At 35.7% G+C, this 288,358-nt stretch overlaps 3 protein-coding genes across 8 annotated transcripts; 1 reads left to right on the top strand and 2 right to left on the bottom strand.

Annotated features, from left to right (window-relative positions):
• Positions 1–87,252: 87,252 nt before the first annotated feature.
• Lpar4 (lysophosphatidic acid receptor 4) lies at positions 87,253–175,225 on the bottom strand. 4 transcript variants are annotated; one of them, XM_077107011.1, is made up of 5 exons: positions 175,108–175,225; positions 172,188–172,282; positions 97,612–97,660; positions 96,619–96,715; positions 87,253–91,157 (listed from the first exon to the last, which is right to left on the bottom strand). In XM_077107011.1, exon 5 carries the CDS (start codon positions 91,078–91,080, stop codon positions 89,968–89,970), a length of 1,113 nt encoding a protein of 370 aa, XP_076963126.1. In that variant the 5' UTR covers positions 91,081–91,157; positions 96,619–96,715; positions 97,612–97,660; positions 172,188–172,282; positions 175,108–175,225; the 3' UTR covers positions 87,253–89,967. The 4 variants fall into 4 exon arrangements, with proteins under 4 accessions (XP_076963126.1, XP_076963128.1, XP_076963127.1 ...); XM_077107013.1 differs by lacking the exons at positions 172,188–172,282; positions 175,108–175,225 and adding an exon at positions 100,602–100,854; XM_077107012.1 differs by lacking the exons at positions 172,188–172,282; positions 175,108–175,225 and adding an exon at positions 99,744–100,004.
• On the top strand, positions 155,136–192,298 carry Rtl3 (retrotransposon Gag like 3). 3 transcript variants are annotated; one of them, XM_077107008.1, is made up of 5 exons: positions 155,188–155,225; positions 155,772–155,846; positions 170,320–170,517; positions 171,011–171,083; positions 190,315–192,298. In XM_077107008.1, the coding sequence occupies exon 5, from the start codon at positions 190,520–190,522 to the stop codon at positions 192,275–192,277; it is 1,758 nt and encodes a 585-aa protein (XP_076963123.1). In that variant the 5' UTR covers positions 155,188–155,225; positions 155,772–155,846; positions 170,320–170,517; positions 171,011–171,083; positions 190,315–190,519; the 3' UTR covers positions 192,278–192,298. The 3 variants fall into 3 exon arrangements, with proteins under 3 accessions (XP_076963125.1, XP_076963123.1, XP_076963124.1); XM_077107010.1 differs by lacking the exons at positions 155,772–155,846; positions 170,320–170,517; positions 171,011–171,083 and having other exon boundaries at positions 155,136–155,225; XM_077107009.1 differs by lacking the exons at positions 155,188–155,225; positions 155,772–155,846; positions 170,320–170,517; positions 171,011–171,083 and adding an exon at positions 189,635–189,693.
• Positions 192,299–281,690: 89,392 nt separating this feature from the next.
• LOC143638563 (uncharacterized) lies at positions 281,691–282,326 on the bottom strand. Its single transcript, XM_077106452.1, has one exon. The coding sequence runs from the start codon at positions 282,324–282,326 to the stop codon at positions 281,691–281,693; it is 636 nt and encodes a 211-aa protein (XP_076962567.1).
• Positions 282,327–288,358: the final 6,032 nt, after the last annotated feature.

Below are 288,358 nucleotides of genomic sequence, written 5' to 3'. Positions count from 1 at the left end.
GCCTGGCCATATTTGCATTTTTATGTAAAAATGTAATAAGACTATAAACTAGAATATAATTATTTGTCCATAGTTACAGGCTGTAGTTCCTAAAGGAATCTAGAGTACTGTAATAGCCAGGAAATCCTCCCCAGATGAGATGTGGATGACCTATGTTCTGAAAAGTAGACATGATTTAGAGCATAAAGAAGGTGTGAGACCATTCTAGGCTTGAGGACAAAGCTAATGATCTATGGTTGAGAAATATTCAAGGAAAATTTCAGTAAAAGCATAGCAGAAGTGGAAAAATACATCTTTTGAATTGTCTGAAGATCAAATTAAATTTAAAATGGAGTGATGTCAGATCATGAGGGGCTTTGAGTATTATGCTAAATAGTATAGACTTGATACTGTAGCTAAGATATCTAAAATCATTTCAGGTTTCACCACTTCACTTAAAAATGTACTTAAAACTTATCAATTTATAAATCCTAGTCACATACTATTATATTAAAGTATATATTAGAAACATGCAAAGCTGAAAATGTGAATGATGTAAAATAAATAAAATGGAAGTTCTAATATTTATTCTGCCCTCTCCAGTATATTATCTCACATATTCCCTGGAATACATATGTTCCACATTGATAACCCCTCTGTAAGAGATAGGGAGAGTATTCCTGAGAGAATTGACATAATTGACTATCAAGATTACTAGTCAGAGAAGCAGGGAGGAGGAGTATGCATTTATCCATGCATGAGTAATAATAAGGTCATGAACTGGTGTGATGGCAGTTGGAATGAAAAGGAGAAGACAAATGTGAAAGACAAGATGGAAGAAGAATTGACAAGATTGTTGGACAATGTGAAAATTTTAAAAATGAGAACTATAGAAAGAATTTCTAGCCTTGAGCAGAAGTCCTGGAGGAATTCCATGACTTTAGAAGAGAGGACTCCTTTTGAAGGGAAAACAAGTCCCACTTGGAAAGGAATGAAGATGAACCTTTACCTTACACCATGTTTTAGTCAGCTTTTTCTGGGCTGTGACCATAAGACCTGACAAGAACAATTTTAGAGGAGGAAAAGTTTATTGTGGAGCTCACAGTTACAGAGGTCTCAGTTCATAGAGAGCTGGCTACATTCCTTTGGGCTTGAGGTGGGGCAGAACATCATGGCAGGAGAGTAGCTCAAGACATGATGATCAGAAAGCAAAGAGAGAGCTCCACTCAACCAGGAAAATTATATACCCCCAAAGGCACATCCCCAATGACCCACCTCCTCCAGCCACACCCTATCTGCCTTCAGTTACCAGTCAATCCCTATCAGGGGATTAATGCACTGATTAAGATTCCCATAACCCAATCATTTCACCTCTAAACCTAGCATTGTCTCATATGTGAACTTTTGGGGGACAACTCATATCTAAACCATAACACACCACATGCCAAAAAAAAAATCTCAAAATAGATCAAAGACCTACATATAAGAGCTAAAAACTGTGAAACTAAGAAAACAGAAGACATCATGATGTTGGACAAATATTGTGTGCTTCTACTTATATGAGGTACCTAGAATAGTCAAATTGGTAGAAACAAAGTAGAATGGTGGTTCACAGGGTCTGGGGCAAGGAGGAATGGGGAATTAGTGCTTAATGAGTTCAGAGGTTCAGTGTAGGATGATGAAAAGTTCTGGAGATGGAGAGTGGTGATGATTACACAACAATGTGCATATACTTAATGACACTGAACTGTACCCCTAAAATGGCTATGGAGGTAGATTTTACATATGTTTTACAAAATCCAAATTTAAAATCAATATTTCCAACCATCCATCATCACTTATCTTTTGGTTTAATTGTTATGCTTGACTGAACCTGTCTTTGAAAAACCCTAACTAAATTGCACTCCTAATAAGTCATCTCCAATGGTTTTCTACTTTCTCTTCTATGATAGTTTCAATTATTCAGTGTGAATTTCATTACATCTTTCATTATCTGCAATTCAACAATCCCCATGGGCACATTCTGAGCTCTCCCTATTTCCCTGAGGTGAGATAAAATTTTTAATGGGCCAATTTCTACAAAGATCAAGGTGGTTGGGTGGGAAACTTCAGCACTTTTTTTCTGCAGTCGCCTACAAAGACACAGGAATCAGTTGGTGAGGGCGCCCATATTATGAATGGTAATCTGATTTACTCAAAATCTACTGATTTAAATATTCATGTCATTCAAACACCTTCACAGAAATGTCCAAAAGAATCTTGACCAAATATCTGGGTACTATGGACTTGGTAAATTGACACATAAAACTAACCATCAGAAGCCAGGCATGGTGGTGCATTCCTGTAATCCCAGGAATTTCTGAGGCTGACATAGGAGGATCACAAGCTCAAAGCCAGTCTCAGCATTTTAGTGAGGTGCTAAGCAATTGAGGAAGATGCTGTCTCAAAACAAAAAGGGCTGAGGATGTAGCTGTTCAGCAATTAAGTGTCCTTGAGTTCAGTCCCTGGTGCCAAAAAAAAAAAAAAAAAAAAAAACTAACCAACCATCACAGACAAATGATGTAGCCAAAAAATTAGATCAAGATTTTAGAATACCTAAGAATTCAACTGTACTCCAAGTCATAATCGTAGTGATTACCTGTGCTGATTAGAAACTTAATTTTAGATGAGTTACAGTATTTGTTTGCTCTTAGTTCATCTCAATGTGAAATGGAAAACTCTAATATCCCTGCCATCTTGGGCATATAATCAGTATATATAAAGCTTCATTTTAGACCTGAATATCATCCATATTCCTTTTTTTTTTTTTTGGAACCAGGGACTGAACTCAGGGACACTAAACCACTGAGCCACATCCCTAGCCCTCTTTTGTATTTTATTTAGAAACAGGGTCTCACTGAGTTGCTTAGAGCCTCGCTAAACTGCTGAGGCTGGCTTTGAACTTGCAATCGTCCTTCCTCAGCCTCCCAATCTGCTAGGATTACAGGCATGTGCCATTGCACCTGACTAATGTTTTTTTATTCTGAAAAGATAGTTAGATTTCAATATATTGTTCAGCAGACTAGGATGTAGAATAAGAAAGACTCCACAGAACATGTTACTGGCCCTCAGTGACTCATTTCTCTAGTCCTATAGTAGGGGATTTCCTGGTTTGAAGTCAGGCTAATAGAGGGGTCAAATCAGCATTGAACAAGAGAAAGGCAAGCTTTGTGACTCCTTTGGAGTTGAACCAGAAGGTTCACGAATGCAAGAGAGTGATGGATCTCTCTGAGCTGGAGGACCAGTAAGCCTTCATGTGAAACTTGCTTAGGCCCAGCAAGTGATCTTTTATGCGAGTCTTTTTTGGCACTAGAAAGGTCACTAAGGTTGGAGATCTGTGTTCTATTCTGGATGGAGCAAAATCACAGGAGCATGACATTGAAGTCACGTGGAAACATTCCAGCTTACCCTCCTCATTTTAGCTCAACCTTCTTCCTCCACCACTAACATACATACCTCAAGTCAATGCCATCTTTTCAAAAGGAAAGCACACCAGAATGACCGAGTATAACTGGTTTGAACAGAAGTAGATTTCTAATTTGAGGCAATTTCAAATTAGTCCTACTTTTTCAAACTGGTTGTCACATTTCCTGAAGTTCCACCATTGGGCTTTATTGCTTTGGATTAAATCACAGCTATATTTGTAAGTTGTTTGGATAACAAATAAATCCTTATGAATTTGTCTCTTCTTTCTTCTGCTCCTTCATTTCTTGTTCTATGGGCTCTTCCTTCTGTTTTCAAATAGGCTCAGGGCTCCTTTATCTAAAAAAAAACTAACCGTAAAAAAAAATCTCTACTAGAATTTTTACATATTTTTGGCCAGTTTCTCACCTTCTTTCTCAGTCAAATTCACAGAATCCAAGATTCACATCATTTTTATTCTCTAAAGGCCCCTTTTCCTTTATAACTTCATACATCCTGGAATATTCCCACAATTCTACCCAGTTTCCAACGTGTTCTCTCCAAAGGCTCTAATAACTTTCCTTAACCATATTCTATGCTCTTGAATCTGCTCCCATTCTCCTGTTTTAATTTATAGCACTCTGGACACAATTCACTGGTTCAATGAACATATTCAATGCACATTATGTGCCAGACACTTCTCCCTCTCTCCCTGAAAGATCTTTTGTTCATTTTCACTCTTTCTCCCTCTCTCAATTTCTTTCTTGCTTCTTTTGTTCTTTTCTTCTCACTCTTCCTTCTCCTCCTCCTTCCCTTCCTCTCTGCAAACTGTTCCATTGTACCAAATATGTATGTGTCTCTAAATACTGACATTAAAAACATCTCTATATAGAGGCCCAGTCATCAACTCCATGAGGAATCAATATTCTTTTCTCCAGACATGAAGCTGAACCTTTGTTTCTGTAATCACATCTCTGTTCTCAAAAACTCACTTTCTTCTATTCCTCAAATTCAAAAACCTCAGTTTATTCATTCCTTCGTTCATCCCCTACAACCAGCATGACAGACCCAATATCTTCTAGTCTCCTCTTGTGAAATGCCTTTTGAATTTGCCCTTTGTTCTCCCTTGTCACTGTTTCTTCAGTTCCTTAGTCCTTCCTTTCCACACCTGAAATACTTGTAGAAAACTTTTGGCTGTCCTCCCTGACCTCAGGCATTGGCAGTCACAACTCTTCTTAAATATCAATTACTGTCTGATGGATTTTCTCTACATTTACCTTTCACCAGGTTTGTTCTTTGTTAAGGTGCTTGTAATGACATCTTATTACCTATCACATCAAGTCCTAATTCTCATGGCCTGCATTTGCCTGCCTTTGCAAGAATACCTCAAACTATCCTGCCAATCTATCAAGTTCACAACAGTCTCTGTTTTTCTACATCCTTATCAATGTTTGTGTTTTGCTAATAGTCATACTGATATATATATATAAAATGATTCATTATAATTTTAATTTTCATTTCCCTGATTAGTGATACTGAAATGTTTTTTATATACATAGTGATGATCTGTGTCTTCAGAGAAATGTCTATTCAAGTCATTTGCCTATTTTTTAATCAGGTTACTTGTTTTATTTTCACACCAAAATGAAGTGTGCTGAATACATTGGAGTTTAACTCCTAACCAGAGCAGTTGTATGCAAATATTTTCTCCCATTCTGTAGGTTGTCTTTTCACTCTTTTAATGTAACACTGGATCCAAATAAGACAACAAAAACCTTATGAGTTTCTTTACTGCATTAAATTGTGCTCAATCCATGAAGTCATTTTCCATTTGTCATAATGCCGTTTTGATTTACTGTTCTAAATTAATTTGCTTGGTTCACTTTATCCAACTGTCTCCTGTGTGTTCCCATTGCCAGTATAGGTAGAATAAATAACACCCATTGTGGAGGAAGAGGATTTGAAGAGGGTTTATGGGTCAAAGATATGTCTCCCACCAATATTAAAGTCACCTGAAATTGCGCCATTAAACATTCATTCATTTGACACTTAAGAGGCTTTTGATTTTCTTGGAGATACTAAAATTGGGATTATCTGAAAATGTTTTCCTCTAATAGTAAAAAATTAAGTGAGGCACTCCAAGTAGGACTGGTGTCTAGGGAAAATGAGACACAGTATTCATGAGAAGGAAAATACCCCTGGAGAAGAAAAGGAAACAAATATTGAACAATTTGAGATATAATCTGTCCAGCTGTATCCTTACCCTTCCTTAAATATACTTGCTTGTATTTTTTTTCTATTTTAAAACGAATTCCTTCAGTTCTTCCTTATAGTCTCTCTTCTATATCCTTTGTATACACTAGGTGGCAGTGTAATGATAGAAGAAAAGGCAGAATCCAGCCTGAAAAGAACTATACAGAAATCACATATTCCAACCTCTTCATTTAACAAATGAAAAACCTGAAGCCCTGTTAGGAAGGTGAACTGCCCAAAGTCACAAGCTAGTTAGTGCCAGTGCCTAGTCAGTTATTCACCCATGCTCTTATAAACCTCCTCGTCTTGAGTCACTCAACTCCTGTTTTTCCTAGTTCACACTTGGGGTTTCATGACCTTCCCCAGCCAGCCTAATCCCCTTTCTTATCAACACAGCTAAACCATCATTCCTTTACCCTTCAGTTCAGTTCTTTCTCAGTACCTGCACTGTGACCATCTAAAATATTGCTGGGAATATTCACCTAAGAGCACACATTCATTTTTCCTTTGAAAACAGTGTTCAAATTTACTTGGACACTTGGTGCTAACCAGGGATCCTCTTAGCTGTCTAGTGTAACTTGCCCTTTTCCTTTTTCATACTGGGAATCAACAATGACACCCCACTTCCACAAACCCATTGCTTTCTACAGAAAATCTGACCTCATACTTTACAGAGAAAAATAAAGCTATCATGAAAGAACATTTCACCCTATACATCTCTATTTATAACTATACCTCCCGTACCTCCTTTCTCCCAGACTCATCTGCTATTCACGGGTAATCCCTCAGTTATGCTTTTTTTTTTTTTTTATCTCCCCCTCATACTTCACTACAAATTGGAACAGATTTCATCCATATGCCTCATTTTGCCCTCAATCTTTAATTCTTTCCTATTTTCTACCCTGTGGCGTATAAACATAATCAACTTTCTTTACTATCAACTTTATTTACCATATTTTTCCTCCCTTAATGTAATCTTAACAGACCAGAAAACACATGGAATATTTACAATGTGTTGAGCACCTTTTTAAGTTATTTACATAACCTCAATCATTTAATCCTCACCACATTGTGAGGTAATTGCCTACATTTATAGTTATTTTACAGATGAGAAGAGGGAGGCACAAAGAAGTGAAATACCTTGCCGAAGATAATAAAACAAGTTAAGTAAATAGCAAAATTTGTTTTTAACTTTAGACTGTCAAGAATCCAGAATTTTTACCAATAATCACTATTTTTAAAGAGAGAGAGAGAGAATTTTTTAATATTTATTTTTTAGTTCTTGGCGGACACAACATCTTTGTATGTGGTGCTGAGGATCGAACCCAGGCTGCACACATGCCAGGCAATCGCGCTACCGCTTGAGCCACATCCCCAGCCCAATAATCACTATTCTTTATTGCCAAGATTATCCCATGTCTACTCTTCTTTATTCTTCATTTTATATCCAAACTTTTCACAATTTATTTTCACTTCCTTTGCTTTCATGCTATTCTTTTATTGCTAACTCACTATAATTAGAGTCATTTCCCTACCATTCCACCAAACTGTTCTCGTAAGTCGTTGCCAAGTCTATCAGATATTTTCCTGTTCTTATTCATTTTAACCTCTTTTGCTTTCAATATTATTAACCATTTCCTTCATAGATATCTGTCCTTCTTTTATTTCCATAAGATTCTTTTTTCAAATTTTGTTTCTATTTCTGATTTCTTCAGCCTCCTTTAATTCTTTTCTCTCTGTGCACATAACTTAAACATCAACATTCTCTGATGTTCTTTCAGTGTCCTTTCAATTTCTAGAATCCAGAAGTCCTGAATTAAAATCTAATGTCTACCATTATCCAATTTCTATACCCTGAGAAAATAAATTTCTCTTGTCAGAGTGATGTGAGAAATGAATTACATAATTAATGCAAAGCATTTATCAGAGTGTCTGACATATAATAGTTACTCAAAGAATATTAGCTTTATTTTTGCTCTCATCATAATCATCACCATTATCACCATCACAATTACTATCTCACTTATAGTAATGGGTTTTACTAACTCCTCTGTGTTAATCATTTCCATATATGTATAACTTTTCCCCTGGAATTCCAGGACCATAGTTTTGTACCGGATTGTCCCATGCACACTATGAGACTCAAGTCAAAAACATCATATTTCATCTCTATCTACTATCCTCTGAGAAACTTGACTATCCTCTTATATTGCATGTGTTAATAAATGGTGGCCTATGTTCCAAAACAAAACCCAAATTATGCTCAGCTTTCCTGTTGGTTACCAAGCTCGATTAATCCTGTAAATCTCCTGAATTTTAGATGCATACTAATTTGCTCTTTTAAATCAATTCTACCACTGACGTACCATCTAGCCTATTCTTGAAAGGATAGCTTTTGCCATGCACGGTGGTGCACGCCTGTAATCCCCGCAGCTCAGCTCAGGAGTCAGGGGCAGGAGAATCAAAGTTCAAAGCCAGCCTCCACAAAAGTGAGGCACTAAGCAACTCAGTGAGACCCTGTCTCTAAATCAAATACAAAACAGGGCTGGGGATGTAGCTCAGTGGTCAAGTGCCCCTGAGTTCAATCCCTGGTACACCTCCCCCCAAAAAGGATAGCTTTTCTCACATTTAGATAGATATTATTTCAGTAGTCACTTCAGCTGTTTCTTTTTTATAATTTGCAAGTCTGAGTTCCTCAGATTAATATAATACATAGTTATCATGTAGATTTTAGTCCCAATTACTCTTCTATTAATATTGTACTCTTACTTTTTTGTAGAGAAAATCACTACAAATAACATAAACCTACCTGTGGTTTTTGTTTGTTTGTTTGTTTTTAATTAAAATCTCCTCAACCTTAGGCTCTTATTGTGAGATGATTTTTGTTGAGATAAGATTTTTCCTTCCCAATCTGTGCTATATCCACATAAAATTGCCTAGAGTTGCCCACTCATGCCAGGCTACTCACACCTCTGTATATACAAGAATTCTTATTGCAAGCTAGGAAAAAGTGAAAACTTATTGACAAGAGACTGAGTTGATTTTTTTCCTCTTAGAGGAGTTCTAAGAGGTGAGTTTAATTCAAATGTGTATACATATCACTCAACAAGAGTACTGTGGACAGTTAGGCTGCAGAAAAGTAATGTCAGGAATCCAAAGGTGATTTTGATGGAAGCTCTATCCTAGAGTCCACCTCCCCTTCACCGACATCTAGTAAGGGAGCTAAGAAATGTTCACTTGTGGTGAATAATGAAAAATAAGTGCACTTTCTACATGATACTGCCTGTTAGTACTGAACCATAAGATGCTAAAATTTTTTAAATACTTGGAAGAAAAAGGGAACAGTAAGGTCAGGATAACTCAAAGATAACTTTGTAAGTCATTATGTTGCTTTGAACAACACACCTTTGTGGTCCTAATCATTTCTCTTCCTCTCTCAGAATGTCTGTAAAATCCTTAAAATGATTTGTATAATGCAGTGCATTTATATTTTGCAGGGAAGAACCACTGCTTCTATCACTACCTTGTAGGAGTGCATGACTCCAAAAAGGTGAATAAACACAGCTCAGTCTCAAGATAGTGGTATCTAAAACCATTATTTTGAGTTTGACATCACCTTATTATTTTCTATCAAATGTTTTCCCCCAACATCTACTGGAATATGTACAATGGGGAACAGAACCATATGTTTTATGCTTGAAGCTTTGCCAATATTGCCAACATGCTGGAAAAGGGAGTCAATTAATATGAAGGAGGTGTACAATAGAAAGAAGCACCCCATGATTCTGTTTTTTATCTTTACACTTGCTGCAGGAACTCACTGAACTTCTTCATTTCATTTCCTCCAGAAATGAAAACAGTAAATTGGAGATAAGAATCCCCATCTGGGGACTGGGGTTGTGGCTCAGTGGTAGACCACTTACCTCACACGTGTGAGACACTGGGTTCGATCCTCAGCACCACATAAAAATAAATATACAAAATAAAGGTATTGTGTTCATCTACAACTAAAAAAAAAAAATTAAAAAGAATCAACATCTGTCTATATCACAGGGTTGTTTTCAGGATCCAGTGAAGTCTTATGGAAAGAGCTAAGTCGTGGAAGCCACATAGCCCCAAGTTTTAATCTCAATTCTGATCTGGTTGACTGGCCTTGGGAAAATCCAGCATGAAAACTTCCACTATATCATGTGATTCAGGAATGATATCCTTTATTGAGTAAAGCTTAGAGTTTTAATGAGCTGATACAGGTAAAGAACCTACCACAGTACTTATATGTACAATTGCTTCTCCATAAGTATATCCCCAACCTTCACTTCTTCCTCCCATTGACACCTGCTCATAAGAAGGAAGAATAGCTGTAATTCACACCTCATTGAAAATAAGAGTTAGTTCTTCTGCCCCCTATCTTAAATGTTTATTTATGATATGTGATTTCTATTACAGGCCCAGATAAGGACAGTATATATAGATTTGGAACCAACCCTGCATAGAATTCTAAATGCTTAGAGTTGAAACAAGAGGGAACTAACATTTGGGAGATAACTACTGCTGTTATTCCCATTTCACAAATGGTAACATAGAACCTCAGTGTAGTTAAGTGACTTTCTTAAGGTCACATAGCCTGTAAATAAGGGGGTAGTATTCAAACTCACATATGCTTGACCTCTAATCTTTTTATTCCCTGGTCTTATAGACCATTTTTTCATCTTGAACAGGCACCTCCTCAATGACATGTCTACTATTTTTCTGATTCCTTTATTCTCCCTTATTTGCTTCAACCCACTATGTTTCCCCTACTTTGGAAGGGCATCTTTTGGAAACCTACTCAACCAATTACTATTGATATCTAAGTTCTAGCTATATAGAGTAGCCTAGCCAGACAATTTCTTTTCAATGTTAAGAAATAAACCATGGACATAATGTGTCTCTTTGATTATCTCAGCCAGCTACATTGGTCACACATGAAAGTCATTAATTTATACTGTATTGTCATCGATAAGGAGGCAGTACCCACAATGTAGCTAGGTTTCTCCTCTTACGCACCCCAAATTATAACAATACAGAGTAATGAAGGTTCCATTTCTCACCTCTGTCCAAATATTTTATATAAAAATTTTTAAAAAGTCCCAGGCATCTGGAAGACTCATCCAAAATGCCTGGGAATGTTATGTTTTGTATTCAAAACTAGAAACAAAACCCAGATGGCATTCACTACAAACAGTTCTCTCATCTGCACTTCTCCAGGCCATAATTTAGCTCATAATTGTCAGAGGTACTACCTCCAACTGACAAAGCAGAGGCGTTTGGATAATTTTTTCTGGCTGTTCTTGAACTGACTATTCTTATCATGTGCTTGATGGCTGATGTAAGACAGAGAATCACCTCCAGAAATCACGGTGACCTCTACTGATTATGATTATGCTACCTTCATCTGGTAAAATATACCATTGCCCAAATGTCACTTCAGCTCTTTTCCCAGTTTTGAGGATGAGCAGTACAAGTCCATAGACATTCATGCTGAGTCTTGCCTTAAAACATATTGATGCTATGGCTAGAAGGGGGGAAGGCTGTTAAGGTATGGATTGTGGCCAGGAAACAAACAAAACTAATTGGTTCATATGGTAAATGACCCTTTTGACCTCAGCCTCATTAACTCCATACTCAAAATTCTGACCAAAAAGAGCCAGCACGCCTTCAAAAAGAATGAAGAAACTCTTAATCTCTAAAAAATGCAGCAGATCATTCCTACAGTTTGTGGGGGTTTTGTCACCATGGGTAACTGATACACAGTGATGCCAAGCCAAAGCAGACTCAATCACTGATCCATCTCACTAGAATCCTGGAATGTCAAGTTGGAAGGGAGTATGAAGGATTATCTAGTCCAAGCCCCTTATTTTACAGTTGGGGAATTAAGTCCCACAAAGAGGAAATAGCTTGTCCAAATTATACATCTAGCTAGTGGCAACACCAGGACAAGACCCAAGTCTCTTAGTTCATACTTCAGTACATCAACTATATTGCATTGCACTACAATGATCCTTTATTCTCAGAGGACAGAGAGTGATTCAGAAACATACATTAAGTCTAACTGTGCCCTGGAGGAGAAAAAGGTATTACAGGGGCCAGTGAGGAGCCTGGGGTAGAGAGCCTGCTTCCAGGATGCTGAAAATTTGTATTTCATTGTTCTGTAACTCATATAAAATGAGTTCCCTAAAAGTTGAGGAAAAAATGCTTTGGCCTAACTGCAAGTCTAAGGTTATTTTCCAAGTAAGAAAAAGTAAACCAGAGAAGAACGGGAGAAGTAAAGGCTGTAGAAAACAGAATATCCACAATCTTATAACTATCCCAAGGAATGGCCCAGGTCATAAGCACCCTTGTCTTCCCACAAATTAGGCAGCTAGATAAAAGCATGTGTTTTCTATCTCATGTGCCATCAAAGAAGGATGGCAGCCCTATTTGAGACATTTAAAAAATCGTTTCTTGGCCTGTTATCAGAGGCTGATGAACATAAATAACATGAGACTGCTTCACTGACCCTCTTTGTTTCCTATAAATTAAAATAGATCCAGACAATAGAAGAAATACATTTTACTTCTCAGTCCTTCCCATTCTAAACCATTGTTGTTGTAACCTCAGATTATTTGTTCAATAATATCACGCTATTCTATAGCTGGTTGAGGAATCTCATTTTAAAGACCAGACTAAAATGTGGATGGCTGATGGTATAAATTGTGTAGGTCCTACACTGTAATTTCCTTGAAGGATTGTGGGTGTCTTATCAATTTTTTCCACTGTTGTGGCACCTAGATTAGCACTGGGCACACAGCAAGTACTCTATGAATATTTGTTAAGTGACTAAATTGATTGGGTGGGTGAAAGATAAATGGACCTCGGTATATGTTGTGACTATGTTGTAACATAAGGAGAGTGATTAGTCTCATTTTCTGAAATGACAACTTGTAATCATAGCAGGATCTTCCTAATTCACACTGGTCAGTACAACTGATGCTTAACATACTTTGTAGCAGTGAAACTTGCTGAGGCTATAAAGGGCAAGCAATAGCAATTTAGGATTTGTTCACATGAGTGACAAACTGTGAAAGTAAACATGCCATTCTAAGGAGATAAATATTATAATTGGTTATACAGGACTTCAAACTGAAAATAGATAAAGAGAGAAAACAAACCTGCACAGAAGACTAATAAATAAACAATAATAGAAGGGGGAAGAAAAGGAAAATTGAAAATAGTGTCATGTGTAGGAACAATGTCAGAAACTGATTTCAAGAGTTTCAAGAATAGGTTGGAAATTACTAAGTAGACATGACTGGATTTTACTGAAATGTTACTGTTCTCCAAAAATGTTACTGGAAGAAAGTGTTGCCTAGTGGTAAATATCAACTCTGTAGCCAGACTGCCTGGATTTCAATCCAGGCTCTACTGCTTACTATTGGTGTGACCTTGGATAAATTGTATGACCTCTTTATGACTGTCTCTTCATTTTTAAAATTGGTAAGTTAATAATAAAAGTGCATATCCCATGAGGTTTTTATAAAGATTAAATGAGTTAAGTTGTATAAAGCAGTCAGTAAACATTAGCTATGATTACTATGTGGGCAGTGAGGAAATGGAAACAATGAGTATTTTGGCAATGAAAAAATGAAGGGAGCAAAAAAGCAAAAGGACACAAGAAAACTGTTGGACGTGAGGAATATATTTTTTACCTTGATTGTATGAATGTTATGATTGATGTCCAATCTTACCAAATAGAATACATTCAAAAAATTCAGTTATTTGTGTACAAATTATAAATGAATAAAGCTGTAAAAAATAATCAAGGGAGCTAGCAAGAGAAGAGAGGGAAGCAAGAAAAGTGAAATGTTTTTGAGGATGTTGGGTAACTGAACATATGCAGAAAGTAGAAACCAAGAAGGCTGTATTGAGGGGATAAGTGGAATTAAATAGGGGATTAAATTAAAAAAACAGTTCAATAGATTAGCATCGAAGAGGAGCAGAAAGAGGTAGAAGGGAAAGAGAAAATGCTGGGGTTATTTAAAAAGTCAGCTTCCGGGCTGGGGATGTGGCTCAAGCGGTAGCACGCTCGCCTGACATGCGTGCGGCCTGGGTTCGATCCTCAGCACCACATACAAACAAAGATGTTGTGCCCGCCGAAAACTGAAAAATAAATATTGAAATTCTTTCTCTCTCTCTTAAAAAAAAAAAAAAAGTCAGCTTCCATTGAAAGGAATCCTAATGGAGAAGCTTATAGTAGATAGATGTAGATAGATGCCTTCAGTTTTCTTAGGGAAAAAAATAGTCAAATACCCAAAGAAAGGGACTGGGACTGGGACTGGGTGCCCAGAGGCTCAGAATGAGTTGACAGCCACAGAGAGGCAGGTGGAGACTAGAGAAGCAAAGGGCCTTATTGGTACCCCCATCTTAAAATAAACAGATGCTCGCCCACTCATTTTTGGCTTAAGTGAAGGTTTGGGTTTGCATGCCCAGAAAAAAAAAAAAAAAAGGACTATCCAACTGCCGGGAATTCATATAACAGGACACTCTTTATAATGTTTCTCTGTGTAGTAATTCATTGCATATGTCAAAGAGAATCTCAAGTCAGTCCAAGAAGACTCAATTAGAACCGTATGGCTCAGGCAGTAAGGAACACTTGGCACATTTTCTGAGTGAAAATGCAGGTGTGTTAATTACCCTTCTTGGATTTGAGCCAGTGTGGGCAATTCCTGGAGGAATATTTGAGAGGACATTTCAAAAGCTTACTGTTTAAATAGAAGTCTGCTTGTTTTTTTGTTTTTTGTTTAAGTTTCCTGATTGCTAGTTGATTGTTGCTATTCTGCCTTGTTTCCTAAATCAGATTTTTCCACCTGGGTCATCTCCTTCCACTCAACCTTAGATAAAAATATACGACAAGTATGCATTTCTGCAGCAACAATTTTATAAAAATCAATATAACATGCTTGGTTAGGTGTGGGAATACATTGCAAATGTTTCTTCTAGGGAAGGACTTTCGTTAGAACACACTAACATACAGGATGAGACTATGGTGTGTGCACACCTAATATCATTTTATAAAGGACAGAATCAGTGTTTCATTATGCTCATACTTTAATCTGACCTGATGAAAGTAATCGCTCTAATCAATGTCAGTACCTCTGCTCAAAAGCACTCAGTGGCCCTCTAGGCTGATGGACCTAAAGCTGGCAATCTCAACCTGCCACCAAATCACTTTTTAATCATGCTTCCCACTATGCTTTCTCATCCTGCACACTAACCCATTCCAAACTGAAGCATTCAGTATTTTCTACACATTCTCCAACGTGTTTTACCATGTCTTTACTTAGGCTTTTCTTTCTTCCTCAAATCTCACCCCTACCCCCGCCAGCCCTGTTTCTGCATGTCTAGATTTTATATTTATTATTCTTTTACTTTTAAAATTCCTTTTAGTTATGATTGACAGTAGAGCTGTCTCTGTGTTTATTATTGACACAGCTCTATTGTCACCATCTACATAAAGCCTTTTCAAGTTTTACCTCTATTTATCCTACAAAAGCTAAAAGTGATTTCTTCTCTTTTCTTTCCCTTACTTGCTGTCCCCCTCCCTTCCCACCTTTTCCTTTCACCTCAGCCTCACAGAGCAATTTAGTCCTATTTCTCTCATAACACTTATTATTTTCTCCCTGCATTGCATGGTCCTTCATCTATGTGCCTTATGAAAGCTCCTTGAGGAAAAAAAAAAAAACTAGAAGGAATGCATCATTGAATCTCCCAAAGTAGCCCAGCATAGTGGGTGACACAAAGTAATTTTTGAAAACCACTAGTGACATGAGTGATAATAACTAGAGATTAAATGTTCTAACGTAGAAGTTTTTAAACTTTTATTTTAGCAGAAAAACAAATCTGTAAATGATATCTTAGATGGAAAACATAGATAAAATTAATATGTCCTCTGACTGAACTGAAATGGTAAGGGGAGCCTTATCTACTGTATCTTTCCCCGTGATCTATATAGCAGACCCTGAGGTATCCATACAAATTCTCCAGAATGCATGTGAACAGAGTTTGAGAAACAGTGGCCCGAGTCATGACAAGCTTAATTGCACAGGTTTGACCTTATAGGTCTCCTTGCATGTGATATAGAGGTGCTTGCAACCTCCCTTATCGATAATTAATCTCAAAAAAAAAAAAATTCCCCCACAGACCTCCCTCACTATCCCAACTTTCTCACTTTCAACTGTCTCCAAGAAACCCCTGTAAAAACACAAATGTCTCTATAATTTCCTTTAGCAAATTGACTGCTTGCTATTTAATTATTTGCATTTCTAATTACCGGATTTCTTAATTCATAAACCTAATTGTTATTCTTGACTGCGCCTGCTCCCTCATCATCTACATAAAATCCAAATATTTTTTATCCTATATCCTAATACCTCTCAAATCTGTATCTTTCCTTGCCCACAATAATCACCCTAGTTCAGATCAATTCTGGCTCTTGTCCAATAACTGTTATGGTTTGGATGTGAGGTGTCCCCAAAAAGTACATGCATGAGTCAATGCAAGAACTTTTCAGTGGTGAAATTAAATTATGATAGATGTAACCTAATTGGTGGATTAATCCACTGATATGGATTTACTGAGCAGTAACTGTAGGAAGGTAGGGTATGGATAGAGGAGGTAGGTCACTGGGTGTGTGCCTTTGGGGTTTATATTTTGTTCCTGGTGAACAGAGTTCCCTCTCTTCTTCCTGGTTGCCATTTCCCGAGCTGCTTCCCTCCACTATGTCCTTCTGCATCGACACAGGCCCAGAGCTATGGAGTCGGCTGCCCATAAACCTTTGAAACTGAAATTTCCCTCCTCCAACTTGTTCTTGTGAGGTATTTTAGTCACATTGTTGAAATCTTACTAAATCAAACTGCAATGGTGACTTACTATTTTGTTTCTGTGACTCCATTCATAACTTTATCCAATCCATTCTACACAATTAGCAGAAGTGATAGTTTAAAACATTAACTTAATGATATCATTCCTTTGGTGCTTATTGGAAAACAATGGGGAAAAGGCAGAATTTCTCACTATGTTACCACACTCTTTGGTTTGGTTCATTCTGCATGTTTGCAGTCCTCGGGGCTCTCAGTGTTCAGTGGACAAACTATAATATCCATTAGTATGCTGTATAAACATAGTACTACTCACACACAGTACTCAGGGCAGAAACAATGAATAGACTCTGAAGTCTTCTGAAGAGGAGAAACACATAGCCTATCAGCAGCCTATATGTGATCTCAGTCAGCACCAAGGCACAAAGAATTCCTTAATTCCAAAGAACCAGCCTAAGAGATTTTCTCACAAATGAATTTGGGTATATGAATAACATTGTGTTAGGTGTTAGGAAAATGTGCCAAGGTGATCAGGCTTGCTTGAGATGGTATATTATGGAATAAAGAATAACAGTCCATAACACATAAGTGTTATGAGAGAAATAGGACTAAATTTTTAAAAAAAATTGAGACAGGGTCTCATGAAGTTGCTTAGGGCCTCGCTAAGTTGCTGAGGTTGGCTTTTGTTTTAGTCAGGTTCTTGCTGCTGTGACTAAAAAACCCAACCAGCACAATTGTAGAGGAGGAAAAGTTTACTTGGGGGCTCACAGTTTCAGAGGTCTCAGTTCATAGAAGTCCAGCTCCATTCATTGGGGCTTGAGGTGAGACAGAACATCATGGCTGAAGAGTGTAGTGAAGGGAAGCACCTCATATGACGATCAGAAAGCAGAGAGAGACTCCACTTGCCAGATACAAATATATACCCCAAACCACGCCCCCAATTCCTCACCTCCCCCAGCCACACTCCACCTGCCTCCAGTTATCACTCAATCCTATCAGGTGATTAATCCATTGATTGGGTTAAGGCCCTCATAACTCAATCATCTCCTTCAAACCTTCTTGCATTGTCTCACACATGAGCTTTTGGGGGGCACGTAACATCCAAATCCTGATATCTTTGAACTTAATGATCCTCCTGCTTTCAGCCTCTTGAGCCACTGGGACTATAGGCCTATACCAGCAGACCTGGCAGGACATCAATATTAACCAAATGTCTACTTGATGCCAGGATTAACATTCCCTACCTTCACAACTATTGTCTTGTTAAATCATCCTAACCTTATGGGGAACATGTTATTACCCTAATTTTATTACTCAATTAAAAAAACCTGGAAGAGGTTGAGCAACTTGCCTAAAATGAAATTCCTAGTAAGTTGCATATCAGAGATGAGATTTGACTTCAAATCTATTTGGTAACGAATATTAGGGTGGTCATAATTGTTTGCCCTGAACTGTTCTGCTTTTATTTTTTTTTTAATATTTTTTAGCTGTTGCTAGAACTTTATTATTTATTTATTCATATTTCGTGCTGAGAATTGAACCCAATGCCTCACACATGCTAGGCAAGCACTTTACCACTAAACCACAGCCCCAACCCCTGTTCTGCATTTATAACTGAAAATCCTGAATTTTTAAAACTCCCTCAGTCCCAGGTAAGCAAGAATGACTGGTTATCCTGGAAGAGAAATAAAATCATTTACTAACCTAGCACAGGGTTAACTAGTTATACCCTAGCAAGTATAACTTCTCTTAACCTGTTTCCTATTTCACAAAATACTAATAACAACCCATGGCTTACGTAACTCAACAGGCATATCATGAAAATCCAATGGATAATGAAAGTTAAAGGAGTTATCAGAGTTGTAGGCCAGACACCTGACGCTGAGGATCCAATAAATTATATTCAGCCACTCACCCCAAAAGCTTCACATAAAGGTAATGGTGAAAAGAATAAAATTTAATCAGGGTAGCTACACTAGGAAGACAAGGGGACCCAGGTTCTTAGCTCCAGGGCTGACAGTGACTTTGAGGTTTTATAAAAGGAGAATAAAGGCAAGATGGGGTGTGTGTGATTGCACAGCTGGAGGTTTTTTACAGCTAGCAAAGCAGGAGATGTTAATTGGGTGTGGTCTGTCTATCATTATGTCAGGATTGATCAGGTGGGGCCTCTTCCCATAGAAGAACGTTGTTATTGCCTCATCACAAGATGTTTATCAGATCAAATCTTGTTCCTACAATCTTAAGTGACTGGGAACAAAGATGATGGATGCATTAATGGAGGCAGAGATGCTAAATCTTTAATCCTACTTTTAGCTACCCAGTAGACATTTGCAGGTAAAAGCAAGAGTCTAAGTCCTTGTTACAAAAGGGCTTTGATCATTATAAATAATTAAGACAAATGAAAGAGATTAATACTGTCCTTTTTTTCCTTATATTCAGATATGATTAAAATCCTCTATTAATTTTAAGAAGGGATTCTGAACACACACACACACACACACACACACACACAGAGAGAGAGAGAGAGAGAGATCCCCTGAACCCTTTAAAATACCCATACTGAGAACTAATATCCACTAGTATATTGAATCTGTTTTTGTCCATATAAAAGGAAACATACTATATTTAGGGAAACATGAAGCCCATAATAATTTACTTTGTTTTGTTCAGAACTTTTTTTAAAAAAAATGTAGTTATAGATTGACAGAGTTCCTTTATTTTATCTGTTTATTTTTATGTGGTGCTAAGGATTGAACTCAGTGCCTCACACATGCTAAGGAAGGTCTCTGCTACTGAGCTACAACCCCAGCCCCTTTCAGAACAATTTTACAGAGAGCTGTCTGTTGGATTTTAGGACCTTAAGCAAAGCAAGTAGGCTGATTGGTTAGAGTTAGCTTAGCAACTTGTCAAAATATTGTCAAAAGCTTGGTCCTTATACCTGATGCCAATCCAATAATGAGGACATGGTTTTGAGAAAAAGGAAAAATATGGTTTATTGCCTTGCTAGCAAAGGAGAAACACAGGGGACTCCTGTCCCAGAGGCTATGATTTTGCCCATCCTGGGCAGGAACAAGGGTCTTTTAAAGAGGTGACTCAAAGGCTACATTCCACATTTTCTCTGTTAGAGTTGTATTTCACTTGTTAATTTGGGAGATAGTCATTTCTGAAATCTTCTGGTACCATCCCCAAAGTCTGGATTACTTCCTTCCTATGGTGGTGGGTGTATACTCAAGGAATGATGAATCTGCCTAAAATGAGGAAGAAAGGTAATCTTGTTTCCCCAGAGATGAGGGAGCAGGAAAGATTAGGGAGAAGCAGGGAGAGAAGAAACATGTCCATTTTAAAAATAAGTTTCAGTGGAAGAGCAGCAAGGGCTGTGTTCAAAGCATAAAGTGGACCACTGTTATAAAAACAACCATTTCTCAACAGTTTAAAAAAATCCTCAATTTGTTTATTAACAAGAAGTTAGAATAGGACTAACTTCTAAGTTTCTTGAGGTGGAACCTATTTCCTACTTATCTGTCTATCTCTGGTATATGCATAATACTTGTATATAGTAGATGTTCAATAAATATATTGTGATATGAATGAATGAATTGATGAGTGAGCAAGTAACATGCTTATGAAAATGTGTTTACTATCATTCAAAGTTGATCTTTGTATAGGAACAAAAATTAATGTCTATGTATTTTTATTTGAGGAAATGTGGATTGTTTGGCCATTCTTAAATACCCATCACTGCCATCCAAGCAACCCCTACCTCACATCTGTTATTTTTCTTTAAACACATTTTTAAAATACCTTTATTGTATTTATTTATTTCTTTATTTATTTATATGTGGTGCTGAGGATTGAACCCAGGGCCTCACACATGCAAGGCAAGTAAGTGATGTACCACTGAGTGACAGCCCCAGCATTCACATCTGTTATTATGCATAAACATTCCAGATTTATTGATTTTTGTCTAGGAATTACATTTTCTGTATCCTATATTAAAATGTTAAATTCCTTAATATTTTTACATAGATCCATGTCAATAAGCAAGTATAAATAGATTATTTACTCCCTTAAAAAATGTTCATTTAATTGAATCTAAAGTAATGTACATAATTATCTCAGAAGGCCCCATAGAGTAAATACATTCATCTCCTTTTAGAAAGGAAAATGAAACCTAGAGAAGGGAAGTGATTTAGAGACCCACAGCAGCCATAGTTATAGGTGAGAAGATTTCATTAAATAATAATCACTTATTACTACTGCTACTGCTAAATTTTTACTAGTCAATGGCAAACTATGTTTTTTTGACACACAGTTCAGTGCCCCCCATGACTACTGCTTTCATATAAATAGGAAAGATCTTTGGAGGCACACAGGCCGGGTGAAGTCAAACACTGCCCTTATCAAACTTAAATGCCATAATCTCCATTCCTAAATAAAAAGTAGACTTAGTTGACTAATATGCCATCACTATGTTCTCTCCCTCAGCCTGCATCCATTCTCTTCAAGTTGCAGGCTTTCCACCCTCTGCTACAGTTGGAGAACTGTTCTCTTTTTGCAGAAACCCCCCTATCCTTGTGACATGAGGATACAAATCTATGACTGGACCCTTCTGCCACAACTTAGTGCAAAAGAATGGCTTTACTTTGTTGCTATGTAAAGCCATTTGACCAAGAAAAGTCCCTATACACACCACCTCACCCTACCCGCATAGTATGCATACAATCTCCTTCTTTTCCTCTGGCAACACATAGAATATGGAAAGTCCTAGACTGGGGGAAATCTAGTACTGCTAATGTGAAAGGCCCAGGGATACCTTGGGAATTTGGCTGCATCTCTTTTTTTTTTTTTTTTTAAGAGAGAGGGAGGGAGAGAGAGAGAGAGAGAATTTTTTTTAATATTTATTTTTTAGTTTTCGGCAGACACAACATCTTTGTTTGTATGTGGTGCTGAGGATCGAACCCAGGCTGCACGCATGCCAGGCGAGCGCGCTACCACTTGAGCCACATCCCCAGCCCCAATAAACTCTTTCACAATAACAACTCCCCACCCCACTCCGCAGAATCACATCCTGGGACACTCAAATCAGCCTGAGCCTTCCAAATCCAGTTACCCAGAAATTGCCTCCAGGATTCTGCTGCAGTCCCTGATTTTCACACCCTGCTTCCAAAGGCCAAAGATTTAGTCCAAGATATACAAAACCCTACATCATTTGACCTAACTTCTTGCTGCCCCATGGGAGGACCTCTCCCTGCTATTGTTTTGTTTTTTTTTTAAACTAACTGTTTTAAAAACATCTATAGATTCCTAAGTAGATGATGGAACAAAAGAAAGAAAGGAAGAAGCTGTGAAAAGCAGGAACAGCTTAAGGGAGTTGACTGGGGCCCACTCCTAGGCAGGATTGCCTCTGGTGATACCCTGCACCAAAAATATCTGCTTTCATACTGTTCCATTGTTGTTGATTTCACCGCATTTTGTCACAGTCAGAAAGTCTACCAATTGAAAAGTCACATGGTTTAACAAAGTCCCCTCTTGCAGTTATATCTAGGGAGGTTCAGGAACTAGACCTTATTCATTAATTTTGAATGCATTTAATCACGTTGCTTTCCTTCAATCCTCTTTCTTCTGGGAAATGCCAGCCTAAAGGGCAAAAAGTTAGACAGGTGCAGGTGAAATTCAAAAAAAATCAGGAGAAGGGGGTGTAGGGGGATTCTGTAATGTAGAAACTTCACATGTGAACAGAAAACTGGCTTGTTCCTCCATTCTCTACACCCCCACCCTGTGGAGAGTCCTAAGTAGCATGACAATTCTGGATGCTGGAGTTCAGAGCCAAGGGAAAATACCAACAAACAGCTTCACATATTACAAAAGTTTGACCAAGGCCAGCCCTCCCATTAGAAGAGGATGAAGGAATATTTCCTTATCTACTTTTAAAGGGCACCCTTCCTCCATCCATGTCCAGATAAGAAACACTAACCTTAAAATAAGAGAGATTAATCAGGCTTCCAGGGCCCAATCTTCCAGGGCCTTAGGGAGAATATGAAATACATTCTTAAAATTATTTCCAAGTTTTGAGTATCTAACTAAAAAATACAATCACCTTTCAGTATGCAGTTCATCTGTCCCTTCTAACATCTCCTTTTATCTACTTAACTAGTCTAACTGGAAACACTATTCTGCTCAGCCTGCAATGGAGTGAGCTGAAATACAATCACTTGATATATACGTGTACACTTTAAAATCGCTTATATTCTTATTTGATATTTGCTTTGGAATTCGAGTGGAGATAATACTTCTTTTCTATCTTTTCTTTCTCTTCAAATTTTGTTTTGTAATATTTTTTGCTGTTGTGCTACTCAGCTTTTCATGGCTGTGACAAAAATACCTGACAAGAACAACTTGGAGAAGGAAAAGTTTATTTTCAGATCATGGTTTCAAAAGTCCAGTCCATGGTCAGCTGACTCCATTGCTCTGGACCTGAGGTGAGGTAGAATATCATGGCAGAAGGGCATGCTAGAGGAATGCTGCTCAGCTCAAGACAGCCAGGAGGCAGAGAGATTACACACAAGGACCTTAAACAAAATATGACTCCCAAGGGCACGCCCCCAGGGGCCAACTTCCTTAACCATGCCCTATCTGCTTGCACTTATCATTCAGTAGTCCATTCAATTTATTCATCCATAAAATGAATTAATTCACTGCCTTACACATGAGCTTTTCAGGGGACACCTTATATCCAAAGCCTAAAAACTATTAACATGAAAAAATATTTAATATTTTCTCTCAATAATGTCTCCACAAGAGTGTTAAAGATATATTTGAATAAATATCACTACTCATGTGATGTCTCTATTTTTCTGTTAGAAACACTCAGATGTCACAAAAATAAAACTTGGGCTCAAGAGTGGGTGGGCAAGGGGCTGGGGTTGTGGTAGAGCAGTGGTAGAGCACTTGCCTAGCATGTATGAGGCACTGGGTTCGATTCTCAGCACCACATAAAAATAAATAAAATAAAGGTTCATTGACAACTAAAAATATATTTTTTAAAGCTGGTGGGCAAGGCAAATTGTACTTCTGCCAGAAGGGCATGCTATTGGAATCTGGCTAGCAAGTGTGCCTGGGCAGGGAATCCACCAGTTTCTATACCTAACACAGTGCTTCCCTTTGCCCTTATTGGAGGATTCAGGGGTACAATCTACACGATTGGTTAATTTTTAAATTAAGGGAGCCAAAGGGAGGTGATATAATTAAAATGGTTACAATTGGATCCAATTAAGGCTGAATAATTTATTCTGAAAATGGACCACCAGACTTTCTTTTTCTTACAAATCCCCCCTTTCTCTTGTTATACCTTTTGATATCATTTTCATTGCACCATTTGGTATAAAAACAGTTGTTAATCCAGAGTTGTACAAACACTAATTCCTTGTAGACTTAGCTTTCCTAAGTAATAAAACCTAACAGATACAAGAAAAGTTCCTTGATGATAAGAGTAATCAATGCTCAGCCTTTGCTTCCTATCAGTACATTAAAATTTGAAGAATGTGAATTGATGGTGCTAATTATAGCCAATTTAATCATGTACACAATTTTTTTGGATTTACCTTCCTTAAACCTTTTGTAGCTTAGATAATCTACAGCTTGCTTTACCTCCTTCATTTTTAAAATTTTTAGTTGTAGATGGACACAATACCTTTATTTTATTTATTTATGTGGTGTGAGGATCACATGCGAGGCAAGCACTCTACCACTGAGCCACAATCCCAGCCCTGTCCCCTCTTTATTTTGGACTTTAGCACAAAAATATTACTTTACCAAACAAAATATTTTCTCATCCAGAAAGTTTCTTTACCTTCTAATTTTTCATATTAAAATATATTTCTACACCTATAACTTTCCTTTATTATTTTTTCTAGTTTTAGACCCCTTTCTTAAATTTATATTTTAATAATATATTCTTAATTAATTGATATTAATATATTTATATTAATATAAAATAATAATTTATATTTTAATCCTTTTGAATGTTATCTGTGCCTTTAATTTATATAACAAAATTCCTCCCAGGAGAGGGAATAGACAATCTGGCATATACAAAAACCGTGCATCCAGATATTCTTTTTAGTCATTTTTCTTACACTAGGCATATTGGTATTCAGTGGAGGAGGCCCTTTCCATCCTTTTACCTTTTGTCTCCCTTTCTGAAACCGAGAATAGCATCTCAGAGTATGAGAAAGTACCATAGTTATTTGGATTCAAAAGTGACACTTTCCTCCCTTTTTGTCTTGAGCCATATTGGGTAAGTGCTCATGTAAGTCTGGCTATAAGATGGAGTTATAGTTTATTCTTCTTTCAAGAGTTATGTCTTTCTGTTCTCCAACTAGTATTTGTGTCAAGCCTGAGTACACTAAATATTAGGCATTTTTACCCAGGGTTAGAAGGCCAAAAAAATTCCAGTGCTTGGGCCAGATGGAGTGTTCCCCATGCAAAAGACAAAGGAGAAAAATCCATCCCTTTGTTAGGGAACAGACAGATGTGAATGGTAAAAACATGTGGTTAAGGGAGTACTTCTATAAAATGGGTCCACTGTGCTCACCCCCACATACTTTCTTTTCCATAAAGCAATTTGCCTGCAGCCCTGCCTTGCCTAAGTGCATAGGATATGTCACATTCCTCAGCAAACTATGTTTCATCAGCAAGTAAATGCAGGCAAGAAATAACATTGATAAGAGGAACCCAAGTTATTTTGAAGCTAGAGACTTTTGTAACCCTTTCCAGAGACCAAATTTTGAAAGATAAGGATAATTCTTCCTAAACATAAAACCAGCAAAAATGATCAATAATCCTGTTAGAACCAGTCAGCATGGTTTGAGGTAAGCTAGAGTTGCCATGGCAGTCTGATGTCATTTGCTGTCTGTCAAAAGTCAAGAGATGGATCTGGGCAGGACTCTCTGAAACTTGTCTGGAATCCCCAATAAAACTGGAGTGCAGGAAAGGCACATTGTCCTTCTCCCTTCTGAAAGGATGCATTCTCTCCCTTAAGAGTGTCCCCTTGCCAGGCAGGGTGGCACACACCTGTAATCTCAGCAGCTAAGGAAGCTGAGGCAGGAGGATCATGAGTTAAAAGACAGCAAGTTAGTGAGGCCTTAAGCAGCTCAGTGAGACCCTATTTCTAAATAGAATATACAAAAGGGCTGGTGGTGAGGATGGTTCATGGGGGTAGGAAAGTTGGTGGAATGAGATGGATATCATTACCCTAGGTACATGAATGACTGCACATATAGTGTGAATTTACATTGTGTACAACCAGAGAAATGAAAAGTTGTGCTGCAATGTGTACAATGAATCAAAATGCATTCTGCTGTCATGTATATCTAACTAAAATAAATAAATTTTAAAAAGGGCTAGGGATGTTGCTTAGTGGTTTAGTGCCCCTGCGTTCAATCTCTGGTACTGAAAAAAAAAAAAAAGTGTTCCCTTTCCCTATCCTTTCAATAAACTCATTCTTATTATTCTGAGTAACATGTCTGAAATCTTTGTGACTTGATCACAAGAATCAGAATTTGGAGGGAGGATCTTCACATTGCCTCAGTTTCTCAGAAGGCCCTAGCTCTGTAACACCTTGGTAACCCTCCATTGTCTGAACCAGATCAAGGCATCCCTTAATATTCTGTAGACCTCAAAGCCATTGGTGGCCATTCCTAGAGGCCTCTAGCTATTAGAGAAATGCAAATTAAAAGTTTTGTGTCTTCTTTACCACTGAATTATCATACCTAGAATACACTTTCAACATAAAAGATAACACATATTTATTATTGAAATAGATGCTGATAGTACTTTAGTGTTTATATAATTTTATTCATAATCAAAGAATATAGTCACCTAGCAGATTCAACTGTAGCTAACAGTGACTGTGGTTCAGAAACTAGATGCTCTAGAATCTGAATTTTTAATTTTCCAAATTAGAAGTCCAGGAATGAATAAGCTTGATAAATGAATTTTCCTTTTTAGATGAAAAAGTTCATCTGGGTTGGCACTTGGTTACATTTTCTGCTTTGGCCCATTTAATGGGGCTCCTGTGCTTATTGGATGGGAATGCTATTCTTATTTTTGGAGGAGTAGCCTTGGAAATTCCTACTATTATGGCAAGGGATGAAGTTATGTTTCTGGCTTTTAAAGTTCAAATTTAGAAGGCATTTCCCACTGAAAGAATGTTGCATATTAGTTGTTTTATTGAAAATTAATGAAACAAAATATTTACTAGGCATGCAGCCTGTTTCGAACACTGTGAGGGTTCCTGAAAATAAATGATCAACAAGAAAATACTATCTTTCAAATTTAGTTTCATGGGAAATGTAAGTTCAAAAGAAAAGTAGACCTTCCATATTTGATGGTAACATTGAAGAATGATGAAGAGGGCCAAGAAAGGATTATAGAAGAGATAATGTTAAAGCTGAGTCTGAAAGGATGAGTACGAATTTGTAAGGCAAATAAATAGAAAGGGTCATTACAGATAGTAAGATCAGCATGTGCAAAGTGTAAACAAATGGAACAGATCCATGGTATGTGATATATTTGAAAAACTGCACATGAAACTGTGTAGATGGACTAGAGTCACCCTGTCAAAGGCCTAACATGGCATATAAGGAGAAGAAACTTCATGCTTATTGGTGGGGAGTCATTGAAGATGGCCTAAACAGGGGAGTCTTCTGTGTAGATCACTCTGGTAGCAGAATGAAATGTTGAGGACCTAAACTAGATGTAAAGGAGAAGTGGAGATGACATCATATGGAGATTGAAGCTGCTAGATTTCATAATGACTTCGTAGAGAGTAAAGTTAAGGAAGAGAGAGAGAAATCCAGGTGTAATTTGCTACACTTAGAAATGCAGGAATACTTTTATGGTGTGGTGGGGAGGGAGTTGAAATGGAGAGATAATACAAGCAGGGCGAGAAAGAGCTCTGTTTTAGACATCCAACCAGGATGGAGACATCCAGGTGGAGAGCCTCAGTGAGCCATTAGAAATATGGGTTTGAAGAACAAGAGAAAAGGAGCTGGAGATGATTATTTGGTGATCAGTATATAGCTGGTGACTGAAGCTACATATGTAATGAGATCACCCAGTGAAAAGATGTAGAATGAGGAGAGCAGTGGGTTAATGGACTGACTTAGGACTCTAATCACCACCCAAAGCCTGGTTTCTATGTAACATGATCTCTGGAATTCAAATAACCAGCTTACATACTTTATCCTGCTCTCCCCTCCTCCAGAACTAAAATTAAAAAATTAACTAGAAACCATTACACAACAAAATAAGAAATGCCTCATATTTGCTATAGTACTGTATGGTTTGCTATGTACAAATACATGAAGAATGAACAACATGCTGTTGAACAAATGATGAATAACTGATGAAAACAAAACAGAAATTAAAACATTTCCTGAAATAAATGAAATGAGAACATAGCATACCAAAACTTATGGGATAGAGCAAATGAAATACTAAGAGGGAAGTTTGTAGCAACAAGTGCCTATATCAAAAATAGAAAGATTTCAAACATCCTTCAAGGCATTTCAAGAACCTAGAGAAGTGAGAGCAATACAAATCCAAAATTAGCATAATGAAAGAAATAAGAAAGATCAGAGCAGAAATAAACAAAACAGGCACTAAAATACAAAAGAAAAATGATACAGAGTTGTTCTTTTTCTGAAAAAAATAAACAAAATCAATATAATCAACACAGCTTTGGCTAGAATAACCAAGAAAAATAGAAACTACCCAAAATAAAGTCAGAGATAAAGAATGACTTATCATAATTGCTAACACAGAAATACAAAGGATCATTGGGGATTGCTGAGAACAATTACACACCCCAAAACATTGGAAAACCTAAAAGAAATGGATAAATTTATGTACATAAAATGTACAAAAATTGAGGGGCTGGGGTTGTGACTCAGTGGTAGAGCACTCACCTTGCACATACAAGGTGCTGGGTTTGATCCTCAGCACCACATAAAAATAAATAAATAAAATAAAGGTATTGTGTCCAACCAGAACTAACTAAATAAATAGGCAGATAAATAAATAAATAAAAATGTGCAAAAATTAAGACTTAATGGTATAAAAAGCTCAAAAGAACCAATAATAATTAATGAGATTGAATCAGCAATAGAAATTCTCCAAAAAAGAAAAGAAAAGCCCAGGAGCAGATGGTCTCACTGCTCACTGCTCAATTTTTGAGTATGCATGGTACTGATGAGTGAACTCAGGGCCTTGTAGAGGCTAAGCAAATACTCCACCACTGAGCTGCATACCCAGTCCTTACCAAACTTTTAAATGATAATTAATATCAATTCCTCTAAAACTAATCTAAAATTTGAAATGGAAGAAACCTATAAAATGCTGACCTCAGTCTGTGAGGCCAGAATTGTTTTGATACCAACACCAGTCAAGGACACAAAAAGAAAGCCATAAACCAAAATCACTAATTAGATGTAAAAACTTACAAGATACTAGAAAATTAAATCCAAGACCATATCACAATCATCATTTACCATGATCAAGTTGGAGTTTATCCTAGGGATGAATGGATGTATCCACATATACAAATCAATAAATATAATATATCACATCAGCAGAATCAAGGGTAAAATGAAAAGATCATCTCAATTATTAAGAATACAAATAAAAATAAATGCTGGTGAGGATGTGGAAAATGGTACACTCATACATTGTTTGTGGGAATGCAAATTAGTATAAACACTCTGGAAAGCAATGTGGAGATTCCTCATTAAATTAGGAATGGAACCACCATACAACCCAGCTATCCCAATCCACAGTATTTTTCCAAAGAATTAAAGTCAGCATACTGACTTTGACAGTGTCATATCAATGTTTATATGAGTGCAATTCACAATAGATACATTAAAGAAATAGCATAGTTGCTCATCAACAGATAAATGAATGAAGAAAATATGGTACATATACCCAATGGGTATTTTAGTCAGTGATTTCATTGCAGTGACCAAAAGACCTGACAAGAACAACTAAAGGAAGAAAAATTTATTTGAGAACTTACAATTTCAGAGGTCTTATTCCATAGATGGCTGGTTCCATTCCTTCAGTCCTGTAGCACATCATGGCAGAAGTTTGTGGTGGAGGAAAACATCTTGGAACATAGAAGCAGGAAGCAGAAAGAAACTAAGCTCAGCTCACAAAATATATACCTCAAAGGCACTCCTCAATAACCCACCTCCTCCAGCGATGTCTACCTGCATATAGTCACCACTCAGTTAATCCCTATTAGAGAATTAATGCAGTGATTGTGTTAAGGTTCTCATAATCCAATCATTTCACCTCTAAACCTTGAATTGTCTCACATATGAAATTTTGGGGGATACCTTATGTCTAAATCATAACAATGTAGTATTATTCAGCCATAAAGAAGAATAAAATTATGGCCTTTGATAGTACATAGATAGAAATGGAGAATATCATGCTGTTATGGTTCATATATGAGGTGTCCCCAAAAGCTCACATGTGAGACAATGCAAGAAGTTTCAGAGGAGAAATGATTAGACCTTGAGAGTCTTAACCTAATCAGTTAATTAATCTCTGATGAGATTAACTAAGTGGTAACTAGAAGCAGGTGGGATGTGGCTGGAAGAAGCGGTTGATTGGGGGGCGTGGCTATGGGTATATAATTTCTATCTGCAGCTGGAGTCTCTGCTTTTTCACCATCATACCGTAAACTGGTTCCCTCTGCCACACACTGCACCATGATGTTCTGCCTCACCTGGGGCCCTGAGGAATGGAGCCAACCTTCTATGGACTAAGACCTCTGAAACAGCCCTCAAATAAACTTTTCCTCCCTTACAGTTGTGCTGGTCAGATCCTTTAGTCACAGAAGCAGTGAAAAAGCTGACTAAAACACATGCTAAGTGAAATAAACCAGGTTCAGAAAAGTCAAGGCTCAAATGTTTTCTCTTATGTATGGAAGCTAAACCAAAATAAAAGAAAAAGAGGGGGGGTCCCTAGAAAAGAGAGAGAAGTGGAATAGAAGAAAGAAATTGATGGGGAAAGAGGCGGAACAGGAAAAAAGAGGAATGGTGGAATGAAATTGACTGAATTATTCTATGTACATATATCAATGTACCACAGTGAATTTCATCTTTATGTATATCTATAAAGTGCTAATAAAAATAATAAATAGAAGAAAGACCAGTAGAGTAGAAGCAGGAAATTAAGGAAAGGAGGGGGAGGAAAAGGGGAAGTGCTAGGGACTAATGAGAGAAAATTCTATTCCATGCTACTATAATTATGCTAAAATGAACCCAATATCATGTATGACTATAATGAACTAATAAAATGCAAAAAAGATCACCTCAGTAGATGCAGAAAATATTTGGTAGAATTCAACATCACTTCACAATAAAATCCCTGAACAAATTAAGTACAGATAGGTTATAACTCAATAAAGACTTTATATGACAAACCCATGGCCAGCCTCCTAGAACCAATAGGTCTCTCAGTAAGTTTGAAGGAGTTGTTGTATGTCCATGTTTGTGTGTGTGTGTGTGTGTGTGTGTATCCTCAATAGTCAACCAGGAGCTCACAACTCTATTTAAACTTTAACTTATTTGTTTATGCAGAGCTTTAAAGTGAGCCAGAGGTGAAAAATTGGAAATTTTTCAAATTATTCTTGGGTATGTTCACAGCCCTCAGAATGCACATGGACCTGCCTATTTGTGTTGTCTAAATTTCCAGGAAAATGTTGGAAATGATCAAAACTCCAACAGTGACTTCTCACTCCCCACATTTTCCTTTTGCATTTTTTTTGAGGGGTGGCCTATTGTTTGTCCCAATAGTAATTAACTAATTCTAGCACCTTGATAGAAAAAAATGCTTCTGACTATTCTCACCAAAGTGCCCCATGGAATAGGTTGTTTGCACTTAATTCCTAGTCTGGCCAAATCAAAGTTAGACTTGTGTGAGTTGTGTCTTCAAGAATACATCAGATTGGTCATATCATGACAGTTCTCCTGACTTGTCAGGAGTTCTAACTTTATTATGGTCTTTCTAATGGCTGCAAAGTTGCTGGGTTTTACTATTATTGAAGGTAGTAGAGTTTTAATTTTACTATGGGGATAGGAACAGGAAATAGAGTTGAGTAAGTTAAAATCTTGTGAAGCTCACTGTTACTGCTAAGATTCAGTTTTTTTTTTCCTTTTTTTTTAAAATAAATTAACTCTGGATTGCCGAAAAACTTTGGTTCTTGCTCCTAGGTATAAAATATTAATTATGGCCATTTTTGCCTTTGATCTTATTACTTCTATGAATAAAGATGATTTTTTGGAGATTCTTACTCTATCATTCCCTTTGACAACACTCAATTAAAAGTTATTGGAAGTCAACTCTCTGGTCTTATTGATTTCTTTATCTCTTGATGATGGGAGGCTTTTTTTCTTCCTTTTTCTGTTCATCGTAAGTTTTTAATTGGATGTTGGACAACTTTAACTTATTTGTTTATGAAAAGCCTTAAAGTGAGTAGAGATTGAAATGAATATCATTTGCACCCAGAAATGTGCCCAATTTTATTTTTGTCAGGTTATTGTTGTGGGAATTTGAGATGATGTAGACTGTAGTTAATCTGGATTTGAATTTTTGTTGGTACATCAAATGACTACATCATTGGGCTGTAACAACCGCACTTAGTGTGGGTCTATGACTCCAGAATATTTTTCTCACTCTTCCTGCCCCATTCTCAACATTCATTAGTCCCTGCATGATCATGCTGTGAAAGAAGTCTCCTCTTCATTGTCTTGTTCCTCTCCCAGTAGTACACTTTAGTTATTGGTTACTTGGTATTATCCTTATGATAGCCTTAGTATGGGTTTCCTTTCTCCTGGTCCCATTTAAGACTTAGTCAGGGCTTGTATTCCTAGACCTCAAGATGGGTCTTTCTCATAATTTCTGCTTGTCCTCCTTGTTGTAGTCTATGATATTTTTATTCTAATTTGTTATCTATGACAGCAGAATGCATTACAATTCATATTACACATATAGAGCACAAGTTTTATATCTCTGGTTGTATACAAAGTATGTTCATTTGTTCTAAAGTGACATACTTGGGTTGGGGTTGTGGCTCAGTGGCAGAGTGCTTGCCTCACACATGTGTAGCACTGAGTTCGATCCTCAGTACCACATAAAAATAAATGAACACAATAAATACATAAAAAAATAATGTGACACACTCACATAAGGCCCCTAGGAATTAGTTAAATTTTTAACTGATTTGTTCTTTCCACCTTTATGATAGTTGTTGCCCCTTTCTTCTCTTCCTTCTCCTCTTCTTTTCTTCCTCCATCTCTTCCTCCTCTAACAAAAATGGGACAGTTCATGCTTCTCATCTCACCTTGGAAGAATTTGTCATTATTTGCCATTCAGCTCCCTTGGTTGCCTTGCTTTTTAATGGATTTAAAAAAAAAACAATATTGAGAAGCCAAAGAGATATTATATGTAAATAGGGTTTACCTTAGTTCCTGGCATAGTACAGTCTCTTAATTAATGATATTTATGATAATGATTATTATTTTAATCATCATCATCCTTATTTATTCATGGACCCAGTCAAATAAAATGTGATCAACTCCTCAGGATATGTCTCTCCAGCATGCCAGAGGAAAGAAGCATTTCTCCTTTATTTCTCATTCATTCATCATCTCATTGTGCTTTCCAGAAATGCCATGTCAGCTTAAAAGACAACACCAACACCCTGATTAAAATAAATTATTAAAAATATAAAGGGGCATTGTTTGGTTATTGAAAATATCATACAAAGCAGTGAGCCACCCATTTTGGTTTCAGTGCCACCAAGTCCCAAAATTAGCCATAAACTTTCACTGTTAATGAATTATTTAGCATTTCCTTGTTATTTATTAATTTATTCCATCTACTCTATGAAAAAAAATCCACACTTACAGAAATCAACACTACTGTACAGAACCCAGCACTAAATATGATGTCCCCATGTATTAAGCCTCAAATTCATTTTCTTCCCTCAATGGCTGTTGCTCTTACATGTTTAAATAAAAGGTTCTTCACTGTCACTACTGTCTAGATCAGCTCTGGTGTAAGTATAAAAGGTGAGTCTGCAGGACATAATTCAAGGGCAAAGTTGGACAAAAACTGGGCAACCCAGAGGAACACTCAAACTCTGTTCTGAATTTTACAGGATGGAATCTACTTGAACCCTGTATGCCCTCTGTGCAAACCAGGTGATGGAGTAGGTGGTGAGTTTCTGTTTACCCATGAAAACTTCTTCAGGCATTTCTCCACTTTTCACCTTTGGATCCTTACCTTCAAGAAGCAGTTATATCCTGCCACATAGATACTATGTCCCTTTATTCAGATTTGATACCTCCTGTCATCACTCTGCTTTGAACCTTTTGCCCTCAGGACAAATTCCTTTATTAGGTATGCAAGTTCCATTATGAGTTGGGCCCTGTCTACTTCTTCAGTCTCATCTGTCATCACTCTCCACCTCACATTCTGTACTTCAATCATACCAAACTTCTTGTAGTTCCTAGAATGCAGCATGTTGTCTCATGTCCTCCCTATCTTTGCACCTTTGCCTTGAATGCCCTTCTGTCTCAAGCTTCTTGCTGCTATTGACTTAGAGTTCACTAGTGAAGTGTGTTGGGGTGAAGATCAAATGAAATAACTTATACTAAGTGCAAGATATAGTACTTAGTCTTCATTCATTTGCTCATTGATCTACTAAGAAGTCTTAAACTTCTACCACATGCATAATATTATATTAGATGTTTAACCTACAGAAATTAACATATTTTCCTACCTTCAAGTAGCTTAGAGTACTTGAAAAGAATCTGACATGTCAAAATTGCAGCAGGATAAGTGTTGACAAAGATGTTTGCACACTAGTTCTGGAAACATAGAAGGCACTTAACATAATAGGAGGGGAGGAAGAAGAGGAAAACCTGGCGTAGAAGTTTCAGGAATAGCTTCCTGGGTGAGCTGACATTTTTTCTGAGCTAACTTGAAAAGTCCATAGGAGATAGCCAAGAAAAAAAGAAGGAAGGAAGGAAGGAAGGAAGGAAGGAAGGAAGGAAGGAAGGAAGGGAGGGAGGGAGGGAGGAAAGGAGGAAGAGAGAAAGAAAGAAAGAAAGGAAAGAAAGAAAGAAAGGAAGGAAGGAAGGAAGGAAGGAAGGAAGGAAAGAAAGAAAGAAAGAAAGAAAGAAAGAAAGAAAGAAAGAAAGAAAGAAAGAAAGAAAGAAAGAAAGAAAGATTACAAACTGTGGGGTTGGGATGAGGTTGAGGGGTGAACAAAGATTCCAAGCAATGATGGTAGCATGTACCAAGGTCCAGAGACAACAACAGAAGGGCATGGTACTTTAGGAAACTGGCTTGTATGTAGTGTGCATGAGGGGAACTGATAATAAATGGAAATTAGAAACCCCTAATAGGCATATTCTCTCTCTCTCTCTCTCTCTCTCTCTCTCTCTCTCTCTCTCCCTCCATCCCTCCTCCTTCCCTCTCTCCCTCCTTCTCCATGTTCCTCCTTTCTTCTCTCCCTCCTAGTAGCACCCTAGCCTGTCCTTATTAAGGTCGCTCATAATCTGACCACTCCTTACCTCTTCAGTATTTTCTCTGTTGTACCTCAGCACTTACTCTCTGCTTTAAACAGTTTAGTCTGCTCACTGCCTTAAATGTTGTATAATCGCTTCCACTCCTTCCACACTATTTACCAACATGTCTCTCTACTTTTGCCTGTCAGTGATGGAAAGAAAACTCAATGCCTACATAGATCATGCTGGTGATGCAAATGATTAAAGCATCTCATATGTAATACAATAGGGAGTTGTGGTAAACTTCAGTTTTCTTGTATTTGAAATGATAATATAAAACCAACATAACAGGTTTTTCTTGAGGAAGGAGAAATGAAATTATAGCAAGTGATTCAGCCCAGTAGCACATACATGCTTAGTAACTGATAGCATTTATTTTTTACTGAAGTTTTCTATTTTTGTATTTGTTTCAAGATAAACTGTAATTATTCTTTGAACCATTTCCTTACAGCTTCTATGAAATCATTGTCAACCTGACCTATCTTATCTTGGTGTTAGCATCAGATTATTTTTTATCATTCAGATTGCAATGTTCATGGTTCTTGGCATGGTGGATAATATTTGTTATACCATAGACATTTTTTCTATTACTTTAACAAACTCTGGGGTAATTTAGTAGTCATTCTACCTTTGTAGGATTACTATACAGGTTCTGTTGTACTTTTGTGGGCTCTGGCTAAGTGTTGACAAAGATGTTTGCACACTGGGTCTAGAAACATAGAAGGCATTTAACATGATAGGAGGGGATGAAGAAGAGGAAAACCTGGTGTAGAAGTTTCAGGAATGGCTTCCAGGGGAAGCTGACATTTTTCCTGAGCTAACTTGAAAAGTCAATAGGAGATAGCAGTTGAATTATCATTGCATTTGTTCAGTTGCTTTGGTCTGGTGATTTATATGGTACTGCTGGGACTTCCACTGGTTCTTACTGGTGCTGTGTGAGAGGATGGAAGAGGATTACCGAATCTGACATCCTGGGTAGGGTCTCTTTCTATACAAGGGTTCCTTTGCTGCTCCCCTTGTTCAGCTCATGGGATATACTAGTCTCTCTGGTGGAATGTAAGAGGGCTATGCCCTAGAGGACAAATGCACATTTTCAAGCAACAACTTGTCATGGTTATGGCCCTCTTACTAATTTTGCCTATCAGCTCCTATATCTCTGGGCTCAGAAGGAGAGTCTCAGTGTTGGGAGCACACAGTCTTCCTGGACCAAGGCACCTGGTATAGCTGGGTCTCTCTTGCTGTCTTTTTCTGCCAGCCTCAGTCTCTCTCTGTAGAGGAGGACAATCTTAGACTCAGAAGGAGTTTTTTCACTAGCCCTTTATTTTTGGCTGGACTCCCATTTTATACTGCTTGTTCAGGGTATCAGGATCATCAGGTATGAGATGGACTTCTGTTTTATCCATGAAAAGTACCAGGACTTTCTTCTACACCTAAGTCATGAATAATACAGCACAAGGTCTAGGTCAACTTTTCTGTTGAGTAGTGGGACACTAGACACAGTGTACTTTCTTTTTATCACTTTTCAGATTTTTCTACTGGCTGATTTTCAGGAAATTTCTAAGGTTTATAATTTTCAGTGAGGAGAAGGGGGAAATGAGTTTACATCATCTTGTCCTAACAGGAAATCTCTACATTTATTCTCAATAAGGAAAATAAAATTTTTAAAAGCAAATGTAGTATGGACATGATGGTAGGATTAATGATAATATTTATTTTACTTTTATACAAGTAAATTTGAAACTACAAAATCAGTCTCCCCTGCAATAATATGCTACAGTAGTATAAACAGAGTTTTGGAATCCTGAATTCAGTTTCCAGGTCTAGCAATACTTAGTGGGGTGACATTGGCCAAGTGACTTAATTTCTTTTAATCTCACTTTCTTAGACTTGATATCAGTCTATTAATATCTTACTTTTAAGGTTTTGTGAGGATTGAGATTTTACACACACACACACACACACACACACACTATATTTAGCACAGTGTCTGTACAGTGCTTATTAGATGATAGATGGCAAACTATTTATGAATTAACATGTTTCTTCTAGAACCCCATTCTCTCTATGTCAAAGGTCAACCCCTTGACCACTAAGTGACTTTTAGATTACTTTCTCCATTCTTGAGGGCAAACATAAGTTGCTTCCTTCTAAGGATGGCCAACTTCCAGTCCATGGACTGTCCCTGGCAAAGACCCTGCCTGCTGTACTGTACACATCTGTACAAGCATTTAATTTTTTTCTCCTTTGTCTGTTGAAAGCAGGGTTCCCTGTTTCAGAGTGCCAGCAGATGTTTCTTTATTTAAACTGTATTCAGTGAGAGGAAGGAAAGAGAGACAGACACACACAAGAAGGAAAGAGGTCTGGGTCATAGCACCACATTTATTCAGAGGCCACCGTGCCAGGAAAAATGTGCACAGCAATTGTAATTTGTTTTTTCCGTTTTATTTGATTTTTTTTTTCAAACAGGAATTTCTTGTTTCCTTAGATACTAATTAAATCTCAGTTACTAAGAATTGGCTAGTAGACATTCAATGCTGTAGTGGATGGCCAAATACTGTATTTATTGTAGGTCCTTAGCAGGAAATTTGATAGGAAATTTTGGTTTCAATGCTATGGCTGGTTTTTGTCTTCATTGTATGTGCTCGTGTTATAGGCAGTGGACTCAGAAACATATACCATGGGAAAGATTTAAGTTTAGGGTAATTGTTTATTCTTATATTTGGGTCTATTTTTTATAAGCTTCATACATATTAACCTGATGAAAATATTAGTTGGATCTGGAAAAACAATTCTCTTTTGAAAATATTACTCCATCTAACCCACTATTTTAACCTTGTAGCCTTTGTTTAGATTCAAATTTTCTCATTGATCTCAACTACAAGTTTTGATTCCATTTGCTTAAGCACAATGGAAGATACTGGTTGAAACAAGAAAAACCCAGTGAAACTAGAGGTGGATTTCAAATAAAACAAAAACCTGTTCTAAACCGTCTGCCTGGATTGAGTGTTGTTTTTGTAACTGAACTTAACCACTTTAGTCAGTAAGAGAATGTAAAATATGGAAGAAAACTGTGTCAAGGAAAATTCCTGGAGATCTAACCAGAAAGTTAGCTTTGGCTAGCGCTAGATTCAAGATCAATTCATTTGTTTTATTTGGTCTTTGGATGAGACCACGAATAAATGGACCATACTGATTAATAAGAACAACTGTACAGTTTGAAAATGCATGTAGATGATGAATTGTGAAAATATAACCTAACCAGGAAATCAGGTACACAGTTTTATCCCACTATTATCTTTAAAGGGGGAGAGCATGGTAAAGAACAGGCCTTAGGAGTTAGGCAGACCTGACTTTGAATCACATTTATTATGTATGTGAGTTGAGGAAGCTACATAATCTGTCTAGGTCTCAGTCTCCTCATCTGCAAAATGGAGCTACCCAAACATATCTTAAATCAATTGATAGAAAAATATGAATAATTTCAAAGTAAAATGAGCAAAGAACAGTCAATATATAGAATAAAAATATAAATAAATGACTGAAAAATTAGTATGAAAAATTTCAACCTTATTAACAAAGAAATATGATGTCACTTTTTATCAAACTAACAAAGATTTCAAAAATACTCATGCAGTGTCAATATGGATGGTGTAAAATAGACATAGTTGTATAAGGCTGGAATATAAATTGGCATTACTTTTCCAGAAAAGCAATTCAAAAGCATTTCAAAAGGCTCTTTGGCATAAGAATTCCTTCCAAATACCTTGTCTAAAAAGAATACTCAAAAATAACAAATGTTGTCTTTTGATAAGGCCAGAAATAATACGAATCATAATAATGTGCATTCATTGCAGCATTGTTTATATAGCAACATTGGAAGCCTAAAGGACCATCAATAGGAAAAAGCTCAAAAAATATCCTTTATTCCTTTAATGGAATATTATGAAAGCTTTTAAAATGATATTTTAAATAATATTGAAAGTTATGAGAAAATATTCAGAATATGAAAGCAAACAAGAAGAAAATGTAATACACAGCATTTCCCCAATTTCCAACTATACATACATTCTATATATATGTGTCTATATATGCACATATAAATGAATATACATATTAAATGTATATGTACAATATAAGATAGATAGATAGATAGATAGATAGATAGATAGATAGATACATGATAGATACTTTGGGGCTGGGAATATAGCTCAGTGGTAGAGCACATGTCTAGCATGTACAAGGCCCTGGGTTCAATCTCCAGCACCACAATAAATATTTTTAAATAAATGTCAACTATATGTGAAACATATCATGAAATAAATAAAATGTTGATGAATAATGAACAGTTGTAAAGAAAATAATTTCAAATAGTTAAGTTTACAAAGATTATAGGTAAGTTTACTTTTTCATTTTTGTTGTATCTTTCTGTAACTTTCAAATTTCCTGCAATGAAAACATTTTCACAACCATAACAACATAGTGAGACAACACAATACTGTGAGGATAAAATGAACTACATTATGTCTAGTGACTTAAATATGTATCTATTTATTTTTGCTTTATTTGACTCACATTTGCAACTTCAGCCAGAATATTGATGCCTTACCCATTCTTTGCCTCCAGTTGCAAATTCTGCATATTTTTTGTTTTGACTCAGAACTGACTTAGCTCAAAACTCTCCTTACTCTTGGTATTTTCCTCCTCTTAATTCCTTAAAATTTAAGGAATTTAATATATATATATTTCACTAAGAATCAGGGAATTGTACATTAAAACCACAATTTGATATCACTGCCCATACATCAGAAGAACTAACATTTTTTAAAAACGTGGCAACACCAAATACCAGAAAGGATGCAGAGAAACTGGATTATTCATTGCTGTTGGAAATGAATAATTACACAGTCATTCTGGAAGACATTTTTGGCAGTTTCTCATAAAAGTAAAAATGAAATTATTATATTATGCAACATTTGCAATCTGGGGCATTTATCCCAGAGGAATAAAGACTTATGTTCACAAAAATCTGTCCATGAATATTCATAGCAGGCATATTTATAATATCCAAACACTGGAAACAGTTTGGACATCCTCTAACAGGTGAATAATTAAGCAAACAAGTCACATCCTAGGTACATGGAACACCAATACCATAAAATACTACACAGAAATTTTTCAAAAAGAATGAACTATTGATACATGCAGCAACTTAAATAATCTCCAGGAAATTATGCTAAGTGGTAAAAATTTGACAATCTCAAAAGGTCATTCATGTATGATTACATTTTCTTAACATTCTGCAAATGACAAAATTGTAGAGGGAAATAGATTAGTAGTTTCAGGTATTAGGAAGGGTAGTGTGGAGGGATATGGTAAATATGACTAGAAAGAGGTAGCATGAGGGAACCTTGCTAAATGTTCAAGATAGAATACTTCTTTACTTTGACTATGGTGATTGATACTTTTGTTAATCTACATAAAAATTTCAAATAAAGATGAATATATAACCTAGTCACTTATCCCATATATCTCATGCATGAATATACATTATTCCTTGGTTACTACAACTCTATTTTTGTATCATAAGGATGAACAGAGTTGAAACAACTAGTTTTGCTTTATTGAGCTGGAAATCAATAACTCTCCATTAATTGTGTTTTATGAAAATTTTATAATGTGAGATATTTCATTTTTCTTTATTTTCCAATTATTCTGTAGCATTACTATAATACTTTGAACAGTGGCAATTTTCTGCACACTGGTCGAATATGGAGCAAACAATAAAAAGGTAAATAATAGATATACATAGCTTGTAGGCATTATTAAAAACATTGTAGCATAATGATCAAAAGTGGTTGAATAGATTTGAGTGGAAGTCTCAGTTTTGCTCCACCCAAGCTTTGAGTAATTTATTTAACCAATTTGTTTATTCCATAAAGTGAGTATAATAATATTGATATCTTAAGGTCATTATGAAAATTAAATAAGCATACAAAATGATTAGTACAACATCTAGCCACAGAATAAGTGCTCAATAATGCTACCTATTTTTCCTATTGCTAATGTTCTTTTGTCATTATCCAGTATAGATGATACTTGAGTGCTAAACCATGTGATGTGGACAAGAGCTATGTTCATGTATTAAATTTCAAGGGCTGCCATTATAAAGTATCACAAACTTGGTGTCTTAAAACAAAATTTTTTTCTCTAATAATTCTGGAGGCTAAAAGTCTAAAATCAAGAACAAATTTGGTTCCTCTGTGTGCTCAGAAGGAGAATCGGCTCCATGTTTCTTTTCTAAGTTTTGGGTGGTTGCCATAAATAACTGAAGTTATTTAGCTTGTGGACTCACTCTAGTATTTGCCTCCATCTTTGCATGGTATTTTAACTTTGGTCTCTTTCACTGTATCCATATTTCCCCTCTTCTTATAATGATACCAGTCATACTAGATTAGGGTGCTATTTACCCCATTATTACCTCATCTTAACTTGATTACAACTGCAAAGTTTCCAAATAAGTTTACATTTGTGTGTTACCCTAGTTAGGACTTCAGAATATCTTTTCAGAGTACACAATTTAATCTATAGTGGGAACCAGGGGTAAGGATAATGACTAGGGAATGAAAAGCTTTCTGGATTAAGTGAGAGTTGGGACCTTGAATTGGGCAGATAATAAGAAGTGGGTAGCAGAGGAATAGTGGCAATGAACATAAGCATAATTAGACATAATAACTGGTGAACAAATTCACTTATTCATCATTTCTTTATCTCTTCCTACATTTAGTCTCTGGGACTTACCTCAGACTTGTATTAACCTGTATGCTCCTCTCTAGATTCAAAGATTTTGACAAGTGGGAATAAGTATTTCTTACCTGTCTGTCTCCCCTACATCTCTTTCCTCAGGGCATGTCAGAAAGCATGTATTCAATAAGGGCTTTCTGAACTGAATTTTTTGGTTGGCAAAGAGTTGGCAATTAAAACAGTCTTACAACTAACATAAATGAACTTTTTTCCTCATAACATATTCCCAAAATAAACAAATCTATTTCAAAGATCAGATTTCTATATTAAGCCTTTTATAAAAATACAAGAGAAAGAGATCTAAGACACTGAACCCCTATCAGATGACAAGTTCTTTCTACCATATATAGATGCCAAGTTTTGTTCGGATGCCTTCATGAATGGCCAACTTATGATTTTCCATAACTCTAATTGTTAGAAAGAATTTTTTGATGCTTTCTTGTTGGTTTGTTTGCCCACTTGCTTGTTACTTGTTTAAATGATTAGGTCAAATGTCTGTTTCTATAACTAAGACTGACTGGCTTTAGCTCTGCCTTTTGGGAATACATAAGTTAAGTATTACTACAAAAATCACAGACCAAAAGTGATATTCAGTGCTGAAAGCAAAGGTAGAAAATGGGCAGTGATACCATCAGCATTCCTGAAGTAAATGATTTCCGTTTATATCCCTGATTGCTGGACACAAGCATTTGACCTACTCTGTCCTTGTGATTTATTTGAATGTTATTTGGAAGGCACAAAAGGCAAGATTTCTGTTTGACTCTAGTCCAGGACATAGGCTGCACAAATATATTTTTACACCTAAGATGGTAACTAGGTCAATGATATAACATTGGAAAATGCTTGATTCTTTCTTCCTCTCATTCTCAGGACCTCTACACCGAAGTATGGCAGGAAACAGGTTTAAGTTCCTTCCTTTGGGGTGTAAATCATGCTACTTCTTTCCAAGGGAAACCAAGGAGCACTTATTCACACACAACTTTTACTGGTTTGAGTATACATTATAGTTGAAAAAATTTAGGCAAAAATGGGTTGAGGTTCTCACATTACAAAGCTGGAATAGTAAAGTCTTTAAGTGGGTACTGTGACTGAACTGAAGAATGGACAGGAATTCAACAATATGAGAAAAGAAAATTAAATGGGCAGTTTTACAATGAACCAGCCAAAATCAACAAACTACAGGAAATGGGCATTAATCTTAAAAATTTGTCCCAGAAAATTTGTTCAGTCCCAAGTAACTGGTAGTTGAGATCCATTAAGCTTGAGAAAGAGTGGAGTCTCAGCCAAACAAACATTTGGCTTTCTTTCCATAATCACCATTCTATAGATAGAACCCTCTGGGTGTTCCCCTTGGTGGTTGTGAATTCTATGTTGTACACATAATCATGGCCTACCAGTCCATTATTTTTTTCTTCAACGGGTATTCTATCATGAAGGGAATTAAAGGTGTACTTCTTTGGTTAACTGCTTTCTTATAGTCATGGTGACTACTAACAGAGTCTCAGTCAAAAAGCCACCTGCTGTCCAATCTATCTTCATCATTTCCTTTTTTAAAAAAAGGCATGATTATGTCACGTAGCAATACTATGTTTCTATGACAACATAATAGTTGGCTGTGACTTTGTCTGGGAAAGCAATAATGTAATTACTTTTATCATGAGTTTTTTTAAAAACTCAATTCTTGCCTGGATATCAAATGAAATAAGGGATTAAGAAGGTTTCATTGTTACCCTTAGGAAGGAAGACTTAAGTTTTTCTTCTTAGTGGAAATCATTCTTCCCCTTCTTTAGTTTTACATTTCCATTTTATTTATACATTTTCTTTGGGCTTTGCCAACATATGTAAAGGACAAACTTATAAAAAATCAATATTACATTTTTTCCAAGGGAAATTTGCTGAATACTCACAGAGGGCAGCGTTAAGTTTAGCATAACATTTACATTTCATTTGGGGTTATATGAAATCTATTTCATTACTTCATGAAATCCCAGAGTAGGAGGTATAATCAGAATATTCATCCCAAGAACAACAATACACAAAATTAGGACACTGCCACATCTTTTTATAGGAAGATTTGATGGGACTTCAAAAAAAGAATACAGTAAGGAAAATATTTGGCACCAGAAGCTAGAGCATAGTACACCAGAAATTTAACTGTTGAAAGGAAAATTAAATACACTTAACATCTTAGGAGCTGATTGTTGTCTGGGAAGGACACTTAGAGTTATTAGCATATTGTATAGCTTAAATGTCCAAAATAGGAATTCTTAATTTTCTCAAGAGACAGACCAATAAGATATGAGGGTAGAAAAACCACTCTTTAGAGAAGCCCAATTAAAACCAGGTACAGGGCCAGGGCTGGGGCTCAGTGGTAGAGCACTTGCCTCACATGGATGAGGCATTGGGTTCCATCCTCAGCACCACATAAAAATAGATAAATAAATAAAGATATTGTGTCCATCTACAACTTAAAAAATGTTTAAAAAATGGGGGGCTGGGGATGTGGCTCAAACTGTAGCGCGCTCGCCTGGCATGTGTGCGGCCCGGGTTCGATCCTCAGCACCACATACAAACAAAGATGTTGTGTCCGCCGAAAACTAAAAAATAAATATTAAAATTCTCTCTCTCTCTCTCTCTCTCTCTCTCTCAAAAAAAAAATGGGTGTAAAGGCACATAACTATAATCCCAGTGACTCACGAGGCTGAGGCAGGAAGATCACAAGTTGTAGGCCAGCCTTAGCAACTTAGTGAGACCCTGTCTCAAAATAAAAATAAAATTTAAAAAAGAGTTTAGAAGGTGACTCAGTAGTTAAGCATCCCAGGTTCAGTATCTAGTACTAAAGGGAAGGGCACAAAAGTCCAATCAAAGTGTGTTCACCTGTTGGGATGATATAGCAAATTGGAAGAAAGCCTCTATTTGCCCCTTAAGTGTTTCTAGTAAGGTTTTCCATTCTGTTGGAAAGATACTACTATACCTCCCACAAGAAAGAAGAGACAATGAATAGGATTGTCAACATGGACAGCTTTAGCAAGGTTAAACTCCAATGACAATGTCAAAACCCAACCATCATCAGGGACTGGGGTTGTGGCTCAGTGTTACAGCATTTGTCTTGCACATGTGAGGCACTGGATTCAATCCTCAACACCACAAGATAGATGATAGATAGATAGATAGATAGATAGATAGATAGATAGATAAAGGTATTTTGTCCATCTACAACTAAAAACATATTAAAAAATAAAAGCCAGATCAAATAAAAACCCAACCATCAGTTACAAGTACCAAATTCCATTTTATTTTCTCCTTTTACTCGTCTGCTTGTGATCAGGAAAATAGAATCTCCCTGAGAGTAGATAACTGCTATTTGTTCATAAAACTGATACACATTGATGTGATAAAAGTGAAAGTCTTTTTGTACCAACCACTGGGAGTAGTTCTTTGGGTATTCATATGTGCCCTTGCCTTCCTGAAGCTTCATTGCCAATCATTCCAAAGATCTTACCACAACCTTCAAGGCCCTAAATTATGAAGGTCTGCTAAATTTCTCTCACCCACTGCCTCCTACTCGTTTCTATATTCTTTGTGTTTTACTCCCACTAAATAAAATACTGTTTCTTGAACAATCCACATGAGCTAGCCCTGGGACCTATGCATTGGCTATTCCCTCTCCTGGAATGCGTTTTGTTTAGAAACTCACATGATCAACTCTCTCCTCCCTTCAAGTCTTCTCTAGTATCACTTTCTCAAATGAGGCATATATTGACCGAAGTTTCACAATAGCCACTCCTATTCCTAGTGTAATTGGTCCCCATACACTTGTATAATTTTCCCACAATATTATCCCTTCTAAATATCAAATTATTTGTCTTCAATTATGATTTATTTTTATCTACTAAAATAATATCTCCACAGGGCTTGGCAATAATTATGCCTGTTTTCTCACTGAATAACTTAGAACAGTGTTTGACATAAAGTAGGTGCTCAATTGATATTTGTTGAATGAATGAATTCCCAAGGACACTTTCTGTATTTCTTTCTTCCCCACTTTTTTGTTCTTGTTAAAATGAAGTAGTATTATAAATGTTTTCCTAATTCCTTTATTTTTTCATTAGTAAGCTGTGATATATAATATCTATAGATCTATCTCATTCTCTTTAAATGGGTACTTCCACATGAACTTTTATCCGTCTAAATTTTCTTATTCTGGTACCTACAAAGAACTGCATTTTTCTTTCTTGTTCTTTCCCTCTCTTCCCTTTTTCTAAAAATATCCCCATCCTGTGTTTCATCCATTCAAGACCCTGTTCTCTGCTGATGAATCAATAAACTCCTCAGTCTAATAAATTAACCTAGTGTATAGTTTTCTACAAATGACCATCAATTAAAATGATGCTTGGGAATATTACAGGAACCATACAAAGCTAGTGAGGGAGATATCTGTGGATAAGTAAACCTTCTTCTTTTTTATAAATTCTATCCCATATTTTATGAGTAGCAGAAAGAGTCTGATATATTTAAAAGGTCCTGGGGCTTAGACTCAGAAGTCATGGGTTTAAGTTTTGCCCTGATATTTATTTGTTTATGAATTGAGAAAGTTTGCTTAATCTTTCTGTGTCTTAACCTGTCTCAGAATTTGAGATTAGTAGTAATTGTTTTCAGAATTGCTAAAATGAAAAATAAAGCCATATAATTGATGCCCATATTAATCTTCCAAAAATTATAGATATCATTTTAAGTGTACCATACAATTTGTAGGCATTAAATATTTTTCTCTCATGAAGTTTTGATGCTTAAAAATATAAGAAAGTATTAAATGAGTGCTGGGTGTGTGGCTTAGTGGTAGAGCACTCTCCTAGCATACTCAAGGCCATGGGTTCGATTCCCTGGACCAAAAAGCAACAAAATTGAATCTAAAAGCAAGTATTCAAGTATCTGCAAGTGTGAAAGCATAGGCATGTGAAAACCAATTACCAGCCAAGTCCAATTTTGAGAACAGGATGTAACTTTTAAAAGTAGGTGTCATCTGAAAGACAACTCAAGCTGTTTGTGAAAAATTTAAAACTGAGAATTACATTCTAATTAACTAGAAGACAGAATCATTATGTGAAAACTTTTCTTTGGATAGATATTCCCTATTGGATTCTTTAAAAGTACTTCAGAGTAAGCTGAACAGATGAGTTAAAAACCTTCAAGAGTAGCTACCAAGAAACCATAGCCACCTCATTTTCTGACCCAGTCACATATCTTCTTGGTGGCCCCTAGCTTCCCTTGCCTATAAATTCCTGCTTGCTCTGATCACCAATGTACTAAAATGTTACAAATCTTACTCTTTATATTCTTATGATCAAATATTATGCATTCAATTACTCGTTTTAAAAGCATTTATTAAGTCTTATATATAATGCAGTTGGAGGAAAGGGCATACAAAATTCAATCATGCCAAATGAAAAAGAATTAGGAAAGAGCATTTCGAGTAGAAGCATTTTCAGATTCAGAGGCTCAGAGACTTACAAACTAGTCTTTCTGAAAGGCCAAATGATGCAGGAGCACCATAGAGAGGCTCATGTAAGCCATATTATAAACCTGAGAAACTGTGACTACATAAGGTCATCAAGAAAAGTTATGTACAATTAATTCTACAGTCTTTCCTATCCCTAGTCCCTCTCCCTTCCCTGCATTCATTCCCCTTTTCAATGGAATACTAATTAGAATAATACTCCATGCACATATGTTAAAATATACTCTACTGTCATGTATATCTAAAAAGAACAAAATTTTAAAAAGACATCAAGGAGCCTTTTTGAATAATGTAAAATTGTTTATGACAAATACAGTTACCTATAATAAATTGTTAGATCAAAAATAAAATTATTAATATTAGCTATAGTGTGACCTATTTTATACAAATATTATATCTGTATATTGTTATACAGCACACAATTTCTAAGAAAATCTAAGATGTTAATAATACTAGGATTAAAACTGAATAGTAAGTGATATTTATTTTCTCTTTTCCTCTCTGTATTATCTGAATCTTAAAAAAGATATTATTCATTTGTTTTATTATTTTCTAATTGAATAATTATTTCCATTTTAGAAAACACTAAGCAGACATTAAAGCTACTGTTTTGTTTGTAATAAAACTTCATTTAGCATACAATATTAAATTAGACAGTATTAGAAGAAACCTGGACTTCTGAATGCAAATAAAATTGTTGGTTTATAATCATTTGATGCTATTTGTGACCATAGTGGGCCTCTAACAAAATGATCATAATGATCCCTTCATTTCTGTATTGCATTATTGTATTTTTATTCCCATGACTACCTATTAAACTCTTCTGTTTTCTCTTACTCACTTTTAGATTCAGAGTATGGAAGATGAAACAGTCCTCGTGTTTCTAGCCTATCCTTTCTAAACTCAAGGCCAAGAAAGTTAAAAGGCATCAAACTTCTGAATAAAAGAAAGTGTTGGGCTGGGGATGTGGCTCAAGCAGTAGCGCGCTCGCCTGGCATGTGTGCGGCCCGGGTTCGATCCTCAGCACCACATACAAACAAAGATGTTGTGTTCGCTAAAAAATAAATATTAAAAAACTCTCTCTCTCTCTCTCTCTCAAAAAAAGTGTTGAAGGTTAATATATTTAAAGTACCTTCCTTCCTTGAAGCAAGTTTGCTAAGGTGTTTTTCCCCCAGGAAAATGTCGAAATGTACCCCAGATTCTAAAAGTTTATTCATTTTAAACAAATACCTCTAATGATCTTTCTGCTTATAAAACTAATCGAACATTTTAAAAGATTAGTTCATAATCCTTCTCTTGAAAGACTATTGATTTAACTAAATAAAATATTTACTGATGATCTCTAAGAGCAAGACTATACTCCAAGATAATCTTAAAAGATAAGCACAATTGCACCTAGTATATGCAAAGATGTTCTGTGTTTGTGGAAAATGAGAAATATTCTTTAATATAAATTCACTTTTCCCACCAAGCATACTTTGAAGAAATTTTTCATGAAGAGTCAGTAGAAGCCAAGCATGGTGGTGCACATCTGTAATCCCAGCAACTGGGGAGGCTGAGGCAGGAGGATCATGAGTTCAAAGCCAGCCCCTGCAAAAGTGAGGAGCTAAGTAACTCAGTGAGACGTGCCTCTAAATAAAATACAAAATAGGGCTGGGGATGTGGCTCAGTGGTCACGTGCCCCTGAGTTCAATCCCTGGTACTTAAAAAAAAAAAAAAAGACTCAGTAGAACCCAGGCAGGGATGTAGGTATGTAGTTCAGTGGTTAAGTGTTTGCCTACCATATGCAAAGCCTTGGGTTTGATCCTCGGCAATACACATACACCTATGCACATACACACACAAGTCAGTTAATTCACATGTAGAAAAAGGAACTAGACACCTATCTCTCGCTAGCAGCAAAAATCAACTCAAAAATGGATTAAAGACTTAAATGAAAACCTGCAATTATGAAGAGACATACCCTGCTTGAAGAATTGGAATGGGCAAAGATTTGTTGAAGAAGACCTCAAAAGCACAGGAAGCAAAAATTAATACATTAAAAACCAAACAGACAAACAGGATTTAATTAAACTAAAGAGCTTCTGCACAGCAAAGAAAACAATCAACAGGTTGAAGAGACAATCTAAAAAAGGGAGAAAAATACTTGCATCTGTATATTTGAAAAGGGGTTAGTATCCAGAATATGTATAGAGCTCCAATAATTCAAGAGCAAAACCAAATAACCCAATTTAATGTTTGGCAATAGATTTGAACAGACATTTCTCAAAAGAAGACATACAAGTAGTCAATAGGTATGTGAAAAAATGCTCAACATGACTGACCATCAGGAACTTACAAATCAAAACCATTATAAGATATTACCTCACCCTAATAAAAATGGCTATTGTCAAAAAGCAAAAGATAACTAGTGCTGGTGAGGATGTAGAGAAAAGGGAACTCTTTCACACTGCTGATGGGAACGTAAACTAATATAGCCATTATGGAAAATGGTATGGAGACGCCACAAAAAAATTAAAAATGGAGCTACCATAAGATTCAACAATTCCACTACTGTATATTTGTCCAAAGAACATGAAATCAGCATGACAGAGAAATATCTGCTCTACCATGTTCATTATTACATTATTCACAATAGCCAGGAAGTAGAAACAGGCTGCACTCATCAACTGATGAGTGGAAAAGATGTGGCACATAGAGACAACAGAATACTATTCAGTCACTAAAGAATGAAAACCTTTCATTTGTGGTAGCATGGACAGAACTGGAGATCATTATGCTAAGTGAAATAAGCCTGGCACAGAAGGACAAATACTATATGATCTCACTCATTCATGGAATCTAAAAAAAAAAAAGTCAATATCATAGAAGTTAAAAGTATAATGGTGGTTACTGGAGGCTAAGAAAGTAGTGGGCAATGTGAGATGGTTAAATGTGGTTCAAAAGATACTAAGGTAAAATTTGGAGAAAGAAGTTCTGGTGTGCTAGTACACAATAGGATGGCTCTAGATAACAAAAATGTACTGCACATTTCAAAAAGAAGAAAGAATTTTGAAAGTTTTCACCAGAAAGGAATTATGAATAAATGTATGAGTACATAGATATGCATATCCTGGTTTAAATATTACATAATGTATTAATGTATCAAACCATTACATGTTACCTCATAAATATGTAAACTATTGTGTTTTATGTATTAAACATAAATTCAATTTAACAATAGGAAGTTAAAATCAGGGCAAATACTAAATATGGCTACCTTTTAGCAACATTAATTTTGATACTATTACCAGTTTTAACTCATTGACATAAAAACCTTAGGACCATATTAGAAAGTTACACTCTGATGTATAAAATTTGACAGCCCCTTGTGTACTACAACATTACCCATTTTAAATAAAAACTTAACAGAAAAGCAATAAATACTGTCTCTTGGAACTCAAATCATACAAAACTAGCAATTTAGATTACAAATAGTAATAAAGAACATACATGAGCATAACTGGGTTTTACATATTCTTCAGAAGTTCAAATTTTATGGAATGTCATCCATCTTCATTTCAGATGCAGTAGCATAGATCTCAGTTTCTAAGATGGAATTCCACAAATTTAAAAAATAGGACACTTATCTGTGCCTTATATATTTTCCCTTTCCTGGAAAATTGGGAAGAGCCTGAACTGTTTCAAGAGTCCCAGTTGCTACTTCAGGTAATAATACCACCTGTTTGGGTTATAGGAACAAACATTTTATTCATTTCTTGAGTTTAAATTTAACAATACATACATGGTGAATAGTAGTTGTTTTCAACAACTGATATGAATGAATACATTTGAATGAACGATAACCAAATAAACCCACATATTTTGCCTTTCAAACATAAGCTCTGCTACATATTTGATAAATGGCTAACAAGTCAGTTGTTCCACATTCTGGTTCCAGATCCTCAGTATTTATACTACATTAAGAATATTTAAACAAAGGAACTATAAGGTCAAATTTTCCACCTCTCATTGAGATTGTCTGGGAGTTAAACAGACGTTACTCCCAACTCTGCTTTTTGCTCTACACACTTGATTTTGGTATCCTATCCAGACTCTGAAGCACTCCACCTAATCCTGCCTGTTTGAGACTTTTTATGCTTCCATCTCAGAGTTGACAGCTTGTCAGGGCCACACCCAGCTATAAGGCCAGATAAGAAATTGTTCTTCAGGAACACACCTGTTTCAAGAAAACACTAAGGAGATGACAAAGCTACTTCATCCTATACAAAGAAGACCCCACCCTCCACCTGAAGAACAGGACTTTGTGTCCCAGATGCAGAACTAAGCAGAGGAAAATGCTGTAATTCAATGGGTTGGCAGGCGCACTCACTCCACCATCTGGCATCTGCCTTGGGATTTGTGAAGCTCCTCAAACCATTAAGACATCTTTGAGGCATCCTTTCCAAACATGTCATCTCTCAGGTAACCAGCATAGGTAGGCAACTTTATACAGATTTTAAACTGTAGAAGTCTTCTGAGGAGCCCAACAAGGAAGTGAGAGTGGGAAAACCCTTCTGCTTTTTCAGGGGCAATGTGCCATCTACACACACTCCATAGTTATGCTCAGATTCACAATAGGGCATAGCTGGCTTCTTTGTCCAGTTTTGAGAAGCCCACTGAGATGGACTTGCCAGGGACAAACAATAACTTTTCAGTCCCTGGTATTTATATATTTATATTGAACTGCTAGAGTAGCAGTTCAATACCTAATAAGATCTACTTTAGCCCGGCACTGTGGCACACACCTGTAATCCCAGTGTCTCGCAGGCTGAGAAAGAGGATCCTGAGTTCAAAGCCAGCCTCAACAAAAGCGAGGCGCCAAACAACTCAGTGAGACCCTGTCTCTAAATCAAATACAAAAATAGGGCTGGGGATGTGGCTCAGTGGTTAATTGCCCCTGAGTTCAATCCGTGGTGCCAAAAAAAAAAAAAAAAAGAGTTACGCTGTCCATAAAATTAACAGCATTTATTCACAGTCTTTCATCTTTCTTCCCAATGCAAACCAACATCAGCAAGTGTGGTCTTGCCAGAGACCAAGTTTAGCACTGGGAACCTATATAGATAAGAACTAGTAGCACAGGATTTGTAGCCCAACTGCTTAAGTTCAAATACGTTATCTTATTCTCCTAACTTTCCAAACTTGAGGGGAAAATTCATTTTCATATATAATTTGTGAATAAAATAATAGAACCTATTTAGAAGCATAATGAGGACTAAGTGAAATAATCCCCAAGAGAGTTTAGCATGGTACTCATTTAAAGGGCTATCTCTCTCTCTCTCTCTCTCTCTCTCTCTCTCTCTCTCTCTTTCTCTCCCTCCCTCCCTCCCTCTGTTTTCCCTCTCTCTCTCCCCCCTAATTTGTCCAAGTCATCATAAAAGCCTGGTAAAATTATTGGGTGAAGATGAGGTTATTCCTTTATTGTGATCAAAATAATCCACATCCTAAAAGCTTCTCAATTGCAAAGCTAAGATACTCCCATTTAGAGTAAATATCCCAGTTTTCCAGATAGTAGATACATGACCTACCCCATTTCTCTGCCACTATTTTCAGAACGTGTCCTAGGATTACAGCTAGCTATGCTCTTCATTATAAATCCCTATCCGTGACTCTGAGGACTTGATGCCTCTGAAAACTACACTCCATGCTTTCATCTTTTAAAACATACCTTCTAGAGTTAAGCCTACTTCTGCTTCTCTGATTTTAAAAATTATCACTGGGATTCCTCATTGATAGGGCCCAGAATCTACAACTCCCAAGTATGAGGAATTAGGATGCATATTAGACACTATTGATACTCCAGTTTGACTTCTTGCTTTTTCCCTACTTCCACTTTTGCTTAGGATTTTGTCTGGAAATGTGTAGAACACTTGGATTGTGACATTTTCATCCAACTAACGCAATCATATTTCCTGCACAGTCTGTATTGAGGCAACTATGGAGAAAGTCATCCAGGATCTCCTTTCTCTGGGCTGTTCAACAAGTATGCACTGTTCAGTGACATTTTTGGCAAGTGAAAACATGATTTTAATTGCACCATCACCCAGACTCCCCGGGTATGGATCTTTGCCAAGAGGATTTGATTATTTGCCAAAGCAAAAGCATTTTGAAAGCTTCCTAAGTGCACCCTCCAGTCAGCAACATTCTGGAAAAAAAAGAGTACAAACTCTTAAACAGATGAATAGGAACTTCGTTCCTACCCTGGGAACACCAGGTACTTCATGCTACTTATATTTTTTTCCACTTAAGAAAACTGATTGCCTGGTATCCTTCCTCATAACTGACATTATTGATCTAGGTGGCTTCTGCTTTTGGCACCTCCCATTCCTAGAAGGATTCCTCCTCTTCCAATGAACACTGGGCACCTTTGTGCTCTGTTCCTATCATTGTGTAGATGTGAGCATTGCCAGCTGGCACTAAGAAAGATTAATAGTATGTGTTCAATAGGAAGGAGCCTTCAATCTCTGAAGCCTTCAGGCATCATGACATTCTTTCAACCTTGCCATCTTCATAGAGCCATGTCCTGTTCCAGTGGAGAAAGAGAAGGGCTACTATATGGGCAAAGTTCAGAAAGTTATACCATTAAAAATAACAGAGGAGGACCAGGGTTGTGGCTCAGTGGCAGAGTGCTTGCCTAGCATGCGTGATGCACTGGGTTTGATCCCTGGCACCACATAAAATAAAATAAACAAATAAAATAAAGGTACAAAAATGGCAAAGGAATCTAAGCAGTCCAACTACTACCACCAACAGAGCAGGATGATCTATTATAGACTCTCTTAGATCTAATAATGTTTAAGCATGTGTGTGTATTCAAAATATTTGTAGTAAGTATAATAGTTTTCAAATGCCTTGCCTTTATTAGAATCTCTTACCATACTTAGTGCAGTCTGATATAAATTCATATAATATTTCATGACTATTTTGTCTATTCTTAATACATTTACAAAATATGTGAATGCAGGAATCATGGTGGCCTGCATTTTTCTGACTAGTTTTACTATTTGTGCCATTTATGTACATTTCTGAAGCTCCCACAAGATATCCCTATGACATTTAATACAAATGATCACACCTTCTTCCTAGGAACTGTTACTTTGATTTTTGACATCAGTCATTACTCTTAGTTCTCCATCTTTCTCTCTGGAAAGTCTCTCCCTTTCTCCTTTGTTTGTTCTTCCTTTGCACATCCCTTAAACATTACTGTTCGTGAGAGTTTTGTCTTTGGCTCTCATTTTTATACTATGCTCTTCCTCTCAGTGATCTCATTTGTGCTATGACTACAACTACCACAAACATATAACTAACTCTTATATCCAGCCAAGGACTCCCTCCTGAACTCCAGATTCCTTGAACTACCATCTACTGGACATCTCCAATTTTTTTGTCCCACAAACATATCTAAGTCCATATGCCCAAAGTCAAATTCATCATCTCCCATTCCCATTCCAAGCTGATCATCTTTCAGGCATTTTTTTAATATCAAGTAGCATCCACAAACTCAAGCTGAAAAAGAGTGCATAGTTGTTTTTTTTTTTTTCTTTCCAATCATTCAATAGGTTTTTTTGGGGGTTTTGGTTTAATATAGACTTTTAAAAATAACTTTATTAAACAGTATTTGATATGCAAAAAACTGCATGTTTAGAGTGTATAGCAAGATACATTACGCATATAACAAAGCTGTGAAATCATTGCCATAATTACAATAATGAAAGTACCCATCAACCCCCAAGGTTTCCTCATATCACATTCCTTCTACTCTTCCCCATAGGCCCATATTCCCACCACTAATTTACAACCATCACTATATTATATCATGGGTTGAATTGTTTCCCCTTTTCAAATTCACATATTGAATTCCTAACCTCTTATACCACAGAACGTGGTATATTTGAAGATATACTCTTCACAGAGGTACTAGATATTAGGATGGGATATAATCAATTATGACTGGTATCCTCATTAAAAGAGAAATCTGGAAACAGACATACACAAGGAGAATGCCATGTGAAAATTGAGAGACCAGGGTGATGTTTCTACACCCCAAGATATTTCAAAGATTTTCAAAAAACCACCCCAAACTAGGGGAGAAGCATGGAAAAGATTGATCTTTCTTTCTTTCTTTCTTTCTTTCTTTTTTTGTACTAGAGATTGAACTCAGGGGTGCTTTACCACACATATTCCCCAGCCCTTTTTACTATTTTTTTAAAATTTTGAGACAAAGTCTCAATAAGTTGCTTAGGGCCTTGTTAAGTTACTGAGACTGGTCTCGAACCTGTGATCCTCATGTCTCGGCCTCCCAAGTGACTGGGAATACAGGTATGTGCTACCATGCCTGGTAGCATATATTTCTTCACAGCCTACATTAGGAAATAATACTTTCAACATCTTGATCTCAAAATTCTCACCTCCAGAATTGTGAGACAATAAATTTCTGTTGTTTAATTTACCTACTTTATGACACTGTGTTTATGACAGCAATAGCAAACTAATACTTTTTGCATTTTTAAGTGTTTATATAAATGCAATAATGCAATTTATATAATTATATATTTTTCTAATTTCTCTCATAGAACAATTACTTTAAGAATTGTCCATGTTTTTAAGATATCAGTAGTACTTTCTGTTTTATTGCTGAGTAGTATTCCTCTCTATAGACATATCACCATTTGGTTATATAATAAAAGTTGAGGAGCTCTTGAGTTGCTTGCAGTTTGGCATTATTAAAAATAATGATGCTATGAAATGAATGAAAAATAAAATGAAAATCATAACACATTCATGAAAGAAATGGAAAAGGACAAAAAATAAGTGGAATGTCATCCACTATTCATGAACCAGAAGAATCAATATGTTAAAATGTCCACACTACACAAGTGTTTTACAAACTCAACACCATCCCTAATAAAGTAGAAATGGCTTTTTTCACAGAACTAGAAAAATCAATTCTAAAATTCATATGAAACCACAAAAAAATCCAAATAGGCAAAACCATCTTGAGCATGAAAAACAAAATAGGAGATACTATACTGACTTCAAAACATTTTACAAAGCTGTAGTAATCAAAACAGCATGATGTTGAGATAAAAACAGATGCAGACCAATGGAACAGAACAGAGTGTAGAAGTATGCCCATACATCTATACTAACTGATTTTCTACAAAGGTTCTAAAAAAACCATCACAGAAAGGACTGTCTTTTCAATCAATGGTACTGGGAAAATGGGAAACCCATTTACAGAAGAATGAATGGACCCTTATGTTTCACTTGTTACAAAAATGAACTAAAAATGGATTAAAGATTTAAACTGAAGATCTGAAACTATGAAACCACTAGAAGAAAACAGGGAAAATGCTTCAGGATATTGGAATGGGCAAGGATTATTTTGAACAAGACCCCAAAAGCACAGGAAACAAAAGCAAACAAACAAATGGGATCTCACCAAACTCAAAAAAAAAAGCATTTGCACAATAAAGTTCATAGTCAACAAAGTAAAGAGACAACCTAAAGAATGGGAGAAGACATTTTTAAACTATAATCTCATAATCAAAAAGTTCAAGAGCAAAAGCTAATAACCTTATTTTAAAATGAGCAATAGACCTAAATAGACATTTCTTTTAAAAGGACATATATAAGTGGTCAAAGGCATATGGAAAAAGTACACTTCATCACTAACCATAAGGCAAATGCAAATCAAAACCATAATAACATATCACATCACCCTAGTAAAACTGACTATTGTTAAAAAACAAAAGGTAATGAGTGCTGGTGAGGATATGGGGCAAGTGGAACTCTTTCCTACTGCTGATAGGAATGTAAATTAAAATACAGCCATTACACAAAACAGTATGGAGGCTCCTCAAACAACTAGAGTCATCATAAGATTTAACAATGCCAGTGCTGGATATTTGTCCAAAAGAAATAAAATCAATATGTCAGAAAGACATCTGCACTACTGTGTTTATTGCTGCACTAATCACAACAGCCATGAAACAGAACTTCAAAACATTTTACAAAGCTGCAGTAATCAAAACAGCATGATGTTGAGATAAAAACAGATGCAAACCAGTGGAACAGAACAGAGTCTAGAAGTATGCCCATACATCTATACTGATTTTCCACAAAGGTTCTAAAAAAAAAAAAAAATCACAGAAGGGACTGTGATGAGTGTCTGTCAACTGATAAATGGATAAAGTAAATGTGGTACATACACTCAATTGAATACTATTCTGCCTTTGAAAAAAATGAAATCAGCCAGGTAAGGTGGTACACAACTATAATCACAGTGACTTGGAAGGCTGGGGCAGGAGGATTGCAGAATTGAGGATGTAGCTCTGTTGCAGAGCATTCCTGTGTTCTACACAACAGAATATTATTCAACCACAAAAAAGAATAAAAGCCTTTCATTTGTAACATGAAAGGAAGGAACAAAAGGTCATTATGTTAAGTAAAATATGCCAGGCACAAGTACTGTATGATCTTACTTACATGTGAAATCTTTAAAAATTGACATCATAGAATTGAGAATAGAATGATGGTCACAAAAGGCTGGAGAGAGAGTGGGTAACAAGGAATGGGGACAAGTTGATTAATGAATAATAAGTTACCATTAAATAGGAACAAGAAGTTTGGCTGTCTTATTACACAATATGATGACTACAGATAACAATACTGTATTATACAATTCAAATATCTAGAAAAAATGATTTTTCTTTAGTAAAACCATAAATATTTGAGAAAAATATGTTTAAACTGGTTTAAATATTACACAATGTACACATATACAAAATATTACATCATACCTCATAAATATGCAGAATTTTTTAAAATTTTAGTTGTGGATAAATCTTTATTTTTATAGAGTGCTGAGAATCGAACTCAGTGCCTCACACATGCTAGGCAAGTGTTCTACCACTGAACCACATCCCCACACCCACAAATTTGTTTTTATGTATCAATTAAACTAAATTGTAAATGCTTGCTGGAATTTTTGTTTGAATTCTCATGAATCTTTAAGTCAATATTGAGAGAATTTATGTATTCATAATATCGAGTTTTCTATCAATAAGGTATAGCTCTCCAATTTTTTAGATCTTATTTAATTTCTCTCATAAATGTTTGAAATTTTCAGTGTGCCAATTGTTTTTTTTAGAGAGAGAAAGAGAATTTTTTAATATTTATTTTTTAGTTTTCAGTGGACACAACATCTTTATTTTATTTTTATGTGGTGCTGAGGATCGAACCCAGCGCCCCGCGCATGCCAGGCGAGCACGCTACCACCTGAGCCACATCCCCAGCCCCCCAATTGTTTTTTTAACTGGGGATTGAACCCAGGGGCACTTAACCTCTGAGTCACATCCCCAGTTTATTATTTTTTATTTTATTTTATTTTTTGAGACAGGGTCTTGCTAAATTGCTTAAGGGCCTCACTAAGTTGCATAGGCAGGCTTTGAACTAGCAATTCTCCCATCTCACCTTTGAGTTGCTGGGATTACAGGCAGGTGCCTGGCTATTTCCACTTCTGATAATTTGCTAGTATATAAATATAACTACTTTTTGTATATTGATCTTGTATTCTGCAATCTTTCTAAACTCATAATTCTAGTTGGCTTCTTTGTATATCCCATGGTACTTTCTACATAGATAAGCAAGCCACAGTAATTTATACAGTTTTTTCTTCCCTCTAAATGTGGGGTTCTTTTATTTTTTATTATGTCTTAATGCACTGACTAGAACCTCTAGTACATTGTTGATTAGAAGTAGTGGAGACTGTACATCCTTGTCTTATTAATTTCTATGTTAACTATTCTTTTCATAGATGTCCTTTATCTTCAATTTTTGGTAGGTTTACACACATGGGTGTATCCAATTCCTTCAATGCCATTTCAGTAAGAAATGAAAATCTATCCCCTGCCATCACTATTTTTCACCTAGACTTAATATAACAGCCTTTCAACAAGTTTGCATGACTCTAGTTTTGTCTTCCTGTAATTTAATCTCTATTGAATTTTGTCTTCCTGTAATTCAGTCTGTACAGAATGACTTTTTAAGTATGTAAATATGATCATGGTATACCTCTAATTAAACTCTTTAATTCTCTGCTGTGTCTGCATGACCTGCCTTTACTTGACATGACACTCTCATCCCTTCCCTACAAGGGCCCCACCTACTTTTTCATCCTTACCTCATCTCCTGTGTTCCATCCAAAATTTCATGTCCCAAGAATCCCAAATTTCAAGTTGTTACCAAAAAAAATTAACTCTGAAATACCTTTAGTATTACTTACACTATTACTTCTGCCTTCCTTGCCAGATTGAATTCAAAGAGCAAAACTTTATATAGACTTCTCAATCCCCACATGAAGTGTTAGTGTTTTTCTTTTAAGATTCTCTAACACAATTTATTCATTGCACTTTTGTAGAAGTTACAATGTTATATTACAAACACCTGTTTATGTATACCTGACATACTAAATTAGGATCATGAGGGCCAGGATGAATTATGTTTTTATTTGAACCTCTGAACTCCAGCACCTGTGTCTAATTCAGTGCCTGACACAAAGCATCTGTTCAGTAAATACATGTTGAATGAAGAGACAAATAGTTAATCATTTGTAGTTATAGAAATACTTCCCAAAATTTAGTCATTCCAGGCCACCTTAAAATTTTTACCATGTTGTCATACCATGCACATGGTTGTTCACTTATTGTTTTTTTTTAAGTCAATGCATTTTTTTACTTTAACACCTACTTTAGCCTATCCTAATCAACAGTATCTCTGAATTCACAAACAGCATTCTAGTTATAATCTTCTGTAATATTAGTTGAATACAACTTTAAAATGTGTGTAATCAACTTAAAAACCTATCAATGGTTTCTATTTCACATTAGAAAGACAATAAGCCATGTAATTCAGCAATTCTATCCCTTGCCTGTGGTCGCATACCTAGTGGGAAAACTAATACTACCACACAGGTCTTCTGACTTCCTGACAATAATGTTCCCTACTAGAAAGGACTATATCTCCATGGATACCCACCCAAAAGAGAAATGAGGTGATAGAAATGTACCATGGAACCAGATGGAGAAAAAGGAAAGCCTGTTTAGTGTAATGCTGAATACACTAAATACAATTATGTGTGGGATTCAGAAAGTACGGGGTGGAACATGAGGTTATCATTGTCTGAGTAAGATGATTCACATTCTCTTTCAGAGGTTCCTAACACCAGATGACTGAGGAAGCCATAGCTGCTTTCATGTGTAGTTCCAGGAAATTGTCTGTTGTTTATTCCTGGATCCTGCCATTTAGTATAGTTGTATGCCTGACTATTTAGCCTAAGGTTACTGTCCACTTGTCATACCCTATGCACAGACCCATTCATGAGACATGAATTTCCAAAAGGCTGAAGTTTTGAGTTATCCTTTTCACTTAAGAAGTGCACAGGATTATTTATTCCAAAAACAGAGAGAAATTGGTGGGAAACACATTAATATACTGAGTACAAACCTGAGAGTCAAAGTTTCTGAATCCTCACCTTTGTTCTTCCCCTGATTCAGATTTAGAAAAACAGGCGTCTTCAAGAAGTTTCCAGAATAAACGTTTACCTTGGTTCAGTTCAGGGCTAGACTCACCATTAAGACCTATTTTTACATGCAAAAGAGGGAATATGTTGGCATTCATACAGAATGGACACTGTTTAATGAGCCCTTTCAATGGATCAGCTCAGAGGAAACACTGGTTCTGGACCAATTATTTTCCAGAACTTACCCTGTAGAAATCCTTCCCCTGAGCTAGGTGACTGCATATTTATGATGAAGTTTTAATGGGTGTTGTTGATTCCACTAGAGCTGTGATGTCCCAAGTAGAATCATAGCATTCTAAATTATGGAGTGCTAGACTGGACTCTGCTGAGGAAATTTCACTATAGTAGTCATGGGTCCAGCATAGTAAGGTTTTGTTTGTCACAGTTATCAGGGAAAGGATAAGAAGAATCTGTTTTTCACTAATTTATCCAAACTTTTTTTTAGAAAAATTAGGACTGAGGCATTACTGACCTTTTAAATAATACTATGTATCTATCACCCCACCACTCATAAGTTCACATATTTTCTTCTGACCTTGAAAGTACTAACTTGGGAAGTGGCAGCTATAAAAAGAAGTTTGGGTATGGCCAGCACTGACTCTCCTGTAGGCAACATTCCTTAATTTTTCAGGTTTTCATCATGATTAAAGATCTATGACAATATAGAATTTTGTTTCAAATTTCTCTGAATTAAATAGTAGTTTACAACACGTGATCCCAGATCAATCGCATCAGAGACATTTAGCAATTTGTTACAAATACAAATTTTATGGTCCCACTCTACCTAATACTAAATCAGAAAACACAAGAGCAGGGTCTAAAAGTCTGTATTTTAACAAGTGTTGCAGACAGTTCCATTCATCTCATCCAATGAAGAATGTCTAATTATAATTTAAATAAGACTACCACCTCAGTAATTTTGCTTCCACCAGGGTGATCTCCTTATACTCTTTTTTAAAAATGTTTTTAGTTGTTGATAGACCTTTATTTATTTGTATACTGAGAATCGAACCCAGTGCCTCACATATGCCAGGCAAATGGACCACCGCTGAGCCATAGCCACAGCCCTCTTCATGCTCTTAAACACAGACTTTTTACTTTATCTTCTGTTTTGTTGTTGTTGTTGTTGTTCATGCTAATAGCCTCTCCCTGTCTTCATTACTTCCTCTTTGTCTACTGTAACCCCTATCCATACTCAAATTTAATCTCTCCTGTCATATAATCTTCTCTAATAACTTTCTATTGAGCTCTCCTTTCTTTTCAACTCTATTTATTGTGGTCAAGACCTAATAGATTAATGATTATTTACTGCCCGATTTAAATAGGGTATATGTTTGTCTCATTTTCCCATTTTGATAATAAGGAATGGGAACAAGATTTTCTTTCTTCTTGATGTTAAGACAATGTTGAGCCTGTGAGGAGAGAATGGATTGAATCCACTTTGACAGCTCTGATGGCGACCTAGTGACTTCCGCTTAAGAAATCCAGTGAAAGGTATAAGAAAATAGATGAAATGATTTTCTTGATCTCTTTGCATTAGATTGAAGCAGAGAAATACAGAGTTGAGGAGTATTTCACATCCCTCACTATTATTTAGATTTAAGGTAGATTCTGAGGAGAAGCAGCAGAAATTAGAGAGTAAAATGAAACAGGCTTATCTATGTACTTGACTATAAGAATTAGAGTTTGATTCCTGTCCCATGAAATCCATCCTTAACACTTTGGGGCTGATTCGAAATGTCCCTAGTTAGCAACATCAGCTTTTAATTAATAACTGTCTGGAAATGTGTGAAAGGGAAATAAACATTTCAGCTCCACACCTGTGGAAATTCTTGTCCACTCAAAAGGAAAAATATAGCTTATATAGATTCTGGTTTCTATGAGAAATCTGCTCTAAGAAAAAGTACTAATGAGGTTAGTAAATCCTTGGTCAAATGAATGTAGACCAAACATCAAAGGCACCGAAATGAAAGGTAAACACACTCAAGACTTTGAAGGTTTCCTTTTAGAGTCTCACCATGTCTCACTGAGTATACAGCTCAGATCACAAGCCAATGCTGGCAAAATCTGGGAGGTTCCAGACGCTCAGTTTGGAAGAAGAAGTTTGTTTTCATATGAAAAGAGGAATTCTCTTACTCTCTGGAAACCCTGGGAGCTCTTTGAAGACCTCAGAAGATATCAGACTCATAGAATCCCAAGTTCAGTAGAATTAAAGTGTCTTTTTTCCCTCCTTTTCCTGAACATATTGCAATTAGTCCTTCCTAAAGTAAATTGGTTATTAACTGAAAGCAAATGAAAACATATTTTGGAAGACAAACCTCCATAATGGGAACCCATCACAATGACAAGTAAAAAAAAAATTAAACTAATAGATTTAGGGCATTTTATGCTGCTTTTCTGTTTTTTTTGTTTTGTTTTGTTTTGTTTTAATTGACCTAGTACTGTGTATGTAAATTAGCAGTTGAACTCATTTTCTTCAGCTATTAGGGCAATTGCTTGATTGAACTCTTCACTTAACAAAAGGAATCAGACTAAAGGCATATAGATAACACTTGGTTCTGTCCCATTATCATAAACAGAGGTTAAAAACCACATTGTTAATGTTTAAGAATGTCCAGATTTAAAATATATATATATATATATATATATATATATATATATATATTATTAGTTGTTGATGGATCTTTATTTTATTTACTTAATTATATGTGGTGCTGAGAATTGAACCCAGTGGATCACACATGCTAGGCAAGTGTTCTACCACTGAACCACAAACCAAGCCCCAAGAGGGTCCAGATTTAAAAAAAAAAAAAAAAAAAAAAAAAAAAACTTCTTCAAGAAGAAGCTCTAGTTGGTAATTTATGCCCATAATTTCAACAAAACACTGACCCAAAACACAATTTTGAAGTAAAGAAAAATTTCTCCTTGCGCCCCTTACCTAAATGGAAATGTTTCTTGGGATATGATTCTTTTATTAATTAATATGTATTATTTTTTATTAAATAAAATTTATTGTGCCTGATGATTTACACAGGTTAAACCATTCAGTTCTCACAGTAGGCAATGCAAAATAGATATTGGCATCTTCATTTTCCAGATTAAGAATTTGAGGATCAAAGTGTTTGAATAACTTGCCTATTTCTATAATTAGTAAATGGTAGATAAGGAATGCTAGTCCAAAGTCTGAGTTGAGAGTTAATACTCTTAGTCTACATTGATTCACCATATAACCCCTTCCTTCTGCCTTATCTATTTGTACCTATTAATTCAGAGCTGCAATCTAGAATGATTAAGAAGATGGGGTTTGGTGTCAGTCAGACCTGGATTTTAATCCCAGCTCTACCTGTTGACCTTAGGCATTTTACTAATCTTTACTGATCTTTCATTTTATCCTCCTGTAAAACAAACCTAAAAACAAGTATTTGACAGGACTTGAATGAAGATTAAGTTGTCATGATAAACATCAACATATCTTGCACACAGTAGATATTCAGTTCATTATCTTCAGGGAAGCTTCCTAAATAGCTACCCACTGGCCACCACAGATAAGCCATGGATATTTAGCCTCTCTGCTTTCCTACTCTTACCCTCATAATTCACCACCGAAACAGGTCCAGTAAGCCTGTCGTTCCCTGGCCATCAAGTCTGATACACTTCATATTCATGCTCATATTTGTGTTCAAGCTCCAGAGAACTTCTTTTTCTATTTTTTAAAATTTGTTCTAATTAATTATACATGACAGTGGAATGCATTTTGACACATTGTACACAAATGGAACACAACTTCTCCTTCCTCTGGCTGTACATGGTGTAGAGTCACACTGGTAGTGTAATCATACATGTATATAGGGTAATTATGTCCATCTCATTCCACCATACTTGCCACTCCCACACCCCTTTCCCTGCCTTCACACCCCTCTGCACAATCCAAAGTTTCTTCATTCTTCCCCACCCCAGTTCCATTATGGATCAGCATCTGCTCATCAGAGAAAACATTCAGCCTTTGGTTTGGGGGGGTTGGCTTATTGTGCTTAGCATGATATTCTCCAGCTCCATCCATTTTCCTGCAAATGCCATATTTCATTCTTCTTTAAGGGTGAATAATATTCCATTTTGTATATGTACCACATTTTCTTTATCCATTCATATGTTGAATGCTATCTAGGTTGGTTCCATAGTTTAAGCTATTGTGAATTGAGCTGCTGTAAACATTGATGTGTCTACATCACTGTAGTAATGCTGATTCTAAGTTCTTTGGGTATAAACCAAGGAGTGGAATAACTGAGTCAAATTGTGGTTCCATTCCAAGTTTTCTGAGGAATCTTCATACTGCTTTTCATAGTGGCAACACCAATTCACAGTCCCACCAGCAATGTATGAGTGTACCTTTTTCTCCCACATCCTTGCCAACACTTATTATTGCTTCTTGATTTCTCCAAACCTTCAAGTTATGTATCTGTACCCTATGAATGATGATGGCTAAATATGTTACTTTTCCCATGCTTGATATTTATTTGTATTTTACTGGGGTTACCTAAAGATAGACCACCTCATCTCAGGGATAGCATCTGTTTTTGCCTACCCAGTATCATGAGTATGTGGAACAAAGCAATCAGGATAGTACAAATAAAATGAAAAGGGGTACAAAAATAAAACTCATTGCAACAACTTCATAGTGACAGACAGAGTTGGAGGAGACATTAAAGGTGTACTAGTCCAAATTCCATAGAGAATTGAAGAGAATTTTTTAACGTCACACAATGTTAGAATCAAGACTAGAGGTTTGATCTCTGAATCCTTGTCAAATTATGTTTCTAAAATCCCATGCTGCCTCAAAGTACTTGGGTTTATCTGTTTACAAGAACAAAGTAAAATTCTCCTTTCACCCACATGTAAAAATAAGAACAAAGAAAAAGAATTTCTAATCAACAAATATAGTAAACAATAAAAAGGTCTATCATATATTTCTTTTTTCTTTTTCTTTTTGGCACCGGGATTGAACTCAGGGTGATTGAACTCAGATGTACCCCTGAGCCACATCCCCTGCCCTTTTTTATGTATTTTATTTAGAGACAGGGTCTCACTGAGTTGCTTAGCACCTCGCTGGCTTTGAACCCTTGATCCACCTGTCTCAGCCTCCTGGGCCACTGGGAATACAGCTGTGCACCACCACACCTGGCTCATATATTTCTATTATTGCAATAATTAGTAAATCCTGAGTTAACTCGTTCTCTTGCAGCCTCAGCAAAGTGGCTCTGGTTTTTCCAAGCTCCCCAAATCCTCAGGGATGGTACTGGCCTTCTCCTTGCTCCCACGTATCCCCCAGACCCAAACTCTTTTGCTCAGGTTCCAAAATCTTTGCCCTTTGAAATGTATGTCATCTAGCTTTATCAGCCTTTCTTCTACTTTCTACATCAACTATCATCCCACTCCTTTCAAGAGCACTCTAGCTCCAAGCTACTTTAAATCCTGACGTTATCCAGAGAGACTTCAATGTCCCTGTGAGTAATCTACCTTCTTGCTTGATGGTTTCTTGACCTTTTAAAATACAATGGGTAAGTCAGATGCAGTGGCACAGGCCTGTAATCCCAGCACTTAGGGAGGCTAAAACAGGAACATCTCGAGTTCAAAGGCAGCCTCAGCAACGGTGAGGCCCTAAGCAACTTAGTGAGACCCTGTTTCTAAATGAAATACAAAATAGGGGTTGGGATGTGGCTCAGTGATTGAGTGCCCCAAAGTTCAGTCTGCATTAAGTGCCCCTAAAAATAGAATGAATATTCTTACAAACTGCTTCAGCCACATACTCCTCTGGTCACATCTCAACATTGCCATTAGGCAAAACTGCTTTAATTATAAAACATAAATTAGGACATCTCATTTATAGACACCAAGACAATATGCCTCCAATTCTCTCCTTTCTTTGACTATGCTTATTCTCTGACCTACAGTCATTCAAATTCTGCCTTTATTTTAGTGCACAATTTGACTTTTGATTTACCCCCTTTTGTATCTAGACTGGACACCATGGGTGTCCCTTCAATTTTGCTTTTTCAAGGAATCTAGTTCCCTTTATTCCTTGAAACATAACTTCCCTATTAAACTCTTGTCCTGAAGCAAACTTAAGCACTTCCTTCTCTGCCACTGAACTCAAGAACCTGAGTGGTACAAAGAGGGGGTAAAAACTACACTACTATGCAGAGTGACCAACACAAATACTATCTAATAGTTTCAGTGCAGCTCAGAAATTCTTCTAGTCAGCACCTCCTTCTATAATTCTCAGGAGAAATACCAAATCTTTCTTCACAAGCCTCATCACAACCTCTCTCTGTTTTAGCAGATGATATTGGGTCCTACTTACCAGAGAAAAATTGAGGTCATCAGGCAGGAACTTCCATGAACGACTTTCCTGTCTTAAAGTCTACAAATTGATTTTCATCTGTCACTGTCCTTAAATTTATTTCCTTTCCCTCTGACTACCCACTGAGGAGATATATTCCTTGTCCTGTTCAGTGCATATCCCATCCTCTCTTGATTCCTTCACAAACTGTCTCTTTCCCTCCCACTATCTCTTATCCCTTCAGAATATCTCCATCTGAAAAAAAACAAAGATATCAACAATAACTCCCCAGTCCCTACTTTCTCCTCTAATCTATTCAATCTTTACTTGCCTTCACAGACAACTTTATAGGAAAAAAAATAAGTTCTCTCCACATCCTCATAACAATTCACTCTTCAATGTACTATAATTTGGCTTTTATTTCAAACACTACTCCCACAAAGGCCACTGATGGGTTCTGAATTTTTCTAAGGTAAAAGGATCATCTCAATCCAGAGCCTATTTACTTTATCTGGTCATTTACTACTAAACAAAACCTATCCTCCTCTTTGTGAAACTTTTTCTGCCCAACTGTCTAGCTAGTATTTAATTTCCTTCTCAGGTTCTTCTTTCTATGACCTTTCATTAGTTGCATCCTTTAGTCACTTTTCCTTGAATATATTCCCATTGTTCTATAGCCTATTCAAAGTTTCACTTCTGCGCTCCAGATTCATGTTTCTGTGTATGAGACACCTCAACTTGCATAGGCAACAACTGTATCCATCTCAAAATATCTAAACATGTAATATTACCCCACCTCTATTCCACACTTACTTTCTTTTCTAAAACTCCCTATCTTTGTATTAGCACGATCATGTATCAAATCACCCAAGTCAGAAATCTTGGTATCATCCTGATTAACTTTCCACCTCCCTTTTTCTTATTAGTTATAATCTAATTGGTTATAAATAGATCTAATTTGGTCCTTTATTCCTCTTAATTTTAAGTCAACACTTCAGCATTTGTCATCTAGACTAAAACCAGCCCTCTCAATATTCTACTTGCCTCCTTTCTCCCTTGCTAATCCATTCTCAACAGAGTTTGGAATAATCTTCCTAAAGTCCAAAAATGATCATGGCATTGAAAACTCAAAACCCTTTTGGGCCTGTGGATTAGGTACCAAATAACTTCAGATTCCTTCAAACAGGTGTAAAGCCTATTTACTAGTCTTAATTATTCATTTCCCATAATATACAGCCATTTAGGAAATTTCTCTTCTAAAACTCCCTGTCTTTGTATTAGCATGATAATGTATTGTGTGATTCGGGAAATTGTTTCTAAATTGCATTTTTTTTTTTTTTGGTGGGGTACCAGGTATGGAACCTAGGGGTGTTTAACCACTGAGCCACATATCTAGCCCATGTTATTTATTTATTTATTTTATTTTTGAGACAGGGTCTCACTAAGTTGCTTAGGGCCTTGCTAAGTTGCCAATGATATCTTTGAACTTGTGATCTTCCAACCTCAGCTTCCTGAGCCACTGGCTGAATTGCATATTTAAAGGAAAACATAATCATTTCAGCAAGTATATGCCTTCCAAAGGACATTGATACTATGAAGAAGCCAATTTCTCAGACAGCGTGTGATTCATTTCATTATTTGTGAGTCTCAACATCAAGGACAAAAAGTCATCTGATTTTTTTTTTTCTTTTTTTTTTTTTTTTAGCAAATGAATGAATAGAACCAAGAGGATAAACTCCAGATTTTTAAAAGGTGGAGATGAATGTGAGATATATTGATGTCCCTGGCACTGACTGTACTGGAGATAATTAAAAAGTAATAGTGAAATCTCTAGCACTATTCTTCTCTGGGAAAGTTAGCATTAAAATAGCTGAACTTAAATATTTGATCTAAAGTATCTCAAGAAGACACTGATTATTTAGGATTACTAAATTTTGTAAATAAATGGTATTGAATGACATTCTTTTCTGGAAATGTTTTTTTAATTGACATTATAGTCATATATACTTATGTTTGAATCTTGACACCTGCCTACTGGCTGTGCAGCCTAAGGCCAGTTATTTAACTGAGATAGCATTATCTGCAAAATGGAGATATTAATACTTATACTACTATTATCACAGGAATTTTATGCTGATTAAGTGATAAAACATGGGTGTAAGGAACTACTCATCACATGGTAGGGGTTCAACATTAACTACCATATTTATTAAATTTGATTAGTATCTCAACAGCTTGGATGAATCTTGTGGAGAATTAAGGAAACAGAGATCATGGAAAAAAATACATATAATTTTGTTTAAAGAACCAATGAGAATAGATTTGATATATAAACTTAACAGACATTTTTGAGATACTGAGGGAGCAACTTCAATGTACAGCACATTTTAAGTCTCTTGGGCATTCTTTAAAGTGGAAATAAAGGAAGAGAGGAGGAGAAGAGAAGAAGCAGCCAATTGATAGCCCCTGCTGGGTAGGCCATCAGTGGGCAGTATAAGTCATGCTATTCATATTCTCACCTCCTGATCTCTGATTATACCTCCAGACTCCTAATATTAGCTTCTTTCTTGAACTATGCCTTTAAGAATGAAACAATGAAACTTGTGTTCTAGTTCACATAGATGGAGATCCAGCTGTGATTGACTTACTCCAAAGGAAGCCAGCATTCCCGACAGCAACATAAATTTCAAGTACCAAAAGCTCAGAGGCAGGTTGTCGAGAAATTTTTAGTCCAGCACACCTCCATGTTTGTGGAATGTTTACCTTCTGCCCTACTTTTATACTCCTCTCTGCCACCTCCAACATTGTGAGTTCCTGAGGATTTCTCTTTCCAGATGAGCCATCTTCTCTCTATAATTATCTCTTGTTTGTGGCATTGGTAATTTTACCTCATTGTTTAGGATGACATTTTGAAGTATTTTTGTGTATCACATGTTCACACACACATTCTATGAATTTTCATATTTTATGATCTACATATTCAATCTCTGACCTCAACACTAACCCTACTAAATGTTGACTACTTATTACCTCCTCATTAAATCCTTTGCCCTGTTATCTGCCCTGTAAACCTACAAATTACTTTTCCTTTCAGAGCAAAAACCATGTCACATGTGATTTCTCTAATTCTGGTACCATCTAAGGCAATGGCACAGAAGTAATAAAACTAATCTGTCCTTCTTAATTTACCCATAATTCATACTCACCTTTTGGGTCACTGCTATCAAACAGCAACTGAAACATGTAAAACATATGGATGATAGATAAATGATAGACAGATTACAAAGTGTAATAGGATGAGAAGGAAATACAAGAGTATATCTGGGAAAAGTATTCCCCAAGGCTTTTAGCCATAAGAAAGGTAGTTCTGAAAGTTGAGCTTGGTATACCACAGGATTATTCCAATCATATTAGTATTTCTGGGAATTACCAGGAGGGCAAAAACTTGATAAGGGCCACAATGTAAAAGATGGAGGTCTTGACATATTTTGACATTAGACCTCCCATTTCCCCTATTTATTTCTTTACCAGGCCAAATCCAAACTGTGGACAACCAGTCTAATTATTAAGTTCAGCTTCTCTAGGCTGGAATCCCTAGAAAAAAGAAACCTGTTCTCATTCTAGAGTTATTTGGTCCCCAAAATCATACAAGTGGTTGCTAATATATTTGGGAAATATTGTCAAGGCAACTTGGGGTTGGGGAGAAGAAAGAAACTAAGGGGGACCACATATAGAAATTAGCAAACAGGGCTGCCTATCCAAACAAGAGCAGAGGTTCCTTCCATCCTCAAATTGTCTTCTGCATGGCCAAGTAATATCTCTTTCTGAGAGGCAAGGCTTGTTCTCCATAAAACATAAATGGGAAAATTAAAGGAAAAAAATAAAACTAATTTTTCTGGAAAGAAAAAGAAAAGAAGCAGCAAGAGTCTCAAGTCCTAATCCTATTTGTAATTTCCATATACCCTTTCAAAAGGGTCCTAGTAGAAGAGAACAACTTCAAAAGCTGGTTGAATGATCCTTTAGCTTTGGCATGCCAAATGATACAGCAACCAAGATCAGGGTAAATGGGACTTAGCATCGTGAAGATAAAGGCCCTATTCCCATGGATTTGCTCAGGGAGACTGATCCTCTGTGATATAGTTTGGGTTGAAGTGTTCTTGTTTTCTTCCCATTTGGTTTACTTCCCTAACTCACCTAATATTTAGGCTTTATTGGTGATTTTCCTGAGTCTATTATGTGCCTCCTTTTTTAAAAGAAAACAGAAAAAAAAATGATGCTGATTTATTTGTTCCACAGGTACAAATCAGTTCTCATCATACACACTTGCAGATAAAATCCTACTTTTAGTAAAGTCCATGAGGCAACCAAAAATCTTTTAAAAATTTATATATATATATATATATATATATATATATATATATTTGTAGATGAACACAATATTTTTATTTTATTTATTTTTATTTGATGCTGAGGATCAAATCCAGTGCCTCAAAGTGCTAGGCAAGAGCTGTAACACTAAGCTGCAACCACTGCTCCAGCAACCAAGATCTTTTGCCTAATGTGGGATTTCATTGTCCTGAGCACAATACTAGGAATCATATTCTCAAGCCTCAAGCACTGGAATGAATTAGATTGAAAATTTAGTCTCTCCACCTCCACCTCCCTCCCTAGCCAATAAATATTGCACCAAAGGACTGAACAATAAATTTGCAAGTAAAACTAAGCACTCTGAAGGTAGAGAGAAAAGAGAGAAATTTCATGAGAAATCCATCATTCATTCTCAAAAAGCTGTCATGCAATTTGAATCATTCATTCACTTATATTCCCCATATAGGTTCTCCTGTGACACTAGGTCATGGTTATGAGTGGCATGTAGCTAAGAGGTAAGTTTGAATGATCTTGTTCTGATTCAGTGAGAAGTTTGGAAGGCAAGCTTAGTTTTTCTAGTGGGGTAGTTGGAATGTTGGAGAGGGACAATTATAAGAGAAGTAAAAGGCTAATTACTAGAGGAACACCAACTAAACAAAATTTAAGATTTGGGAAAGACTCTTTTCATTTCTTAATTTTTATTTTTTTTAATTTTTAAATTTATTTATTTATTTTAATTATGTATATATGACAGCAGAATGCATTTTGATTCATTGTACACAATTGCAGCACAACTTTTCATTTCAGTGTTTGTACACAATGTAGTGCACATCATATACGCAGTCATACATGTACCTAGGGTAATGATATTCATCTCATTCTATCAGCTTTCCTGCCCCTATGCACCCTCCCTACCCTCCCACCCCTTTGCCCATCACAGTTCCTCCATTTTTCTCATGTCTCCCCCCTCCATTTTAAATGTTTTACTTGACATAATAATTGTGCATATTATGGGGTTTAGTGTGATATTTCAATACACATAAATAACGAATAATGATCAGATCAGGGTATAGTCATCCCAAACATTTGTCATTTGTGTGTGCTGAGATCACTAAAAATCCTTGCCATTTTTTAGGAATTTTATTATTTGTGTGTATGCTTTTTTTTCTAATAATAACCTTAGTTGTTTCCAGCAAGGATTTTCAGGGTGTTATGGTAGAAATATGTACAATTATAAGTATCAAAAACAGGCCAAAATTCAAACCACAGAATCAGGCAGAATGGGATAGAACTATTCGAGATACCCAAGTGAATATAATTTGGGGATTCCTGCAAGTGAAGACAAAAAGGGAAGTTAGATTTATACATTGACCTTTGTCCAACAAATGAAAGCATAAAAGTTTTTTTTTTGTTTGTTTTTTAGAAAATAAACCATAAACTTCATACAGGCAGGGTAGGCAGGGACTCTACCCATCTTATAATTAGCCCAGGGCCTGGCATATGGTAGAGATTTCATAAGTATTTATTGTATGAATGAATAAAAATTTGATGAATTTCTTGAGAATAAATATTATAACTCAACTCTCTTTATATCCCAAGCACTCATTAGTGGATTTCAGTTGTCTGTGGAGTGGTTACATGAAAGAGAAAAATGTTCCTGCCACTAATCTCTAATAATAATGTATTAAGTATATTGATATGAGTGGCAGGAAAAACACTAAAGACTAGTCTTTTGTCATAGTTTTACAACATCTGTTGTTAGGTTTGTCCTCTGATCCTTTCTCAGGTTGTCTTTCAGTAAAATTAAGGCCATAATAGTAATATCAGAATCTTCTTATTGTTAACTTTAAAGAACACTCCTCTTTCCTGTACTCATTTGCCTTTTTGTCCGCATTTGATATTATTGACTTTTCTTTCCTGAATACTCATCTCTCTTCTTCCTGACTAGGTCCGCTCTTACCTCTCTGGTCACTCTTCATGACTTTTTCTGAAGCTCCTCTTTCTCTACCTGTCTCTTGATTTTTTGTGTTCCTCAGGGTTCTGCCCCTATCCAGAAACCCTTTTTTACTCCCAAAAACTTTAGATGATCTCATCCATTCCCAATGATTCATCTATCATTTCTAGAATTGATTCTCATTTCCACAGTCCAGATCTCTTTCAAAAATTCGAATGACTATATATATATCTACTTAGTGGACATTCTCATTTGGAAAGAATGCAAATAAAATTCAGCATATCAAAAATTGAACTTAGAATCATTTCTTCCTCATGTGATCCCGATCCCAATGGATGACACTATTATACACCTAGTTTTCCATGACCCTCCATGTTCCTCATACATGGTATACAACAGCCAAATCTTGCAGTAAATATCAAATGAAGGTATACGTCTAATGACTCAATTTTATCCAGAGAATGGTTTTCAAGTATTTTTCTTAAATATGATTTCCCCAAATCAGCTCAATTAAAAGTTATCATTTATTATCTATTATGTACCAGGAACTGTGCTAGGTATTTTACATTTAAATTCTCATTTGATCCTTAGAACAACCCTGGAGAGTAACTCCATTTTATAGATGAAGAAAATGGAGTCCAAAGAAGTTTTACATTCAACCCTACACAGCTAGTTCTGTGTGCACAATGGGTTTCAGATCCAGATTTGTCTTATTCTAGAAGCATATCCACAATTCGAGTTTGGGTTTAATAAGATTATGTATCTAGAGGGTGGATACTCTGACGAAAGCCCTTGAATTACCTGAAGAGCAAGAGGCAAAAATAATCAAGAATCTCCTGTTTATCTTTGGCATCCAAAAGTCATATTCACATTGATATTGATACAGAAGCAAACCCATAGGTGCTTGCTAGTAAGGTGCCATTTTCCTTAGAAAGTGTCTTTGGGTTATTTGCCTAAAGTTTCCCTTCCAAATTCCAATCCTATTTGGTACCTTCCCCAGGAGTCCCTTTGAAGACCCTCTGAAAGAAGAAAAAAAGAAAAGGGGAAGAAAGATCTTCCCAAACAACAGTGATTTCTCTTTTCTTTTTCCCTGAATTCAGCTGCACCTCTGGGGATGATACTATGGGCTAATCAAAGTTATGCAAAATGCCTACACACCACACTCCAAGAAACTCTGAAAGTCTAAAACACACCCAGTACATGCAAGAAGCTCTAACATTGCACTGTAAGTGCATAGTCCATTTGTTTCCTTTTACCCATAAGGAAACTTGGATACAGACTGGGGTAGGGGACATATTTAATGTCATACAGTTATTTAGGGGCAAGATCTCTCCTAGAGTCCATTTTTCTCAACTCATATGTACTTATGTAATTAGCAGGTTTGGGGTAGATCCAACATTTCTCTGATCATTACAATAGTCTTAATGGGTGGATATTATCACGTATTTTCATTTTGTTATTAAGAAGCTGTACTCCAGAAGAGTTAGGTAATTTGTCAAAAACTATGCAAACTACTAAGTGAAAAGGTTGATGTTTGAACTTAGATCTATCTGATTGCTAGATGGGTTCTCTTTTCATTGTGCTTTATTGCCGCTCACCTGGTGGTAAATTAGCTAGTGCAATTGCTCAGAAAAAAATACCAGTTTTTCAAGCAAACTAATCTTCTGTGACTGTTGTTTCTCCCAGAGGGAAAGTGACAATCCACAGCACAAACATCCTTTGTGCTAAATGCTTCCTTTCACCAAATCAATAAAGCTCTCTTCTCACTAGCCATTGTCTGGATTTTAAGATTGTTTCTGGTGGAATGTATTACTCACCACAGAAATGAACCATTCCTTCTAGAGGGATCTGATGTATAGGAAAACAGTGCCTGTGAGTTGTCTTGCAAAAAAATGCATGCACTATTGACAATTATTGATGGAAATTCCCTAGGTAAAGACAAATTTTGCAGAGGTTTTATTGTTGTTGTTGTTTGCTTGTATTTGGAAACACTCGAGAGTTACATTATATGTAGAGTCAAAACAAAGCAAGGGAGAGCAGGGTTGAGAGTGTTTATAGCTTTTTTTTCTTTGAAAAAGTTACCTTCATCTGTTCCTGTGCCTGTTGTGTGTAACTAGGCCTTTTCCTTTGACTACTCAAATGGGAGAAGCATGTTTCCACAATTAGAACTATATAGACACTTCTAGCGAAGCCCAAACTTGTAGCTATTTTTTCTTTGCTTGTTTCTCCTTGAGGCAAATAGCAGACAAACATGAAGCAAACATGAACTACTTACACAGTGGGGAGGGAATTCAGGAACAGACTTCAGAGTGAAGGGAACTTCTGCTTTTTACAGGTCTTGCACATTTATGAAGACTGCATGCATACATGGCTCATAAAGCTGCCTCCAGGGAAATGTATAACTAGTGGGTTTTCAGAGACACTGTCCTCAATCTCCTTTCCATTTCTCCCTCCCCATGATCTCAGCCACCATTGAATTTAAAGACAACCTCCAACTCCCATCAGAAATACATACTCATTGACACTTTGCTGAGGTGGCAGTCAATCTCAAGCTGCAGGAGCCCAGGAATGCTCTGTCCCTTAAGAGAGATCCTTCCCTGCCAGCTCCAAGGTCAGAGGGGAAGCAAATTCATATTACATGGGTCTCACAATCTGAATGACAGTAGATATGTAGTTAAACTATGTGTCACTGACAGCCTTAATGATGGGCTTGTTCCTGGGCATTACAGAGAACTGCTTGAGTCTTGGGACAAAAAAGGTAGTCCATCACAAAAGAGGAAACAATGGCTCCCTTCAGAGCAAGAGCAAAAAAGCAAGTGTGGATTCAGAATATACCCAAGGAGGTCTGGGTTTTGAAAGATAACACAAAAATGAGTCTGTGTCACATGTTCAAGGTACAATTTGCTAACCATATGACTTAAGAAAATTATTTAACATTTTAAATCTGAAGAATCTCAGTTTCTCCAATTATATGATTAGGAAAAAAATACTACCTTGCAGGGTTGTTTGATAATGTATATGACAGCACCTATCCCAGTGTTTAATATATGGAAGTTCCTTTCCCTGTAATATATGAACTTGTGTTAATTCAATTTCATTAGCAGTCACCAAAGTCTAATGGATAGATATTTTATGAACTTTGAAGTCCACCTCTATGTTTTTGGAGTCATTTAGGCTGGATTAGAACCCCGACTCCATGTCCCCCACATCTTGGTTTCATCTTTAAAACTGTGATTGCAACTGTCCAACAGAGTTGATTGTAGTGTACTGTTAGCTGAATTAATGTTTAGTAGTCTAAACACAGTGCTGGGTACATAATAGGCATTCAGTAAATATTGACCTCTTCTCATTCCTGCTCTTCTCATTCCCAAAGATTATAGCTATCTGATTAGTGAAAATAGATTGGGCCATTATAAAAGGCACTAAATAGTCTGTACATACTAAAAATAATGTATTTTGTTATTTCTGTATAAAAATATTACAAATCTTAACCTTACATCATGTGAGTTTACTCCACTTATTTATGCGTTCCATAGTCCATGTATATAGTATCACTAGAGTACTACCTATCTTTCAGGGAACAGAACTGCCAGCTCTCCCTCTACTACAGTAGATTGTTCACATTTATTAGATCATGTGCACACTCCATAATCAAGCATTCTTCAGATCTATTTAATGGTGAATGATGCCACACAAGTAAACATGTTTCATAGGAAAGGCAGACAAAGAAATAAATTTTAATATAATATGACATGAAAAATAGAGTTATATAAAGAGTACTATGATAGCCAGGGACATATTTTTGGTAGCAGAGATTGAACCCAAGCATGCTTAACCATTGAGAAACAGCCCTTTTTATATTGTATTTAATGACAGAGTCTCACTAAGTTGCTGAGGCTGGCTTTGAACTTGTGATCCTACTATCTCAGACTCTCAAGCTGCTGGGATCACAGGCACACACCATCATGCCCAGCAGAAGAAGGGATGCATGAACGTGAATTTAAATGATAATTATAAATAATTAATAAATGATAAATATCAACCATTTTTGCTAAATAGAGCTAAAGAGTTGGATTGAGTAGTGCATTAATATGTTTTCTGTTACTGTAACTAAATACCTGGGACTGGGTAACTATAAAGAAAAGAGGTTTATTTTGGCAGCTGAAAGTCCAAACAGCATAGCATTAGCTCTGATGTGGGACACTCTCGCTGTGTCATTTCATGGCAGATGGCATTATTGTAGAAGTGTGTCTGAGTAGAAGTGATTGTATGACGGGATACAAGCAGGACAGGACAAGCGTGCACTTTTGACAACCACCCTTTCATGAGAACTAACTCAGGGTCTCAGGAGATCTACCTTATTCCTTTATGAGGGCATACCCCCAATGACCTCCCACTGGGCTCCACTTTTTATAGATTCCACTACTTCCATACTGTCACACTAAGGACAAAGCCTCCAATGCATGAAACATTGATTAACACACTTAAAACACAGCAGAAGGTATTCCATTCTATTACTGATTTCCATTTAGACATGTCCTATACAATATTTCATAAATATCTCATTTTCTCTAGTAAGTTAAAACAAAAAAAATTCTACATTATAACAAACCAATCCTCATGCGATTTTGTTTTTGTTTTTCATGAAAGAAAAATTTATAACACCTACTGTTTGTGGTCATCTGGTGGCTGAAGTTGCACTCCTATTCACAATAATCCTTTTCAAATATCAGTACCTAATGATATAACATGTAATATACATGCCAAAATACAGACACACATACAACTATAATTATGATATGTAAGTTAATGAGCATGTGCTTGCATGCATGCTCACTCACAGTAAGCTCCACGTGTAAAAACAAAATTGGCAGCCAAAACTGCTTGAGCATAGTGCTTGATTTGGGGCTTAGAAAACATTGAAGTTGCTTGTTAAATGCTGGTTTGAGTTTCTAAAACTCAATGAAAAACAATTGCATTCATAAAAATGGTTTTGATGCTTTTGAACTCTGTGACTTTATAAATAGTATTAATTTCACTGCTTTTTAACTCACTCTGTTAATTCAATAAAGATGGCCTTTTTGATTAGCTTTAATTGTTGTGCCCTGTTTTCCAACTTTGTAAAAGAGTTTCTTTTCATTTACCCTTTTTGTTCCACTACAGCCTCAGCTCCAGCTTGCTGCCTAGCAAAAGCATGCCATTTGTCACAGGGGGCCAGGCAAGACAGAGTGAACAGCTCATTGAAATCCATCTCAGTTTGCAAGAACAGCTAATCCTCAAGCATGCCATGCTTTAGGGGGAGGTGTGTCAGGCACTCCCTATATTAAGGTTTAAACATGAAGCCAGAAATGACCCAGAACAAACCAAAGCTGTGGACAGAAACATAACTTCAAGTATTTTAGCAGGGAACAAACTGGAGAATTATCAGTAAAATGAAAAGTCTTGATGATCAACCAGATACCAATATTGGTTTCACAATTTTCATCTTGACCTTCTTAAGATGACTCTGGGAGCGAACTGGGAGACTTTGGTCAGAAAAAATAGATCATTCCTGGTCAGTGTTCAAGAGCCAAGTGCCTTCACCATTCTACAGACAGCCAATATGGAAGGGGAAAAAAGAGTCCCAAAACACATCTGCTTAAGATGGGATTTGTCTGTCCCTCAAACTCTGGCCAACTCACAATACATCTTTGTTAGGAAACAAGCAGCTATACATTTTCCATATAAATTCCAACTAGCCACTGCTCATTTGCATTCCCTCCTTCAAATTCAGCCATCCCAGTTCCTCTGAGGTTAACTGACCAACAGTTGAGAAGAGACCTTTTTTCTATGAATGCATAATTGGTCATTGATGAACAAACAGGCACTCACTCAGTCTACCTGACCTAGGGGAAAAAATCCCTGACCATCATCCCAGATGTCCATGTCAGTCAACACAATCTCCATATAATTTATAAGGTATTAAATATCAAAAATAATGGATCTTTTCAGTTAGCATCTTGGCAGATGATGATAGCAGTACATTTTATTTGAGAAGCCAGCACAGACTTCTCCCAGTAAAACTGCAAACAGAAAACTGTGAGCATTGGCCCCAGATCCTCCTAGAAAAAGGCTGCCATTATACTCCATTACAGTTAAAGCTATGTATGCACCTCCTGGATGGCATCCAATCACATAGCACTTTTCCCTCCCTTCTTGCTCACTTTTACTTTTTTTCTTTTTTTAGTAAAAACATGTTCTCTCAATGGCTAGACAGTGGTTTCTAGTAAAGAAATAGACTGCAAATCAACCAGGGGAATGTGTGCTGAAATCTCCAGGGGAGATTTTTCAAAATCACCAGTAACAAGATATTTCTTTGTAGTTAACTTTATGTGCTATGTGACATGCCATATGGACTGAAGGTTCCAGTCTAATGTATAACTCAGAAGTGCCAGCAAGTGCCAGAGAGGACAAATTAAATGAGGGAAAACTGCAAAAGGAAAGGTAGAATTATTTACTTGGGACATGAATACAGCTTAAGCCTTTTAAATATGCTCCAGTTTTGTCTTTTTTCTTTGAGCTCTTCTTGAACATTTTGGATACTTGAGAACTTCTAAATTCTGCAAAAATTAAAAGTAAAAAGGTAGGGTAGGGCTGGGGTTGTGGCTCAGTGGTAGAGCACTTGCCTAACATGTGTGAGGCACAGGGTTCAGTTATCAGCACCACATATAAATAAATAAATAAATAAATAAATAAATATTTACATCCATCAACAACTAATTTTTTTTTTTTTTTTAAAAAAGATAGGGTAATGAGGGGTAGGTTTGTGGCTCAGCGCTAGAGCGCTTGCCTAGCACACGTGAGGCCCTGGGTTTGATCCTCAGCACCACATAAAAATAAATAAATAAAAGTATTATGTCCAACTGTAACTTAAAAAAATAAAATTAAAATATTTTAAAAAGATAGGGTGATGAAAATCATTTCTCTAGGAAAGTATGTTGCCAGATGTGTTATAAAAAGAAGATATTTAACTCTTCAGCATTCAGGTTCTGATGAACATTGGCTTTTATAAAGCAATTGGAAAATGTTGCACTTTGGGGAAAAGAGAAGGCTCAAGGGATAAATTTAGACATTAGAGTACAGACCTAGATGTTTAAAGTCATATAAACCTAATGTCCCATCCAAAATCTGACACTCTGATCCAGTAAATAATTATTACTTGAGTGTTTATAGTATACTAAATACTGTTTTGAAAAAGAAAACATGGTTCCCTTCATGGAGTTTACATTTTATTAGGGGGTGGGTGATGTAGTCAAAGACAAAATAAAGGAAAAAGTATTGTAGAGTACTATGACAACATGGACAAAAGTATATTGTGTAAAGAATTACTGCGTGTCTCCTAAAGATTGGATGATCAAGAAAGGCCTCTCTGAAGAGGTGACATTTGAACATGAATGATGAGATGGAGCCAGACACATGAAGACCTACTAGAAAAGTATTGTGAGGAGAGGAAACAATAAAAGCAAAGGCCTTAAGAATGAACTTGACAAAGAAACGACTTAGCAAGACCCCATCTCAAAATAAAAAATTGTCAAGGTTGGAGATGTAACTCAGTGGTAGAGTGCCTCTTGGTTCAATCCCCAGTATTTCAAAAAGAAAAAAAAATAATAATAAAGTGTCACTTAAGTTCTGAATGGATGTATCAGTACAAGTTAAGAACACAGGCTTTTGTGACACACAGAATTGGGACAAATCAGATTCTGCCCCTTACTAGTCCTATGACTATTTAAAATTCCTTCATTTTGTTCAGCCTCAGTTTTCATATCTGTAGAAAGTGGGTAATCATAAAACCTTCGTCAGAGTATTGTGGGGAAATGATGAAGTGTTTAGTACAATATCTGGCACTTAGTAGGCATCCTGATTCATATCACCATTATTGTTTTATTTTGCAGTATTAGGGATTTAACCCAGGGATGCTTTTATCATTGAGATACATCCCCAGCCCTTTTAGTTTTTTTTTGTTGTTGTTGTTGTTGTTTGTTTGTTTTTTAATTTTGAGACAGGGTCACTGTAAGTTGCCAAGTTGCCAAAGATGCCCTCAAACGTGGAATCATCCTGCCTCAGCCTCTTGAGTAGGCTGGGATTACAAGTGTGTGCCATTGAGCCTGGCTCATATCACCATTATTAATAGTTACTGTTAGTTCTGACTCATAATGGATCAGTTTGGAGTTCCAGCCTTAGCAGTATTGGGCATATCAGAGAAAGCTTAGTTCAGCCTGCTTATTTTACTAATAGGGAAACTCAGATACAAAGAGAGGAAGGGACTTGCCCAAGTTTACACAGTGAGTAGCAAAACTGAGTTTGAAAGCCAGATTTGGGCTTTCAGCTTGAACATCTTTATTACATTATAGTTATCATTCAGATCCTTCTCTGGGAGCCTATTTTACTAAAAAGAGAAGGTGACAGGCAGAGGAAGGGAGAGCAAAGAAAAAGAGAGAGCGGGGAGAGTGTGTATCTTGCCTGGGACAAGAGACCAACCTGCTATGGGAAAGAGGAAGCTGAACAAAGTTGAGGCTGGGGCCAAAACCTGATCAGCATTGTTAATGAGAAGTTTCCTAGATTTGAGTTTTCATTACACTTTTAGGGTCCCTGTGGTTTAAACCAGAACATAAACACTCAAATAGTATATATAGACTAAGAACAGATTTGGGACAATAGCAATTAAAGTCTTCATAGCTCATTTTAAAACAAACATTAGAAATGAGATATTCAAAATCAGAAATTTCTCCTACTTTCTGGATGCAGCACAACACTCCTGTAATCCCAGGGACTTGGGAGCCTGAAGCAGGAAGATTGCAAGTTCAAAGTCAGCCTTAGCAACTTTAGGGAGTCCCTAAGCAACCTGCTGAGACCCTGTGTCAAAACAAAAAATGAAAAGGGCTGGGATGTGTCTCAGTGGTAAAGTGCCCCTGGGTTCAATCCCCAGTACCAATAAATAAATAAATTGATTAATTAATTTATCTATTATTTTGTATGCATTTATAATTTTAGCATTAGTTTTCATGTTCATTATTTATTAAAAGAGGGCTATCCTCCTCTTTTCAAGGCTTAAGACCTTTAAAGTTTAATGCAATCCTGCTGAGGAGCATGGGATTTGGTTTAATGTACCTGTTCCCCTTACTTTCCTCAGTAATACTTTGTGTCATCTATGGTATTACTTTTTATATGTAAATGTACAAAATTATACAGTTTAAATATATGCAGCTTATTGTAGACCAATCACCCCTTGATAAAGCTCTTAAGAACAACAAAAACATCCTTTTCATTTTCTTTTAAACTAGGAATTGGAATGAGGGAGCTACATCACAGTCCCTTTTATTTTTATTTTTTAATTTTTTATTAGTACATTATAGTTATACATAATACTGGAGTTCATTTTGACATAATTGTATAAGCATGGAATATAATTACTCCATTTCAATCCCTAATACTATTACCTATTGCTCTTCCTCTACTCTGTCGTCTTCCTTCTATTTATTGATTTTTAAATTGGTGTGGTATATTCATATATGTACATAGCATAATTTGGTCAATATCAAACAGCAGTACCTCCCTTTTCCCATCACTCTTCCCACCACCTCAATCCCCTTCCTATACACCCTGGACCTCTTCTCTATATATTTGGGATCCACCCTTCCTCCCTTCCCCCACTCTTATTTTGCTCTAGATTCTACATATGAGGAAAAAAAATTGACCCTCACCTTTTGAGTCTTGCTTATTTCACATGGCATGATGTTCTCCAGAAAGAAAGAGTTTCATCCATTTTACCAGCAAATGTCATCATTTCATTATTCTTTATAACTCAATAAAACTCCATTGTGTATATATACCACATTTTCTTTATCCGTTCATCTGTTGATGGGCACCTGGATTTGTTCCATAACTTGGCTATTGTGAATTGTGCTGCTCTAAACATTGATGTGGTTGTATTACTATAGTATACTGATTATAGTTTATATCAAAGAGTAGGATAGCTGGGTGGTTCTGATCCTAGTCTTTTGAGGAATCTCCATATCTCTTTCCACAGTGGTTGTACTAACTTGTAGTCCCACTAACAATGCATGAGTGTACCTTTTCCCCATATCCTTGCAAGCATTTATTATTCTTTGTATTCTTACTGATTGTGTTTCTAACTGGAGTGAGATGACATCTCAATGTAGTTTTGATTTGCACTTCCCTGATAACCTAGGGATGTTGAACATTTTCTAAAATTTCACTAGGCACATTACTTTCTAATTTGTTTATTTGTGGTTGGTTTCACCTACTATGATACATAAGTTTTAAAACACCAAGGATTTTTTTCTGTTTTTGTCATCTATTTGTCATGGAGTTGATTTTTAAATAGTTGAATTAGTAAATGAATGAACTCGGAATCCCAGGAATTCCCCCAGACAAACCAATTCTTATGAACTTCAAGCTGCCTTGAAGTGGGTCTAGTCCAGGATCCCCACTGAGAAAGGTGACTCATGGTTTTGGCCTTGTTACCCCAGCAAGTACAAAGAAGACAACAATCCAAGGAGCAGACAGCCTACTCTGAACTTGCCATGGGAGGTGTGAGTCCTGTTTGTGACTGCCTTTTCATCTAAAAGGTTGGAGCTGCTCCATGATGAATAGGAAGGGAACTGGTTGCTAGGGCTATACAAGGCACTCCAGTCTGAGAGCCTGCCAGACTTCCCTCACAGACACATTTTGGACCTCATCCTGGACCAACTCCTATAGGTTCCTGAACTCAGTACCTCCCTGGATACTTGGGAAAGAAGAGTTTCATTCCCTGGACCTCAGAGAGGTAAAGAAGCAAAGCAGTGAGCAGTACATGGCTCTTCAATAATCAGAACACAGAATGTGGCTCAGTGGTCCAGTGCCCCTGAGTTAAATCCCCAGTAACCACCCCCCTCCCCCAAAATTGGAACACAAGGGACATTTTAACTCAGTAGACTGTAATTTGGCTTCCATCTTGAAACAAACCGCTTCATATTTCATGAACAATTTCACAAAGTTTCACTATGATCAGGAGACATTTGAGGGAAAGAATTCCAGTTTATTTGAAATAAAAACATGGGTTCCTAGTCATTGAGGAGAATTTTGGAAAATAGGGCTCTCAGGAGAAAGGCAGTTCATGGTTTGCACTCCATAATACACAAAAGTGATACCAAACTTTTCTGCCAAAAACATGACCACAAAGACTGTAAAGGCAAACAGCTCTGCTCCTGCCTCTAATAACATATATTCAGAAATGTACAATTCTTTTTCTTCCAATCGTCTAGATTTGGAATGTTTTGACCTGCCCAAAGTGTACCAGATTACACACCTTCCCTTGTTTGCAGTGCCTCTTATGATTCTCAATGTGGAGAGAGAATTTGAAAAGCTATTACAGCTGGGTCACCCTTATAAAGATGCTTTTTTCACCATGGAAATCTAATCTGTTGCAATTTCTTTCAAGCATTCTGTTGACCCTGGATGTTGAGTTGCCAATTTAAATTTTTTAGTGCTTTTAGTTTGTGTTTGAATGTATTAATAAAGTATTTCCTTATTTAACAGAAATAAAGAGAGAGAGCAAGATGAGGAAGTTGCAGTGCAGAGGCCCCATGTATTATGAGGCAAGAGAGCCCAAGGCTCAAGAAATAATTAAGCATATACTGGGACAATAATCTCTCCCCACCCTGTCCCTGCTTTAGACAATCACTTGAATTAATCAAACTCTCTTTCTGAAATGTGAATGGGAGGGATCAATTCTTCACACCTTAGTGTGAATCTTTTCAACCTGTCACTATCTTGACAGAGGTTTCTACATTGTTTTTGGTTCAGACTCCATAGGGGTTGAAGAGAGATGTTGAAGAGGGAAAGAGCCACAAGAAAAACAGGAGGACAACATGTAACCTGGGAAACCATGCTAAAGAAAGAATGCAAGGATTTGGGGTAGAGACAGAGGTCGAAGAGAACAAATAGGGATGTGAAACAAAGAACTTCTCTCCCCATTGTTTCTGAGGAAGTGACCTAGAAGGTCACTAATAGAAAAGTTCCTCTAATTTTAAATACATCCTGGGGCTGACCATGTTGGTCATAATGTCAGAAAAGGGAGCAATTGCTGTTGTCAACTAGAGAACAAACACAAGATGCCAACAATGCTTTCCCTAGAGTTAAAGGAATGAGCATGATTCTCTGTGCAGCCACCTGGAACCATCACCTGCTCTAGTTACTGACTGGTCAGCTCCCTAGTTTACCCTCATATTACAATCACATGGCCTTTTTTGCCCCAACTTGCCCCAGGTCACTTAGATATTGTCCTAGGATGTTTCATCAAATCCTAGAAATCAAATTCAAAAATGCCTAGAAACCCCAAATACAGTAATTTCTTAGTATACTCTGGGGCTTAGTTCTAGAACATCCCATGGATACCAAAATCCATGGATGCTCAAGCCTCTTATGTAAAATGGCTTAGTGCTAAGAGCCACAGCCAAGTAATATGATGCATGACATTTTTGGTTGAAAGGTGACGCCAGCTAGTCATTGAGATGATATGATTATGTTAAGATTTGCATTCATATGGATATTGGACTTCTGCTGTTCACCTCGGCCTGCTGCGGGACTCCTGGAGAGTTCCCATTGGTTGGGGAAGTGCAGTAGGAGGGAATTCCGGTGGAGGAACTTGCTCTGGGGTTCTGGGAGAACACGGGGGAGAACGCCCGCGTGTGATCTTCCCTGGCGCGTACGGGGCATTGGCGGCAGTTTCAAAAAATAAAGTTTGTTCCTGCTTGAGTGGATCGTGATTTTTGTGCCCAGCCAGACTGTGGCAGCTTAGTATTTGCATATAGCCTTATGTGCATGCTCCCATATACTTTAAATCATCTTTAGATGACTTATAATACTTAATACAGTGTAAATTCTACATAATTAGTTTGTTATACTGTCTGTACATGTTCAAAACAGATAAACATTTTTTTTTCCAAATATTTTTGATCTGAGGTTGGTTGCTTGAATCCATGGGTATAAATCAAAGCCAAGTTGGAACAATTATGAAAGAAGTTAGTACTTTGTGTGTGTGTGTGTGTGTGTGTGTGTGTGTGTTTATCATGGTCCCTGAAAAGTCACCAAGGGAATGATCATTTGCTAATGTTTCAGTTTTCAGACAGACTCAAAAATAAAGTATTAGAATGATTTGAGAGTAAACACACTTTAGTAAATCCTTTCTTGAAGTATGGAGGAAAAATTAAGGGAAAATGACCACAATTACAGACAGTTGAGGAAAGAAATAATTGACCAAAGTGTAAATGCTAGATAATCCAAATATATTTTATTACATTTAATAAGCACTTAAAATCAAGTTGCAATTAAAGATGAAAGATTACCTTTGCCTTTATGCGTACAATAAAGTCAATTTTATTTAGTTATACATTACGTTTTGATGGTTAAATTGTTCATATGAAAAGTTTATTAGCAAGTTATATTAACTATAAAAATGGAAGTTAACTAAAAGGAAGAGAAATATGAAATATTAAACATAACTAAACATAGAAATTATACAAAAGGTAACTGATTTAATAATATATTTTATGTCAACTTGGTTAACATATCCCATTAAATGGTCTGGTGTCACAATCCTAAAATTTCATAATTTTAAGAGCTAAGGGCAGAAAAACAAATTCACATATAGTGTATACTTACAAAAAATAGAAAAGAAATAATATCAAAGAAAAAAAAAGATTATTCATACTTTAATTACTAATTTGTTCTTACAACATAACCTAACTGAATTTAGTCTAACTTAACCTAATTTCATCTATAACTGAATGCCTTATGTATTCCAACTACAACCATTCTTCACAAGACAATATAATGCATGATTATTTTTAGAACTTTAGATCATGAGGAAAAATTAACACCAGTTTTGAGAATTCATTTTTTACTATTGTTCTATTGTTTAAGCATTTTTTCAATTAGTTCTTAACCCAAGCACAGATTCAGCAATTTTTAAAGTTACTTTAAAATCTTAGTATTTTTAGATCTACATATCATCAGAAAGAAAAACAAAGGTTAACGGGTTTCAAGAATTCACTTATTGTTTTAAAATTTTTACTTTTTCATTATTGTTTACTTTTCATTGCTTTATGGTTTTTATATTTTTTTACCATTCCTTGGCACAAGTTCAGCAAATTACAAGATGCATTGTTACTGGAAGTTCTACTTTGAAATTTTTAGCATTTTTAAGTCACTATATCATCTACATATTTTTAAACTGATTAATGTACATTTTTAAAATATTTTTCTTATTTTTCAAGGTTTTAGAAATGTTGAAAATTTTTGTTATTTTTTATATGTGTGTGAGAGTTTTTAATTTCTGTTGCATCTGACTTAAGCACAAATGTAGCATCTTTCGAGCTATTTTTTTACTTAAAAGTATTAAAACTTATTACAATCACTCTTCATCCAAAAATAGCAAGATTTTAAGGATAATTTTAGTTTTTGATATTTCAATTATAAAAATGGTTATTTTTTTTATAGATTTTTAAACATTGTTTTAATTGCTCCTAAACTGGGTGCCTGTTTAGGGGCTTTCTAGGTGCATTTTGAACCAAAGTATCACAAGAAAGTTTCAGCACTTTTAAAATTTTACAGATGCTCAAAAAAAGTGCAGGTTCTAAATATTTTTCTGTGTTTGTTTTGTTGGTTCTAATATTTTTTAGTTTTATGTCAGTTTTTTTCCTGTTTATTCCTGGTGAAGGCAAAAATTTAACAGATTTCTAGTTGAATTTTGATAAAAAAAATCCATACAAATAACCTATTTTTAAATTTACAGTGATTCAAAAATATATAAAATAGTAACACAAATGTTAGGAACTATTTTTGTGGGGTTTTTTTTGTCTTTTTTTAATTTTGTGGGTTTTTTTCTTTTTTTTTTTTTTGTTTTTGTTTTTATTTAGTTTATATACATTTTTTTTTTCAATTTGCTCCCAACCTGGGCACAAACTCAGTAGCTCCCTGGCTACACTGTGCTCCAAAATTTAATAGGAAAGCAATAAGTATTTTAAAGTTACAGGTCCCTACCACCTCCCACCCACCCCCAAATAACTGCAACTATACAATTTTTTTGCTATTATTGTTATTATTTTCTCATTTTTTTTCAATTCGCTCCCGACCTGGGCACAACTGCAACAGCTTTTTGGTTGCACTGTGCCCCAAAATTTCATATGGATTATGTATAACTAATTAAAACAAATAAAAAATTAAAACAAATTCATATGGAGAATAAATATTTTATACAACTCAGTCCCTCAAAAGAAAGGTAATTATAAGTATTAAGAAAAAAATGTTAGTGTTGCTTAGGTTTTCTTTATTGATGTTTCATTGTTTTTTTTTTCTATGTGATTTTCCATTTTGCACCTGCCAGGCACATAGGTAGCAGCTTTCTGGCTTAGAATTTTCATACAAAAATCTTTATGTAGTATAAAAAGAAAGTTTTAAAAATTGACACTGTTTGTGATTATAAATTTGTAAATTTTGTTAATTTTCTAATTCTCCCCAACCATATACATGAAAATACTTTTTCTTTTCTGTTTTCAAAATTATCAAATACAAATTTAGCATAATTTAACAAAATTAGCATAAAATTTTTACCAATTCTTTAAAATTGGACACATTTATTATTAATAACATTAGGATAAAATATGTTCTTGTGTTAAAATAAACTGAATGACAATTCAAAAAAGAAGAAAAAGATTAGCATATATCAGTAGTAATATAACCTTTTTTTAAATAATCCCTGAATTTGTTCTATATTTATAGGCCCAACCCAATTACCAAAATCAATGGAATAGAAATAGCTTTTTAGAAGTTTAAAGTAATCTGCGTATCACTAAAGTGAAGGCCACTGGCCACTTACATAACATGATACCATGAAATTCCAACTCAGCAGAAGAGTCTGGTGATCTGTTTCAGTTGTTGTAATTAGACTTGACCTATAATTACTGAACAAAACAGCATATTACATTAAATGTTCAAACAAATGCGTCTGACTGTATTTGGTACACTGATCTATACTCAGTATCATTAGCTTCAAAATCTTAGCATTAAAAGAAATCATAGGAGAAACTGTATCTGGGCCAGAAGACAATTCTTGTACCTAGAAAGTAGATTCTAGCATTAATTCACCGCCATTATTGGTTGTTTGATCACTAACTTCCTCTTGAATAGCTGGAAGGGAAGGCTTTGTGGTTAGAGGTGTTTCAGTCTTAAACAGGGACTCCATCCTGATATGGGTATTGATGTAGAAGGACTTCTGAAAGGACTCAAGAGTGAAATAATAGATGAAAGGGTCAAAGCAACAGTTCAGAGTTGCAAGGCACAAGGTAATTGGGTACATTATCTTTGCAAACCTTTCCAACAAGCAATTGGTAATGGCTTGGGAGCGCACCAGGGCATACAGAAAGAGAACAGAATTATAGGGTACAAAGCATACCACAAAGACTGCCATATGCACTGTGATCATCTTCAGCACTTTTTTCTTATTGGTCCCAATTTGAGACAAAGTAGCAGGCTTGCGGAGGGTTCTCAGCACCACAGAAGAACAAGTGACATTCAGTATCAGAGGAATGATAAACCCCACAACTTCAATAAATATTGTGATCTTGGACAGATAAGTCTTCCAGACCCTTTTGGAGAAGCCCTCAAAGCAGGTGGTGGTTGCATTGTTGACATTCGTGGTGGAGAACAAAGATGCTGAAATACCACCACTGAGGACCAGAATCCAGACACCAGCACACACAATGGCAGAATTCCTCCTGGTCCTAATGGTACGAGATCGGAAGGGATAGACAATAGCCAGAAAACGATCCACACTAATACAGGTAAGAAAGAGCATGCTCCCATAGATATTGGTGAGGAATGCAGTCCCAGAGATCTTGCAGAGAGTGTCACCAAAAGGCCAGTGCCGGTTGAAGTTGTAAAATATTTTGAAGGGTAGGGTACAGACAAAAAGCAAATCAGAGAGGGCCAGATTAGTGATGAAAATAGCGGTCTCACTTCTCATTTTCATGCGAAAGCAGAAGACAAACAGAGAGGCACTGTTGGTTATCAGACCCAGGATGAATACAACACTGTAGACAGCACCATTCAGATTATATTTGAAGGAATCATCAACAATGCAAGTATTATTGGTAGTAGCATTGCCCAACCTGGGTCTGAGGCTTGAATTTAAATCTTGGAATTGGAAGTCAATGAATCTTCTGTCACCCATGGATTTTTTTCAGAAGGCCTGCTAGCTGCAGGGGTTCACCACTCTGAGACTAGGGACTGGTAGGAAATACTTTCCTCCTGTGGGAGACAAGATGGAATGAATCAGCAAATCTGCCTTCCAGAAAGTAAAATATATTTGATCTACCCAGGTTGAAAGATAACATGCACATTCAATTGAGTTTGGCAAGTACTTTTGAGAACCTACCATACATTAAAAGTAATACAAGAGTATGTTGCAGAAGTGGGAGAGATCAAACTCAACAAGTAGGTGCAATACTTTGGCACTGCGATGAACATGAATTAGGTGTAGGCCACTGGAGAGTTCAAACGGGGGTGGGGTGGGGTGGGGGAGAACATCTAACAACTAAAGCAATGCAAATGCTTTGATATTTGCATGCCACTTTTCAATTTTCAAAATCCTGTGAAAAGCCATGCTTTATTTGCTTTCCAAAAGAATACCATAAGGTAGGCATGAGTGAAATTCTCACCATTTTACAAAGTAGAAATTGAGGCTTAAATAATTTTAAAATTATAGAATATGAGAAATGGAAGAGGGTATAAGTGGTATGGCCAGAACCAGATTCAGTTTATTTTATTCCTAACCCAGGGACACTCTCCAGTGTTACTAAAACACCTTATCTAAGTATTAGTTCTATTGCAGATGGTTATAGGACTCCAGAAGACACTCTAAAATGTCATGACTAAACTCCTGAACTAGATAACTGGTTCATCTTTTTCTTCTAAATTAGGAGTTAAGGAATCCCTCAGTTAATTAGAGCTGCTAGCCATTTTTTTTTCACTATACCACATTGCCTTTATAAGGAGACAATTCAAATAACAAACTCAACACTTCTATCCTGTAGGTCATGGTCTTCTTTCCAAGCTTCTCTCATGTTAGACCCTAAGCCTATGTTGTCTTCCTTCTCCATTTATCAAGGCTCATCCCATCAGATACTTCCACAACTCTACCTACTAAATCTCCCTGGTCAATTAAGCCTTTGCTTGCCAAGTAGAAGTGATGAGAGATGCATTTTATATGAACAGCCTCCCCTTAAGACTCACGTCTGATCTGGACCCTTACATGTCTTCTGCCTGCCTGTTTGTACATGTGACAGCCAGTGATTTAATCTATTTTTTTATTATCTAGGCAGACATTTTTTGAAGGTGCGTTTAGAAATCTTACCAATGTTCTCCTAGGTCAACAGCTGCCACTGGAGAGAGACTATCCTTTGAAAGTGCTCTAAAATACACTATGGATAAATAGCTGCTGAATGAATTCTTTTGAATGAGAAGGACATGGAATAAAAGTGGCCTTCATTCCCTAACATATCCAGTAATGAGATTTCACATGATTTTATTCTAAAATGTAAAAGGCAGTTTTCTGAAATGATTTCCCCTTATGTCATTTTTTCCCTCAGAATTCTCAGGAAACAGATCAAAGGACCTCAGTATAAAATAGACAAGGGAGTAAAGGGGGTAACCTGTGAAAGATGCAGAGGTCTGAAATCACCTAAACCAGTGTTTGGCTTAAGAAAAGAAATATTTGGTTTAAGGGGGAAAATAGTTATTTACTGCAGTGCACAGAGGGAGAGATGATCTTGGAAAATGTGGGGTATAAAACAAAGGGTTGTCATTTTTAATAGTTTTCAAGTTAAAATTGGAAGTTTGCTATCCTTGATTTATCATTCAACAAATGTTTATGGACTGCCTCCCCTAAGCCTAACCCTGAACTAAAATCACAGTCCTTCTTGGCTATTTTATTGTATATGCCCAGCTCAACTGTTGTTAGAAGCGACCCTAATATGCAAAAGCAGAGTACCATAGAAACCTTGACCATGTAAGGTCTACAAAGAAAAAAAAAAAGAGCCAGATAAGGAAGATATAAAATCAAGTGGGAGAATAGGAGAGGAGATGGAAAGGAAAATAGCAAAGAAATAAAAACTAGAGAATTGATATAAAAAAGAGGGGAAGAGGAAGTAAAGAAGAGAGAAGCTGGTGAGAGGTAAGTGCTGCCATCTAATTATATCTCATTTGCATTAAGTCCTGGGAGGGATAACCAGCTCAGAGTTCCTACAGTCCCATTCTGGTTAACTTGCTTTATCTTATTACCTCCAGATTTCTCTGATAGAAGCATGGTTTGCAATCACTGTGTTTAAGGTCACTGAAGCTGATCAGCAGAAACAAGAGCCTGGAAGATCTCAATCAATGATGATCATATCACACTTTGGAAGCTGTAGACCCAAGGTTTTTGCAGCTTATGTGTTTAATCATGGAGTGGTTTAAGAAAAAAGGAAATACCAAACTTCTCAACTGCTTAATCCATTTTCTTTACTATTTTTAACACCTCACTCACTGTCCATTAACACATAAGTCTTTTTTTTTGTAAACTAAGATCATCATGCACATTCAAAAATGAATAATTTCATTGCTGAAAGAAATCAAAACAGTTAAGGAAACATCCATTTTACATAGCCACATAATCTAAAGAAATCATGGGGCTACAAAACCCTTAACATAAAAGCCTGGCTTTTTTCACTGGGATCTGCTTGCACCTACCTTCTACAGTAAGTACTGCTAGTAAGTTTATTTTATTTGTAAAATTCTTTCATAGTAGAAGCCTTTTCACCTCTGCCCAGAGTTCTTCCAGTCTGTCCACTGGTAAACCATGGGACATGTTGCTATGTCACTAGCTATATATTATTTTGTACTTTTTAAGATGTAATGTTCCAAATAGGTGCATTTGTCTCTTGTTTTTCATCCATTTCTTTTCATAATTTCAATCATTTTATTCTTTATCTTAATTGACAAATCATAATTATATTACATGTGTGGAGTATAATGTGATGTTTTGATATACGTATACAATGCAGACTATTAAGCAAGCTAATTAATACATCCATTACCTTATTTCAGTTTTATATCCCCCAGAACATATGCACCATACCCACAGCAGGCAGTATGTTAATGCCTGGCACTTCTGCTCTGCTGCTCTGAGTAATCAAATCCTGTGGGAGAGAAGGGACCACAGACAAGAAAGCAGTACAGTCTCACTCCTAAAGAGAGGGCATGGGAAAACTGCCTCTATGGCCCTATTCATAGCTCTCCTTTGCCTGAACACACACCACCTTTGCTGTCTAGCAGGGAGGGTGTGGTGCTGGGACTTAACACAGCATTGGAAGCAAGGAGTTCTATTTCTGACTCAGACACTGGTTCACTCTGTAACTTGGCTATACTGTTTCTCTTCCCTGTATAAACATTACCTCTGAGCCTCACAGCTGAGGCTAGGAAGATTCAACAGTGCTTGTGAGTAGCTTTATGAGCTTGCCAATATTCAATCTTACCTAACCACAGAGAAACATTATAGAAGCTGTTTCCTTCTCCCACCTCTGACACAACTGGAAATTTATATCTGAGTCTTTCTTGGTACTCTGAACTTCATATTAACAACACATCTTTTTCTTGATGTCTTATACCTCAGAAAGTCCCCCCTTGAGTTCCAACCTTAACACAATGAACTCATAACAAAGCAATTCAGGAAGAGACCTCCAATGGAATATCTCTCCTGGAGCTATAATTATAAATAATAATCAGAGAAATCTTTGGCTCTTGAGCTGATTCCAAAGGAGAATCAATGATGTCCAAAAAACAAGGTCTTTTCTCCCTGATTGGCTTTTCTTTAGGCTAAAAGAAACAGTGTTTCTAACTACTAGATCTTCCTGAAGGGATAATGTATTGAGTAGTGAATGGAGGTAAAGGGCCCACACTTGAGCTTCTAATGAGATGAAGAAAGGAAAAAAATTAGGCCGACACAGTTAATTACATCTTCCACTACAAGCAGCATCAGACTATTGTATTGTGCAGATGTTTGCAGCCAATTATTCCAACAATTAATAACCTAGGGAATAAGCATTAGGTAGGTGTATTTTCATTGACAATGGACAGGATGTAGGTCACCTGGAGGTTGATCAAAAAGTCATTGACCCTCAATGAATTTTTAACTTTGACCTACACATATGGAGCCAATTCTCACAATTCATTGTAGTATCATTTTTCTGGTTTCTAATGATAATGAATTATATCATGTTTGGTGTCTTTGAGGCTCCTGGAGGAAATGGTTAGGCTTTTGTCCATATAAGGACCAGTGAATACTTAAGTCACTTCACAAAGTGCTGACCTTTCAGATGATACATTGGAAACAAAGTTCTAACTCAGAAAAAGCTGAAACCTACTGTGTCCTTGCCTATAGATACTTATCAGTAAGACAAATTTAAAAATACAAAAATTTTGTTAAAATACAGCTCAAAATCATTCTCCTGGAGCAACAGGGAATATATCCAGATTGTTGTTCCTCATATGAATGGCTGATAACATAAGATTTCTAAAGTAAATTTTCTATGCCAAGTCACAGGCACAGGTCACAATCATACATGTGGTTCCAATTGACGTTCCAATGCATTGGTTGATGTTTCATAATAGTTTTCAAAACACAATCTAGGCTTACGAAATTCCATATGGAGGAAACAATAGGTAAATGTTTCACTCCAGAATGGAGCAAGGAAATTCTTCTGCACTGGCCTCTTATTTTTGAAGCAAGAAATAACAGTTTTAAAGTAATTTGTCTGTATTGAACTTTGTTTTCACCAAAATTAAAGGCTGATTTTTTCCCCATTTTATTTAAGGAGAGCAAGAAATTGACAGAGGCTCCAATCTGATCAGATCCTATCTTTAGTGACCAACTTAATACTTTTTTCTTTTCTCCCCAAAAGTACTCCAGTCTTCTACTAACCCTTCACCTGATGACACAGTCCAATCTTTGGGGAATAATGTGGTCCAGTGCTCAATATGATGGGGCCAAAGATTACATCAGACCTACTAATGTAGAATTTTCCCTTGTACTTAGTTATAGAGTAAGAAAACTGCAGAGAAATTGCTCAACTTAGTGTTATGAAATTGTTTAGAGTCTTGAGACTCAATATCTCATCTCATCAGAAGCCCCAGACCTTTTGGGAAAGATTTTGGGTGTTCCTAAAACAGCTCATTTCCAAATTCTGAAAGATTCACACATGCCAGTTAGGACTCAGTTTCATTCCATATATCTGAACAGACAAATCAGTAATCAATTCGAACACCAATTCATCGGATACACTTGAATATTCATCCTGATAATATGAATTAAAAAGGTCTCCCATCTATAAAGTTATGTATCAATGACAAAGAAGGGTTGGGCTAAAGAATGAATATTCATCTACAGCAGAATTGCCTGGATTTTACTATAAACAAATATAACTCCTTCTCTATCCATTCTAAATTATTATATCATATGATCTGTAATAATCTGGAAGTATTGGTTACAAAAAGAGTTGGAGAGGTAGAGTGCTTGCCTCACATATGTGAGGCACTGGGTTTGATTCTCAGCACCACATGTAAATGAATGAATAAAATAAAGGTTCATCAACAACTAAAGATTTTTTTTAAAAAAGAGTTCGAGAATAAAATAAGTATTTGTGTAGAAAATTAATACTAGGAAAATGGTACTCACCACATTAGTTTAAATTCTGGCAGCAATTTTATCTCAGATATGAGTACTCAATAAACTTTCTGGAGGCACTGTAGTTAGGAATTTCCTTTAACAGGTGCTGTGAAATAGAATTTGTTACAATAGTGTACCATAAGAGATCTTATCAGTAAAATATATACAAAGATCACAAGGTAGACAAAATTATTACATTATATAAATCATAGTAAATGAGAGTCAACATATTTTAAAATGGTATTTAACAATTTTAGATAATGTTTTATTTTCCAAAACTGTCATTGCTGACCCATATTTTAAGAGTGTAGCACAAAACCCATGAATCTGTATAACTTATAATCATCTAAAGATAACTAGGACCAAAAGGCATAAAAATATCCCTCCCCACTTCCATACATTAAAGATGACCAACAAAAGAACTTTTTTTGGTCTGAAGTTATATCAGTTTTTTATTTTTCTCGTCTCTCTCCCTTTTTCTCTGGCAACAACTGTTTTGGTTGGGCAGGCGCCTTAATGGGGGCAAAGAAAGAACACTGGAACAACAGGTGGAGACTCCACTGCCTTGTCTCTAACCTACATTCATACCCGATTTCTTTAGTTCCTGACCTGAACTATACTGATATGAGAGAGGCTTCAATTACTGGCTATTAGCACAATCATTGATAATCACTCTGCCTTTACCAGTGTATCCTAGGCCTACACATTATAGCATTCTGCAACACCTTCAAATTACAAATCTACAAAATACACATATAGAATCAGAATATATAATGGGATTCTTAAAAGTAGCATTTAGACCTCATTGCAATGCTTATAAAGTAAAATCATCTGCCAGTGACAGACTCATGACATTGCCACATCTCATTCTCTTCCAAAATAAAAGGTAGCCTAAAACAATGCAGACTGCTAATGATACTCTAATTTTCCTGATATAATGTCTCTCTAAAAAAAAACAAAATAAATAAAATATTTAGACAATTTAAAATACATTGAAATCACCTTAATATTAAGGAGAATAGTTTTCTCACTCCTCCAGAAAGCAGTATTCCTGAAATGATATGAATATTGTTTTACTGGGGTTTCTGAAATAAAGACAGAAACATTAACATTTCTTTATTTTATGGTTTTCATAATTGATATAAAGAAATTTTTAAAATTTGGAAATCCAAGCAAATAGGAAGTTCAAACACTCAGAAGTTTTCATTTCTGATATTAATTCTATATAGCCACATTTTGTCCCATAACTAGGTAACTATGGTAGAACACATCACAGTCCCTTTCTGGGCCTCAGTTTCTCTTTGTCTTCCACCTTTGGCCCTGACTGACAGAAGCCTTCAATTGTTGCCATGGTAGAGGCTTCTCTGGTTATCCCCTGCTAGTTATTTTCACCTGCTTCCACTTGTCACTGCAAAAAAAAAGAGTTTTAATTCTTGAAGGTCTGCAATGACAATCATTAAATTTTATTAAATGCTGCTAGATTTATTTGAATATCAGAAGTAAATATTATTAATTAGCACAAAACACTAAGAATCACAGAGCAAGATGCCATTTACACCCTCATGTCTTCCAAATTCCCTTATTTTCCTCACCCTCTGTCCTGCCTATTCAGCAAGCATATCAACTCTAATCGTCTAGATCTCAATTCTTGATCCTTTCTACCTGGTCACCTTACCCCTCAAAATATGAGATTAACAGCATACTTCAGAACATAACTATACAAAATCAGCAGATTATTTATTCTGTTCATGGTTCTGATAACCAATAAACCTACTAAAAATGAGGCTGGGTTCTCAGCTTCCAATTTCAGTACCAATATTCCCAAATACATTATTTTTTCCCTCCCCTTGAAAAAGGTCAACAGCAGACCATATATGATGACAGGCAGACAAAAGCAACTGCACAATTAGATTCTGACCAAATCACAGCAAGGGCAACAAATCTCACTGCATTTTCCCTCAAAGGGAATTGAATAGATCAAGCTTTAGCTAAGCTCGGCCTGGGTGTTGCTTTGAGGCATCTCCCCATTCCTGTCTTTAACTTACAGAGAGTACACATTCTGAAAGGCTGGCCTGATTGTTCCAATAGGGCTTTCATTCACATCTCTGATTGGCAGGAGGTGCTTTAGAATGTAGAGGACATGAGGTTTATCAACTGAACTCATCCTTTTTAGAAAGAGTGCAACTTTTCTTCTGCGACAATGCAAAGGGATTTATAATCTATTTTGGTTGGTATATTGTTTGGAATTTTGTTCTGAAAAATGAACAAGTTGCAAAGCCACTGGATAAATTTGTTTGGATAGTAGGCTATTATTGTTGTCTCCATATTAGTCAAGAAAAAAATGGTGGTTTAATTTGGTAAAGTAGCAAAATGAATAACCCCACCAAGCTCTGTAATGTTCTAAACTTTGGATTTGTCTGGTCATTTTTCATACAGAAATCATGATAAATTACATTATTATATTTTCTGAAACAAACTGAACAAAATACAATACTTATCAATTCAATAAGATCTTTTTACTAAAAATCTTAAAAACATTCAGGATATACAGGAAGAGAATTTTAAAGATGTCACAATGTTGCATTTTATGGCAAAAGCAAAAACTTTCACATTAATAGCGAATTCTATTTATGCCAGAATTAGTTTCTCATTCAAACATGATTCTTCCTTTATGGGCAAGTTCATGAATTATTCAATATAGCTAATGTCACATTCTCCATAAATCAATTAAGCATCAAAGGCATGTCGTGTATAGTTTTACTAGAAAAAAAACTCATCATAATAGAAGCCACATTAGCTCACAATCAATTGTAAACCAAAGAAATACAAAGCTAGCCAAAATTGTTCTACCCTGTGATTAAAAATCAGCTCTTTAGGACAACTGTGTTTACATGAAACAACAGCCTGAAAATCCTGTCTCTTCCACGGAAACAATATTATTGCCAAAACAATAGAAATTCTTGTTTTTGTTTTTGTTTTTTTACCATTCAACACGACGATCCTTGTTCAGCACTTCAGAGTTGAAGTCTAACTTCTTTCCCAAAACACTCAAAGCATCAGTGTTTCCACTGAAGTTTGTTACGCCATCCCCCACCCCCAAACGCCCAAATCAAATCTTTCTCAAAGAGACTTACCCCAAAAAAGAGTGTGCTAGATGAGAGAGTGTGCTCATGCCTGTAGACAATTAGCTAATAAACATGTAAACGGGCAACTCGCACTTTGGAAGTGCATATTTTTATCCATTATTTTTTTTTTTTTTTTTTTTACAGGGAAAGGTTAGCCCAGCCCAAAGTAGCAGACTCTGGGCTGCCGCAGCTTACAGTAAACCGCTCATTCTGAAAATGTGAGCTTATTTACATTTATCTCTTTCCCTTTGTTAAGAACCGGCCCTCTTTAATGCTGTAGCCGGCATGCCTTTAACAAACAGGACACAAGAAAAGGCCCAAAGTCCGGGCTGGAGCCCAGGGCCGGGGGAACTCTTGGGGGTCTCAATAGGAAATGCTTTTCATTGGATAAGGAGGCATTATTAGGAGCCGAGATCCCGCCCAATCCCCTGTGCTCCACCGTTCCCTTAGTCACCAATCACTGGACTGAAGAAGTTTTTCCTTAAAGAGCATTGCCCAGGAAAAGCAGTTTCACAGTCAAGAATTAGTGGCTTAAGTGCCACTTGACAATATAAAAAGTGTCTTTCCTGACCAATTAATCCACAGAGAAAGCCTGTGTGCCTGTCTTTGCTGCAGGAGGGCTACCCCCTTACAATTCTAATGAGGAGGAGGAGACAAAACTTCAAACTGGGAGGAGTGTTTCAATTATGAGAAACCCATGTTTGCTCTTATTTGTTTGAAATAATTACAACAATAGTGATAATAATAAATAGGGGGTAGGGAAAAGGCAAAAGTGAAAGGGACCATAAATATATTCTTACTATATTATGCAAAATTAAATCTCCCACCACCACAAAAAAAATCAATAAAATTCAGTACTGTACTCACTTGCTCAAGCCAGCGAAGTATCCTCAGATAGAGATGTGTTGGGGTCCCAGAGCTCCAACACCCACCTTCTATGGGCCAGGGAGCCGTCTGTGGCAAAAGGAGGGTCTACACTTCTCTTAAATAACTGCTTGGCAGGAAGACTAATTACCATGAAATTTTCAGAGGTTTTCAAAAAAAAAAAAAAAAACTAAATAGTACAGATGCAATCTGTTTATAATGAGGAGTTATCGTCAACTGTATACCTCCTCTCCCCTTGGCAAGTTATTTGCCTATAGGTTGACTGCCTTGGTCACCCACACTCCTTTTTTTTTCTTCTTTTTCCCCACCCTCTCCCTGACCTAAACTCAATCATCTATCTGTAAACTTCTTTTCTAGCCTTTCCCTTCCACTTACATGCCCCCCTCCCATCTTTTCCTCCTCTACCTCCACCCACTGCCAACACTACGACAACAGCAATCCCTCCCCCCTCTCTGGAATGAAACCTTTGGCCAAGGATAAGGTGCTTTCATTTTCTGGGCAGAGTCATGTCCCTGGAGAATTGGGGTAACCTCTGTCTGCTTCATAACTTCAGTCTGCATAATTAAGCTGATTCCCAAATAAAACATGTTTCACATTTGTTTATTCTCCCTCTTTCTTCAGCTCTATTGTGGCTGTTCTCACTAACAGGTCAGTGTGAAGCTGACACTAGCCTTATTACTTGTGACTGACTCTGAAAAACACTTTCTCTGTTGCCTCCCCTCCTCCACCCCATACTCTCAGTCTATGTTCTTTCTGCTTCCCTCTCTGCTTATCTCAGGTATATCTATTTCTGTCACTTATTGATACTGGCTATGTCTTCATGAGTGATCTTTTCACCTACTCTGGGCCTAAACCACCCCTTGATTCATTTGTCAGACTATGAAAGAAAGATACAATCATTGTCCTGCAGAACTTCACCATATAGGTGAAGATACAAAGATGCATGGCACAATGAAATACAAAAAGGTAAATTTTGAAAAATACTAAAGCAGTATTATGAAGAATGAGTTCTATAATGAATCAGAGGATGGAGATGAAGTTGCATAGATAGAGCCTGGAGGGCTTCTCAGATAAGGTGAAGTTTGAACTGAACTTTGATGGATAGCCCCAAAATGGAAGGGGTTAACATTCTAAGTGGCTTGATCCAAGTGATCCAATGCAGAATAAAGGAAATGAAAGGAGGTAGAAACAAGATTTGTTTGTGAAGAGAAAATAAAGGTCAGGAGGAAAGCCTTTAGAGGAGAGGTCTGTTGTATCTATTCATTGTACTATACTTGTAGAGTTAACCTATAGTCAGCTCACTGTCATTCTCCTCTTGGGATTCATATCCTTCAGTCTTCTGATTCATCTACCTTCATTTCTCTTGAAGGGACTCAAGTATCTTTCTGATTAATCTCCCAAATGACTCCTTAGCATATCTTTAACCATGTCATTGTGTCACAGGTCTTTCCAGCATCACTCTTCTTCTTTCTATCTGATCTTCAATATTATTGACCATCTTTCTTCTCCTAGAATGAAATAATCCCTCATACAGAATGTTCTTAGATGTTGTTTCTGCTGCCTGAAATATGCTTTTCCTCCATAATATCCCTTATCATTAGTTGAATTTTTATTCCTTTAGATCCTATTCCAGTATTCATGCCTTCAGGAAACTTATTTTTAACCCGAATTTAGATCATACCATGGAAATTTCTTATGGCATCATAGACATTTTCTTCATTGCATTTATCACAGGTATAATTTCACATGCTGTTTTATAATTTCTTTGTGTGACACTGATCATCATTGTTTATCTCTACTAACTGGAAGCTCCAAGAGGACAGAATTCACATCTCCTAACTCTAACTCTAAATTGATATTAGTGGTGTTCACAAAAATTCTTCTGCCTGGCATTTTTTTCTTGCCTAAATTAACACAGTGGTTTTTTTTTTTTTTTTTTTGTAGTTGTTGTTGTTTTGTTTTGTTTTGTTTTGTTTTTTGTTTTTATGGGGGGGTTACTTTCCAGCTGAAAACACATTTAATAGACATGCAAAAAAATCCACATCAAGGTGTTTTATAGGCCAAATAGAGCACACACAAAGAAAAAAATAGTCCCATTGACAAGAAAGTACTAAAGCTGATCCACTGCCATTCCCCTTTCTCCTCACTTCGCTCCTTTTTTCCAGCATTCTAGTTTTGCTTGCTCTAATATTTGTAAGGTACACAGGACAAAATGAAAGCTTTTCCAGGTTGTCCTCCAAACAGCCAGTTTATAGCTACACAACTTAATCCAAAACATCCTTTTTAAAAAGCCTTCATTGAGTTGCTGATGTCTGTACCACTGGGGGCGGGATGAATATTCAGCTGAAAAAGTGCATTCAGAACTATCTGGGGGAGTATGCATTTCATTTTTATCTGTTTGAAAAGAAAGTAACTGAAATATGACTAACTTCCAACTGGGAATTCACACACTTGAATAAGAACAGCCAGATGCTTGGGACCTTCACACTCCAAACCCAAATCAATTTTTTCTTTTTGCCAACAATATCAAAGGACTGGGTAAATTCACCCTAACTGCCAGCAGCTCAACACTACACTAGTTTCCCTAGAAACAGTACAAACTTAACCAAAGGATTTTAACTATGCCTATGGATTAGAGTCCAACTAACAGTTTTGTAACTCTCACGATCTCTAAAGGAACACTGTGCCTGTATAAATTGGGCAGTTCTAGGGAAGAGGAGCCAATTAAGTACTATCTTTGCATTAATTAGCAGATGCATTGAAGCCTTTCAGAAAACAAAGAACCTATAGGCTTCCCTTTTTTATACAGTCCTCTTTTGCTTCAAGAGGAGGAAGGGATCACAAGGTCAGGTTCCCAACCACTTTATTTAGGATACTACATCTCTGAAAGAACAGAAAAAAAGTGTTTTCAAGCACAATCTCTGAACTCCCTTCACACGGGAGTACCTTCACTTCTTAGCTATTTCTCAAACAACTAGGCTTTCCTTTTCAACAACTGAATAGGCTCAGATAATAACAAGTTCCCATTGCTTAGAGACAGAGTTGGTAGTTAGAGAAAATGAACTTTTTAACCAAAAAGCTTTGGAAAGAGTTCTGAAACCTTGAGTACTTGGTGTAAATTTAAAACATTTCAGGTTATAATAATAATGTTGATAACAATAGAGAAAATTTTCTGAGCATTAGCACATAGGAAGCAATATTCTATGTGTTTAACCTATACTTATTTACTAAATCTCCACAACTCCGTGATGTAGTTACTATTATTCCTATTTTATATTTGTAAAAATCAGGCACAGAGAGCTTAAGTAACCTACTCAAACTCACATAGCTAGCAATTACTATATTGAGTCTGATAATTTCTGAACTAATAATCATAATCACATCTTCTGTTGATAGAGTATTCAGAACTCCATGCAAATCATCTTGTTTATGAGCAAATATAAGGATTCTACCTTTTGTAATACAATCTTGCTCACTAGAAATTGATAAATCTCACATATAGAATGTGTGTCTTTTAACCTATTCAAAGGTATGAAAATCTCTGGATCAATTAATATTTGACCTAAAGTTATAAGCTGACTCTCAAACACCTGGGGGGAAAGTGATTTACCTAAGACAACAATATTAATAAATAGCACAACCAAATCAAAATACAAGTGTTTGGGAATTATGTTATTATACATCTGAAGTCGATTTTGATAAGTTAAGATATTTATTGGAAACCCATGAGCAACAACTAAAAGAAAATCCGTTAAATGTACACTTAAAAATCCTTAAAGAATGAAAACTTTTCCTACAAAATGGTCACTCGAGACAATGAGAGGAGCACAGGACAAAATTACTCATGAAATATGTACAAACTAAAAAGCAAAATGGCATGCAAATAATAATAATAATAATAATAACATTAACTATAACTGATAGTACAATTGAACCAAAAGGCACAAATTGTAAGACTGATTTTAAAAATAAGATCTGAGGCTGGGGTATATCTCAGTGGCAGAGTGCTTGTCTTGCAAGCAAGCAAGGCACTGGGTTCCAGACTCCCCTCCACACATATATACACACAGAAAACAAAAACAATGAAACAATATCCAACTGTATGCTATCTGTAGACACACAATTTCAATTCAAAGACAACTTTTCAAATAGACTGAAAGTAAAAAGACATAAAAAAATTACCATAAAACAATAACCAAAAACAGGAGTTGGAACCAGGCATGGTGTCACACACCTATAATTCCAGTGACTCAAGAGGCTGAGGCAGGAGGATTTCAAGTTCAAAGCCAGCCTCATCAACTTAGCAAGGCCCTAAGCCTTTGAGACTCCATCTCAAAATAAAAAATAGAAAAGGGCTAGGAATTGAAAATTATTCAATAATTAAATGAAATACCAGTGAGTCAAATAATAAATCACAATGGAAAAAACTTTAAAATTAATAAACATGAAAACATAATATATAAAGATTTAAGTAATGTAGCAAAAAAGAGTGCTTTAAGGGAAATTTGTATTGAAAAAAAAACATTAGGAAAGAATTAAGATCTCAAAACAATGTCCTCTACATTTTTTACATAAGAATCCCCCCCAAAAAAAACTAAGAAAAGCAATCTAAATCCAAATCAACCACATAGAAGGAAATAATAATTATTATGGCAGAAATTAAAGAAATAAACAATAGAAAAAATAATCTGTGAAACCAAACATTGTTTCTTTTAACTAAATCAACAAATTAAGAAACCTTCAGCTACATTAACCATGAAGATAGAAAACTCCAGTCACTAAAATCAAGAGTCAAAGAATAAACATTATTATTGATCTTATAGAAATAAAAATCATAAGAAAATATTATAAACAATTGCATGCCAATATAACCTAGAGGAAATGAACTAACCTAGATGATAAGAACAAATTCCTAGAAACACGTATCTGCCAAAACAGATTCAAGATAACTGGAAGATATGAATAGACATATAACCAGCAAAGAGACTAAATTATTATTCAAAAATCTTCCAACTAAGAAAACTCCAGGAACGGGGCTGGGGTTGTCACTCAGCGGTAGAGTGCTCACCTTGCACATGCGAGACCCTGGGTTCAATCCTCAGGACCACATAAAAATAAATGAAATGAGGGTATTATGTCCAACTACAACTAAAAAATAAATTTAAAAAAGAAAAAGAAAAATTCCAGGAATTTCAATCATTTAGGGAAGAAAAATACCCATTATTTATAAATAGGTCTTTAGAAAATAAAAGGATGGTAGCCTGGTATGGTGGTGAACATCTATATCTAATCCTAGTGACTCAGGAGGCTGAGGCAGGAGGCTCCCAAATTCCAGGCCAGATTCAGCAACTTAGTGAGGTGCTAAGCAACTGAAAAAGACATTGACTCAAAATACAAAAGAGAGCTGGGCAGGGTGGTGCACAGCTATAATCCCAGTGACTTGGGAGGCTAAAGCAGGAGGATCACACTAAGCATCTCAGTGAGACCCTGTCTCTAAGTAAAATACAAAATAGGGCTGGGGATGTGGCTGAGAGGTCAAGTGCCCCAGAGTTCAATCCCTGGTATAAATAAACAAACAAACAAACAAATAAATAAATAAAAATACAAAATAAAAAGGGCTGGAAATGTAGCTCAATGGTAAAGCACCCATGTGTTCAATCCCTAGTACCAAAATAAATGAATAAATAAATAAAATTAAAATGGGAAGAAACATTTCCCAATTCACTTCTATGAGGCCAGTATCAACCTGATATCAGAACACATGAAGAGCCCATTTCGGTGGCACATGCCTATAATCCCAGCAGTTCAGGAGGCTGAGGCAGGAGGATCACTAGTTCAAAGCTGCCTCAGCAAAAGCAAGGGGCTAAGTAACTCAGTACGCCCCTGTCTCTAAATAAAAATACAAAAGAGGGCTGGAGATGTGGCTCAGTGGTTGAGTGCTCCTGAGTTCAATCCTTGCTTCCCACCCCCCCACACACAGAAAAAATAATAAAGATACCACAGGGGGAAAAAGCTATATATCAATATTACTTATGAATATTGACACAAAAATCATTTTAAAATACTAGCAAACCAAATCCATAAACATAAAAAGGATTATATGCTATGACCAAGTGAGATTTATCCCAGGGATACAATGTTTGTTTAACATATGAAAATCAAAGTAATTCATCATATTAGTAAAATAAAGGACAAACCAAATGATAAAATCAATACACAGCAAAAAATATGACAAAATCCAACATCCTTTCAAGATAAAATCACCGAACAAACTAGGAATGGAAGGAAAACTACTCAATATGATAAAGGGATCTTTAAAATAAAAGGCAATGTCATTTCAATGGTGAAAGACAGAAAGCTTTCCCACTAACATAAAGAACAAGAAAGAAATGCCTGTTCCCAACATTTTTATTTAACATTGTACTAGAAAATATAGCCAGAACAATTAGCCAAGGGAAAGAAATAAAACGCATCCAAATTGGAAAGAAAGAAGTAAAACTATTCACAGATGACATAGTCTTACACACAAAAAAAATCAAGAATTTTAGAAAATAACTTACAATAAACAGTATCAGCAAGTTTATAAGATACAAGATCAATTTATGAAAATCAAGCTAATTTTCTATATACCAGTAATGAATAATCTGAAAGTAAAATTTGAAAACAAGCCCACTGCTCTGGGTCATGATACCCATCTCTAATCCCCAGCTACCAGGGAGGCTGAGGCAGGAGGATCACATGTTCAAGGACAGTCTCAGCAATTTAGCAAGGTCTTAAGCAATTTAGTGAGATCCTGTCTCAAAATTTAAAAGAAAAAAAAAGGGCTGGGGATGTGGCTAAGTGGTTAAGTGCCCCTGGGTTGAATCCTTGGCACCAACAAAACAAAGCAAAAACCCCACAAACAACAACAATCCCATTTATAATACTATCAAAATAAATAAAAAACTTTATAATAAATTTAAAAGAGAAATGTAGAATTTGCACACTGAAAACTAGAAAGCATTTTTTTTTGGAGTCCCAGATTTTACAAATTCATTCGTATAGGATTGAGAATTTAGATCAAATGTACGAATTTCTTTTCAGATATAAAGTACTAAGGCACATTCAAAAAGAAATAACAAACAGTCCCATAGCTATTAAAGAAAAGGAATTCATAGCTTAAAAGCTTCTAAGAATAACACTCTAGAATCATATAATTTCACTGAAGAATTCTATCAAACTTAAAGAAGAAATAACTTCTTTCAGAAAATATAATAGGAGAAAACACTGTCCAGTTAATTTTATTAGTCTAGCATTATTCTATCACCAAAATTAAATAAACATTATTACAAGAAAAAAGCCACATGTGGTTGGCTGGCCTGTAATCCCAGCTACTCAGAAGGCTGAAGCAGGAGGACTGAAAGTATGAGGCCAGCCTGAGCAATTTAGCAAGATCCTGACAAAATAAAAAATAAAAATGTCTGGGTTCAATCTATAGAAAATACCTCTCATGAATATAAACACAAAAACAACCTACACATTTATTGATAAATATACAATCTGTAGTATATTATATGATATTTTAATTTACAATATATAAAAGATAATCTAGATTCTTCTCCGACTTACTAGAATAAATTGAACAAACATAATTCTTTTGTCAGTTCATCTTTTATTTACCTATTTCATTTTGATGTTCAGGGGAAGATTGAGGATCTTTGTGGTCATTATTACTCCTGAACATTTTATTTGAATATTTTTATGGCTTAATGAGTGTTTGGAACACTATCCTTCTCTAAAATAGACCATATATTATGCTAAAAGAAAATCTTAATAAATACAAAAAAAAGTAGAGATACTACCCTGCGTTCTATCAGACCATGATGGAATGAAAATAGAAAACATTTTTGAACGTAATATAAGAACATCTAAATATTTGGTCCCATACTGTAGGCTCTATATTCACCTCACTGATTGATTCTTTTGCTGAGAAGAAGCTTTTTATTTTGAATCCATCCCATTTATTTTTTTTTAATTAATTTTTATTGTAGGTTATTCAAAACATTACATAGTTCTTGATATATCATATTTCACACTTTGATTCAAGTGGGATATGCGCTCCCATTTTTACCCCACATACAGATTGCAGAATCACATCAGTTGCACAACCATTGATTTACATATTGCCATTCTGGTGTCTGTTGTATTCTGCTGCCTTTCCTATCCTCTACTATCCCCCCTCCCCCCTCCCCTCCCCTCTTCTCTCTCTACCCCCTCTACTGTAATTCATTTCTCCCCCTTATATTTTTCCTCCTTTCCCCTCACTTCCTCTTGTATGTAATTTTGTATACCCCTGAGGGTCTCCTTCCATTTACATGCAATTTCCCTTCTCTCTCCCTTTCCCTCCCACCTCTCATCCCTGTTTAATATTAATCTTCTTCTCATGCTCTTTGTCCCTACTCTGTTCTTAGCTACTCTCCTTATATCAAAGAAGACATTTGGCATTTGTTTTTAAGGGATTGGCTAGCTTCACTTAGCATAATCTGCTCTAATGCCATCCATTTCCCTCCAAATTCTATGATTTTGTCATTTCTTAATGCAGAGTAATACTCCATTGTGTATAAATGCCACATTTTTTTTATCCATTCGTCTATTGAAGGGCATCTAGGTTGGTTCCACAGTCTTGCTATTGTGAATTGTGCTGCTATGAACATGGATGTAGCAGTGTCCCTATAGTGTGCTCTTTTTAGGTCTTTAGGGAATAGACCGAGTAGGGGAATAGCTGGATCAAATGGTGGTTCCATTCCGAGCTTTCCAAGAAATCTCCATACTGCTTTCCAAATTGACCGCACCAATTTGCAGTCCCACCAGCAATGTACAAGAGTACCCTTTTCCCCACATCCTCGCCAGCACTTGTTGCTGTTTGACTTCCTAATGGCTGCCAATCTTACTGGAGTGAGATGGTATCTTAGGGTGGTTTTGATTTGCATTTCTCTGACTGCTAGAGATGGTGAGCATTTTTTCATATACTTGTTGATTGATTGTATGTCCTCCTCTGAGAAATTTCTGTTCAGGTCCTTGGCCCATTTGTTGATTGGGTTATTCATTATCTCATTGTCTAATTTTTTTAGTTCTTTGTATATTCTGGATATTAGGGCTCTGTCTGAAGTGTGAGGAGTAAAGATTTGTTCCCAGGACGTAGGCTCCCTATTTACCTCTCTTATTGTTTCTTTTGCTGAGAAAAAACTTTTTAGTTTGAGTAAGTCCCATTTGTTGATTCTAGTTATTAACTGTTGTGCTATGGGTGTCCTATTGAGGAATTTGGAGCCCGACCCCACCATCCCATTTATTAATCCATCTTCATTTTATTTCTTGTACTTTATTAGTCTTGTTAAGGAAGTCAGTTTCGAAGCTGAAATGATGAAGATTTGGGCCTTCTTTTTCTTCTATTAGGTGCAGAGTTGGTTTAATTTCTAGGTCCTTGATCTACTTTGCGTTGATTTTTGTGCAGGGTGAGAGATAGAGGTTTAATTTCATTTGCTGCATATCTATTTCCAGTTTTCCCAGCACCATTTGTTGAAGAGGCTATCTTCTCTCCAATGTATGTTTGTGGCACCTGTACCTAGTAATGAGATGACTGTATTTATGTGTGTTTGCCTCTGTGTCTTCTATTCTGTACCATTGGTCTAACAGTCTGTTTTGGTGCCAATAGTTTGTTTTGTTACTATAGCTCTGCAGTATAATTTAGTATAATTTAGGTCTGGTATTGTGATGCCACCTGCTTCACTCTTTTTGCCAGAGATTGCTTTAGCTATTCTGGGTCTCTTATTTTTCCAGATGAATTTCATGATTGCTTTTTCTATTTCTATGAGGAATGTCTTTGGGATTTTGATTGGAATTACATTAAATCTGTATAGTGCTTTTGGTAGTATGGTCATTTTGACAATATTAATTCTGTCTACCCAAGATCAAGAGAGATCTTTCCATCTTCTAAGGTCTTCTTTCATTTCTTTCTTTAGTGTTGTGTAGTTTTCATTGTAGAGGTCTTTCACCTCTTTTGTTAGGTTGATTCCCACATTGTAAATGGGGAAGTTTTCCTAAATTCTCTTTCAGAAGATTCATCACTAATATACAGAAATGCATTTGATTTATGGGTGTTGATTTTACATCCTGCTACTTTGCTTAATTCATTTATTAGTTCTAGAAGTTTTCTGGTGGAGTTTTTTGGATCCTCTAAGTATAGAATCACGTGATCAGCAAATAGTGATAGTTTGAGTTCCTCTTTTCCTATTCATATCCCTTTAATTCCTTTCCTCTTTCTAATTGTTCTGGCTAGAGTTTCAAGGACTTGGTTGAATAGAAGTGGAAAAAGAGGGCATCCCTGTCTTCGTTCAGTTTTTATGGCAAATGGTTTCAATTTTTCTCCATTTAGAATGATGTTGGCCTTAGGGTTAGCATAGATAGCTTTTACAATGTTGAGATATGTTACTATTATCCTGAGTTTTTCTAGTGTTTTGAACATGAAAGGGTGCTGCACCACACACACATTGGATAGAACACTAATCTCCAGGACATATAAAGAACTCAAAAAACTTTACACCAGAAAACAAACAACCCAATCAAAAAATGGGCTCAAGAAATGAGCAGACACATCACAGAAGATATATAATCAATCAACGAATATATGAAAAAATGTTCAACATCTCTAGCATTTAGAAAAATGCAAATCAAAATTACTCTAAGATTTCATTTCACTCCAGTCAGAATGGCAATTATCAAGAATTCGAGCAATAATAAGTGCTGGCGAGGATGTAGGGGGAAAGGTACACTGATTCATTGCTGGTGGGACTGCAAATTGGTGTAGCCAATATGGAAAGCAGTATGGAGATTCCTTAGAAAACTTGGAATGGAACCACCATTTGACCCAGCTCTCCCACTCCTTGGTCTATACCCAAAGGATTTAAAATCAGCATGCTACAGTGATGCAGCCACCTCAATGTTTTAGCAGTTCAATTCACAACAACTAAACTGTGGAAACAATGCAGATGCACTTCAATAAATGAGTTGATAAAGACATTATGGTATATATATCCAATGGAATATTATTCAGCCTTAAAGAAGAATGAAATTATGGCATTTATAGGTAAATGGATGGAGTTTGAGAATATCATGCTAAGCAAAGTAAGCCAATCCCCCAAAACCAAAGGCCAAATGTTTTCTTGATAAGTGGATGCTGACCCATAATGGCGGGGGGGGGGGGGGCAAGGGAAGAATGGAGGAACTTTGGACTGAGCAGAGGGGAGAGAGGGGGGAGGAGGGTGTGTGTGGGTGGAGATGGTGGAATGAGATGGGCATTATTACTCCATGTAAAACTCCACACAAATTGTGTGACTCTACATCATGTACAGCCAGAGAAATGAAAAGTTGTGCTCCATTTGTGTAAAAAATAAAATAAAATTAATAAAAAAAACATATAAATAATGGAAGAGAAATCTATGTTCATGAATTGGAAAACATATTTGAGGGTAGAAGTACTATTCAAATTGATCCATAAATTCAACATGCTTTCTCTCAACATACCAACTGGATTTTTTTTTGCAGAAAATGTCAATTTAAAATTCACATGAAAATGCAAGAGACCCAGGGCTGGTGCTGTAGCTCAGTGACAGAGCCCTTGCCTTGCACATGTGAGGCACTGGGTTCAATCCTCAGCACCACATAAAAATAAACAAATAAATAAAATAAAGATATGTTGTCCATCTACAACTACAAACAAAATTTAAAAAATGTAAGAGACCCAGAATAGCCAAAATAATCTATATAATAAAGAATAAAGTTGATGGACACACCCTTAACCAATTTCAAAATTATCAAGCTATGGCAATCAAAAATACAGTGCTGGCATAAGGACAGATAGACATAGATCAACTGAATAGCAATGAGAGTCCAGAAGCCAACCCACACTTATATGATAAATTGCTATTTGACAAAGTTACCAAGATGATGAATAAAGGAATAAATATTCCTTTTTGAATTGTACTGGGTCAATTAAATATAAGCATTCAAAAGAATGGTTCTACACACACAAAAAAAAAATAAATTAAAGTGTACCTTCTATCTAAAATTAAAAGCCAAAATTATAAAACTGTTTAAAGAATCAAATACAAATCTCAATAATGTGGCATAAGCACTGATTTTTTTTAGATATAATACCAAAATCACAAACTATAAAAGAGAAAAAAAGAATAATGAAAAGTTCAATTTCATTAATTTAAACTTTGTTGACCAAGGAACATCATGAAGACAGTGAAAAGACAACTTACAAAAAAAGGAGGAAATATGTGTTGATCATAAACCTGGTATAGGACTAGTGTAACAGGACTGGGTATATAGCTCAATTGGTAGAGTGCTTGCCTCGCATGCACAAGGCCTTGGGTTCAACCCCCAGTGTGCGCGTGCGCGCACACACACACACACACACACACACACACACACACACAAGAACACTTACAGCTCAATACAAAAAAGAAAAAAGAAAAACCCATTTCTCAAAGGCACATAATCTGAACTGAAGTTTTTCAAACAAAGTTAAATAAATGGATTATTAAGGACATGAAAAGGTGCTTAAGAAGAAAGTACAAATCAAACCCAAATGAGAAATCACTTCACACCAACTAAGATGGCTATAATCAAAAAGTCAGTCAATACTAAGTGTAGGTAAAAATACAGAGAAATTTAAATCTTCATACCTTTCAGGTGAGAATATAAAATGGTGCAGCAATTTTGAAAAGCAGATTTGGAATCCTTCTAAACAGTTAAATACTTGCCATATGACCCAGCAACTTCACTCATAGGTATATACCCAAAAGCAAAAAATCCATACATACACGTTCATAACAGTCTTATTCATAATAACTCCAAAGTATCAAAACACAAATGGTCATAAACTGATTAGTGGATACATAAAATTTGATGTATTCATACAATGGAATATCATTTAGCATTATAAAGAAATGAAGTATTGGTACATTGAGGAGACATGAAAACATTCTGTTTAGTGAAAGAAACCAGTCACACAGGCCACGATTTGTAAGATCTTATTCATATGAAATATCTGGAATACACAAATCTATAGTGACAGAAAGTTTGTGATTGTGTAGGGCTGCGTTGAGAGGAGGGAGGGAATGTGGAGGGATTACTAATGGTTCAAAATTTGTTGGATAATATTAATAATTTCTTAAAATTAAGTCATTGTGATGGTTACACAATTCATTGAAAATACCAAAACTCATAGACTTATACACTTTAAACAGGTAAGCTTTATTGGTATATGAATTACATCTCAATAAACCTCTTCAAAAAATAAGATGAAAGGATTGAACCAAACGAACTATAACATCTTTAGGGTTTTCCATTCAGAGATTCTATAACTTTAAATCTAATATATTTTATGCATGAACTGCTTTCCATCATTTACTCCCCTGCCAAATATCCTACTAGGTCCTTTAACTCAAAATGAAATGATCATTTAAATACTCTGTTACAATCTATATCAATAATTTTTACTAACTGCACTTTGCCAAGCCTTTTTTGAGCTTTTTAATGAACAACGCATATAGCTGAAAATGCAATAATTGATTAGAGATGATTAAGTCCTGGACCCTGCCTTCATTCATCTGACAGATATGAACTCAAAGAACTGTAAATCAATGCAGAAGGAAGTTCTGCTGAATATATCAGAGAAGCCTTGACAATAGGAAACATTTAAGCTTTAAAGGATGGAAAAGCATTTGGTAGATGGACAAAAGGTCTCCCAGGCTGAGAAAAACTGTGAACAAAAATACACAAACCAAAAAGGTCTATTCTTAATACAATCCCCCCAAGGACCTACACTATACAATAGCCAATCCAATTTCAGTTACAATAAATATTTGAACATAATAAATTATATTCCTTTTTAATTATTCTATAATTCATACTCCCTCTCTCTGTCCTCTGATTCCTTTGACTTGGTGAGGTTTTATTGTATTCCCACTCATACTGCTTTTTCTAATGGTTACTAAAGAGCTCAGTGTTTTATGGTTTTCTGGGGGTTAATAAAGTATTAAAATTTTTCTTTGAAGTCAGAAGTGGTACCGTGCCTCCAAAACTAAAATAAGGAAACATTGTAATCCTTTTTATGACCTCAATAAAAACATACATAATAAAAGATTTCCCTAAGGATTTTGCATTTTAAGATTTTTTTAAATTATTAGACTTTACAATTTAGAGTAGTTTTAGGTTTATAGAAAAATTGAATGAAAGTACAGAGTTCCCATACACTACCCCCACCCACCCAGTTTCCCTTATTATTAACATATTGCATTACTGTGCTACATTTATTGCAAGTGATGAACCAATATTGATACATTATTGTTAGCTAAAAGTCCACAGTTTACATTAGAGTTCATTGTTTGTCTTGTACAGATTTATGATTTTGACAAATGCATAATGTCATGTTTCCACCATTAAAGTATCATGCAGAATAGTTTCATTGCTCTAATTATCCTCCATGCTGTACCAATTCAACCCCCCTTCCTCCCTCTTTTTCCCTGAATCCCTGGTAATCAAAGGTGCTTTTATTGTTTCTATAATTTTAAATTTTTCCAGAATGCCATATAGTTGGAATTGTACATTAGCAATATATTTATGGTTCCTCCATTTCTTTTCATAGCTATTTCCATAATTTACTCCTTTCTATCTTTAAATAGTATTCTAAGTATTCTATTGAATCAATTAACCATAGTCTGTTTATTCATTTACTCTTGAAGGACATCTTGGTTGCTTCCAATTTTTGGCAATCACAAAGTAAGCTAATACAAATATTTATGTATAACTTTTGTCTGAACATAAATTTGCAACTCATTTGAGTAAATGAATGAGACTGATGGATCATATGGAAAAGCTATATTACTTTTGTAAGAAACTGTGAAACTGTCTTATAAAGTGGCTGTACCATTTTGCATTTCTGCTAGCAATGAATGAGAGTTCTTTTTTTTTTTTAAAAAAAAAAAAGAGAGTTCTTATTATTCCAAGTTTAGGATTTCCTAAAAAAACCTATTTTTAGTATTGTGTTATGTGAGCATAGATTGATAATTCTGTATCTAATTAATAAATAATAAAAAGCCAAACCAACATGTGGCTTCCAATTGTCCATGTGGCTTTCTGCTATTATTCCTGAAGATCACAATAATTCTGTTTGACACTAGAAAAACTAGGGATAACAGGAACCTACCTCAACATTGTAAAAGCTATCTATGCTAACCCTCAGGATAGCATCATTCTAAATGGAGAAAAACTGAAGGATTCCCTCTAAAATCTGGAATAAGACAGGGATGCCCTCTCTCACCACTTCTGTTCAACATAGTTCTCAAAACACTGGCCAGAGCAATTAGACAGAAGAAAGAAATTAAAGGCATAAAAATAAGAAAAGAAGAACTTAAATCATCACTATTTATGGATGACATGATTCTATACCTAGAAGACCCAAAAGGGTCTACAAAGAAACTACTAGAGCTAATAAATGAATTCAGCAAAGTGGCAAGATATAAAATGAACACGCATAAATCAAAGACATTCCTGTATATCAGCAACAAATCTTCTGAAATGGAAATGAGAACAACCACCCCATTCACAATATCCTCAAAAAAATAAAATAAAATATTGGGGATGAACCTAACAAAAGAGGTGAAAGATTTATACAGTGAAAACTACAGGGGCTGGGGATGTGGCTCAAGTGGTAGCGCGCTCACCTGAAATGTGTGCGACCCGGGTTCGATCCTCAGCACCACATACAAACAAAGATGTTGTGTCCGCCGAAAACTAAAAAATAAATATTAAAATTCTCTCTCTCTCTCTCTCTCTCTCTCTCTCTCTCTCTCTCTTTCTAAAAAAAAAGAAAAGAAAAGAAAAGAAAACTACAGGACCCTAAAGAGAGAAATAGAAGAAGATCTTAGAAGATGGAAAAATATACCCTGTTCATGGATAGGCAGAACTAACATCATCCAAATGGCGATATTACCAAAAGTTCTCTATAGGTTTAATGCAATGCCAATCAAAATCCCAATGGCATTTCTTGTAGAAATAGATAAAGCAATCATGAAATTCATATGCAAAAATAAAAGACCCAGAATAGCAAAAGCAATTCTAAGCAGGAAGAGTGAATCAGACGGTATAGCGATACCAGACTTCAAACTATACTACAGAGCAATAGTAACAAAAACAGCATGGTACTGGTACCAAAACAGGCGGGTGGACCAATAGTACAGAATAGAGGACACAGAGACCAATCCAAAAAATTACAACTGTCTTATTTTTGACAAAGCGGCTAAAAGCATGCAATGGAGGAAGGATAGCATCTTTAACAAATGGTACTGGGAAAACTGGAAATCCATATGCAACAAAATGAATCTGAATCCCTTTCTCTCACCATGCACAAAGTTAACTCAAAAATGGATCAAGAAGCTTGATATCAAAACAGAGACTCTGTGTCTGATAGAAGAAAAAGTTGGCTCCAATCTACATACTATGGGGTGGGGCTCCAAATTCCTTAATAGGACACCCATAGCACAAGAGTTAAAAACAAGAATCAACAAATAGGACTCACTCAAACTAAAAAGTTTTTTTTCTCAGCAAGAGAAACAATAAGAGAGGTAAATAGGTAGCCTACATCCTGGGAACAAATTTTTACTCCTCACACTTCAGATAGAGGCCTAATATCCAGAGTATACAAAGAACTCAAAAAATTAAACAATAAGAAAACAAATAACCCAATAAATAAATGGGCCAAGGACCTGAACAAACACTTCTCAGAGGAGGACATACAAACAATCAACAAGTACATGAAAAAATGTTTACCATCTCTAGCAGTCAGAGAAATGCAAATCAAAACCACCCTAAGATACCATCTCACTCCAGTAAGATTGGCAGCCATTAGGAAGTCAAACAACAACAAGTGCTGGCGAGGATGTGGGGAAAAGGGTACACTTGTACATTGCTGGTGGGACTGCAAATTGGTGCGGCCAATTTGGAAAGCAGTATGGAGATTCCTTGGAAAGCTGGGAATGGAACCACCATTTGACCCAGCTATTCCCCTTCTCGGACTATTCCCTAAAGGCCTTAAAAGAGCATACTATAGGGATACTGCTACATCGATGTTCATAGCAGCACAATTCACAATAGCTAGACTGTGGAACCAACCTAGATGCCCTTCAATAGATGAATGGATAAAAAAAAATGTGGCATTTATACACAATGGAGTATTACTCAGCACTAAAAAATAACAAAATCATGGTATTTGCAGGGAAATGGATGGCACTAGAGCAGATTATGCTAAGTGAAGCTAGCCAATCCCTAAAAAACAAATGCCAAATGTCTTGTTTGATATAAGGAGAGCAACTAAGAACAGAGCAGGGAGGAAGAGCATGAGAAGAAGATTACCAATAAACAGGAACGAGAGGTGGGAGGGAAAGGGAGAGAGAAGGGAAATTGCATGGAAATGGAAGGAGACCCTCATCGTTATACAAAATTACATATAAGAGGAAATGAGGGGAAAGGGAAAAAAAAAAGGAAGAGAAATGAATTACAGTAGATGGGGTAGAGAGAGAAGATGGAGGAGGGTAGGGGAGGGGGGGATAGTAGAGGATAGGAAAGGTAGCAGAATACAACATACACTAGTATGGCAGTATGTAAAAACGTGGATGTATAACCGATGTGATTCTGTAATCTGTATATGGGGTAAAAATGGGAGTTCATAACCCACTTGAATCAAATGTATGAAATATGATATGTCAAGAGCTATGTAATGTTTTGAACAACTAATAAAAAAAGAAAATTCAAAAGGTAAAAAAAAAATAATAATAATTCTGTTTGAAAACTTGTTGAGCATTGCAATGCATATGGCACCCAACCAAACCCATCTCAATGGGAAAGAAGAATTTCTACAAGAATGGATATTTTGGTTAATAAAAGTGAATTTGGAAATTTATTTTCTAATTCTGTCAAATCTTTCTCAGTGGTTTTTACACATCAATCAACTTCAATTGTAAAGTGTATAAAAACTATGCATGAACCTTCTGTAATTTGCAGAACTTCAGAGGTGATTACTCACAAATCGGTCTTCAATTGTCATTGAGTATAATCATTATTCCTTCAAGGGGCATTGGGTACATATTACTGTTACCATCAATGTTTTTCTATCTGGATGGCTTATCTTTCAAGTTAAACTGATACCTTTTTGAGGACAGAGAGCCTATTAATCATTTATTCCTACTCTGTAACACCTGATAATGATACCTTTCAGTTGTAGTTAGCTCTTTTGGTTGCAAGGATAGAGAACAAATAATCACAGCTCAAATAAAAAGAGCAGGAAACAGTTAAAGATATACAGAAATCTCAAAGAAAGTAAAGGACATGAACTAATATATAGCCAGCCCTTGAAGGAACTGGTACATGGATAGAAGTGATAAGTGCTCACTTTGGAGTTACACAATATGGGTTCAAATCCCATTTTGCTACTTACTAGCTATTTGACATTGTGCAAGTCACTAACCCCATCTGAGCTTCAACTTCCTCATCCATTCATCAATGAGGATAATAATCAACTTATAATATGTGAAGATTAAAGAAGTGAATATACATAAAGAGCTTAGAGGATTGGCTGGTACAAAATGAATATTTCATAAATATTAAATATTGATATAGCAAGTATAAGGCAGCTCATGCAGTCTCTCTCTCTATATATAAGTGTATATATATATATATATATATATATATATATATATATATATATATATATATATATATATAAAATCTCTTTTTGGTACTGGAAATTGAACCCAGAGGGCCTTCACCACTGAGCCACATCCCAAGCCTTTTTTTTTTTTAATTTTTATTTTGAGACAAGGCCTCGTTAGGTTGCTGAGGCTGGCCTCGAACTTGTGATCCTACTTCCTCAGTCTCCTGAGCCACTGGGATTACATTTGTGCACCAACATGCCTGGCTTCCATAGTCTTTTTGTTGATATCTCTTCTAACTATAGGTCTGTCATATTCTCTTTTTTCTGCAAACTAACATCCTATACCCTTACCATATATTATTTTCTTTCAGTTTTTCAACTCCAATGTTTTTCTTTAACTTATTGTACTTTAAATCCAAGATAATGTAGTGTAGTGGCCAAGAGTACAGACTCTGAAGCCAGAATGCATGAGTTTTCATCTCAGCTCTGCTACTTACTATCTGTTTTTCCCTAAGCAAGTCCACTTGGGCTTTCTGTGATTCTCCTTCCTCATTTGTTCAATGAGGATGATAATTACAGCATCTACCCCATAGATAATACCCCTGTTGTGGGGATTAAATAAGTTAATATTTTACCTGGTACATAAAGCAAATGCTACATGAACATTTGCTGCCATTATCACAGCAATTCTCAAAACATCCTTTTGGCTTCTACTCCAGCTGTTAACTGCTTTGAAATTGAGTTTGTTTGGCTTAGCTCATCTTCTGTAGCCTGGGATCCATGGGTCACAAATACCAAGCCTAGGAATATAGTTCTCTTGTTTAGGTATCCATTTATGGTCATCAGTTATGATCAGAATAATGAGGTTAAAGAATAAACAAAAAAACATAGTTACTAGCCTTGGTGGAACTGCAGGGGTGGGTAGTTTATATTTCCTTTTGAGTGTGAGCAGGCAAATGCTATAAATATATCTGAGACATTTGCATGTAGTTCTCAATAAATACAATTGATGCTGAGTGAGCAAGATTTCTAATTCATATATAGATCAGATTGAGAATTTATGAGGCCCTGAACTCTCCCTGGATATATGTTTGAAATTAAACTTTGGAACTATGGAATTTCAGAGCTGGCTATGGTCTTAAAGAGATCTTTTAAGTACAACCTCCTCTCTTTTCTACCATCTCTACCATATTTTATAGTTTGGAAAACTGAAGCACAGATACTGGACATTATAGCCCATATCATATTGAATTATAGAGAAACCTCAGGCTGGAATTGTTGCTGTACAAATAATTCACCATTTAATCCAAATACTTTAAAACCATTTTATCCATACCTCAAGTACATTTCCCAAGTAATTTTGTTGGTCTCATATTCAAGACTTAAGCCAGTAACTCTCCTTATCTACTATACTCCTTAACTTATTTACTATACTCTTTAACTTATTGTACTTTAAATCTAAGGTAATGTAGTGTAGTGGTCAAGAGTACAAACTGTGGAGTCAGAATGCATGAGTTTCCATCTCAGATCTACCCAAGGATTACAAGTTCAAAGTCAGCCTCAGCAACTTAGCTCCTAAGCAACTTAGTAAAGCCCTAAACAACTGAGACCTAGCACTGTTCTTCATGAATCTGTCACTAAAGTCAGAGAGGCTTACTTGGTTGCTTTTTAAAATGTCTTGCACATCCTGGCCTCCTTAATGATGCCTCACTTACAATGGCTTCACTGCCCCTCAAAACAGATTCTACCTATCCAAATCTAACTGGTTGTCAGGAATTTGTCAAAAGATGGAAACAGTATGAATTGGCCTTATACAGAACCACTTAAGAGAGGAGGAAAAGAGACATTAAATGAAACTTGAAGTCAAAGTAAGGTCTGAAGAAGTGAAGAGTAGAGGGAAAAACATCTGGTTTGGGGGCATTATAATGGGCAAAATTGTGGGAGTAGAAACAAGGATGCTTGAGTGATGAGTAAACTAGTGAGAAAAACAGAAGTCTAAATTAAATAAATGTATTAATCATGTACACCTTAACTCCCTCCACAAACTGAGGCAAGACAGAACATTATTAATAGAGAAGAAATCATGGATCTGAGCAATATTTGAAGGGTGGACCAATGGAAATCATCATTTAAGATTTTAAGCCTAAAAGTATAATGATAATATCTTCGCTTTAGAAAGATTGCTATCGCAGCAGTGTGAAGAATGCAATGGTAGGAATCAGGGTGAACAGTTAGGAGACGTTTATAGTGAACCAGGCATGAGTTGACAAGGGAGGATCTAGCCTTGTCTAGAATATTAATATGAGGAAGAGAAAATGTGAGAAAGTATCAGGGAAACTTGGAGAATAAGGTATCATTGATGAAAACAAAGAAGTGTCAAGACAGACAATCTGGGAGTGGTATGATAAAACTCATGAAGGGTGTTGTGTGTGTGTGTGTGTTTGTGTGTATGTGTGTGTGTGTATGTTTGTGTGTGTGATTTTTCATAAGACACACTTCATAAATTCTAACTTCAAAAGAGACTTGTGGAAGGAGTTTAGGAACCTCTTTAGGAAGAAGGGAGGAAGGGGTAGGAGAGGTAGTTTACCATCTTTCAAGATACAAAAATAGAGCATGCCATTTTTCACAATCAAAAAAAGCACTGTTAAGATTTAGGTGACAATAAAATCTCAAAATGGAAATTTCTTGGTGACGTTTGAGAAACTGAACTGGAGCTCAGGTGAAAAAGGTTAGGACTGGAGATATATATATTTGAGAGTTATTTATTCAGTGGTGATAATTGAAGTCTTGAGGCTTTACCAAGGGAAAAGCACAATGGATCAAGATTGAGTTCAGGGAATTATCAGAAGGTAAGGAGCAGGGAAGGAAAAGATCAAGGAGTCAATAGAAAAATTAAGGAGCACACTATGATTCCAAATCCCTCCAATACCTGGGAGTGGGTAAGGAGAGAATGTGCAGTATTTGATAAATGCTGATGAAAACTTCTGTTTGGGGGCTGAGGTTGTGGCTCAGTGGTAGAGCACTTGGCTTATATGTGTGAGGCACTGGGTTCGATTCTCAGCACTGCATATAAATAAATGAATAAAACAAAGGTCCATCAACAACTAAAAATACATATATTTTTTTAAAAAAAAAACTGTTTTGCTTGAGTTTAGATACCAGTTGTGACCATTAGGAGTTCATTGATAACTTAAAAAAAAAAAACACCTAATTCTAGGAAACCACAGGAAGAAAATATGCAGTATATCTACAAGTTTTCCAAAGAAAAGAACCAGGAAAGGCAACTCTAGAAGAATGATAGAATGAAATAAACGCTCTCCCTCCCACCCCCAAAAATGGTGAAGCCTCTTAAAGTCTCCATCAATTAGCACTGTATCTCTTGCAAAAATTCGAATTATTTTCACTTTAAAATTATTTATATTCTGCAAACATTTCAGCTTATTGTAATATATTTGAAATGCTTCATGGTCTAATTAAAAAAGAAAATGCCAATTTGCTATATTACAATAAGTTAAGTGAAAATAATATTATGTATGCTGATATAATTAAGGAATTTGCAGTAAATTGTATATAAGTGCTATACAACTATATAATAGCATGCATCATTGTGCACATGTGTGTGGGGGACACCATGTATGTATATGTACTCTCAAAATACAAATTGTTCACTAAATGCAAATTTTACCTCTTTTATAAATCCTTCACTGATCACACCAATCTGTATTTTCACAATAGCTAAACTGACATCATTCCTTTTCATTTGGCTTTTACATTGATTGTCTAATCATAACCTTCTGAACTTTTAACCATCCTTTAAATGTTGCTGTTGAGCTTTCATCCATTTATCCTGTCTGCCCCCATACTCCACTCATTAATTTGTAAGGCTCTAAGACAGGAAGCCTTATTTTACTAACCTTTGTATCCTTCAAATATTTAGTATAGCATGGCACAAAGGCACATACCTATAATCTCAGTGGCTCAAGAGACTGAGGCAAGGAGGATCACGAATTCACAGCCAGCCTCAGCAACCAAGCAAGGCCCTAAGCAACTTACTGAGACCCTGCCTCAACAAAAATAAATAAATAAATAAATAAATAAATAAATAAATAAATAAATAAATAAAAATGGGTGGGGATGTGGCTCCTGGGTCAGATCCTTGCATAAATATTGCACTTAGTAGGAACTTAATAATTATTTATTGATTTGATGGTTTAAAACACCCTGAAAATTACCATAAAAATTCCATGTATTTTCATGTTTTTGACACATGTAATGCTGTCATTTAAAGCAGCATATTAAGAGCAAACAGAGGTAATTCATAACCTTTGTGTTCCTTTTTTAAAATATTTTCTGTTGTAGACAAACAAATGCCTTTATTTTATTTTATTTATTTAGTTTTATGCAGTGCTGAGCATCAAATGTAGTGCCTTACACGTGCTAAGCAAGTGCTATACCACTGAGCCACAACCCCAGCTCCTAACCTTCATGTTCTTTTATTTAACTTAGTTTTGAATCCTACCTTACTATGTAGACTTTTGCACCATTGATCTTTTAGATAGTCTCCTCTTTGTGCTTTCTGGTATCTTTTGGCCTTCAGCTATTACAATGATTAACTCATAGCTTCTAAATATGTACCATTGGATATTCAGTGGTTAAGCACCCTGGTTCAATCCCCAGTACAAAACCAAACAAATAATAAATAAATATGCATCATTAATTTGCTCATCTCTGGTCTGCCTGAGAACTAAATCATTTTCAATCTGCTCCACTCACATAAGCAAATTTTCTAGGTTAGTTAGAAATATATATTAGTTAATCAAGTATTAGACTTCATGAATGTATTAGATTTCATGAGCCAAGGAAGTTTGAATTTGGAAGAATATCTACAAATCCATGCACTTATTCTGTGCCTTCTATTCCCTGTCCATATATTCTACAACACATCTGTTACTCTGCAAGTACCAGGTCCTATTTCATTCCCTCAGTGTCCTGATCATTTGGGCTATCCACTGCTATTCCATCATATCAGCCACTTCTGGCATCTTCTAATGTGCCCAGCTCCCTCCCTAGCTCTGCATCCATATGTACTGTTTCTTAAACCAAATCACACCCACTGCACTTGAGACTCCCACAAAGTTTATTCCTACTCAAAACACACACACACACAAACACACACACACAAACACACACACACACACACACACACACACACACACATCTGTTACTCTACCATAAGTGAGATTCTGAAAAACTGATGGAGGAAGGAAACAGATTATAAAGCAAATTCAGGTAGCAAGAAGAAATACAATATTAGAAAGGAAAAGATAAAGAAAGCTTTTCTTTTTCATGTTGAATATTTTCAGGCACTTGCTCCATCTTTCTATGATATTCTCATTGTTAGGAAAGGAATCAAATAGGAGAAAATTTTATCCTTCCCTCCACCTAAGGAACAGCTTTCTTTTTTCTTTTTTAATAAGTATTATGAGACTTTAAAAATTTTTTTAGTTGTAGATGGACAAAATATCTTTATTTATTTTTATGCAGTGCTGAGCATTGAACCCGGTGTCTGACACATGCAAGGCAAGTGCTCTACCACTGAGCTACAACTCCAGCCCCGGAACAGTTTTCTAATGTAACTTTCTCAGTCAAAAATGGAGTCAATTTTCTTCAACAATGAGAAACCTATCTCTGCTGTAATTTAACTATTCACTGGTAGTCACATCAAGGAATACTCTAGTACCAATTCTCACAACTGGTCATGGTGACTTCCACTGGTGGTTCCTATTTACTTACCAGGCTATACTCCACTCTGTATTATAGGACATAAGTATTCTTGTGAAATTACTTCTACAGTTTTTTCCTTGGATGATATATTTATGATATTCTCTGGTAGTGCATTCTTGGCTGGTCTTTTTCCCCCTCAAATACATAGAAACCATGATTTACCAACTACAGGACCTCAGACTAATTATTTCCTTTCTCTGTGCCTCAGAGCACACATTTATAAAAATAAAATATTAGACTAGATTATGTCTAAGGCATCTTCAGTTTCTACTAAATCCCATTATTTTATAAAGAATGACAAAATATGGTAGCAAGGAAAGAATAATGAATTTTTCCCCAGAATAGATTAAACTCATATTCTTGTCCTACTGTCAAGTAACCTTGGGAAGATGACATCATACCTCTCTCTACACTCAATTTGCCAATCTGTAAAATGCCTCAGAAGTGCAGTACTTTACAATATTCTTCTGAATTTCTTAGGTTTTATATTAGCAGAAGCACTTTTGATTACTCAGGCTTTATACAATTCCCTACATCTAATCAGTAACTAAATCTTCCTAAATATCACTTGCAATATCCCCTCATCTCACCCTGTCTCATATTTCCTGATTCACTCAGGTTATTGTTGCATTTTCTGACTACTAAAACAGCCTCTTAACTGGATACCCTAGCTCCAAGTTTAACCATCCCAAGTTCATCCCTTGACAGAGTGACCTTTCTGAAGGCTATCTTAGAACATGTCATTCTAATGCTCAAAATCCTTCATTTGTAACCCATTACCTTTGACAAAAGGTCCAAATTTTTCACTCCACTGATATATTTACCCTTTCCTGACTATACTTAATCATATTCCCTCTGTCAGACAATACCCTTTAGTATCCCTCTTTGCTTGTTGGATTCTATACATCCTTTACAATTCAACTCACATTCTTGCTGCTTTCACGAAGCCTTCTCTGACTTTCCAAAAAAATATGATCTTTCCCTATGTTGTGCTCCCATAGCACTACTTTTAAGTCTCTTCAATGGTGTTCACTACACAGTATTAGTTATCAACTTATTCATATGTGTGATGTTATCTCTCACTGGGCTCTAATTTAATGGAGGACAATGTCCATGTTTTATTCATTCCTGTTGCTACTCTGCCACTCAGCATGTCCCAGAGCAGGACCTTGCAGCTCTCTATATAACAAGCACTCACACAAAGAAATTTAAAAGTCATGGAGCTGACTCCAAACAAAGAACAGAAACAGTTTGAGTACAAGTCCTCCTACCAGACCTCTCACAGAGCAGATGAATTCTTTCTTGTAGCATTTCCAGGAGAGAAAAATCAGACATGTGAAATCTATACAAAAACCAATGACCTGTATGCCGGGGGTCCTAAAATGTCAAATAAGAACTCAGGGCAAGGAGTTTTAAAAATTTACCAGACACTCAAAAAGAGAATAAACAAAAGTGGAAAGTATCATTCCCCATCAAAATAAAGCAAGATGTCTCCTGACAGTTTCTCCTTGATAGGTAAAATGCAAAAGTCATGACAAACAATCTGTCAGCCCTGAAGCAAAAGTAAACCATAAGCATTCAAAAATGTAGATACTAACCAAGGACACATTGTACCAGACAGGCTTAATCACTTTACTTTGGAACAAATTAGAGTAATTATCAAATAAAGGACTTCACCAGGCATCCCTGAATTTAAGTAAAGCAGTCAGCAGGCACTTTCTGGATTGTCCGTGGGGACAAAATTGGCCGTAGGGCTGATTGACTGTGAGGGTCATATGCATGCTTAGAGTAATGAGAAGAAAGGATGTTCTGATAATGGTTTCAAGAAACACAGGGTCAAATAGTGGGTAGAGATTATGGCCCAATTTATTAAAAAATAAATATAAATCCTTAGGTGCACAAAAACATTTCTCCAAATCTCAATTTGGCCTATTTGTAGAAGGTTAACAACTAATAATTACATTAAAAAAACCACAGCTACCTAAGGCCAAAACTGTGGAGTTGGCAGACTTCATATTCATTTGCTAGCAATACATTTTTATATGTCCTCCCTCTTTTTGTGCTATCATTTCTCCATAGTTCCCCAAGTGCCTTACATCTTCAAGCTGCCTCAGGATGATCCAGAATCACTTAAAGCGACCCTCTTCCTTTGCAGTCAGGGACCTGGATTTTCCTCCAACCCATCTCAACTCAAAATCGCCCTGTACTATCTTTCACTCACAGAATATCTAACTCTCAACTGTCTCCATGGATCTGATAGTATACAAGGATAGTTAGAGAACTCATAACAGTGTGAGTTATTTGTTTCTTTCAAGAATATCAGTTTGTTATTACAAAATGTAAATCCCATTCCACCTTTTCCCTCCCACCCTTCTTCCCTATCTAGAATTCATCTATTTCTCCCATGCTCCCCCTCCCTACCCCACTATGAGTCAGCCTCCTTATATCAGAGAAAACATTCAGCATTTGTTTTTTTTGGGGGGGATTGGTTAATTTCACTTAGCATTATCTTCTCCAATGCCATCCATTTACCTGCAAATGTGTTAGACTTCATTATCCAAAGTACATGTATGAAGAGACGAATTGGTGTCAACATACTTTATATACAACCAGAGATGTAAAAAATTGTGCTGTATATGTGTAATAAGAATTGTAATGCATTCCGCTGTCATTTTTAATCAATAAAAAAGTAAATATTTTTTTTTAAAAAATGTAAATTCCAAAGTTTGATCCCCTAATGGTGATGGATTTTTCAGGCACATTAGCAAGCTGGAAGAGTGATTTTTTTCCCCTTGTAAAACAGGAGAAATTAAAACCAAGACATGAATCCCCGTGCTGGCTCTGCTGCTAATTGACAATGTGATTTTAAACAAGTCATTTGGTTTCCATGAAACTCAGTTTTCCTCTCTGAAAAACAGGACCATTTATCTAGATTCCTTTCAGGTATAATAATCTGTACTTAGTAAATCTCAAAATTCACTACTCACTCCACCTCTGCATAAGTCTGGACCTAGTTGTTACTGATCTATTGATAGAGGGAAAAGCCTATATTTTCACTGTTTCATGTCACTGGTACCAAACATATTTTCACTCAACTCAATAGAAATAATTTCACCATAATGGACACTAAATAAAAGATTATTTGGCTAAAGTGGTATGAGATTTCATCTGTGCAATATGGGAATAAACCTACCAAAAGGTATCTGTGAATAAGATGTTCTGTTCTAAAATGGGAAGAACATTGGAATTAAGAAACTTAGGTTCAAATCCTAGGTCTGCTATTTATTTGACCTATAATTAGTTCTGGGCAAGCCTCTGAACTTCTTAAGCATCTGTTTCCCTTATTTGCAAAAGAAAGGCTAAATGTCCCTACTTTTCAAGTTAGGGGCACTGCTTCCAAGGGTTAAATAAGAAAATATATAAGCCATTTTTACCACAGAGCCTGAAAAATAATATGAGTTCAATTCACAATATTTGGATCTAAACTGGAAACAGAATTACTCAAACTTTCATCCAAAAAACTGCTGCAAACTGAATGTGTATAAACAAACTTAATTGGATGATGTGGAATGATTGATCTGTGAGTAAAAATCCATAAGTATATATCTTCTTATAACATTAAGAAAGAGTATATAGAAAATTTAATTATTGTGAAATCCAAAGAAATGTCATGATGACATTCATGTGTAGATTTAGTTGTTCCTATTTAGAGACAAGAAAAAGTGGAGAACATTTAATTCTTCTTATGTATTAAGTCTGCTTTTCCCCCACATGTCCTAGGGGGCTGCTGCTTTTCTTATTATTTTTTATAGGTTGAACATCTCAAATCTGAAAACTCAAAATTCAACACCCTTAACCTCTTGCAACGCGTTTCAATCAAACCACCAGTACTCTAAAAATATTAAATAAAGTTACCTTCAGGGGCTGGGGATGTGGCTCAAGCGGTAACGTGCTTGCCTGGCATGCGCGGGGTGCTGGGTTCAATCCTCAGCACCACATAAAAATAAAAAATAAAGATGTTGTGTCCACCAAAAACTGAAAAATAAATATTAAAAAGTTCTCTCTCTTGGGCTGTGGATGTGGCTCAAGCGGTAGCGCACTCGCCTGGCATGCGTGCGGCCGGGGTTCGATCCTCAGCACCACATACAAACAAAGATGTTGTGTCTGCCGAAAACTAAAAAAATAAATATTAAAAATTCTCTCTCCCTCTAAAAAAATTCTCTCTCTCTTTCTCTCTCTCTCTTTAAAAAAAAGTTACCTTCAGGTTATGTATATAAAGTGTATATGAAACAAAAATGAATTTCATATTTAGACTCATGTTCCATCCTCAAACTATCTCATTCTGTGTATGCAGATATTCCACTTCTGGCACCAAGCATTTCAGACAAAGGATAATCTGTATTTAACAAAATACAACTGTGGAATGCCTTCTCCAAGAAGTAAGAAAAAGCTGTATTGGAAGAATTTATAGCTAGCTAATACTTTACAATATTTTCTACATAATTTCTGGTGCTTTTAAAAAGAACCTTTAGAGGTCCTCATTAAGACACAGGAGTTTTGAATCTCCAAACCAAAATTTTATTTAGAGAGATAATAAAGTGAAGCAATAGTCATACAATTGCTTTTATTTCTCTAAAAACCTGACAATTTTTAAAACAAAACAGGAGAAATGCTTTTAATCATAAATAAATCATGCATAACTTGGTTTCATGTCAAGGAAGAATTTCATAAAATAAACAGTTTAACCACACATACGCTGAACACATTGTTATGTGTTTCTTTGTCTATATGGTGACTTTAGCTTTGCACTATATTTAGATTCTGAAAGCAAGTTCCCATCAATTTAACAAACTTTTATGTGAGTGCCTGGGCTAATGGCTAGGGATAGAGAAATGAATGAGATATTATCTCTCCCTTTCATGAAACAGATTCTTCGTTGGTGAAATGGATGAGCATGACTCTGCATATTCTAGGTTAGACAACTGAATGATAACATTTGCTAGAAGAAGAAAGGCAGGAGGAGAACTAGTTAGAAGGGGAAAGATGTTTGGTTTTGAATAGGTTATATTTAACATGCCTATAGGACACCTAGTAAAAAAATTCCTAGTATTTATATGGATGGTCTGGGGATGAGGAAAAAAATTCAGGACTAGAGATACAGATTATTGAGTCATATTCATAAAGGACACAGTTGAAGACAAAGAAGTGAACATGATCACACAGGGAGAGCACGTAGAAGGGAATGAGAAAAGTAACTGAGAACTATGCATTGAGCAATACTCTTAAAAGGGACAGGCAGAGTAACAGAAGCTGTAAAAAGACAATGGTAATTCTAAACAAATACCACTGATTAAACCTAAATATCTCATATTATTCTCCCCCGAAACCCCATTGAATATAATGTATTTTTTAAGTCATAAATTCACTGATACAAAGAGAACCAGAGAGGAAATAAACAGCACAGTTTTGGAAGCTGGAAGTTAAGTGGTTTTATGGTAAGTCATTTACCAGCCAGATTTAAAGTTATTGCCTCTGGAAAACAAGAAATAAGACAGGAGAGATACAGGGGGACAGCTAATTTTTACAACTCCTCTATGACAAGCCTAGCAGAAACCTAGAAGCCAACATCCAAATAAATGTGTGCTGAGAAGTAAACTGAAGAGGAAGAATCACAGACATCAAACATTAACTATGCCATGAAGAAGTTTAGATATAAAAGTTATGAGACAGATGTTTGAGTTATAAGGAGGAATGATAAAAGGTTTGGTGCTTGTATAAAACAGTTGATATTAGAACTCATTTGCAAGATATAAGGAAAGATGAAAAGAGTTAAAATGAGGCTCAGTGATACAGGAGGAGGACAAGAATGAATGACTACAGGGATATTAGATGGGAAAATGGGAGAAAATTGTCACCTAATAGCATTTTTTTATTGAAATAGAAATGTAGGTCATCTGCTCAAAGTGAGGAGGCCAGAATTGGGGGCCTGAGAAGAGAAATGAAGGTTTGGAACAGCTGCTGTGAGAAATGGTAAAAGAAGCCAACTACGGATGAGAACAGGATTAAGGATAAGAGTTGAGGGTCCAGCTGAGGTTGGAAAGCATGCATTTGTAGTGGAGCCAATGAACATGGATATGCAATTTTCCCCAGATGGGTCTTCAGCAGCCTGGGAATAAGAACAGGCAAAGTAGACCAATGAACTGAGCCAGGACAGAGCAGGGATTGCCAAAGCTGTGAAATGGAAGGTGAAGGAGTCAAAGGAATGGAAAATGCTTGTGAGAATTGCAAGAGTGTCATTGAAATGGGGTCCAGAATAGGGAGGAAAGGGGAAGACAGGATGTGGCTGCTAGCCTAAGAGATTAAGTAAGAGAGAAGGGAATGGAGGTCAAAATAAAAACAATTTGATCGATCACAGGCCATTCCTTGGTGTTTTAGTCAGGTTCAGGTGATGAATGGCTGTATGACCAAATCTCTGAGCACTTTTAGTAGCATAGTTGTTGATTTTCCAGAAAGCAGAGTGTTAATGATGTTTAAATGAATGTTTTCTACCATGAGTTATTTCATTGTGGTGATCTTTATTCCAGTTTTTCCCATTGTTTTTAAAGTATTTCTCTCAACTAATCTTAGCCAATTCACCCTGGGTGGGGTAAAGGGCTGAGGCACAATGAGGGGAAGTATGTATTTAATAATCTCCCTTTGTGTATAGCCCTATGTCTGGCTCTGCCTCAGAGACCCTTTACTGTAGGGAACACAAAAAACATTTGGAAGCTATCAATTTTCTGAGGATCTCAAAGTGCAGCCTGCTCCCAAAAGAAATCCTGGCTAATCCCCTTTCAGCCCTCCTCTAGAGGGCAGCTGCTTCCCTCATCAGTTTGGAGGCACAGTTCCTTGTCTAGATAGCTGTTCACCATTTGCAGGGTCTGATTTTAAAGCAATAGGGAAGTGGGCCATTGGGCAGGGAGGGAGTTCATCAGAGAATGCAGAAGACTTAACAACTTATCAATTCCTAACCCACCGAGGCTTCCCCCAGCCCTTTAGCTCACATCACTAGAAGAAAACTTATTGATACCCACAAAGTTGTGGTGGATTCAGACACATTTGCATCAGTAAAAATGATCCCTGGTTGGTAAAAAGGGTAGTTGTAAAACCTTTAGCCTCCTTCTAGTTACAGGAAAATTTTCCATACTTCCTGAATATATTTCCTCATTAAATGGTTAACATAAGATAAATATTTTTTGAAGGAAAATACTTCCAATAATTTTAAGATTAGTAACTGTTATAAGTGGCAACCCAACCTGAATCATTAACTGCATCTCACATTTTCAGGCATTAAAGTTTATGGTCACAGAATCTATAATGTATTTATAATTCATCATATTGGTCTCCTGCTCCTTACTGTTGGAAAACAGGAACTTATTGGGACTACTCAAATGGTTATCTGTGCTACTGCACATTATTCACCAAATAACAATATCCACAGAAATTGATACTCTATCATTTTCCTCAACATAGCCTGGCTCTGTTTTTATGCCCAAAGACATAAAAAATTCTGAATGTCTGTCTGGCAATTCCATTCCTATTGAAGCCCCATTATTAGCCCTAAATATTGTAACTTGACCATTATTTATCCAATTAGAAAATAAACTCCAAGAAAGAGCTTTTAAGGCAACATCAATTGTTCCTAGAGCAAATGTTCAAGAGACATATAAAATAGTCATTAAAAAAACAATCAAGCCAACATAGTTTCAACTGTAACTCTTCCTCATCTTTGAAATAAAAAGAGCCAATTTTGGTAAGAATATATCACTTTTGTTGACAGACAAATCTTTCAGAGAAAAATCTGTAACGTTTAATACAGCTGTCATAGAATATGTTGGTTGGCCAGGCATTTTTAAGAATTTATAATTAAAGGGACAGATATATGAGTGTAAACCTACATAAAAGTGGCAATATTTTCAGTTCTATTGGTTTAAACAAAATCAAAGTAATCTAATCCTATTTAAAATGAAAAAAGAAAAACAGAAATAAAGTGAAATGAAAAAGAAGTAATTTAGCTTACTTTGGGGCTAAATTATATTTCCTGAAAAAGCACTTTGAAGACTTAATAAAATGCTCCTTGGGAAGAGAAGACTGTACGTGCATATGACTGCAGTCTGCTAGATAGTTCTTTGCAAATTCCAATTTGTACTCATTTTTCTAACCTCACTCTCACTTTGCAGAAAAAGACTGTTCAAACTATGTTCAATGAAGCTTAAGTATACAACACTTGTTCTCCTTTATATTTGAGATGCAATAAAAACATGTGCTTTTGCCATCCCTCAGGAAAATTCTGATTCTGGCTTTACATTATCCTGGCCCACAAAAACGGTACACAGCAACTTTCATTTCACTTTTGGCATTTATATCCTATTACTTCTTTCAGGTAAATGTTTGTGACCTTGGCATCTCTTTCCATACCAGAGCCTTTGGTTTATGGGCTTTCATTCCTCAAAGCACAGCACATGAAGAAGAAAAAGGTCTTTCAAAAGTTTGACATATACTGTTTGACCATACAGAGGCCCATTCTAGGACACGGTCGTTTAAAGAAATCCTCTCTTACCGTAAACCAGAAAGTGCTGGGGGATAGGGGTGGGTGGGAGAATCTCCCCAGCTGCAATTTTTATAACAGTAAAGAAAGACAGCAGTCACTTTTAGATGCATATGTGCATGTCACAGATTTTAGTCAAGCTGACTTGGCAGCTCAAATTATTAAACAATTCTAATATGTTAAGAGGATTACAAGGCTACTAAATTTCAAAATGTTTATACATTAGTTTTGTAGGAAAAAAAGAACAGCTTCATCTAATGGAACAAGGACATTTACTGAAAAAGAAGCCAAGAAGTCTGTTTTTCAAGAATATTTGCAATAGGAAAAAGTACCCAAAAGACAGCCCTTTTTGTAGAAAGGCTGGAAACCTTTTCTGGGTGATTTAATATGCTCTCCAGTGAACCATGGCCAATTTATGATTAAAAACAGAAATAAAAACTGAAATAAAACTGCAAAGTGTCCTTTTGGTAAGGTTTTCTTTTACAGAAATCTATAATATGTCTGATTTATGTCTTATCCAGATCCAATGTGCTGGTAAGTCACTGAAATTGCCTTTAAAGAAGCAATTTATTAAGGACTCAAGTCCTAACTATAAGAACACAGTAAACTGGAATTCAAAATAACTGCCAGTCCAGCCGGTAGCAGGCCATTTCAATACCTCGAAAGTGGAGAAACCAGTGTATCTAACAATGGACAACTTGTTGATTAGGCCAAGTAAGTTCTCATGTATGTGATATGATTTGGAGAACCTTAGAAAGACTACACTTACCTAAAATATTTCTCCAGAAGCCTGCTTTGTTGGTTAAAATTTCTACAATGACAGTCACTCTTTGGGATAAGATACTTTTACAATAAGTATACTGTTCCTTGAACTTAATACACAAATAGCCATCACAAATTAATGTGGCTTTATTATCTATTCCCTAGTATAAAGAAATGTTTTGATAATGATGGGGGAAGACTGATGATGTGTGTGTACAATATAACAGTGGACAAGCGGAAGAGCTGAGTTCGTTGTTGGGTCCTACTTGGAGGAGAAGCCTAAGTGCTAAGGACATGGGAGCTAGACAGACTAAAAGGAAAGGCGGAACACCATAAACATGATGATGTAGTGGAAAGATCACTGACTTTAGAGTCAAAACACAGTTCTAGTCCCTTTACTAGAAATATACAGTGACTTTAGTTAAATCCTTCCCCCGTCCTAGATTCAAATTTCTCCATCTATCAGCAGAGGATAGGGTAGATGGAAAAGTCATCTCAGAAGTCCTATTCAAATGCTCTCCTAAGTGGCACAGGTATAGGCAGGACACAGCTAAGGACCAACACTCTTCTTGGACCATTTTCCCAATACCAGTCTTAACCCCTGTGCCCCCAAACAACTTTCTATGAAGATACCATGGAAACAGTATAAAGCAAAGTGGATTTCCTTTTAAAAGAACTCATTCCAATTATAACATTCCCTATCAAAGAAGTCATTCTTTTTTTTCTCTTTGCTCCTTCTACTCTGTCATTCTTTTGATTTCTGAAACCAGCTAGCTGCCTATTTACAACTTCTATGCCAGTTTTCTTCATCTGACACATGTCCATGACATGTATTTTTTTCTATCTTCATTTAACCACATTCCATTTACTGACGACCTAATGCATTCCAAACCAAATTCCCCTTTTATTTTTCTAGCTGGCTTTTCAAATATGTGTTGTAACAAAACAATAAAAACATGGAAGCAATCATCAATTGAAAGATAAGAAACATTTAGTACAGTTTCTTTTTTTGCCAGTATGGAAATGCTTTCTATGATTAGCCTTCAAGAATATTGCACAATCCATGTTGAAATGCCCTAAGTGATGCTGTCACATTCCATTAGAGACCATGTCTTAGTCTAAAAGATTACACTGTCAAGAAATATTAAACCCAAACACCCCTCAAACTTTTACCCCCATGCTTTCTCATAAAACATTAGGCAACAGTGAAAAACAAGTAATCTACACCACCACCACCACCACCTTTTTTAAAAAAATGTCCACAGTTCCAAGTCAAAACACCACAGAGATTCCACTTTTTTTGGTCTGTACTCTTTCAGCTTCTTTACCTAGTCTTATTTTGAACAACAGTACTGTTTAACTTTGCTCTGACCTCTTCTATTTCAAATTAAAATCATTTATAGGTTCATCCATTGTCATTGGCTGGTGACTAGTTCCTTTTGATAATTATAGTTTGGTTTCAGCAAACGTGTTCCCTCAGGCTGAATTGCTAATTAGTATATTCTACTTGCCCACCTTGCATAAGAAAGGCATCCACTTCTCTCTTTATCAAAATAGAAACCTGATGCTCAGGTAAGACCCATCTTTATAATGAACTCAAAAAACATCAAAAAAGCAAACAACCCAATTAGTAAATGAGCTAAGGAGCTGAAAAGACACTTCTCAGAAGAAGATATACATTCAATCCACATATATATGAAAAACATGTTCAATATCTCTAGTATTTAGAGAAATGCAAATCAAAACTACTCTAAGATTTCATCTCACACCAGTCAGAATGGCAGCTATCAAGAATACAGACAACAATAAATGTTGGTGAGGATGTGGGAGAAAAGGCACACTCATATGTTGCTGGCGGGACTGCAAATTGGTGCAACCAATCTGGAAAGCAGTATGGAGATTCTTTAGAAAACTTGAATGGAACCACCATTTGACCCAGCTATCCCACTCCTCAGTCTATACCCAAAATGCTTAAAATCAGCATACTATAGTAATGCAGCCACATCAATGTTCATAACAGCACAATTCACAATAGCTAAACTGTGGAAGCAACCTAGATGCCCTTCAAAAGATGAATAGATAAAGAAGCTGTGGTATATATACACAATGGAATACTATTCAGCATTAAAAAAGAATAAAATTATGGCATTTGCAGATAAATGGATGGAGTTGGAGAATATCATGCTAACTGAAGTAAGCCAATCACAATAAACCAAAGGTCGAATGTTCTCTCTGATAAGTAGATGCTAATCCATAAGAGTGGGGGACATGGGAAAAAATGGAGGAACTCTGATTGAGCAAAGGGGATGGAGAGGTGGGGAGGGTGCAGGAAAGATGGGAGCAAGAAAGATGGTGGAATGAGATGGACATCATTACCCTAGGTACATGTATGACTGCACATATGGTGCAATGCTACATTGTGTACAACCAGAGAAATGAAAGGTTTTGCTACAATTGTGTACAGTGAATCAAAATGCATTGGGCTGTCATATATACCTAATTAAAATTAATAAATAAATTTAAAAATCATTCCAACCTTGAAATCTTATTGTCCATTTAATACAGTGGCAACTTTGGCCTATTGAAATCTTGATTCAAATTACTCATTTTATTGTGGTTCCATCTATATAACAAACTGGAAATTTGTTTGGGAAGTATTATTTTTGTGAAGTAAAAACATGTTTAAATGTCCTCTTCTAGTAAGCTTAGACTTCATGAGAAAATCATTCATCAAGGAATTTGGCTGTTTGATTCAATGACTCTCCTGGCATATTGTGGAATAATAAACTTACAATAAGAAAAATAGGGGAGATTTGGGGTTCACCAAGGATTCAAGGGATCATAAAAATACATTCCAGCTATATACAGATCATTGTGAGATGTATAATAATAAATAAGCATGCTTTCTGCCTTCATGGTACTTAAGAAAGATAATCACAGAAATCATAGTCTGAATATGGTAAATATCATTAAAAAGGCACAAATAAATTGCTAAAATGATTCAGTAAACTGAAATTACTTCCATCTATAGGATTATACAATAACTGACTCAGGTAACAACAAATTAAATATGTATTGACTGGATAAATAAATGGGTATGAATGAATTATGTAGGTAAAGGATAGGGCAGCTGCATGAGCTAGCAGGACCTTGAAGATGATGAAGTATTCAGATGTACAAAGATGGAAATGGTACTTTCTAAAGAAAGGGCATTGCACAAGCAAAGCTGAGAAAACCTAGTACAAAAACATGAAGTTGGCCAGGCACGGTGGAATATGCCTGTAATCCCAGAGGCTCAGAAGGCTGAGACAGGAGAATAGCCAGTTCAAAGCCAGCCTCAGCAATGGGAGGCACTAAGCCACTCAGTGAGACCCTGTCTTTAAATAAAATACAAAATAGGGCTGGGGATGTGGCTCAGTGGTCAAGTGCCCCTGAGTTCAATCCCCAGTACACCATGAAGTTGAATGATCTTGTTTGGCTAGAAGTTTCCTGAAGCAAAAGTTGGAATCATACTGTGCACAGGTTAACATGCAAGTGTAAACTCTTGAGTAAGTGTGTGTGTTTGTTGTATGTTTCTTCATACCAGTTACCAGTCAACCCCTGTCTGTCCCCCTGTCTGTCTACAATGAAATCCCAGTTCTGTTGCCCCACCACCACCTGCGTACTGGAGATTTAACCCAGAGGCGCTTAACCACTGAGGCACTTCTCCAGCATTTTCATTTTCATTTTTTATTTTATTTTATTTTTTTTATTTTGAGACAGGATCTCTCTAAGTATGTTACGGCCTTACTAAGTTTCTGAGGCTAGCCTTGAACTTGCAATCCTCCTGTCTCAGCCTCCCAAGCTACTGGGATTACAGACATGCACTACTAGTCCCAGCACTTCTAATCCTGTTTATTGTTTAGAACTGGACTGCCTGCTTGTATCTTTTTCAGAAACACTTGGTCCTCACCTCCCACACTGAAGAAGAATAGTCATCAAAAGGAAGTTCATGTCTTCATCCTCAACTCCTGTCATCTGATACATATCCCCACCTCCAAGGTGCAATATGGTGCACTGTGACCTTGATAATGGCCCTATTACAACAATCTGAAAGTGACCTTTTCCTGCTATAGCAGGCTTGACTCCCATAATTATCCTGAAAAATGGCCATTCTACCACTCCTTTTTCTCCACATGGAATCTTTATCCTCTTCATTATGTAAGGTCAAATCATGACATTCTACATTGATGAAAGCTAAATATACTCCAGAAAAATGCAGATTTCACCCACTCCTTCACATTCTAGGTATTTCTTAGAAATTCATATTTTCTATCCTTTAGTAAATAAATCAAAGTAAGCCACACTGAATTAGAAACAGCATTAGTTTAATATGCTGTACACAAATGTACATTTATACAACAAATCTTTCTTTATGTTCAGAAAATGTTTATTTTTCCTTAATTTTATCAATAGGGTGTATTCTATTATTTTAATATCTTTAAGAATTATTGGTAAAAGAAAAAGTAACTTTCTTTCTTTTCTCCCCAACACCTCTCTCTCCCCCTCCCCCCTCTCTCCCTTCTCTCTTTCTTTCTTGTAATGGAGATCAAACCCAGGGGTACTCAGCACTGAGCTACATGCCTAGATCTTCGTATGCTTTTATTTTGAGACAGGGTCTTGCTAAGTTTTCCAGGCTGCTCTCAAACTTTAAGTTCTCCTGCTTTAGCCTCTCAAGAAGCTGGAATTACAGGCATGCTCCCATGACTGGATTAGCACATCTTTAATATATATTACTTAAAAAATTTGGAAATATGCATACACACGTGACACCATCCTCACATGAAGTTAATAAACATATCTATGTTAAGTGAAGTATTCTTACCACAAAATACACAGACATACAGACATACAAAGGGACATGAGGAAACTTGAAAGTCATGGGTATACATGGATACATTAATATGCTTTCAGATGTTAAACAAAGTACATATTTGTGGCACAATCCCACTTGGTCATGGTGTATATGTTTATATATTGTTGGATTCAGATTGCTAGTATTATGTGAAGCATTCTTTCTTCACATTAAATATGGGTATTTTCTGTAGTTTTCTTTTTTGGCATGTTTGTCTAGGAAACTTTTGAGCCTCAGTGCCTCAAGGACATGATTTTTTCATTTCTAAATTTTCCACAAGTGAGCTTTCAGTACTGTCAATTCTACTGTGTTTTACATCTCTACAATATCTCTCCAGACTTGCACGTTATGCTGAGCATGCTTCATTCGGATCATTTTAAAAATCATGTGGTTTGTAATCTGAGCTATTTCAAGTGTCAAAGATGATTTCATGATATAAAAGTGCAGGCTCAAACACTTGTTAATTTAGGTAAAGTTCCATATAAAAGTTAAGTAGAATGATCCTGTTCACTAGATTTTATAATCCCAAACTACCAACTCCTCATGGACAGGACCCATGCTTTACCATTTTCTGCATTTTCAATATATAAGACATAGTAACTGTGTAAAAATAAGTTACTACTTGTAAAGGATGCTAAGAAAAGGAGATATTCATTTGCAAAAATATATCCTGAAATCATCTTTTTTCACTCTATTCCACCCTTGGTTCTCCATTAGATATGAGCTTTGCCCTACACTTAGGGACATTGTGTAAATTGGGGAAAAAGGTGCTTCTTCCTCAATTAAAATCAAATAAAGGGGTGGAGGTGTAGCTCAGTAGGAGAGCGCTTGTCTAGCACATGTGAAGCACTGGGTTTGATCCTTAGAACTGCATAAAAATAAATACATAAAATAAAAGTACTGTGTCTATCTACAACTAAACACACACACATAAGTCATGAAATTATTTTTAAATCTGAAAAATATACGTGGTTCCCCTATGTGGTGACAGCCCTGGATGCCTGCACAAATGCACCTGTACTTTGCTAGCTTACAAATATCCTGGATAGATGCTAGGATGCATATTCTACAAGATCTGTTCAGATTTTCAGCTCCTCTCCCCAGCATCCACATAAGGTGACCATATCAGGTTTGGAATCTTTATGGGAGTCTAGAGTGAGACTCTAAGAGTGGTAAGAGGAAAAAAGCATCCCCAGGGAACCCATCAGCAGTGCAGCAGGCACAAGTTATACATTCACACGTGTGCTGAGCAATAAGTTCATGCGTGCTCTCCCAGGTATGTAAGTAACTATATGTGCAACTGTGAATTTATATAGGATGGTGCTCTCCTCTACTGTTCAAGAACTTCTTTGGGAGATATGAAATCTCTGAGTCCTCTTCCCTTCTTTTCATATAACTTAGTATTTGTTCATAATGTGAAAAGTGACCCATAGAGTGTTTGGGGAGGGAACAACCTGAATATACACACATAACTCTCTTTTCTGAAATTTTACCTGACCTTTTCACTATCAACTATATTCAGGGGAAACGTGGCCATTCCATAGCCTTTTTTAAAATAAATTTCCATTGTTATTTTTGAGTAGTAGGGGAAGTGAGGATAGGATTCTGCCAAGTTCAGTTTGTTTCATGATGTTACTAACTGATGTTACTAACCCTGTACTATTTGGTAGCTGACATGTTCCATGCCGAACTTTGGCTCTAGGATAACCCATTTTCCTAAACATCTTCCTGCAATAATTTTTTACTTCCATCTAAATACAGTACATTCTTGGTAAGTCATTCATAATCAGAACCACATGTTTATTTTATAAAGATAATAGTACACTTATCTAAAGTAATTAATGCCTTTTCAAAACTTAAAACATACTAGCTTCTATTTTGCACTTTTAGTGAGTTAAGTTTTGAGGCTACTGGTTCTTATTCAATGAACTCCATCTTCAAATGATGCTTTCTACAAAATGAAGTCTTCTCTTCAGTTTGTAAACTCATTTAATTTTGTGAATATTTTATGAATATACTTATAAACTACTAATTTTATATACTTCAAAAGAAAAAAAACTGTTAAAACAGTTCTTAGCTTTAGAGTACTATAGTAGTTGCGGGCCTGTGCTTTGAAATGAGACATATTTGGATTTTACTTTCTGTCATGTTATGATGAAAACTGTTAGCTTTTTCTATTTCACAAGTATTATTATTAGTAGTAGTAGTAGTAGTAGTAGTAGTACTAGTAGTAGTATTTTGTAGTACTGGTGAGTAAAGCCAGGGGTGCTCTACCATGAGCTATATCCCCAAACCTTTTTATTTTTATTTACTTATTTATTTTTGGTACTGGTAATTGACTGAGGGACACTCAACCACATCCCCAGCCCTATTTTTTATTTTATTTAGGGACAGGGTGTCACCTAGTTGCTTAGTGCCTCACTGTTGCTGAGAGTGGCTTTGAAACTGCAATTCTCCTGCCTCAGCTTCACGAGTCACTGGGATTACAGGTGTGTACCACTACGCCCAGTCCCAGACCTTTTTACTTTTTACTTTATTTTGAGGCAGTGTCTCCCTAAATTCCTGAGCTGACCTCAAACTTGCTACTTCAGCCTCCCGAACAGCTGGATTATGGACATGAATTACCACATCCAGCCTACAAGTATCAAATTATTTTTTAATAATAATGATTATTTTAAGCTACTTAAAAATCCATGAAAATTTGAATATTCTACCACTTCATCCCATAACTAAAAAAAGAAAGAAAGAAGGAAGTGAGGGAGGAAAGAAGGAGTAAAAATTACACCGTGGCACACTATATGTGCCATTGTAAGTTTACATAGGATGGTGCTGTCTTATACTGTTCGGCAGCAGAATACAACAGTCACTAACATGGCATTATGTAAACATTGTGAATGTGTAACTGATGTGATTCTGCAATTTGTATTTGGGGTAAAAATGGAAGTGCATAACTCACTTGAATCAAATGTATGAAAGATGAAAAAAATAAAATAAAAAAAAAAGAAATTGGGGAGTGTGGAATCAGAAGGAAAGAAAGAAAAGAAAAGAAACAAAGAGGAACAAAGAAAAAGAGGAAGAGGAGGACGATGAGAGGGGGAGAGAACAGGAGAGGTGAGGAAAAGGAAGGGAGAGAGGGAAAAGAAACTGAGAATGGTTTTATAAGTTGTTAAGCTTTCAATGGCCATGAAAATGTAAATAGGTAACAGAAAATGGGGCTCTGGTGACAGAAATGGCATGAATAAGAAGAAAACACATGGTCCATGGTGGGCCATTTAGAAGAGTACTATTGACTGGAGGTGATACTCTCAAAAATAAGTTGCCCCACTCTGGAAAGCAGTATGGAGATTCCTCAGATTGGAATAGAACCACCATTGACCCAGTTATCCCATTCCTCAGTTTATACCAAAAGGACTTACAATCAGCATACTATAGTGATGCAGCCACATTTATGTTTACAGCAGCTCAACTCACAATAGCTTAAACTATGGAACCAACCTAGGTGCCCTTCAGCAGATGAATAGATAAAGAAAATGTAGTATATACAAAATGGAATATTACTCAATCATAAAGAAGAATGAAATTATTGTATTTGCAGGTAATTGGATGGAACTAGAGAATACTATGCTAAGCAAAATAATCCAATCCCAAATAACCAAAGGCTGAATGTTTTCTCTTATTTTCAGGTGCTAACTCACAATAAGGTGGGGTAGAGAAGAAAAGAAGTACTTTGGATTAGACAAAGGGGAAAGAAGGGAAGGGAGTGGGAATAGGAATAGGAAATGATAGTAGAATGAATCATACATTACCTTCCTATATGCATATTTGAATACATGACCAAAGTAATTCCACATCATGTACAAGCAGGAGAATGAGAAGTTATACTCCATATATGTATAATTTGTCAAAATATATTCTACTGTCATGGATAATTATTAAGAACAAAGAAAAAATAAAAGAATGCAATAACAGTAAAATAATAAATAATGCATTCACATCAAATGAAAAAAAAATGAAAGCAATTAGCCCCACTCAAACAGAAGGGTAGAAGAATCACAAAAAAATGAAAAATAAAAAGTAAGGTTGCCTTTAAAGAGAAAAAAGAAACATTCTGAGGACTTTGAACAGTAAAAGGAGGTATTAGATCTCTGAACAAATCTCACATCATTTCCCAATGCTCATTCAATTTAGAAAGAAATCAATTTGATTCAGTAAGTTTCTGTAGTGACTTTTCACTTCTCATAGCACTATTATTTTAGTCTGTATTAGATTTATCTCCCTCCCAATAGGTGGTTACTTCATTTACTAGTTTTTCTTTTTGTCCCATATACAAAGAACCATCTTACTTAAAAATACCAAGCATTATGGGGAGCTGTCTGGCACCCAGATATCAATAGGAGTGAAAGGTTCCTGGATATGTTTTGAAGCTACAGGAGCTTAGAGTTCAAGAGGAATATAACATCTTTAGTGTGGCTAAAGATGTAGTTAGATATGCAGCCTATAATCACACTTGCACACATGGGTCCACAGTATCAGGATGATTAAAGTGCTGATATTGTACTAAGTGATGGGATTTCAGCATGAACATTTAAAGCATACAAAGAAATGAGTCTTGTAGATCACATCTTTATAATTAAAAGAAACTTAAAGGCAATTTAAAGAAATTGTGTATTTCAAATCTTGAAATTGGACAATAAGGTATACCACTACAGGAAACTGAATAGGAGGACTGTCGAACATTTCATGGGAAGACAGTTGTGGCACATATTGGTCAATTGGTAAATCTTGTCCCATTAAAAAAGAAAAGCATCTGTGTCACACTGTTAATCAGTCAACAATTTCTGATAGTGAAATGATTACCCGGTTCCTGGTATATACATATCCTCTGAAAAGATGAAACTCAACTGAGTATCAAGGATTACAAACTTAATGAAGGACACATCATAGTCTCTGCTTATCATTCATAAACATGTTATTTATGCAGTGCAAAATCATCATAGAAATGGTCCTCCTTGTGTTGGTCATCTTATGTCTGTGATTAATACAAATGCAAAAAGGGGGAGGACCTTAAAAAAGATAAACAGTTGTTTCAGAATCTTGTAATTTTTTAAATTTATTGTTACAGTGCACTGCCATAAAGTCTTATCAAGAAAAAAACGTAAAGATATATCAAGAACTATGTAATGTTTTGAACAACCAACAATAAAAAAAATTAAAAAAAGAAAAAATGTAAAGATATCCAGAGTTTATGTAAAAAAAATTTTGATATTGGGTCTGGGGCTAGGTAGGGCTCAGCAATAGCGCACTCGCCTGGCATGTGTGAGGCATTGGGTTTGATTCTCAGCACCATGTAAAATAAATAAAGGTTAGAATTAATTAAAAAAATTTTGATATTATATTAAGGTCTGAAGAAGATCCAAAGACTGTTAACCTCTTTGAATGAGTTTATTTTGCAACATAGGAGAAGCATATTTGGAGACCAAATGGCATGATACTATTGTTGTTAATAGCTGGCAATTATACATCTGTAAAAAGAATTTGCTGAGTACTGTCCTGGAATTTTCTATTCCTGCTATTCTTAGTTATAAAGGATAAAGTATGAACTTCTATAAGTAAATGTGCCTAGTAACAACTGAGAATCAGGAAGAAACTTCATCCAGTTGATGTGAGGTTAAGAACATTTAGTGTTTCCAAAACTCATTTCAAAGTGGATCAAGGACCTAAGCACTAGACTAGAGACCCTGCACCTACTAGAAGAAAAAGTGGGCCCAAATTTCCATCATGTTGGCTTAGGAATGAAATTCCTCAACAAGACTCCTGAATAGAAGAAAGGAAAATCAAGAATCAATAAATGGGATGGAGGTTGGGGCTGTGGCTCAGCAGAAGCACACTTTCCTGGTATGTGTGAGGCACGGGATTCAATTCTCAGCACTACATATAAATAAATAAAATAAAGGTTAATCAACAACTAAAATAAAATATTTTTAAAAATGGGATGGAATCAAACTAAAAAGCTTCTTCTCAGCAAAAGAAACAATCAAGAATATGAAGAGAGAGCCATTCAGAATGGGAGAAAAATCTTTGCCATGTGCACTTCAGATAGATCATTCACCTCCAGAATATACAAAGAACTCAAAAAACTTAACACCAAAAAAAACTTAACACCCAAAATAACCCAATTAATATATGGGCAAAGGAACTGAGCAGACACTTCACAGAAGAAGAAATACAATCAGTCTATAAATATATTTTTTAAAAAGTTCAAAATCTATAGTAATTAGAGAAAGGCAGATCAAAACCACACTGAGATTTCATCTCACTCCAGTCAGTAAAGCAATTATCAAGAATATAAGTAACAGGCTGGGGCTATAGCTCAGAGGTAGAGTGCTTGCCTCACACATGTGAGACATAGCACCACATAAAAATAAATAAATAAATAGATTGTATCCATCTACAACTAAAAAATATTTTTTAAAAACAAATACAAGTAACAATAAATGTTGGTGAGGATGTGGGGGAAAAGGTACACTCATACATTGCTGGTAAGACAACAAATTGGTACAACCATCGTGGAAAGCAGTACAGAGATTCCTTAAAAAACTAGAAATAGAACCTGGTTTTACCACTCCTCAGTTTATATTCAAGGAGTTAAAATCAATCAACATACTACAGTGGCACACATCAATGTTTACAGCAACTCAATTCAGAATAGCTAAGCTATGGAACCAACCTAGGTGCCCTTCAACAGATAAATGGATAAAGAAAATGTGGTACATATACAGTCAGCAACAAAGAAGAATGAAATTATGGCATTTGCCAATAAATGGATGGAACTGGAGACTGTCATGCTCAGTGAAATAAGTCAATCCCCCCAAAATAAAGGGCTGAATGTTCTCTCTGATGTGTGCATGCTTGCTCACAATGCAGGGGTGGGGGGTAGTAGGAGTGGAGGTTTACCAGGATTGGACAGGGTGGCATGGGGAAGGGAAGGGGATGAGAATGGGAAATACCATACAATGAATCAATCATAATGCTCCTATGTTCATATATGAATACCTGATCAGTGTAACTTCACATCATGTACAACCACAAAAATTGGAAATTAGGGCTGGGGTTGTGGCTCAGCAGTAAGAGCACACACCTAGCACATGCAAGGCCCTGGGTTCTATCCTTAGCACCACATAAAAATAAATAAAATAAAAGTATGTGTCCAACTACAACTAAAAAAAATGGGAAGTTATACTCCATGGATGTATGATATGTCAAAATACATTTGACTGTCATATATTAACTAAAAAGAACAAATAAAAATCTTTAAAATTTTTAAAAAATGAAAATTTGGTGTTTCAAAATGAAATTGGGATATTGTCAATTATTTTAATCATGAAAATGTTGTTCTCATATATGAATCACTTATGAAAGATAGTACCAGCCCACCTATAATAAAATTTCTCAAGGAATCTTATGTAAAAGAAACACAGTCAAGTAGCTTCACTATCAATAATTTTTTATATTTCATGTAAATAAACATTCCCACAAATGAAGAGCTTCTTATCAATAATACAACATTTGATTGTGATGCAATATATGTAGGAGCATAATGTGCTATGTGTCTTTCAGAAGGACTGCTTTCATCTGTATGGAAGATTTAAAATTCAAGGGGATGGAATGGTATGGAAATTTTGGAAATAATGATAATTATACAGCTTGTATTACTATAGATTGTGCTGTAGATTTGGAATACTAGTTGCTTGATACAAAGCTAGTATTCAAGATACAAAATCACTTAAAAAGTTATAACCTTAGTTGGTACAATGTGAAAAAATTTCCACATGCTTAGGTTATACATTTATATATTTTAAAGTTTTTCTAAAAATGATACTTAAAATAATTCCCTTAATTTAATAATTCTACATAAATGCTTGAGCTATTCAGGAACCTAGGTGCTCCTTCCAGTTTTAGAAAAAAAATTGAGGCTATCAATAAAGAGGTGATATACATTTATTTTCAGATCACCATTTTTGAGATTTTTTTTGAAATTTAGCAAGGGAATGATTTCATATAGTACAGCAATATGTGGTATTCTTTTTTGTACACAAATTGGCTAGTTTTTGGGGGGGGAGTAAAAGGAGTGGGATTCATTTAATTGAGAGGAAAAGAGAGCTCCCACAGGTGAGAGGAGATCTGATAGGGGTTGCAACTTAAGTGTACTAGTCTAGAGGCTTACAGAGCTACATTGATTGATATCTATACTACTCAGGTACTGGAAAACTATGAAGGCTTTGGCTAGTCTTGTGTAGCCGGTTAGAGAACACAGGTAGTAAGTGGCTTTTAGAAAGTCTATGCTTTCAAGAGATTAGTTCAAGTCAGAATGCCGCAGTCTGGCTGGGCACAAATCACAAGCCACTGAAGCAGGAACAAGCTTTATTTTTGAACTGCAAGAAAAAACCTCACACACGCTCCTGGGGAATTCTCCTGAATGCCACATGGCTCGTCCAGGAACCCCCAGCCAGAAATATCTCTCCCGGAAATCCCTCCTCCTGCACTTCCCCAACCAATGGGAACTCTCCAGGAATCCCCGGAAATCCCCACGAGAACTCCAAAATAGTGCGAGAACTCAAAAGTAGCGGCAGAGGCGGATAATAATGCCTCGCCTGACAATCAATACTGTTGGCAAAATGCCAGGGGCCATACAGACTCGGTCGTGGCTCTCAGCTTCAGAATGTATGGAGCAAGTAGGAAATAAAGTTAATGTAACATTTTCTGAAAAGTATTTTAATGTTTTTATTAGTGCATTCTATTTATACATAATAGTGGTGATAATTCTGACATAATCATTCATACATGAAATATAACTTGGTTCATTTCAGTTCCCAGCATTTCATCTTTCTCTACCTGTCTTACCCCTACCCCTTATTCTCTTCCTCTACTAGTCTTTCTATTTATTTATTTATTTTTTAATTGGTGCTTTATAGATATACATAAATATGGGATTCACTGTGGTTTATTCATATATGCACATAGCATAATTAACTGATTATACCCATAGATGTTGAACTTTTACAGAGCACACATTTTAGTTGTGAACTTAGTTTCATTTCCTAACCTTAGTAAAACCTTTTACAAATTTTTAGTGCCTCATTTTTCCTGACTCATACAAAGGGTTGCTTGTTTAACTAAACCAAATAATAGGCATGTGAATAAGTGCCATATTTTTCATGGTTAGTGCCATCATCTCAAACTTCCTTCAAGCTTTAAGATAGTGCTTATTAGGTATTGAATTTTTGCTGTTAATGTGTTAGTTAAATTAATTAAATTTGTTTTAATTGATATATAAAAACAACAATTGTACATATGGTGCCATGTAATCATCTCTGGTAATGACCATTCCATTCCCTGCTTCTATGAGATCAACCTTCTTGGGTTCCACATATGAGTGAGATCATGTGCTACTTGTCTTTCTGTGCCAGTTTACTTCACTTAACATAATTCTCTCTGCTTTAATTCATGATGATACAAATGAATGGATCTTGTTATGGTTAAATAATATTTCATTGTGCAAATTTACCACATTTTCTTTATTCTTACTGGAGTGAGGTGATATCTCATTATAGTTTTTTTGTATGTTTGTTTGTTTGTTTATGGTACCCAGAGGTGCTTAACCACTGAGTCATATCCTCAACACTTTTTTTTTTATATTTTCTTTATAGTTGAGGTCTTTCTGAGTTGTTGAGTGCCTAAGTCTAGGCCGTCTAGTTTGTTCCACTGGTCTATGTATGTGTTTTCATGTCAATACTGCTTTGATTACTACAGTTTTCTAGTGTATTTTGTGTGTGTTTGTGTGGTACTGGGGATTGAGCCCAGGGCCTTGTGCATGCAAGGCAAGCATTCTACCAACTGAGCTATATCCCCAGCTCTAGTGTATTTTGAAGTCAGATAGTATAAAAACCCTTTGTTCTTTTGTTGAAGATTGATTTGGCTATACAGGGATTTTTGTGGCTCCATACAAATTTTAGGATTTTTCATCTTAAGACTATGAAGAAGGTCATTGGCATTTTAATAGGGATTACACCAAATCTATAGATTGTTTTGGGTAGTATTGACATTTTATAATATTGATTCTTCCAATACATGAATGCAGGTTACCATTCTGTTTCTGTGTGTCCTCTTCAATTGCCATCACCACTATATTATGATATTCATTGTAGATATCTTTTACCTCTTTTCTTAAATGTGTTTCTAGGTATTTTTTCAGTAGCTATTTTATAAGGGATTGCTATCTGACTTCTATGTGAGATTATTCACTCTTGACATATAACAGTGCTAATATTTTTGAATGTTGATTTTGTACCTTGAAACTTTGCTGAGTTTGGTTTTTATTCCATCTTTTCACCTTCTAACAAAATCTTTCATCAGGCAAAATTTTCAATGTGATGAAGCTCAATTTACATGTTTTTTGATTTATGGATGATGTTTTATGGCATATCATAGTGCTAAAAAACTATTTGTTGAGAAATGCTATCTTCCCTATATTGAATTAGTTATCTCCCTCATAAATGGGAATAAGTATTGATCTATACCATAAGGATAAACCTTGATCACATTATGCTAAGCTAAAAATGTCAGATGCAAAATGCCACATATTGGGTAATTCCACTTACATGAAATGTCCAGAACAGGAAAATCCAAACTAGGTAAGGAGTTGCCTGTGGCTAGGAGTTTGAGAAGAATGGGGAATGACTAATAATGAGTATGAAGTTTCATTTCAGGGATATTATAATATTCTGGATTTAATGCTGATGGTTGCACAAATTGGGGAATATACTAAAGAAACACAATGCATAATTAAAGGGATGAATTGCATGGTATGTGAATTATAGCTTAATATAAGATTATTTCTTAAAAAATCAGTTTGGTCTATTTGTGCAGTCTATTTCTGGGATCTCTTTTCTTTTTCTTTTTTTATTTATATGTGACAATGGAATGCATTACAATTCTTATTACACATATAGAGCACAATTTTTCATATCTCTAGTTGTATATATGGCATATTCACATCAATTCGTATTTTCATACATGTACTTTGGATAATAATGGTCATCACATTCCACCATCATTTCTAACCCCATGTTCCCTCCCTTTCTCTCCCACCCCTCTAGCCTATCTAGAGTTCGTCTATTCCTCCCATGCTCCCATTTTCTATCCCACTTTGAGTCAGCCTCCTTTTATCAAAGAAAACATTTGTCATTTGGTTATTTGGGATTGGCTAACTTCACTTACCATTATCTTCTCTAACTCCATCCATTTACCTGCAAATGCTATGATTTTATGCTCTTTTATTGCTGAGTAATATTCCATTGTATATATATGCCACTTTTTTAATCCATTCATATATTGAAGGGCATCTAGGTTAGTTTCACTGTTTAGCTATAGTGAATTGTGCTGCTATAAACATTGATGTGGCTATGTCCCTATAGTATGTTGTCTTTAAGTCCTTTGGGTATAGACTGAGGAGAGGGATAGCTGGATCAAATGGTGGTTCCTTTCCCAATTATCCAAGGAATCTCCATACTGCTTTCCATATTGGCTGCACCAATCGGCAGTCCCACCAGCAGTGCATGAATGTACCTTTTTCCCCACATCCTCTCCAACACTTATTGTTGTTTGTCTTCATAATAGCTGCCATTCTGACTGGAGTGAGATGATATCTTAGAGTGATTTTGATTTGCATTTCTCTAATTGGTAGTGATGATGAACATTTTTTCATATATTTGTTGATTGATTGTACATCAATCATCTGAGAAGTGTCTCTTCAGGTTCTTGGCCCATTTATTTATTTATTTATTTATTTATTTTTATTTTTTGGTGTTTAACTTTTGAGTTCTTTATATACCTTAGAGATTAGTGCTCTGTCTGATGTGTGAGGGGTAAACATTTTTTTTCCCAAAATGTAGGCTCTCTATTCACCTCACAGATTGTTTCTTTTGCTGAGAAGAAACTTTTTAGTTTGAGTCTATCCCATTTATTGATTCTTGATTTTAATTCTTGTGCTAAAGGAGTCTTATTAAGGAAGTTGGGGCCTAGTCCTGCATGATGAAGATGAGGGCCTACTTTTTCTTCTATTAGATGCAGGGTCTCTGGTTTTTATTCCTAGGTCCTTGATCCATTTTGAGTTGAGTTTTGTGCATGGTGAGAGATAGGGGTTTAATTTCATTTTGTTGCATATGGATTTCCAGTTTTCCTGGCACCATTTGTTGAAGAGGCTATCTTGTCTCCAATGTATGTGTTTGGCACCTTTATCTAATATAAGATAATTTTAATTTTGTGGGTTAGTCTCTATGTCCTGTATTCTGTACCATTGGTCTACCAGTCTGTTTTGGTGCCAATACCATGCTGTTTTTGTTACTATTGCTCTGCAGTATAGTTTAAGGATCTCTTTTCTGTTCCATTTATTTATGTCTCTATCTCTGTCAATAATACAAAGCCTTGAGTACTGTAGCTTCATACTAATTCTTAAAATCAGGTGGACTGTTTCTTTAACAACACACTTTTTTTTTTTTTTTTTTTTTTACAAAATTAGGTTAGCTGTTTTACTTTAGTCCTTCCATTTTAGAACAGTCTTATCAGTGTCTATATAAACCTTTCTGGGAAGTTTCATAGGCATTGAGTTAAACCTGTAGATGAATTTGAAGAGAATTTACATCTTTACCAAGTTAATTTTTTTTAATCTATGAACATAGTGTATCTCTCCATTTCTTTAGACATTTTTTGATATCATTCATCAAAGTTTTATAGTTTTCAATATACAAATCCAGTACAAATTTTGTTAGTTTCAGAAACTAGGTATGAAAGTTGTATTATATTATAATTATCTGATTCCACATGTTCACTAGTTCTATATAGAAACATAAATAAGTTTTATATTGACATTATATCCTGTGAACTTGCTGAATTAATGTATTAGTTATTGCATTGCCTAGAAATCCCAGGATTATTTTGAGTAAGACTGATGAGGTAGGACATCTTTACCTTGTTCTTGATCTTATGGCAGAAAGCATTTAGTCTTTCACCATTAAATATATTATTAACCAGAGCTTGGGTTGTAGCTCAGTGGTAGAGAGCTTGCCTAGCATGTGTACAGTAAGTTTGATTCTCAGCATGGCATATAAATAAATAAATAAATAAAGGTACATCAACAACTACAACTAAAAAGTATATTTAAAAAATAAAATAAGCCAGGCCCGGTGGCGCACACCTGTGATCCAAGCAGTTTGGCATGCTGAGGCAGGAGAATCATGAGTTCAAAGGCAGCCTCAGCAAAAGTGAGGTGTTAAGTAATTCAGTGAGACCTTGTCTCTAAATAAAATACAACATAGGGCTGCGGATGTAGCTCTGTGAAAACAAATAAATAAATAAATGGTAGATAAAGGAAAAAATATATCATTAACCACAGATATTTTAGAGACACTTTACCATGTTGAGGAAGTTGTCCTGTATTCCTACTTTTCTGAGAGTTTTTATCATGAATGGGCATTGTATTTTGTCAAATGATTTTTTTGTCATTAATTGATATATTCTTGTGATTTTTCTTTTTTAACATTTTAATATGGTTGATTGTAGTAATGGATTTTCAAATACTGAATCAACTTTCTCATCTTTGGGACAAAACACACTTGGACATGATACATAACTCTTTTCATGTATAGGTAAATTCTATTTGCTAATAATTTTTGAGCATTTTGTATCTATATTCATGAGGAATATTTTTCTGTACTTTTGTTAGTTTCATTTGTTTGGTTATATCTTTTTTCTATTTTGGTTATCAGGGTAATATTATCCTCATGAGATTGTGTATAACTGATGTTAATTTTTCCTTTTTTGGGAGCTTTAAATTGCAATTTTAATTTCCTTAAGAGTTATAGGATATTTAAATAATCTACTTCACATTAGGAGAGTTGTGGTACTTTTGTATATCTTGAGAAATCAATTCTTTTTATTAATGTAGAATTGTCCATGGTATTGCCATATTACTCATCTGTTATCTGAAGGCCCTATAGTGATATATTGTATTTCATACCTGATTTTAGATATTTGTCCCTTCTATCATCATTTCCTTGTAAGTCTTGCTAAAAGTTTGCCAATTTATTGATCTTTTCAGAGATCCAAATTTTGTTCCATTAATTTTTCTGTTTTCAATTTCATTGATTTCTGTTCTTATCTCTAGTGTGTCCTGCATTCTGCTTTCTTTGGGTTTATTTTGTATTTTTATATACTTTCTCAAGGTAGATTATTGATTTAAATCTTTCTTTTTTGTTAACATGTTCCACAAATTTTCGTATGCTTTATCTATGTTTTCATTGAGTTAAATGTATTTCTTTATTGCCCTTGAGATCCTATTTGAAACATTAGTTATTCAGAAAAGTTTAGTTTGCGATGATTGAACTTTTTTTCTATTCACTTCCTATAAATAACTACTAACTTGATTCCATTATGTTTGAATAACACACTGTTTATGATTCATTCTTTTAGAAAATTTAAGCTTTGTTTGATGCCCCAGGATATGGTCTGCCTTGTTATGTGATTTGTGGCTACTTAAAAAAAAAAATTCTGTTGTTAATTGGGTGAAGCATTTCTATAAATATTGATTAGGAGTGTTAAGTGATGACTTTGTTAGAATTATTCCATATCCATGACAATTTTCTATCGAGTCAAGGTTGTTCTATCAGTCATTGAGAAGCAATTGTCCCCAAATGTAATTGTGGCTATATCTATTTATCCTTTCAGTTATACCAGTTTTTCCTTCATGTATGTTGCAGACCTGTTGTTTGGTGTATACCCATTTAGGATTGTTACATTCTCTAGATTGATTAACTATTTTATCATTATATAATGTCCCTCTCTGTCACTGGCAATTTTTTGTCCAAAAGTACACTTTTTCAGATTTTAACATAACCATTGTTGCTTCTTTTTATTAATGTTTGTATGCTATAACTTTCTTCAATACTGATGCTTTTGATCTGATTATATTATTATTCTTGAAATGAGTTTCTAGTAAATAACATATAGTTGGGTCATTTTAAAAATCAACTTTGCCAGTATTTATCTTCAAATTGGTATATTCACCTGATTTACATTGAAAGTAATATTGATATGTTATGACCTAAGACTGTCATTTATTTTTTTGGTTTTCTTTGTGTCTCTGTTTTCAGTTCTCTAATTTATTTTTAATGACTTCCTTTGGGATTCTTGAACATTTTTTTACATATCATTTTGATTCACTTTGTGATATCTCTTATATTTATTTGAGTTGTTGCTTTAGATCTTATATGTGCACAACAACACAGTCTGTTTTTGTCATCATTACACCTCTTCAAGTGAAGTATACAAGCCATATCTTTCTTTTTGTTCCTTTACCCTCCCTTTTGTAATATAATTGTCTCAAATACTTTCTCAACATACATTTAGCACCATACCAGATAAAATTAAAACTACATCAGACAGGGCTACTTTTAATGATAAAGCATTATAAAATTCAAGAAAAGAAGGAAAACCTGTTATATCACTCATATTTTTGTTTACCCTGTTCTGTTTCCTTCCTAATATTCCAAGGGTGTTGCCTCCCTCACCCCTCACCCTCCTCTTCCTCTCCCCGCCCCTTCCTCCAGGAAAAGTTTATTTGGTGCTCATGATTTCAGAGGTGTCAGTTCATAGCTGGCCAATTCTATACATAGCTCTGGGCCTGAGATGAGGAAAAACCTCATGGCAGAAAGGCAAGGTGGAGGAAAGCAGCTCAGGACATAACAACTAGGAAGCAGAGAGAACTCCAAGGTTGCTTCTTTTATGATTTTCTTTCTGCTTAGAGAACTTCCTTTAGTCATTCTTTTAAATTAGTAGTGACAAATTTGCTTAGTTTTCCTTTCTCTGAATGTGTCTTGATTTCCCCTTCATTCCTGAATAATATTTTTAGCTGACCATAGAATTCTGGGTTGACAATTTTTTTCCTTCAGCACCTGAAAAATTTTGTGCCACTGCCTTCTGAATTGAATGGTTTCTGATAAGAAATTAATAATATTTTGAACACTTTTCCCCCTATATGGAAAAATATTATTTTATTCTCTGGCTTTTTTAAAGATATATTCTTTGTCTTTAGTCTTCAGAAGTTTAATTATGATATGTCTTGATTTGGTTTTCTTTGGGTTCTACTATTTGGAATTTGCTTGACTTCCTCAATATGTGAGCTTATGTCTTTCTTTAAACATGGGAAGTTTTCACACACACCCCAGGGATTGAACTCAGGAGCACTTGACCACTGAGCCACATCCCCAGCCCTATTTCGTATTTTATTTAGAGACTGGGTCTCACTGTTTTGTCTAGTACCTTGCTGTTGCTGAGGCAGGCTTTGAACCTGCGATCCTCCTGCCTCAGCCTCCCGAGCCACTGGGATTACAGGTATGTGCCACTCTTTCAGCCCTATCCTTTTCTCTCCTCTCCCTCTGTGACTTCAATGATACCAATGTTAAATATATTGTTATCTTTCTACATGTCCCTGAGTTCTTCTTTTTTTTTTTCCCTGTTTTATCCTTGTTGTTCATCTTGGACCATTTCTGTTGCATCTGTCCTCTCCATAATTCTTTCCTCTAAGATCTCCATTTTATCTTTAAGCTCATTCCCCTAAAGTTATTTCACTTATATCTGTCAGTTCTAAATTTTTTATTTATCATTCTTAATGCTTTCTATTTATTTTCTGAGACTATTTTAATTTGTTTCTATTGCTCATAATTGTTCATAAAGCATTTTTGTCATAACAGTTTCAAATTCATTGTCAGATGATTTTAACATCTCTGTTATTTAAATCTGACATCTACTGATTGTATTTCTTCACTTTAAAATCTTACTGGTTCTTGGTGGTTGAGAACTGAATTTTTTAATATTTTTATGAGATTTTGGTTCCTTATTGGGTCTCTATTGCCAACTGATGTTTTCAGGGAGAAGTGTTTCCTCTTAACTGCTAGCAGAGAACTGGGAGTACTAGCTTTGCAGGTAGTCTCCACTGATGGCACAGTGGAGGTGATCTTTTCACTGCTGGGTAATAGTGAAAGTCCCGAGTCTCCACTAGACCTCATCTAACAATACAATAGCATAAAGGTTGAGAAATACTTTGTGCTGCCAGGTCGGGTGGAAGTTCAGGCTTCCCATGTAGTCTCCATTTGCACTAGAGAGGGAAAAACTTCTTGCTGACCAGTAGGGATGAAAGTGTTCGTTCCCTACTTGGTCTTCTCTGACACTAAAAGGGTTGGGTAATCTCATTATAAGATCACAAGTGGGTAAATCTGGGTATCTCTTTCAACCTTACATATATGGGTGAAACCATAGACATTTTTTCTGTAGTGAGTGTTGAGAGTAGGAGGATTCTTTTCTCAAAATTTTCTGTGTTGCTAAATAAAATGCCTCTTTGCCAGTGCTTTGGCTTTTGATGAATAACCAGAATGTAAGGAAGGCTTTTGTTGGGGCTGATTTTTTTCAGTGCCTATTAGCATTCCCAAGTCACTTGTTTCTTCAACTCTGGGATTCATGAGTCCAGAAGAAGAAAAGGCACTCACCGCCATGTCCTTTCTAAAGCTCTGAGGTCCCTAGCTGGTCTGTTGACTTCTCTCTACCTTTCACAGTCTACTTATATTTGCTTTATATATTATGTGCAGCACCTTTAGCTTAAAAGGAATAGGTAAAAATATATTTCCTCCATTTTCCTGGAAGAAACTTTAATTTTTAACAATGGGAGACTCAGAGAAATCATAAAACAAAATCTCAAGTTTGATGTTTGAGTTTTTCATTGTTTTTGTTTTATTAAGATGTTTTTATAATGGAAAGTAACATTTTGATGGTTTGGCAATTTGATAGATTTCCTAATATTTCTCCACATGCTCTTTTATGTCATAAGTTTTTAATGTCTGAATTAAATTACAATTGTGACCAATTTTATTTCAAATCTTGTTTAGTTGTTTCAAAAATAATGTAAATAGACTATTATAAATTGCAGAGAATATAAGAATTGTCTTCACATAATATATTTTGTAGTGAATTAAACTAAACTTGATTTTTCAGGGCCTCTTTTTGATGCTTTAGTGATAAATACATATAAGTATGTTTAAAAATGCAAAGTGTCTGATTTTCTTCACTTTTCTCTGTTTATCATTTCTGTGTATATCACATATCATTTCATTCAACTGTTATTCATATTCAGGAAACATTTGATATCCATTCTTGATTACAAGCAACAGTCCTAACTTTCAAAATGTTGTTTAACTTTCCTTGTCTTTCATAATGAACATATGGCTTTGCTTAGGACTAGCTGGAGTTTCACATTAAGTATGTCTTGAATGTGTATGGGACATGTCTGGTATCTGCCAAGGTAACTAATTTCTGTTGCCCACGGTCATTTGTTTTTCCATGTACAGATTTTCCAGCTGCTGGTTTCCAGCTTTTAGTGATGGTTCCATTTTTGCCAACAAAGAAATTACCCCTTGTTTAAGTAGACATTCTGTCCACTGACATAGAAATGGAGTGAGAAGTTAGGTCTGTCACCTCATAGATTAAATATCCCTTCAGATTTAAGAAATTTAACTAGCATTTACCAACACCTGTGTTATAAATGACATACCAGCACCCTGTTGGGACATGAGTCCCAAAACCCTACGTATACAACAGCTACTCTAAGCAGGTTAACACTGCCATATAACCTTCTTGGATGTTTTCTGGGAAGCATAGCGTGAAGGAAAGTACACACACACACACACACACACACACACAGTTGTTTTACTAAGGCATTTTATTTTTAACACTACCCCAATTTCTCTCTGAACACCAACTTTCACAAGAGAAAATGGAAAGTTGGAACATAGTAAAAATAATTGCTATCACTAAGATAATGTATACTATTCAAACACTTTTGTAAGCATTTTATATATGTTCTTACTTAATTCTCCTAACAACCTATGCAGTAGAGATTATTATTATAACTATGTTACAGATGAATAAAATCAGATATGGAGAGGCTGAATCATGTGTCCAAATTCATACAGTAAGCAAATGGTGGAACTAAGATTCCAACCCAGGCAATCTTACTGCAGAGTTTCTTCTCCGTGCTCATCCAAATAAAGACCTCTCCTGTACTTCCTGAAACAGACACATTGAGAAAAGCTCAACAAACAAAGCCAAACAACTTGGGACTAAAAATCATAAATAAAGTTAAACAAAAATGAAAGGAATAGAGTATACATCAATTGGAAACAGTCTTTTGTGTACACAGACTAAGCATACTACGGATGCCTATAGAGGGGATAAACTTTCCCAAATAGAAACTGTATCATTAGCAAGTCATCTAGTGGCTTAAAGCTTGAATTTCTGAGAAAATGTAAATCAAATCTATGAGAGATAACCCAACAAAATTTCCCCCTTAGTTACGTCTTTCTGCACATCCACTTATTAGATTCTTTACAGAAAGTCCATCTTGATAGTAGAACAAGAGAATGTGGAGAGTATGAGATCACCGGGAACCTGAAAGTAAAGGCTGGACTGAGCCCCAACTGTGCTGTTTTTACAAGTTGGCCAATAGCCCATGCTGGAAAAAGTGAAGAGATAGAACCCAGTGCATTACAGTTCAGCCATGAACATCAATCTTTGTTAAAGCAGAAAGTTTTGGCAAGGAATAAAATAATATGAGGCTAATGAAGGATGTTGAGAAAGATTCAGACATATGCTAGGTCAATTGTCTTTATAGAAAAGGTACAAAGTCTCACCTACAGCTGCCCCAAAACCCAAGAGGAAAGGAAATAAATCCATAGCTATAAAAAGAGAGTGAAGTGAGGGCAAGATGTGTAACCAGATTGTAAGTATTTCAGGGGAGTGTGTTTTCTACATTATTCTATCCTTTTTCTTTCTTTTAGCAAAAGAAAAGATGGGTCTATATGTGGAAAAAAGAAAAAAATTCAGGTTAACTGCCAGGTCACTTACTTGTTCCCCAAAATCCAGGCCAGCAGTTTTTCAGGAAGGATACCCTAGCCTCATTTGTATCAACATCCTTAGTTTAGCACATGAATAGTTACTACAGCTGGAAGGCATTAGTGTTGTCCAAGTCAACAATTTTCCATAAGCCAGAAAGAAAAGAATTTTCAGTGTTTGTTGTGACACATGAAAATTGGAGTCTTAAATCCTGCTTAGAATTAAAGTGACTTAAGATGAGAGGAAATGAGAAGGGGGAAAATTGTTGAAGTGTTATAACAAGGGCAATCATTGCTGGGCTATTTTGGAAACAGAACCAAGCAAAGAACCACTTCAGATTCACAGTAATATACTGCAAAGGGATGTTAGAAAGGCTGTGGCTTTTAAATTAGACCTAAAAGTTTGGTTTTGTTCAGAGTACATATTTCATTAGATCTTTGACTTCATTGCTGCCTGCTTTTCTGCTCAGATGCTCACATGCGACAGCACTGCAATTACTCCAGCCAGGGCAAGCCCACTGCTACATTATGGAAGTCAGCCAAATTTGATGTCAGCACTCCCTATTCTCCTCTCTAAGTTCTTTTTCTTCATTTTCACTCTACTTCATTTTCCCTTTCCTTTACTCTACTAGGGCTGAGACTCATTCCTGTTATAACATTACATTGTAAATGCATTTGTTTATTCACAAATTAGTCATCAATGCCTTCAAGGAGAAACCCAGTGCCAGTTAATGGGGAGTATGAAATAATCCAGACCTGAATTTCACTGTTACAAACCTTATAATCAATGGCAATTGCATTTTCTTGTTTCTGTCTCTAAAGTACACAAGTATGCATCAATTTGCAGAGGAAAACAAGAAAACAAATATAGGAAGACATGCATTTTCCTCAAATGTTCAGTCTACAGAAATTTGTCTTTGATCATACCATATTATGACCTGAGATTAATATTATCTTAGCTGGCCATGTGTCTTTATTCATTCTGTAAGCAAAACAAGTTGGAACTCATGTTCATACATTTTCTGAATAACCCTCCAAACACAGAGAAATTTAAACAGAATCTTTTTTACAAAGAAAAATCTCAAGAGGGATATACTAGAGCAGGGTATTGGTATGGTTGTCTGCACTGATGAAGAATAAAATAATTGATGGAAATCTACTATTATGGAACGATTTTCACATTTCACCTGAATCACTACAGAAAAGGGAAATATAACAAGTCAAATTTAGATCTGCTGTTCTTTACACATCTTATTACGGATGGAAAAGGGAGAAAGGTCAAATTAAACATTTTAATTTTATATTTTTGAGGCCCTGTTCAAAGATTTTCTGAAGTATATTTAATGAAAGAATGTGGAATGATTTTTAATTATATTCTGCGGAGTGGAAGGATTACTTCGTATAAGCCTAGCTCTGATCAGAGCAAGTGTGAGAATTTTAAATACTTTCTCTGTTTAGTAGGAAATGGCAAAATAAAACTTAAAATTTATTTTGTTCATGACACATGAAATCATTCAGCAAAAATTTACTGAACATGTACTGTGTGCCAAGTGTAGAATTAAACCAAGTTTCAAACAAGGACACAAGTCAGACTCTAAATGCTGGTGTTTTACCAATATTTCACTATAGTTTTGTTAAAGCAAAAACGCCTCTCCCGTCTCAGCACTCAGCTTACACCTCTCTTGTTGTATTTTCTTCCTTATTCCTTAAAATATAGTGATTCATGAAAATTTCACTATAAGGAGGCTAAAAGAGTAAACATGTCAGAAGCAGCAGTACCAAAGACCTAGTAATAATAATAAAAATAGCTCAAATTTATTGAGCATTTGATACGAGGCAGGCACAGTGATAAGTGCTTTATGTGCATTTATCTCATTTAATGTTACAAAATTATTATGAGAAAGGTGATGTTACTATCCCATTTTCAGGATAAAAACACCAAGTCACAGAATGGATAAGTAAAAATAACAGTGGCTGAGTCAGGATTTGAACCTAGACAATCTGGCCCCCAGCCTGCAGTTGTAATCATTAAGCCTTATTATGCTTCAAAATAGAAAAAAGATAAATAAATTATATCAGTGTTAAAAAGACTAATAAAAATTATCTACTCTCTCTCCTCTCTGATTTCCAAATCAAGAGAAATCAACTGGAGTGCTACCTCCTGCACTCAGTCCTAGCAAGCAGTCATTGTTTCCTTTTCTGATTTTCCCATTGTCCCATGTATGGATTTCTCTTTATACTTGCAACCTGGAATATAGTACTCTATGAAACATGGGCCAAGATCTCGTATAACAGTGGTATCATCTCTCTAGACCATATACGTCTTTGCATCCCACACAATGCCATACATATAGCATAAACTTAATATTTCTAAAAACCATTCAAATCTCCTTAAATTTCTGTATCTAACTAAGTATTTGCTTAGAAATGTAAAAGCATATTAGCTCTTCTACACTAGACAGATTAAGGATCCTAAAACAATGAAATCTGGATACATTTCTCATCCCTATCTCCCAATCTGAGAAAACTTTAATAATAACAGCAAAATCAGCCATTCTAATTCTAGTACTTACCATGCATTTTAATCTTTAATTTTTCAAGCACTTAAAATTTATCACTTTGTTTAATCCTTATTACAACTCTATGAAGTAATTTTTTTTTCCAGTTTACAGGTAAGGAAAATTAGACCCAAAAAGGCTAAATTACTTATTTAAAGTCACTCAGATAGTAACTGGCAAACCTAGTATTAAACCAAGTTCTTTTTATTCTAAAGCCTGCACCATTTCTAGTTCATCTGTCACTCAACAGACTCATGTGGCTCTTATTTCTTTGCTGCCATACACTACTCATATACAGATTTTGTAGACACACTATGAGATTTTGTGAATTTCTCTAATGTGGAGGCAACATGGTTGTAATTAAGAGCTCAGACACTGGCAATCACACAAACCTGGGTTTGAATACCATGTCCACCACTAACAAGCTAGATATCTTTGGGCAAGTTAATTATCTTCTCTGAGTTTCAATTTCCTCTGTTAAAGAAGATGAAAACTAGTATCTCACAGAGTTATTGTGAGGAAAAATGTGTCAAAATATATAGAAGGCCTTGGAAGTACTCAGCAAAGAGTACTTGTCTTTGCTACCCCAACAACAGCCCTGCCTGTTTGTCATAATTATACCAAGTGTTGATAAGCTGTCATTGTTGTTTTTTTTTTTCTTTTTTCAATAACAAGGAGGTGAAAGAGTACTGGTAATTGTCAATTCTTTCAAGCTAATGGGAAAAAAAAGATAATCAATGCTGGTAAATGGGAAAGTAGAGACACTATTGAGGTAATTTCCCACCAGGAAGCAGAAAGAACAGAGGTCACTACTAAATCAACCTACATGCCATAGGTGGTAAAAGACACCAGAAATTACATTATAAACCTATACTCACACTATACTCAGGTCCAGTTTAAAAAAAAAAAAAAAACGGAATGTTTTTAGGGAGTGCTTCAGATTTCCCTAGTTCAAATTGAATTTGAATTGAGACAGGGGCCCTGACATCTTCAAAAAGAAATGCAGCTTTTCTCTCTACTGAAGGGGGAAAACGTCTGGGTCCTAGGAAGCTTACTTCCTTGGAATTTAATTATGTATGGTATTCCTAATTGGTTTACAAAACCAATGTAAATGGAACAAATACAAATAGGAGCATGGCATCACAATAGTCCCTGCTCACTGATTTTAACCCATTTGTAGCACTGTGCTCAGAAGAAATTTTGGCTCACTCTTTACAGCCACTTCTTGCTATCTTGAATCCCAAGTCAAGAGACATTTTAAAGACTAGCTTTACTCAAAGTAGGATTTGCTGATCAAAGTCATTTCTAGGTAGGAATTGTAAAATCTACATATATGACAAAAATCTAAAGCTGACCAAGTGGGACCACTTTGGGTTTTAAGAACTGTTTAACTTGTCAGACAAACTACACCCTCAAGCAAATAGTTTTCCCATTTGGTGCCCCAGCATTGAGGAAGTTGGAGATACTCTCCAGAGGCCCTTTGAGTTTCAAAAGTTTCCATTCTAAGGTGATGGGAAAGCTGCATTCTGTTTAGTGTCTGCACAAGCTGTAAGGCATGTCGTGGAGTTTAAGAAAATAACAACTGGTCTTCATCCTTTACAATATCCCTTCATGCTAGTAAAATATGTCTTCATGGTTAATTCTATTGACATAGAGAAAGGCCAGAAATCTTCAAATTTCATCAGTTCCATAGCAAACCTAATTTTGCCCATACAGGTATAATTGCTTAATATCAGGGATGCATGCAAACGATTCAAGTAATCATTTGTTATGATTTGTATTTTATCAAATATATTGATTGAAAATGAAGCAATGACACAGCAAATGAAATTTAATTTTAACAAGGTGCATACACTATCATGAGAACAAGAATTAGAAGGTCATATTTCAATATATAGCTATTGTTCCTATCTCTATGAGGCAAGTTATCAAAATAAGTATTCTATTTTCTCTGGGTGCCAAATATTTTCATTACTTCAAACAAAAGTAAATTCGCCCAAGGGTTGATGTTTTTTTAAAGTTACCATTGCACATATAATTGGGTGAAAATATTGCCAAAAATCAGCTTGTGCATTTAAACTTATAGTATCCTTTGTGAAAATTAAGAGAATTTTTACTCTAATAAAATTTAAAACATGGCATTAAGGAAATAATAGATGACATAAAACAGGGAGAAGTTAATCTATAAGAGAATCAGGGTCAAAAAGATCTTGACAGAAACACTGAATAAAATCTAATGAAAAGAATCAAATCAGAATAAATGTAAAACCCTGCACACAGATACAAAGAGTCCTCTGTACAGAGCAGGATCAAGGAAGGCTTGATTTAGCAGTGGGTAAAAAAAGACTTGATATTTCAGTAGCTGGAAGATCAATATGATTTAACAGATCCCCCCCCACACACAAAATGAGTGAGATCTTCATACGGATTTGAAGAATTTCAATAAATAAAACTATATTTGATTGGGGAATCCACTGCTTGACATACCATACACACATATGCATCTGTGTTCACACACACACATACAAAAGTAAGAAAACTTAAAAGCTCACTGGATCTAGTTTTGCCTACTTGTCCACTGTTATCTCATGTGACATATCCACAGAGATCCTTCACTCAAAATATATTGACCAACTAACAATTTCCCCAAATGTTTTTTGTTTTCCCACCATCATTCCCAATTCTGATTTTTGCTAGCACATCACCTTTTTTAAATATTTTCTAACATTTCCCTCCATGCTTCAGGCTGAGATTGTGACCTGTCAGCACCCTAAGTTTACCTCCACTATAACACTTATTGAACTGTTATTGGATTTTTTTCTTTCTTACCTAGAGCTCTTTCAGAGCAGGCATCATGTCCTATTCATCTTAGTATCTGCTGCATCTAGTACAGTGACTGATACATAGCAGGTGCTAAACAAACTACTTTTGTAAATATTTAAATTATAAATGAACAGATAAAAGAAATTGAGCTGCTCCACCTAAGAATTTCCCTAGAAGAATTACAGGGGCTGAAACACAGTAGCTACCTTTAAGTATTTCAGCCTGTCATGGGAAAAGGAACTGAACTTATTTCCTTCAGCTATTGAGAACAAATAAGAACCAGTATGTAAAAGTTATAAAAAGATATGGAGTGCTAACCTCCATATACACATTTTCCAACAAAAATAGAATGTTTCCTTAGATTATAATAAGTTTTCCATCCATAGAAGTGAACAAGCACAGAGTGGACTTTTAAAGGGCATGGGAGAATATATTCAAGTATTATGCAGAGTTAAGAGTTTAACTTCCTCTAGCTTCTATAACTCTGGATTTTTAGAGCTCTAGACTAAGGATCAAATCAATTGGATTCTGGTTCTGATTCTGCTAGCTGGATGATATTGTTAAAATTTTTAACACAGATTCCTTATCTGTTAAATGATAGGGTTGGGCTAGGATGTTTCCTTGACTTTAAAAGGTTATGGAGTAAATAATACTTTACAGTTATACAGAATTTATACTTTATACAATATATTCCCATTTTCTCTCATTTGATCCTTGTAATATCCCTGAGGGTTGGTGGGAAGGTGTTGCTAGTCCAATTGACAAATTAGAAAAATATGGCCCAGAAAAATTAGGTGATTTGCCCAAGATTGAATTTTTTCCAACACAGCACAATGAATTTAAAATTGAGGCTTTATGGTCAGTTTAATAATCTTCTTTTTGAAATTCAGACATCCATTCTAACATCCGTGGAAGGAAACCAAATCCACCATGGCATGTTTTCACTTACCATTAGCAAAAATAATTATGAAATTCCTGGACAAATTCAGGCATGCCTTTATGAGTACAAACTTCTGAAGCTAGTTGAAACGTCCCACCCAAACCACATAGTCCCAGCCTGTTATCTCATTGAGCAAATAAAAACTTGAATAAAAGGAGGTTAAAAACTTAAATGAAAGCAAGAAAAGAAATGGGGTTAAGCCTGTTGCTCAAGACCTGGCCAGGAATCAATATTAGAACTAGAATTTAGGAGTTGTAGCCCAACTCCTACATATTTGACAAAATCCATCATTTATTTCCAACCTATGTCAAAGCACCTGGCTACAGGGAGTTATTTCAGTTTTAAACCTATAGTATCTTTGAACCATGATAGCAATTCAGAGCTTAAAGAAGCTCATTAGTCTATGGAAAATCCCACTTGTTTTCTCTATAGTGAGAACTCCAGGTAAAGCACAGTGATAACTGTGAGTACAGGGCAAAGAAAAGCACTACCCCAAATCATTTGTTGTTCATTGAACATGTGAATCAATTCATTTTCTTCCAAAAACAGCAGAGCATTTTTGGTCTTCTATAACTATTGAAAATCATAGTTACTATCAAAACTGAATCAATAGAAGTTCATGGTGTTTCTCCAACTGTTTTATTTCACAAGGAATATTTAGTGTGCTGCCAATGTTTCCCTTTGAGGGTCAGTGAAAATTTGTTCTCATTTTGCTTCTTCTTCCAAATATTGAAAACTGAGCTCCAATGCTACAGCATTTGTCCCAAGGCTATGTTACTATGACAGGAAACTGGGCATTTTCTCAGGTGATGGAATACCTTCTCTGAGAATATATGCATATCCGTGTTTATAGCAGCACAATTCACAATAACCAAAACTATGGAACCAGACTTGGTATCTATCATTTTTCTTGGATAAAGAAAATGTGTTACAGATACACAATGGAGTTTTATTCAGCCATAAAGAAGAATGAAATTATGGCATATGCAGGAAAAAATGATAAAAGTTGAGAATATTATGTTAAGAGAAGCCAGACTCAGAAGATCAAGGGCCATATGTTTTCTCTCATATGTGGAAGCTAGAGAGGAAAAGGAAATAAAAAGGTGGGGGGAATCTTATGAAAATCGAAGGGAGATCATTAGAATAGAGGAAAGGGACCAAGAAGAAAGAGGAGGGGAGGGAGGGGAAAAGGAGAAATACTGAGGAATAATACTGTCCAAATTATATTGTTATATTGAGTGCATGTACATATCTATACAATGATTTCCTTTTTACTTTTTTCTTTTTTTTGAGAGAGAGAGAGAATTTTTAATATATATATTTTAGTTTTTGGTAATTTCTTTGAAAAAGAAACAATGTTTGGGATATGCCATCAATTGATGATAACAAAGCTCCTCTGGAGTTATCTTGTTAACATTCTATTAAAAATATATGTAACTCACAAGAGTCTAAGCAGTTTCTGAATCTTCAAATAGTGCTGTTTCTTGTGACACCTCCTCCATCAAAGTCAAAAGACAATTGTAATCTACTTTCCAATAAATTCTTCCTTTTGTCATAGTGAATGATTTAGTTTGCTCCTTTGGAAGGGTAACCAATGGGAAAGAGCTATTAGAAAACAGGACAGCTAAAATTCACAAACTTATGCAAATCATTCTAGTTCTGGGAATGGCTCAGATAATTAGTCTCCCATCTTGATACATGTAAAATGTAGTAAAAAATGGCTTCAAAGAAGGGGCCTCTTTGGCTGATTGGCATTACAGTTTTTATAAATATTTTTGCTTCCATCAAGTACAGAAGAAAGTTCAAAGATCTAAAATCTGAACTAATTTAGACTGGTAAATCTTTGAAGTTGCCCAGCGAAAGCAACTTCAACTAGATATGGTAAAAATTCCTATTCTGTTCATTGCCAAACCTAACCCAAAACTCAAGATCTGTGTAAAGAATGAGGTCATTTCACGCTGTAACTCAATCCCAGACAAATCTGGCATTCACTTGCAAAGCTTGACTATCATTGGCTTTTTACAATCCCCACTCACATGGTTCCATTTATGCTGCTTTTGGTTGTTGTGTCATGTTTGTTTTGCATGTGATCCTCTGAAAAGTTTTCTTAAAGTGAACAAATCAGAACAAGATTGAGAAAAGACTCTTACATATCAAATGAAAATTCTTCTTCATAAAGAATGAAGTGAATATTATTCAATTTATTTTAAGAATTTGAAAATTCAAATTTTTCTTAGTATGAGATGGTCACAAATTATCAATTTAGCTTTAACCATTTATTCAATATAAATCCCTTGATGTAGCTAGGCACAGTGACTCACGCCTGTAATCCCAGGTGCTCAGGAGGCTGAGGCAGGAGGATCGTGAGTTCAAAGCCAGCCTCAGCAAAAGTGAGGCACTAAGCAATTCAGTGAGACCCTGTCTCTAAATAATATACAAAATAGGGCTGGGGATGTGGTTCAGTGGTCAAGTGCCCTGAGTTCAATCTCTGGTACCCCTCAAAAAAAATCCCTTGATGTCTAGGTGCCCTTGAAGTTGTTGGAATTTAATAAATTATGCTTTTGTAATTTTTTAGTTCATATTTTCATGAAATATTTAACAATAGCTTTGCTATAACTACCAAAGTTTTCCACTATGACCCCATTTCAATGAATAAGATATTTTGCAGTATATGTTTTTCATATACAAGTAGTGTTCCTCCATAATTACACAGGAATTGTCCTTTGAATTCATTTTTATGAGGGAAAACTTTATTTGCGTGGAAAAATCTGTAAATTTTATTGTTCAAGGAGCTTTGGACATCATCCTGCATTAAGAATGAAAGAGACCCTAAATATCAAGTTCAACCATCTCATTGCACTTACGAGGGAAGTGAGGCCCAAGAAGGGAAAGCATACGCACATATAATGAAGGGATAAAATACTGAATGCTTAAAAAAGGTTCAATGAATGAATGGATAAATTGAATTATGGATAGATGTACAGGTGGACAGGTAGTGGATGAGTGTGTGAACTGGTTGATTCAAGGATAATATTGGTGGCAGAGTCAGGGATGGAAACTGATTGTCCTGGAACTTACTTAATTTCACTTCCTCTATAAAATTCTGCCTCTCTGAGCAAAATTTAAGAATCATATTTAGGTAAATTTTAAATGAATCTGCCAAGATGATCTACCAGAAAACATGTAAGCTTTAAAGCTAGACAGACCTGTGTTTGAATCTCAGGTCTCAGATTCTCAGGTCTGATAATTTTGTGGCCTTCAGAAAGTTAGTTAATTGGCCAAGTTCCATTTTTTAACCTGAAAAGTATGGATTATGAAATCAAAATGAAATTAAATAAAATATCTGTGTAAGGCAACAGGCAATTACATCAGACCCAGTAGATCTCAATAAATGTTCATCTCTCTCTTCTGTGACATTTTGATTTTAATTTATTTTTATTGGTTCTTTTTACTTATACATAACAATAGAATATACTATGATATAATTAAAAGCATGGAATAAAATTTGTTCTAATTCAGTCCCTATTATTTCTCCTTTCCTTTCCTTCCTCCCCCCCATTCTCTTCCCTCTACTGATCTTTCTTCTATTTACTCATAATTCAAAAAATATTTTAATTAGTGTCTTTTGAATGCACATTATAGTTAGATTTACTGTAGTATATTCATATATTTACATAGGAAAGTTAGGTCACATTCATTCAGGAATTTAATTTATAACCTATAAAAATGTTGATGTTATCTCATCTAAATACCATGAAACTTTTTTACATATGTGGCTCAAATACAGCGTTTCTCAAAGTCTGGTGCCTCAGATCAGCAACATCAGTCTCACAAGGGAACCTGATAGACGTGCCAATTGTTAGGCCCCACACTAGGCCCACAAGGTCAGAATCTCTTCGGGTGGGGCCCAGAAATTCTTACTATAAAAAAATGTTCCCAGTGATTCTGAAATATATTAAAGATTGAGAACCACTAATCAATAGGCATGAAGACCTTTGACTGTTTTTTCTTGAGGTCTTCCCTCAAGATAAAACTTGAGATATTTGATAAAACTTCCCATCTATTTGTCATATTGTCAACCCTTGATCCAGGAAGCAACATTAAGTGACCATGGAGATTTAGTTACAGATTTCTAGCAAAACTTAAAGAAGTTTACCTGGTTAAAACATTATAAGAATGTCATTCACTGGTAGTGATCCCTCTAAACTGTCTCAACAGTTTTGTGAAAAAGTCATTGTGCATCTTTGATAAAAACCAAAACCTGTGTATTTCTTTAAATTTTACTTTAAATTATGGAATATTCTTTATAATAGTAAAAAAGACTAGTCAATACTCATATTGGTAATTCAGTCTTGCTTGATTGGATTTTGTTTTATTTAGAGATAGCAAAGTTGATAAGGAGCACATGAATTCAAGGTCATTTGACATGTTTGAAGACAGCCTAGTAGGTTGACCCATAAAGCCTTAGTCAGGCAACACTCTGAATTATAGACATAACAACTACAAACAAATAAACATTTTCTGAAGATGAAACTGACTTTGAAAACTTAAAACTTTGGAGTAATGACAATGCTCTTTCTCCTTTTTGTCAAATTTTGACTCAGGAGCTGGAGATCTAAAGGGTTCAATGATCGTTATAAGATAGAAGATGTAGCTACTAAAATGTTTTCAGGAAGCCCATGATGTCAGCAAAAAGTCCTTTATTAGAATCAAAAGAGCCTCAGACCGCAAAATATATGACAAAATTGAAAGAAGAGATAATTCCACAGTAATTGTTGAAGACCCCAGTACCCATCTCAATGGTGAGTCTAATGACCTACCTTCAAAAAAGAAACAGTGGGGGGGGGGGGGCTGGGGTTGTGGCTCAGAGGTAGAGCACCTCACACATGCAAGGTCCTGGGTTCGATCCTCAGCACCACATAAAAATAAATAAATAAATAAAATTTATTGTGTATGACTACAAAAAAAATATTTAAAAAAGAAACAATGGGCTGGGGTTTTGGCTCAGTGGTAGAGTGCTTGCTTCACACACATGAGGCCCTGGGTTTGATCCTCAGCACCACATAAAAATAAATAAATGAAAATAAAAATATTGTGTTTATCTACAACTAAAAAATTTTTTTAATTAAAAAACAGTGGCTTAATATCAACAATAGAAGACTTGAACAATATTATTAATCAAATAGATCTAAGACATCTGTAGAACACCACCCAACAGTAGGCAGAAAAAGAGACTCAGCTATATTGAAGTTCAGTACAATTCTAATTATACCCTAAATATTATTATTATTTCAGCTGCAGCTGCCATAGACCAATTCATCTGGGCCCTAAAACTAAAACAACTGAAGCTTCATATCAGTTGTGAGAGGTAAATTCGTTTTGCTTTTTAATTACATTTCCAGAATGTTTCTATCATGCTAAAATCTAAGCTCTTCCAAGGCAAAAGGTAAAATCCAGCAAACTTTTCAAGGAATTATTAACCATGCATACAATAGATGGCTGAAGTTTAAAGAAAATTCTAAAACTATCAGCATGAGAGGCACAGGGAGAAAAGTGATGAGACAAATTCCTCCTTCATCAGTCTTATGGCCAGCTTGCTCATCCCTCTTTCCCACAAATACATGACATAGGATAATGCTGATCCAATTTCTGGCACCTATATTACAATGAACTTTTGAAGTTCTGAATACATGTAAATAAAAGCCCTACACAGTTGAGTCAAGACTGTAGAAGTCATGTCAGAAGGTTTCATGTATTTAGATATGTATACTGTTTGTGATTTATAGATAATTTTAGATGATATGTAGACAAACTTTCTTAAACATTATCTAGCACAGAAAGCCCATGATGTCAACAAATATAATGTTTAGGAAAGGATACAATAGATATTTGAACTTTAGAAGAGAATCAATTTAAAGAAAAAAAATAGTAAGCAATTAATTATAAAAGTGATAGGATTATGGCAGATGTTAAGAAAGAAATATGAAAATGACCAAAAATTTAAGCTTAAGGAAAACTAACTTTCAATAAAATTCAAACATTAAGAGAACAGGATGTATATTTATAACCTGAACTCATTGAATTTTATAGTCAATAACGAAATACTGGTGTGTTTATACTGTACTTAATGAATCAGAATTTTGAAATGGCAGGGAAGTACAAATCAAATTGGCAAATGACTTGGAAGGAAAGATTTTAATTTAGAACAAACAGTAGTATTTTAAGAGAGAGAATACACACTTGAATTTTTATCAGTTTCTAAAAGCCCTTGGTTTTAGTGAGTTCAAATGTTTAATTTGATTAGGGTCTCTTATTAGTGTCCTACATTTTAGGTTAGAACTTAATGTCTAATAAATCTATGTCCCAGACTCAGAAATATTTTATCTCTGCCTGTCTTAGAAACACAGAAATATTCAAAGTGAACCTATACAATGTAGTTTATTCACTCACACATAATAAAATGTAGTATTACCTGGAACAATAGAAGTTTGGGTGACAAGGACCCTGAGCATAGAAGGTCTTCCTCCAGATTTCCTGCAGACTGTATTCTCTTGAATATGTGCTTTACTAAAGAGAAAAAAAAAAAGAAGAAAGAAAAAAATGTTTTTTATCATTGTTTTTTTTTTTAAAAAAAGGTTCCAAATAGGACCAGATGTACTGTTACATCTTTGAGTTTGTGTCTTGCCATAATGAAACAAAAGACTAAGGAGAGTTCATAATTTGCCTAATCATCTTTCTAAATCACTTAATTGGGAAGTCTAATTATAAGGTTTTGCTATCAGTACTGACACTATTAACAATTTTCCCACTGATTCTCTGGCCAGAAATATGGAAAACACATACATACCACACCTAGACCACACATTATATATGTACGTATAACTATTTACATAATATAAAACATGCACATACTGAGAAATGTGTAGATATAAATATATCTGAATATATAAATAGAAAATATATCTGAAAAGTTCATAACAGTTAAAATAATCTTTTTAAATTTCTGAGTGCTTTAAAATTTTTCAATTTTCTAAACACTTTTGCATCAGTCATCTCAAACAAATAGCTTAGGATCATTTGAAAGTGGGCAGGAAACATGAAAAGCTGGCATTGCTTCCCTACATATATAAACCTCATTTTATTTTTGGATGGAGTCACTGTATCATCAGATTTGTTGGATGGCATAGGCCTAATACATCTAAATTTAACAAATTGTTTTACAAAAGTCTTTCATGATGTCCTGTGAACAAAATGATGAAATGTTAAATGAAACAGGTCAGTTAGATATGGAACATCTTTAACACCCATATCCATGAACTGCTAATGAATGTTTCCATCTACCAAGGAGAGATTAGTTGTAACATGTTGTACACAAGACAGACTATAATATTGAGACAGAAATAAATGGTCAGGATGATGAGAGGTAGTCAAAAACATATCATTTGAGAAATCCCTAAAGGTTATTTCATCTGGAGAAGATTTAAGGAGAATATAGATATATAATAATTTATATATTTAATCTATATTTAAATATATAATTATATCTATATCCTAATATAGTATTTACAAATTTGAAGGGTCACTCTATCAAAAATTTTAAACTTAATTAATGTAATACAAATAAAAGGATAAAGACAAAGGCATGAAAATATTCATAAATTTTGACCTAATAAGATTTGACCTCAACATAAGGACGAACCTTCTGGCAATACTAAAATGAGATATCTGGGTAAAAGGTGAGTTCTCTATTCCTGGAGGACTAAATGAGTATTTGTCAGAGAGGATGTCACAGAATGTAAGACTTTTTTAGGTGATCTTTAAAGCTTCCTGAAGTGATTTATTTATTCACTCATTTCACAAATATATATTGAACTCCTACTAAGTGCAATATTTATTGAATCCCGACTAAGGAACCATTGTAGGAACTAGAGAAACCATATAGAATAAGACAAATTTCCTGTCCTAATGAGACTGTATTATATTGAAAAAACAGTGAATTTTTTAAAAATAATATAATATCAGTAAAATTGTTAGAAAGAGGGGGAGGGTTGTGGCTCAGTGGTAGAGCACTCACCTAGCATATGAGAGGCTCTGGGTTTGATCCTCAGCACCATTTAAAAATAAATAAAATAAAGGTTTTGTGTCCAACTACAACTAAAAATATTTTTTTAAAAATTGTTAGAAAGAAAATAAACTCTTTGAATTATGTACTCCTTATAATTACTGAAATGGAGATCTTTTTATTTAGAGATCAGTAGTATGCCCATTAAACTTATTTCCACAAAGTAATCAGGCCTGAGCTGGGTGAGAGAAAAGAGATTGGGAGACACAAATTAACAGTGGTGATTCTCACCAAAGTATATTACAGAATTCTTACACAAGGCTGCATTAGCAGTGGGAGGTTCATAATCGGTGAAAACTCAAATTTCTTAATTCCTAACCCAATAAATTTCTCACTCGTCCCTCCAGGAGAGCATGGTTTTTAGAATCACAATATTAATGACAAAAGCAATGTGCTAGTTTATGTTCTCCAATCATCATTATAAATTATTGTTTTATAGACTTTGTATAGAGCAAAACAAAGTGTAGTCTATGTGAGCATGCAACTAAGTGCTACTATTAAGTCAATCATAAGCAAAATTATTAAGTGAACAGCTTTTGTTCCTGGGTGCAGAGATTGGAAAGAAAGGACAACTTGACCAGACCTTGCCTAACAAATCACTAGCTCTCTTATTTGGCAGATCTTTTAAAATATCTTTTTATATCATTTTTTAAATCTCTGCCTTACAAACCCATGCTCCAGTTCAGCGAATCTCTGCACTAAAGACAAGGTCAACAAAATTGTGATTTATAAATTGAATACAACAAAGTCAGGTATATGTATCTTTATTGTGACAGCTACCCACCCAACCCAATGCTCTGGCAGTATAGAAGCATTTGAGATATGAAAAGGCAAACAAATATTCTTTCTCCAGGAAGCAAATTAGGCCAAAAGCAAACTGTAAAATGAATTGGAAACAGCCATCCTGCCCTGGACCAGTCAGCAAAATGCAAAGCAAAGCCTAAGCACCCTTGGTCACCCCCACTCCCCTGGGTGGTGAGTCAAAATGAAACATCACCTGATGCAGAAAACAAAGCCAAGTTTAGTCAAGCCTAGAGAGGCATTGCCAAACAGAGGGTGGAGGGGGAGTTAAAACAAATATCCAGATGAACGCTGGTTCGAAGGCAAACAACCAAAACAAATAAACAAATACAAAAGATAATTTTAAAGGATAATAGCAAATTTCCCAATTCTGCTTGAGACAGAGGAATAGGGGCCACACAAGGAGCATTGTCCTGCCTGCCAAACTCTTTAGTACTCATGTAAATCACCCCAAGGCCAGGCCACTTACAAGTGATGATTTCTGAGGTGGGAAAAGACTGGGCAGAGCTCATGTCTCCAGGGTGTGGAAGTTGTTTTCAACTCCTAGTTCCTAAGCACTTAGCTAGGGCGACAGCTGCTCACTGTTGATTCCATATTGGTACAGGACAGAAAGCTGGCCCGAGTAGGGGCATTTGAAGGAGTCTTTGGAGATTACTCTCCACAGGGCCAGTATTAGATTGTGTAATCAGACATGTGGGTGGTGTCTTTCCTCTACCCTTCCCTGCTCCCTGTTCCAATGCCTTTTACCCTTTCTAGTGATTCCTCTCATCCCAGTGCTCTCCCACAAAAAGAGTCTCTGACTTCATAGCATGCCCCACCCAGGGGCTTCTCTTTGAGAATTTGATATGCAATGCTATATTTGTTTCTTAGGCTGGCCATAACAAATTATCACAAACTACGTGGCTTGAAAACCAGAAATTTTTCTCTCAAAGTTCTGGAAGCCTGAAATCCAAAATTAAAGCATCTGCAGAACTATGTCCCTCCTCAAACACTAGGGAAAATATTTTCCTTGCCTCTTCTAATTTCTGGTAGCTCTTGGCATCCCTTGCCTTGTGTGTGCATCATTCCTATCTCTTCCTCCAACTTCATGTGACTATCTTCCCTATATATGTCCATGTCTTTGAATAGCAGTCATATAAAGATGCCAGCCATTGGCTTTAGGGCCCACTTTAATTCAGTATGATTTTAAGTCCACTACTCATATCCTCAAACATGCAATTTCCAAGTAATGTCACATGCTGTGGTCCAAGAAGACATGAATTTTTGGAGGACACTATTTAACTCTCTACAGAGGCAATATTTAATGCAAAATAATATATTTTCCTTAGTGAAAGAGGATGTCAAGTGTGAAATGGCAAGTGTGAAACTGAAAGACAGTTTGGGAGACAGGATAGCCATTTGAAGGCCTATATATCCATTCTCAGGCAGACAAGTATACCACCTGAATTGAATTTATTTAAAAAAAAAAAAAAGAAAATTGAAGTCTTAGCTATTCTGTAAATGTTAATATTTTGGAAATATTAAATTTGCTTTGCTGGATACCTAAGAGTTTGGGGGTCAATGTCAAGTCCTTCTCTCAAGGCATGTGGATCCCATCTTTGTCGCATGCTAGTTACATGACCTTGTGCAACTCATGACATCCCATGACCTCATTTTCATCTATAAAATAATATTAAAAATAGTTTCTGCTTGATAAATTCATTGTGGAGGTTAAATGGACTAATTCATGTATAGCAACCATAGCCTGCCTAACGCAAAATCAGTCCTTGATATAAGATAATTGCTAATTTACTTAAGAATTTATTATTATTATTACTTTACAAGTTGGAAAAAGGTATAAAATAATCAAAGCAGAGGCACAATGCATTTTACTCATTTAAGCACTCCTTAAGTATTCACCGTATATTTACCTTTTAGGACAATTGTTAACATACTAATTCCCCTGAGCCCAGTACATAACAGTCCACACCTTAGTCATTTTGGGCAATGTTTTATTTCTACTTATTAATTAAAGATACTTAGGGTCAGAGCCCTGGAAGAGAATGGCCTCCTACATAACATGTCTACTAGCAGGGTTTGAGCCCAGGCCTATTAAGATATCCAGGACCCATTTTCCTAATGTTTTAGATGTGATTTTTTTTTTTTTTTTTTTTTTTTTAGTTTCACATTCTCTGTTGTTTCTCTAATTAAGAGCACAGGATTTGAAGAAAGATTGCCTGGATGTAAAAACCTACTACTCCTAATTCCTAGCTATACATCCTTAAACAAATAATATAACCTATCTGACCCTCAGTTTTCCCAACTGAAAAATGAATACAATAATTTTGTTTATCTCATAGGTATTGTTTTAGTCATCTTTTTTAGTGTTGTGACTGAAAGATCTAAGCAGAACAATTTCAGGGGAGGAAGTTTATTTGGGTGCTCACAGTTTCAGAGGTCTCAGTCCATGGAGAGCAGGCTCCATTCCTTGGGGCTCAAGGTGAGGCTGAACATCATGGTGGAAGAGTATGGCATAGGAAAGTGGTTAACAAAAATGAACAGGAAGTAGAGAGAGAAACTCCACTCCCCAGATACAACTATATACTCCAAAGCTATGCCCACAATGCTTACCTCCTCCAGTCCCACCCCACCTGCCTCCAGTTACCACTCAGTTAATCCCCATCAGGGATTAATTCACTGATTAGTTTAAGGTTCTCACAACCTAATAATTTCCCCTCTGAACCCTCTCTCATTGTCTCACATGTGAGCTTTTGGGGAACACCACATCTAAACCATAACAGGTGTATTATGATTATTAGAATAAATAATTCATTTAAAGAACTGAGCACTATTCCTGGAATATGGTAAACTCTTAAAATGATAGCCATTATTGCTGTAATTAATATGGGTACCTGCTTCCCATCAAGTTCTCTGACTTTATCTTTAATAGTCTAAGCAAATCTTATTATTTAATCCTCAGAACCTATGAGTTACTTATTCCCATTTACGTGAAAATAACCTGAGAATTAGGGCAATCAAGGAACTTAGCCATAGTAATTCATCTAAAAAATGGCAGTTATGAATTTAGAAATAATCCCACATGACATCAGAGCCCAGTACATAACAGTCCACACCTTAGTTGTTGTGGGCAATGTTTTATTTCCATTTATTAATTAAAGATGCTTAGGGTCAGAGCCCTGGAAGAGAATGTCCTCCTATATAACATATCTACTAGCAGGGTTTGAGCCCAGGCCTATTAAGATATCCAGGATCCATTTTCCTAATGTCTTAGATGCCCCATAATTTTGCTTATTTCTCCCAATGGGGAAAATTGATGTTTTAAAACTGGAGGGTTTTTGTTTTGTTCTATTTTATTGCACTGGGAATTGAATCCAGGGGCACTCGTCCACTGAGCTAAACCTCCATACCTTTTTATTTTCATTTATGTATTTTTTTTTTATGTTGAGACAGGATCTTGATGAGTTGCTTAAGGCCCTACTAAGTTGCTGAGGCTGGCCCTGAACTTGCAGTCCTTCTGCCTCAGCCTCCTGAGTTGCTGGGATTACAGTTTGTTCCATTGCACCCTGCTATAAATGGAATTCTACCTGAAATATACTTGGAAAATATTTTAAAACCTGACTAAACAAAGCATAACAGTTTCTAAGGTCACAAAATAGAATACTTTACTCACAGCATTTTGTACCTTGAATAACTTGTGATCAGAGAATACTCATAGTAAACTACAACATTAGATAATCTTTCTTGAGGGATAGGGTTTACCATTTACTAAGGACTTTCAAATAGAAAGGCAGGGTAACCAAAATAATGACAATGGCTACCAAGGTTCTCCTATGTTCCAGGCACTGTGCTAATTGCTATACATACATAATCTTATAAAATATTTACTATCTTATAAGGACTATTATAAGGAAGCTCTATAAGGTAGGTACTACTATTCATTGTCCTCATTTTTTAGACAAAACCCATGGGGCTCACAAAACTAAGGTATTTTCTCTAGAAAACAAAGCTTATTATTATATAGCACAGAAGAATCTGGAACCTGAAATCATGAGCTCTATAATTCTCTTATATGAGCTCTTAACTACTGTGGTAGAAAAGTGAACCTGGCTTTGAATCTGGCCAGCACTATGACTGGCATAGAGCAGGCATTTAAGTAATAGTGACTGTTATAATCTCTATATATTATCAAAAAATAAAATAAAATCAGGTTGGAGGAAGAGGTAAAATAACTTATCAATACATCAGTTAATCCAATAGGCATATGCTGTATTATTCAATATCTGAAATGAGAAGCAAGGAGCAAGGTTTTGTCCTAAGTGTGCTATGTCATTAATGTAGACCAAATACATTTATGTCTTTCCACAATGTCAGAAATTATTTGAATAACAATAAATTCATAGGCTGCACCACTTTCATCAGTGGCAGCTCACTAAATATTTGTGGGTCACCTCGTAGTCACAAGCTGTGCAATCACAGGTTCTTGTATCCCAATCTAATATCTGTAACATTCAAGTCACACATCACACTTAAAGTGTGTGCGCGCGCTTGTTATAGAAGTCTAAGAAAGGGTTAATGCAGCCAGAGGGGTTAAGAAGGCTAAACTGAGAGAGAAGGCAGGGAACATATAGGAATGCAAAGATCACTGTAGGTGGTCAGATAAGATTATTATTCAATCAAAGAACTTGTTCAGGGCACAGAGTTACAGGTGTCAAAGCACCTGAACTTATTCTAGGTCAAAGTCCAGAGGGAGAGCAGCAGCTTGGAGTATCAACTTGTGATATCAGCTTTGATTGGAGCTTACATGATCATCACAGGCAGGAGAAATTGCACTCAGCTAAAGGCTGAGGACAGAGATTTGGAGGTTAATCACTAGTGATTTTCTTGGTCAAGGTTCCTGAAGAATGACCAGGTTGCTCCCATGTCCAGTCTCAGGTTGCTCCTCCTTTTATGGATTTCAAGTGAAGAGGTTGCATCATTTGGTGGGCTTGGGCTTGTGTGTTCAATAAGCTTATGTACCTCGTTTTTCTGACATGAGTTTAATATGCTCATGCTTCCATGTGTTCTGATTAATTTGATAAATTCACAAGTGGTCATTCTTTTTTTAATATATTTTTTTAGTTGTTGATGGACCTTTATTTTATTTATATGTGGTGCTGAGAATTGAACCCAGTGACTCACACATGCTAGGCAAGCACTCTACCACGAGGCATAACCCCAGCCCACAAGTGGTCATTCTTATTAGCATGATTCATTTATCAGTTTATGCCTTATGGTGGTGCCAGGCAGATGATTTTTTACTTGTACAAACAAGGTATAGAGTCATTCCACCTCAGCACTCAAACACAAAATGGAGTAGCTTAAGGCAAACTACTGCTTTACAAAATGGAGTAACAAGGTTTAGTCACAGCCTGAAAACTTCTGTTTTATACATCATGGAGTAATTCAGAACAGAATGCAGCCTATTTTCCACAGATTTAGATTTAGATACAGGTGAATCCAGAATGTAAAGCCTGGCTGTCTCACCAGAACTAGTTTTATGTTAAAATGCCTCTTCAATTGGCCTGCAGCTACTGTTTTAAAGCACTACCATACTGGACTCTCTTTGTGTTCAAACAATGAATACTGTAACTATGCCTCCCTTTAAAATGTAAATTCTCCCTGTAAAAGAAGCAGAGAAAGTCACTGATTTCTAGCAGTGAAGACAGTTTATGTTCTGGCAGGATAACAGGTACTGAATCTACGACCTAGTAGGAAGGTCTCCAAAAGCAGGCAGGCAGAGTAGATGACAACTTAAATACCATACTGAGGGCAAAACCTGCCACCAATTTCTCGGAATGAGGAGTAAGATAAGTATTTTGACCATTAATTCACATCTTTCTGGCCTTTACATCTTTCTGGCCTTTAAGTTGTCTAGCTAACTTGATTACACTGTTCATATCTTCTTGATTATCTTTGTAAAAGTATTAGAACTAATCTTTCTTTAAAACCAGAAATCTCTTAGCCGATTTCTCTTTCCCTCTCTCTCTCCCTCTTTCTCTCCCTCTCCCTCTCCCTCTCCCTCTTCCTCTTCCTCTCCCTCCCCCCATCTCTCTCTCATTCTTTCACACACACACACACACACACACACACACACACACACACACACACGAATCTCCATTAGCCCACAAACCACAGGCATACTTCTAAGCAAGCCAGAAAATAAACCTTTGCTTAGATTTGTTTTGTTGAGTTTGAGTTACTATTCCTCTTCTCATCCCACCTGCCTGCCAACAATTTAATTCATTTCAGAACAGGATTTAAAAGTGCCAGAAAGAGAAAAGAAACAGGAGTCACCAAATCTGGCTCCTTTCTAAAGTTCTCAGTCCTTGTTAAAATACAGATTTCAGGGCTAGGGTTGTGACTCAGTGGTACAGCGCAAGCCTAGAATGTGTGAGGCACTGGGTACGATTCTCAGCACCACATACAAATAAATAAAATAAAGGTCTATCAACAACTAAAAATATTTTTTAAAAAATACTACTTTCCATACAACCAAAAATATGAAAAATTGTGCTCTATATGTGTAATATGAATTGTGATGCATTCTGTTGTCATATATAACAAATCAAAATTAATACAAAACAAAAAATATAGATTTAAAAGCCCTAACTCCAGAGATTGTAGAACATTAGTCTTCCCCAGGTCCTGGGAATCTTCTTTTAATAAAACATGTCAGATTTTTCTGATGCCACCCTTTGAAAACCAGCATATGGGAATCACTGGACACATTGTTTTATAAGTACTTTACTCAAAATACCATATGCAATTCACATAATGTATAATGCACAAATCTTTGATGACTTTTTACATATGTGTTCACTCATGTGACTGTCACTCAGATCACATATGGAATATTTCTATCACTCAAACTCAGAAAGTTTCCTGTGCTCCTTCCCAGTGGCTATACCCTTATCCCCCAAACCAGTTACTATTCACACTTACAGCACTATTGATTGAATTTTCCTGTTATTGAACTTCATATAACAGTATCACTCTTTGGTTTTTGGTTTCTTTCACTTAATATAAAGTCTTTGGGATTCACCCATGGTCTTGTACATTTAGTAGCAACTACAGTATTTTTTACTACACATAAAAGCATTAAATGTTGAAGCTTGAGGGGAGCTTAAAAACTATATATCAGGGATTAGAACTCAGGCTCAAATATCTGCAAGAAGCCAGACAGAAAACCAAAAGAGTAAAGCAGTAATGAGTGGTAGGATTCTTGAAAACAAGGGTGTACTCCCCTGCTAAAGGAAATTCCCTGAATATATTTAGTTCCTGCTGGTCATTGCCATGTAGGAATGTGGCACTAGTATATCCAGATCTCTCAGTTTTTCAAAAGAATTTGAAAATATGGATTATTTTTGTAGAATCTTCTCACTCTTAATCAAATTTGAAATAAGTACAAACTGATCAAAATATCTGCAAGCCACATCAAGCCCGTGGGTGGCCATGGGTAAGTTCTGACTAGTCTAGTCTCCCCATTTCCAGAATAGGAAATAAGGCTCAGAAAAGAAGGGACTTATCCATGGTCACAATGAAAGTTAGGGGCAGAGTTGAAGAGAGTCTCCCTGAGATGAAGTCTTTGCTTTTTACCAACTATAGAACCCCCTTGGCACATGATTTAGCCTTTCTGGACCTCAGTTTTCTCATCTGTGAAATGGAGGGGGAAATACCTACCATATTCTGTTCTTATAAGAATTTAATGAGTTAATGTATGTAAAAAACAGTATAGTACCCAGTGCTTAGTATGTACTATAGAAGTGTTGTTTTGTTGTTGTTGTTGTTTTCATGGGATGGGAATAATATTATTTATCATTTCTGAGAAGTTAGTTTCTCTAGGATGTGTTATCAAAATATGATATCAGAACATTTCTAAATTATCAGACTTGATGAAGCAGAGCATTTAAATGAGTTACCAATGCCAATTCTTCATTTAATCAAAATATGTTCAAGTGATTTTTCAGTTCGAGAATAAAAGGCATAGCTGCCAACAGAAGAAAAATGTGCAAATCTGTTAATTTGTGAAAAATAGGTTTCCCTTTTTTCTTTGAAAGTTGGAAGTTAGCTCAAAACAAAACAGTAGAGTTTTGATTAGACTTTTAAGATGATTGGGCGGGGGCTGTGGCTCAGTGGTAGAGCACTTGCCTTGCCCATGTGAGGCACTGGGTTCAATCCTCAGCACCACATATAATAAATAAAGGTATTGTGTCCATCTACAACTAAAAAATAAAAATTAAAAAAAAATTTAAAAATAACTTTAAGATGATCTGTACAGTTTGTCAGAGATGTAGGTATTTTACCTGGTAATGTAAGAACTATGGGGAATTTTAAAAGTACAATCCTAACATCAGTTTCTCTTGTATGGGGCTTTAGAATTTTCGAAAGCTCTTTCACAAATATGTGAATCCTAGAAAGTTAGAAGAAACTGAGGAAATCATCCAACACCCTTCATTTTTAGATGAGGAAACACACCCAGAGAAATTGCTACGAAATCATACAGCTTCTCTAACTGGTCAGAGGATATTGAGACAGGAAATAATTAGATCATGAGAACTATAATCAATAGTCAATGTGGCTGCATTTGCAAATTAGCACAGGATAGAGAAAGAGGTAGTTATGAACTAGGGAAATCATGTGGAACTACTTGGAAGAGCAGCTTCTCAGATGAGTTAGAAAGATAGATCAGATTACTAAAAGTAGAAAGCCAGATAGGAGGTATAGCCTCAAGAACAAAGATATTATAGATGTGCTGTGTGGGTAGCACAATGTAGAGACTAACAAGTCTAGGCAGGTATAAATGTAAAGGGAATGAACATTGCCAGAGAGGGAGGATGGTACTGCCTCCTGGAGGGTTTTGAAATGAAAACTAAAAGTCCCCTCTGTCCCCACTACCCACAGTCACAATGAGATGACTAACAATATCTTTTTGAAATTTGCCAGAAATGCCTTCCATAGAGTTCTTTTTAAATTAAAAATCTTTATTTTTCAAACTGTGTTACCTTTTCAGTCACCCTAATGCAGCACAGTGACTACATTGTACCATACCTAAGTTACACAGATGCTGAAAGCAAAAAAATTCCCCCATAAGTACCACATGGTCTGTTTAAAGGCAACTGCAAAAAATTTCTATGCTCTCTTAAAAATTACGAAAACCAAAATGCCTTTTCAGTCCTTGACAAATAATTCATCAGTGTAATCTTTCCCATTTGCACATGTTGGTAGAATCTGCTCTGCTGGCATGCATGAAGAAAATACAAATGTTCCAGGAATCTGATGTGATTCCTCGTTAATGATATTTTCTGCTCCAGTCTTTCAGCCAAGAAATAATCAGAGAATAAGTAGGGGCCTATCTTTCTGTCGGGGGTATACACAAAAACAGAAACTCAGTTTTAGATAATCCAGCTGTGCTAGAAAAATCAAATACAGTAGTGACAAAGAACAAAATAATGACAGAAATGGAATGGAAGGAAATGGAAAAATGGAATTTGTTTATGCAAATATGCTGCTAGAGGAAGTGATTGAGATGAAATAACTAAACCAAGAGGCCCAAGTTAGGGTTAGCAGGGAGGAAATCAGAGTCAGAATTACAGGGTGTTAAGAAAGCATGCATTAGAAAGCTCTTGAGATATTAAGAAGGAAGATCAGTTGATAGAGCAGATTAAAAACCTCTCAGGTATTCTTAAGGAAATGATAATGAGTACCAGGAGGTTAGTAAATTAACAAGATATATAAGGCAGTTAGGAATTGTCAGTATCACATATTTCTTGACCAATGATATTTAAAATATTTGCACATTTACTGTCATGTCGCTGCCAAATTCAACTTTGTCTGAATAGCTCTGTATCACATTATGTCTATGAACACATACTCTTCCTTCACATACCCTAGGCTTCATCCAAGCTGAATTATTGCTTCTTCGTTCACAGGCTGCAGTTCCCAACCACTATGCCTTTGTTTTTGCTGTTTCCTCTGATGAGAATGTACTTTTCTAATTTTACCCCATATTGGGATGATCAAATCTTACACTTCTTCCAAGGTCCAACTCAAAAGCCCATTCAAAAGCCACCACTTCTACTGAGCCTTCCCAGATTCTCCCCCTACTCCTCTCCACCACCATATGCAGAAGCTCACTCACTCTTTCCACCTTGAGAGGGTTTATCTGTCACTGTCTCAGATGACATTTAGCAGCAGTAGGTATCTACATATTTATACTAATGTACGAATTCTGCCTTCTCCACTTGCCTATAAATTCTTTAAGAAACAGCTCCAAATTAATTCAGCTTTGTATTCCTCATCCAGCACACAAACACCAAACACACATCACACACACACATATGCATGCAGCAACTGCAACACAATACCTTTAACTGCTTGCATACTCAATAACTACTGTAGAAAGAGTGAGAAGGAAGGAATGTGAGTTTACTTTATGGAAAGGCAAATGTATTGGAGCAATCAGTTGGGTTTATATAAAAAGTTGAGAGGAATTTTGTTTGGCTACACTAGATAAGCTGACTTCAAAATCAACAACAATCTCTTTTACTATCAATATGATTTTTATCATTTGCTGCAACTTGGTAATTATCTATTTTTAGGTACTAACATTATTTCTAATCTTCACAGCAACTCAGTAAATACCTATTATTATCTTCTACTTTCCAGATGAGGAAAATGAGTCCCAGAGAATTTTAGTAACTTGGCCAAGATCACACAGCTAGTAAAAAGCAGAGTTGGAAGTTGAACCCAGACCTGCCCCACTTCAAAGCCTGTGTTCTTTCTATGAGCACATTTTTAACAAGCACTTTTAAAAATTATTATCTCATTTGTACACAGCACAACTGCAGGGTTGGATTCTGTCCCTCCTGCTGCATCATCCAACACTATACTCCCACCTTCCTCCTTAGTCACCCCATAACCTAAGACCTTTAGAGGGAAGCCTTAGCATCCAAAAGATAAGCACCTTTTACATTATTTTTTAAATGATGAACCATAAATTTAAATTTTACCTTTGATCAAAATGTACATATGCCAAGTTTTGAGCTTCTTTCTAAACTTTCTGATATTATCTTTCCTTCTCCTGTCCCCTTTTGTTCCCCTCCCTCCCTTTTCCCTGCTTTTCTCCCTCTATCCCTCTTCCTCCATTTCCTTCTCTTTCTCCCTCTCCACCAACTTCTCTCTCATCCCTGCCTTCTTGGTACCATCAACTCAGAATTATTTTGCTTTCTGGGTCAACCAATATTGGCAAAGCCCAGAGAGTAGGGGTCCAGGAAATAGAGAAGGCCAGATCCCTACAATATGTGCCTCCCCAGGAGTGGGATTATAACAGAGGATTCCTATACTCCTGTTAGGCTTCAATGATGGTTGCCTTGGCTCTTAACTAAGGCACCCTGGTTAGCACATCACTAAGGTTCAATGAAACCACAACATTTAACTCATAAAGCAAATATGCTAACACAAGATTCCTTATTAGGAAACCAAAAACATGCTGTGACCTAAAGGATGCCAAAATGATCTCTCTGTCCCCAGGATATCTCTCTTAATAGAAGGGGCTTGAAGGAGTTGCAGTCTCTCAGAATACCCTATGAAAAAAACAAACATCCTCAAGAAATTTCCTTTTAAACCCCTATGAGATAGTATACTTCAGTAGGGATTTACATTTCCAAAGTGACAGCTATTCAAGAAGAAAGACTTCCTAAGTATAGGAAAAGAAATAAAGTAGGAAGATGACAAATGTCATAAAGGGATAGGAAAGAGTGACAAATTTTGACTTCTTCAGAGTTGTCCTGGGATAGTCTCTGTTTCCATTTCATTACCAGGTGCTCTGGATCCTAGTCATATGCATAAATAGATCTTCTTCAGCTTTCCAAAATCCATAGGAATTAAGAACTCCCAGTACCCCAGTGCTGTGTTACAGTGTGTTGTTGATAATGAAGTTTCAATCTGTCCTAAGCACTTGATGGGTTAAATTTAAGAAAGTGCTGCAAACTCTAACGCAATCATAGGAATAACATGTTGAACAAAACAGACACCAGGGTGGGACTGCCCCCAAGGGGTAGCTGGGCATTGTGCCAGAGACCCATGGGGTAACGTGTCCTGTTGATTATATTCCAGGGTAAGGAGAAGGAAGGCTAAGAGCCTGAATTGCTTAAAAATGCATCACAGTCAGTTTGGGGGGATGAAGACCCCTGCAGAAACCTAAAAATGTTCAGATTGTACATTTACTAGCACAATAAAATTATGCTTCTTAGTGGAATGTACGAAGTAGAATTTCAACTCATTCAGCCTTTCCCTTCTCTTTCTTCCTAAGCTAACAATCAACATATGTATCTTATTAACATAACTGAGCATGAACATTTCTTATTATTGTGCAGCCTTTTCATATCTGTTAAACGAACATACTTGTCTTTTTTTCTCTGAAATATTCATTTGCCCAGTTAACAAAACTTTATTTACTTAAAATGTTTTCTTAACCATTCTAAGGGCTCCATAAATTCCATCGTGTTGTGAGTGTAAGAAGTAGGATTAAAGTGTGGGGGAAACATGAAGAGAGTTTGGATATGATTACTTTCCTATTCTTACTTGACTAATTCAGGATATTAAAACCACTTTAGGCATCTTAACAAAAGTCAGTATAGCTCTTTCTTTCCACTCAAAAGAGAATAATTCTCGATGTTTAGGCAGTTTGGAACTTGCACCAAAATACATTGAATTTGGTCTTTGCTGTTTAGTGGAGGGGAGTGGGGGAAGAAAGTTCACTGTGTTTACCCACTGAATAAATATGCCTGTAGGCAAGGCACTGTTCAGTGCTTTAGTCAAAGGACTTTTTAAACATCTATCTTGGCTGTTCCACAATCCCCATGTTATTCATCTCATCTTCCTGCTTAGGTACCTCCATTTCTGATTCTAGAGAATTTTTTGGTAAACTAAATCATCCATAATCCAGCCAGGAAGAAAAGATAAAAGCTCCTGAGAGGTAAAAAAAAAAAATCAATGCTTTAAAATCCATGTGCTATAGATTTATTCATATAAGAGCCCTTGCTCAACTCCTACACAATTCGAGAAAGTTCACCAATCCAGTTTTCTGATTCACTGATGATAAGAAAGAATAAATTATAATGAATTTATTGCTACTACAGCTTGTTATTATTACTGTCACTATTATTAAACATTGTTGGGTGTCACTAGCTGCCAAATATTTTTCTAAGCCTTTTACATACATCATTTCACTGCCTCTTTGTGACAACTCTGAAAAGTTAAATACAATTAAAAGCTCCATTTCACAGCCTCATAAACTGAGGTGTAGACTCTAAATTTTAGAGTAGCTAAGTAATTTACCCAGTTTGTGTATACTTGGCTTATAGGTAGTGATGTGAAGGGCTATTTGATAGCAAAGGGTTAGCAAAATATAAAGGAATAAGAAAATAAAAGAAGTTGGGAAACATAGCAATTTGTAAGTTTTTATTTGGAGACAGACTGCTTCATATTTCTCAGTAGCTTTCAGAGGGCAACACAGTGTTACAAGAGTGAAACTGGTGGGTTTCTGTAAGTATGACCCCAAACAATTAAAATAGATCAAATTATGTTCAGAATCATCTACTTAATAGTGGATAAGGACAGGTAACATATGCTTTAGATACCTCTCTGATTTCTTCATAAAGTAAACAATAGTGTTTTGGCTTCTCAAAGGGAAGGAAGGCTTCAGATATCTGAAAAATTAGCATCAACAGAGCACATCATTCCCTGATGATGGTGGTATTTTTTTAATATTTATTTTTAAATGTAGATGGACACAATACCATGCCTTTATTTTTATGTGGTACTGAGGATCAAACCAGGGTCCTGCCCGTGCTAGGCAAGTGCTCTACCACTGAACCACAATCCCAGCCCTGATGGTGGTATTTTTATGTATGGTACATCTCTAGAAAAGAAAACATTAAAAGGGAGGGAGAGAATAAACTCAAACTGAAAAAGATCTTGACTTTTCAAGACCTCCACATTCAGGTTCAGCTAGCCCAGGTTGTGAGTTTGGTATGTTTTGGGCTTATTCCATTTCCAGAGTTTATCTCATTATGCTGACTAATGTGGAATTGACAATTTTAATGGAGACTTGAGATCATGTCTTAGTTGATATGTGATTCGAAGTGGCCAAATACAACCACCAACCCTACTCCTTACTTAGATGAAAATAACTGCCCCTGAGCCTTGCCTAAAATGGCCACATGGCTCATGCCCAGGGTATAATTGTGATCTGGCATGAGAAAAGAAAGTGAAGTACTAAGCAGGGTCACTTTGCAAGAGGCCAGTCCTTAGCAGTCTACTGGGTGCTGCCTGGAGCTCCAGAGTGGCTTAAGAGAGTCTGAGAACCCTGGGCCAGGATATTCAGAAAGTGCCAGGGGATATGAAAGACTGCCCCAACCAAGTACCCATCAAAAAAGGTGGCCTCCCACATATTCTTACCCTATTAAACCTAGCCTAGGTCTGTCCATGGTAAAGATTCCAAAAAAACATTACAAAGAGGGATCCTAAGACTTAGTAGGTGGGCAGGGGAAGGGGCTGAAGGGCTGCAGGCTGCTCTCTAAGTGGAAATTAAACAAATGGCCCCGTGTGGATAAAGTAAGCGTAGGTTACATGAGACAGACATAAAAAATCAAGTCTCAAACCGCTGTGGTCATTCAGAAATGTTTGCAACTTTTCACAAGGGCAGTGGTATTACTCCCAATTTCCTGGCCAAATATTTATTAAGGTAACCAAGGACAGAGTACACGAGGCTGCTTCACATCAGCACAGCATCCTACTTTCCTTGCGGCTCTGAACTGTGAGGTACTGTCAAAAAAACTCTTCCACACTAGAAATAGCTACGTTACAGAGGAGAGTTGGAACGTGTTCTGGGAGTGGGTGTGTTTGTTTGAGTTCAGTGTGTGCAGAAAAGGCAAGCCTCCACAGCCATTCACACACTTCCCTCCTCAGCGATGGGTACGCAGACAGCCGAGCTCCTGCACTAAGTCTCTGAATGGTAATGTACATTTATAAAGATTATTTTCTTAACTATTTTGAGGCATTTTATAAATAATATGCATGTGTCTGCTGAGCGCATATGTGTGTGTATATATATATGCATATATACATGTATATATATTTAGTCAACTTTTGCTTGTTTTCTCCTGGGGTTGGTCATGTGTGGTTACTTATGTGGTATGATTTCTGAGGTGTCAGAAAGAGCTGTCCCCTACCTCCTACCCTAGTCACCCAAAAATATCTTTTGGGTTGGCCCACCACAGAGCCTAAAATCCCCTTATTGCTCAAATATTTGATTTAGTCACTGAAAGCAGCTGTTAAAATCCAAGGGTTGCATTGGGATATTAGGCAGACATTTGAAATTAAAGACCATGTAAAACAAAACAATATGGATAAACTGCTTCTGATATAATGTTAAGAATGCAAAAATGACATGCAAAGTCTGGGTCAGGTGCTATTCTTAAAATGTAATGGGGCCAGAGCCAGTATCTATGCACCAGTTCATGAACATGAGCTTGTGATAAGAGAAACCCAGCACTGTTGAACAGATTTTGTTCTGATTTATGTTGAATGAGTGCTTTCCACAGTTTCTGATCCTCAGCTCCCACTCTCTTCACAGTGTATCTGACACCTCCCCTTGCTGAGCTCCAGAGGCTCCCAGTGACCTCTTGGTAATCAGCCTTGGCGGGTCCCAAATCCCCACCCCTTGGAAAACTCACGGAGCCTGACGTCTGCCTGTGAGCGGCTTTCAGAAAAGACCTTACCAGCACCCACCCAATCTCTCTTGGTAGCAAATTGCCAAACCAAGCCCATTTCCTCAAAAGATGGTAGAGGACTTAGCTGCCTCCTATATTGCTCTGAAATTGGAGAACGAAATTCTGCAGGCCCAAGTGCAGCGTCTGATGGAAGAAAATGCTGCCCTCCAGGCTCAGATCCCAGAGCTCCAGAGAGCCTGTGCAGCCAAAGGGGATGAACCCCTCCAAAAGCCCTCCGAGGCTCAGGAGCCACAGAAGCCCCCAGAGCCCCAGGCTCTCCCAGCAACCTGGGGATTCCAAGAGTCCCCAGAGATCCAGGAGCCCCAGGAGTCCCCAGAGGCACGAGCTCCCCCAGCAACCTGGGAGTTCCAAGAGCCCCCAGAGATCAATGAGTCCGGGGAGCTCCCAGAGATCCAGGAGCCCCAGGAGTCCCCAGAGGCACGGGCTCCCCCAGCAACCTCGGGGTTCCAAGAGCCCCCAGAGATCAAGGAGCCCCAGGAGCCCCCAGAGGCCTTGGCTCCCCCAGCAACCTGGGAGTGCCCAGAGCCCCCAGAGACCAAGGAGTCCCAGGAGTCCCCAGAGATCAAGGAACTCCAGAAGTCCCCAGAGCCCTTGGATACCCCAGCAGTCTGGGAACTCCAAGAGCCCTCAGGGAATGAGGAGCCCCAGGGACCCACAGAGCCCCAGGGACCCACAGAGCCCCAGGAGCTCACTACCTGGAAGCCCACAGCATTCCAGGAGCCCCAGGAGGCCCAGAAGCCCTGGGAGCCCTCAGGCACCCAGGATACCTCAGCGTCCCAGGAGCCCCAGAATTCAGAACCCCGACATCCCCCAAGTGCTGAGGAATCCCAGGAGGCACCACAATGCCAGAAGACCTCAGCACACCTGGAGCACCTTGAGCTTCCAGCTCCCCAGGAGCCTCTGGAGCCTGGGGTGCCCCAGGAGCCCCTGGATCCTTCAGATACCCAGGAGTTCCTAGAACTCCCAGCACCACCCCAGGAGTCCCTGGAAGGTTTAATAGTGGTGGATACATCAGCCACCTCACAGTTCCCTCAGGCCTCCAGTGGGTTAGAGGTTGCTGCTTTCCCCCTAGAATACCCTTTAGCCTTCAATGGGGATGCCCAGAAGCTTCCTGAGTTCCTGGTCCAACTGAGTAGTTACATGAGAGTCAGAGGGCACCTGTATCCCACTGAAGCAGCCCTGGTGAGCTTTATTGGCAATCGCTTCTCAGGTGAGGCAGGAAGGTGGTTTCAGCCCTTGCTGGATATACAAAGCCCCCTGCTGGAGCAATTTGAAAGTTTCTTACAAGTGCTCCTGGATACTTTTGACAATCCAGAAAACCTGGAAGATGCCAACTACCACACCCGTCAGCTGTGCCAAAGGGAGGGATCTCTCCACCAGTATGCAACCCATTTCCACCTTATTGCTCAAGATTTGAACTGGGATGAAAGCACTCTCTGCATCCAATTTCAAGAAGGGCTTGCCAGTTCTATCCTGAATGAGCTGTGTCTCACAAGTTCAGTCACCAGCCTATCTAATCTGATCACTCAATGTATCAGTCTGGAAGAGAAGCTGAGTGGTGAGGCTGATCCCGACCCACCAGGGGCAAGCCCTTCCAAAGATAGAGATAGGCCTGAGAGTCCACCAGCTGAAAATCAGCCTGCGCAAGCTGTGGGTAATCGTCCACACCTCAGTGAAGCTGAACGGGCCCGCCGCCGTGAAGGCCACTTGTGCCTCTACTGTGGCCATCCTGGTCATTTCGCCAGAGATTGCCCTGTTAAGCCACAACGTGCTCAGCAGGCGGGAAACATCGAGGCCCGGCGGTAAGGGGGACCCCGGGCGGGCCAATCTACAAATATGCGTCCCCCTGTCTTCCAATATCCATGTCCCGTACCCTATGGCTGACTGTTGAAATCCGACTGGGAAGACGACAGTTCTTTGAGCAAGCAATGGTGGATTCAGGCTCCTACAGAAACAGCATTGACCATTCCGTGGTTCTTCGAGAGAAGCTGCCCATCCGCAATAACATCTTTCCTCTGATGCTAGAAACCGTTGATGGACGTCCATTGATTAATGGACCCATAACCAAGGAAACACCACCTGTTGAAGTCAAAATTGGAAACCATGTTGAAGAGCTCCAGTTTGACATTATTCATGCTCCGAGGTACCCTCTGATTCTTGGAATCCACTGGCTGGAAACGCACGACCCAAACATCGAGTGGAGTACCCGCACTGTGTCCTTTCCATCACGTTATTGTCACTACAATTGCTTCAGGCACAGATGGAATAGAAGACGTCGTGATGAAATAATTGCTGGGTAGATCCTGGGTCCTAGTGACTTCTGGAAACCTGTCTTCTGTTACCTCAGCTGTCATCAGCATTTGCTGCTCTGAATCTTCCACTGAACCTCTGGCTATGAACTAAGGCTACCTGTACAACGACCCTGCCTCTTGGATCATGGATTGAACCTGACGACTTTGAGCTGCTTTTTTTTTTTTTTTTCATTTACCTTGCATGAATTCCCTCCCCCCCCCCAACCCCTACATTATGTGGGGCTATTTCAATACAATTTATACTAACAATATGCATGAGAATAGATATTAGAAACTAATACTGAAAATTGTAGCTGTTAGATCCACTTAATTTTTTTTCTTATCAAGATTTTCTTTAGCATAAAATTGCATTTTTCAATAAAATTCATTTACAAGTGATATTTTTTAAAAGAATCAATAAACATTGGCAATTTCTACCCTTGTTTGAATTATTTCTTGGTTTAGCTAAGGGAGGGGGGATAAGGGAATGGTGGAGGGAGAGAGGGAATTGGAAAGGGCTCAAAGTTTGGGTGGGGTCCTGAACATTCCAGGAGTAGTAACAGGTAATGAGGTGATAAAGTAGGGGGAGATGTAGATATTAGGGAAGGGTTGGGGCTGGGATTGGGTGAGGTTTGAAGGGATTAGGAGGAAAGTGGAGGTGAGTTTCAGAAGAAGGTTTGGGGAGGGACTGGGAGGAAATGGTTTAGGGGAAGGTTGCTGGATGGAGAGGGAAGGGGTGGGGGAGGAAATTCTTACAATTAAAGGGAGCAATGACAGAGACATTGAGAAACTTTGAAGATAAGCATCTTGGACTTCACAAATTAACCGAAGAAGAGCAACCAAACAGGTAATCACAGCCCCTTGGTGACCCAGCCCTCCCTGTAAATTGTTAAGGTCTTATTTCCTATATTAGGGAAATTTGCCCTAGAACTTGTCCCTAATAACCTGCTCATACCAGTGCACAGGAGCAACAGTGTGGCAGGAATCAGCTTTTTACACAGGCAGATTGTTATTAGCTACCTCTCCTATACTTAAGATTGTCCTGTCCTGCTAGCCGTGCTGCCTGCATGACACACCCATAAAGCAACTTAAGAGAAAAGAACTTATACACTTGTGGACCTGAGAGGGAGCTAGTGCCCTGGCTTAAATCCCCCCACCACACACACACTACAGGGTCCAGGGGATGAAGAGAGTGGGACTCCAGGTGCAATGTGAAGAAAGGAAAAGCAGTTCCTAATAATTTTCCTGCATGCTTGCAACCTTCCTTTGAAACTGTTTGAATGGGATTCTTCCTTTTACTTAGACAATTATCAAATAAATGAGCATAATCCTAGAAGTACACAAGGGAGGAATTTACCATTCACTGAGTGCCTAATATGCTCCAGTTACAATGTCAGGCATTTACCAACACAATATATCTCATCCCTTCTCAGAACAATTCAGTGAAGTAAGTATGTTTGTTCCTATTTGACCAAAGAGCAGAGTCCTAGCAAGGCTAGTTCAGTTGCCCAAATTTAGACAGTAAGTGTGCCCTTTCACTTACAGCCACCAGCATCCCCCAGTGGTGAGGGCTTAAGGAGATTGTGGCAGCAGGAAGCTAATTAGGACAATTCCCCAAAGGAGGAAAAACTCAGAAGGAAAACTTCAGGGACCATTTGGGTAGTAATTCCATTTCCCAGATTCCCTTGATTTCATCCCCAGACCCCTCCTCATCCCCTAAACTTCTTTTTTCATCTCTGGATTTCCTTTTGTGTTTTAACTAATGGCACAACCTCATTTCAGATTCCATGGTAGTTTTCATGACAGGTTGAAGGTCCAGGAAAAATTACCTGCAGGATTCATGCCTTACTTAGCAGCACCACCTCCTCAAATTCTCTGTCTAGCCACTTCCATAACCAATCTAAATTTTGTGCAGCCCTATATTTCACCTCTTCTAGTCCTCACTGGCCTCCTCTTCCTTTCTTTAACAGTCTAACATATTTGGGCATTATAAGAGCCTTGTGGTACGTGGGCCCTTCCCTAGGTGTGCATCCTATAACCCTCCCACTTACCCCCACACATACTTAGCCTGCGTACAGGGACAGAATCATTTGCATCCCAAACCTTGATAGCATAGCCTAACATACTTCCTGGTACATAAATCCGTCTTCATAGCAACTGATTCAATGACATTTAATTATCATTACCCAGAGAAATGGGTTTATTTGTATGCTATGGGTTTGTCTGCTTTTTTTTTTTTTTTTTTTTTTTTTTGTTGTTGTTGTTGTTATTCAGTTGTTCACCCCTACTCCCAGGACCAAACACTATTTGTCAATGTAGAATTCAAGAGAAAGAAAAAAAAATCTTTAAACAGACACAAAGGAAAAAAAGAAATCTTTTATTAGTCAAACCGTTCTACAGTTAAAAACACCAACTGTGTTTGATTTCCTCAGCCTGAGAGGATTCAAGGGACACAGTTCTCTATGTTCAAACTGGAACAATTTTAGTCAAATTTAGATTGTTAGTTAATAAACCTGGACATGACATTTTTTCTATCAGAATATACAGGCTTATTTAAAGTGCAATTCTTTATTTCACAATAAGGATAAATTATCTAATCATAGAATCAAAGACCTTGTGAGTTGGAAAAGATTCAAGAAGACTAAACCCTTAATTTTACAGAGGAAGCTGTTAAGAAATCCCAGAGAAAGAAAACTTAACATGGCTCAATGTTAACTTGATCTCCTGACCCCAAATCCAATGCTCTCCCTTCACCATCAACCACTACTCTAATCAATTTAAGATAAAAATTGAGGGTGTGGCCAGCACTGATCTAGGTACTCTCAACAGTTTTTAAATTACAACACGAGAGGGTTACAATGTGGTTAGGAGGGTTAAAAAAAAAAAAAAAAAAAAAACAGCAAGCATTATATAACTAGCATGGATATCCAAATGCTAAATTCTTCTTTTGGGGGGGAAGGGGTACTAGGGATTAAGCCCAGGAGCAGTCAACTACTAAGCCACACCCCCAGCACTTTTTAAAAATTTTTATCTTAAGACAGGGTCCAGCTAAATTGCAGAGATTGACCTGAAACTTGCGATCCTCCTGCCTTAGCCTCTCAAGTCTCTGGGACTACAGGTGTGTGCCACCATGAATGGATCAAATAACAAATTCTTTGGTGGCAATAAATATAACAAATTGAAACTAAAACATGCTAGCTGATAAAGTTAACAACTTCCACATAACTTGCTTTTTGTCAGACATCATGTTGAGTGATAGGAGTCTTTTCAATTATCCACAATGTAAATATTATTAGCTCCTTCATAAAAATGAAAGAATTGAAGCCTACTAAATTGGGGTCACTTGCCAGGGGCCATGCTGCTAGAAAATGGTGGATCTTTAAAATAAACCCTAATCTGTATCACTCCAAATATGGGGTTCTATCCAATTTTACTTCACAGCTTCTCAGAATAAATGATCATTATGCTTTATTAAACACCTTAATAATATTGATTCACTAGACATGAGTTCTATTGCCCTACAAAAAATATCAGTTGATTAAATCAGTCATTGATTCATTCATTCAAAAAGAATTTACTGAATGCCTGCTATGCATCAGGCATAGGAATAGGGGGGGAAAGGAAAGAAAAGGAAGAGGAAGAGAGTTACAACTATATATAAAATATGAATCATGATTCTTGCTTTGACTACAATTTAACTGAGGAAACTATTGTGTAGCATAGTAGTATGATGTCCAGAGGAAAGAACACTAATTCTCCTGTGGACTGAAGAAGTACATTTTGAAATGGGTCTTGAAGGAACTTCATTGGAAACAAGACACCACCAGGCAGGAATTTCAAAGCTGAGTAAAGTGCAAACGAAAAAGCAAACTGGAAGAAAAATGCTCGGTGTTTTCAGAAAAATAGTTCCTGTCACTGGAAAGTAAGGGCGTGTGTATGTGTGTGTGTGTGTGTGTGTGTGTGTTTGTGTGTTTGTTGTGGGTGTAGGTGGGGAGATAAAGCTTAACAAAGAGGTTGGAAGTCTCAGAAAATGAAGACTTATCTACGTGGCTAAGGAGCTCAAATTTTATGTCCTGGGCAATTTGGACTAGAATCTTTTTCTTTTTTCGATTTTAGATGTGAGTATATTTTTCTCTCCTGCTGTAAGTTGATGCATACTTAGTGCAACAAATTTATATGTCAGGAATTCATAACATAAAAAATAAAAGTTTTCCCTTTCTCCTTGTCCTCTGTCTTACAAGGTAAGGGTTAAGTAGGAGAAAAACATGCTTAGTGTTTATTTTTAGTAATTTGATAGGGGTATGGAAAATATCAAGAGAAAACATGACAAAGTACTCCCAGTTTTTTACCGTCTTAGATTTTATGCAGATGGGATCAAACCATCAAGGTAAAGAGTTAAACATAAATTAAGTTTAATTTTTCTCAAATATTTATTTTGAAGAATTATTGTGAACAAGGCTTTGAGGTATACACAGACAAATAAAGGATAATGATGTCCTTACCACGAATTTTATAGTATAATAATGGACAAAGATTCATAAATGATAAAAACTACGTTTTCATTTGGTTCCTTTCAGTTCCAAATTTTAAAGACTCTCTATGTGGAGAAATCTTTAAAAAAAAATAAAATAAATATTCTGCAATATTTGGCACAGCAGAAAAGAAAACAGTTCCCTCTTTAGCTAACTTTTCTAAGTTTAAACTTTAAAAAGAAAATGATCTCTCTATATTTTTTAACCTCTCTTGGGTTTGTTTTTTTAACAAATATTTCATATATCATACTATTAAAGTATTCCTCGAGTAGTCATGGTCACTCCATGGGAGGATTTATTTGTGTTCCAGTTCTTAAAATACCCGTATATTGCTAAAAGTATGTTTTAAAAGGTTTTGTAGGAATAAATAATTTAAAAGATTATTCATGTAGTAATCTTTGTTGTTTTTAAGTTATTAGATATGTATTAATCTAGTAACAGTAGATATCAAAGATTACATAATAAGAGCAATACAGAGGTAGGAGATTAGTATCAAACTCCTATATTTGCCATTTACTAGCTGTATGAAACATGACCTATTTCTTTTATTAGAAGATAATAATACTTGCTTTTTGTATCCAAAGAAGTTAGAGAAAGCATCAAATGAGAAAACTCATGTTACAAAAACATTATGAAAGTAGAAAATGCTATATATATAAAAGGTTTTATCATAATATCTTGTGTTCATAATAATGAACCCAAGAACCTTCAAGGACCAAAACTTAAATGTACTTTAATTTCACAGATTTTTTTCTCTAGTAAACAGTGCTTTTATGCCAGGATTGTATGGCGCAATCTAAGCAAAATTCAGTTAAGTTTGATATAATTATTGTATTAAGCAATTTTTATAGTATTCTTAAAATAAAACTTTTACACACACACACACACACACACACACACACACACACATATATATATATATATATATGGCACTCTACAAGAAACATGGATTATCTACAATGCCAATTTCTTCCTGCAGCATGACAACTAGATGATAACTTATTATAATTAGTTGGAGCTTATTTCTTCATCTTTTTAGCCCAACCTAGAGAAAACAAGTCACAACAGACTAATTTTTGTGTCTCCACCAAAAAAGAATTGAATTTAAAAATTGAAACCCACAAAGCAGTTATTTTTTTCTTTTCCAATTTATATGATTTCTAGGTAAAAAAAATAATTGAGAGTTAAAAGGTTAAATTGCACTGGTCTCTGAGTAATGTCTAGAGGGAATAACTACCATCATCATTTAACAGGACTAAAAGGACCTTGCCTCAGTTATTATTCTGCCTCACAGTGATTCAGATGTATGAGAAAGTTTGGTGAAAGGTTTTAGCTTGGAGAATGTGGGACATATTCCAATCAGGTTGGTGGGGAAATAGGGGGCAGGAACAAATGCCAACAGTAGTCAACTAACTGTGTCTGACTTGGCTCAAATGGAGGGACCATTATGTATTCTGATACATATGAAAATGGGATATGGCACAGACACAAAGAACAGTCATATGCACACAGGACATCTGGCAACCTAAATTTTGCATGAGAAAAAGAAAGCATGAAATTTTACAACCACATAGAACAGAATGTCTGAAATGCTATAGCTTAGCTCACTGTTTTTCTTGGTCTTTCACATTGCTTTCTTCCTGTCAGTTATACCACAGATACCACATAATAGGCAACAAGTGAACCAGCTGCATTGCTTGTGAAGCTCTGTTGATTATTAGAAGAAAAGCTGACTAAAGTCCAATAAATTAAAGGCATTCCCCAAAAGGTAAATACCAAAGGGAATTTCCATATCTCAACTACTATATTTTTTTGGTACCACAGATTGCACCCCAAGGTGCTTAACCACTGAGTCATATCCCCAGCCCATTTTTATTTTTTTATTTTGGAAGAGGGTATTGCTAAGTTGTTGATGTCTTCCTAAGTTGCTGAGGCCAGGCTCTAACTTGCAATCCTCCTGCCTCAGCCTCCCAAGCCACTACGTCAACTACTATTTTTAATGCCAACTTATGCTATAAAATTGGCATGTGTTGAAGAAATGGGGGAGACACCTATCAGAGCCAAGTCAAAATAAAGGCACACTTAATAATTAATAATATTTTAATGGAAAATATATGTGTGTGTTTTTATTTTTATTTTTAATTTTATTTTTAACAAACAAAGCATAAACTTGTACATAATAATGGGGCACCATGTAATGTTACATACATGTATATATTGTGCAATGTTTAAATCAGATGAAACATATATATCCTCAAACATTTATCATTTCCTCATGGAGAAAACTTTCAAAAGGCTTTCTTCTAGCTTTTTGAAATGCACAATACATTATTGTTATCTATAATCATCCTATAGTACACTAGCACACCATAACTTCTTTTTTTTTTTTTTAAAGAGAGAGCGAGGAGGGAGAGAGAGGGAGAGAGAGAGAGAGAGAGAGAGAGAGAGAGAGAATTTTTTTTTAATATTTATTTTTTAGTTTTCAGCGGACACATTTTTGTTTGTATGTGGTGCTGAGGATCTAACCCCGGCCGAACGCATGCCAGGTGAGCGCGCTACCGCTTGAGCCACATCCCCAGCCCCACACACCATAACTTCTTGCTGTAGTTTGACTAAAATTTAGTACCCATTGATCAACCTTTCCCCATACCTCTATTCCTGCTATTTTCCCCAGCCTCTGATAACCACTATTCTTCTCTTCTATGAGATTACATTTTTAGATTCTACATATGTGTGAGATCATGCAATACTTATCTTTCAATGCCTGATTTATTTCATTTGACATAATTATCACAGTTCCATCCACATTGCTGTGAATGACAAAGATTTCAGTCATTTTTTATGGCTAAATAGTATTCCATTGTGTATATTTGCTTTATCCATTCATCAGTTGAAGGACACACAGGTTATTTCAATTTCATGGCTATTAATAGCACTGCGGTAAACATGGGAGTACAGATATGTTTTCAACATACTGATTTACTTTCATTTGGATATATATATAAGAGTGGACTTGCCAGATAACAAGTTTTTTGAAGAATGACCTTACTGTTTTCCATAATGGCTACAATAATTTACATCCCAACAATGCCCAAACATCCTTTTAAAAAAATTTTTAGTTGTAGATGGACAGAGTATATTTCTTTTATTTATTTATTTTTATGTGGTAGTGAGGATCTAACCCAGTGCCTCACATGGTTAGGCAAGTGCTGTACCACTGAGCTACAGCCCCAGCCCCCTCAAAGGGTCCTTTTTTCCCATGTTCTCTATAGTGTGCGTTATCTTTTGTCATTTTGATAATAGTCATTCTTACTGAAGTGAAGTGATATCTCATTGTGATTTTAATTTGCATTTCCAAAATCATTAGTGATGTTGAGTATTTTGCTCATATACCGTGAGCTCCTTTCATGTCTTCTTTTGAGAAATGTCTGTTTTGGTCTTTTGCCCATTGTTGAATTAGTTTATTTGATGTTTGTGCTATTGAGTTCTTGATATATTCTGAGTATTAAACTTACCTAATGTAGATGAATCCATCACAAATATATTTTTCCATTCTTTAGGTTGTCTCTGTAGTATGTTGATTGTTTCTTTTGCTGTAGCTTTTTAGTTTGATGAATTCCCTCTGTCTATGTTTGGTTCTGTTTCCTGTGCTTTTTGGGTCTTACCCCCACAAAAATCCTTTCACATTCCAATATCCTGAATCTATGTTTTCTTCTAGTACTTTTATAGTTTCATGTCTTATATTTAAAAGTTTAACCCATTTTGAGTTCTTTATAACAAGTAAGAGAGGTCTAATTTCATTCTTCTGCACATGGATACCCTATTTTCCAAGCAATACTTATTGAAAAGACTATCCATTCTCTGATGCATAGTGTCAGCACCTTTGTCAAAGATCAGTTGGCCGTAGATGTGTGGAATTATTTCTGGACACACAGTTCTGTTCCATTGGTCTATGTGTTTGTGTTTACACCAATGCCATACTGTATTTATTACTAATGCTTTCTAGGATATTTTGAAGTCAGGTAGTCAGCTTTGTTCTTTTTGTTCAAGATTACTTTGGGTATCAGAGGTCTTTTGTTCCTCCATATGAAATTTAGGATTGTTTTTTCCTAGTTCTTTAAAGAATATCACTGGTATGTTGATGAGGATTGCAAAGAATCTGCGTATCACTTTTGGAAGTATGGCTATATTAGCAATATTAAATATTTCAATCCATGAATATGGGAGGTCCTTCCATTTTTGTATGTATCCACTTCAATTTCTTTTGTCTGAGTTTTGTAATTTTCATTGTAGAGATCTTTCACTTCCTTAGATATATTTATTTCTGGACATTTTATTTTTGTAATTATTATGAATGGGAATTCTTTCATGATTTCTTCCCCACCAATTTTGTTATTACTGTATAAAAATGCTACCAATCTTTGTATGTGGATTTCATATTATAGGATATTACTGAACTTTTTATCAATTCCAAAAATCTTTTAATGGAATCTTCAGGAATTTTTTTCAATATGGAAAATTATGTCACCTTTAAACAGGGATAATTTGTATGCCATTAGTTTACTTCATCTTGACTAATTTCTCTATGATTTTCAGTATTAGGCTGACTAAGAGCAATGAGAATGGCCATTCTTGTATGGTCCAGATCTTGGTATGGTGTAGTCTATGGGTTTCATATATAGAGCCTTTATTATGTTGAGGTATGTTTTTTATATACCTAATTTGATCAGTTTTTATCATAAAGCAATGTTACATTTTATCAAATACTTTTTATGTATCTATTGAGATGGCCATATGATTTTTGTCCTCCATTTTGTTTATATTATATATTATATTTATTGACTTGCATATGTTGGACCATCTCACTTGATCATGGCAAATGATCTTTTTGATATGTGGTTAGATACAATTTGCTAGTATTTTATTGAAAATGTTTACATCTATGTTCATTAGAGATATTGGTGTAAATCTCCTTTCTTGTTATATTCTTGATTAGTTTCAGTATCAGGGTAATGCTGGCCTTATAGAATGACTTTGGAAGAATTTTCCTCTTTTTTTTTAGAAAGAGGAGAGAGAGAGAGAGAGAGAGAGAGAGAGAGAGAGAGAGAGAGAGAGAGAGAGAATTTTTTAATATTTATTTTTCAATTTTTGGCGGACACAACATCTTTATTTGTATGTGGTGCTGAGGATCAAACCCAGCGCCGCGCGCATGCCAGGCAAGCTTGCTACCATTTGAGCCACATCCCCAGCCCAAATTTTCCTCTTTCAATTCTTTGAAATTGTTTAAAAAGAATTTGTTTTAATTCTTCCTTAAAAAGAGGTCAGCAGTGAAGCAATGCATCCCTGGACTTTTTAATCTCACAATTGATTTTTGGCCTTTTTAGGCTTTATATGTTTTCATAGTTCAATATCACTAGGTTCTATGTTTCCAGAAAATTATCCAATTATTTTAAGATTTCCAATTCATTTACATATAGTTGTTCCTAATGTTCTCTAGTGATCCTTTATATTTCTGTGATACTAGTTGTAATATCTCCTTTTTCATTTCTGATTTTATTTACTTGGTCTTCTCTCTCTTTTTTTTTTTTTAGTCTAGCTACAGGCTTGTCAATTTTGTTTATCTTTTCAGAAAACCAACTCTTTGTTTTATTTATCTTCTGTATTTTATGTCTCCATTTCATTTACTCTTCTATGATCTTTGTTATTTACATGCTTCTATTTATTTTGGGTTTGGTTTGCTCTTGCTTTTCTAGGTCTGCCAGATGCATCATTAGCTTGTTTATTTGAAATCTTACTATTTTGATATAGCTATTCCCTCTTAGTACTGCTTTTGTGATATTCCATAAATATTGGCATGTTTCCATTATTTTAATAAATTTTTAAACTTTAGTTTTGATTTCTTCAATGAACCATTGTTGGTTTAGAATAGTAGGATATTGTTAAATTTCAATGTATTTCAATAGCTTCTGAAGTTATTATTATTATTTGTTGTACCAGGGATTGAGCTCAGGGGTAACTTGCCACTGAGCCACATCCCCAACCCTTTTTATTTTTAATTTGGGACAGAGTCTCACTGAATTGCTTAGGACCTTGCTAAATTGCTGAGGCTAGTCTCAAACTTGAGATCCTCCTGCCTTCGTCTCCTGAGTTGCTGGAATTACAGGTGTGTGCCACCACCCCAGCTGAAGTTTCTTTTGTTGTTAATTTGTATCCATTGTTGTCAGAATGGACTTTCACTTAATGGTAGAAGACCAAATGTTTTCCCTCTGAGATCAAGCAGGAGACAAAGGTATCTCCTCTCATCACTTTTTTCCAAAATTATAGGGGGGTTTTAGACAGAAAAACTTAGTGAAGGAAAGAAGGGGAAGGGAAGGGAAAGGAAAGGAAGGAGGAAGAGAGGAGAAGGGAGAAGAGAGGGGGAGAGTAGGGAGGGGAGGGGCATCAATTTTGAAGAGGAAGAAAGGAAACTTGTGATATATAAGCTGGGCCCCAGGGATGAGAAGGAAGTGTTTGTGGTAACAGTGATGAAACATGGTCCCCTACATTTACATTCCCGACATTACATGGATCCACTTGTGACTTCAGCTACAGCTACAGAAGATAGTGTTATGTGAGTTCAGACCCAGGTCAAGTAGGCACTGTCTCAACTCAGGCATGTACAGTGTCTTCTCATTTTCTGTTTCAGAAACTTTGCTAAAGCATCGGAGTGCACTCAGTCAATGCTCAAAGAAGTATTAGGGAGTAATGCCACTGAGAGGCACCCTAACCCTAACCCTAACCCTAATGGGGAAGCTGATAGATAAATGGTCTAGCCTCTCTTCTTCTAGGTGTCAATTATGAGAGGCTTTTCTGATTCTGTGATATCTTGGCAGAATCAAATGCTCATTGCCTTCATAAACAACTTCAATAATTCCCCCTAACATTGATATTTCTTCCATGTCTTATGTTCTCTGCTTCTTTATTACTAATTCTTAGGCTTCCAGATAAACTTGCAACACATCCTCATCTCTAGCTCTGTTTGGGGGCAACCCAAAAAAAGACAAGTGAGGGTCACTACAACAGAGACCATAGCATATACTTTAAGTTTGAGATAGGGATTTAAATATCATGGAAAGATGTTGAGATTGTATTTTAAAATGCAGTTAGGATTCAGTGAAGAGTTTCAGGCAATAGTAATAATAAATGTGTATGTTTGTGTGTTGGATGCAAATATTTTGGAAGGTGCTTGGGGGAGGAATGGAAAGAAAGCTCTCCAGGCTTGAGATTTTCAGTGTCCCAGTTCTGTCATTTACTCATTAGGTGACCTGATTATTTCAGAGTTTCTTTGCCATTGATTGAAAGGAAATACAATACCTGTAAAAGAACACTAGTTTGGAGCCAGTAAACATGAGTTTTAATGAGATCCAGCTTTGCCTTTTCACAGCTGTGAAATCTCAAGAAAGTCCCTTAATCTCTGCAAAACTACTTCCTCATTTGTCAAATGAAGACAGTTACACCTCCCTCAGGAGGCCTAAGGGAATATCAAATGAGACCAAAAAATGTGAACATATTTTGGAATCTATAAAACATCAAGACTTTTTAAATAATTATGAGGCAGGTGGAAAAAAATCACTCAGTTGACAGATGGGAGGAAAGAAATTGTTTTAATGTGTCTTAATTCAGGTACAATGGTGCCAAGTTTGTTGTATTAAGCCATTTCATACTTACTGAAAAGTATGTTCCCATACTTCATCAGGGATGATACTTCAAACCTTCCAAGAAAAAAAAATCTACCTCTTGAAACAGCTGGGGAGTACAAAATTGTTCCCATTCCTTTTTGCCACCAACTGGATGATATGGAATGGCTTCCACTTGACTTTGAGTGCCTAAAAATGTCCAAGCCTTGGGGTAATAAGCTCAGTATTTTTTGGTCATTATTTTCCTCTAAGAATGCATTACTAAATGGCAAAAAAATATATAGGGAAATCTCAAATGACAGGACTTTTCCAATCTACTATTAGTTGCCAACATCTGGGTGAGCCATTTATCAGTGAAATAGCAGGCATACCAACAAGAGATTTGATAAATGAATTTGGAAACGTCACCCAGCTATGTCTAATCATAATTTAATTATTGGCATCAACCATCTTGCCATTTTATGGGAAGAGTATGTAAGACATCCCACTAATAGAGAACATTTGTTGGTAATAACGCAACTTCTTTTAAAAATGGTTTCATCAATTCTTAATTATAAAAGTGTGTGGTTCATATGAAGTCTTAAATGAAGAAGGAACTCTGATCCAGGGCTTCATTAGAGAGTTGTACAAGGGTAAGGACTCTAAGAATAGTTTTACTTGGGTTTAAAATGAAGCCTCAATAGGACTACTGCAAATTCATAACTATTCTCTTAACTATTTTCAATACAGCCATGCAATGAGTGTCCTTCTTCAAATAACTTTTCACCCCTACTCACATGCCAAATCAGATAATTCTGCTTTTTTAGCCTTTCTTCTCATTTTAGGAACTATGAAAGGAATAGATGCTGCTATGAATATGTTAGTTACACAGAAAACCTTTATTATTTACCTTTGCCATTCCCAACTAATCTTGGCCTGGTTATAATAATAATAAATCAGAAATAGGAGATTTTTTCTATCAAATGCTGTTGACCCAAAAGAGGTAAAATTTATTCATGGGTTAATAAACAAGTTAAAATCATCTATAGTAATTTTCTGAAGTTTTTCAAGGAGGAGTGAGCAGAGATTTAAGTCTCTTCAGAAAATGAAATAGTTATGTTAAAATGAATGTAAAAATAATAATATTTTAAATAATATATTTTGAAAGCAAAAGAGAACGACTTGGAAGGTAGGACACCCTTTTTGGGTGGTAGCAGAATGAAAAAACAATGGATAGAGATAAGCACCCATTTTTCCCACCCTGAAGTACCTCCTCACACCCTTAAATACTGTGTATTATTAGGAAGTCTCTCCACTCCCGCTACTACCCCTATAACTAGATTCTTAGAAATTCCTACCCTGCCCCAAGTTCTACAAGTTGTGTGCTTCCCTGTTCTCTGTATTTGGGCTATCTTTCAAGTCTTTGAAAGATACCTTCTCTCCCTGCAAATAGCCTCTTTGATTTGGCCAGGTAGTTAGGCTGTGGTTGTTTGGTTTTTTCCAAGTCCCTGGTATTTTTGATCTCCAGCCACACGTATCCTGGGTTTTTAGATAGTTTCCAGGCTTTCTCTGAGTTATTGAGTTTTTAAACTCTACCTCCCAGGTTTTTTTCCTACCCAATGTCTGCATTTTGTCAATGTTCCATTTTCAAAATTAGAAAAACAACCTAATGGATTTCTTTCGTTTTTCATCTCCCTAAATGATGTTGAGTTTTCTGGAATTTCAAAGTTGAAAGGAACTATGGAGTTCAACAAGTCCACCCCACTTGTTAGAATTTTAATCTCCCCTCAAACCCTCAAACCCCCAAATTCTCTGCCTGTGGACTGCTCTGATTATTACGAAATCCGTTTGCAGATTTAGCTCTCTTTTTTTTCCCTGTACTTTATTTTTTGTTTGCTTGTTGACTGTGCGTTACGAATGAAACCCAGGATCTGATTCACACTAGGCAAACAATCTACCGTTGAGATACATCCCCAGCTGAGATTTAACAATCTTTCCTTATGCAGCTTCAACCCTGGGACCACACAGAACAAAACACACCATTTCCTTATGACAACACTTCAGCTATCTGAATAAAGCTATATTATCCCCTATCCTACCCCAAACTGTTTCCAAATTAAACAAGCCTAGTCCTTTTTACAGTATATGCCATATTTTCAAAGATCTATAGCAGACATAGTTTTCCTCAGAATAATTGTGTTATCATTACTAATATATAGTTTCCATCTACAAGGAGAAATCTCCTACTTTGGAAAGCCGTAGTATTATCTTATGAGCATTTACAATATAACCACTAAATATACTTACATTTATATTGATGTTTTAGCTTTTAGCATAAATTAATTTAACAATAAGAAAAAGAGCTACTAATTGATATGCTTTGCTTAAATGTTAGCAAACAAATCCACCTCTCTTACTCTCCACCCCAGAAGGCTAGATAACATTAAATTTTTCGTCTGTGGGGTTTTCATCCCTGTAACATATTTTTGAAAGTATCACTCCATAAACTGTAAACTCCAAGAAAGCAAAAAGTAAAAAATAAAGTTTGCTACCATGACTGGTGCACAGAGCCCTCACAGATATTTGTTGATAGAATACATGAATCAAAGAGCTTTGCTGTAGTCAAGATACTGGAAGAACTTTAGATGCCTCATTTTTCAGATGGGTAAGCTAAGGCCCAAGGAGACCAGGGATTTATCCAAGATTACACAGGTTTTTTGTAAGAGAATTATAATTTTAGATATCTCTAAATAAAAAAATCCCCTAGGGATTTTGATAGCCCTCCTACTCCATTTATAGCCTTTGATTTGAGGTCATGTTTATGTAGTTAATACAGGGGTTTAGCTATGGTAGTGACCAAACTGTATAAAAGATAGCTATCAAGAATTATTCCTCTAACTTTGGATAGCACAAAGGGGAGGGAGGGGAAAGGAAGGGGCATGGGGGTAGAAAAGATGGTGGAATGAGATGGACATCATTACTCTAGGTACATGTATGATTGCATGAATATTGTGACTCTACTTCATGCACAGCCAGAGAAGTGAAAAATTATGTTTCATGTATGTACTATGAATCAAAATGCATCTTGCTGTTATGTATAACTAATTAGAATAAATAAATAAATAAAATAGATATCATGCTAAAAATAATTATTCATCTGTCTATTGATTTTCTGAGTATCAAACTAAAAAATCTCTAAGTGAAATTATATATATATATATATATATATATATATATATATATATATATATATTTAATTATTATACTATACTACTGGTTTAAGTTGAGAAATCACAATATTCAGACTCTGATGTCCTGTTCACCATGGGATTTTCCAAAGGTTAAAAGAGAAAAACAAAATAGATCAACTAAAGTTCCTTGATTAAGAAAATCTGTTTGGGGCTGTGACTGTGCTCAGTGGTTACACACTTGCCTGACATGTGTGAGGCAATGGGTTCAAGTCTCAGCACCACATGTAAATAAATAAAATAAAGGTCTATCAACAACTAAAAAGTTTTTAAAAATAAAAAAGTTTTTAAAAAGAAAATCTTTTTAACTGCTTGCTCCCTGAAGTTGCACTGCTTTAGATATCATCTACACAATAGAGTAGCTACTAGTCATAGTTGGCTAATGTAAATTGAGATGTGCTATAAGTATAAAATATATACCACAATTTTAAGACTTGCTACAAAAAGATGTGAAATATCTCACTATGGTTTTTATACTATTACATAATAGCATAATAATACTTCAATGTGAGGTTAAATAAAATATTAAAATTAATACTATATCTCTAAAAATTTTAAATGACATATGTGACACCCACTCATAGCTAAAAATTCTCAGAATGTTAGAAAAGAAGCAGTTCTTCCTCAACTTGATAAAAAACATCCACAAAAAACTAAAGTTAACATCATATTCATAATGAAAGGATAAAGACTTTTCCTTAAAGAGCAGGAAAAAGGCATGATATTCACTTTCAAAAATCTTATTCGATACAATATTGGAAGTTCTAGCTATTTGGTTATTGCAAATAAAACTAATAAAAACCACATTTTTTTTTTTGGTGTGGGATTGTGGATGGAACACAGGGCCTTTTATGTTAGGCAAGCATTCTATCACTGAGTTATATCCCCAGTCCTCAAAACCAGAAAAATTTGAAGGGAAGAAATAAACCTGACTCTATTTACAGATATGATTGTCTATACGGATAACTCCAAGGAATGTATATTTTTAAAGCTTCTATTATTAATAAGCAAGTTCAGCAAGGTCACAGGATATAAGATGAATAGAACAAGATTAGTCATCTTTCTATGGACTAACAATGAATATGAGGAAATTGAGATTAAAAACACAATACCGGGCTGGGGATGTGGCTCAAGCGGTAGCGCGCTCGCCTGGCATGCGTGCGGCCAGGGTTCGATCCTCAGCACCACAATCAAACAAAGATGTTGTGTCCGCCAATAACTAAAAAATAAATATTAAAATTCTCTCTCTCTCTCTCTCTCTCTCTCTCTCTCTCTCTCCCTCTCTCTCTTTAAAAAAAAAAAACACAATACCATCAAAATGAATCTTAATGTTACGTATAAAGAGAATCAATAAAACCCCCACAATACCAGGAGACATTGCAACTGACATCATAAAAATACAAAGGATCTTTACATATTTTTATGGAAAAAATCTTGAGGAAATGGATAAACTGCTAGACACATACACTTCATCAAGAACATACATGTATACACATAAACACACACAGAAAATCTGGTCAAGTGCAGTGGTGCACATTTATAATCCTAGCAAATTGAAAGGCTGAGGAAGGAGGATCACAAGTTTGAGGTTTGAGGCCAGTCTCAGCAACTAAATGAGACTCAGTCACAAAATATAAATCAAAAACTACTGGGGATAGAGCAGTCAAGCACTCCTGGATTAAATCCCAGTATGGGGCAGGAGCAGAGGGAATACACACACACACACACACACACACACACACACACACACACACATATATATATATATATATATATATTCTGAACAGACTATTAATAATTAACGATATTGAATCAGTAATAAAAATATTGCCCATCAAAGAAAAGCCGAGAACCAAACAGCTTCACTGTTGAATTGTACCAATCATCAAAAGAAGAACTAATCCCAATTTTCCTTAAACTATTCTAAAAAACAGAAGTGGAAGAAATTCTTCTTCAAGGTCAGAATTACCTTGATACCAATAGCCAAACGACACAACAACAACAAAAAGGAAAACGACATGCCAATATCATTATAATGGACATAGATGCAAAAAATATCAACAAATATAAGCAAACTGAATACAAAGCACATTAAAAGCATTATTCATCATGATCAAGTGGGGTGCATCCCAGGGATGTGAAGATGGTTCAACATACACAAATCAATAATCATGATACACCACATCAACAAAATGAATTACCAAAACTCTGCGATTATCTCAATAGATACAGAAATTAGTGGGAATAATCACTCCACCTGGTATTAAGTGTTACTATTAAGCTACAATAATTATGAAAGTAAAGTGTTGGTGAAGAGATAGACACAAAGATCAATGGAAAAACATAGATAATTCAGCAACAGATCCACACAAATATGTCCAAGTGATTTTTTACAAAGATGTGAAACCCATAAAATTGGTACTGTAGCAATTGGATAACCATGGGAAAAAGCACACTTTATGCAAAAAGTAACTAAAAATGTATAATAGATTTACATGTAACGTGTAAAATTGTAAATCTTTTAGAAAAAGATCATGAGAGAAAAATCTTTAGATTCTAGGGCTAAGGTAAATTGTTCTTAGAGTTGATATCTGAAGCACAAGACAACAAAGGAACATTTCATAAATTGGATCTCGTCAAATTTAAAAACTTTTGCTCTATAAATGCCCCTATGAAAAGGATGGAAAAAAAACTTGTTATACACTTGGAGAAAATATTTGCAAACAGCATATTTCACAAAAAACTGGTATCTAGTACATACAAAGAACTCTCAAAACACTACAGTGAAAATAATAAATTTAGAAATTAAGCAAAAGAATGGACAGACATTTTGCCAAGGAGGATATATAGATGGCACATAAACACATGAGAATTTTTTCAGCATAATTATCCATTACAAAAATGAAATTAAATCCATGGGCTTGGGTTGTGGCTTAGCAGTAGAGCACTCACCCAGCACGTGTGAGGTCCTGGGTTCGATCCTCAGCACCACATAAAAATAAATAAAATAAGGGTATTGTGTCCAACTACAACTAAAATATAAATGTTTTAAAAATGAATTTAAATCCACACCTATTAGAAAAGCCGAAATAATAAAAACATCATATGCTAGCAACGATATAAAGAAACCATATCATTCATGTATTGATGGTGGGAATGTAAAATGATCCAGCCATTCTGGATAACTGACAATTAATTATAAAAATAAACATGTGCTTATTATATGACCCAGCAATTACACGCCTATGCATTTATTCCAGATAAGTGAAAAATTAGATTCATACGATTTTATTTATAATAGCCAAATATAGAAACCAATTATCTTCCTTTCAGTGAGTGAATGGTTAAACTGTGGTATACCCATACCGTGGAGTACCACTCAGCAATAGAAATGAATAAATTAGGGCTGGAGGTGGCTCCAGTGGTAGCACACTCACCTGGCATGAGTGGGGCACTGGGTTTGATCCTCAGCACCACATAAAAATAAAATAAAGATGTTGTGTCCACCAAAAACTAAAAAATAAATATTAAAAGAATTCTCTCTCTCTCTCTCTCTCTCTCTCTCTCTCTCTCTCTCTCTCTTCTCTTCTCTTCTCTCTCTCTCTCTCTCTCTCTCTCTCTTTTAAAAATAGAAATGAATAAATTATTGAAACATGCAAACAAATCTGGATGAACCCACTGGGAATTATACTAAGAAAATAAAGGCTATCTGTAGAGTTCAGAAGTTATTATTCTATTCTACTATGTTTTGTATGTGAGGTGTCTCCCCCAAAGTTCCTATATTAATACAGGAATGTTCAGAGGTAAAGTGATTGGGTTTTGAGAGCTGTAATGTATTCATTTCATTCTAGTTTGAATGACTCTGTGGGAAATGTAGACAAGTGGACTATGGCTGGAGGAGGTTGGTCACTAGGATAATATACCTAGAAGGATACATCTTCCTTATGGTCCTTTCCTCTTACCCCTCTTCCTCTGTTTCCCAGTTGTTATGTTCTGAGCTGTTTACATCCATCACACACTTACCCCATGATATTCTGCCTCACTTTGTGCCCAGAGCAATGGAGTTGGCTGTCTGTAGACTGAGACCTCTAAAACCATGAGCCCCAATTAAACTTTTCCTCCTCTAAGTTGTTATATTTTGGTCACAGCAACAACAACCTAACTAAAACACAGTTGCATAACATTCTTGAAATGCCAAAATTATAGAGATGAAGAGGTTAGTGGTTGTCAGGGATTAGAGGTTGGTGGGTGGGAGGTAAGTGAGTGTGGTTTTAAAGGGGCAACACAGGGCTGGGGTGCAGCTCAGTGGTAGAACACTTGCCTAGCATGCAAGAGGCACTAGGGTCAATTCTCAACACCATATAAAAATAAATAAATAAATAAATGGTATTTTGTCCATCTACAATCATAAATAAATAAATAAAGGGCCAAAACAAGGGTTTCTTGTAGTGATGTAATCATTTAGCATCTTAACTGTGGTGGTAAATACATGAACCTACACATGTAATAAATTTGTGTAGAACTCAATACTCACATGTAAGTGAGTACTAGTTAAAACAAAGATCTCTAAAAAGATTGATTTTATGTGTCTATGTTATACATGGGTTGTGCTCTCATACTATTGTTTTGAAAATTTCTCATTGAGGTAACTAAGTAGAATGATACATAGATCTCTATATTTGTTTTTACAGCTGCATATGAATCTATAATTATTGCAATAAAATTTCCAGTTAAAGAATTATGTGGTCCTCATTAACTTGCTTTTTGATATCACTGCTCTAGAAATTCCCCCTTAATATTCTAAATAGTGGGTAGCCTCCAAAATGAAAATAGATTCAAATGTTAAAACTATAGATTACCTAAAACTCTCTGTGATTATGTTAAATTTAAAAACCATTTGCATTAACACATTTTAATTTGAAAATTCAGTATCAGAGCAGGATTCATAAAACATTGTCTTGTGATGTGAAAGTAAATTTTTATGTAAAGTTGTAACGTAAGTCTCCAGAGACTGAATATATGGCTATGTACTTGAATCCATACAACATACATTAATTATAACCTCTATTGTATATACTTTGCAGGCCACAAAGCATGTCACATATATTGTCTAATTTGATAATCATAAGAGTTCAATCTTACCTATAGGGAAGAGTTTTCCCATTTAAAAGACAAGAATATAATAAAGTCAATGCATAGTAAGTGACTTACCCAAGGTCACACAAATAAGTAATTAATGGAATCAGGACTTGAACCCAGGTCTACTGACTCAAATATACCATAAAATCATCAAATTCCAAATGAATCCTTCCTCCTTCATTTGTATTTCTAATGTCTACAGATAGTTACCTACTTCTTCAACTCATTTCAATGTCACCATTCTTTCTCTTATCAAATCTCTTTTGTTTGATTTATTAATTTCTCCGCTGAAACCAACCATTGCAACTCCCCCTCAGTCTCTGTCATGTTTAGTTTTATGTCTAGAATCTTTCTTTTAGTATTCCCTTTTGGATTTGATTGTGGATATGTTCCTCAGTTTTTATCCAGAACTTCTGAAGATAATTCTTCTAGATGTTCCCCCAATTTGTTTCTTTAAAGAAAGGAATTTTTAAAAAGCAGACAAGTCTCTCTGTTCAATCTGGTTAAGGTAAAGCCAAAATAATTTATCTTGACAATTAAGGTTCTCCCAAGATCCAGCTCCTATACAAAAACCACTTAGATATTGCAGGGTAAGGTACTCAACTTCACTAATTCTTATTTCCTATTTCTGTACAACTGAGATAATAGTAATTCATAGTATATTTGAAAGAGTTAAGTGATATAATATATAGAAAGCATTTAACTGTCTGGCACTTGTAAGTGCTCAATAAATATTAACTACAAGTCGTAAGTAGTATTTTCCCCCCAACCACATGTCCCACTCACCCCTCCACCAGGCAATTTGTACTTCCAGCCTTTCCTCCAATGAGATATCCTCTTTTGTGTGTCCATTACCTAGTACCTTTGCACATACTCTGCTCTCTCTGAACCTTCAAGGTAAGGGATTCTCATCTTTGCCTAGCCAATCGTGTGGTGTTCTTCTAAGGGGACATCAAGTGCATTATTCTCCAGGAAGATTCATTGGATGTCCCACCCCATGGACAGAATTAAATGCTGTGTCCTCTGCACTCAGAAAGCATCTTATGCATACTCTGTTACATTTATCAAACCTATATCCTAAAGTTATTTATTTATTTATTTATTTATTTATTTATTTATTGCATTTTAACATACCCTATTACACTAGGCTGTAAGCTTCCTGAAAGCCAAACCCACTGGGGAATACAAAGTAGCAATTCAATACATACTTTCTAAATTAATAAATGAATCAAGATATATTGGTACCAAGGGATAGTAAGTGACAAACAGTCCTAAAAAAATCAAGAATCATACATATCCATAGAATCACAATTTGGTCAATGACTCAACTATCAATATTCAACAAGTCTTCTCAGAAAATTCAACATTTAAACCATCAAGAGCTTCCAAAAATCCAGCCTGAGTGCCTGAGAATGTAGACAAGGGTGTAGAATAATGTTACATACATGCATAGATGAATGTGTTTGTCCTTCTGTTATGTCCATGAGTTTTTCCATGAGTAAGCAGGATGTAGCTCACTTGATTGCAAAAGTAAATATAACATAGTTTGATAATTCTTTGTTCACCTCTCTCAACAGAATAATTGAAAGGTAACTGTACAACTAAAGCTTTTTAAAACTATAGTAGGTATGTATTCTAAAATGTCAGGTTTGTGTTACTGTTTTTCTATTTTTTTCTCATTTCTCATGCTGAAGTTGATCAGTGTTTGTTTTGCACAACTGCCTTATATCTCTTTGATCTTCCTTTTTCAGACTGAGAAAACATATGTATTTCAAACATGCCTTGTTTTTCAAAGAAGCCCTTAACTCAACATATAATGATTTCTCTGAAATATGCAGAAAACTGATACAATAGATCCTTTATAAAGAGAAGATCAATATAATTTTAAAAATTGTTCTATTACCATTCCTTGCTTAGAAAGGTTTTATTCTCATAAAGATTAAAAATGATGACACATATAGTTAATGAAATAATTTTATTTTCTACCAACTAATCTCTAATAGGTTACATCTTAATAAAGTATAGCTTCATATACACCATTAATTTGACACTTCTTTTTCTTTCTTAGTATTTCAATGGCATAAATCCCCCCTCTAAGCACTGCTGTAATAATATCTAATGATTTTGAGATGCTGTGTTTTTATTTTCATTCATTCCTAAATATTTTAATAACCTTTATGATGTCTTTGACTCATAGGTCAAGGTTGTCAATTTATATCCCAAATATTTGTGAATGTTCATGTGCTATTGATTTCCAGTTTAATTATATTTGGTCAGAGGATATTTTTTGTATGACTTCAATCCCCTTAAAAATCAGTAAGACTTTTTCTGTGTTCTGCAGTATGGTAAATTTTCATCTATTTTATGTGCACTTAAAAATAAGTTTACTCTGTCATTTTCATGCTTTCCTAATTCTTGAACATATAAGCAAATTTATAATAGCTGTTTTAGAAATCTTTTCTGATTTTGTTACTCTTTTATTTCTGAGTATATTTCTATTGATTGATTTTTCTCCTGGGTATGGCTTTATTTCTATGCTTCTTTGCCTTCTTAGTAATTTTTATTGAAACTCAATATTTTGAATTTCATACTATTGGGCACCATTGTTTCACTGAACTTTTTCTTGATGTGTGCTTAAATTACCAGGAATCAACAGAAATCAACTTTTGTATCAAGAATTGAACCCAGGGGAGCTTAATCACTGAGCAACATTCCCAGCCCTTTTTATTTTTTATTTTGAGATGAGGGTCTCATTAAGTTGCTCAGAGCCTCCCTAAAATGCTCAGGCAGGCCTTGAACTTGTAATCCTCCTGCCTCAGCCTCCTAAGACACTGGAATTACAGGCATGCAATAGCACACCCAGCTCAACAGAAACATTTTTATATCTTTATTTTTATTTATTTTATTTTTATGTGGTGCTGAGGATCAAACCCAGTGCCTCACATGTGCAAGGCAAGCACTCTGCCACTAAGCCACCACAACCCCAGCCCTCAACAGAAATATTTTAATGCCTGCTCTTAAGATGTTTTAGTATGGGCATGCCAACATATATACCATAAATTAATCTAGGGCAAATTTAATCTTACTCCTAATGTTATGCCTTTCTGAGGACTCTACCTGATGTCCTCTCTATTATCAAGTCTTGTTCCATTCTGGTGGGTAAAAACATGAAATTGTTCCACACCTGTATGACTTCCAAGAATTGTTCAACCCGTTACTTTCCAATGATTATTTTCCTAGCCTAGGTTTTTCTGCCCTTACCCATCTGTCGACTGAGACCTAAGGAGAACCTTGTACAGACTTCTAGAGCCATATCTTTGAGTAGCCTCCTTCTTCTCTGATGTTTTGTCTCTCTCACAAATTATAGCTCCATTGACTTTTTTAAACTCTGGTTTTTGTTTCATCAACTCAGCAAGATCACCAGGCTTTGTTTGGATTCCCTCACCATGTGATCTAGCATAATTTTTTTTCTAAGTTGTAAGCTGTTCTCTAGGTTGTAAGTTGTTTCTGTAGGTTGTAAGCCAATTTCTCAAACCTGTTGTTGCATGAATTTTATCTTTATTTATAGGTGTTTAATTGGAGGAAAAATCTTTTTTTCATTATAGTCAGAAGGGTAAGTCCCTAGAGAATTTTTTAAACTTAAAATGTCAGCCACCATCTATAAATTAGACATTTTCACCCAAAAGCACAAATTCCTAACTTGTATTAATAATGGAAATATGAATATTGGACCTATTTTCCCGCATAACAATAATGATCTGAAACAGAATAGCAGCTCTCCACTTTACAGAGGGCCTACTTTATCTAGCATACCTCCATATCCTCATGGGCCAACTGCCTTATTTACATTATCTGCTTAGTGCTTACAAGCAGGATTGACATTCAAAACAGTTTTTAACCAGTATGTCACAGATATACCAATGATAATAGACAATTGCTAAATATAACTGGTAGAAATACCCTTTAATAGCCATCTAATCATCAGACCTGTTTATGTGTGCTTCTTGCTAAATATGTTACTATTACCTACATGACACGCTTTAGGGATACCAGAAAGCCCTCCCAGCCTCACCACAAATGACTGCCACTGAGATAATCAATCAATCAATAAGTGCATATAGAGTGATATTATAACAGAGCAGAGAGCCCATTAGATTGAAAGCTGGGGCTCTGGGTGCTCAGTTCATGACCTTGGGCAAGTCCTGTCTTCTCCCCCCTTTTCTGTCATCAGTGTTATAGAATTACATGACATGATACTCAAAATCTTTGCCTCCTCAAATATTTTGTGAATGTCTTTAATCAATGATTCCTCTATTTTTTCTCTAGCTTGTAAAAAAACCCCACCTATCATAAATGAAAAAAAAAAGACTAAACTTGCACAGACATAGCTCAGAGTTGTAATCAATGGCCACTCAGAAGAACATCAGGCTTATGAATGGTCATGGGTTTGCACAAGCATTTTTTGCTGTAAGGTAATGAGGCATTAACAGCAAAAGAAAAAAAAAACAGACAAAAAAAGTTTACTTTGCTCTCAGAATTGCCCTGCTGACAGCTTGTACCACATATCATTTAGATAATGGCCAAAGTAGGAGCAGCTCTGAGGAGTCCAAATTTTCTCCTGTGAAATTGTCCAGTGAAGTAGAAAACTGGAGACCAGATTTACCTCAATGACTCATAGACCAAACCCAAAGAGAATAAATGTACACATAGACCTCAGAGTCGGAGAACATGAATCTGTAGTCATCCAGGCAAAGAGTCACTTAGGAGAAGGAAAAGCTGCTCGGACATCACCAAGTTTTATAATCAGGGGATTCTAAGTGGCCAAGCTAAGGAGATGGAGTCTGACAAACTTAGGTTCTGATCTTAAGTCCACCACTTACTAGCTGGTGACTTTCATAAAGGTACTTTATCTCACTAGGCCTTAGTTCCTTCCTCTAAAAGAATGGAACATAATACCATATCTCACTTGAATTAAATGAGATAATATACATTGAAGCACCTAGCACAGAGTTTGGCCTATACAAGATATAAAATAAATTATATTATCTAAGTTAGGGTTTATTATTAAAATTCTAATCTCTACTGATCCACAGATCATCTTTCAGGTATTAGCATATAGAGTGGGGTGCACAGTGGAATCCAGAGGAGCACTTGAGCATAAGGCATACTGACCCCACCCTTTGCTTATGGAAGTTAATACCTAGAGATAAGCCATAAGAACCAACACAGTTTAGTCCTCTGACTTTAGATAGAAAGGATAATGGAAAGGGAAAGCAAAATCAGTGTTCTCTTTCCACTTGTCTTGTAGCCTCTGAAGGCCAGCCTACTAAAAGCAGTCTAAGGACTCAGTATTCAGATAAGGAATTAATTTTAGAGGGGAAAAGGGAAACTGTATTGATAGGACTATTATACTACATATATTGATATATAGTCTGAAGCTGCTTTTCTAACACCTAACCCAGGAATGTTCTGGAAACAGAATTTAGGATTAAAGAGAAGAATGAAAGATCTTTAGCAGCAGGAAAATCAGGCCTAGCTGGGCTGCTTTAATTTTGCTTAGATTAGGGTAATCCCAAAAAGGTTTCTGGACTCTCTATAGCCCTCATTAGTGATGTTTTCCTTTGTATTCAATCATAACCCAAATTTACCACTAACCTACAGGGACTAAAATAAATCCTTTTTTTGGCGGAGTACTACTGTGATAATGGAACAATGTTTTTGTTGATCCGTTCTAACCTCCCCTATCTAAACCTTTCAAACAGGAAACTTTGCTGTGTCCTATCCCCAGAAAACTGTGCTCTCTATAGCAATAGATTCCAACCACCTCTACCAGGTTTTATTAGGTCAGGGATCCAAGTATTTCCTCTCCCAGAGTTAACTACATTTTTACTTGGAATCAGCAGATCCAAAGGAATTACCCTAATGGCAGAATAGTAAGCTTCCAGCTCTTTCTTCCAAGTTTTGCTTCTGAAACCAAAATCAGTGACAGTTAACTTGAAAAACTTCTGCCTACACTCCAGGAGGGACTTGAATAAGAAATACTTACTCAGCCCCTACCATGTTCCATACACTTTCATATACATGGTTTCATGCCTTTTCTGGAAATTAGCCAAGGCACATGTTATTAACTCTTTTACAAATGAGGACACCAAGGCACAGAGAGGTTAAGTGCCATTCTTAGGAGGACATAGATAGTAAATGAAAAGGATGGGAATTTAAATCAAGACTAACCTATTTCAAAGTTAATATTCTCTCTACTGCATATAGAATATATTTGTGCACAGCTTTTCTGATCTCACAATAACTTAAACACCACACTGAAGTATCAATTCACTGGCCCCGAGAAAACTGGACAAATACTGCTCCCTTCAGATTCCCTAACACTTTGGTGGTTGGTTAGAGGATAAAACGATGTCATAATCTTCCAACTCTGTTCCCCACACTAAGAATCTAACCAAGAATTCAAACTGTTTGGAGGCCACATTATTTCTTCTATTACACTGATCTTCATGCTTTCTGGTATAGTCTGAAGTAGGTTGTAGGATCCCATGATAGACTTTTATCCAATGAAAACAACTTTCCCAGAGTGATTAAGACCTTCAAGATGTTCTCAGACATAAAAGTCTTTAATCAAACCTGGGAGCTCAGGTTTAGAACACAGAAGCCTTGGTCAGGGAAGAGAGTAACTTCAAATTTACATTAAGGGTAAAGGAAGGATATTGGGGCCTTTCCAAGAGTAAACATGGGACTCTGAGGTGAAGATGGCAAATTTCAACCCTCTCTTTTTACACATAAAGAGACTGAAGCCCAAAGAGAAGAAGGGAACTACCCAAGATGACACAGTGAAGTGGAATTCACAGATTTAACTCTCTAGCATGCAAATATTAGGAGACTGGAAGTAGTCTTAGGGCAGCAATTACAGAAGAAAAATCTCAGTTACCTACTTCATAGTTTAAAAATCAGCTATTTGGTCCTGAATAAGTACCAAACTTAGGTGATATAATAACACACCCACTGGGAGGATTTAGTAAGATAATGTATGTTGAAGTAGGCTTAGAGCAGACATATTACAAGTGACTATTTATAAATTATGATGAAAATTCCCAAATTTGTCTGATTTGTATCAGAATCAACACAGATTTGGGGCCCTTCCACCACATTTCTGTTTGAGAATTTACATTTCTAATGAGCTCTAAGTAATGCTGATGCTAATGTTCCAGAGAACCCACTTTGAGAACCTCTGAGAAAATAAATCAGTAAAAGCTCAGGTGAAGTTCTCTTTCAGTTGTTATCCCAAATCTAGGAAAGACAATATATACTTTCTAAAATGCAAAAAAAAAAAAAAAAGCAACTAAACCTACAGCCTTAGATAAATCTTTTTCTTCCCCCTTTGGACCTCAGTTTCCCTGTGTATAAAATGAGGTATTTGGATTAGGTAATCCCTAATGATCCTTGCAAATAAAAGCCATTGATTTAGTAAGGACTGAAAAGTTTCTCAACATAAATCTCAAGCAGCCAACCCATTCAGGTAGTTACTAGGTCTGTAGGCTATTATTGCATCCCTTTCCTCTCCCCACCACCACTCCATAATACAGAACTCCCTACATAAGATTCTAGGCACAGTCCCAACTGGCCTCAATGGGAGTTGTTACCTAAGGATTAAGCTGGAATCTCAGCCGTTGCTCTTCTGAAAGCTGAAAAGATCACATCGTTAAACTATGTCTAGGGAGGAAAAAAGAAGCTATTCATGGCCTCTGAACACATGCTTATGTTTCAGTTCCAACTGCTTATACATTTGCATCTGTTTTCATTCTTGGAAATGTGATTGCCTTTTTTAGGATTATGGCAACAGACAAATATTGTACTGTGAGAATCTTTCCATTGCTGTTCTGAATCGTGTACTCCGGAAACATCCTTGGAACATTTGGAATGACTGATGGTTTTGTGATTATATTTCATAGGAATGGGCAATGTAACTGAACAGGTGTGGGGGAATGGAAAAAGTACTGCATGAAGTCTAGAGGATTTGCTTCCCAAAACTGCTTTTGCTACAGGCTGTGTCTGAATAAGCTATTTCACTTTTCCTGACCTACTTCCTAATCTGTAAAATTAAGGGAATCACAGAAACTCAGAATGAACCAAAGTAAGTCAAAGAACACCCCCAAAAGTAAGGAGAGACAAAAATATGTAATTCTTATGACAAAAGAAAGAAAAACATCAGAAGTGACATAAAATAAAAATCCCCCTCTCTACTACAACCACTTTTCTGACTCCCCAAGGGTAATCAGTATTAACAGGTTTTGCAGCTTTTGGGACATTTTCATATGCATATATAAACACATGTAATATCTTGTATTTTAAAAAGATAAATAAATACGTGCAAACATAGAACCAACTGAAATTAAGTAAATAGTCTTACTTTGTATACTATTATGTCTTTCTCTACTTGTGTTGATTCTCAGGATAAATCCTGGCAGTGAAATTAAAATGAAACCTTCTATTTTAAGCCTTTAGAAATTATGTTTTAGATATACTTTCTATACATACTAAAAAAGAACATATTTTGCACAAATTTATACCTGCCATTCATACTGTTAGATTAGTGCCTCTTCAAGATACATACACATACATTCACACACACACATTACATATACTTTTATTTCTATTTCAGTTGTTCCATCTATAAAAATCCAGCCAACTAAAGGATTAAATTATTTTTAAGTTTCCGTTCATATCATTGATTCCAGGAATTTTTCTTAACTTACTACACAAAGCCTTGGAATATGTGTGTGTAATATTTTTTAAAATACAAGTGAACTTGAATAACATTTTATGGCTCATTCACATTACAGCATGTACTTCATTTATATGGCTTACTAATATCCCATTGTGTGACTATTCCACACTTTTCTATCCATTCATTATTTGATTAACATCTGGATTTTTTTTACTTTGGGGATATTTTGAATAATCCTTCTAATGAACATTAGTGTACAAGTTTTGTTTAAACATCTATTTTTAATCCTTAGTGGTATATAACTAAGAGTCAAGGTAAAGACATCAGACACAAAAGACCACATGTTGTGTGATTCCACATATATGAAATGATGAGAATAGGTAAATCCATAGAATGAATAAGTGGTTTTCAAGGGCTAGGGGGAGTGGGGAACAGAAAGTGACTGTTTAATTGGCACAGAGTTTCTTTTGAGGGTGATGAAAATATTCCAGAATTAGCTGTGATGGTTTTATGGCACTGTAAATGTATTAAGATCCACTGAGCTTCCACAGTATAAAATGCTTACAATGGTGAATTTTATGTTACACAACTCTTAGTTCAAAAAATACAAATCTATGGGGGCTGCGGTTATGGCTCAGTGGTAGAGCGCTTGCTTAGCACGTGTAAGGCACTGGATTCTATTCTCAGTGCCACATACAAATAAATAAATAAATGTTACTTGTAGTTCAGTGTTACACGTTACTTTTTAAAAAATGAAAATCTACATAATTTCATTACATTAACTATGTAACAGCTCTGTTTTCAAACTTACTTTGAAATAATTTTAGATTTATACAAAAGCTGCAAGAAATAGTTGCAGATTTCCATATAGCCTTCACCTGGCTTCTCTGCTGTTAACATCTTATATAACCATTGTGCAATTGTCAAAACCGGTCACTTAGGTACACTAATATTATTTAAAACTCTATTCAAAATTTCCATTTGTCTACTGATATTATACAGAATCCAATCAGGATTCACATTGCATTTATTTCTTACTGTGCTTCAGTTTGTGAAAGTTCCTTAATCTTTCCTTTGTTTCACAACTTTTATACTTTTGAAAACTATTGCTCAGTTATTTATAAAATAACCATCAGTTTGGGCTTACTTCATATTTTCTCTCAATTAGACTGAGATTAAGTTTGGGAGCTTTTTTGGTTGTTTTGTTGTTGGTTTGTTTTAGCAAGAGTATCACAAAAGTAACATTACACCATTCTCAATGCAACACTTCAATTGGTCCAAGATGTCAATGTCTCATCACTGAAGATATTGACCTTGATCCCATGGTTAAGATGTCTGCTGGGTTTCTCCATTGAAAATGTGCTATTTTTCCCTTTGTAATTCAAAATACTTTGGTGGAGATCTTAAAATTCCATCCATTAATTGGAGCATTCTGCTTGCAAACAGTTGTTAATTACTAGGGTGTCTGACTAATGGTAATTATTTTCCCTCTTTCCTTCTACATTTGTTAATTGGAATTTATCTATAAAGAATAACTCTATGGGGCTGGGGTTATGGCTCAGAGGTAGAGTGATCACCTACCATGTATAAGGCACTGGGTTCGATCTTCAGCACCACATAAAAATAAAATAAAGGTATTGTGTCCACTTATAACTAAAAATAAATATTTAAAAAAGAATAACTATATGCTATTTATTCTATTATTTATTTAAACCAACATGGACTTATGGATATTTACCTCATATTATATTATTTTAGTACAAATGACATATAAATAATAAATCAAATAAGGTATAAGTAGTTCTACAAATCCCCTCCTTTTTTTTTTTAATTTGGTACCAGATATTGAACCCAGGGTGCATAACCATTTAGCAACCCAGCCCTTTTATTTATTTATTTATTTATTATTTTTAAGAGATAAGGTCTCACTAAGTTGCTTAGGGCCTCCCTAAGTTGCTGAGGCTGGCCTTGAATTTGTGATCCTTGTGTCTCAGCCTCCTAAGCCACTGGGATTACAAGCATGCACCACCATGCCCAGACTACAAGTTGCTTTTGACACTTAAAATTGTCTTAATTTTTTTATATTATAGATATATGTAGAATTAATTAATTTTTAATATAGCTACACAAAAAATTATCAAGCAGTTTTTTAAATTTAAAAATATTTTGCCCTTTGTAGAGTTTAGTATTCAATTTAATTTTCATTTCTTTATATGTTGCTATCTGTTTTTGGGTTTTCTGGCTCTTAGAAACAAGGTGGCAATGGACACTTTTTCCCTTCCTTTGTGTATCCTTGTATCTTTGGGTGAATTTATGATAAACTGCTAACAGTAGAATTGCAGGGCCAATGGGTATGTTTCTTCTTTATAAAAGAGCTAAAAGTGAAGATGAATGCTAAAGTCAAGAAAATACTCAGCTAATTATATTGGAATGGAATTCCAATGAAACTGCATAACAAAATGAAATAAAAGAAAAATATATTAAACATTGTACTTTGGTGCAAACTTTTGGAGATCTAACATGAAAACCTAATGCCACTGGCCCTGATTTATGATGGATTGACTTACATTCTTTTTCAAATTTACAATGGTGCTAAAGTGGTACACATTCAGTAGAAACTGTACTTCAAATTTTCAGCTTTGATCTTTTCCCATGCTAACTAAAATGCCTTCTGTTTTCTCACAATGCTGGGCAGCAGCAGTAAGCAGCCCCTCCCACCCAGACATGATATCATGAGAGCAAAAAGCCTGTACTCTACACTGCACTAAAGAATTAAGCTATGATGTTCAGTAGATTGAATATATTAAATGTATTTTCAACTTATGATATTTTCAACTTACAATGAAACTATAACCCCATTGTAAGTCAAGGAACATCTGTATATTACTGATTATACCTTATATAATTATGCTATAATAATTTTAACACCAGTAAATTTTTAAATTGTTTTCCTTGAAGAGTATTATGTTAATAATTGTTCTACAGAAATTAAATAAATCAATTAAAAGTATTTAAGAATTAATTTTATAAAAAAGTATTCAAATTCAATAATTTAAATTGGATAATCTTAGAATAAATGTGGTGCACCTACTCAAAAAAATTAACTTTGTATATGTCTTTAGCTTATGTATTTATTCACTTTAAAAATGAGTCAGTATCTTAAGCCAGTAATGTGTACAAACTTTCTGTGAGAAGACAAATGTTAAAGAAATTGAACTGTAGAAATTTATTATAAAATAGAATACAAAATATTAAAATTGAAATGCCTATTTATGTATCTTAAACTTAAGCAAGCTACATTACAACAACTAGGAATTCTAAAATCAATAAACAGTTTTGTTGAAAGGTACATCTTATTAAAATCAAAAAAATGAAAATTTCATTTTTAATGCTACACCCTCCTAAAAGGTCAATTGCTATATACCTTATAAAATATATGCCTTATACAGAAAATTTCTGTAAAATTTTTTTAAATCTAAAATAAATAAAATAGGGCTGGGATGGTGGCTCAGTGGTAGAGCACTCATGTAGCCTGTGTGAGGCACTGGGTTCGATCGTCAGCACCACATAAAAATAAATAAAGGTATTGTGACCATCTACAACTAAAAGACAAATATTAAAAAATAAATAAATAAATAATCAACTGTTTTTTCTTGAAAATTCATTATAATGAAATTAAAGTATAATATAAAATAGCAAATATTTAAAACTTTTAGAAAATAATGTTGCAATGTAATATCGAATTGTTTTATTTTTCCTGAATTAATGTATTATGTTCTTATATTTCTGTTTTTTCATCCAGGCATATTTCATATACCATAACGTTTTCCATTTGAAAGTATACACTTTGGTGATTTTTAGAATACTCACAGTGTTTGGTGACCCTCACCACAATCTAAATCCAGAATTATTACACCATCAGCCCCCAAAATATGCATTATCAGTCATAATCTATGTCCCTGCCTCCAAATACTTGCACCAACTTACCTGTTTTCTATATCTATGGATTGGCCTATTCTGGATATTTCACAAAAATATAAAGATACAACAGGTGACATTTTTTCTATCTGGGTTCTTGCACCTACCATAATGTTTTCATAGTTCATCCATGCTATAGCATGAATCAATATTTCATTTTTCATGAATGAATAATATTCTAGTGAATGGGAAAACCATATTTTGTTCACCATTCATCAGGTAGACATTTTGGTTGTTTCCACTTTTATCTATTATGAATAATGCTACTACTATGAATGCTCATATATTACAGTGTGTATATATATTTTCAACTATCTGAGATATATACCTAGGGGTAGAATTATTGGGTCACATTATAACTTTATGTTTAATTTTTTGAGGAACTTCCAACTTTTCATGAAATTATTATTTTTTTAAAGAGAGAGAGAGAGAAAGAGAGAGATTTTTTTAATATTTATTTTTTCATTTTTGGTGGACACAACAACTTCTATTTTATTTTATGTGGTGCTGAGGATCGAACCCAGTGCCCCACACATGCCAGGAGAGCGTGTTACCGCTTAAGCCACATCCCCAGCCCGAAATTATTTTTTTTAAAAAAATCACTGACGACCTGAGTAAATTCAAAGCCATTCCGTATTCATGGATTTGGAGGGCTTAATGTTATTAAGTTTTATTATTCTCTAAATTAATGTACAGATTCATTGAAATTTCTGTCAAATTCCTAACTGGTATATATTTAGAAATTCATAAGCTATCTTAAAATCCAAATGGAAAGAAAAATAGCTTAAAAATCATGATAAATGAGAACAAAGTTAAAAGATTTCCCTGTTACACTATTTTGCTTTCCTACTTCAAATCTACTGTGATCAAGACTATGGATACTAGCATATGGATAAATAGATGTATTTATCAATGGAAACAAATTGAGAATTCAGAAATAAATTTATTCATTTATGGTCAATTGATTTTTGACAACAGAGTCAAGACAATCTAGTCAGGCAAAATATAGTCTTTTGTATTGTATATATTAATATAAATGGTGCTGGTCAACTATCCAAAGCAAAGAACTCCTACCTCACAAAATATACAAATTTAGCTCAAAAATGGATCACAGACCTATAAGTCAGATTTAAATTTATTAAATTCTTAGAATAAAGAAAAAAGCCTAGGGGTGTGTGTGTGTGTGTGTGTGTGTGTATGTGTATGTATGATATGTGTGTGTGTGTGTGTGTGTGTGTGTGTGTGTGTGTATCCTTGTATTCAGCAATGAAGTCTTAGATATAATACCAAAAACACAAGCAACAGAAGGAAATATTTCAGGTAAACTGTATTTCATTAAAAAATTTAAAACTTTTATGATTCAAGGGTACTATTACAAAGTGAGGGACTGGGGTTGTGGCTCAGTAGTAGAGCACTTGCCTGGCATGTGTGAGGCTCTGGGTTCAATTCTCAGCACCACATATAAATAAATAAAAATAAATATCCATTGACAACTAAAAATATTAAAAAAAACAGAAAGTGAAAAGACAATCCATATAAAGGGAGAAAATATTTGTCAATAATATATCTACTTAATGTCTAGTATACAGAATATATGAACTCTTACCTCTCAGGAATAACAATGCAAATAGTTTAAAAATGAATAAGTATTTCTTCAAAAGAGTTATACAAATTGTCAATAACCACATAAAAAGTAAAAGATAGTCAACATCATTATGTAATATGTACAAGTCAAAAGTATAATGAGACAGCACTTCAGACGCACTAGATGGATAAAATTTTAAACACAGTCAATTACAAGTGTTGGTGAAGATGTGGAGATATTGGAAACATCATATGCTGCTAGCATAAATATAAAATGGTGTGACCACTCTGAGAGTTCAAAATTCTCTTTGTCTTTGTATTTCAACACTTTCATTATGACATATCTGGGTGTGTCCCTCTTTCAGTTCATCCTACATGGAATTCATTTGGATTCTTGAATATATAGATAGATGTTTTTCATCAAATTTGGGATTTTTTCACCATTACACATTGGAGTATTTTTATGCTACATTGCCAACTTCATCTCAATCTCAATTCTTTTTATAAATATATTGGGGGTGTACATCACTGGTAGAGGACTTGCCTAGCATGTGTGAGGTCCTGGGTTCAATCTTTAGCACTGCAAAAATAAATACATAAATCCAACATATGGACTTCTTGGAGATAGTTTCTCTGACTGCTATTTTTTTCTCTGTATAGGTTATACTTTCTTATTTCTTTACATGCTTTATATTTTTATCTGGGAATCTGAATACTTTAAATATTATAATGTATCAGCTCTGTAAGTCAGATCCTCTCTCCACCCCAGAGCTTACCATTGTTTTTTCTTGTTTACTGAATTTCTGAAAATAATTGTGTAAAGTCTGAATTCTGTGTCTTGTGTAGTCACTGAAGCCTCTGCTGTTTCAGCTAATGATTGGAGAGATTTCTGTAATAATGGGGAACAAAATTTCCCAATTTTTTCAAGGAGCTGTGTGTGTGTGTGTGTGTGTGTGTGTGTGTGTGTGTTTTGTGACACACACACAAGGTAAGCCCTGGGAAAATTAGAGTCGGGTCTTTCCTGAGCAAGCACATCATCCTGGGCAGGCACATAGCCCAGTGCATACATGTGGCCTCATAGATTCTCTGAAATATATCAGAGTTTTTCAAAGTCCCTATGGATATCTCATTTTGCAGCTTTTCCTTTAAATACTTTTGGCTAGCCTATTGTTGTCCCATCTGATATCCACCACCACAGGCACCTGCAAAGATAAACCATTGCCTCTAAATACTTTCAACAAATGTTCCTTAGGAAAAGGGTTTTCCCCACAGAATGAACAGAGTCCAATCAATTAAAGACAGTTTTCCAAGGGCCAGTGTCTTCCATCAATCTCTAGATACCTTAATAATAACAAGTCTCTGAGAATGAAGTTTTGAAAGAGCACTACCCCCAGTCCTTCACCTTTAGTAGCTGCCCAGACCGGTGGTTTTCACCATAATTGTGAACTGTTGGTTTTCAAGGCTACTACAGATATGGAAGCAGAAAGTGGGAACAGGGCAGATCATTGTGCCACAGAGTTAACTTTTCCTACTGAGATTTGCCTGATTTTCTTGAAACATTTCAGAATTATGCATCAAGAAAATAATGATGTCCATGTTGGCTACAGATACAATTTTCACCTCTTTCTATTTTATAAAATGTTACCAGTTGTTCCCAGGAAAAGGCTGCTTAACCTTAGGCTATTCTGGAGGAGAAGTTTAGGAATAATATGTACTATCATTTCTCATGAGATACTGGGGAAAGAAAAGATGTAGCATGAATAAAACCTCTGAAATCTGCCAGCAAGTTTGCTTTGTGGAGGGTTCCCAAAATATGGGATAGCAAGAATAAAAGGGGCATCAAGTAAAACAGCTGAAAATATATCAATATGGATACCATCCTCAATCTAATCCCAATAGATATTTGTGTAATTCAATAGAGTCAGTTACAATTGGTTTCCATGCATTCTCTTAGCGTCCCCCAATAGATTATAGAATTCCAAGGTTTGGATAAATATGAAAATCAGGTTAGGGCTGGAAAATAGTCCTCAACTACTACCCAAACATTGCCAGATAATGGTTTCCTTGAAGTCTTCTGGCTCAAAATCCATTTTCATTACATAGATAGCAGAACAAGGAAAAGCAAGGTTTAGAGCAAAGAGATTCTAAAATCTCTAAATTTCTTTAATAACTATTTACTGAGTCACAATGTGCATAGCACCATACATTCTTTGGAATGATTTTGGGGATGAGTGGAAGAAATAGATGCAAGCATGGATGACACTGAGTCACTACCTTCCAGAATTTTACTTCTAAGCAAAGGGAGGTTTAAAGAAAAAGACACAACAAATCAAAATGTGGTAAGTTCCTATAAAGGGTACAGTCAGAGTATTCCAAATAAATAGAAGAGTGTTGAGAGGCACAAGGTCATCTGAAACAGACCATAAAGGGTGGATAGGATTTTCCACCAAGGTCTGCACAAGCATTATGTATTGGAAGGAAATGAAATCCTGTGTGACCTGTTCATACAGTACCTACAGGGAGTAGGGAGCAAGTCTTAGAAACTGGTTGAGGACAGATCATCAAAGACCTGGACTACAAGGCTAAAGAGTTTGTATTTTTCTTCTAAGAGAAAATCAATGGATTATTCTTTTTCCCCCAGGGGGATCCAGTCACCTTTTATCACCTTTTGGGTGTTCCCATCCTTTTTGGGGGCATCTTCAGAACTAGCCAGAGGCAGCTCTTCCTACCTCTGTCTTTTCTGCTCTGAGTCTGCCTTTAGTGCACCCAGTGTTGGTAAGCAAAGAAAGTCCTCCAAGTAAAAGCTGGCTGATACTTGAAGAGAATTGATATGTTAAGTGAAATAAGCCAGACTTAGAAAGTCAAGGGTCAAATGTTTTCTCTCATATGGAGAATCTAGAGAGAAATAAGGAATAAAAAATTAGGACAGGGTGTCTGTCTCATAAAAATAGAAGGGAGTAGAGGAAGAAAATATAAGGGGAGAGAGGAACTGGGAAAGGAAGGAACTGATGAATGAAATTGACCACACTATGCTATGTTCATGTATGAATATATAACAATGAATTCCACTTTATGTGTGATTATAATGCACCAATACAAACAATAAATAGTCAGGCACAGTGGTGAATATCTAAAATCCCGGTGGTTCAGGAGGCTGAGGCAGGAAGTTTGCAAGTTCAAGGCCAGCCTCAGAAACTTAGCAAGGACCTAAGCAACCTAGTGAGACCTTCTCTCAAAATTAAAGAAAAGAAATGTGTTGGGCATGTGGCTCATGGTTAAGTGTCCCTGGGTTCAATCCCTGCTACAAAATAAGCATAAATATAGAAGGAACACCAGTAGAATACAGAAAGTAGATCAGGGGAAGAGGGAGAGGAGGGAATAGAAACATATGATATGATATGATATGAACCAGGCTACATTTTAATAAATTCATACCTGAGGATATGTGCAGAAGGAATTACAAATCTGAGAAATAATTGGACAAGACGGATAGCATTAAAAGGTTCAGTATGATATTCCAAGGGCCTGAATAATTATTGTAGGTATAGGACAGAACAATATTTCAAACCAAGAAACCTTTACTTTTTGTGCCAATTTGTTCAAGTACATCATTATCCTCAGGCTCATATTCTCCCCCATCTATTTGCCATCTCACCACATATCTTCTGGTAAGGTCTATTCCCATGTTTTTCTCCCTCTATTGGAACTGACCTATTTTCAACCTCAGGACCTTTCTTCCATTCCAGTACCCCTGGGCCTTGATTTTTGTTATCCTCATCTCATCATAGAGTGCAAGAAATCAAAATCACACGGCTTTGTAGAAGAGCCAATTTGACACCACGCCAAATTGCTCCAACTTTTATCTCTGTACCTATGATGGGGAAACTGAGATGCAGATAGGAAAACGATTTGCCAAAAGTCATATATGGAATCAGTGTCTGAACCAAGGGGAGAAAAAGATTTAAGTGATTAAGGCCACTCCATTTTTCCTTCCTGTGGAATACATCACCAGGCCCTCACACTATTATTCACTTTTTAGTAAACTTTAGGCAATATGGTGTTGGATTGGTGGTATCTGGTTAGATTCAGCTCTGCTGACTATAGTCATAGCCAGAGCTGTGTGTTTCCTCAGCCCCTTCCAAAAACACCACAGTCCCCTTAGTTAAACTTTCTCCCCAGCTGTCAGAACAGGTGGCCCATTGAAAGAGCCTGAGAGAGTAGCATTGCTAACAAGGCAAAAACTTCTAGGGTTTGGGAGAAATCGATTTACTGAGAAGACTGAGTGAAGAAGGGCAAATGGAGTCCTTGCCAGACAGGATATAAAAGGATAAATGAGAAAGCCAAAAATTTATATATGAGAAAATGATGAGAAAGATAAACAGAAATGTGACAGAGGTGGTAGTATGTATGGGAAAATATGAGGGATGAAATCAGATGGGGAAAAAAATGTGTGGGAGTAGTGTAACTAACAGTTTAGGGCAACTATCTCAGAAGAATCCTAATACCGAACCAAATTATATTCTGAACTTCATCCAATAAAGAATAGAAAAAGAGAATGGTATGTCATTAATACAAATCTATAAATTCAAATTTATGGTTAATTTATATTACAAAGTTCATTAAAAAGTTCACAAGTTAAGGTAGTGTTATACTACAATGTGTTAAATTTGATACCTGGCAGCCATGAATATATACATTTAAAATTTTGATTTCCATAGTCAAAATATATACATATTAAAAACTGAAATTAAAACATTTCACACCCCTAAATCCTTTTTATAGGATCAGTTTTTCCAAAGAACATGTCTTAAACCATTGGCTTAAGATGTGCATTTTCCTATGGTAATTTTTCAATTAATAGACAAGTCTGAAAGAAAAGCCTTCAAGAATTAAATGAATACAAATTTAGTGGACAAATTCAGACATTAGAACTTATCAAAAAATGTTAAAGACCCTGAGGATGGTGTAGCTGGTCCATGATATAAACAGAAAACATCATGTTGAATACTATAATTCTATATATTAAAAAACAAATGGATCATTTTGATTATAAAAATAAAGCCTGGAAAAATGTTCTGCACTAGTGGAGGATATGAAAAAGAGGACACAGTTCTTAATGTGAAGAGAAATGTCCTTCTTGCTAAAGAGCCACGTCAAAATTCTGATGAAGTATGATATTTATGTTTATTGACTAAAAGAGTGAACATTTCAGAGAATGAAAACACCATTTTACAGCATATGAAGTTCATAATAACAACAAAAGCATAGAGAGAGAATTTAAAACTCCAAGTCTCATTTTTTCTAATATGTGTTGCTGTTTTACCTAAAACTGAAGGGGATAGATGGAGTTTGACAGCATAGTCGTATGTTGCCTAACACTTACAGCGGGCTATAGTTCTGGGAGATACATCATTAGCTGATTTCATCATTGTGCAAGCATCTCTGAATGTACTTACACAAACTAAGAGAGCCACAGCATCATTAGGCAATATATTATTATGGAACCACCTATATACAGTTTGCTGTTGACTAAAACATCATTTTGCAGATCATGACTATGGTTTCCTCCTCTAAAGCAAAGTTTCCTACTCCCACTCATAGCTTCAGTGTATATCTGAGCACCATAAAATTATGTTTTTTTTTCTAGGAAGAGGGTATACAGCTTTCATCTAATTTTCAAAAGAGTGTGTCTTTCCCATAAATAATTAAGGTTAAGAACTACAAAACCGAAGGATCCTATCTCCAAGAAAATAGTGTGGAGTTGCAGAGTATGTGGTTTGCAAAAAACAGAAGTAGAAGCATATTTTGAAGAAGGCAAAATTTTCTTAATGAAAAAGCACCAAATGATAAGGTTTCAAGAGCCGTTTGGTTTCCATGATTGCAAAATGTCACTCTCTGAATTAACATGAGGTTTTTGTAGAAGGCAGCTATTACTAAAACAGTATTCAGGCACAAAGTTCTGTGCTGGCTCAGACAAAAAGATGGATCTGGTGTTGCAAGAGTTCACCAAGGAAACTTTCTTAAGTGAAAAAAAAAGGGAGAACATTTTGACCACTCTGGTTTCTGAAACTGACCAAATATTTTAAATCATTCAATTTTTTCTTAACATTTAATTTCTAATGTGCATTATAATACTACCATCTTGTGGAATATAGTAGAAATGCATGACTTTAAGTGGCCTCTCAGTCAGTAGTTCTCAAAGTGTGTTCTGTGAACCTGCCTGGGAGTATTTGAGACATATTCAAAAGGTTCTTGAAGTCAAAGCTATTTTTATAATAATACTAATATATCACTTTACTTATTCACTGTTTGTCATTTGTGGCCATAGTGCAAAAGCTATGGTAGGTAAAATTGAAGGCACCTTAGAATGAGTTGTGGCTGTAATTCCAAAGTATACTGTTAGTCGTTGTATTCTTTGCTGCCATGCATTTGCAGGAAACAAAAAGCCAGCTGAACTTACAAATAACCTTGCTGAAGAAGCTAAAATGATTTAATTTGGGAGTCAGGTTTGCAGGATTCACTGAATAGGAGTTCTCTTTACTGTCAATTTTACTTGCAAGAAATCCCGTGGAGAACTAAGGAATCTCAGCAGACATTTTTTGACCCTTATGGATAAGAGTCTTGTGCTTCTATCCTCACTTCTTCATCCATTATTTTCATGTTTCAGAGTTCTCATGTGTAAAATGAAGGTATTCCTAGGTGTTTCCACACTGAGTAGTCAGGAGATTTGAAACTGCATATAATGGCTTGTGTCAGTTCTTCTAATGTTCTTTCCCCTTCCTGTGCCAAAATTGTATCAAAGCATTTTATCTTCATAGTAACTCTATGAAGTTGCTATTATCATACCACTTTTCAAATTGGAAAACTGAGACCAGGAGAGGTCCAAGTTTCTTACCTGAAGTCACACAGCAAAGTAGTGGAAAATGAACCCAGGCAATTTCATTCCAGGAGAGAATAAGTCTCTTGCAGTCTTGACTATGGGAAGAACTTGAAGAAAGCTGGCCATAAAGAAATGGGAGATGGTTCAGTTAGTTGAGGTCTAGAAATTGATGAACACATGATACTTACAAGAAAGGACAGGTATGATGATTGGGCCTCTGAGAACAATTTATGAAAACTAGATATATCACCTTAAAACATAATGTGGGTCTCAATACCCAGAAGCACCCCCAAATTTGTAAGACTTATAACAAAAAAATAAAATGGATGGAGTTAATAGTTCTAATGAAGTGTTGAACCCAAGAGCCATATCAGTACTGGAAAAATGGCAGAACCAGTACAACATCAGATTTGCCTTGTAAGAGCCGTGGTGCCTAATGCTATCTAAAGAACATATGAAACTCCAATGGCCACCTGACAGTATTACAAAAATTAACCAAAAATAAAAACCACAGCACCTCCACCACACAATTCAATTTAAACAATCTTAGTTTTCCACATTAACATTTTTTAGATATGTCTATGGACCTCAAAGTGATGGGAAAAAATTCTCATTCAAAAGCAATAAATTCTCATTCATAAGCAATTAACGTGAAGATGTTATAAGTAATATTAATTTTTGTCCATGTGAAATATATAGATTGCACTGTGAAATCTTTTTGTCAAGTGTAACCACTAAAAACGTGGAATCAAGAAGGTATATTTCAATTGAAACCCATCATAATTAGTGAGTCACATCTACCTCAACTCTGAAAACATATGCTGATTACATTGCCTGAGGTCTCTGCTTTCTCCCATTTCCACTCTCTGATTTCCTTGCTTCCTTCCTACAACAGGCCTCCAGCTTGGGGTGGCTTGATAGAATAAAAGTTGTAGTCACATCTTGTAGGACTAAGAGAAGTTACACATGAGTGCTTTGTCAGAATTTCTGTTGTTTTTTAAAGGAAAAGTTACCATAAGAGAAAATTCATTTATTGTTGGGTTTTAAGATGTTTTAGTACAAAAACAGCTTTATTAAAAATATCCTCAATACAATTATTTTATTAATATGTATTAATTGTACATATTAACAAAATGATGGTCCCTTCCAAGCCATGCTCCTTTCTCCACTTTGCTTTACTAACACCCCTTGGTCGAGTATAAACTATAACCCTCTCTACTCCCTTCTGAAATTGATCTTTACAAAGGAATTCAAGGATTTCCTCATAAGTTCTCTCACCCCATCTTTATACAAGAGCTTCTGTTTCCTTCTTTCTCCTGAATTCCCTTCCTGCATTGTCACTACCTAGTACTTTCCATGATCATTCCTTGATTTAGCCAGAAGCCATTTGGTAAGGTTGGAAAGAGACTCTGATCTCTCTAATTTAGTTTTGGAACCAAATTGCTTTATTCTCCACCATCCTGGGAAATCAATATTGTGTCCTCAGGAATGCCACACTTCACTGTCCTCATTGGCTGATATGTTTTTTTCAGCTTGGGCTTTGATATGGTGAAAAGAATAGACACCATGGTTACTCAGACCTGCCAGCTCTCAAAGTCCTTGATGGTTACACCTGGAGAAGAGTCACATTGAGACTTGTAAACACACTTCATTCCACCAAATTCATTTTATTTTTCTATAATTGCTTTTGCTTTTAAAATTTGAAGGAGTTTTAAACAAATAGGACTCTCATTTGGTCATTCTTACAATCCAGTTGGGAATAGATTAGAATCTGACTACTAGAACAAAAAGAACCTTGAATTTGGTATGTACTTTGGCTTTGGTGCTGCTGCTTCTCATTATCTTCAGCAAAGATTAAAAAAGAACTCATTGTGCATGATAGATCCCTAATATTGGTAGACATGACTTTCACCTTTTTATTTAGGACCACTAATGCAGAAATGTGGATGCATACTAAAATAAAAGTATGTTGTTGCAACAACTAAAAAATAAATAAAATTCCAGGTGGAAAAACAATTAAAAAAAGAAACCATAAAAAAGTATGTCATTGGGGCTGGAGCTGTGGCTCAGCGGTAGTGCACTTGCCTGCCATGTGTGAGGCACTGGGTTTGATTCTCATCATAGCATATAAATAAATATAATAATATAATTAATAATATAACAATATATAATAATTTTACAATAATATAAATATAGGATAAATTTATAATAATATAAAATATAATGGTAATAAATAATTTTTAGTTGTTGGTAGACAACGACTAAAAAAGATTTTTTAAAAGTATTATTCTCTTTTATTAAATCCCAACACTTCTGTCTTTTTCACATTCTATGTGAGAAAATAAGAGGTATACAAAAAGCTCCCTTGATACTTACGACAGTATTATGGTTGTCTCAAGGATAAATGATGGTGTGATTGAGTTGCAAACTGAACCAGCTGGTTGTTTGGGGAAGCACCATTTTTACTCAAAAGAATGACTGACAGAAAAACTATGATTTTCTGACTTGGATATTTGGCAGATATTTTATCTAAAACGAATAAAATGGGCCTATCACTTCAAGGAAAACAATTGAGAGTCTTCAAGTGAGAATTAGAATTTTGTATAATTTGCATTTGCTACTGGGAGTTTAACAGCTTCCTAATAACTTTTTTGATGAAATTGTTATGAATAGTAATGACTATTATTTTCTAAATACTATGTAATAAAATATGTCAACATTAAACCAATATTTTTCAATAATCAATTCATGATCTTACAAAATCAAGAATGGGTAAAGGATACATCCAAAGTATAAGACAGACAAATGGATATATATATATAATAGAGTAGGAAATGTTCTTTGATATCTACATTGTAACTATCCTTTAGAAACTACTGCTTGTCTAGTTTTGATAAGTTATCAGTGAAGAAATACATATACATATCTGATAAGGTTATTAAATATACCTCCTTTTTACAACTACATACTCATGTGAGGACAGATTTCTCCTATATCACAACTAAAATATCTTTAAAAACAGGTATGAGAACACAAAATTTCTTTTATTAAACCAGTGAAGACACTTGCAAAAATGTAAAACAACGTCACTCCTCTCCATATTTTTTGTAAATTATTCTTCATAAAATGTATTAAAGTAATATGTAATTATTTTATTATTTTAAAATGCATTATTAGATGATTTTTCTGTTTTTAATTTATAATCTGAAAAACTTTATCAACATAATCAAAATCTTTTTAAAATCTTTAATAATATTATTGTATAAAGGCAACTTAAGAATAAAAAGTGGAGTGAACCACAGTGGTTGCCATTATACAATAATGCTTTGTGCATTGTGCTTTACAATGCTTTATAAAGTAGATTTTACTAACATTATTTAACACCCTCTTCTAAACTCCTATATCTCCTTTAAAAAAATATTTTATATTTTAGTTGTAGTTGGACACAATACCTTTATTTTATTTATTTATTTCTATGTGGTGCTGAGGATCGAACCCAGGGCCTCCCACGTGCTAGGTGAGCTCTCTACCACTGAGCCACAACCCCAGCCCCCTGAATCTTCTTTAGCACCCCCCTTACAAAACTTTTCTTGTTCTGCTTCATATTTCTGTTACTTGCATCCATGTCATGTTTCACCCTTTTATTGGTTTTTTGTTTGTTTGTTTGTTTGTTTGTTAAAGAGAGAGAGAGAGAGAGGGGAGAGAGAGAATTTTAATATTTATTTTTTAGTTCTCGGCGGACACAACATCTTTGTTTTGTATGTGGTGCTGAGGATTGAACCCGGGCCACACGCATGCCAGGTGAGCAAGCTACCACTTGAGCCACATCTCCAGCCCCACCCTTTTATTGTTAAACAGAATGTAGCATAAAGTTTGTCTTTCTCATCTTTTAATATCTTGAAACACTATTCAGAGAACTATGTTCGAAGTTATGAAATAATTGAATTAATAATAATAAATAATAATCCATAATAAAACAAATTTTTAATTGGAGATAAATGATCTAACTCTCAAAATACTTCCAGATAATCCATGGGTTCAATAGGAAGTCTCAAGGGAAATAAAACATGAAAAAGAAAACATTATAACAACACTATCAAGAAACTACATATAATTAGGTTCATTTTACCCACTGATAGCATAGTATAAATTCTTTTGGGGTGCACACAAAATATTCATCACAATACACAATCTTGGTCAAAAAATAAAAGCAAATTTAAGATTTCAGTCCAACATATGAGAAGCTGAGAATTTACCACACCTTACTTACAAGTGAAAAAACTAAACAAACTGAAAAACCAGTTCATTTTCTTTAAGGCGTCAAAGAAGTGTGATCATAGGGGAAACAACTGCCCCCAAAATTGGAGAGAGAAACAGGTTAATACAGGGAAGAGCAATTAAACAGAGCAAAACCCATGAGCTAAAACCTGCAAAGAAACCATGCCAGAGTAAGAAAACCTGAACTGTAATTTTAAAATTTTTTGAAGGCTCATTGTAGACAAATGTGAGAGTTAAAAGCTGCAGGTGGATCCAATTAAATGGGGATTTTCACATTTTTATGAGATTTACCACTAGGAGTTCAACTAGGTTCTCACAGTGAATATGAGTAGGATCCCCTCACATTTTCAGCAGAGAAGGGTAAAAAGTAACCATTTAAAATATGCCAAAGCATTTTCTCTTCTTTTCTCTTATTTCATTTTGGTACTAGGAATTGAACCCAAGAGTGAGCCACATCCCAGGCCCTTTTTTTATATTTTGTTTAGAGATCAGATCTTGCTAAGTTGCTTAGAGCCTCACTAGTTTGCTGAAGCTGGCTTTGAACTCCAGATCCTCCTGCCTCAGCCTCCTGAGCTTCTGGGATCACAGGTATGCACCACTGTGCCAGGCTATTTTCTTATTCTTAAGCCTGTCCTCAAGGAAAAATATTTTACCAGTGCCTGAACTTTTGTATTTTTACCAGACTGACCTGGGGAAACTCAGTCTACTCCAGAATTCCACAAAGGAGAAGGAAAGGAAATATCCATTCTGCCAAGCTAGCCATTCTGTCCCACCTGGGGAAGGTGAGAAGCACTGGTGAAGTTAAAACTCCAGAGGCACACACTAAAACACTATTTCTAATCCCTCCCACCTGCCCCCCACACACACTCACACACCTTATCACCTCACCACTTAAGGTCTATTTACTGGAGTTCCTTTTAGCAAGAACACCATGTCCAACTTTCAACAAAAGCTATAATGCATAACAAAATGCAAAAAAATGAATTTGAAGAGGCAGAGCAAGTATCACAATCAGACTGAGATATTTCAGAAAAATTATCAGATCAGACATGCAAAATAGCTAGGATTTATATGTTAAGAACTCTAAAAGTAGATAACATGAAAGAACAGATGGACAATGTACACAGGGAGATGGAAATTCTGAGTTAGCAATAAGTACTACAGATAAAAACACTAACATAAATGAAGAATGACTTTGGTGAGTTCATTAATAGAATGGATATCAGCTGAAGAAAGTATCTCTGAGTTTGAGAATATGTCAATTGAAACTTACAAAACTGAAAAAGCAAAGGGAGGAAGACTGACAAAAAAACCCAGAATATCCAACAACCAGGGAACAAATACAAAAGGTGTGAAATATATGTGTTGGGGACACCATTAGGAAAAACAAGAACAAAGAAAAATAAATTCTTGAAATAGTAATAACTGAGATTTTCCCCTAATTGTGGTCAGACACCAAATGACAGATCCAGCAATCAATTTCAAACAAGACTAAACAAAATAAATGTCAAAAATTACACCTACAGGGATTGTGGCTATGGCTCATTAGTAGCACACTTGCCTGGCATGTGTGAGGCTCTGGGTTCGATTCTTAGCATCACATATAAATAAAAACAAAATAAAGGTCCAATAACAATTTTTTAAAAATTACACCTACACTTATATTTAAACTACAGGAATGAAAGACAAGGAAATTTCTTTGAAAGATGACAGAAGGAAAAAATATAGGGGCTGGGGTTATAGCTCAGTGGTGGAGCTCTTACCTCAGACATGTGAGGCACTGGGTTCAATCTTCAGTACCACATAAAAATAAATAAAGGTATTGTGTCCACCTACAACTAAAAATAAAAAATAAAAAAATTCTAAAAAGGAAAAAATATACTTACCTAGAGAAGAACAAAGAATTAGATCCAGCTTCTCCTCAGAAACCATGAAAGCAAAAAGAGAATGTAGTGAAATATTTGAAGTGTTGAGAGAGAAAAGTACCAACCCATAATTATGTACCTTGTGAAATTGCCCTTCAAAAGTAAGATCTTTATGAGGCAAACAAACATTGAGGGGATTTGTTGCCAGTAGACCTGCCTTTCCAGAAATGTGAAAAGAAGCTCTTTACAGAAAAAGAAAAGTATATAGAGTAGAAACTCATATATACTTAAAGAAAAAAAGAGCACAAAAGGATAAGACAAAACTTTTATTTTTCTTAATCTTAATTGACTAACATATAACAATTTGTTTAAATGATAATAGTACTATATTGATTATATATGTTTGTGTGTATCCATGTATATGTAAATATATGTACACTTAAGTATGCCAAAATAAATAACATCAATGGTACAAGGAACAAGAGTTATTTTATATATATATATATTTGTTGTTATTGTTGTTGTTATAAGATAGTTGCACTACCCATGAAGCAGTATAGTATTATGTAAAAGATGACTTTTGGGTAAATTGCATTTGTTGTGTATCGCAAAACATAGGGCAACTGCTAAAAAAATGTTACGATACAGGTATGTATCATTGGTATGTCCACAAAATATGTGATTATTTTATAGATAAAAACGTGTAAGAATTTATTTTTTAAATGGGAATATATATATTTTATATAAAATAAAAAGATTACTTTTTGTAATCTTGGAATGGACAAGGATTTTCTAACAAAACTACAGCATCCAGAAGGCCATTGTTATTTTTAATAATTGGATCATGTGTTGTATTTATTTATATTTTATCTGTATTGCATAATCGTGAGGTTTGATTTGTCATAATCATTAATGTGTATAACAGAATTTGCTCCATTTCAATACCCAGTACCACCCCTCCCCTTCCCTCTACCTTCCCCCAATCATCTACCTGTACTCTGTTGATCTTCCTTCTATCAATGTATTTTTAATCAGTGAACTCTGCATTTACATACAAGTGAAATTCACTGCAATATATTCATACATGTACATAGCATAATTTGGTTAGTTTCATCCTGCAGTTCCTTTCCTTTCTCATCTCTTCTCCCTTCCTCTTGTCCTCCTTCCTGTACTTCACTGTTTTCAAAAAGAAATGAATTTGAGTCATATGAATACTCAATTAAAAGCACAAAGGTCAGAAAAAAATGGAAAAAAATATAGAAACAAAGAATAAGGAAAAAATAGAAAATAGTAACAATTGTAGATATTAATTCAACTATATCATTAATCACATTAAATAACCAATAATCTAAAACAACTTTAAGTATCCAACAATTGATAACTAGATTAAGAAAAAACAGTGGTGTGTGTTCACTGTGAGATATTATTTGATCACACAAAAATGAAGTCCTGTTAATTTGCAACAACATGGGTAGAACTGGAGATCACCATGTTGAGTGAAATAAGCCAGACACAATACCATATGATCTCTCACTCATATGTGGAATAAAAAAATAATAATCTCATACAAGTTGGGAATACAATGGTGGTTGCCAGAAGCCAGGGACAGAAGGGTAGGGGATGATGGGGAAAGGTTAATCAATAAGTATTAAATTATAGTTACATTCTTGTGAGCTATTCATATAAAAGTGAATATAGATAAAAAAAAAATAATGTGCATTTCAAAAAGCTAGGATTTGTTTGGTGAACAAATTTGTATAGTGAAAGTTTTCACCATAAATTAAAAATAAATGTCAGAGAAAACAGATGATTAACATGATTACACAATGTATATATGCTAAGTGAAATAAGCCAATCCTCAAAAACCAAAGGCAGAATGTTTTCTGATATGTGGATGCTAACTCACAATTAGGGTGGGGGAACTAGGGAAGAATAGATTTACTTTTAGATAGGTAAAGGGGAATGAAGGGAGAGGATGGAGTTTGGAGGTAAGAAGGATAGTACAATGAATCAGATATAATTACACTATGTACATATATGACTGCACAATCGTTGGAATTCTACATTATGTACAATGATAAAAATGAGAACTTATACTCCATTTATGTATGATGTATCATAGTTCAGTCTACTGTCATGTATAACTAATTAAAACTAATTTTAAAATAAAAAAATTTATTTTGTGATGAACCATCATATTGTTTTCCATACTAGCTATACCATTTTATATTTCCACCAATAATTTGCAAATGTTTCAATTTTCAATTTTTCCACATCCTTGCATAAACTTTTATTTTTTCTCTCCTTTTCAAAGATAATAGCCATGCTTATGGGAGTGAAATGGTATAGCCTTCTGGTTTTTATTTATATTTCCCTACCGATTAATGATTTTGAGCAACTTTACCTGTGCATGGTGGTCATTTGCATATCTTTTGGAGATACATCTATTCTAGTCCTTTGCCCGTTTTTCATTTTCTTCTTCTTGTATCAAACTTATTTTAATAGCTATAAAAACAATTATCATGAGATCTGCCCTCCTTTTTTAAAAAAATATTTTTTAGTTGTAGATGAACACAATATCTTTATTTTATTTATTTATATTTATGTGGTACCAAGGATTGATCCCAGTGCCTCGCATATGCTAGGCAAGCACTCTACCTTTGAGCCACAACCCCAGCCCCTGCTCTCCTTTTTAAAAGTATATAATACATTGTCAATAATAGGTACAATGCTGAGCAGCAGATTGCTATCTCTTTTTCATCTTCTTTGAATGAAACTCTGTGCCTGTTAGTAACTACACATTTCACCCTCCTTCTAGCCTGTAGTAACCATTCCACTTTGATGCTATGAGTTCAACTATTTTCAATACACCATATAAGCATGCAATATTTTACACTGTCACTAGATAATTCCACTTATCATGATGTCAACATTAATCCATATTAAAACATAGTTCAGAATTTTCTTCTTTCTTAAAGCTGATTAGTTTTCAATTTTATGTATATGCCATATTTTCCTTATCTATTCATCTGTTGATGAAAATTTAGATTGGTTCTATATCTTGGCTGGCTGTAATAGTGTTGCAATGAACATAAGAGTGTTTATATCTCTTCAGTACCCTATTTTCAAATATTTTGGATAATTGGTAGTGGATTTTTGATAAAATTGCATTGAATTGTTATACCGCTTTGGATTGCATGAACATTTTAACAATATTGAGTCTTCCAGTCAATGAATACAGTTCCATTTATTGTGTTTTATTTATTTTCTTCATCACAGTTTTATAGTTTTCAGTATACAAGTCATTAGCCTCCTAAGTTTATTCCTAAAAATTTCATTCTTTATTGTGTTATCATGAATGGAATTATTTTCTAATTTCATTTTCACATACTTCATTCCTAGAGGATAGAAGTGAAACTGATTTTTTAGAATTTTGTCAAATTCTTTCAAGTTTTATTTTCATCTTAATTAGAAAATAATAATTATATATATTTGTGGGGTACAGTGTCATACATATATACATATATATCCTGGAATGTTCAAATAAAGCTAATTAACATATCCATTACCTCAAACATTTTTCATTTTTTTGTGATGAGAACATTTAAAATCTTCTCTTAGATGTGAGGGAAAGGGTTCACTCATATATAGCTGGTGAGACTGCAAATTGGTGCAATCACGCTGGAAAGTAGTATGGAGATTCCTTAGAAGACTTGGAATGGAACCATTTGACCCAGTTACCTCATTTCTCAGTTTATACAAAAAGGACTTACAATCAGCATACCATAGTGAAGCAGCCACATCAATGTTTATGCTAGCTCAGTTCACAATAGCTAAACTGTGGAACCAACCTAGGTGCCCTTCAATAGATGAAGGTAGGGTTGGGGCTGTGGCTCAGTGGTAGAGTGCTTGCCTAGCATGTGTGAGGCACTGAGTTCAATCCTCAGCACCATATAAAAATAAACAAATAAAATAAAGGCATTCTGTCCACCTACAACTACAAAAAAAAATTTTAAATAGATGAATGGATAAACAAAGCCTGACAAGTTACTTCTGGATATGTCTTAAAATTTCCCTCTGTTTTTGAAGGACAATTTCACCAGATATAGAATTATCAATTGGCCATTTTTTCTTTTGTCACTTAAATAATATTTTCCATTGCCTTCTACCCTTCAAAGTCTCTGAAATGTACATTAAATCTCCTCTAGTTATTGTTTTTCCAATTTGGTTATTGTATTTTTAGTTCTAGAAATTCTATATGCTTCTGCTTTATAATTTGTATCTCATTTCACAAATTATAATTTTGTTCATGTATTATTTTGTGATTTCCTTTAGGTCTTCTAACATAGTTAAGAATGTTGGCATGCTTTTTATTGGAGATATGATATCTGTGCTTCCTCAGCAAGGATTTCTGAATATTTACTTTTTTTTAGTAGGCCTTGCTTTCCTATGTTTTGTAGTCTTTATTTTTTGGTTTGTTTTCTGTTTTTGTTTTTTTTTTTTTTCTCCAAGGCTGGGAATTGAACCCAGGACATTGTGTATGCTATAGACATGCTCTACCTGCCGAACTACATCCACAGCCCATGCCATAAGATTTTTTTTAAATTGGGCATTCACAAAAAACAGCTGCCTCTCCCTAACACTATTCAGGTTCAGTCCTCTTATTGTTAGCTGTGTACTTTTGGGGCCTTGTGATTAGCCTGAGTTGAAGTCTTACACTCTTCTCACTCATTTTCTGAGCTTGTCTGGGATGTGTGTAGATTTTTTAAAAACTTTCCCTATGTACCCTTCTGCTTTTAGATACCTGAATTTCTCAAGGAATATCACTATAGCTTCTTTTTGGAAGCTATAGGGATAATTGGACCTAGCACATGTGAGGCACTGGATTCGATTTTCAGCACCACATATAAATAAATTAAATAAAGGTCCATCAACAACTAAAAAAAAGTTTTCTATAATTTTGAATGTGTTTTTTTCTTGATTAGTCATTTTCTTGGTTATTGTAGGATTTTCACTGTTTTCCAGAGCTCTAACAAAATTATTTTATTCAGTTACTTTTTTTTTTTTTTTTTTGATACTGGCGATTGAACTTAGGGATAATTGAACACTGAACCACATCCCCAGCCCTATTTTGTATTTAAATTATTTAGAGACAGGATCTCCCTGAGTTGCTTAGCACCTTGCTTTTGCTGAGGCTGGATTTGAACTCATGGAAGGTTTAATAAAATTGAAAGATATCTAGTCAGACTTACCAAGAAAAGAGAAATAAGATACATTATCAAGATGGGCAGTAGCACATGCCTGTAATCCTAGCAGCTCTGGAGACTGAGACAGGAGGATCTCAAATTTAAAGCCAGCCTCTTTGATCTCAGCAGCATTTCTTATCTGTAATCCGAAAACAATCCTTTCCAATCATGGACTTGCTAGGAAACATATCACATATAACCCACACAGCTACAGGCAGGCCTACCATCTCCATCCCATTACAAATCTTGAAAGGGCCCTGTAATTCAAAATTGACATCTTTCAACTAGTGTTTTACAGATGTCCTACCAACCAAGTACCCACCAAAAAACACCTATCAAAGTCTATATAAATAGAGCCACTAACTTCATCCCAACTGCATATCCTGAGCATGCTTGTTACCTAGCTCATTCTACTTAGCCATGGTCCAGTGTGCATGGATATCAGACATACCTCTCTGAAAATCCAGAAGCAACTACAACCCATCTATGCCACCACAGGCAAGCCTAGATTTCTTGACTGTGGACACTAAAGCAGCCCTGTGACTCAGTTCCATGCCTTCTTGGCCATAAACTAGTAAGTCTTGCCTTCCCAGAGCCCCACACAGTTACCCAATGGGAGCCTTTCAAGATTCAAATGAAGCTACAACTGTTCACACATTTGATAATAGGTCCATCATCTGTGGACTCTGAAGTATGCCCTAATCCCAGCACTATACCAACTGGCCAAGGTCTTGGAAATAATCTAGCATATTCAGAGACAAGAAAGGACACATGCATGCTTAAACCCCTGGTATTAATCCTGCCAATTATGGATCCTACTATGGACTCAGTGAAGCCACATGAAACAGCTCCAACCCCATTTCACTATGGTCACAGAGGCATTTCCACTATCCCAAGCCCAAGTAGGAAGAGGTGTTTAATTGGAAAACCAGTCTGTAATGACTAGAAGAAATACATGCGCCTTCAAATGCATGGATACCACTGCAAGGATACCCAGATAACAAAAAATCCAGCAAACATTTCACGACTAGAGAAAACTAATAAATCTCCAGTAATATACTACAAAGAAATTGAGATCTATGAGTTACCTGAGAAGAATTCAAAATAATCATCTTAAATAAGCTCAGAGAGATACAAGAGACAACAGATAGATAACTAAATGAAATTAGAGAAACAATTGCATGAACAAAACTAAAACTCAAGTAAATAAAATTAGAGACTTTACAACTGCCAAATAAATAAAAAATGAATATAAAAAGACATTATAATTTTTATGCCAATAAATCAGAGAACTTCAAAGAAATTGTTAAGTTCCCAAAAATACATAACAAAATTGAATCATGAAGAAATTGAAAATATGAATGCCTGTAACTAATAAGGAAATTGAATTAGTAATCAAAATCCCAAGAAAGAAAAGCCCAGGGCACAATTGTTTTATTGGTGCATTCTACCAAACTTTAGTAAAGAAATAATGCCAATTCTTCTCAGTCTCTTATGAAGAATTGAAGAAGAGGGAATATTTCCAAACTTAATGTGTGGCTAAAATTACCCTTATACCAAAACCAGACTGTAGAGCATAAGAAGAAGAAAAAAATATACCAACGTCCTAATTTTAAAAGATATAGAAATCTTCCACAAAATATGAGTAAATCAAATTTGACAGTGCATTAAAAAGGATCAAATAGTTAAGGACCTAGGAAATAGACCAGAGAACTTGGGCCTAACAGAAGAAAAAGTAAGCCCAAATCTTCATCACATTGGCTTAGGACCTGACTTCCTTAACAAGACTCCTAAAGCACAAAAAATAAAATCAAGAATCAATAAATGGGATAGATTCAAACTAAAACAAACAAACAAAAAAACTTCTTCTCAGCAAAGGAAACAATCAATAACATGAAGAGAGAGCCTATAGAATGGAAGAGAATCTTTACCACACCACACACACACACACACACACACACACCTCAGATAGAGCACTAATCTCCAGGATATGTAATGAACTGAAAAAAAATTAACACCCCCCCAAAAAAACAAATAACCCAATCAACAACTGGGCTAAGGAATAGAACAGACACCTCTCAGAAAATATACAATCAATGAACAAATATATGAAAAAATGTTCAACATCTCTATGAATTAGAGAAATGCAAATCAAAACTACTCTAAGATTTCATCTCACTCCAGTCAGAATGGCAATTATCAAGAATACAAGCAACAATAAATGTTGTTGAGGATGTGGGGAAAAGTCACACTCATGCATTGCTGGTGGGACTGCAAATCAGTGCAACCACTTTGAAAAGCAGTATGGAGATTCCTCAGAAAACTTGAAATGGAGCCACCATTTGACCTAGCTATCCCACTCCTTGGTTTATACCCAAAGGACTTAAAAACAGCATATACAGGGACACAGCCACATCAATGTTTATAGCAGCTCAATTCACAACAGCTAAATTATGGAACCAACCTAGGTGCCCTTCAACAGATGAATGGATAAAGAAACTGTGGTATATATACACAATGGAATCTTACTCAGCCTTAAAGAAGAATGAAATTGTGGCATTTTCAGGTAAATGGATGGAGCTGGAGAATATCATGTTAAGTGAAATAACCCAATCCCAGAAAACCAAAGGCCAAGTGTTTTCTCTGGTAAGTGGATGCTGATCCATAATGGGGGCAGGAGAGCAAGGGGAAAATGGAGAAATTTTAGATCAGGCAAAGAGAATTGAGGGGAGGGGAGGGGGTATGAGAGTGGGAAAATTATGGCATGAGACTCACACTATTACCTTATGTATGTGTTTGATTGCACGAATGGTGTGACTCTGTACCATGTACAGCCACAGAAATGAAAAGTTGTGCTCCATTTGTGTACTATGAGTAGAAATACATTCTGCTGTCATGTATAACAAATTTAAAAAAACTGAAAAAAAAGGTCATACACCATGATCAATATGATTTATTCTTGGGATGCCAGGGTAGAACAGCATATGAAATTTAATCAATACAATGTATCACATTAACAGAAAGAATGGAAGAGAATCTCATTATTAGTTCAATAATTGGATAAAAATAATTTGACAGAATTCAACACTGCTTCATGATAAAAAAAAAATCAACAAATAGGAATAGAAAGAAATTACAGGTAATATCACACTCTATGGTGAAATACAAAAATATTTTCCTCCCAGATAAGGAACTAAGCAAAGATACACACTGTTACCAATTATGTTGAGCACAGTACTAGAAGTCCTAGACAGAGAAATCTCATAACAAAAAGATAGAGAAAGCAACCAAATCATATAGGAACAAATAAAATTATCTCTGTAGATGATGTGATCTTATATGTACACAGCCCTACATAATCAAAACATGCTAGAATAAGCAAATTAAGTAAGGCTGTATAATACAAATAAGGTACATTTAAATAAACTGACAACAAACAATCCAAAAAACCTTTGAAAACAATCCCATTTTCAATAATATCAAAATAAATAAAATATGTAAGAAGAAACTTAACAAAAGCGACAAAAATGTATCCACACAAAAAAAAACTAGCTTCAAGACAAAAAAAATAAAGAAGACACAAAGTCTGTATTCATTAAATGACAGGTTTAATATTGTTAAACTATAACAAAAGAGGTGAAAGATTTATACAATGAAAACTACAGAACCCTAAAGAGAGAAATAGAAGAAGATCTTAGAAGATGGAAAAATATACCCTGTTCATGGATAGGCAGAACTAACATCATCAAAATGGTGATATTACCAAGAGTTCTCTATAGGTTCAATGCAATGCCAATCAAAATCCCAACGGCATTTCTTGTAGAAATAGATAAAACAATCATGAAATTCATATGGAAAAATAAAAGACCCAGAATAGCAAAAGCAATTCTAAGCAGGAAATGTGAATCAGGAGGTGTAGCGATACCAGATTTCAAACTGTACTACAAAGCAATAGTAACAAAAAAAGTATGGTACTGGTACCAAAACAGGCGGGTGGACCAATGGTATAGAATAGAGGACACAGAAACCAATCCACAAAATTACAACTATCTTATATTCGATAAAGGGGCTAAAAGCATGCAATGGAGGAAGGATAGCATTTTCGACAAATAGTGCTGGGAAAACTGGAAATCCATATGCAACAAAATGAAACTGAATCCCCTCCTCTCGCCATGCACAAAAGTTAACTCAAAATGGATCAAGGACCTTGATATCAAATCAGAGATTATGCATCTGATAGAAGAAAAGGTTGGCTCCGATCTACATATTGTGGGGTCGGGCTCCAAATTCCTTAATAGGACACCCATAGCACAAGAGTTAATAACAAGAATCAACAAATGGGACTTACTTAAACTAAAAAGTTTTTTCTCAACAAGAGAAACAATAAGAGAGGTAAACAGGGAGCCTACATCATGGGAACAAATTTTTACTCCCCACACTTCAGATAGAGCCCTAATATCCAGAGTATACAAAGAACTCAAAAAATTAAACAATAAGAAAACAAATAACCCAATCAACAAATGGGCCAAAGACCTGAACAGACACTTCTCTGAGGAGGACATACAATCAATCAACAGTACATGAAAAAATGCTCACCATCTCTAGCAGTCAGAGAAATGCAAATCAAAACCACCCTAAGATACCATCTCACTCCAGTAAGATTGGCAGCCATTAGGAAGTCAAACAACAACAAGTGCTGGCGAGGATGTGGGGAAAAGGATACTCTTGTACATTGCTGGTGGGACTGCAAATTGGTGCGGCCAATATGGAAAGCAGTATGGAGATTCCTGGGAAAGCTGGGAATGGAACCACCATTTGACCCAGCTATTGCCCTTCTCGGACTATTCCCTGAAGACCTTAAAAGAGCGTACTACAGGGATACTGCCACATCGATGTTCATAGCAGCACAATTCACAATAGCTAGACTGTGGAACCAACCCCGATGCCCCTCAATAGATGAATGGATAAAAAAAAATGTGGCATTTATACACAATGGAGTACTACGCAGCACTAAGAAATGACAAAATCATGGAATTTGCAGGGAAATGGATGGCATTAGAGCAGATTATGTGAAGTGAAGCTAGCCAATCCCTAAAAAACAAATGCCAAATGTCTTCTTTAATATAATGAGAGCAACTAAGAACAGAGCAGGGTGGAAGAGCAGGAGGAAAAGATTAACATTTAACAGAGTCATGAGGTGGGAGGGAAAGGGAGAGAAAAGGGAAATTGCATGGAAATGGAAGGAGACCCTCATTGTTATACAAAATTACATATAAGAGATTGTGAGGGGAATGGTAGAAAAATAAGGAGAGAAATGAATTACAGTAGATGGGGTAGAGAGAGAAGATGGGAGGGGAGGGGAGGGGGGATAGTAGAGGATAGGAAAGGTAGCAGAATACAACAGTTACTAATATGGTATTATGTAAAAATGTGGATGTGTAACCGATGTAATTCTGCAATATTTGTAATGTTTTAAATAACCAATAAAAAATAAACAAATAAAAAAAATAATAATAATATTGTTAAACTATTCATACCAAAAGCAGAGGAAAAAATGGTAAAAAGTAGACTACCCAAAGCATTCTGCAGATTCAATGCAATGTGTATCAAAGGCCCAATAGCATATTTTTTAGAAATAGAACCCCATCAACCAAACAGTTTTGATGAAGAATAATAAAGTTAGAGGCATCATACTTCCTTATTTCAAAATATATTTCAAAGGTACAGTAATCAAAATTGTTGATACCATCATAAAGACAAACACATAGATCAATAGAACAAAACTGAGTGCCCAATAATAAACCCACACACAATACAGTCAAATGATCTTCAACAGAAGTGCTAAGATTATCTAATGGAGAAAGGATAGTCTTTAAGAGTTGGTGCTGGGAAACTGGATATCCACATGCCAAAACAAAAACAAACAAAAAACAAAGGAAGAAAAAGAAAAAAAATAAATTATATCCTTGTATTAATCCATACCAAAAAATAAATAAAAATGGAGATAGATATATTTAACTTGATTTATTTAGTAAAATTTATTTATATATTTTGATACAAGTATATTGTCAAAGTCCAGTCCCAGAGGGGATCCAGGGGTCTTGAAGGAGGAGTGGTGTCAGGGAAAAGAAAAAGAGACAGGATGACAGGTTGCAAGTTAGAAGCAGCCTCCAGAAAGAATCTTCTGCCTCTAGAGGGACCTTTATTTTTATACCTTTTTAAAGGTGTTTTTTCAGGTAGTTAATGAATAGCCTTAAAGCTCAAAACTTCTTTGATTTACATAATTTTCAAGAGTTACAATCTTTTCTAACATACATTGATTACCTAAGATATTGAGTGCATTGTTTAAAATATTATCCTGTAACCTTAGTCAATCATGATTAAGCTTTTATTTTTTTTATCTCAATCACTAGGTGCTAGACTACGCAACTAGACTACATGTCTCCTGACCTATTATTCACTTTTAACTTTAAAGCATACCTACAATTATTTCATTAACCTTTAACTTTAAAGCATACTTATGATTATTGGTAAGCTTTCTTACTTCTAAACTAAAATCCCAGTAAAACACACGTAAAATAGTGAAAGTCCATTACTTAAGCCTAGTAGTCTGAAGTGCCTCTAAAACATATCTATGTTAACTTTACATTACTTTATTATTAATTTCCAAGGTAATTTCCTTTTTTATATGACCTATTTAACTGCCTTATTTGAACCCAGGGCCTTGTTCATGCAAGGCAAGCACTCTACCAACTAAGCTATACCCCCAACCCTATTTAGCTGCTTTCTTAAAGAGTTTCCTTGATCCTTGGTCAAAGCACACCAATTCTTATGTCTTTGTAATCTTTAACTAAAGGGCAGGCTTTACACCTCAACCCATTTGTCATTTATATTAACTATGTGTTTTCCATTTTCATCATAAATTTCTGTATAAGACAAAGGAGGGTCTGTTGGTGGGGAGAATGTATTTTTATTAGCCTCTTGTCCTCAAGGGGGATACCATAATCTTCCTTTAACTAAGTAAGCTATATACGGCGGTCCCTGTACTATTGGCACAGCAATTGTTTTTCTGTAGCTAGGTGTTGTACAGGTTGTGGCTTTAGGATGGGGGGGTAGTGTAAATTGTTAACCATGGGATAAACATTTCTTGCTGTTCAGGCTTGAGGAATAACATTATTGTTTGAATACTGAGAGATATTGAAACACACCTCATGGCATGTCTCAATCCGGGATTTTTCCTGCAATCTCAGGCAATACATACTTTTATTATTGATTGACGTATGCCCTATTATCCATATCATGAGTATCATAAACAAAACACTTAATATTCTTGATGTTTCCAGTTTCCAGATGGTGCTGCCCTGCCACAGCATCCCCCACACTGTGACCCTGTCAGACAGCGAGTGCAGTAACACCTTCACCAGTAAATATTATATAATATTTAAAATGCAATAGTAGAGTGTCCAAACATATAAAGCAACTATTAATAGACTTAAAGGGAAAGATATACTCCAAAACAATAATAGGGGATTTCAACACCCCACTTTCAGCAGTGGACAGATTATACAGACAGAAATCAACAAAGAAACTGCAGAGTTAAATTGTACCACCAACCAAAAGGACCCAACTGATATTGCAAGAACATCCCATCAAACAGCTGCTAAATACACATTCCTCTTATTGGCACACAGATTGTTCTTTAAGAGAAATCATACATAGACTACAAGTCTCAACAAAATTTTAAAAATTTAGGTCATATCAAATGTCTTTTCCTGCAAAATTATTGCACAATACAACAAAACTAGAAATCAATAAGAAAAACTGGAAGCTATACAAGTGCATAAAAGTTAAACAACTTACTCTGAACAACCAATAGATTAAGGAAGAAATTGGACAAATTTCCTTTAAACAATAAAAATGGAAACACAATATATTAAAACCTATGGAATACAGCAAAATCTGTTCTAAAAGAGAAATTTATAGAAATCAAGCCTACATCAAAGGCATAATGGTCTCAATTAAAAAAGGTATTTATGCATCCCAAGCATCTAGATGAAAAAGAAAAATCAGATACAAATTAGTAGAAGAAAAAGATAATAAAAGGTCAGAGCAGAAATAAATGAAATAAAGATGAAAAATACAAAGATCAATGAAACAAAGTATCATTTCTTCAAAAAGATGAACAACAAATTCTTAGGTAAATTCAAAAACTAAAATCAGAGATGAAAAGGGAGGCATTACAACTGACAGCAAATCTACAAAGTATCATGACAAATTATTATAAACAGCTGTACACCAAAGAATATGCTAACCTGGAAGAAATGGACAAATCTCCAGACACACACAATTTATAAACATCATATCATGAAGACATACAAAATCTGAATAGATTTTAATCTATTTTAATCTATATTAATCTATTTAATCTCTGAATAATGAGATTGAATCAATAATAAAAATTTCCTATCAAACAAAAGCCTAGGACCATATGACTTTGCTACTGATTTCTACCAAAAGAACTAGTACCAATTCTTTAAAATTATCCCCACAAAAAATGAAGAGGAGGGGTGGGTTGTGGCTCAATGGTATAGCATTCACCTAGCATGTGTGAGGCACTGGGTTTGATCCTCAGAACCACATAAAAATAAATGAAATAAAGTGATTGTGTCCATCTACAACTAAAAAAGTATTTTAAAAAATGAAGAGGAAGGAATAGTTATTCTAAATTCGTTCTGTGAACCAGCATTACCTTTATACCAAAACCAAATTAGGAAAAACAATAACAAAATCTACAACTTAACACTCTTGATGGACATAGATTAAAAAATCCTCAGCATATACTAGCAAACTTAATTAAATAGCACATTTAAAAGATTATTCACCCTAATCAAGTGAGATTCATCCCACAGATATAAGATTGATTCAGCATACACAAGTTAATAAATGCAATGCACTACATCAAGAGAACAAAGGAGAAAAGTTATGAGATTTATCAACAGATACAGAAAAGGCATTTAGTAATATTCACTGTTCTTCATGATAAGAAATTAACAAATTAGGTATAAAAGGAGCAAAAACAACATAAGAAAGGCCATATATAATAAGACAATGTCTATCATTGTAATAAATGAGGAAACTCTGTCAACTGTTTAAGATTTGGAACAAGACAAGAATGCCCATATTTACTTTTATTCAACATGCTACTGGAAGTCCTATCCAGGGCAATCAGGCAAGAGTAAGAAATAAATGGTATCCAAGTGGGAAGAGAGGAAATTAAATTGTCTTTTTGCAGATGACATAATCTTATATATAGAAAACCCAAAATATTCCATGAAAAAACACTACTAGAATCTTAAAAATTGAGAGTTTGTAGAAAACAAAATAACATACAAAAATCAGTAACAGCTGCATAACAACAGAGAATTATTGGGAATATAAATAAAAAGCACTGGGTGTGCTGGTGTATGCCTGCAATCCCAGTTACTCAGGAAACTGAGGCAAGAAGATCACAAGTTTGAGACCATCCTGGGCAACTTAGATCTTACCTCAAGATAAAATAAAAATGCCAAAAGGAGTTGCTCAGCGGAAGACAACTTGCCTAGCAGACACAATGCCCTGAATTTGATCCATAGTAATGCAAAAAAAATGTTCAGTATCATTGATCTTTAGGAAAATAAAAATCAAAACCATAATGAGCCATCATCTCATGCCTATGAGAATGGTTTCACCTTCATTAGAATCAAAAATCAGAAAACATCAAATGTAGGTGAGGTTGTAAAGAAATTAGAACTCTTTATATTGCTGATAGGAATGTAAACTGGAAAACAGGATAACAATTCCTCAAAAAATAAGCATAAAATTACAAAGTGATCTAGTAATTCCACTTCTGAGTATATACATATATACACAAAAGAATTAACCAGGAATTCAAGACCAGCCCTAGGCAACATAGTGAGATCCCATCTCAAAAAATTAAAAATAATTAAAAACAAGGACTATATAGTTTAGATATGAGGCATTCCACAAATATCATATGTGAAACAATTCAAGAATTTTTGGAGGTTAGATGATAAGGTTATGAAAGTGGATTAATCCACTGATTAACTGGGTGGTAGCTATAGGCAGGTAGGGTGTGCCTGGCAAAGGCAGGCCACAGAAGGCTTTGGAGTTTCCATTTTATTCCTGGTGATTAGAGCTCTCTCTCTGCTCTCTGATGGCCTTGTCCTGAGCTGTTTTCCTCCTCCACGCCCTTCTACCCTGATGTTCTGCCTCACCTCAGATTCACAGATATGAAGTCAGTCATCTATGGACTGAGACCACTGAAATTGTGAGCCAAATAAACTTTTCCTCCTCTACATTGTTCTTTTCAAGTGTTTTGTCACAGTGATAAAAAATGACTAAAAAGGACAGAGGCAAGTATTTGTACGCAAGTGTTCATGACTGTATTATGCACTATGGCCAAAAGGTGAAAAAACCAAGGTGGTCATTAATGAATAAATGCATAACAAAATGTTGTGTGTATGTGTATGTGTATATATATTATATGATTTATTTGATTTATGATTATATGATTTCCCTTACATGAGGTACCACAAATAGAATAGGCAAATTTATAAACAGGGAAAATAGAACTGTGGTTACCCAGGGCTAAAAGGAGAGGACAGTGTAGAGTTATTATTTAGTGGGCTCAGAGTTTCAGTTTGCAATGATGAAAATTTTCTGGATATAGATAGCAGTGTTGTTGCACAACATGAACTTAATGCCATTGAACTTAATAGTGAAAATGGTAAGGGCTGGGGCTGTGGCTCAGTGGTAGCCCACTTGCCTGGCATGTGTGAGGCACTGGGTTTGATTCTCAGCACCACATATAAATAAATAAAATAAAGATCTATCAACAACTAAAAATTGTTTTTTAAAAATGGTAAATTTGCATTATTTATAGTTTATCACAATTTTTAAAAGAATTATAAATAAATGAATAGTTCATTATACCTCTATCATAATATCTGCTTAGCCAAAAATTCCCATTCCTTGACAACTAGAAAGCAAAGCTCATTGTAATTGGAGTAGTGAAACATAAACATGGAGAATTCTATACCCCTAAGCATTTACTAACAGATTTTAGGATACTTTAAATAAATTCCAATGAAGGCCAGTCAATGAGACCATGATGTATTAGGCCAAATTTCTTCTTAAATACCCATCAATAATTTGGTATTAACTCATTAAGTTCCAGGATTTAATTTTTGTGAATATTTTAATGACATCAATATGGATGCAATAAAATACATTGGAAATCATAACCCAGAGCATAATTATATGTATATTATTATATGAATTAATATTATTATAATTACATATCTTATAACTATATTATATAATCTTACTATATTCCAATTTTATAAGTGTTCCACATCAGGGACAATGGGACAAAATGGGTTAACATAAATCCAATTAAGAATCTGAATTCCAACAACCAAATGGCATCAGGTTCTGGTCCTTAATTCAGCAATCAACATTATGATAATTCGTCACGTGGAGGATGTAGCTCAGTTGGTAGAATGCTTGCCTTGCATGCACAAGGCCCTGGGTTCAATCCCCAGCACCACACACACACACACACACACACACACACACACACACATTATGATAATTCTTATCCCTCTCACATGATTCAGGTCTGGCCATCTATGGAGAAGGCAAGACAGAAAGGTCCTCAGCAAATGTGGTCAGGAAAGCTGTTCCTTCACATGGACAACCAAAGCAGAAGTTCTAGTTCTGAAAAAAAAACTCTAGGTATAATATAGAAGGCTAAAAATTACAATATAATGTGCTAATTGCCATGATTGGGGTAAACAGAGGCTATTATGAAAGTACAGAAGAGGATTCTTTAATTTATAGTAATGCAAAAAGCATTGAAGAATAAGAGGAAGACAAAAAAAGGGAAAAGGGCAATATTACCAGCAGAGGGAGCAAGGAGCAAATGCAAAATTCCAGCACCTTAGAGCAAGGCACATTAAAGGAAACTGCAAAGAAAGGGTACTGCAGAAAGTAATACAAGAAAGGAACCAATGTTCAAATTGGGAAAGGCTTTTTATTCCAAGATAAATGCTGGGGAACTGACTTTGAAGGGTAACCATTGTTGAATTCTAAGCAGGGGAATTACAGGATTATATTTTCAATTTAAAAGATTGCCCTAGCATGAGAATGAATGTTAAGGAAACAAGCTAGAAGTCTGTTTTAAAAATATGGCCAGAGATTTTTGAATCAGTCAAACTGGGCTTACAACAGGGAAAATTAAAATAGAAGAGGATTAAGAAAATTGAAAAGATATTTAAAAGCAAATTAGAAGGACTAGATTTGAGAGGCAAGGATCTTCTTAGATAGCTAAGATTTGTCTTCAGTTTCTGGCTTGATTGATGGAAGATGGACCCAAACACTGATTCAGGAATAAAAGGGCAGAGCAGATTGGAAGCTAAGCATGGTGTAGGAAGAATGACAAGTTTAATTTTAATCACATTAAATGTTATGCTATTAATTTGAGACACACAAGTGGAAAAAATTGCTAGAATTACAGATTTGGAAGTAATCAACATATGAGGGGACATAGTGCTTTTTATGCTAAGCAGACAGGACAACTGCTATATGATAGAGCAAAAAGGCTTTTTTATTTTTAAATATAAACCAAGCAATATGTCCCTAAACCATGACTACGTTGCAAAAGAGAGCATTGTTCATAGCCAAGTTTCCTACATATAAAGTATTAGGATAAAGGATCAGAAAAGTCTTTCTCTATATGACTTCAAAAGCAGAAATCATAAAAGAAAGAATATGTTTGACTAAATAAAAATTGAGAACCTTTATAAGGCAAAAACACCAAACTATAAGAAACAAACTTAGAAAAGAAATTAGGAACAGAAAAAAGCAAAGGGGTTGGAGGGAAAGGGAGGGAGCAGGGGATTAGCAAGAACCAGTGGAATGTGATGGACATCATTATCAAAAAAAGACAGAGAGAGAGAGAGAGAGAGACAGGAGAGTCAGAGTCAGAAAAGGAGATGTGACAATAAAAGCAGAGATCAGAATAATGTGATTGATGGAAAGAGGCCATGAACTGGTGAATTTGGGTAGCTTTTAGAAACTAGAAGTCAGAAATAAACTCTCCCCTAGACCTTCCAGAAGAAACACAGCACTAATGATACCTTGATTTTAGTTCCATGAGATCCACTTCATACTTCTAAGCTCCAGAACTATAAGAAAATAAATTTGGTTGTTTCAAGTCAAAAAAAGAAAAGAAAAGGAGAGAAACATGAATATATGCATAGCTATTATATTCAATGGGTAAAACAGGAGCATCTATTTTAAAAGATAGAAAAAGAACCAAATAAGCAATTCATAAGAAAAGAAGTAGAAAAGGCCAATAAAGCAAGGGAAAATGTAAATCATTACTATAAATGAAATTAGTTCAAATTAAAACAGGAATGGTGTTGATAAAATTGGAAAAATCAAATTATAATATCCAGTGAGTTTTATGGTCTTTATTAGTGTATTGTAATTATACATAATAGTGGGTTTCATTGTGACATATTTGTACATGGACATAATATCATTTAATCAATCTCATTCCCCAGGGCCTCCTCTTTTTCCACCCCTTCCTCTACTCTACTGGTCTCCATCTATTGTTTTTTTAAATTAGTGCATTATAATTATACATAAAAGTGATGATTCATTGTGGTATATTCATGCATGCACATAGCATAATTTGGTCCATTTTGTACCCTAGTGCTTCCCCATATTTCCCCCTAATCCCTTTCCTTTACTCTATTGATCTTGCTTCTATTTTCTATTTTCATGGGCTTCTTTTTTTCTTCTTGTGTGGTTTTCAGTCTCTAGCTTCTGCATATGAAAGGAAACATTTGACCTTTGACTTTCTGAGTCTGGTTTATTTCATTTAGCATGATGTTTTCCAGTTCCATCCATTTAACAGCAAATGACATAATTGGGATGGGGGTGGAGAAGTAGGCACTCTCAGATGTTATTATCAGGAGTATAAACTAAAGAACAATTTTAAAACATACACTTAAAAATGTTTAACTATTGTCTTTATCCATCTCCTTGTATTTTATTCTTAGGAAACAGACACATGAGCAAAAATTTATGTATAAGCATATTCATTACAACATTATATTTGTAATAATTAAAAAAAATTAGAAACAACCTAATGTCCAAAAAAGTGATAATTAAAAAGATTATGCTAGGGCCCAGGTTATGGCTCAGCAGTAGAGCACTTGCCTAGCACTTGCAAGGCCCTGGGTTTGATCCTCAGCACCATGTAAAAATAAATAAAATAAAAGTATTGTGTCCATCTACAACTAAAAAATAAATATTGAAAAAAGATTATGCTACATCAAAACAGTGGATCTCAGAAATAATGTGTATTCCTTAATGTTAAAAAATATTTTGTTTGAACATAGGTTTTCATTTATCTTGGGAAGAACACTTAAGAATATGATTGCTGGATTATATGATAGGTATATTTCTCGATTATATTTAAAGAATTTTTTCAGGTTTAAGATTTTGTACTTGACATACACATTTGGAAGTATGAAGTGGATCTCATGGAACTAAAATAAGGCTTTGGATGAGGCTGCATTTTAGTGGTATATAAAGATAAGAATATTCCAATTTCTGACCTCTAGAGACTTACATTCAATTTAGAAAGATAGGCCATCACCTATGAAACTGTTTAAGACTGCAGGTGACAGATGTGGATCAGAACTACTACAGTAGATTAAAGAAACCTGAAGTCAGTATAAAGTAGAGCAGTTAGAAAATGTATACAGGGGAGAATGGGACTTGGGCCTGTATTATGAGGTGGTAAAGTCCGATTTAGTAAAGTATAGCAAGGAAAAGAATTTTCAGTAAGGATAAGAGCAGACAAAGGCTTAAAGTCTAAAATAATCATGGCACAGTAACAGGACAGGGAAGAGAACAGAAAATGGCCCAGTATGAATAGAAGATTTCATGGGCCATTTCTATCCACACAATCATACCATCCTACTCAATGAACATCTCTGAGATCTGCTATTTATATAGATCCTACTGCAAATTCAACCCAAGCTGAACCCATTAGGAGTGGAAATGAGGAAAAGGAGATGGGGTGTATATGAACCTCCCTCTGTCCTTTTACCTCAAGTAGATCAACTTTTCTGTTTTAAACATTTTGTTTGGCACCAGAGTTATTTTAGACATAGACTTTCTTTTCTCTATCTTCCTCTCCCCATGCCCCTCCTTGCTTTCTCTCTGTAAAAGAGTATGAAAAATGTAGTATGAAAAGGGTAATAATGGAAGAGCAATGATATAGTAGTTTAAATAGGTGGGCTGGGGCTATAACATTAAGTACCTTGATTTCCAGCTCTGTAGTTTGAGATGAAATTTGAAGGACATTATGAGGTCCAGGAAAAATTGACTCAAGATCTTGTTCTTGCTTTGGAAATAACAGAAGACTGAATAAAACAGAAATGTTTTATTTTGGAGTTCAGGACTCCCAAAGAAACCTAGTTCATTACAGCTGACAAGAAGAGTAACAAGCAGATAAATTCCTCAGGGACTAAGGACAGAAATAAATGGATTCCAGAAAGAGTCCAACAAGGAAAAGCAGAACCCTAAGGTTTAACCATTAGTAAGCCCTTTGCTGATATAGGTTTCTAAAGATAATAGGATCAGGGTGGGGTGTGATCAAAAGGTATGAATCAGTAACCCCAAGACAATAGCAGGACCAAAGAGGGCTCTCAGAGAGAGAGAGAGAAAGAGAGAGAGAGAGAGAGAATGGCTCTAAAGAAAACACCATTGCTCTGCTCCCTTGCCTCACTAGGAATTGAATATTATAGCTATTATTCCTAACAAGGCTATGGTTAGGCCATAACAAAGTGAAAACCAGATGTGATAATCCAAGTGATAACTGCAGTTTTAACCTGTGGGAGTATTGCATAGCAGATAAGCATAGATAGTTATAACTCATCCCTTAGGCAACATATGAGTCATGCATAACAGCCAAAAATTGCACCACTAAGAAACTCAGAGGTTCATATGGGAACACCCAGCTATTTTCTGCCAGGTGGGAGGGTACTCCAATAATAGAACTTGGCTCATGCTGTCAGTGACCTTATGTGTGTAGCAGGGAATGAAAAAAATTAAGCAGTACCAACATGATAAGTATCATTTGATAGATAAGGAAAGTAAATATGAAGGCTCCTTTTCAGAGTAGCACAGCAAGCCAATGTCAATACCAGAAGAATATAGTGGTAGGAAGAAACTATGTAGTTCAACTTTTGCCTTTTACATATGATGAAATTGAATTTAAGATTGATTTAAGTAAGATTACACAGTGAATTCCTAGAAAATCCCAGGCCCTCCTCACTCTCAGGCCAGGTGCTTTCCCATTAATCCATATAGTAGACATGTTGAATTCTAATGAACATCTGATGTTCACAAACATGTGATTCTCCTCTATTTTCAAGTACATGCAGGAACACAGTTCTTCTTTCACCCCTTTGAAGTTAGGCATCTCTATGAGGACTAACTCAAGCTAGTGAAATTTGAGCAGAAGTGATATTTGTTACAGGCAGGACCACACATTTAATTGTTATTGCCTGACTCTCCAGACCTCTGTTCCCTGCTCTAGATAGATTGGAAGAATATGCTGAGATAAACGAATTGATATGTCTGGGCTCCTACGTAACTACATTGAGCAAAGACTTGATGTACCTTCATGGGACACATAGGGTAAGTAAGGAAAGTATTTTTGTTGTTTTAGTAAATTTTAATTTACTATGATTTACTTATTTGTTACTACAACATAAACTCTCCTATCCTGGGTAATTCACTTCCTGCCAGTTCCCTACTTGTTCAGTCATTTCTCTGATAAGGTTTTGGGGTATATTTGTCAAACATTTTAGAGTGACTGCTTAATCAATGTTCCTCTTCTCTCAGAACTCATAAGGATAGGTCTTCCCCTCCAGTGGCCAAAGATGAACATCTGACCAATCTGAGATTCCCAGATTCTCTGCTCTAGGAATTTGGAAACAGTGATGGATAGAAAAGTCATGATCGGTTTCTTATCTCTGTTCTTTAGGTAGTAGTTGACCTGACAAAGGGTAAACTTGGAAACAATGAAGTGGCTATGTTTGAATATGTGCCTAGTCAACAAAATGAAAGATGAAGGGAAAGGAAGACATAAAGTGAAAGACAGAAAAAGAAAAAAGACGAGGGAGGGGGAAGAAGAGAAGGAGAAGAAATTAAAGAAAGAAGGAAGAAGAAAAAATATGGAGGAAAAATAGGGATGAGAATTTTGCTAGTGTTCTTAGTGATTTCTTGCTTCTGTTTCTAGTGACCCTTTTCCAGAGCCTCACGAGACTACCTTTGGGTTTTGTGAGCTGCTCTTATGTCTTCATAATACATTATCTTTACCAACTGAGTTCATCTGAAATGGGTTTCTATGCCTTACAAACAACATTAAATCAGAAGGTCTGACTGGTAACTTTAGGTCCTTTCTACTTACAGAAAATAAAATCAAATGCTTATGTGTTAACACACTTTTGTGTTAAACATGATTCAATTAAGTGTTGTGAGCTAGAATGTATTCATCCATAAATAAATATAGAAATAGAACAATAAATATAGAAAAAGAATAAAAAACTTAGGTGATGACCTTGCTTAAGGGGTAAGGGAGAAAAATGGAAAAAGGAAAAGATATATCACATAGATGTGTTCAGAAGCTTGAGAAGATTCACTGAATGTGTACTAGATGTCAAGTGCTGATTCATGTACTAGGAATACAGCACTGACCAAGTCATAAAAAAATCTCCGTTCTTGCCATCTTACATTCTTATGATGCATGACAGACAACAAGTGGACAAATAAACAAATTTAAAAACTCAAGTAGCCATCCTGATTTAGAATTTGTGATCAGTCATGAATAAAACTGTCTATACAAAAAAGTCAACTAACAATAAATGATGGCTTAAAATATAATTAGGTGATTGGATAAAGATCAGATGTACATTTTAGATTGCAAATTACATTCAATACAATTCAAGGAGAAAGACAATTCCCAGATTGAGAAATGGGCTGAAAAGTCTTTGCTTTAACATTCATGACCTCAGAAAAAGCAGATTTGGCAAAAGAGGGAAAAATAGAGACAATGAGCAGGAGTTAAAAAAAAAAAAGCCTAAGAAGATCAAAATATACAATGCAATGGATTTGGATTGGATTGGAGCCACTTTGGAAAACAGTTTAGCAGTTTCTCATAAAGTTAAACATACACTATTGCTATGGCTCAGCAATTCCACTGCTAGGTAAATACCAAACAGAAATACAAATGTATATTCACACAAAGACTTGTACATAAAAGTTCATAGTAGTTTTATTCAAAATAACCAAAAAGTAGAAACAACCAAGTTGAAGGACAATTGAATCCATAAACCAATGGCAGTATGTTTATACAGTGCAACACTAACCAACAAAATAAAGGAACCATTTATTCATGCAACAACATAGATAAATTGTAAATGCTAACAGGCCAAACTCAAAAAAAAGTCATATATTGAATAATTCCATTTATATGATATTTTGGAAAAAAACAAAACTATAGAGACTGAAAACAAGGGGTTTCCAGGAACTTTGTTGGGAAGTGAGGATAACCTCAAATAAGCAGCACATGTGAATTTGGCATGGGGAGTTATTATACATATTTCTACACCACACAGAATGAATTGCATTACTTGTGTGCCTGTGGATTTTAGAATCCTAGTTCGTTTGCTTTTTTAAAAAATAAGATTACCTTAAGGGTTCTTTTTGAAGGTTTTGTAATTGACACAAATTAGTTTGATTAACCAATTGTCTCTGAGCAGAGAGCAGGTCCATGAACACACTGATAATCTGAAACACAAATTAATGGAGCTAAGGTTAGACACAGGTTTAAAGTATCTCAGGACAAAATGCACTCTAGAAACCCCATAGAAAATGGTCAACCATCTCCTCCTCACCAAATTTCTCAAGCTAAACAACAGAAGCCATGAATTGAGATCACTATGGAAATGAGTTTACTCAGTGTCAAACAGGGAAAGACATTGCCTAGGAGTAAATCTAAAATAAAGATGACTAACAAGTAGTCTCAGAGCTCAGCAGATGGATAAAGTTTGTCTTTGTTGATAGAAAACAAAATTAAGCTAATAAACACAAATCAAAAATAAATTCAAAAATCAAAAAGAAACACTAACTTCTAAACAAAATTAACTAATTCCAGTGATTGTAGTAAGATGACATGTGAACCTTTTTAGCCTCATTTGTAAAATTAGGATGAAAACTACCTGTTAGAAGTTAGAAGGCTAAATTAAATGATCTCAAAATTACTTCCTGTTTTAGTATAGTCTTTTTTTTTAATATTTATTTTTTAGTTTTCGGCAGACACAACATCTTTGTTTGTATGTGGTGCTGAGGATCGAACCCGGGCCGCACGCATGCTAGGCGAGCGCACTACTGCTTGAGCCACATCCCCAGCCCTAGTATAGTCTTTTAAGACATTTGTAGAGAGAAGTTACTTCTAAGCATCAAATACTGAATTGATTATATAGGACAGATGAAAATCACTGAATATAATTCAAAGACTTACAGAAAAATTAAGTTTCAAAACTGTTCATTAGTAGTAACTGATAGACATGAATTTTGTCAAGAGATTTAAATGGAAGAATATTGCTTTATTCGAAAAGAACTGGATATATTATTTGATGTTTTGAATATATCAGAGGAGGATCCTCTTCATGACACTGCAACTACCTTTGTCCTATTACATCATTGACAAAGTGGTCTCAGGGACACAGAGAGATTTTTCATTGTAAATAAGAACCTTTAGTGTACACTGGTTTAATAGTGGCACTAGAGTGAGAGAAAATTATCTAACCAAAAGCACTTTGAAAGATGGTTACAAATATCAAAGCAGAAGACAAAAATATAACAGAAAAACATTCCAAAGATACTTTGGAAACTATAATGAATGTAATCATTTTGTTATTTTACGAGACTTGCTTGGAGTAGATGACAAAGACTGCATTTGTTAAATAACTAAAATCTAGACCTCTACCGTATTGATAGGAAATATCTATACCTGGGTAGTATAAAATTCCATGGTGAATAAGCAGGGTGAAACTTATTCAGAAGTGGGAGTCAGGCTTGTCACAACCTCACCCACCTAGAAGGCAGACACAAAACTAGAATTAAGGGGAAAACCTCTGCCTACCCAGAGATATTTTCTCAAGTCTGCCAACATTTCTCAAAGACTCTTTACTTAAAATTATATGAAAAAAACTAATGTTGCTAGTTAAATGTTTCTTCACTATCTGGTTTCTCCTCGTAGATTAAGCTTGTCCCTAAATTACAGAAGACTATAGATTAGGATATGAATAAACCAAATGAGAATCAGCATCTGACAATAAGAAAAAGGACACAGAAATGCCATTAAGTTGAAAATGGAATTAGGTAGTAACTTAAACTAGAGGCATAGTTAGACAAACCACAAAGCTATCTAAGAGGACTTGACAGCATAACAGTGATACTCAGCATATATAGCTGTAAATGTCCTGCATCAAACAAAAAAGGATTAATTGATTTTGTTAAAATCATGTGATAGGGGACAGACAGATGCAAGTAGAGCATACATGAAGTTAAGAGAATAATTCTATAAAATGGGCCCACTGTGCTGACCCCCACATGCTTTCTTTTCTAAGAAGCTATGTACCTGTAGCCCTGCCTGGCTTAAATGGACAGGATATATCACATTCCTCAGCAAACTACCTGTTATCCACAAGAGAAATGCAGGCCTACAATAACATCAAAATGTCAGTAAGAGGAACCCAAGTTACCCTAAGGGAGAGACTTTTGTGACCATTTTCACAGTCCAAATCCCAAAACTCAGAGAGATAAGGATAGCTCCTCCTAACCATAAAAGCTGTAAAAATTTATGGTTAAGAGTTCAATTAGAGGGGCTGGGGTTGTGAATTAGTAGTAGAGTGCTCACCTAGCACATATGAGGCACTGAGTTTGATCCTCAGCATCACATAAAAATAAATAAAATAAAGGTATTATGTACATCTACAACTAAAAATCCAATTAAAACCTGTCAGCATGAGCCAAGGTGACCTATAGTTGCCATGGCAATGGGAATTGGAAGTCTGATGTTATCCTGTTGCCAGTCAAGAGGTGGACCTGGGTGGGATTCTCTGGAAACTTCCACAGAGTCCCTAATAAAAATGGAGTCCAGGAGAGGCATGCTGTCCCTCTCTTCTCTGAGAGGACCCATTATCTCCCTTGATAGTGTCCCCTTTCCCTTTGCCAATCCCTTCAATAAACTCATTCCTGTTACTCTGAGTGACATGTATGAAATCATTTTGACTTCATTGCAAGAATTGGGGTTTGAAGAGGGGTCTTTGTACCACCTCAGTTTCCCAGAAGGCCCCATCCTTGTAACACATATTTCTATCTATTGAAACTGCAAAGCAAATGTGATATATCTTAGACAGGGTCCCAGCTAAAATAGTGAAATGTTCCAACATTTCAGTACTTAATAGGGAAAATACCATTTTTCCTGATACCCGAGATCAAAGCAACTATCTTGTTCTCTATGCTCCATTTGTCAAGTTTATTTAAGGAATCATTTAATTCAAATACAAAAACATGATCAAGGAATGGCTATATTTTTAAAAAGACATGAGCTAGAGACTGGATAGGTAGGTATTCCAAATGGAAAAGACACAGATTGGTTACTAGTCAGGAAGACGGGCATGAAAACAAGTAACTGGTTCAAAGAAGATGGTTAGAATTTAATGTGATGGGACTGGGGGGTGGGGGATAAATTGGTGAGTTCTACATTTGGCCTGAAGAAAATCTGGAAAGACTTTCTGAACTAGCACAGATTTGAGCAGATCCTAAAGGACTGAGCAGGTAGAAGGTACAGCAAAGTGATAAAAGTACATGGTAAGTTTAAACAAAGGCAAGTATCCTGGTATAGCAAATGAGTGAAAGATACCTTAAGAAATAAGGCTGGTAAGGTAATTTGAGATGGCCTGGGTTACAAGATGATATTTAAAAAATTTTGTCCCACTGGCAAAGAGAAGGAATTAAAGTTTTTAAGCAAGAGAATGATGTAAAGTGAAGTTTTTCTTAAGGAAAATAATGTAGGGTGGCAGCTATTGTACTAATTCACAAGGGAGAAAAAAAAGGCCTAAATTGAACAAGAATAGCATATTAGAAGAGTACTTCTGTGTACAATCTATCTTTTCTGTTTGTTTGTTTTTAATTCCCAGGGAACCATAAACTATGCCCTTAATCTTTCAAAAAGGATTTCTCTGAGTCAAATAAAACCAGAATCCTATAATTTCAGAATTTAAAATACTTCAATAGTCCACCCCCATTCATGGTACAAATGATGAGCCTGAGATCTAAACAGGGTAAGGGACTTACCCCAGGTTAACATGGCTACTTAACAGCTTTTAGAAAATGAAAGATATTTTCCCTTTAATTATTTTAACTACCTATAGGTGATCATCATGAAGATCACCCAAGGATGGACTCTATCTAACCAACCTTTGTCCTACAAGCTGCTAAATATCTTGTAATACATCAAAAGTGAAAACTACACTTAGTCATCTAGATATTCTGTTCAAACTAGACAGTGTTTTCAATGTTCAGGAATAACTGTGAAATCTTGGACTCAGATATAAATCTAGAAAAATCATCTCTGGCAACTTAGCCAACTGAAATTTCCATCTAAGAGCATCATGCTCTATTGAGGAAATCTTTTCCAACAGAGGATATACTGCTTTTTCTTGAATGCTTTAGAAGGTAACACTTGTTTGTTTTCTTATTTATTGAAGTACTAGTAGTGAACATACACCAAATTGTTAATAAGCTGTTATGGTTCACCATAAGTGAGAAGTTATAGCACTTCTCGGCAGCACCTCAGTTCTCATTTTAAACTTACAGAGGCATCATTCTTAACTATTTTGCTAAGAGCAGACCCAAATTCCAAAGTGAAGCTTCCTAATCAGTGGCGTTTCAGACTAAGAAAAAGCTCCTAATTCTTCTGGTTTAGGCCTAAACATGTTTTTCACAAGAAACAAAGCACTAACCAGAGGACTGAGAATCAGGAATCCAACCTGAATGAGGCACTTGAGCCTCAGACTTTTCATTTGTAGAACAAGGCATAAGTAGTGTCTAATACTATTCTAATGTGAAGTATCCCTTTCTCTTTGTGGCTTTCTTCTTTCTGCAGGTGTTCCTTCAATCAGAATTCACCTTCCTAATTAAGCCACCCTATTTAAAATTTAAATTAGCTCCTTCCTTTAAAACTGTGTGCTCCCTTTTCCTGCTTTTTTAAAGGAGGTTTCACCACTTTAAATATTATATATTTACTCCTTTTATTTTCTATTTGATCCACAAGGTCATCACACGGGAAGGAATTTTTGTTTTGTTGTACAAAATGAGCCTAGAACACTCCCTTTCACATAGTGATTAATATTTGTTGAGTGAAAGAATGAATGATTATTTCTATTTCAAACATCACCAGTCTCTGAAATTATGAATGCTTTAGAAGGTAACACTGCTGATACTAAATACATTTTTGATACTAGGTATATATGTCTTGGTACCCTGTGATCTTTTAGTGTCAGTGCATGCCCTATTTATATACTCATTTATAGATGCTATTCCTAATTTGAAAATCAAGAAGGTTTCTAATATTGTTTTCTAACATATTGATAGTCAAATAAAAGCTTTATCAAATGCTCATCTTTTGGTCAGAAATTCAGCCCTCAAGTACAAGATAATACCAATGAGAAAATCTTTCCCATATTCTGCTTTATATTTAGTGTTTAGAGACATATGCTGGTAAAAAGTAAAGACTGCCTAATTTTCATACATTGAATACAGCCTCTTTAACAAATGTTGCTGGAAAAACTGGTGATCCATATGTAGAAGAATGACACTAGACTTAGCTCTCACCCTGCATAAAAATCAACTCAAAATTAATCAAAGACCTAGTGATTAGACCAGAAACTATGCAACTCTTAGAAGAAAACATAAGATGAATACTCCAGCATATAGGCACAGGCAATGATTTTTCTCAATAGGACCCCTAAAACTCAGGAAATTATGCCAAGAATTAATAAATGGATGGCATAAAATTAAAATTTCTGCACAGCAAAGGAAACAATTAAGAATGTGAAGAAACAACAGACAGAATGGGAGAAAATCTTTGCTAGCTACTTTTCTGGCAGAGGATTAATATCTATAATATTATAAAGAACACCAAAAAGCTTAACACTTGAAAACCTCCAGTTAATAAATGGGCAAATTAATTAAACAGACACTTCTCAAAAGAAGAAATACAAATGGCAAACAAATGTATGAAAAAATGTTCAACATCATTAACAATTAGGGAAAGGCAAATCAAAACTACACTGAGATTTTTATATCACACCAGTCAGAATGGCAGTCATCAAGAATACAAACAATAATAAATGCTAGAGAGAATATAGAGAAAACAGAACACTTTTACATGGTTGTTGGGATTGTAAATCGGTACAACCACTGTGGAAGTCAATATGACTAGGCTTGAAAGACTAGGCAAAAAACCACCATATGATCCAGCTTCATTCACTCCTCAGTATTTATCCTAAAGAATTAAAGTCAGCATACTGTAGTGATAAATGCATACCATTATTTTTAGCAGCCCAATTCACAATAGCCAAACTATGGAACCATCCTAGGTCCATCAACAGATGAATGCATAAAGAAAATGTGGTATATATACACAATGGAGTTTTATTCAGCCATAAATAAAAGTTAAATTATGTCATTTGCAGGAAAATGGATGGAACTTGAAACCTTTATGTTAAGCAAAATAAACCAAACTCAGAAGGTCAAAGGTTGTATGTTCTCTCTCATATATGGAAGGTAGAGAGAAAAAAAGGAAAAGAAAGGTGTGGGGTGATCACATGAAAAGTGAATGGAGATCAGTGGAATAGAGGAAAGGGATGGGGGGGGCATGGAAAGAGGGAAGGGAGGGGAAAGTGCTAAGGAGGGATATTGGCCAAATTATATTGTTATATTGTGTGCATGTACTAATATATAACAACAAATTCCACCATTATATACAACTATAGTGCACCAATAGAAATGTGGATATATATATATATATATAGTTTAAGACTGATGTGTATGTGTATGTGTGTGTGTGTGTGTGTGTGTGTGTGTGTATAGAAAGAGAGAGGGGGGATGTATTTTAAGACTGCTTGTATTTTCTGGTCATGGTGGTGCACATCTATAATCCCAGTGGCTTGGGAGGCTGAGGCAGGAGGATCACAAGTTCAAAGCCAGCCTCAGCAATTTAGGAAGGCCCTAACAACCTAGAGAGACCCTGTCTCAAAAATAAAAAATAAATCTTTCACCTCTTTTGTTAGGTTGATTCCCAAGTATTTTATTTTTTTTTTTTTTTGAGGATATTGTGAATGGGGTGGTTTTCCTCATTTCCAGTTCAGAAGATTTGTCGCTGATATACAGGAATGCCTTTGATTTATGCATGTTGATTTTATATCCTGCCACTTTGCTGAATTCATCTATTAGCTCTAGTAGTTTCTTTGTAGACCCTTTTGTGTCTTCTAGGTATAGGATCATATCATCCACAAATAATGATAATTTAAGTTCTTCTTTTCCTATCTTAATGCCTTTAATTTCTTTTGTCTGTCTAATTGCTCTGGCCAGTATTTCAAGAACTATATTGAATAGAAGTGGTGAGAGAGGGCATCCCTGTCTTGTTCCAGATTTTAGAGGGAATGCCTTCAGTTTTTTTCCATTTAGAATGATGCTAGCCTGAGGCTTAGCATATATAGCTTTTACAATTTTGAGGTAAGTTCCTGTTATCCCTAGTTTTTCTAATGTTTTGAACATAAAGGGATGCTGTATTTTGTTGAATGCTTTTTCTGCATCCATCGAGATGATCATATGGTTCTTATCTTTAAGTCTATTGATGTGGTGAATAACGTTTATTGATTTACGTATATTGAACCAGCCTGCACAAAAGTTAACTCAAAATGGATCAAGGACCTTGATATCAAATCAGAGACTATGCGTCTGATAGAAGAAAAGGTTGGCTCCGATCTACATACTGTGGGGTCGGGCTCCAAATTCCTTAATAGGACACCCATAGCACAAGAGTTAATAACAAGAATCAACAAATGGGACTTACTTAAACTAAAAAGTTTTTTCTCAGTAAGAGAAACAATAAGAGAGGTAAACAGGGAGCCTACATCATGGGAACAAATTTTTACTCCTCACACTTCAGATAGAGCCCTAATATCCAGAGTATACAAAGAACTCAAAAAATTAAACAATAAGATAACAAATAACCCAATCAACAAATGGGCCAAAGACCTGAACAGACACTTCTCTGAGGAGGACATACAATCAATCAACAAGTACATGAAAAAATGCTCACCATCTCTAGCAGTCAGAGAAATGCAAATCAAAACCACCCTAAGATACCATCTCACTCCAGTAAGATTGGCAGCCATTAGGAAGTCAAATAACAACAAGTGCTGGCGAGGATGTGGGGAAAAGGGTACTCTTGTACATTGCTGGTGGGACTGCAAATTGGTGCGGCCAATATGGAAAGCAGTATGGAGATTTCTGGGAAAGCTGGGAATGGAACCACCATTTGACCCAGCTATTGCCCTTCTCGGACTATTCCCTGAAGACCTTAAAAGGGATACTGCCACATCGATGTTCATAGCAGCACAATTCACAATAGCCAGACTGTGGAACCAACCCGATGCCCCTCAATAGATGAATGGATAAAAAAAATGTGGCATTTATACACAATGGAGTACTACGCAGCACTAAGAAATGACAAAATCATGGAATTTGCAGGGAAATGGATGGCATTAGAGCAGATTATGCTAAGTGAAGCTAGCCAATCCCTAAAAAACAAATGCCAAATGTCTTCTTTAATATAATGAGAGCAACTAAGAACAGAGCAGGGTGGAAGAGCAGGAGGAAAAGATTAACATTTAACAGAGTCATGAGGTGGGAGGGAAAGGGAGAGAAAAGGGAAATTGCATGGAAATGGAAGGAGACCCTCATTGTTATACAAAATTACATATAAGAGATTGTGAGGGGAATGGTAGAAAAATAAGGAGAGAAATGAATTACAGTAGATGGGGTAGAGAGAGAAGATGGGAGGGGAGGGGAGGGGGGATAGTAGAGGATAGGAAAGGTAGCAGAATACAACAGTTACTAATATGGTATTATGTAAAAATGTGGATGTGTAACCGATGTAATTCTGCAATATTTGTAATGTTTTGAATAACCAATAAAAAAAAAAGACCCAGAAAAAAAAATAAAAAATAAAGGGCTAGGGATGTAGCTCAGTAATTAAGCAGACCTGGGTTCAATCCCCTGGTACCAAATAAATGAATAAAAATTTAAAAGACTGCCTGTTTTTGCCTACAGATATCTCCTACTTTAACAATCTTCATAACTGAACTTCTTAGGGCTTTGGACTAATATTCAGTATATAATCAAGTTCTTATCTTAAATTGAGAAAAAACTGCTGTTTTATTAAAGTATAATTACAATCACTATATATGTATATATCTGTATATATTTATATACATATAGATGGAGTTCAGAAGAATGATGCCCTGTGTTTCTAACTTAATTGTCTCACAAAATATTTTCCAACAGTACCTGTAATGTTATGTTTTGAGAACCAGTCAGTAGAAAAATAGGATTTAAAAGCTAATTTGAGAGTTGGGGATATAGCTCAGTTGGTACAGTGCTTGCTGTGCATGCATAATCCCCAGAACCACAAAAAAAAAAAAAAAAAACCTAATTTGAATGAAAATGTACTGCCTTTAGCACCAAATCTATACACAGGTGAAATGAAGCTCAAATTAACAAACGGAGTTGTGAAAAATAAAGGAGTAATAAATATACACCTCAAGGAGCATATGGAGTACGGGCATATTTCCTTAAGGCAGTCATATTAATCATGAATGGGAATTTTATGGACCAATTATGTAAAAACTAAAATATCCAAGTTCCTCAGGAAAAGGATATTCTAGATACGTAAATTTTCCAGAACATTCAGTTCCTTAAAAATCAAACTTTAGCTGGGTATGATGGCATGCCTGTAATCCCACCTACTTGGGAGTGTGAGACAGAAGAACCATAAGTTTGAGGCCAACCTAAGCAATTTAGCAATACTCTTTCTTAAGATAAAATAAAAAGAGTTGAAGATATAGCTCAGTGGTAGAGAGGCTACCTACCATGTGTGAGGCCCTAGGCTTAATCCCAAGTACTACATAAACACACACACACACACACACACACACACAAAGAATCAAAATGTTTCCAATGTTTCCATAAAATTTTTTATAAAATATTTTTTAAAAGTCCTGTTGCCTGCTGGGTTAAAAAAATTCTTCCTGGGTAAATGAAACAGGAGAACATCACTCTAAGTGAAGTAAGCCAGAGTCAGAAAGTTGAGTCAAGCATTTTCTCTCATATGCAGAAGCTAGAGAGAAATAAGGAATATTTTTAAAGTGAGATCTCCTGAAAATAGAAGGGAGAACAGTGAAATAGAGGAAGGGGATTGAGGGGGAAGGAGGAGGGATGGGAAAATGAAGAAGTGGTGGAATGAAACTAACCAAACTGTCCTATGTATATGTAAATATACCACAGTGAATTTCACCTCTATGTATGTCTATAAAGCACTAATTTTAAAAAACTACAAATACAAAAAATAAAGACTGGTGGAGTACAAGAAAGGGAACAGCAGAGGAAAAGTGGAAGACCCAGGGACTGAATTGGAGCAAATTATATTCCATGTTTGTATGATTATGTCAAAGTGAATCACAATATTTTTTATAACTATAATGCACTAATAAAAATAGATAAAATATAAATTACTAACCCACGTCTTTTATTTCCAGGTGGCTCACCAATAAGGATTGTGTTTGTCTCTCACAACATGTTTAAAATTTAATCTACATTACTTGTGGGAGTTTCCTTGATGAAAAAAAAAATAATAATAAGGCTTAAATTTTTAACTAGGCTTTTCTGATATCTTGATTTTCATGGGCAATCTATAAGTAACTGTTAAAATAAATTAGGTACAAATAAGATAAATTTCTGTATGATGAATGATGAATATATCACAATGAATTCTATTTTATATGTAGCTATAATACACCAATTAAAAAAATAGAAGATCAATGAAGAAAGGAAATCAGGGAGAAGACAACCAGGGAAAGGATTATACTGGGGATTGAAATGGGACAAATTATATTATCTGCATTATGGATGTGTCAAAATGACATCAACAATTGTGCAAAACTATAATGCACTAATAAAAGTAAATAAATTTTTAAAAATCCTGCTCATTTTCCCATTTTCTTTTAAAAAGCATGTTAAATATTACATGTTTACATTATATAATTGAGAAGCTACAATGAAGCTAAACCCATAATCAATCATTTTTAGTCAATTCCTAGAACAAGGGTTTATGTATGATTTTTTAATATATATAGAGGCTGAAGCTGCTGTCAACGTTCAGTCTGTCCCAAATGGTTATATATTAAGTCCATCTCTCCCCAGAATTAGCAAAATACTCATACTCAGTTTGGCAAAATAGTATGTGAAAATCACATACCTTTTCCTGGCCCATTCTTCTTTTCTGCATCTCAGTCTTGCAAATCATTCTTCTTGGCAACCTTTCATTCCATTGAAAAGGAAGAACCATTTAGCACCTAGATTTTTCCTGGCTCTACTCCTGGTTCTTTTTAAGCTCTCAGTTGAACTCTGTATCTAAGGTCTTCCTGCCTTCTTGGCAGGAGCCCTGGCATTGGCGAGCATTGGGTCAGTATTCCTGGCAATGCAGATTTGTCTGGTGCCCAAAGTAATGGGAAGAATCACTGCTAATCCTTAGTTTTACTTCCTCAGATTCACTGAGAAAGACTTTTAAACTGACATCTCCATTTTGGGAAGGAATAGACTAGAGATTTATTCAGTCATTAAGCCATTTCAAGAAAGCACTTGCACAGATTGAGCAAAGCTTCTTTGGGGTGCTAATGGGACATTTTCAGTTCCTTTCTTTGATATGCAAAGAATGAAAACATCATAGGGGTAAAAGCCTTGGTCTGTCAACTATGAACAGTTCTTTTACTGCATCCCCATCCTCCACAAAACCAAGAAAGGAATGAAAGGAAGAAAAATAGGGAAAAAAATGGTTTTTGCAATCTGCAGAGTCATATCAGGGAGAGAAGCAAGGAAGGAAATAATGATATTGGGAACATTCTAAAAGTTTCCAAGAATCGAAAATCAAGTTTCCAAGGTGTCTATTTTATGCTCCATCCACTTCTATCTAAAATAAGGCCTAATTCCTTTTCCTAGAATCATTCAAAACAAAAACTTATCATGCATACTCTGCCCATACATGTCTCTACCCTCTTATATCCTTCTTTTCAATTCCAAAAAGTGCTTGTGCTTTATTTCAAAGCTACTTGCCCAAAGATGTCAATTAACAGAGATATTTCTGTTCAAGAACCTGGTCCAACCCTTTAATCATTGGATCATTTGACCCAAAACATGGACTAATTTTCCAACTATGATTCACAATAGTACATACAAATAATTGGAAAAAAGAGTACATTCAGAAAAACATATGCCTGTAGATAGATAGACTGCTTTGTGTATCTCTTAAAGCATTTCAAGATTCAGTCACTAAAGTAATTACAATTGGTATTAGGGAAAGCCAAATTTCCCTGAGCCATAGAAGAGAGATGTAAAAAAAAAAAAAAAAAAAAAACCAACAAACAGGGGCTGGGGATGTGGCTCAAGTGGTAACGCGCTCGCCTGTCATTCGTGTGGCCCGGGTTCGATCCTCAGCACCACATACAAACAAAGATGTTGTGTCCACCGAAAACTAAAAAAAGAATAAATATTTAAAAAATCCTCTCTCTCTCTCTCTCTCTCTTTAAAAAAAAAAAAAACAACAAACAAAAAAACGCATTGTGTTCACACACTCATATCTCAACTAAATCATGCTTGCCCATTAATCTGTAATTCAGAGTTTGTGAGTTGTTAATAAGGTTAATATCAATGACACAGCTGAAGTCCTATATAAATAGTCTGTTCATCCCTTTATAAACATTTAACAGGTTGTGGGTCACTTGTCATATAGTGTTTATTATTTTTTCATATATCCTAATTACATATATATATATATATATATATATATATATATATATATATATATATTTAGGAGATGATACCATTAATGTCTGAAAAGTGCTTCTCATGCCATAGATATGATTTTACCTGCTAACTCAGAGGCATAAGGAGTCCATGTAACCACGTGGCAATCTAACTTTCAAAATTATGGAACCACTGTTTTGATTCACTCTTTTCCTTGAAATTAAGCTTTCTAGGCCAACAGAAAAAAGGTTTCAGGAATAGAAAACAAAAAAAAAATCTACTATTGGGTCACTCTTGATTCCTTAACTCATAAATCTCGGCTATGGGAGAAATAGTGCCATATATTAGATGGTGATTTTTAGAATAAATAGCATTCCAGAGAAAATTGCTCCATCCTTCAAGATACTTCCACAATAAGTGAGTTGCCAAAAGGCCATTCCACAACTCAGTCAAGCCATCTGCTTCAGGAGGTGGGGGAAATATTAAGACCACTGAGTTTTATGAGCATGGGCCCATTGCCATCCTTCATTTGCTGTGCAGTGATTCCTTGAGCAGTAGTAATGCTGTGTGCAATGCTGTTCTGGCATATATAACATTCTCTAGGTCATGGATGATAGTTTTGGCAGAAGTATTGCATGCAGGCAGACAAGTACGTATCAAGAGTAATTGTTTATTCTAGTAGGAACAAAACCCTGCTCGTTCCATGATATAAGTGATCCAATGTAACCTTTCCACCAGGTAGGTAACTGAGCACTCCAGATGATGATATCATATTAGGGACTCAGTGTTAGCCTCTTTTGCTGGCAGATTAGACATTCAACATGGTCTAAAGGTATGTCAGCCTTGGCTAATGGAAGTTCATGTTGCTGAGCCCCTGAATAACCTCTATCCCTATCACCATCACCATGTTTTTCATAAGCGCATTGGGTAAGGACAGAGGTGACTGGGAAAGAAGCTGACTTGTATCCACAGTGAGTCATTCTATTCCTCAGAATGTTAAAATATTTTTCTAATAAGGTCAGCCTTGGTTAACGGAAGTTCATGTTGCTGAGCCCATAAATAGCCTCTATCCCTATCACCATGACCATGTTTTTCATAAGCCCATTGGGTAAGGACAGAGGTGACTGGGGAAAGAAGCTGACTTGTATCCACAGTGAGTCATTCTATTCCTCAGAATATTAAAATATGCTTCTAATAAGGCCATCCTTTAGTAAACTCTCATATGGGACAAAAAATATGTTTAAGCTTTTCATCAATTGAGAGGTCAATATAAATACCTCTTCTCCAGATGCCGTTGTTACCAATTTTTCAACATGCCTTTTCCAAACTCCTCACCATCCATTAGTCACAGTCCATGAATCACTCTATAATCATATATCTGTCCATTTTTCCTTCTAGGCAATGTGAAAAACCAGCTACATTGCTTAAACTTATGTCCATTGGGAGGATTTCCCTTCACCATTGTCCTTCAAAGACATCCCAAATATAGGCTACCATGTTGTACCTGTCCACTTTCAATAGTACATGTATTTTATGCAGAACCATCTGTAAACTAGACTTCTCCTCTTTTGTCAACTAATCAAAAGGAAGTCCCCATGAGGTCATAGGTACGACAAAAAAAAAAAAAAAAGATAATGTAGCATTACCTGATTCTGTTTTTTGTTACTATAGATATATCTAAGGTTGGATAACCTATAAAGAAAAGAGATTTATGTGGATCACAATTTTGGGGACAGACTGAAAGAACAAGAGAGATGGTCCCATATTTTTAGTCTCTATATTAGTCAGCATTTTTGCCACTGTGAAAAAAAAAAAAAAAAACTGACGAGAACAATTTTAAGGTAGAAAAGTTTATTTGGGGCTCACAGTTTCAGTGGTCTCAGTCCATAGATGGCCAACTCCGTTCACTGGGGCCTGAGGTGAGGCAAAACATTATGGCAGAAGTGTTACAGAGGAAAGCATCTGGGAAAATAGCACCAGGAGGGGGACATGGTGCAAGTGCTCAGCTCAACAAAGACAAAATATATACCCCAAAGGCATGCCCCCACTGACTCACATCCTCCAGTTACATCCTACCTGCCTATGGTTACCACCCAGTTAATCACTATGAGAGGATTAATGAACTGATTAGGTCAGGGTTCACATAATCAAATAATTTCACCTCTCTTTTTTTTTTTTTTTTTTTTTTTTTTTTGACACCAGGGATTGAACTCAGGGTCACTTGACCACTGAGCCACATCCCCACTCACTGAGTTACTTAGTGCCTTACTTTTTGATGAAGCTGGAACTCGCGATCCTCGTGCCTCAGCCTCCCAAGCCACTGGGATTACCGGTGCACACCACTGCGCCCAGTGATCATTTCACCTTTAACTAAATCTTGTATTGTCTCACATTATGGGTTTTGGGGGAACAACTCATATCTAAACTCTAACAGTCTCTGTCAAGGGCCTTCACAACATGACAAAGAAATGGAAGTGGAAACAGCCATATGCAGAATAGGCTGAGCATACACAGTGACCTTGCTTTATAATACCCACTCCCATGATAACTATCTCACTCCGTGAGACCAGCAGTAATTCTTTCAGAGGATAAGGCTCCCATGATATCATTTCCTTGCACTAAATCCCACCTATTAGAGATTCCACTACCTACAGAAAACACTACATTGGGGATCAGGCTTCCAGCATATTATCCTTTGGAAGACATAGTCAAATCATATCTGAACCATAGCAAGAAGGATTGAGGTCAATGGACATTTGGGCCATCTCTTCATATAACTTATGCTTTCAGGACTGGCTCAAAGCTAATTTTATATATACTGTAGCCATTTGATGATGGAATATGATTGGGAACACTCAGTGATCTGACTTGATGCATTGGACAACAGTCAGTTCAGGATGAAAAGCCCAGATTGCAAGTAACCTAGTGGCCCATGGTTAAGCATTCACTCTCTAACAAGGCCCGGTAGCAAACCACAAGTTTTTTCTCAAAGTAGTTATCTACCAAAGATAGCAGTGCTTTGCTCTAAACTCCTAATGGTCTGTATTATGATTCACCTATTTAGGCCTGCCAAAGGATTCAAACAGCATCAATATCTACCACTCACACTTCAAACATCATTGAATCTATCTGATCATGAGACCCAAGTGGCAGAGCAGCTTGTACAGAAACCTGGACTGGTTGCAGAACCTTTTCTTGCTCTAGGTCTCATTCAAACTAGCAGGCTCTCAACTTGCTCAGTAAATATTTCTAGTACCACATACAAATGAGAAATAAATTTTCTCCAAAGTCTAAAGAAGCCCACTAAGCATCATGCCTCTTTTTTGATTATAGGAGAGGCTAGATGCAACAACTAATCGTTTACCTAAGAAAAGGTGTATTAACATTCACCACACTACAGGACCCCTAGAAATAACTGAGGTGGATGGCACCTGAATTTTAATCAAAAACATTCCGTAACCTCTGAACATTAAAATATCTTACTAATGAGTCTATTGTAGATGTCGCTTCTGGCTCACTGAGTCCAATGAGCATAATTCTATCAATGTAATGCAAAATTGTGATGTGTAAAGCAAATTGTGATGTGTTGTGGAAGGGAAAGACAATCAACACCCTGCAAACTAAATTATGGCATAGAAGGTAAGGTAGTAAAAGTATATTGCTGGCCTTGCCAAGAGAAAGCAAACTGTTCTGGTAGTCTTAGTAAATAGATATGGAGGAAAAAGTATTGCATAACAGTACCAGGAAATGTGATAATTTGCTCAAGCAATGAAACTACATCTGGTAGAGCAGCTGCAATTGGAGTCACCACCTGATTTAGTTGGGGGTTCTTAAAAAAACAAACAAGCAAGAGCTGAACACGATGACACATACCTGTAATCCCAGGGACTCCGGAGGCTGAGGCAGGAGGATTACAGGTTTAAAGCCAACCTCAGCAACTTAAAGAGGCCCTGTCTCTAAATAAAATATAAAGAAGAAGAAGAAGAAGAAGAAGAAAAAGAAGGAGAAGAAGAAGAAGAAAAAGAAAGAAAGAAAGAAAGAAAAACAAGGACCAATAGGATATGAAGTTTTCTTCATTTATTTAATTTTTATTTTTAAATTTTAAGAAATTATTTCACATGATTTTCAGAGCCCCCAAATCCAAAATCTGTAGGGGAGGCCATGAGGCTAGAATCTCAGGCAAAACTGATGCTGTAGTCTTGAGTCTGAAATCTTTAGAGCAGGCCAGCAGCTTGGAAATTCAAGCAGGATGCTGATTGGGCATAATTCCTAGGAAATCCCAGTTTTATTTTTCCTCTTAAGACCTTTAACTAATTGAATGAGGTCTACTCACACTGTTTTAGATATTCTTCTTTATTAAAACCATAAATGTTAATCACATTTACACAATATCTTCTCAAGAACATCTTGATTAATGTTTGAACAAAAAAATGGGCACTATACCTAGCCATAATTAACATAATTAACCATCACAGGTATTGTTAAGGTAAAACACGGAAATACATTTTATAAAAGAGGTACACATTGAAGATCCTTAAAAGTAGTCCAATTGGATAAACAACTGATTTCAGCAGTTTTGTGGCTCCATAACAGTAATTTAGCAATAGCAAAACATGCCTCTGAGTGTCAAAATAAGAGATGATAAGGTGTTTGAAGCACTCCATTTGATAAAGGAAGCACTCAATAATTATGGCAATCCAGATGATCTTAGAAGCCACCTTGGCACATCTCACCGTTCTTATGTGGCGTGTCTCTACTGGAAGAAAAGTGATCAGAAAGGCTTCAAGGCTAACGCAGCTGAGTAAAAGAGAACTGATATGTACATTTGCAATCTGTAAATTCTGCCTCAAGGTTGATTGAACAGAATATGGTAATAGTTCACTCTTTATCACATCTTGAATCATGGCAGAAAAGATGCTACAACCCACTAAGATGTCTGCCTGAGCTATGTTACTAATAAATACTGTAGTAGATTTTCTGGATACAAAAGATAATGTTAATATCAGTGTGACATACACACTGGCAAACAATCCCAGCAGAGTGACGATGATATTTGGAGAAGGTAGGACTAGATACTGGATATATTTGAATGTCAGGTACCTTCGGAGATCTTTCATATGGTCTCGATTTGTAAAAACACTAAATTGAGTGAGATTCCTGTAGTGAAGTAGAGAAGGAAAATGATATGAGTCTATGAAAAACAACATCTTAAAGTCACTTAAAATATGGTTTGGTCCAAGAAACTCAATATTTTAGCACACAAATGTGTTGATAAATTTCCCATGGTTAGACCTGTTTTTGTTTTTACTTTTTCATTAGAGCATTTTATTTATACATATTATTGTGTTCTTTTTGACATAATTATACATACAAGGAATTTGATTTCAATACCCATTCCCACTTCCCTTTCCTCCCTTTCTCCCTCTCACTTTTCTCTTTCCTATATTCTGCTGATCTTCCTGTCACTCCTTTATTTATTTTTATTGATATTTACAATAGGTCATGCTGCCATGTGAAATTACACCTTACTTATGGTGACAAGGATAACAAGGACAAAAGTTCTCCCTTCTATTTAATTGTTTTCTATACATAAATTGATATCTCTACTCAGATTTGATCTTACTCTTCTTATCTTAAGCAAATTGAATAAATTTTCCCGCTCAAAAAATGTATGTCTTGGAGCTAGGGTTGTGGTTTAGTGGTAGAGCACTTGCCTAGCATGTGTGAGGCACTGGGTTCAATTCTCAGCACCGCAGATAAATAAATAAAAGCCCATCAACAACTAATAAAATATTTTTTTAAAAAAATATATGTATCTTGGGGCTGGGGATGTGGTTCAAGCGGTAGCGCGCTCGCCTGGCATGTGTGTGGCCCAGGTTCGATCCTCAGCACCACATACAAACAAAGATGTTGTGCCCACCGAAAACTAAATAAATAAATAAATATTTAAAAATTAAAAAAAAAATTATATATATATATATATATATATATATATATATATATATATATATATATATCTCAAAGGAAAACACCTGAGACAGGTTTTAGTAGAGAAAAGATAGGATTCCTCTCAATTAATGTACTATAAATGAAATGGGAATCTTAAAATTAAGTTTCGTTACGTGAAATGTGAAGAATGAAAGAAAACCTGAAATGTCAGTGTTCTCCCTTCAAATAAGCAAAAGTACTGGTCAAAATAATATTAGTTGTTCTGCAACCCTCAAATAATTCTTCACATCTGAAAGGAGAATAACTGGAACTTTCTCTCTGCTCATCTGAATCCTCCTTTATGTCTTTAAAATGATTAACCACACAGCACTAGCATAGAGCTTTGCTTGAGGTAGGTAAAACTTCATTGACATACTGAGTCACTTCATGAGGAAAGCATAAAACATTAACTGAACAACTCAAATAGTTTCTCCCTCTCTTTCTCTCTCCCACCCCCCTTGCATCCTCTCCCTCTCCCTCTCCCTCTCCCTCTCCCTCTCCCTCTCCCTCTCCCTCTCCCTCTCCCTCTCCCTCTCCCTCTCCCTCTCCCTCTCCCTCTCCCTCTCCCTCTCCCTCTCCCTCTCCCTCTCCCTCTCCCTCTCCCTCTCCCTCTCCCTCTCCCTCTCCCTCTCCCTCTCCCTCTCCCATCTCTCTGTCTCATTAAAATAGTTGGAAATATTGGTGAAAAGATGGTGAATATTAACTTTGACTTAGTGATTTGTAAAGTTAAACTAAAGCTAAATTGAAAGTTAAGCTGATATAAAAACTAAAGAGAGTTATTTTGAAGGGGCTTTTACTTCAAAGAAAGCTATGTAATCTTTTATACCTTTGATAAGTGTGTTTAAAATTCCAGGCATGCAGTTTGTTTCTGATATATTAGCTGGTTAAAATCATCATTGTTTCCAAGATTTTTTGTATATGGACAGAATATTTTATTTATTTATTTTTATGTGGTACCGCTGAGGATGGAACCCAGTGCTTCACATGTGCTAGGCAAGCACTCCACCACTGAGCCAAAGCCCCAGCCCTCTGTTTCTAAGATTTATGACTAATGAGAATACCCACAAATGTCAGGAATTCAAATGCCTTCAGGGTACAGAGAAGTCTTCTAAATGGGTCTTTATAGGAAGAGAACAGCTAATAATCAGCTCCATCCTATCATTGCCATTAGATAGCATAGTCATACCTTTTTATTTTCCATGAGCCCAAAGTCAGACTTTTAGGTGAGATCACTCAAATTTTTAATGTGGGCAATTGTTTGTTTGTCTAGTGTTTTTTTAAACACCATGTAAACAAAAAGCTTAACTGCCACTTTGCAATTTTTAACTCCAAGTCCTACAAATATCACACCTGACAAGAAAATTACAGTCTAATATCTCTGATAAACAATAGATGCAAAAATTGTCAATGAAATTCTAGCAAATTCAATATAACATTATATATCAAGGATCAAACATCATGTTGAAGTGGAATTTATTCCTGGGATGTAAGAATGACTCATGATTTTTTTCTTTTTAAAAAATTTCATACTGTCCCATGAGTTCTTTTAATATTTTATACTTCTCTGAGATATAGGTACTATCTTCATTTTAAAGATAAAAAAACTAAGGCCTAGATGGTTTAAGTAACTTGACCAAAGTCACATACAACAAAGAAGTGAGAGAACCATAGAATCCAGGTTTGTCTGACTTCCAAATATTTTTTTTATATCTGTCCTAACATGTTTTTCCAAGAGCCAACCAAAGCATACATTTTGATTCTTTTTATTAAAGTGGAGTCTTAATGTGGGATGTCAACACTTAAAGAGTTTAAAAAAAGAAAGATACTTGATGATTTTCTTTGCACCTCACTCTGCAAACCATTAAAACCCATTATTAAGGTAACCTTGAGGTAATTTTACTGTACTTAAGCAAAACCAATTCCCATAAAACAGAGGACTTGATTGACTCTATTTCCAATTTCCCTGTAAAATATTTAAATTTTAGTGTTTCTTCTTAAGATGAAAATATTTTAATGCATTTATTTATCCTACTTTGGAAAAAAAATTCACATTTTTCCACTCTCCCTCTCTGGGCAGATGTTTATTAGCTAACCAATATCATATCAGAGCAAAGTTGTTGGACAGCCTTATTAAGAAGCTGATTTCACAGGAAAACGATCCTGTGTCTCTCTCCACCCTCATCCTACACCACTACTTTCATATACAAGTGAGCAATAATTATAAACCATTAAGAAACTTCAATATATAAAATTATTTTGTGTCAGTCAAAAAGTTAGATCAAAAAGATCAAGGGCTCCCCCTTACTTTCTTCTGGTCAGTGATGTGCTTTCATTCCACTTAAATTAAATTGTCCCTGATTTATGTTTGATGCCATCCATTCTAACCTCCTCCAGGACCTTACTCTATCAGAATCCCTTTCCTCTTTTTCAACCAATGAAAAAGTTCCACTATATTTCAACCTATAAACTCAAAGAGGAAATTTTCTATGCTTCTATAGCCCCTACCTGTTATCTCCCTTCCTCTCTGTTCTTTGAAACAATCAGACTTCTTGAATGACTTGTCTATCTTCAGTTTCACTACTTTTATCATTTTACGTTTTCTCTTCAACCTATACAGTCTGACTGCTATCCCCAATATTTGTATAACACTCCTTTCACTAAGGCTACTAATCATCCAACAAATGAAGATCCTTCTATTAATGGGCTTCTTTTCTTCATTTGATACTCATGATTATGCCATCCTTGTTGATAGGTTATATCTCCTTAGTTTCTGCGATGCCATATTCTATGCCTCCTTCAGTGATTCCTGATCTTTGTTCACTCTTAAAAATGTTGATATTTTCTAGCACTCCATCATCATTCCACTTCCCTTTTATACCTACACATTTGTATAAAACTCTGTTTTCAGCCAAGATCTCTTTTAAGCCTCAAATCCAAATATCCAGCTGGGCATGGTGGTGCAGACGTGTAATCCTAGTGGTTCAGGAGGCTGAGGCAGGAGGATACATGAGTTCAAAGACTGTCTCAGCAACTTAGCCAGGTCCTAAGAAACTCTGTGAGACCCTATCTCAAATAAGAAATATAAAGGGCTGGAGATGTGGCTCACTGTGTTCAATTCCTGGTGCCAATATGTATATGTATATACATATGTGTGTATGTGTGTGTGTGTGTGTGTGTGTGTGTGTGTGTGTATCCATCTACCTGCTAGATCTCTCTATCCAGACAAATTTAAAGTACTTATGACTCTACCTTCTTGTTTACCATCCTTTTCAAGCTCCTGCTCAAACTCCTGCCTATTTAACCTTATGCAGATTTTTCAAATATTTTCCTTTATCTCTTCTTCTTTCCTTTCTATCTTTACCTCCACTGCCGTTGCTTAGAATCTTATCATCTCATAACTGGTTCACTGCAATAATTCCCCATCTAATCTCTTGTAATCCAAACTTGCTGCATAATTTTCAAGTGAACTGGCTAAATAAATGTTCAAATCCTTGCTCTATTATTTATTAGCTGTATGATGCTGGACAGGCTACTTAACTTTCATACCTCATTTTTCACTCCTAGGAAATGGAGATAAGAATAGTACCTAAGTCATAAAGATGTCATAGAATTAAAAGTGTTACTATGTAAATAAAGCCGTTGAGGCTAGGCCGGGCACAGCAAGAGCTATCAAAGTGTGAGTTGTTCTTTTAGTTAAAACATGATCAAGTGATGCCTCTGTTAAAAATCCTTCATTGGTTTCCACTACTTAAAACGGTATAATGTAGGCTTTTAGACATGGTGTTTCATAATCTGCCTCTTGACAACTTCTCCTGACCACTCTCTTACCACTCTCTAAATCAAACTTTACACTGCAATACCCAAGAATTCATTGATTCTTATATACTTTGCCAAATGTCTCTTTTTCACATAACTCTATTTATACTCTCTCTTCACTCTTGACATTCCTTTCCTTCTATTCTTCATCTGAGTAACTATTAGTCATTCTTTAAAAACAAGCATACTCTTCAAGGTGATTGATTAATTTTACAGGACTATAATCTATAAAATTGGTAAGGCTGTAGAGTTTACAAAAATGAGTTATTTCTACTTATATTTGTGACGTATAATCTCTCATTTCATATCCTGCCATTATCTTTTCTAAGCTAGGCTAGGTATGCCTTCTCTGTGTTCCTACAATACCTCATGAGTATCTGTCCACTGCATTTGCTCATAGTTTTACAATTATTCACTTACTTATACACTTCTAAACCAGGAATCCCTTGTGGACAAACAAATGACCTTATCCTGGTTAACTATCACACTAGAGGACATATAATAGGTACTCAGTAAATTGTGATGAATTACGAAGTGTTGAAAACATTTCTTTAAGCTCCTCAATCATTCATTCAACCCTTACCAGGTACCTTTTATGTGGCAAAAATATGTGCTAAGCAGTAGAGATTCAAAGATAAATATGAAATTGATGGGATATCAAGGATTCAGAGTTCCACAAAGAAGAAAACAAAAGTACATGGATAATTACACTACAGGGTGATAAACACCAAAACCCATGGTGGCAATGACTGACATTATCACTTCCAACTTCTCCTTTTCCATTCTGTCCTCTCATTCTGGGTTATTCCCAGTGTGCCTCTCTTCACTCTTCACTATTTCTATCAAATACATCATTGGCATATATTCTGAAGAGTTAGAACACCAACTGAAGAATTTTGAGAATAGTTTCTGGAAATTTATAAATAAGGAAAAGTATTATGCACTTACATCATTCCAGTGACCATCAATAACTGAGACTGCAGGAAAAATATAAGAGAAAGAAAATTTTAGTAACTGTGAGTTTTTCTATGACCAGGATTCCATATATTTTAATAAACCTCATAAAAATTTTCCATCCCTTTGCCATGTGCAAAGAATAACCCCTCAAAAGTTGCTAGCTCTGGGGCTAGGGTTGTGGATCAGTGGTGGAGCATGCTTGCCTAGCATGTGTGAGTCACTGGGTTCAATCCTCAGCACCACATAAAATTAAACAAATAAATAAAGGTATTGTGTCCATCTACAAATAAAAAATATTTTTTAAAAAAAGTCTCTAGCTGTAAATGGTATATACTTTTCATTTTGCATTCATTTACTTAAACTCATTAACTAACATTTCATAAGGGCC

This window comes from Callospermophilus lateralis, chromosome X, assembly GCF_048772815.1.
Source record: "Callospermophilus lateralis isolate mCalLat2 chromosome X, mCalLat2.hap1, whole genome shotgun sequence".
In the NCBI taxonomy this organism is placed as follows: domain Eukaryota; kingdom Metazoa; phylum Chordata; class Mammalia; order Rodentia; family Sciuridae; genus Callospermophilus; species Callospermophilus lateralis.
The sequence above is the reverse complement of the archived record's forward strand: the minus strand, read 5'-3'. Positions and strand labels throughout refer to the sequence as shown.

Excerpts from the sequence above, each read along its gene's own strand:
- Lpar4 (XM_077107011.1), bottom strand. The coding sequence starts at position 91,080 with ATGGGTGACAGAAGATTCATTGACTTCCAATTCCAAGATTTAAATTCA.
- Rtl3 (XM_077107010.1), top strand. The coding sequence starts at position 190,520 with ATGGTAGAGGACTTAGCTGCCTCCTATATTGCTCTGAAATTGGAGAAC.
- LOC143638563 (XM_077106452.1), bottom strand. The coding sequence starts at position 282,326 with ATGAAAGATCTCCGAAGGTACCTGACATTCAAATATATCCAGTATCTA.